Source organism: Leucopleurus acutus, assembly GCF_964270905.1.
Source record: "Leucopleurus acutus genome assembly, chromosome: 11".
Taxonomy (NCBI): domain Eukaryota; kingdom Metazoa; phylum Chordata; class Mammalia; order Artiodactyla; family Delphinidae; genus Leucopleurus; species Leucopleurus acutus.
The window spans coordinates 26204029-26484021 of NC_139152.1; the positions used below are offsets into that span (position 1 = coordinate 26204029).

General features: G+C 40.4%; 1 protein-coding gene and 1 pseudogene across 9 annotated transcripts; both read right to left on the reverse strand.

The window, feature by feature from the left end:
- Positions 1–19172: 19172 nt before the first annotated feature.
- On the reverse strand, positions 19173–227662 carry DENND5B (DENN domain containing 5B). 8 transcript variants are annotated; one of them, XM_082851067.1, is made up of 24 exons: positions 227398–227662; positions 128830–128895; positions 125862–125971; positions 117678–118344; positions 90702–90889; positions 84137–84673; positions 81226–81457; positions 78734–78820; positions 76672–76822; positions 66583–66676; positions 65640–65750; positions 61893–62024; positions 60480–60632; positions 59525–59603; positions 52642–52723; positions 37183–37311; positions 35300–35421; positions 32472–32617; positions 30487–30605; positions 29464–29651; positions 25627–25709; positions 25287–25413; positions 23136–23310; positions 19173–21570 (listed from the first exon to the last, which is right to left on the reverse strand). In XM_082851067.1, exons 1-24 carry the CDS (start codon positions 227522–227524, stop codon positions 21387–21389), a joined length of 4089 nt encoding a protein of 1362 aa, XP_082707193.1. In that variant the 5' UTR covers positions 227525–227662; the 3' UTR covers positions 19173–21386. The 8 variants fall into 8 exon arrangements, with proteins under 8 accessions (XP_082707193.1, XP_082707192.1, XP_082707194.1 ...); XM_082851066.1 differs by lacking the exon at positions 78734–78820; XM_082851068.1 differs by lacking the exon at positions 65640–65750.
- Positions 38598–40219, reverse strand: LOC309968521 (glucose-6-phosphate 1-dehydrogenase-like; annotated as a pseudogene). The gene has a single exon. The product of its transcript is annotated as a glucose-6-phosphate 1-dehydrogenase-like (transcript).
- Positions 227663–279993: the final 52331 nt, after the last annotated feature.

The following is a 279993-nucleotide window of genomic DNA, read 5'->3' on the forward strand; positions in this document are numbered from 1 at the left end:
AACTATTATAATCAGTGCTAGACCTCAACAGGGGCTTTTGGCAAACTTTTTCTGTAAAGGGTCAGATAGTAAACATTTTAAGCTTTGCAGCTCATGCTCTGTCTCAACTACTCATCCCAGCAGAGCAGAAAGGCATCCACAGACAATACAAAAAAGAATGAGTTTAACAGTGTTCCAATGAAACTTTATTTTTGGACACTTATATTTGAATTTCATGTAATTTTCACGTGTCATGAAATACTATTCTCCTTTTTAAAAAATAAATTTATTTATTTTATTTATTTTTGGCTGCGTTGGGTCTTCGTTGCTGCACGTGGGCTTTCTCTAGTTGCAGCGAGCCGGGGGGCTACTCTCCATTGCAATGCATGGACTTCTCATTGTGGTGACTTGTCTTGTTGCAGAGCACGGGCTCTAGGCGTGCAGGCTTCAGTAGTTGTGGCACACGGGCTCAGTAGTTGTGGCACACAGACTTAGTTGCTCCGCGGCACGTGGGATCCTCCCAGACCAGGGATAGAACCTGTGTCCCTTGCATTGGCAGGCGGATTCTTAACCACTGCGCCACCCGGGAAGTCCCACTATTCTCCTTTCGATTTGATTTTTTCCAACTATTTAAAACTACGAAAACAATTCTTAGCTCATGGGTCATACAAATCCAGGTGACAGGGCTGGATTTGGCCTGTGGGCTGAAGTTTGCTAACCCCCGTTCTGGACACTGGATTATTTTCTTTATATTCGTTATCTCCTTTAATTCACATATCAATCTGATGAGCTAATGTTAGGAAGGGAACTTATTTTATGGAAAAGAAAATTGACCTTGGGATCAGCTGGGTGACCTTGACAATTTTCTTAACGTTTCTCTACCTCAGCTTCCTCATCTACCTTGTAAGCTTGGTACAGAATTAAATGAGTTCTGACACATAAAGCACTCAGAACGGTGCCTAACACATGGTAAGCGCCTCATAAATATTAACTGTTACTTCCTCAAGCACTAAAAACTCTTCTCCAACATGGTATTTAATGACAACATAACATTCCATGTAGATTTTCATGATTTACTTACCAAAGTCTCTAATGTTGGACTTTTAATTTGTACTTTATTTTGTTTCCTCAAAAGGAACTCATAATTACTTTGTAGAAAAAATTTGAAGTGGAGATAAGAGGACTTCCCTGGCGGTCAAGTGGCTAAGACTCTGTGCTCCCAATGCAGGGGGCCCGGGCTCGATCCCTAGTTGGGGAACTAAGATCCCACAAACTGCAACTAAGCCTGCGCACTGAAACTACTGAGCCCACATGTTCTAGAGTCCTCGCGCTGCAACTAGAGAAGCCAGTGTGCCGCAACAAAGACCCAGCGCAGCCAAAATACATACATAAATAAAGTGGAGATAAGAAAAATTAAAAATGCTCGTAATTCCATTATGCAGAGATTATAACTGCTATTATAATGTTATGATGTATGTTTTTCCAGGTTTATTTTTATCTTCAAACAAAGCTGGAGGAATTCCCTGGTGGTCCAGTGGTTAGGACTCCGTGCTTTCACTGCCAAGGGCCCGGGTTAGATCCCTGGCTGGGGAACTAAGATCTCACAAGCCTTGCAGCCAATAAATAAACAAACAAACAAACAAAGCTGGGGTTACACTGTACATACTGTTTTATAACATGAATATTCACTTATCATGATAGCGAAGGGCTTCATGACCTCTAAGATCCTGATCTTGAACTCCTGGACTCTGATTTCTATTATCCTAGTTTAACATGTGCCTTCCCACTTCTCACACCTATTCCCATAAGGGAGACTGGGCTGACCATCTGGTCTTCTTGGCGTTATACTTCTTACTGTGAAACTACAAATTGGCAGCTGGTTTTACACATCAGTCTCTTAGGAGTTTAGTTACTGTTAGCTCCCACTGTGAGCCTGAGTGATTACCTCCAAAATAGCAAAATAGGGAGTTTGGGGATCTTCAAAGCCGAGAACCTTGGGCATTATGACCTAAATAAAGTCACGCAGTCCTGTCTGAGCAGACAGTCAAACCCTGTCAGCCTCCTTCCCTGACATCTTTATTTTGCTTTCTTTAAGTGCCTTACCCATGATTATACATGATGCCTAGTATTTATCATTTTAAATGGCAAACAACTCTAAGTGGCTCTGGTGGAGAGCAAGTTCAAACATAGTTGCTAGAGACTAGCTGAAAGTAGATGCCCCTTTGGAGTATTATTTGAAATGCTCATTTTATACAAAAATGCCAAATTACCTCTCCCACTGTTAAAATATCTTGTTATACTTCTCCTTCCTGTTTATGTTATCAAGGAAGTACGTGTGTAGACTTCAGAACTCAAATTTTTATCTGTTTTTGACTAAACCTAGGTTTACCACATTATGGTAATTTTTCACATTGTTGAGAGTAAGTTGAATTGTTACCGTGAATTTTCTGTGGCTATAGAAGCTCCTACAGTTGATTTAAATATCTAAAACTCTCAACACAATGTGTCTTCTGATCACGCATGAAGTCAGGCACTGGCACACACTAGACCATGAAGTGGACTGACTTGAAAAGACTACTGACTTGCTATCTTACCCCCTGTGTCTACTCTGGGCAATAAGAAGAAAGTTGGCTGCGTTTAATTTTTGAAGTCCTGTGTTTATTGATCTGGCAAGTGAGTCTGTATGCCTGCTGCTGATGGCAGAGTGTAGGCAGCGTGCGAGCCACTGTGTCTTGTGTGCTCTGAGCGATGTGGGCTCTTCCCTTTCACCTGTGATGGGGCCAAAGCAGAGGCACAGAGGCCTGAATACAAACACGAGAAACACCTTACCACCTGGGCGTCTGCGGCAGGTTCAGGCACATCCTTTCCTCAGGCATTTGAGCAGCTGTTTCTACAGCATTGCCCCGAACGGCAGATGGAAGAGTCAGATTAAAAACCAGTGAAACAGTGGTCCCCTAACCTCTTAACCTTCTCCGACTCCATCTCCTGACAAAAAAACAAACAAAAAACCTAAAGAGGCACTTTGTCGGCTAGACATCAACCGTCTTCTTTAGCTTTATATATTTCTAAGGAAAAATTACAAGGATTGTTAAAGTCATTTTAAAACACACAAGAAGCAACTATTGAACACTTACTACTACAATGCCATGCATTGTCATATTCGTGGTTTTTTTAAATTAATCTCAGAACGGGGGAAACAGCTTATTAGCCGACCACCCCCGCCAGAGGATGAGGCCTATAGGTGGCCGGTAACACGAGCAGGGTAAATATCATGAATGGCAGAACTCAGATTTGAAAGCAGATCTGCACCCTCAAACCCATGTCCTTCCCACGATCACACTACCACACACCTAGAGCAGAACCTTCTTAGCCACAGAGAGCAGCTAGCAGAAAGCCACTGCAGGAGGAAGGGCCCAGGGGAGAACTGCTGGGAGTGTCCAGTGGGGCAGGGGACAGAAGCACATGCCACGCGGGCAGTGTTATTTAGAAGCTTTCGTTCTTAAGTAGACAGAGGTGTGTTCATACCCAGGCATGTCTCTCAAACATTCATTCATCCACCTTGGGCTCATTAGGGATGCTGGCAGATTGGCAGCGGGGGTTCGTGGTACAGCCAGCACAGGGTAACAGGGCCCCCCCCCCCCCCCCCCCCGGGAAGACAATCTAGCCAAGGGCGGGAGCCCAAAGGACAGTGTGATACCTGCACCGAGGCGGGTGCTGGGCTCCAGGAACCGTATTGAGAGCTCAGGGTTAGGTCTGAGATAGTGAGTGACCCGTGGGTTGGATCACCAGAAAATGAAAGCAGCAGGAGTACTTTGGGCTAGTGGGTTTTTTGTTTCGTTTTGTTTTGTTTCGCTTTTTGCAGGGACTCCCCACGACGTGCTGGAACAAACAGTGTGACAGTTGGGTTGGCTGGAGGAACTGGGCGGCTCTCCCCGCCCCCACCTGCCATTCAGAAACCCCGGAAAAGTGTAGCCTGAGGGTGCGTGTGAAGAAGCAAGGAGTGACTCCACTCTCCCCGCGAGGAGAGGGCAGTGCACCCACAGCGGCCGGGTGTGTGCGCCCGGGTCAGCGCGGGGGGTGGCGGGGGCGGCAGGCTTGGCTCTGGCTGCCTGAGCTTCTTGGAGCTGCAGCTCTGCTTGGGGGCGATTGCTGCCATACTGTAGGTGTGCAAAGGTGTGGCCAGAGCAGGGCGGGATTCAGTCTTGAGAAGGTGAAAGGGACTTTTTCTTTTTTTTATTTTAAATAAATTTATTTATTTTTGGCTGCGTTGGGTCTTCATTACTGCGCGCGGACTTCCTCTAGTTGCGGTGAGCGGGGGCTACTCTTCGTTGTGGTGCGCTGGCTTCTTATTGCAGTGGTTTCTCTTGTTGCGGAGCACGGGCTCCAGACCCGCAGGCTCAGTAGTTGTGGCGCACGGGCTTAGTTGCTCCGCGGCATGTGGGATCTTCCTGGACCAGGGCTCGAACCCGGGTTCCCTGCGCTGGCAGGTGGATTCTTAACCACTGCGCCACCAGGGAAGTCCCTGGGCTTTTTCTTTCTTTTCCCCAAAGAGCCTGCAGTCTGGGGGCAGAGATCTGGACAAATCCCTAATTCTACTACTAAGGGCTAAGCACTGAGCATGACTGGTGGAAATCGGAAGTCAGAAGGACCCTGAAGTTGGTGTGGAGGAGGGGCAGGGGTCCAGAGGTGGTACTGGTTATCTATTTCTGCGTAACAAATTAACGAAAAGGTGGAGCTGCTTAAACCAACAGACGGTGATTATCTCACAGTTTCTTTGGGTCAGAAATCAAGGTGTGGCTTAGCTGGGCGCCTCCAGGCTGAAGGGCTTTTATGGGGTGGCAGTTTTACCACTAGCCGAGGCTGCGCTCCCATCTGAACGCTCAACTCTGGTGGAGGACCTGGTTCGGAGCTCGCTCCTGCGGTTGCTGACAGGAGTCAGTTCCTCACAGGCTGCTGGCTGGAGGCCTCCCCTCTGTTCCTGGTCACGTGGCCCCATCCCCGGGTGTTCACAACAGGGGAGCTGGCTTCCTGCAGAGCAGGTGAGTGGGGGGAGGGCCCCCAGAAAGGAGCCACAGTCTTTGCGGAGCTGATGTCACTCCTGCCATACTCTCTCTGTTCTCCAGAATCACATCAGGAAACACACTAAAGGGCGTGATCCCCAGGAGGCGGGGATCAGCGGGGCCATCTTAAAGGGGAGGGGCGGGAGGGAGTGTCTGGCGGTTGGGCTGCGGCCGTAACTCTGTGGCTGTGCAGAGAGCGGCTCCCGTGGGTGGAGACGTGTGCTAGAGAGACCAGTAGGGCCCAGAGGGCATAAGACCTTTTTAACCCAGATTTGCGAAGGTGGACTTTACCCTGGAGGGATGGAGAGCTTCAAGCTGGAGGCTAAAAGTTAAGATCTGACCTTAGAAAGATGACTGTGCTGTGGGGAGAACGGATTGGAGGGAGTAAGAGAGAAAGAGGAAGGCCATTGGGGGATTTTGAACTAAGGTAGTGACTGAAGGAGTCTAGAGATACGAAGGAGTTGGACTGACGGTCACCACCTTCTAGAACACAAGTTCAGCAGTCTCTGGTATCCCCAAACTTCTGGCTTGAATAACTTGGGAGAGCCTTTCTCTGAGATATGAAACACAGAGGACAAACATGGCTAGGAACTCAATATTTGAGAAATAGTGGGTCTGAGGTGCTTCGTGGGACATCCGAGAGTAGATGCTCTGTAGGCAGTTGAAATGAGGGCATCTGCAGAGATTCCCACAGAAATAGTGAGAGATGCAGATTAGAGGACAGTAAGCACCCAGGCGCCGATCGTGAGAGTGGATAATAGGGCCACCAGAGCTTCCAGGACACCCTGAGCAGCAACAGTGCTTTGAAAGACAGTACAAGAGAGGCCAATTGTCATGCACGAAAGAAAGCCCAAAATATGCTGCCAGGGAGGAAAACCAGGAGTCACGGGAACCAGAGAGAACATGGGGTAGTAAGAGTGTCAAGTAAGGACTGCAGAGCCCAGTGAGCTGAAGCCTGGAGCAGGTGGGGAGAGAGGTGAAAAGGAATGTTTTCCAGAAATGCAAAGTATTATTTAATATTTTAGAAGTTAAAGCTGCCATTTCCAAATTCCATTAAAAGACAAACAAAATAGATAAACATTTAGACATCAGTTCCCCAAAGTTGCTCTTTGTAGCGGCAACTTGAAAAAAATCACCCAGGAGGCTTTTCAAAAATACCAGTTCCAGGGTATGTCCCAACCCTATAAAATTGGTCTCCCAAAAGGGAGGCAGGGGCAACTGAAATTTTTTTAAAGCAGCTAAGTGATTTTTGAAGTGTGACAGGCTTTGAAATCACTTACTTAAACCTCTAAGAACTACTGGTTCATATTTGGCTTAAGCCCTTTCAGAAGAATTAAAGTGACAGAAAAACTCAGTTTGCTGAGCTGTGAGAGGCTGGTTGTTAAATTTAAGGCTTTAACAGGAAATTTAAAGCAATCAAGAAAATAAACTCCCCCACGAAGTTAAAAAAACAATAACTAAAAAACACATCTTGTATGTTTATTATCAAGAAAATGCTAATGACGGCAATTAGGACTATAAATTTAGTTGAGAGTAAATGAGAGCTAGGTTAGTAAATAAAACTGTAAACATTTCTAAAATAGTTCTCCTCCTTGGTGTGCTTTGTAAAAGAACCCAGGGGATACCTGAAGAGTTGGGGACCAGTTCCTGGCTCTGACTGAGTGGGAAGTCCTCATTGTTTCATAAACCAAGAAAAGCCCCCCAGCTCACAGTTGCCTCTTCTCTGGGAAAAGCCCGAAGCTCTCTTCTCAGCACTCCTGGAGCAGCCTGGGCTGCACCGCAGCCTCCACTTCCTTGCTGCCTTCCTTTGCCCCTTGGCAGTTTACCTGGGAGCCTCAAAAGTCCTTTAAAAGCCCTTTCCGGGTCCTTGGGGACCCCTGGCCTTGTAAGCTCCACAACCAAACAGCAGTCTGTCCCATACAAAGTCTCTAGAGTCCCCCTCGGGCCCCTCCAGGCTGGCAGCGGACCCCCAGGGACTTACCTCCCTTCCTCTGGAAATATGTTTCAAAGTTCACCGCTCACCCCTCCCCTTTCTCCAGGACTTTAAGTTGAGATAGTTTTCCTATTTCTACTTTCTCTTGCTGTCCTTAATGAAAAACCTTATACTGGTTTTTCATTTGTTTTATACCATTAACTCCTCATCAGGAAATGAAAGTAACAAACAGAGGGAGGCTAGTAGATCACAACTCTCCCTCCCTGGTTTACGGGAAGCCTCTCTATAAAGGCTCAGATGTTTACATCTTCAGGACAAATTGCTCCAAACAATAGGTGCCCTTAGGTTTCCCCTCACTGGGCAGAATGTGCCTAATTTCACTGGTCTCCTACGCCACACAGGATTTCTCTGGGCTCCTTAGAATATTTCTTTAAAATTAGTTGAATCTCAAACTTATCAGTCCACAAAGAAATGCAAATAAAATATTATTTCTGTTCTATCAAGATGGCAAAAAAATGAAGTTTGATAATACCCAGTTTGAGCCAGCGTGCTGGGAAGCTGACTCATTCTTGCACCACTGGAGGGGTTCAGAATCGAGAGCCTTAAATGTGGGCGTACCCTTCACAGTAATCCCACTTTTAGGAAAATATCCTAAGGAAATAATCAAGAGATGCAGTCAAGGATTTAGGAACAAAGAATATGCATGGCAAAGCCATAATTGAGGAAAACCGGAAAGGACTTACGTGCCTCCCAGGTGGGGCTATTTCCACAAATCCTCCTGCATCTCTATGGTGGATGGGGCGCATCCAGCCATGCGGTCGTCCAGGTGGCAAATGTTTATTAGGTACCTACTTTGCATTAGGCACTTGCCTGGGTAAACAGAACAGGAAAGTTCCTAGCCGCCCCCGCCGGAAGATGCACTCATTAAATTCATAATCTCGTAAAACAAGTCTAAGATCGTCCACATTATGCTTTTTGAGGGGAAGCAGGTTACACACTCTATCACCCCCGACTCTCGCATCCCCTGCCATAAGCAGTTACCAAATCCGAATATTTTTTCCTTCAGTGGCTCTCCCTAGACGACCTCTCCATTCCTTTTCAAAAGCAGATCCTAAGGCTCGGAGGTAACCTGATAATAGCGGAAAGAACACCCACATGGAAGTCTTCCGATTGGTTTCTAATTCCAGGAAGTTGCCGACTTTGGGCAAATCACATCACCTCTGGACTGTTTCTAATCAGAATAAAGAAAGAAAGGGCTGGACCCATCTTTCAGGTTCTCTGAGTCCAATAATTTCTTACTCTGTGACAGAAACATCCGTAGATGAGGGAGTCTTACGCCGCGGCTAGAGGGAGGGGAAGGTGGTGAACCCCTTGAGGATCTGCGCATCTCTGTCTGGAGAGTTCCAGGACAGAGAAAAGGCAAGGGGCCGTGTAGCTAGAAGGAGGGCAACAGTACAGAAGCTGACGGGCCTGTGGCTGGTGGGGAGGCCGGGCAGTGGCACAGGCTCAGCCCCAGGCCAGCTCCCTACACGCTGCCCTCCTTCCCTTGGGCCGACTCCAGGCCCACCGCGTTGGTAAGCAAGCAACGCCCTTCTTTCGAGTTGCTATTTCATAGTAATAAATAACAGCTAATAATTATTGGGTGCTTCCAGGTGCAAAACAGTGTGTGGTCGATTTAGTTACCTCACAACAAAAGTATGAGGTTCATGCTGCTGTTCCTGTTCTTAGCGCAAAACACAGGCTTAGGAAGGTTACAGAACTTAACAGGAAGTCGCTCGGCTAGTCGCCAGGTCCGGGGCTCTTCACCTGCATACTGGCCAGTCTTCCTCTTTTCCTGAAAAGGCAGTGGGACAGTTTCCCATTTTACCCCCTCTTTCCTGCTGCAGAAGACAGGAACTCGTGTCATTATGGTGGTAAGGGTTTATTAATTACCAACTGGGAGACTGAAAGAAATAAACGGGGTTGCCGAAGTTTATGGATGGTCTTAGAATCTACTGGGGCCTCCTGTTTCCATTTAGAGCCCCCTTCCTCCAGCCCTCGTCCTCCACAGCGCCCTTCCCTGTCAGATCAGGGTGAAGGGTCAGCTCTGAAGGGGCAGTCAGGAAGGAACAATCGTCGTCCTTTCCTCAAAGGGAGAGAGAAATTTGCTACTCGGAGCTCAGATCTGGACACCCAGTTTGGACTTTGATCCTTGCAGCTAAGATCTGCTCTGAGAAATTTCCTGGGACCTGTTGAGGTTTGCTGCTACAAAGCAATAAGGAGTTTCGACATTAAGGTCTACTTAATTCAGGAATCTAAAAAGGTGGTTTAGTGTCAGGGTCCAATGAGCTCCTTGAAATTCTACAGGTGTGTATGTGCACAGGTGCGTTTTTCTGGGGAGAGTGTTCATAGCTCTCCTTGGATTCTCAGAGGGGCTTACAGCTGCCCATAGGTTAAGAATTCCAAGTGACAAGCGGGTGTTGCTAAGGTGGGGGGACAGTGGGCAAATCTGGTGGGAGTGGAAAAGGGAGGAGGGAAGGTGGGGGAGGGGTATTCAGGTAAGACTTCACAAAGAGGCAGGATTCTGGGATTGGGGGTTGGGGGAGCTAACATTTCTTGTGCTCTTACTGTGTGCCAGGCATTGTTCTAGACTAAAATTTACAAGGATTAGTTCATTCTTATAACAACCTTATGAGGTAAATAAGATTATTGTTCTGGCTTTGTAGATTCATTCATTTAATAAATATTTACTGAGCACTATGTATCAGGCACTGTTCCCAGAGCTGGGGCTACAGCAGTTAACAAAACAGTCAAAAATGCCTCCTTTGTGGAGCTTACATTCCTGTGGGGAGACAGATGAGGAAACCAGGTTCCCAGAGACTTAAGTGACAAAACAAGGGTCTTCAGATAGTTAAGCAGTAGAGATTTGAACCCAGGCAGTATGGCACCAGAAGCTGTTTTTTTTTTTTTTTTTAAGGAATGTGTAATAACCTTAAACAATTGAAAACTTAAGTTTTCTGTGCAACAAAAAATACCAAAAATTAAAAGGAAAGAGAAAATATTGATATCGTATAGAGCAAAGAATAGCTCAAAATGATATTTTTTTTTGGTTTCTGCTTTATAACAAAGTGAATCAGTTATACATATACATATGTTCCCATATCCCCTCCCTCTTGCGTCTCCCTCCCTCCCACCCTCCCTATCCCACCCATCCAGGTGGTCACAAAGCACCGAGCTGATCTTCCTGTGCCGCATATGCGGCTGGTTCCCACTATCAAAAATGTTTTTAAACTATAAATCAAAGCCAAAACAGACATTAAAAATGAATGGGCAAAGATTACTAAAATAACTCAGAAGAGGAAATATACACGATCAGTAATGTTAAATACTGGCTTCCTGAATTAACATGGAAACATTCTGTTTATTGCTTGCACAGTAAGGAAGAGCTTTCCCTTGACAGTCTTAGTAACCTGTCAGAGGGCAAAGGGCGGAGCCTGGATATTTACTAAGGTTTTGGAGACTGGTCTAAGGCAGACCTTTGCATGGGGAAAGGGGGCTTGGTTAGGTTTGGGTAGGACCATGATCTAATAGTTTGGGATTAACTGACACAGCCATGCAAGGGTTTTAAGGAAAGGAGTTTAAAGAGTCACAACAGCATGCCAGGTAGAAACCTAGAAGCAAAAATGCAAGTTGGCTTTCTTTGAAGGAGTGTATAACTGTGACTCCAGTCGTATGCCTGCAGTTCTTCATGCTAGGCACTTGTTGGGTTTGTCTAGATTTACCTGACCTGCTTCCAATCTTTAGCATAGATGTCTTTAGTGCTTGTGGATAAACAGGTGATGGTACACCTGTTTAGAAACCCATAGAATGAGGTAGAAGGGAATAATTAGTAAATCAAGTTATTGGGTTTTCCCTTTTTTTTAAACCCCATTTTAATTACAGTGTATGTATTCTCAACTTTTCAGTTAGATTTTAAAAAATCCTTGAGGTGTTATTGACATTCAACAAATTTCACTTACTTAAACTATGCAATTTTGTTAAGTTTTGACATGAGTATGTACTCGTGAAATTATCACCACAGTTAAAATTATGAATATATCTGTTACTTCCAAAGTTTCCTTGGGCCTCTGTCAAACTCCCCTCAGCCCCCATTTCCAAGCAGCAACTGATTTGTCATCTGTCACTATAGATTATTTGCATTTTTGGTTTGATTTTATACAAATGGAACCCTATAGTATGCATTCATTTTTTGCCTGGCTTTCTTTACTCAGAATAATTGTTTTTAGATGCATTTATGTTGCTTCATATATTAACAGCTTACTCTTTTTTATTGCTGAATAGTATTCCATTGTATGGATATATCACAAATTATTTATCCACTCATCTGTCTGTCGATGCCAATTGGGTTGATTCCAGTTTTTGGCTATTACAAATAAAACTGTGATTAACATTCATGTGTAAGTATTTGTGTAGACATATACATATGCTTTTATTTCCCTTCAGTATTTAATTACCTAAAGAATGGCTGGATCATGTGGTAGGTATATGTCAAAGTTATTATTATTATTATTTTTTGGCCACAGCTTGCAGGATCTTACTTCCACAACCAGGGATCGAACCTGTACCCCCTGCAGTGGAAGTGCGGACTCAACCACTGGACCGCCAGAGAAGTCCCACAAAGAGTGTACATGTGGGCAGAGACTACTTAGTCTGGGGCCTGGCAGATTTGTTCTCGTCTCCTTTCAGGCCAAAGGCCTTTGCCACAAATATGTTCCATTAGATCCTTGGTTAGGCCAAGAAGCATACAAGCTTGATTTCTTTCTTCGTATTTATTGGAGCCGGAGGTACTGGAGCAGCACTGTATGTCTTGTATCTGGCATTGCTCAGTCATTTGGAACAGAAAGAATATCCCAGAACCCAGAAGAAATTGAATCCCAGTGATCAATATATGTTCTACTCAGTGAATGTGGATTACAGCAAACTGAAGAAAGAAGGTCCAGACTTCTAAATGAAATGTTTTGACTATAAAGCTGCTTAGAATGGTGTTCCAGAAGTTATCTGTAAAATTTTCTAATTAACCAGGAAATATTTCCCCTCTACATACATGAAATCACGTTGGTGTATTGTGTTGGCATTTACACTGATTAATAAATGTCTGAAACTTGAAAAAACAAAAGCATACATACATTCTTTTTTTTTTTTTTTTGCGGTACGTGGGCCTCTCACTGTTGTGGCCTCTCTCGTTGCAGAGCACAGGCTCCGGACGCGCAGGCTCAGCGGCCATGGCTCACGGGCCCAGCTGCTCTACAGCATGTGGGATATTCCTGGACCGGGACACGACCCGTGTCCCCTGCATCGGCAGGTGGGCTCTCAACCACTGCGCCACCAGGGAAGCCCCTTAATTTTTTTTTTTTTTTGGCAGCCCCTTAATTTTTGTTAAGTCTAATTTATCAATTTTTTAAATGTTTATTTATTATTATTTTTAAATTTTTGGCTGCATTGGGTCTTATTTGCAGCACACGGGATCTTCATTGTGGCATGCTGGATCTTTCCTTGTGGCGCTTGGGCTTCTCTGTATTTGTGGTGCACAGACTTTTCTCTAGTTGTGACCTATAGGTTTTCTCTCTCTAGTTGTGATGCGCGGGCTCCAGAGCGTGTGGGCTCTGTAGTTTGTGGCACGTGGGCTCTCTAGCTGAGGCACACGGGCTCAGTAGTTGTGGCGGGTGGGCTTAGTTGCCCTGCAGCATGTGGGATCTTAGTTCCCCGACCAGGGATTGAACCGGCGTCCCCTGCATTGAAAGGCAGATTCTTTACCACTGGACCGCCAGGGAAGTCTCGATCAATGTTTTTTAAGGACTGTATCTTTTTTCATATCTAAGAAATCTTTGCCTAACCCAAGGTCATTTACCATGTGTTTTCTTTCGAAGTTTTTTAATTTTAGGATTTTCATTTATATCTATGATCCATTTTGAGTTGATTTTTGTATATGGTGGGAGGTGTGGATCAAACTTCATTTCTTTTACATGTAGCTATTCAATTGTTCCAGGACCATTCACTGAAAAGACTATCCTCTTTGTCGCTTAATAACCCTTGAACTTTGTTGAGCAATTGACCATATATGTTTGGGTCTATTACCATACTCTTTGTTCTGTTCAATTGATCTATTTGTCTGACTTTACCTCAATTTCCCCACACTGTATTTATTAATCACTGTAGCTTTAATGTAAGTATTGAAATCAGGTAATATAAGTCCTCCAAGTTTGTTTATCTTTTATCAAGTTATTTAGGCTCTTCTAGGGCTTTTGCATTTCTACATTAATTTTAGGATAAATTTGTTAAGTTCTACGAAAAAGACTGCTGGGAGTTTGAATGGGATTGCATTGACTCTATAGATCAATTTGGGGAGAACTGACATCTTAATAATATTGAATCTTCTGACCTAGGACCACACTATATTTCTCCATGTATTTAGGACTTCTTTAGTTTCCCTCAGTAGTTTTCAGTGAGCAAGTCTTACACATTTTTTGTCAAACTTATCCCCAAGTATTTCAGATTTGCACTGCAATGCTATTGCATATAGAAATACACCTGATTTTTGTAGATTGACTCTATATCCTGCAACCTTGATAAGCTCACTTATTAGCATCAGTAACTTTTTAGTAAATTCCATAGGATTTTCTACATGGACCATCATGTCATCTGTGAATACAGTTTTACTTTCTTTTCAAACTTTACGCCTTTTTTTCTTGTCTTATTGCACTGACTAGAAACTATAGTACAATGTTGAACAGAAGTATTAAGAGTGGATATCCATGCCTTGTTCTTGATCTTATGGGGGAAGCACTCAGCATTTCCCCATAAAGGATGATGTTAGCTGTAGGTTTTTTGCAGATGACTTTCAGTATTTTCTGATCCATGAACACAGTATATCTGAGGTGAGGAAGTCCGCTGAGTTTTTGGGGTTTTTTTTCTAAACCATGAATGAACATTAGAATTTGTCAAAAATTTTTTGTGTATATTGGGATGAGCATATAAATTTTTATTTTTTAATCTGTAATTGTGGTGAATTATATTCCTTGACTGAATGCTAAACCAACCTTGCTGTCCTTGATAGACCCCAATTAGTCATGACATATCATTTTTATCACTGGATTTGAATTACTAACACTTTGTTAAGAATTTTTACATCTACATTCATGAGAGTTCTTGGTCTGTATTTTTCTTTTCTTGTAATTTCTTTGTCTGATATAGGTATCAGGGTAATGCTGGCTCATGGGATGAGCTGGGAAGTATTACCTTGTTGTGGGCTGAATTGTGTCCTCTCAGAATTCATATGTTGAAGTCCTAACCCCCAGTACCTCAGAATGTGACTGTATTTGGAGGTAGGGTATTTAAAGAGCTAAGTTAAAAAGAAGTCATTAGGGTTGGCCCTCATCCAATATGACTGGTGTCCTTGTAAGAAGAAGAAATTAGGACCCAGACATGCACTGAGAGAAGACCATATAAAGACAGAGGTAAGACGACCATCTATAAGCCAACGGAAAGACCTCAGAAGAAACAAATCCAGCTGACACCTTCATCTCAGACTTCTAGCCTTCAGAATAGTGAGAAAATAGCTTTCTGTGGTTTTAGCCAGCTGCTGTTACAGCAGCTCTAGCAAACTAACACATACCTCATCCATTTTCTGGAAGACTTTGATTAGAATTTTCATTATTTCTTCCTTAAATTTTTGATAGAATTCACCAGTGGACGGCTTCCCTGGCACCCTCTCCAGCGGTTTCCCAGCAAGTTCTGGGCTATGCCACCTCTCCATGGATGTTTCCCTGGTGCCTGACAGCAGATTCCAAACAAGTGGCACTGGTGCAGCATCTCAGTAAACTTCTTTACCATCCAGTGGGCCATGGCTGTGCCCTCTTAATATTAAAAGTCTGACTCTCAGCCTAAGGGGGAGGGGGCTTTTTTAGGTTTGCCTTGCCTCAGCCCTACGGTTGGTGGCTGCTTCCTATATATGCTATTCTTGTATTCTTTAGAGTTCTTTTCATTGCTTAATAGCAAATAGTTCATAATTCCAATTTCTTATTACAGTAGTCTGTGATGGTTAATTTTATGTGTCAACTTGGCTGGGCCATGGAGCCCAGATATTTATCAAACATTATTCTGGATGTTTCTGTGAAGGTGTTTTTTGGATAAGACTAACATTTACACTGGTGGACTTTGAGTAAAGCAGATTACCCTCCATAATGTATCCTATCAGTTGAAGGCCTTAATAGAGCAAGAAGGCATTCTGCCAGTCAAACCTCTTTGAACTTGAACTACAACTCTTTCCCTGGGTCTCCAGCCCACCAGCCTACCCTGCAGATTTTGGATTCACCCAAGGCTCTACAATTGTGTGAGCCAATTCCTTAAAATAAATCTCTCTATATATACATATACATATACATATACATACACACACACATCCTGTTGGTTCTGTTTCTCTGGAGAATTCTAACATAGTTCTATACATTAAACTACCCCTCTTCAAATTGCTGTGTGATTTCTGTTTCTTGATTTGGACCCCGACAAACACACCATTACTTTCCCCTGAACTCCGAATCCATATGTGCAACTGTCTATCAGCATCTTTACTTGGATGTCTATCAGGCATGCCAAACTTACTGCCAAAAGTAAGCTCTTGATGTTCCTCCTGTAAACTTGTTTCTCTTACGCTTTTTCCAATTTCTGCTAAAGACAACTCCATTTTCAGTGAGGCTCTCCCTGGCTAACCCATTTACAATTGCAGTCCATCTCTAAGCAGTCCCAACTATACTTTCAATCCTTCTTCTTTGCTTGTTGTTATTATCTAACTACTATATGTATTACCTATTTGTCATGTTTATTGTGTAACTCCTCCATTAGAATATAAATTCCATGATAGCAGGAATCTGATGTATGTGTATGTTTAAACTGCTTTATGTCCTTAACCTAAAGTAATGCTTAACATATAGTGGGTAATCAATGAATCTCTGCCTTTCAGTTTTGCTACGGACTAAAAATCTAGTTATTTTTGAGTGTTTTGTTTAAATACTACCCTTTCCCAAGTTCATAAATACATTCTACATTTTCTTCAAAAATTTTTGTTTTGCCTTTTACATTTAGGTTGTTAAGCCAAGAATTAACTGATCTTTCTGTATGGTGTGAGGTAGGGTTCTTTTTTGTTTAACCCCTTTTAGATAACCAGTTAGTTGCCCAGCAGGCTATATTTCTACTACATAATGGTTTTATGTAGTTTTTTCTCTCATAATGGTTTTATCCCTCTACTTTCTGGAGTCACTTGCCCTGTGAACTGCTCAGTATTAAGGTTCTATAAAAATGAAGCAAAACAAAGTATCAACCCCACAGTTTTATTTGTAAAGAATGAAGCATGAAAAGTCATATTTAAATGTACTCCAAAACCTGAAAAACCCACATCAGTTTCTCTGATACATATGTTAAAGTGCTTGATATCACAATACTCTTTAAATTTTAAGTATGCTCAGATGAGAAAAAAAATCCAGTTCTGATGCATTTTGTTAACAATACAAAGAAAACAATATAATTTAAATGCAGAAATGCTCATTTAAAAAAAAGATACACAGGGTACATTTATACATGGTTCAAGTGTAACACAGAGAATTCTTTTTATAAGTTTAACACCCTCATTTGATTGATAATAGGAACTCTTACCATACCTCTCTACTTTTAATAAGATCTGTCTAGTGTTTGGAATAAAGGCTGGGCCACATGTAAATACATTTAGGTAATTGGGTCAAGCGTGATTCCCTCCACATAACCCAAGGATACCCTGGATTCCTTCAAATGAGGAGACTGTTTTTGACGATTTTTTTTCACTCTGGTATTAACTGCTCAATGTGATAACTTTCTGGAGCCAATCTTTATTTTGTTCTTGAGAGGACAATCATGTCTAGTAAGATGTGATAGGATGAGGTTCTCCTTGGATTACTCTGATCTCACTCCATCGGTACCCTCTTCAAAAAGCTTGGAAATCAGTTTGATTCAAGAGATTTATAAATGTATTTTAACAGGAATAAGAGACCTAGTAGCTTATTATTTGTTTCTGCCTCCTTTTACACTAAAAGGTAATGTAACAAATACTTATATAAGAAACATGGACTTCAAATGACACGGATGACTTGGAAATAGGATTGATTCACTTTACAAAAGTAGAGATGATCTCAAGACTCCATTCTCAATCAGTGAAGGTGTGTTAATACTGAAATGTAAATAGCTACGGTTCAGACTGTCCTTTTGAATGGTGAAAAAGATAGACTAGTTTCTGTAAACCTCACAGAGAAAATACTCACAGTTCTCAAAATGAAAATCTACTGAAAAAATCATAATTCTTAGCAGAAAGAAGCTATTTCATCATTAAGAGTTACACTTCCAATGCTGTCAAATAAATATTTCCCTGGGGAATCTGAGGTCCTTGTCTGTTGCCTCATGTTTCAAAATATCTCAGAGGTGTCAACATTTACTACACATGAACTGTTATGTATAGCCTCTATCCCTCTTTTACTTACATTTACATACTACAGTGCTTTATTGCCAAAAAAAGGAAATACGAGCAATTCAGTATTTCCCCTGTATCATTCATATAGTGTGACAGAAGTTCATTAAAATGATTTCTTAAAAAACCATGTTAAAGTAAATACCATAGTGTTACAAAAGGTACAAAATGTGAGAAATATTTAAAATAAATTTTAGAGGGAAATCATAAACTTTTGCAAGCTTTAGGTTCTTCTATCAAATTCTTGCCCCCAGTGGGAAAGAGGATGGATAAGGTTGGGAGGCCTTCCTCTTGTTCTCAGCAGCCCATTTTTCTCCACTGAGAACCCTACTTTATACTACTCCACACTGAGCCTCAGTCATTTTTAAGGCGCTGGTAAGCCCCCAGACAGGGCACAGCTTCAGGGTCTCACACATAATACCAATGTCGGTGTAATGCTACTATGTCACCAAGGTTGATATTAGGAGTTTCAGGACATTTGAAAAACACTTGGAAGATAAATGTTTCAAGAGATAATATTTTTGGCAAGTTAATTTTAAAACAGTTTCTACTTAACCTATTATTATGTGAAAATATTAATTATGATTCCAGGCATTACTTTTAATTTATTTTGAGAAAAAAAAGGTCAATCACAAAATTGATTTTTATGTACTTTAACTTTGAAGTGTGATGACAAAGCAATATACTAGTTTAAAGTATTAACAGGAAAAAAAAATAAAGTGTTAACAGAGCAGAAAGTATACCTCTGAATGACCTTCAGAAGTTAGCTTAGAAGGCTATGTACATTTATTCTAAGGATTCTGCTACTGTCCCGCTCAAAATATTTTGATATTGGCTCAAAGACAGTTATAAGCCATGTAAGAACTAAGTCTTATTTCTTTAGAATTGTGTTTCTTATGTGACCCCAAACTTTGCTTTTCATTCATCAACTTGTAACCTAAGGACTTTTTGTTGTTTCAAATTTTAAATTTCTTTTGAAAGGCCACCATTTCCCATCACTGGCAGTATTCAAAAGAATGGGCTGTAGGTCATTCAGGCAGCTCATAAGGAGGTCCCCCAGGTGTCGGGAGCACTGGCTTTATCACTGGCATACATATATGGACTCCCAAGGTGACCACTCTGAAGGGCCTAGCATTCTAGAGGATGTGTCAGTTCTGGTGTGATTCCTTCTTTTGAAATTGGTCATCTCACTACTATAGTCAGACAATAGAAAGTGGGATGAAACTTTAGGTATAACTCTTTTGGGAGGTATTAATTTTTAAAGTATTGGTATTATTCACAGGTCCAAAATCCAATTTTGCTCCTAGTTTTTTTTTTTTTTTTGGCTGCGCTGTGAGGCTTGTGAGATCTTAGTTCCCTGACCAGGGATCAAACCCGGGCCCTTGGCAGTGAGAGTCCTAACCACTGGCCCGCCAGAGAATTCCTGCTCCTACTTTTTGTTTGTTTGTTTGTTTGTTTGTTTTGTTTTTTTGTTCTTTGCGGTACGCGGGCCTCTCACTGCCGCGGCCTCTCCCGTTGCGGAGCACAGGCTCCGGACGCACAGGCTCAGCGGCCATGGCTCACAGGCCCAGCCGCTCCGCGGCATGTGGGATCCTCCCGGACCGGGGCACGAACCCGTGTCCCCTGCATCGGCAGGCGGACTCTCAACCGCTGCGCCACCGGGGAAGCCCCTGCTCCTACTTTTTAAAATAGGTGTAATTCTCTATAACTTAAGGACAATTTGTTAAAATGAGTATTAATCCCTGTGCTACCTGTATAGGTGGATGAATAAACCAAGGGTAGAAAGACTATTAATATGAATGCCTTGGAGGCCAGTCTCATGCAGCCTGGTGTAATAAAAAACATGAATTCTAGACTCTGTGTTGTCACAGGTGTGCGGGTAAGTATTTAATCTCTCTGACCCTTAAGTGTTCCCATCTGTAAAATGAGAAGGCTAGACTAGATGACTCAATTCTAGCCTGCTAACCTAAGCCATCTCTCTGTTTGCCCAGAATGTGTCAGAAGCATGGCCTTTGGAAAAGGTAACAATGACAAAATCCGGGATTGGATCACGCTGTGGTTTCTCATCACTGAAACAGTAAGTGCCTAGTGTGCAACAGGTTCTGGATGTCTCCCATAACAGACTTTCCATGTCCCTGGAACAGCCACACCACTGTGGACAAACTTCAGCTGTAGGCAAACAAATTTCTGGTCTACCCAGGTCACCCAGAACCATCTTCTTAAACCCTTTCCATGGGTTTCTAAATGCTGCCTTCAACTCTCCCTACCCTCCTCAAGTACTTAGTCACGTATTAAAAGGGCGTGTGCCTTGCTTGAATACAGTGTTTGATAAAGGGAGTGAGGCACTTGTATCATTAGTTTCTTCTTCCAGGAAAAAAGGTAAACAACGCTATTGGCTAAAGCCTGGACCCTCAGATCTCACAAGGGTCCTTAGAGGCCATGGCTTTGCTTCTCAGCCACAACTGGGAACAAAATCTGGAGCTCTGCTGAGGCAATTTCCCTGCTAACAACATGCAAATGCCTAATTAGACTTAAAGGACTGACCGTAAGATGAAGACTTAAGGTAACGAGCTAATACCAAATTTATTTAACTTCCTTAAAAAATACCAAACCGGAAAGTTACGATGTTTGGTCTCCTAAAATTGTTGCCTCTTGTTTCGCTTCCATTTTGTCAGTACTGGCCTGTACCTTCTCTGGGCCAGTTGTTTTTACATTTTCACCCCTGCTTACAAAAGAACATAAAGCTTGCCCTGAAACACCCAGAAAGGGTTCATTCTTTCTCTCTTCTTCTGTTATTTGCATTATCATGGTCAACAAATACTTTCACAAAAACATTCCAAGCCACACAGGGCCCTCCTCCTTCTTAAACATTCTTTCCATTTCCTGAGGGGGGATGTGCACCGGGAGAGGGGAGGCGGGTGATTGGAACCAAACAAAGACCGTGTTTGTGTTATCTTTAAGAGGTAAGGGACCACTGCAGGGTTGAGATGGCCAAATTAAAAGTACAGAATCAAATTGCTGTTTGCAGTTCTTAAGACCATGAGGCCAACACTCTGAAATTCACATCTCCCCAAAGTACCTCAAATAACAAGAATAAAAATGCCAAGAATGAAGTTAGTCTAGGCTAATCTTTCCAAAGTGTAAAGAAGTTATAATCCCACAAGTTAACACACTTCTCAGGGCTTTGTGTGTTCTCTTTCCAGTTTAGCCAAGCTCCTGGGGTACAGTATTTAAAATATTTGAATCATATCTTGTGCTGACGGAAAAAATTTTTCCAAAAGACTGGAAAAGTGGCTCAATTCAAATGTATGAAACCATGTGAAACTTAAAAGCTGTAAGTGAGGGCTACTATCCCCTACAGTAGGTAAAGCTGTTTACATTCACAATACAAAGGATCAGACACCAGGATGGCTGGTTACGACATAACAATGCATTCTGAGTTCCTTTGTGATACGGGGAGGGAAAAAAAAGCCCCACTGGGTTGCACTGTATTTACATGTTTACTGGCTTCTTCCTGACTAGCACCACTCTTTCTCCTCCCCCCACCCCCCACCTCCCAATACTTTTAAGCTACTTATTTTAAGTCACAGGAATATTCAATCTAAGAAAAGTTATCTTATTAGAGTAATATAATTTCTCAAAGAAGAGAGCATATTTACACACATCTAACACATGAAAATACTCTATTTTATACTAAATTCCAGGTTCAAATGAACTACAATACAGCACTTTACCTTGTCTGTAGTGTCAGCATTGTTCAAATTGGGGGATACGGTGTGTTGCCCCCTGCAGTGACTCACTACCTCATCAGACAAGTCCAAATCGGTCCCCGTCGTTGGGGAAGGCTCAGGAACAAGGGGTCTGGGCTGCGAGTTTCTAGCTAATTGGGTTACACATCCACTCCTTTGATGAGTGAGCCTTCTAAGACTATAGTGAAGTCCTGGATGGTCTGCAGAATGCGGATGAGGGAGTTGACGGTCATGCGATCTCGCAGGAGGGCACTCTCCTCATACATTCGGGTGATGGCAGGACACTCAGCTAACAGCGGAATCCACTGTGGGAGCAGGCGATCCCTACAGACCCAAACAGAAACAAGTCCTGAGCACTGCTGCCCTCGCTGGAGAACAAGGCACACACTGGAGCTTTTGACGACGGGGAAGGTGTGGGTGTGGGACTGGATGGGGAAAAATCTAGCCAAGCTCTGAGGTCACCAAAGACAAAACCAAAGTCAACTAGCTGGATAATGACTGGTTAAAAAGATAAGGTAACGAGACAGTGTAAGCTAACGAGGAAACCCATCAGGTTCTAAAAGTGGGTCTGCGCAAGTTGGCCATAAGGACTTAGATGTATTAAAGAAATTCTCTATTCTGATTCTACCACTTTTAAAAAAGGCAGAATGCCATTCTGTATTCTTTTTTTACAGGGATGTTAATCAGACATCTGTGGCAAGGCATGCCAAAGTATATTGACCTTTTGTGAAGAAAGTTTCCATTTAATTGTAGGGACTAGTGCTTTTTTTTTTTTAAGTTACACAACATTACAAGGTAAGGAACAAAATCAAAGCAGAAAAACATGAAGTAGATTTTATAAACCAAAAGAGGGGTTGCGCTGGTCTAATAAATCAGAACAGTAAAGAGATAAAAGGAGATAAGGATCATACTCAAAAGGAACTTTAAAAAACACAGCTGAAATTGGGCAGCTTTGATTAAGAAGAAATACAGAACTTAGCTCAGTAAACCAGTTGCTTCAGGAGGACAGGATCTCAATCTTCAGTGTTTCCTGATTAAACTGACATGAGCTATCTGTCACTAAGTAGCTAAGACATCCTCACTGAGCACCTCTCGCTAAGCTTTCATGACAAGGCAGCTAGGCCATCCTGCACCTCTTGCTGGGGCTTCTAGGGGTTTAGAAGAAAACAAACATTGCACAGATAAAACATCTTCTAAAGATCTATGTGGTTCATTTCTTACAATTCTGAGAGCCGTTTTAAAATTAATGGAGTGTACAGCTCCTATGCGTCATTTAAAAAAAAGAAAGGGGTAGGAAATTGTCTTAAGGAGAAGACTTTCCATAGTAAGAATTACTTAGATAGTAAGAATTCCACAATGTATTAAAATTAAAGCAACATGGTAGCATACACACACTATACAAGCTCTATACAGGAAATATATATGTGTGAATGTGCTGGCGTGTCTAATTGTCTACCAATCTACCTATTACTTACCCACCCACCTCTGGTGCAGTACTATGTAATGGTTCAGAGCTTTGGGCTCTGGAGTGCGACTAGGTGTAAATCTTGGCTCTGCCTCTTTCTAGCTGTGTGACCTTGGGAAAGTTTGTTAACTTACCCGTGCCTCTTCTACTTTCTATTTTCTCATCTATACAGTGGGGATATCGCTTGCTACTTCATGCAGTGGTGGTGGTGAAGTAACAGGAGGGTTAAATAAGATAATGTACGTGAAGTACTGAACATACTGCCCAACACATAGCAAGCACCCAATAAACAGGAGTCTCATAAAATTTGGTACGAAAGAAACCCACGGGAGAGCTTTGGAAGGGGCGAGATCTGGTATAATCTTTTCTAAATTCTTGCTCAACATGTGACAAAGACAGGGAAAGTCAAGAACTGGCTTAATACCGTGTTCCAAGGCAAACTAAAATCTGGAATTTGCCATCCTTCCCAATGTTCCTGGGTGCAGTATTAATAGCATTTACATAGTGGCAGAAGGTTTTGCAGGATGATTTCTGAATGAGGACATCATCTTCATTGTCTAGAATCTGGTCAGTTGTTTCAAAATAAGCAACTGCTCTCTCTGGAGAAGGAAGGTAGAGTCATATCACAATACACATAATACTTCAAATAAAAAAAGATGAATCACTTGGTTTATTCTGGAAATACTAACGACACTTTGCATTATAGCCAGTCCTAAAACCAAAACCATTACTTTATCCTGGTTTCACAATAAATTCTAGAGGCCCATGTTTCACGGTAGAACAATATGCTCCCAGGAGTTCATTTTCTAATCTAGACTGCATTCCAGACGGTTGGAAAGTTTACTCTCTTTAGAATACCTTCAAGAAATGGCAGTTGACAGCAAAGAAAAAAAACCCCATGAACTTGTCTGTTAAGACTGGAGCCTTCTAAGAGTAAGTAGCAAAGACATGGTAGCCATTGAGGTGGCGCCCTTTGCTCTAGTTATAGAATGGCTGGCTAACACTGCGCAACAAAATCCTTGAAATGGAACTGCTTCGGTAAATCTGAGGAAGAGGGACTTCCCTGGTGGTGCAGTGGTTAAGAATCTGCCTGCCAATGCAGGGGACACGGGTTCAAGCCCTGGTCCGGGAAGATCCCACATGCCATGGAGCAACTAAGCCCGTGCACCACAACTACTGGGCATGCGCTCTAGAGCCCGTGAGCCACAACTACTGAAGCCCGTGTGCCTAGAGCCCGTGCTCCGCAACAAAGAGAAGCCACGGCAATGAGAAGCCCGCGAACCGCAATGAAGAGTAGCCCCCGTGCGCCACAACTAGAGAAAGCCTGTGCGCAGCAACAAAGACCCAACACAGCCAAAAATAAATAAATTTATTTTTTAAAAAAATCTGAGGAAGAGTTATGTATATACATATCAGAAGCAGGAGCAGTAAGAGTCTATGCATTCCAAAAGAAAAAAAAAACAACCCACTCTAGGGGGCCTAGCTCTGTCAACTTTCCTTTCTTTGTCTAAAAGTTATTGGATAAAATCAACTACTTCATCCAGGCCTTATTTATAAACATGAAATGATTAATCTCCCTGTTAAAGAAACTGGGAATTGTAGAAGAACCTGCATAGCAAAATAAAGAATACAAAGTTTAGCGAGCTAGAGCAGTACATGCCAGTAGAACTTTCCATGATGATGAAAATATTCTACATCTGCAAGGTCCAATTCTACAGCCACTAGTAGGGCTGGTGTGACTGAGGGAGTGAATTTTAAACTTAATTTAAATTAAGCCAATTTAAATAGCCACACGTGACTACTGGTTACCATACTGGACAGCACGGAACTAGAGTGATCCTTTTAAAACATAGATTATATGATGTCACTCCTTAGCTCCAGGCCTTCCAAGGACTTCCCATACCATTCAGTACAAAGAACAATGTGCTTCCAGAGGCCTAGAAGGCCCTCCACAACCGGCTCTGGCAGTAAACACCCTGTCCTCCCAATCCCAGCCCCTCTCCCTCACTCCGCTCCGGTCCCACCAACATCCCTGCTGCTCCATGCAAGGCCAAGCACAGCCCCACCCTGCTCTGCCGGGGCGCTTCTTTCAGCCTCCAGTGCCCTCTTTCCCAAGGCTCACTTCCTTGAAGTCTTTGCTTAACGTTACCTTGTCAACGAAGTCTATAAGGACCCCAATTAAAAGAGTGCCCCCACTCCATTTCCTTTCACCTTGCTCTATTTTTTTCTGGATCAATGATGACCTTCCAATATATCAGATGAATTGCATATCTGTTATGTTTTTGTGTATTGTTTGCCCCTACCAGATTATAAAGTTGTCAACCATAGGAATTTCTGTGTTTTGTTTACTTTTATCTTTATGTATATCTTGAGCATCTAGAATACTGCTTAGAATATTGTGGACATTTATATATATTTGTTGACTGAATGAAAAGCACAGATACTGCTTATTTGATATTTACTTTTAAAAACATACACCCTTATCACTAACTCTTATTCACTCCAATTCCTGAGTTTGAGTTTTCTAAGAAACATTTTGATGACCTTATAACAACACACACCAGCTTTAACTTACCTATGAAGTCCCAGATGAAGACGTTCTTGTGAAAGATGCGAGCAGATTTGAAGCCATGGTGGAAAACTTGCTCAAGTGCTGCAACTAAGCCACTCTCTCCACACAGCAACACAGTGAGGCTTCCTCTCTGTGGAGCGCAACACACAGTGCCGGAGAATAAGCTCTTGCTCGATGTTTAAGAAAAATACTAGAGGAACAAGTGCTGAGAGTAGCAATGAAGCATTTTTTGCGGCTATTAGAAAGCTTACAAATGAAAATTAAAGCACATTTTATTGCCTTATGTATCATGTATAAAGCAGCTTTAAAATCCTACCATATTAAGTTTTATAGCCCATCATACCTCTTTTTCAGGTTTGTGAAAATGTTTCACAATATTGTTCACAGCTTCTCCAATTCCTTCTTGGATCTGTCCAGCATTGGGTTCTAAAAAATAATCAATAATGGCTGAATTCTCATGCAAGGGAAATAAACCAAAGTACTACAGGACATCAACTGTGCCTGCCTGTGGTGGAAACACTTCACCAGAGCAGGCTGGCTTGTCAGGGTTCCGTGAAACTTGCCTTGGCCAGTTTGGCCAAGGGAGAGGCATATTGGCACAATGGAGTAGAAACCAAGAGACTCCCAAGATTCAAATCCCAGCCTTACCACTTGCAATCCATAACCTTGGTCAAATTATCTAACTTCCTCTGAGTTTGAGTTTCTTCAATCTATAACAGGGAAAACACACACCTCTTGGGTCACAGGGAAAAGTGAATGAGATATTATGTGTAAATCATCCGGCATGGTGCCTGTCACAAAGTGCTACTAGTCCTCAGATCTAAGGAGAGAGGTGGGAAAGACCCACAGCATCATTCCTCAGGTACCCCTTATCCCACCTACCTCCGAGTCCTTAGCAGGCACAGACTAAGGCTTCTGGAGCTCTGAATGTCTAATTTGGATCGTGTGCTTTGCTGTTGTCTTAAAAGTAAAGGGTATATGTTTAAAGATGCCAGGTACATGGGGACACCCTGCCTCAAAGCCCAGAACTGTTTCCTTCTGGCCACTTAGTCCATCTGGGCACTGCTTCATTCTCTCAGCCAGTACTTGCTTACCTAGGCCCCCTTCCTGAGGGAGAGCTTGGTGGGTTTCTTGAATGGAATCTAAAGCACCTTTGCCTCCCAAACCCCAAGAACGATTAAAAAAAAAAAAAAAAAAAGAGAAAAAGACGGAAAAGAAAAAAAGGTGGTAAACAGGTTTCATCCATGGATAGAACTAAGTAACAAGAGAAAAATTAAATAATTGGTCTTTTCTTGTAGTGATTAACTCTTAAATCAAACTCACATATCACACTATAAATGACATGCTATACAGTCTAGAATTTAAGACTCTTTAAATTCATACTGCTGGAGGATTTCTTGCATAAGACATTTTCCAGGTAAGACTCAAGTAAGTTTTCTCTATACCAATGCAAAAAAATTGTTAAAATGGAAACCTCTTATAATTGAAGGACTGATACTGTGTCATCTCCAGCTCCTAGTAATCTTTTTACGTGTACCTTTCTCTTTTAAACATGAAGATCTATGTTGAAAGCTTTTATTCATTTCGAATGAACCCTGTGCTGATCAGCATTACTTTGAAACCAATTTAAAATGTTTAGTTCTCTAAATATCACCTTGCACACACTGTGAAAAAAACACCACGGTACCCATCTCTGAGTTTCACATTATTTAAAATTTTCTGCTTACTGAGAAAGAAAATATGACTGGAAGCGGGGCCTCTCAAAACATTAATACCCCATAAAATTGGACTGATTCACAAGTTGTAATAATTTGGAAGGACTGAACTGAAATCCACTTTTTGATTTTAAATCAGCATAGCTGAGGTATTACATACAATAAATTCACCAATTTTAAGTGTGTAATTTGATGAGTTTTGACAGATGTATAGACATATAACCATCACCACAAACATAATATAGAAAATTTCCATCAACCCCAAAAGTTCCCCCGTTCCCCTTTTCAGTCAATCCCCTTCCCCAGTTCATAACCCCTGTCAACTGCTGATCTGCTTTTCATCGTTATTATATTGGCTTTTCCAGAATTTAATACAAATGGAATCATATAGTGTCTGGTCCTTTGTGTCTGGTTTCTCTCACCTGGCATAATAGTTTTGATTCATCTGTGATGCTAGATATATCCACAGTATTGCTGAATAGTATCCCATTGACTAGATCTACCACTATCTGCTTCTCCACTCACCAGCTGGTGGACACTGGGGTTGTTTCCATTTTGGCTATTATGAATAAAGCTGCTAGCAGCATTTGAGTACAAGTCTTGGTGTAGATATATGTATTCATTTCTTTTGGGTATATATCTAGAGTGGGACTGCTGGGTCAAGTGTATGGTTAGTATGTGTATATCTTTAAAAGAAATTGCCAAATGGTTTTTCCTTTTGCATTCCCACTGGCAATATATAAGTATTCCACTGTTCTCTACCCTTATTTTAGCTATTCTAGTGTGTGTCTGTGTGTGTGTGTGTTAAGTTTACTTCTGAAGGCAGAGAAGAATTATGAATACAGGGCATCATTTGAGAAAGAATAATTTTACATTTTAGACTGTATCATTCTAATAGCTAATATATTACTATGTACTAAGAAACGGATATGGAATAATAATAGCTAAGGAAGCTGCTTTGTTAGTTAACTAAGGACCTCTTAGGTACCTCTTATTCTACTCATGGTTACTGTCTATAAACTGAAATAAAACCACTTCACTGATAAACTTCTGTGATTTTTTCACTAAATCATACTGCCTCTTTATTAGTTTTCTGTGGTTCTGGTATTAGGTTACCACAAATTTGGTAACGTAAAAAAGCAGAAATTTATTCTCTCACAATTCCAAAGGCAGAAGTCAGAAATCAGTATCACCAGGCAGAAGTCAAGGTGTGGACAGGGCTGCACTTCCTCTGGAGGCTCAGTGGAAGAAGCTGCTCCTTGCCTCTTCAAGCTCTGGTGGCTCTGGCATTCCTTGGCTTGTGGCCACATCACTTCTATTTCTGCCTCCATCTTTCTATTGTCTTCTCCTCTGTGTGTGTCTAATTTCCTTTTGCCTCCCTCTTATAAGAATACATGTGATTGCATTTAGGGCCTACCTGGGTAATCCAGGATAATCTCCCCATCTCAAGTTCCTTAACTTAATTATATTTGCCAAGACCCTTTTTCTAAATAAAGTAACATTTACAGATCCCAGGGATTAAAATCGGATACCCCTGGGAGACATTATTCAGCCTATTAAAGACCACATTAGTATAAATTAGAAGTTTATTGTACTATTCAAAATGGCATATGAACATAGTATCCTATCCACAGAATTCATTTTTTTATAGTATTTTGTTTTATCACTTCTACAGGAAGTTGGGGGTGGGGTAGGGAGAGGAATTTTTAGAATTCCTCTTAGAAAAAGGGGCTCTGGATAACTAGATGTGGGAGTACTGTAACATGTAACTGTCCTTATTCCTCCTTTAAGTTTCAGGCAAGATATTATTTATTCATACTTCCAAAGCTTAATTAAAACAGAAGCAGGCAGTTTTTGTTGGATTTTAGCATCTAAATTCTTCAGGGGCTTTTAATTATTTGTTAATGTCCTGCTTTATTTTTCCTCCTTTTTTGTCTCCCCATTCTTTTTTTTTTTTTAATTAATTTATTTTATTTTATTGGCCTCGTTGGGTCTTTGTTGCTGCGCGTGGGCTTTCTCTACTTGTGGTGAGTGGGGGCTACTCTTCGTTGCAGTGCGCAGGCTTCTCATTGTGGTGGCTTCTCTTGTTGCAGAGCACGGGCTTCAGTAGTTGTGGTGCATGGGCTTCAGTAGTTGTGGCACGCGGGCTCAGTAGTTGTGGCTTGCAGGCTCTAGAGTGTAGGCTAGGTAGCTGTGGCGCATGGTCTTAGTTGCTCCACGGCATGTGGGATCTTCCCTAGCCAGGGCTCAAACCCGTGTCCCCTGCATTAGCAGGTGGATTCTTAACCACTGCGCCACCAGGGAAGCCCTCTCTCCCCACTCTTAAAGTCTTTCTCTCAAATTAATTTTCCTCAGCTTTTTTCTTTTCAATCTCCTTACCGTAATTCATTAATACAACAGTTTTCTATGAAATGGCTACATGATGCCTGCAACATGACACACTGGAAAATAAAAAAACTATTTACTGGTAGTTTTTCCTGTCAGTGAAGTGATGCTTAGTCTCCTGGCCATGGTGGGTGATTTCTGCTGGGGTGGAGTCCGACACTGCTTCACTAGATCCTCATCTGCTGCTGATGTCATCAATTCTCCAATGAGAATTCTCTCCAGGCTTCCATCATCAATGCCTTTCCCCAGCCACCGCCCGCATGGGAACCTGGTAGGACAGAAACAAACTTCAGAATCACCAATATCTTACTAGCTTTAATTAGAATTTTTAAATGGCACCATGGGTGAAGCCCATCATTTTAGTGCCTGTGGGTTGCTTTTTTCATTATGAAAAATTTCAAACACATAAAAAAGTAGAAAAGATAAGAGACACCCTTATTCTCATGACTTAAACATAACATTTTGCCATATGCTTCATTTTTATTTTTTGTTAAAAGTATTTTAAAGTAAATTACAAACAACAGGACATTTTACTCCCAAGCACTTTAGTATGAGTCTCTGAAAACTAAAGATATTCTCTCTTATATAAAGAGAATAAATCGTTATCATCAAGTTAAAATAATTCTTTAATATTTTCTCATACCTCGTCTGTATTAAAATTCTGGGGTTAGTTTCAACAACAATATCTTCAAACTAGATGCTAATGTGGGAGTTAAGTTACGGGAGAAAAGAGGAGAATGTTCTCAAAGAAGAGTGCTGGCTTTGCCCAGGAGCATCTGAAAGACCCTTTCCTCTTACTGACATTATTTTAAGCTTCTTTTTTGTTTCCTTTTTTTTTTAATCAGACTTCCACCAATCATTTTCAACATTTGTGGACTAAGCATTAGCAGCAAACACAATCAGTTTCTTAAAAGTATTTTGGGGACAATTTTGTATTTGGAACAAAATAACACAATTTTGTTATGACATAAACAAAACAACCCAAAAAACTAAACTAAAATTCAGAAGGCAGCGGGAAAGCTTTGGAATGAAAATAATTCTCAAACCTTTTCTTGTCTAAAGAGTCTTAAAAGAAGTCTGAGCTCCCAAGGACATTTACTTACCTGTATGTATGTCCTGTGATTTCGTTTCTGACCATGACACAATCCACTAGCCATTTGGCTAACAGTCCTGAGTTATCGTGACCAATCTGAACAGTAGTCAGCTTCCCCAGGTTCTGGCACTGCAGGGACAGGACCACAGGTTACTCAGTACCTGATCCCTTCCTGCTACCCCTCAGCTTTAGCAGTGGTGCCATGGTTCCATCCAATTTAACAACTGCGGAGGACCCACTCTGCATAATGTGTTCTGCTGTGCACTAGAGAAAAATATTCACACCTAATAGGTCCCTTCTAATGAGACAGGAGACATAGGAACATTAACTATCAAATGAGAGGGACTGCACAATGCCCTAGAGTAGAGATGTAAACAGGTACTTGAAGAACACTGGGGAAAGAACGATGATTTCTAATTGGAGAACCCAGAAACATTGCAGAGTCAGTGATTTGTGCCTATGAAGGATGAGAAGAATCTCAAGAAGTGGGAAAAGGATGCTGTTTAGATTTAGTTGCAGAGAGGTCAGAGAAACAATTATAGATACAAAATATCACCAACATGACTAGTTTTCTGCTTCTAATAAAATACTAAGGCAGAACTGACTTCAAACCTCACCTAGAAGTCTTTGAAGCTGTTGTTAAAAAGAAAAAAAAAAAAACATAGTTATCAGTGTCCTTCCTGACCCTTTGTGGACAAGTACAAAAGAAAGCAATGATAATAGGAATGGTGAAAATAAATGTCAGCTAAATTCTGACTTTCAAATTCTGATAAAAGATCATAGACCCCAGACATAGACCCCAGATCTGGGGTCTACCCCTGACATAGACCCCAGATCATAGACATCAGAACTACGAGTTCTCAAAGTCCTTGACGTCTTTGAATCACAGCGATCTAGGTGAGGGAGGATGGCATCTTGAATTAGTTGTGGCAGCAGAGATGGAAAGAAGTAGGCAGATGTGAGAGTCTAGAAACAGCAATGATGGGACTTATAATGCAGTTTATGTTCCGTACTTGGTAGTCGAAGAAAAGCCAAGGATTTTAATCTTTTATATACAGATGGCTGTGACCCCACTAGATAGATAGTGTCAAAATAAGCTCTTGGGCAGTGTTATGACTCTGAGTGGAAACTGTTATTCCTAGACTCCAAGGAACATGAGAACAGGACATTTCAATTAGCACCATTTCCCTCCTGAAACAAGAACAGCTGTTTGTCTTCTTCCTGCATGCCAGGATCAACCAGCATGTGGGCTCAAAAGTATGGGAATACTTCACCAGGTAAGACCTGAAAACTGACTACCATAGCGAAAGGTATATTTTTGCAAAATCACTTTATAAATATCACCACGTGGTCTAAAAACCAAAAGCATGGATAGCAGCTCCCCTGTCCCTTTGTCTAGGTTCAGGCAGGGTGAATTTACAGTTTGGAAGAGAACCACTGTGGGGAAAGCATTTACTTGAATGTTCTCTACTTGCCAGGTTCCGTGCTAGGCACTGGGAATTATGGAATAGGACCTGGCAAAGCCCCAAAGTGCACCATTATAAGTGGAAAAATAGAGCTTAACAATTAAAATAACAATAAAAATAGAAAAATTCACGTGTTCAAGACAACTTTAGGTATATAATCCCAAAAATGATCCTGTGTACTTAATTACTCCTTTATATTATTTGACTCGAGGAAAAATGAAAAAGTGAAACTGGCATCGTTGTGTAGAACTATGTATGACACTTTGTGCTAAGAAAGGTATTAGCTGGGCTTCCCTGGTGGCGTAGTGGTTGAGAGTCTGCCTGCTGATGCGGGGGATGCGGGTTCATGCCCTGGTCCGGGGGGATCCCACGTGCCGCGGAGCGGCTGGGCCCGTGAGCCATGGCCGCTGAGCCTGCGCGTCTGGAGCCTGTGCTCCGCAACGGGAGAGGCCACAACAGTGAGAGGCCCGCGTAATGCAAAAAAAAAAAAAAAAAAAAAAAAAGAAAGAAAGGTTTTAGCTGAACTTACTTCAAAAGTCATTTCGAGGAGATTTTTGGGAATCTGCATTACTCCCGTGTCTCCCAGTTCTCCTGATACACAGATCCAAGGGTTCGATGTGATGATCGCATTGCTCAGCTTTTTGATGGGAATGATCACTGACCTATACGGAATCACTGAAAGAAAAACGCTGAAATTAATACAAAATTACAATAAAATTCTGATAACAAAACAAATATACATTAAGAACTCGGCTGGCTTTCACAGATAATTTGCTTTTTAATGATCTATCAAGATGTACTTAAACAAAAAGATAGATCATAACCTCCTCCAGTCTAGAAAGATGAGGTCTGGTTTATAAGCCAAAAGTCCCAATATTTGTGGTTTCCACACATATACATCACCATGTGTACATGACATGCTTATCATTACCACTACATTTATAAACAATGCCAGGCATTAGCACCAGAATCTCTGAGGACATAAACAGTGACTGTGCTATATAGTATTTTCATTGTTTTAATGTTTTTTATTAATTTTGTTCCAGAATTGAGTATAAATGAGCACAGTTACTAGTATGGTTTCATATAAAAAAAGGTGGTAGATGACTTCTTGGATAGTATCCTCTTGTTGCTGATTTTCTTGGCCAACCCTTAAAAGCACTGCACTTCAGAACTTTCCCATCTCAGTTTTACAGTCCAATATGCAAAGCCAAGAATAATAAACAACAGCACCTCCATTCTGGACATAATATGAAGTCTATAAACTACAACTTGGAAAGGTGACTCATGTACAAGAGGTGCCCCAGGGAAAGAATCAGGATATGGAAAGGGATCTGTAAGAAATCTTTCGCCTCTGAAGGCTCTTCAAAAGGCACACCACTAGATGTCACTGTCCTATCACCATCCTTTGCTCAAATGTGGAAACCACCCAGGCATTACACATACCTCCATTTCCTTTAAAAAATGGGGATGGCTCAAACACATTAGCATATTTTTATCCCTCAGAGCCATACTTTTTTTTTTGTTTTTAAAGCAGGGTAGAATCAATATTTTGGTTGGTATTCTCAGGATTTCTGTTCATTCAGCCACAAGACAGCTAATAGAAAGCCCTCCTTGAAAGAACTACACGTAGAATTAAAAACATTTACTGGACAAGAGGCTCAGATACAGCCTCACAATAGGAGCTCATGCTTCAATGTGCTCTTAGATGAGCGAAATGAATGGGATAAATGGTTCATTTCCCTAACTTTACATAGACGACTTTCTGTTGGGTGAATAACCTCCCTTTCTGTCCTTTTATTTTGGCTGAAGGAAAGGAAAATGTCAGAGGGAAGGCCATACTTTCATGGTTTAGTAATCATGAGACTCAAATGATTTTTGAAACTGAAAGCAGAAGAGGTTAGTGCAAGATGTTATTTTAGGCCCCAGAGGCTACTTTCATTTCTTTCACTGACAGGATTAGAAAAGCTACCGAAAAAGGCTGTTTAAGGTCAGCAGTTCTGTGGCTGCAAAGGGCTCACAGATGCACAACAATGATTTCATAAAGTAGAAAAAGAGCAATATTATTAAACTCAGAATATTTATTTTATGAAGTATTTCGATTCCTCTAATTGAAAGAGCTCCTCAGATGAAGAGAAATCTGCATATATGGGGAGGAACTTAGCATCCTAACTCTTCTCTTTCAAAACTGTATATAACACCTTAGTTTCTAGTAAACTAATAGTAGCTTGAAAGATAATACAGGTTGGCCCAATAACCATTCCAACTCCATTTTCCCCTTGTCTGCCTCTACCAGAGACTTTGAAGGCCAAAACCTACACAACTGTGCCCAGTGAAATATTGGTGATATTTATTGAGATTTCTTAGAAAACTATGTTTTTCTAGCACAGATTCTAACCCCTCTTCCTTGGCACTCCTTCCCTCTTTGGGCTGGAGGGTAGACTGAGAACAGCCGTCGCTGGAGGCGATCAGCACGCACTGATAACTGTCAAAGAGCCTGGGTCTGTGATAGCACTGTGGACTGCCTACCCCAAGACTTATCACTGTGTAAGAAAATTAAAACAACCAATTTCTTTAAACCACTATTTTCCAAGCTTCTGATACTTGCAGCTGAATAAAACTGCTGATACAAGTAAAAATTCTCCAAAGTAGGGAAGGGGATGCACTGCAACAGAATAAATGCTGTAATTCAATTTATCAAAAACACATCTCCAATCATCATTTCCTCCCTCTATAGACCTACAACACCCAGCAAGATCCTGAAGTCTTTCTGAATCTTCAAAGTTTAATGATGCTCAGTTATATAAGTTTATTATCATATACTGATTCTTTGAATTTATGTGTTTCAGGTAAGATATTGGAATATTTGTTTAATAAAACATTTTTCTTTACATCCATCCCAATTCCTACTGCAGACTGGGTTTCCTGGGAAGCAGACTCTGAGTCAGAAATTAGCATGCAGAATGTGAGGAAGAAAGCAGGATGGGCTGAGGCAGAAACTGAGCTCTGATGCTGTGAGTGCTCAGCTGGTCCCACAGTGAGTTCTGGGACAGCCCATGGATCAGGCAGGGATGCTGGCCAGCTCTGGTAGGAGGGATAGCTTCAGGTAAGGTAGTTTTCTTTGGTGAGACACTCCCCACAGGAGCTGACAGCTGAGGGTGGTCTTCCAGCAGCATCTCCGGCTGCTGGGGCACAACCTTCATTCATAAATGGAGATGGGGTAGGGCGGGGGTGGTGGTGGATGTCACAGTGTGTGACTCACTGTGCTGTGATAGGTCTCGTTTTAAAAACTATAAACCCGTATTCCATTAGTCATCTGAGCAACTCTTCACTTAACAGTCAATTCTCCAGACTTACTGATAGTGGTGAACACACTGGTGAAGCAGAAATAGTCCACAGCATTGAGGGAAAGAAGATGGTAAAGAAACTGCTCTCTTTCTTCTTCACAACGTAGAAAAGCATAACGTTTATAAAGCTTCCTAGGAAAGGGTAAGACAAGCACAAAATAATAGTATAGTATATTTTTCATTATGTCTTCCACTAAAAATAAACATCTCCACTTAGACAAACTATGGGTAGAAACTTTAATCTAGCAAGAACAGACAATTCACAAAAATGAACACATAAAATCTATTTAGTAATTAAAGAAATAACCTGCCATGAATCCATTTTGTCTCTTAAAGTAATAAAGATTTAAAAGTGATGACCACTGCTGATGGGGGGTAGGGGGTGGCAGTGAATAATAGAAAGTGGAACTGAAAATTTCAGAAAAGCAATTTGTTGGTAATAATTATTTTGAACCAATCATATTCTTTGACTCATTAATTTTACTTTAAGAGCTCAGTCCTAGGGATATAATATGAAATGTGGGCAAAGATTTACTCACAAATGTCCACTTGAATATTATTTGTAAAAGTAAAAATATATCATTGTATACCCATTAAAAATAAAGTTTAGGAAGAGTTTTAACAAAAACAAAACTACTACTCCCCAAAATAATAAATAACTTTTTATTAAGCACTTACACTTAAGCATTTTCCAAGTATTTTAAAATTATTAATATATTTAATTCTCGTGACCACGAGAGGTAAGTCTATTAGCATTCTCCCTTTATAGATGAGGAAAACAGAGATACAGTGAAGTTAAGTATTTTGTCTAAGGCTATTCAAATAGTGAATAGTAAAGGTAGTATTTGAACACAGGCATTCAGATTTCAGAGGCTAAATCCTTATGATATAGAAAATGTTATGGTATAATATTAAGCCAAAAAAAGATCATGCTGAATTGCAAATATAGTATAATCTTAACTAAGAGAACATGTACAGAAGTACAGAAGAAAACATGTGAAATACTTAGTAGTCACCTTTATGTAGTAAGATTTTAAATGATTATCATTTTCTTCTTTGTACTTTGGCCACAAAAGGCAAGTGACTTATGGGTGGGGATAAGGTGTGGGGAGAGTAATCAGTTTTAAGAGAACAAGGTCAGGTTCACAGACTGTACTTCACATCACGCACTATTCTTTGGACATTAAGACTCATCCTAAAATGCTCCAGAGAGTAACTTAACCCAACAGTGATATGTACAAATGCAAAATCACAAAAAGAATTGGGTTTTGGTGGCATTCCAACACTGTCACGTTTGAGGTCTCTGTTGAATTCTTCGCATACCTTTGGTCTAGAGAACTCAAAGTCCTCAACCTTCAAATTAGTTCTACTATACATATTAGCTGGATGACGCATTTCATCCAAGGTTTCTTGATGGGGTAAAGGGAAACTATCAAAACAGTTAACTATTAACTAATATGCACTTGACTGGTTTCCTGGCTCTAAACTACTAAATGTAAGTGTTAGCAAGACTCTCAGAGAAGCCCTTTCCTGTGGACCTTTTTATTTTTTTACCACTCCTGGTTTTGCTGTGATCTTTACAATATGATATACGGTTTACATAAATTCCACCCATCTTTTGGATGTTACTCTCAGCTGTGGGACTATCAGCTTTTGTTCTGAACAGAGTAGCACAATCTGCCCCTTGGCTCTGAAATCTGTACCCTCCCAGATATAATCAAATAGGAGGTCATGACACAGAGTTTCTGAAGCACGTGCCTGTTAGAAAGGAAGAGTTCATGTGCAGAGGAGTCAGCAACTCAGGCTGAAGAAACCAGCGTGGCAGCCTATGCAATGTATTTTGTAAGCACACAGGTCACAGAAACAGAAATGCCTCAAGAGGCCATCTCTTACTTTGTGAGCAGTTGGTTAGAGAGCAACTGCTTGAGATGCTGGGACAAGAGCTTCTTTTCTAGAGACAATCTTATCCATGCTCGAGCTCGTCCGACATCAGTCTTGATCTCACTCATGTTTTGAATATGCCTAAAGAATAGTAAAACAGCAAAGATGTAAATTCTAAGGCTAACCTTGAACTGGAAAAGAACTGAAGAGTTACAGCACCTTGCACAGAAAAGTTATTTTGTACTTAGAGGAAGAAACAGGCAACACACAATTTATGTTGATTAAACTTCAAGTGTTCCACCTGAATCACGAAATTAGTCCAACATCAGAATTACCATTACAACACGAGCACACAGGCAATATCCTAAGACAAAGCATTTAACACTCATTCACTCTTTCAGGTTTTATTTATTCTTGTTTCAGGCTCATAGATACCTATAAACTGGCACTTGGTTATTCCTGACACTCAGAAAAATAAAAGCAATAAAACAGGCTGAATATTCAAGTTCTTATTCAGAATAATTGTTCTACAGTTGAAGTATCTGCTACAGCTTTAATCCACTGAATCATTTTTCAAATTGCCCTGACAACATATGGAAAATATGAAATCGCATTTTCTATGGCATTAGAATACAAGCTGTACTATACTAATAAATTCAAAATTCTTAAAAATTTGAGAGACTTAGGAAATTGTGTGGCCACAAACAAACTGTGTGGTCAACCCCCAAATGAATGTTACATATATGTATATATTAGTATTCTGTGTAGAAGTTGATGCCATACCCAGCAGGACTGAATTTATCTAATGATTCTCCTCCTAAGGAGAAAGAAGGATTGAGCAGGAAGGACAAGCCTAAGGGACAGGATAATTATAGAACCACTACAATGACTCACTGAAAAGTCTTTGTGATTGTGACCCACCATCCCATCCTTTGATTTTTTTTTTTTAATGTACAGAATGACTCATCTCAGCTGTAATAAATATTGCAACAAACCCTTTTCTCTGATGATTCTAAGCATTCAGAGTAAGGAATATCCTCCCAGTAAAACACACACATTCTCTCTTCCCCCCCAGTTTTATTGAGGTATAATTGATACATGGCACTGTATAAGTTTAAGGTGTACAACATAATGACTTGACTTATACAGATCATGAGGCCTATCACTGCCCCTCCCTGTGGCTCCTAACTCCAGGCCTCTGGAAGAAGCCAGGATAGATGAAGAGCCACTCTCCTTCCTTCCACTGGGGCTCAGTCTTGTGGACAGAAGCTGGCTCAGTGGTGGCTGGGGATGGTCACAGCACGACTCTCCGAGGCTTGGTGGTTGAGGAATGTAGCTGGGCCCAAGGCAGCAGTGGCACAGAGTGGCCTAGGCCCGGGGCTGGTAATGTGAGGCTGACGTTTATGGTCCCGAAGTCCTCCTGAAGTGGGGTCAGACAGTGGGAAGGACAGAGAGACAGGGCCAAGGTGGGTGGGAGTGGGGCCCAGGTGCTCAGGGCTCAGAGCTTGTGGGAGTTCACCCCTTGTAGGTCCCCTTGTATGGGAAGCCCACTCACTTCATCAGCTCATCTGCCTCTGTGGGGCCTCAGCTGCTGTAGATGTAGGGGATGGGCTGGGGCTACTCCCATTCGATCTGGTGCAGCAGTGGTGTGAAGATGCACCAGGCCTGCTGGAGCTCATCACTGCACATAAAGTGCGTCTGGCTCCCAAAGAAGATGTCCAGGATGAGGCGCTCATATGCATCTGGGAGCTTCACGTTCTTGTATCTGCTGCCATAGGTCAGTTGAGCATCGACTCCTCATGGTTGAAGAACATGCTGGGCTTCTTGGTCATCATCTTGGTGTACACGGCCTCGTTGGGCTGCACGCAGATCACCAGCTCGCTGTGCTTGCACTGCTGCTGGAAGGTGTCACCGGCCACGTCTCGGAACTGCAGAGGCACCTCAGCTTTGTGCTCATTCAGGGCTTTGCCGTAGCGCAAGATGAAGGGCACCTGTCCCACCTCTCGTTCCCCACGTAGAGGATGACAGCTGCAAAGGTGGCGGTGGTGGAGCTGCGGGGCACCATGGGGTTGTCCAGGTATGCTTTGGTGGCCTCACCTTCTCCGTTGGGGTTCCCCATGTACTGGCCCAGGACCACACTGTTCGCCTGTACCTTTGAGATACATTTCAACATCCTGACCTTCTCATCACGGACGTCATCTGAGTCGGTGGAGACGGGCTTCTCCACGGCCACCAGACACACCATCTGCAGGATGTGATTTTCCATCACGTCTCAGATGATCCCAAAGTCATTGAAGTAGCCCCAGCAGCCCTCAGTGCCAAAGGACTCCTTGAAGGTGAGAATGATGTAGGACATGTTGTCACACTTCCAGATGGGGCTGAAGATCCTGTTGGCAAACCTCAGAACCGTGAGGTTCTGGGTCATCTCCTTGCCCATGCAGTGGTCGATGCGGCAGATTTGGTCCTCATGAAACAGGAAGGAAATGTGGTTGGAACTCTGCAGGTCCCTCCCAAAGGGCTTCTCCATGACGATACAGTTCCAGCCTATCTGGCTCATGCAGGTCTTGTGGATGTTCTTGGTGACAGCCTCATAGGCTTTGGGGGGCAAGGCCAGGCAGAAGAGGCGGTTGGCTTACGTTCCCTGGTGGAGGGTGTTCATGTGGCTGTTGAGGCGCTCATAGGAGGCCGCATCATCATAATGGCCAGTCACATAGGAGTTGCAGGCAAAGAACTCCTCCAGCTTGGGCTTCTCCTCTGGGGTAGCTTTGATGAATAGCTCGCTCCACTTGCGTGTATTGGCCACTGTGAGGTGGGAGAGGGCGTAGCCCATGATGAAGGTATCTTCTGGCAGAAGGCCACCCCAGAACAGCCACCAGATGGTGGCGTAGATCTTCCTCTTGGCCAGGTTGCTGGATGCGCCCATGATGATGAAGATACGTGTATCAAACTGGTGGAAGGAATCACTTTGGTACAGCTCTTCCCGTAGTATCCCACACACCCGGGTCTGGTTCAGAGCCACCTGCTCTGCCATGATGCTCTCTGCGCTGGTTGCCGGGCCACGGGTCACCTGTGGTCCCCAGCGCAGCTGTTCCATGTCCTGGATGCCTCATGAGTGCCCGTGCATCTCCATGCTGTTCGCACAGGTCCACATCCCTGACCCACACCGCCCCTGCAATTTGGCTTTCTCGCTAGCCCTGGGCGGAAGGGCTCCACTTCTGCAGTGTGGTCACGCCCCTCGACCCCGTTTGTAGGCAGGCCCTCTGCAGCCCCACCCCCTCACCTCCTCGCCCCCTGGCCATTGGTCACCTGCTCAGGTCAAACCAGCCCCATTAGGCAGCCTCGTTGTGGCTCCTCCCCCAGCAGGGGCAGGGTGGCTCGGCTGGCTGCTCAAGCTTCCCGTCTGGGGCAGCCTGTCTTGCGTCTGATCAAACACTCTTGATAAAATGTAAAGCATTATCACATCACACAAGTGAGGCTTAAAGAGATGGCTTAAAAACAAGTCAGAATGAGGAAATAAAAGAAAATTCTGTTGCCGTTTCGTTAACCAACCTCACCTCTAAGAATTTTTTTCAGAAATTATGACAGACAATTTATCTTCAAAGGGCTAATACCATTACACACGGTCGTGAATGGAGAAAGCTGGTGTCAGGCAAGTCCCGCTTAGACCCTGGTTCTGGTGGTGGCGGCAGTGGTAGGATGACCCACACGGGCACCTCCAAAATGAGCCTAGGAAACAGCACTGGCTGTTCCTCAACTACTGACATTGCCCAAATGATGACACAGTTGACTAAAAGCAACAAGGGGGAAATGCTCAGGTATTTACCACTTAAAGTTCCACAGTATGTACAAGGTCCCCCCATGAGCGCAGTGCCAGGTTAGAGCTCACATGATCCAGGAATACCAAGTTGATCAAAGTGTATCCACCAGAAATGAATCTATATGAGGTTTGGTAAGTACGTATGTTGTATAATCTTTCCCTAAGTGTTCTTCCTACTCTAAAACAGTAAAGTCTACTGAAATTAGTTTCATGCTGGTCTTAAGTATCTGGAGACATGATAGGTGAAGAATGTCAAAATGGGAAATAATTATTTGAAAAACAATGTTATGTTAAAGGAAAATGAGAAGGATTGGAATACATAAAGTGAAACCTCTTTTATTTAGGTGGCTATCAGCACTCCCATCATAAAAATATTTGCACTAATTTTTGTTTATTTGTTTGTTTTTTTGTGTTCTTTTTGTCAGGAAGCATGGGAATGAGGAGATGAGGCCACCAGATTCTTCTCCTCAAGCCCCTTGTTCACTGGCACCAGGGAAATTACTCTGCCTAAAAAATTGCCTCCTAATGTAATTCCTTTGTCCCAGAATATTCAAAAGCTCACAGGATATAGCCTGAACTGCTCAGGCCTGCATTCAAGGCCCATTACCCCTTGGCCTCAACATATTTTCCTATTAAAAAATTCTATTCCAAGCAGTTAACTTATAAGACTCTGTATTTTATTACCTGAAGTACTTACTCTCTTCTAGCCTCCTTATTTGATTCTATTCATGTTTGAAATCCCAGCTTCTTCTAGAAAGCTTTCCTTGACCATGACAGCCTTCAATGACCTCTCTAATTTACGGAATTCTATAGTCTGATTTGCATTTATTGTGCATTACTACTTTTATCATTTTCTCTTGGTATACATTTTTCTCAGCTTGACAAAAGCTCCCTGAGAATGAGGAACCCAATACTTCTTACTAGCCTTGCATCCTTCTTTGCTCCCTCTAGGGCCTAGTGTATATAAAAAGCTAAAAAAATTTTGTTGCTTTGTAAATCTATATCTAATTTTATGCTTTAAAACAATTTATATGTGTTGTGTTATTCAACTTTAAATCTATTAAAATTTTTTCTGTGTAGTTATACCATTTGAATCTTTTTTTTTTTTTTTGCAGTACGCGGGCCTCTCACTGTTGAGGCCTCTCCCATTGCAGAGCACAGGCTCCAGACGCACAGGCTCAGCGGCCATGGCTCACGGGACCAGCTGCTCCGCAGCATGTGGGATCCTCCTGGACCAGGGCACGAACCCATGTCCCCTGCATCGGCAGGCGGACTCTCAACCACTGCGCCACCAGGGAAGCCCCCATTTGAATCTTTTTAATGGAATAATTTATTATAGGTAATTACAATGATACTCAGCATAACATTATACAAGTATTACTTCTAAAATAGATCCTGGGGACTTCCCTTGTGGTGCAGTGGTTGGGAGTCCGCCTGCCGATGCAGGGGACACGGGTTTGATCCCTGATCTGGGAGGATCCCACATGCCGTGGAGCAACTGGGCCCGTGTGCCACAACTACTGAGCCTGTACCCTACAGCCCACAAGCCACAACTACTGAGGCCACGTGCCACAACTACTGAGCCCATGCGCCTCAACTATTGAGGCGCACGTGCTCTAGGGCCTGCATGCTGCAACTACTGAGCCCACATGCTGCAACTACTGAAGCCCGTGTGCCTAGAGCCCATGCTCCGCAATAAGAGAAGCCACTGCAATGAGAAGCCCACGCACTGCAATGAAGAGTAGACCCCACTTGGCGCAACTAGAGAAAGCCTGTGCATAGCAACGAAGACCCAATGCAGCCAAAAGTAAAAATTAAAATAAAACAGATCCTGTTAATTCACAGAAAAGCAAACATGGTGTGGTTTAAATAGCTTATTTATTTGATTTGTTTCCAACCCTGGTACAAAGCTTTCTAATTTTTATGTATTCTGTCTTATCTGATTGTCACAATAACTAGGGAGACCATCATTATTTCACTTCAAAAATGAGAAAACTGAGATTCATCGAGACTAAGTGACCCACCCAAGGTCACAGAAATAGTACATATTCTAGAGATGCCACCCATTTTTTACCAATCATTTCTTCCTGGTACTCACATTCTTGGAGAAGCTCTCCTTCTACAGACCCAGAAGAACCAGAAGCAACAACTTCAGGTACCACCATGACGATGCTCCTTATCCTTCAGCTAGAACTGAATGGATAAGCAGCATCTATCTGCCTGATCTAAGCTGAGCCAATCAGATTTTCTCTCAGAAACTGGAAATTAGTACACTGAAAAACCAAGTTAGTTTTTGTTGAATGCTTAAATAAGGGATGTTAAGGCCAGGGCTTGGGAGAGCATGTTCACAGTAAAGCAGAAAAGGAGGGAAAGGGACAGAGGGGAGGAGAAGCAGCAGAAGTGGAGGGAAAAGCAGGGACAATTTGCTTCTTCTGAGATGGAGAGTAACCTTGGACAAAACTGTTTCCAATCCAGCCACAGTTCTTGTGCTTGGATTCTGGAAAATACCCTCATGTATCTCCCATAAATCCTCCTTTCTGCTGAAGCTAGTTTGAACGGGCTTCTGTTCCCTAAAACTGAATGATTCCTGAGAGTGGCAGCAACTAAATTTGAATCCACATTTCCTGAGTCCAAAACTGGTGCTTATTTCACTGTATCACCAATGAAACACAATAATATTTATTAGAGAGATTAAGGAATTAGCCAATTTTAGTGTGAGCCCACATTCTGTATAGTCATAAAAATTCCTCAAATATTCCTTCTGAGGGTAACAAAATCAATCGTGACTATTTAACTTTAGTGTAGAATAAAGCCAGATGCTCACAGCTCATATGCAGACATTAGTTATAAAAAGATAAAGTGAGTAGCCAATTTACCCTCAAGTAATTTATTCCCATTGTAAACCAGATATTTCTAGGGTTTACTCAGATATCCTGTTCATTTGTTTACATATTCAGAATATCTATACTTGGATTATAGTACTCACAATCTCCTCAATCATGTAATGTTCTACTATGCCCCTCATTATTAATTGCATTTTGTCATTAAGAATAAAAGTTGGGGAACTTCCCTGGTGGCGCAGTGGTTAGGAATCCGCCTGCCAATTCTGGGGACACGGGTTCGAGCCCTGGTCTGGGAATATCCCACATGCCGCGGAGCAACTAAGCCTGTGTGCCACAACTACTGAGCCTGCACTCTAGAGCCCGAGAGCCACAACTACTGAGCCCGTGTGCCTAGAACCTGTGCTCCGCAACAAGAGAAGCCACTGCAATGAGAAGCCCGCGCACCGCAATGAAGAGTAGCCCCTGCTCACGGCAACTAGAGAAAGCCCGTGCTAGTTTGAATGGCTAGATGATATATGCACAGCTACTCTGGAAAGAAATTGGTAATAATGGTAACGGCATGGTAATACTCCTCTTTTATAAGTAGACAACAACTTGTACAATTATTAATATTTACTGTCCCAAGCCTTTCTCTTTGGAAGAAAAGAATCATTCTATAACTGACAGTATGGTGATACTTGGCATCTATGAAGGTCCTGGGGAGTTGTCAGAGATAACAGGGGATAGCCTGTAGACATGTCTGGACTCATGCCAGCTGCTAAGCAATCTGGTACCAAGACACTTGACAACTATGAGGACTCAAAGTCTCTACACTGCCAGTGGCTTTGCTTCAAGAGAGAAATGTGGGAAACAGGAGGTACTGCCAGGGAATGTGTCCCAAAGAATGCGTGAACTCAGATATCTTTGCTACCTAATCTTTAAAAAACAAGTTTTTAAGTGCCCATAGTGAAAGAAACCGAAGTTTAGAAATATTACTTGGGTGTTTCTCTTTAAGGAAAAGCATCTACATCAACTATCGCGCTAGCAACTAGGGATTACAATGAAGTACTTGCCAAGAACTTAGAAACAGAAATAAGCCCGTGCACTGAGAGTTAAAGTAAACGTATCAAGAATAAGAACAACAATACATATAAAGTTATCTTAAAGAGGCAGAATGAAGCAGAGAAAAGGGAGAGAGAACCATGGGCAGTGTTTCTGCAGGGCCTTTCTGAGACGACATCAGTCCCCTTAGTATGAGGATCAATGGCATGGAGCTGGGTGATCAGGCATCCATCTCTCTGCTCCTGAGGACAGCAAGTAGACTTCTGATTTTGATCTAGCTTCCAGGCAGAGCCTATCTTTATCAATGAAAGAATATCCAGTCCTGGGGCTTCCCTGGTGGCGCAGTGGTTGAGAGTCTGCCTGCTGATGCCGCGGAGCGGCTGGGCCCGTGAGCCATGGCCGCTGAGCCTGCGCGTCCGGAGCCTGTGCTCAGCAATGACGGGAGAGGCCACAACAGTGAGAGGCCCGCGTACCACAAAAAAAAAAGAATATCAAGTCCTCTGGTTAAGGAAATAATAAATTGATTTAACTGGCTTCCTGTGACCATGCCCATACCTGGTCATAGATGACTAGACAAGAGTGGACAGATGACCCAAGTTCAGCCTATTATTATTATTATTATTTTTTGTATGATCAAGCAATTCCATTTTTGGGTACACACCCAAAAGAACTAAAAGCAGGAACTCAAACACATATTTGTACACTCACATTCATAGCAGCACTATTCAAAACAGCCAAAAGGTGGAAACAACCCAAATGCCCATCGATGAATGAGTGGAATAACAAAATGTGGTATATACATACACCGGAATACTATTCAGCCTTAGAAAGTAAGGAAGTTCTGATACATGCTGTAACACGGATGAACCACAAAAATACTATGCTAAGTGAAACGAACTAAACACAAAAAGCATGATTCCACTTATAGGAGGTACCTAGAATAGTCAAATTCAGTGACAGGAAATAGAACAGTGGTTACCAGGGGCTTGAGGAGCTATTGTTTAATGGGTACAGAGTTTCAGTTTACAATGACAATAAGTTCTGGAGATGGATAGAGGTAACGGTTGTACTACTGCAAATGTACTTAATGCCACTGACTATACACATAAAAATGGTTAAAATGGTAAATTTTATGAGATATATATTTTACCCCATTTTTTAAAAAAGCCATAGAAAAATGTTAGTGGTAGAATCTAGGTTGTGGGTATATGGATGCATTCATTATAAAATCTTTTGACTTGGCTGTATGTTTAAAATTTTTAATAATAAAATCTTAGGGAAAAACCCTAGGAAGTCAGCTTGTCTTTTCTCGGCAATGCCTTTCTACCATACTAGACACCTTTTGAAAGCAATCAACCAGTTAAGTTTTATTAAAAGTATCTATCATTTGGCTAAAACATCACTTTAGGGTACCCAGGGGTCTCTTTCAGGCAAAGTCTGAAAATTAAAAGCCAAAGTAACCCTTAAGTGAGAAGTCATAGGAAATCAACTTTTTGTTGAGTATCCTGAACAAATATAGACTATTCAGGGTTATACTAAATTATATTTAGGGTGATGTGCACCCATGCACTACTGCCAACTTGTTTGTGCCTAGTCACACCTGGCATTTTTTCTGATGACAAGGCAAAGGCTGAGGACTTGAATCTAGTTAGAAAGAGACATGAACTGTGTCAGGAAACCTTAGTTCTAGTTCCATTTCTGCTGTTAGTTGGCTATATATATGGTCTTAGACTTTATCTGCCTGCGCCTGAGTTTCCACATATATAAAAGGAAGAAGCTAAGCAATATGACTTCTCAAGTTTCTTCTATATTCTAAATTTTAAATTGATTAGTAAAAAGTACCTCAGCAATCACCACCTTTCTAAATCTTCAAAACTGTAACCAATATAATTCAGTAACAGTTTGGCTATAAGGAGATATATATATATATATGTGTGTGTGTGTGTATATATATATACACACGTATATATGTTAGATAAACACACACACACATACACATGAACACACACACACATTCTCTTACCCACACTCAAAGAGATTAAAATATGGCAAATCCTTCATTTAACAAATATTAATTGAGCACCAATTATGTGCCACTCTGTTAACACTAACTTGCAATTCAACAGTTTCACATGTCAGATAGATTCCCTTCTCTCATGAAGTTCATAAGTAGCATTAGAAAAATAAACAAGCAAATAAGTGCTATTATGCAAAGAATTAAAATAAGGGAATTTGAGAGCCTGCATGTGGCAACTAAGGAGACTGTGAGCCACAACTAAGAAGCCTGACTGCCACAACTAAGGAGCCCAGCTGCTGCAACCAAGACCCAGAGCAACCAAATAAATAAACAAATATTTTTTTTAAAAATAGGGGAATTTGAAAGAGAGTGACTGGATTGCTGCTGTAGACCAGGTGGTCAGGGACGGCTAGTGGAAGGAAGTGACATTTGAACCAAGATGCAAATGACAAGAAGGAGCCTTAGCTGTGGATATTCTATGGGGGTAGGACTCAGGGAAAAGCTATCAGGTGAAGGGAATGGGTAAAGAAGGCCCCAGGGCAGGAAACAAGTTTGGCATGCTGGAGGAAACAAAAAAGAGAGAGTGATAGGAAATAATACTGCAGTCAGACAGGCTTCAGATCAAGTAGGGCCCTGCCAGTCAGGGTAAGTGATTTGCACTTTATTCTAGGATCACCATATTAGCAGTGAGGAGGATGAATTACAGTAGGGCAAGCACTGAAATATGCGGACCATGATGTAATCCAGGAGAGAAATTTTAGGGGCTTAGACTAGAGAGGTCACAGCTCACTGATCTAACATTCAAAGGAAGAGGTGAGCAGCAGCTGTACCAAGAATTATACCTCTGGATAATGAGCTATCTACTCTGGGACTTCCCTGGGGGTCCAGTGGCTAAGACTCTGTGCTCCCAATGCAGGGGGCCCGGGTTCAATCCTTGGTCAGGGAACTAGATCCCACATGCCAGAACTAAGACTTTGCATGTCACAACTAAAAATCCCATGTGCCGCAACTAAAGATCCCACATGACACAACGAAGATCACTGGTGCCTCAACTAAGACCTGACACAGCCAAAAAAATTTAAAAAAAAACAACAGGGACTTCCCTGGTGGCACAGTGGTTAAGAATCTGCCTGCCAATGCAGGGGACATGGGTTCGAGCCCTGGTCCAGGAAGATCCCATATGCCGTGGAGCAACTAAGCCCGTGCGGCACAACTACTGAGCCTGCGCTCTAGACCCTGTGAGCCACAACTACTGAAGCCCACGTGCCTAAAGCCTGTGCTCCACAACAAGAGAAGCCACCGCAATGAGAAGCTCGCGCATCGCAACGAAGAGGAGCCCCTGCTCGCCGCAACTAGAGAAAGCCCGTGCGCAGCAATGAAGACCCAACGCAGCCCAAAACAAATAAATTAATTAATTAAAGTAAATAAATTAAAAAATAAAACAAAAAAAACAACCCCCAGAAAACAGTATTTTAAAAAAATAAGCTATCTACTCCATAGCTATAATAATAACAGCCCTTAGACATTTACTTTGTACCAGGCTTGGTTTAAAAAAAAAATACGCGGGCTTCTCTGGTGGCACAGTGGTTGAGAATCTGCCTGCCAATGCAGGGGACATGGGTTGGAGCCCGGTTTGGGAAGATCCCACATGCCGCGGAGCAACTAGGCCCGTGAGCCACAACTACTGAGCCTGCGCGTCTGGAGCCTGTGCTCTGCAACAAGAGAGGCCGCAACAGTGAGAGGCCCATGCACCGCGATGAAGAGTGGCCCCCGCTCGCTGCAACTAGTGAAAGCCCTCGCACAGAAACGAAGACCCAACACACCCAAAAGTAAATAAATAAAGAAATAAAGAAATTTACTAAAAAGCAAACAAACCAAAAAAACGCACACACACATATTTTTTGGAAATAATTTGATTTACAAAAATGTTCTAAAAGTAGTACACCGTATGCTAACACATATATATGGAATCTAAGAAAAAAAAAAGGTCATAAAGAACCTAGGGGTAAGACAGGAATAAAGACACAGACTTACCGAGAGAACAGACTTGAGGATATGGGGAGGGGGAAGGGTAAGCTGTGACAAAGTGAGAGAGTGGCATGGACATATATACACTACCAAATGTAAAACAGATAGCTAGTGGGAAGCAGCTGCATAGCACAGGGAGATCAGCTCCGTGCTTTGTGACCACCTAGAGGGGTGGGATAGGGAGGGTGGGAGGGAGGGAGACGCAAGAGGGAAGAGATATGGGAACATATGTATATGTGTAACTGATTCACTTTGTTATAAAGCAGAAACTAACACACCACTGTAAAGCAATTATACTCCAATAAAGATGTTAAAAATAATAATTAAAAAAATTAAAATAAAAGTAGTACAGAGTTCCTGTATACACAGCTTCCCTTAATGTTAACATCTTACATAACCAAACTAAGACATTCACATTGGTACAACACTGTTAATTGAACTACAGACTGATTTCACCAGTTTTTCCACTTATGTTCTTTTTCTGTTCTAGGATCTAATCCAGCAACCCTATTGCACTTGGTTGTCACCTCCTTAGTCTCCTCCAACCCATGATATTTCCTCAGCCTTTTCATGTCTTTATGACTTTGATACTTTTGAAAAGTACTAGTCAACTATTTTGTAGAATGACCCCCAATTTGGATTTTTCTCACGTTTTCTCATAGTTATATTGAGTTTATGCATTTATGGTAGGAACACTGCAGAAGTGATGTTCTCTTCTTGGTGTATCATATCGGGGGTACATTACTAGTTTTGTCTTATTACTAGTGATGTTAACCTTGATCACTTGCTTAAAGAGATGTCTGCTGGGTTTCTCCACTGTAAACTTACTATTTTTTCCTCTGTAATTAATAAATTCCTGGGGGAGGATACTTTGAGACTATGCAGATATTCTGGTTTCACCTTAGACCCTTCAACCACTAATTTTTCTATTTCATTCTTCTACGTTTATTAATTGGAATGCTTCTGTAAAAAAGAGCTGTCCCATTGCTTTCATCTATTTATTTAATTAGAATAGGCTCTTGGATATTTATTTTATGGGTTATGCTCTATTACTACTGTTATCTATTTTGTTGCTCAAATTGTTTCAGCTTTGGCCATTTGGAGCTCTTTCAGCCTGGCTCCTATGTCTTTTTTTGTTTTTTTCTATTTTTTGGCCATGCCATGTGGCATGTGGGATCTTAGTTTCCCGACCAGGCATCGAACCCACTCCCCCTGCAATGGAAGCTCAGTGTCTTAACCACTAGACCGCCAGGGATGTCCCTCCTATGTCTTTATTACCTGATCCTATACTTTCTGAGCACTTCCTTACTTTCTGGCCTTACCAAAGATGCACTAAGTTCATCCTATATTTTCCCTTCCTTAGTCCTGGAATCAACCACTTCTCTAGAGAGCCATGGTTCCTTTCATTGGAGAATGGTATTTGGAAACCAATATGTGGGCACTAGTTGTGCTCATTGTTACTGGGGTATTACTACTTTGAGGCCCTCTCAGTGGAAAGAGCTTGGAATTATACCAGTTGATTGCCAACGGTAGGAAACTGGGAGAGATGTTGATGCGAAAGGAGTGATGGAACTGTTCTGTATCATGATTGTGTGTTTATGAAAACATATAGAACTACACACCAAAAGAGGATGAATTTTACTGTTATATAAATTTAACCAAAACCCAAAACAAAAACCACTAGGATGTGGAGGGAACCTCAAACGGAATACAAGCTAACAAATAACCCTAACACTATTACAAATGAATAATACAACCACACTGAAGGGACTGGAGAAAAAAAGAACTAAACTAAGCTTTGGAAAACAGTATTTTGACTGGATACTGAAAGGCTAATGACAAAGAAAACTGGAGCTGTGCACAGCACTAAACTTAGCTAGTAACCTTGCTCCTTACAGGGGCTGGGGTAGCAATTCCGAAAATACAAGTTGCACAAATAAGTGAATATGTTGCAGATAACGAGAGCCAGGTGTCTCATAGTTGGAGAAAAAAATTACGAATAAGGGAGAAGGCTAGAATGGTCCCCATGGTACTGAACTGGAAGCAGAGATATCATTATGAATTTATGGTCTTAAAAAAATTAACTGTGTGTATGTGTGTGTAAAAATACATATACACACATATAAATAAATATAGAAACAGAAATAAATATAGATGTATGTGTATGCGTGAGTTCATAAACATAGATTTATTTCCAGGCCTATTTTGAGTGCTTTACACTTATTAACTCACTGAATATTTACACCAAAATTTTAAGAGAAACACTATTATTTTACAGGTGAGATAACTGGGACTATAAAGAACTACCCTTGGCTACGGAGCCTAGTGAGTGGCAGAGCTAAAATAGCAACCTTTATAGGCTGGTTCCATAGCCTGAGGTCTTAACCAGCACACTAGACTGCCTCTTATAAAGTGAAGGGAGTTTACTGAAGCCGGACATCCCTCCCCACAAAAAACCAACAACATGAAGCAGATGAAAGTAAATAAGCAGGAAACTGGAAGGAGCGGGGCAGCCTTATGTGACGTCACCATCTCCTAATTAGGTTTCAGAAGTTTGGCCCTGAGGTCACCACTGCAAAGCTTTTGACAATCATCCCCTTAAAGTGATGGCTACTGTGAAATCACTGCAGAACAGATGTGGTTTTACGCTTCCATTAAGAGAGCTGGAGTGCATTTTCCCCTCAAAGTTACAACTACTCATCTCATGCTGACCATCAAAAGGAATCGTAAGCTACATGAGGACAACTACATGACATCTATCAAGGAATAAGGGCATTTAAGATACAAACATAGGAACTGATTCAGGTAACGAAATCCAACATTTACTGAACTCTCAGGATGACCCGAGTACTTCTTGAAACTTTTTAGTGTAATGGACTAACTAGTTTAATTCTTATGAGCTAGATAACTGTTCTTATCTCTATTTGAGAGAAGGAAAAACTGAGGCAAAGAGAAGTTACAAAAAGTGCCTAGGATCACACAGCTAGTGTGAAGCCAGGATGTGTCACCACTGTACTATGATGCCACTCATAAAAGTTATGCTTTTCACTTGTAAGCCTCTGACAAATCAAATAAACATCAATAGTTAATATTAAAGCATAACACAAAAGAAAAATTTCAAGCGTTATAAATGTTATAACATTCACTTTAGACCCACATATTTTAAAAGGTGACTAAAATGTACCCAAAATGTTTAAAAGAAAAAAGCCTCTGCCTTCCTCATTCAATAAATCTATTTTAGGTATGTTGATGCCTTCTAATGATTTCTAAAGCCAGTAACTGCATGTGATAATTCTCAGATTTGCATTTGCTTCAAAGAAAATCTACCTGTCGCGATTTTTCTGCTAAGTAACCTGTCATTATTTGCAGATTTTTTGGTTTATATTTGGGGGCAGAAGGAATTCAAGGAGATTAAAAAAAAAAAAAGAACCAAAGAAATTGTAAAATAATTTACAATTTAAAATAGGGCTATTTTAAAATTTTTAAATTAAATTTACAATTTAAAATAGGGCTATTTTAAAATTCTTCTCACTTGCATTTTGCCTTTGGAGTTAATGTCAGGAAAACACATAATAGTATAAAAGTAAAATAAATAAGATTATAAAAAAGGTTTTCTTCAGAATACATAAGCAAAAAATACCATAGCCACAGTTATTTGAGCAATTTAAATGAAAGCCATAAATATTTCAAAGTTATCACCATATGCTAGCACATATATCAAATACCTCATGTCTTGGATAAGAGAGACCCTGAGTGTTGGCAACATAACTCCTGAGTCAGATTTTCTTCTTTCTGGTCCAAGGGCAACTATGTAGAAAAATATCAGCAAAGTATTAGAAAAATAACAGTAAAGACTTAAAAAAACTACATGGTTCACATTCCATAAATAAATACTTTGAAATTATTTTGATGTGAACAAATTTTAAAGACAACAGAAAAGCTCAAATTTGTTTACCTGAATGTTCCTACTTTATTAATACAGCAAACTAGTTATTTTCTTTCTAGTTAATATGGGGCTGTATTTGAAAATTTTAAATGAATCATAAAAGCCCACTTAGCAAATAAGACAATGTGTGCACATTTTGGCCAGAAGAGCCAGTCACTTTCTAAAGTTATCATTCTAATAGGTCCAAATAATTACAGGAAAGTAATGTCTGTAAATTAACCTACTAAGTACGTGAACTATCTCTGGGCTTGTGAACTACAATCATACAAGTCCCCTTTTGAAAGAGGGTTTAAAAAGAAAAACCTAAGAGTTTGGATTCTTTAGTCTGATATAAGTTTCTACTTCAAAATTCAGAATCCAAACTACAGTACGTTTATCATGCAAAGTGAGTAATCTTAATGGACAGTTAGAAGTATAATGTCTATGAGCCATTCTCCTATGAAGTCTGAAGAGCTAACATTTATAAAAGGAAAGATTATTCTCTTATATAGCAATGGCTAAACAATCAATTATTGGTTAATATGTTGTAGTTGGAGTGCTCAATCTCACTTTAAATGAGATGCTGTGGAGTTTTGTCCCCTTTCTTTATTTCCATTTTCCCACCTGTAAATGAAAAGTAAATTGCAACATCACACTTGGCAAATGCATTGATAAAATCAGAATTTAGAATGTGAGTTTTCGTTGTATATTAAACTTGCATTTTCTCAGTTTTTAGATCCATTCTACTTCGGGGGGCTAGAATACAATATCTGAACACATAAATATACATGAAGCTGGCACTGAAGGAAGATAGGGAACATTTTGGTGGATTAGGATCTGCAAGTTTTTGGCACTTGGTGAAAGAAGCTGGGCTGATACTTGGCAGGTATAAATGAGCACTGATGGGGTCGCCAAGACAAAGAGAATACGGCCAGACCAACCCAAAGGCAGTCCTTTTGAGGGCCTTCCCTACCAAGCAGGTAACAAATAGGGCATTTGTCTTGGCAGTTTGGGGAGGGAGTTTTCAATGGGTCACTGAAAACACTGGTTCATCTTGATACCCAAGAGGTAACAGACACCGAAGACATTCTTCCACAGACTTGCAGGGAATGTGCTGGTTGTCTTCCTGTCTGAGACTATCATCACTTAAGTGTGCTAATTAATGAAAGCACATCCCTCTTTTGGGGGAGAAAGTGAAATACCTCAGAGAATGCCTCTACACTCCAGATGATTAGACAGCATGAAAGATGGCCACACACGTAATAAGAAATGGGTCGAGGGACTTCCCTGGTGGGGCAGTGGTTAAGAATCCGCCTGCCAATGTAGGGGACACGGGTATGATCCCTGGTCCGGGAAGATCTCATACGCTGCAGAGCAACTAAGCCTGTGCACCACAACTAGTGAGCTTGCGCTCTAGGGCCCGTGAGCCACAACAGCTGAGCCCATGTGCCCACAACAACTGAAGCCCGCACACCTAGAGCCTGTGCTCCGCAACAAGAGACGCCACAGCAATGAGAAGCGCACACACAGCAATGAAGAGTAGAGAAAGCCCGCGCATAGCAATGATGACCCAACAGACCAAAAACAGATAAATAAATGAATTAATTTTAAAAAAGTGAAATGAGTTGAGAAGAGAAAAAGAAAAGATCATGAGGCAGGAGAAAGGAGCTGAGACCATAATCTGACAACTTGGCCAGAAGAAGACATGACAATACAAGGAATCATGCCTCAGGGAGCAGAGAACAGGTGAGAGACTTAATAAAAGAGGAGTCTGACATTTAAAGAAGTGGTAGAAACCACAATGAGAGCATTCACAGGCCTAACCATGTTCTGGGAATCCTGTTCTGGAATCCTGTATTCTCGCCACCCTTCACTGATCAATATTCCTTAAACATGTGATATACTTTTTCATGTCTCCATGCAATTCGTTAAAGTCTCTGGTTCATCCTTTAGTGACTCTGTATCTTTCTCCTTGTTTATAGCCTATTTATCACTTCAGATTGAGAGCAGTATAGCTTCATGGTTAAGAACATGGCTTTCTCAAGTCCTACAGAGAACTTAATAGCTCGCTGACCTTGGGTTGGTCGTTTAACTCCTCTATGGTCTGTTTCTTCATCTGCAAATTGGGGACAGTCACAATACCTACCATATTCAAATAGATGTAAAGCACTTATAATAGTGCCTGGCATAAAGTAAGTTCTCAAAAAAAAAAAAAAAAAGGAAAGAAATTTAGCTTTAATTTTGCCTCTGTGTGAAATCTTTCCTGAATATTCTCTTTCCCCTAGGAACACTGTTGGATAAGTCATTCCCTCTCTCTCATGGGACTTGTAAAACTGAACCTCTATCACAAACTTACCACAATTTAACACTTCTGTTACTCCTATTAAATTATACGCCTCTTGAGGCTTGGTCATATCCTATTCTGAGAATATCCAGAGGGCCCCTCAAAATGCACAGCAAATACTCACTAGGAAGATGAGATTATTTAGGGCCAGATGGCAGAACCTTAAATGACAAGTTAGAAATTTACAGAAATCCTAGGGAGGGGAAAGAAATTTTGAAAAGAAATGATATGCTTCTCAGTGCTTTTCAGTTAGTTAACTAGAGTGATAGTGTGATGGTATAAGGGCTATAAGGGAGATGAGCTAGAAGTTGTTCCAAAGGCCAGCCTGTGGATGAACTAAGACAGTGTCAGCCAATGAGAGTGAAGAGGAGAAATATGCAGTGGACTTAAATGACTGGATTAAGGGTAAGCAGGACTCAAGAGTCACAAACAATATTAAGTATGAATATAAACTGTATTAATATATACTATCCCATAGTTAAAACTTTCCTTAAAATTTTTTAACCTTAATTTTGCAAATGAAGAAACTGAGGCTCAAAGAGGTTAAGAAACCTTCCCAATCATATCCATTAATTAAAAGGGGCAGAGTGTTCTGATGTCATGTCCAGTGGGCTGTTACATTAAGGATGACTTTCTGGCTTATAGTTTGACCGACAAGAGGGTACTGATGTCATTAAGTGAAATGGAGAGAAGAAGGGAGAAAGCCTGACTGGGACAGGAGGGAGAGGTGCTAAGATAATGAGTTTGTTTCAGGATGTGTTGAGTTTGAGGTCCCAGTGGGCTATGGACGTCTAGGAACTAGGGATGGAGATAGAGATTTATGAAAAATCTGCTAATGGGATAGTTGGATGATAACATCGGATTAACTGTCAACAAAAAAATGCTGAAGTCCTAATGCCCAGTACCTCTACCATAAATGCCTGTTGTTTAAGCCACCCAGTTTATGGTCCTGTATAATGGTAGCCCCAGGAAATTAATACAGTATTTTATTAGTAACTTTGGAGGAAAGTTTAGAAGCCTGTGAACAAAAATCCAGATTAGGAATAAAGGAGTAAGGCCATACTTTTTATCTAGAGATCTAAAATCTAAGAAGTTTCCATGAAGTCTACTCTAGCCAGAAGAGAAATTTATGAACTATTTAAAAATGTGTATTTCTATTAGTGTGTGTGTGTATATATATATATATATATTTTTTTTTTTTTGCCACACTGCATGACTTGCAGGATCTCAGTTCCCCAACCAGGGATTGAACCTGGGCCACAGCAGGGAAAGACCTGAATTCTAACCATTAGGCCACCAGGGACTCTCTCTATTAGTATTTCTTAATTCACTATACTCAAATGCAATAGGCTACTTTCTCCTTCAATATAAACACTCATGGATTTAATACTTAGCCATAGGAATTCCTTTGTATTCTGCCTGAATCAATGTTACTGCATAGACAGCAAGTTTGTAGAGCGCAGATTGCATATATTATTTTTATAGAGCCATTTATAGTCTACAGGCAGGTAAGTAACTAAAGAAAACTTTGATGAAGATAAAGACGTTTAAAGAGTGACTCCAAATTCTTGGCTAGATCCAGAATAACTGTTTAAAATGGTATTTCCACTCCCTTCTGCACCCTACCCCACCCCCTATGTCTAAGCTGGTCAACATTCTTAAGGGTAGAAACTTTGGGGTGATATGTCAACAACAGTCCTCTTTCTACAATCAATTGCATTCTGAGATCTTTTCTCTAAAATAGAACTTTTAACTACTAGGTACAGTGACTTGGTCAAAATTTGACTAGGTCAAAATTAAGACAGTTTTAAAAGACACGGAGGAAACTTAAATGTATATTACTAAGTGAAAGAAGCCAATCTGAAAAGGCCTCATACTATATGACTTCAACTATATGACATTCTGGATAAGGCAAGAGTATGGAGACAGTTAAAAAGATCAGTGGTTGACAGGGGTTAGAGGAGAGGGAGGGATAAATAGGAGGAACACACCATTATTAAGACAGTGAAGGTACTCTATATGATACCACAATGGTAGGTCCATGTCATTAACATGTATTTGTCTAAACCCACAGTCTGCACAACACACCAGGAGTGAATCCTAATGTAAATAAACTATGGGCTTAGAGTGACTATATGTCAATGTATGTTCATCAACTGTAAGCAACGTACTACTCTGGGGGAGGATGATGATAATGAGGGAGGCTATGCATGTGTAGGGGCAGAGGCTACAGGGGAAATCTCTGAACCATCTCTGGAATATTGCCATGAATCTAAAACTGCTATAAAAATAAAATCTATTAAAAAAATTTCAAGACAGTCTACCCTGCTATGGTCCTCTTACTAAGAGATCTTTTCCATTCTTCTGCAACCCTTAAAATGTCTGATTCCTGTTTAGTGCTGCTTCTGAAAGAATAGTAATGATCTATCACCTAATCTCATCCTGGCTCGATGCTAATAAGAGCTGTCTTCAAACCCACCGTGAATCTCTAAGGACTTGGAGGATCTTTCCTTAATATGAAGATGCAGACTGTTTAGTGCCATTAATTAGGAAGCTAAGTAGTTGGCAAACAAAAAGTATTTTTTTGGGAAAAAAACAAATACCCAGATTTAAAATCATTAAAGTCAGTAACTGCTAATTTCTAAATAATTAGAACACACTGTTTCTCAACAATGAATGATTTTACTTTTAAACTGATTTCTTCAAATACATTTCACACTGTCATCTTTTTAAGTCCTAACTTTGTGGGCTGAATTATCAGAAGTGTTAGAGCAATATTTATCAAACCCACCCCTTCAAACAGACAATAAATTTGATTTCAAAAGCTACACAGCTTACATTAATCCTACTTAGGATCAGTACAATATTTAGCTTATGTTCGTTCTTAGATCTCCAGCCCTTCATTGACACCTGGCAGTGCAGCACAGGGACTGCATGAGGCTTTGACACATTCCATATTTCTGAGCCTTGACTTCAGAGTTTTACTGGTGTCATTACTGACTGACTGAAAGGCCCTGCAAACAGCTGAGTCTCTGGTCTCTAGCTCAACCACCCACAATTTGACCATTCAAAGCCATGAACTTGCTGGTGTTGCCTGGTAGCTGCTCACTTTAACAGCTGGACATTCTCACATGCCTGTTCAGCACAAGAGTCAAATGCTTCCACCTCCCTGCTTAACTGAGCTTGGCTTTGCAACATTTCATCCTACAAATGGTTATTTCTTCCTAGGAATTTATTTATTCTAATTAGGGTAAACTACCTTGGTTATGGCCTTACATCTGAACAGCTAAATCTTCTATGAACGTGGGTGAACGTTAGAGATAGTTTCAGGGAATATGCCAATGCACTTTTACTTTGTCAATAGAAAAATGGACAACGGAGATAGATGGACACTAGAGAACGCTTTTAAACTCGATCTAAATCTTTATAAATACAGTTACATCCCGGGACATCAGAACCTTGACATTCTGTTTAGAGGGGCTCCAGGGCAATGTTGTATCAAATTCACATTCCTAGCTGTTTTATTGGATACATTGAAAAACTAGGTTTCCAACGATAAACACCACATTTAGGGTAGTATTCCCCTCTAGGGGCAGTGAGGGGAATGGAAATAGGGTGGTTCAATCATATTTGCAATGCTTTATTTCTTACGCTGGTGGTTTGGCTTATGAGTTTTTAAAAAAATAAAACTTTTTTTTTCATATTTTTCTATGTCTAAAGTAATCAATAATTTTAGAAAATGTTCCCAAATAGCTGACTCAGTATAAAACATTTTACTTCTACTGGCTTTCCACTGTTACTTCTACTTTTTGTGAAATAGATGGTTATTTTACCATTATTAGCTAATGACTCATGATACTGTAACAAGAGATGTCTTGTTATAAACTGAAGAAGAAATCTGATTTCTGAATACTTTTGAAACATATATACATGTTTTCTCCTCTGAAAGATTATTAACGATGTGAATAAACTTTTATTTAAGGAAAAAACCAGTACACACCATACCCTAATACTGCTGAGAGTAAGGTATACTACTTGTATGATCTATGAGTACAACTCATCAGACGTTTTCAAATGTCTTCTGATTGGATCAACACTACAGCCTTGGCATGCCTAATATTATTTTCCCTATCTTGTGGATGAGGAAGCTGAAGGTCAGAAAGGTCAAGGGACTTTTCCCAGGTCTCACAGCTAGTACGTAATATTGCTCCTTCTACTTTACCCCAAGATGGGATGAGCGTCAGCTTGAGAGAGGTGGAGACAAAGCCACAGGTGCTGATTTTTCACATGGTTCACTGCTGCCAGTGCTGTAGAAACAATCAAGCCAATGAATTCTCACCTGGTGATTCTGCAAGGTGCTCTTGTTTCTCTTCTCTGTCCTGAAACTGAATTAAATGTGACCACAAAGCTGACTTCCCCTGAAAGTACAAGGCATATAAAGTTTTTCATTTTATAAGAAATGATTCATCAAAAAATAACTTATCAAAACTATTCACACTGAAATGCCTATTTTTTGAAGCTGGGAGACCCAAGCTCATCCATTCCTAGCTGTGTGACATTCTGAGCACCCCACTCCATGTGTAGTGAGGGTCGTCCTTTGCCTCACTGACAAGACTGGCAACAGCCTGGGGAAGGGCAGCTAAGCAAAGGGCAGAAGTGCAGGCAAGGAAATTCCCGACTTCAGCTCAGTTGTTACTTAGTTGTATGTAACTAGGGCTGTCTACACTGGCCACACAAGCAAGCACAGAATTAAAGGCTCCAGCAGCACAGAATGTACTTCTGTATGCAAAATATGTTTGGATGTATGCAGTAGCAATGAGGGAAGAAAACTGGGGCAAGAGGAGAAAGAGAAGAGGGGACAAAGAGAGGAAGATGAACAGAAAAAAAAAAAAAAACAGAAAGGGAAATGAGGGACAAAAGCAAAGAAATCATCTATGTTTCTGCCTTGAATAACCAGATAACTTAAAATGGCAAAGAACTGTTAATTCTGGCGAATAGATTTTTTTCTTGGACAGCGATGAAAGCAGATACTTAATGGAATCTACAGGGGATACAGCCTCCACAGTGAATGTGTTGTTTTATCTTTTCCTGTTTACCAGAAAAGAGCCCCAAACTGCCTGCTAATCATGGGTTATATTTTCTTTTTCTGGAATTGAAATGCCTGTGGCGTATTTCTAGTCATCCTGTGACAAAGGGACATAACCTTGAATTTTTATGATATCTTTTTCTTTTTGTTACTTTTCTTAACAGAGCTCCTAACTCGCCCTGTCACCAGGGCCTCCTGAGACTGTTACCTGCTTGACCTGCAAGCCATGGCTCCATATCCTTTCCAGCAGGTCACAGAGGCTGGCGATCAGGGTGTTCTCCTCCAAGCCGGTTATGTTTGCTTCCCCATGGCCCAGTTCCACTGCTTCGTGTCCCATCTTTTCCACCAACATGCGTTTTGTCTGAAAACATCACATGTGGTCGCAAGTGTTAACCCCAGCAGTGAGCCGAAAAGCCATCAAGTCAATTCCTGGATCAGGAGATCTGGGTTCCCCTTCATTATACTTCTAACTGCAGATTTTGAATCACCTTGGGAAAAGTGTCTTAATCTCTGTGGTCAACTAACAAGTAATATTATGTATACTTTTACTATTTTGTCAGAGAAAGAGTCACTAAAGAGAGACTCTGATGCTATTTTAAAGTATCCTCATGTAAATGCTTATGTACAACAATTTTCAGATTACTTACTTGAATAATTACACCAGGCCTAGAAAATATACTATAGAATCTGAAACCCCAACCTGCCACAACTCACACTTCATCTTAGCATACTAAAGGCATTCACACTTAGTTTTGATTGCATTTAGGCAAAAACCACAATACAAACAGGCAGCTCTAAATTTTTTCAGAGCTGTCTAATTTGTGAGTGAAGCAGACCTCTTTTTTTCCTTCCTCTTTTTCTCTTTCATCTCCTCTCTGCTATGAGTATGTACCAGAAAATGGAAAGGAAATGGAAGTCAGTTTCAAGTAAGTTAAGTTACAGCAGACTTAGCTGCTCTCATAAAATGTAAAGTGAGAGAGAATCTAGTTCCTCTAGGCAAGGACCTTGTCTGTGTGATTCAGCATTGTAAGCTGATGCTAAAATAGTGCATTTACTGAATACAGAGAAGGTACTCAAGAAATGACTGTCAAATAAATGAATGAAGTTATCGGCTAAAATGATGTTCTGAGTTTTGTCAATTTGTATTGCTACCTCTGATAAACACAGATGTCTGAGAGGAGACTCGTGTGTAATATACACAAACCTACAACACAGCTAAGGTCTTCTTCTTTATGGATATACGCACACACATATGAGCACAGATAAGGTTCTACACAGGTGCACACAAAGACACGTATAAACACATACAAAAAAATGTGTTGCCTTTCACATAAGATGACGACATCCCTGACACAACTTCTGACTGGCTTAATATCTGTCACGTTGGAGAGGAAGATAGCAATGGCTGAAAGGTGAGAAAACCATGCAGGGCTCCCATGTCACTGATTCTGTGGGTAACAGAACCCATGGAGGTTCATGTTCTCAGTAAAGAGCACATGAGGTTTATGCCCCAGTAAAAGTGTCCTTCTAGGGAAGCTACAGGCTCAAGTGGGGGTTGGCTCAGCTTCATACATGGATTGAACATGAATGTACACTGTCCTGCACAGTGAGTAATACATACCTTCATTCTACATTCTTTTAATAAGCCTTCTACAAATTTCCAGTTGGTTTGTGCAATCACTGCAGGAGAGAGGTCTGACAATTTGGGTTGCCTCAGGTTTTTTCCTAAACTTCGTGCCTCTTGCATGTATTTCTAAAAATTAAAGAGTATTTTTAATGCATAAACATCAGATATTCTTCTGACCTACTTAACCTTACAAACAAGTGCGGGAACAACAAGATGCAAAAAAAGGCCGTAAGTGTATACGTGCAACAGCAGTTCAAGGTTTAGCACACTGAAAGGCAGAAGGTATTCCCACCCCCTCTACTGTTAGCCCCGTGAAAAGGAGAGTGACAGAAGCCACACCAAGTAAAAACTCATTCACAATGAGATGGAGTTTCATCTAGTTCAGTCTTTTTATTGGGAATACCCAGGGGTGTGATTAGTCAGGATCATGGCTGGGATGGAAAAATTTGCATGTCTGAATAACAAATCCAAGGCTCTCCAGGAACCCAGTGATTCTCAGATCACTGGTTTCCTCCACTCATCTCCCCACAAAACAAGAGCCTTGACATGCTTCTAACCTCTTGGGCAGTGCTGTCCAACCCAACCCTTTGCTCTAATCAAGTCACAACAGTAAACTCAGGAGCTCTGGAAAATGGTTGCAACCAATTTTATGACCTCAGGCATATCTGCTTATTCATAAAATGGGCATAAAACAAGCCCACCTGCCTCACAGAAAGCTATGAGATCACTCTGAAAAGTATGTGCTCCAAATGCAGGAGGAGGCCTCTTGTTTCCAAGACATTTTGCTACATCCCTCCTTTGCCTTGTTCCACAGTCAAAAGAAAGCAGAAATATCATTTTAGGAGACATCGATGGCTCAGAGAGGACCACAGAAACTCAGACCACTGCTCTTGAGCTTTGATTAGTGAACTTCCAGGAAAAAAAAAAAAAAATCACTACGCGTAATTAGCGCAGGATAGCTGTTGTCTCTCTTCTTTCTGTGGTACCTGCAAAAGCTCATCAGATACCTTATGTTTGTCAGGACCACAGGGCAGAATCTCCAAAGAGTCTAAGTGTCTTCTTAGGTCCATATTTAGAGAATAATTGCTCTAAATTATACAGTAAAACCAGCAGTTTATTGGAGACAGAGAGATTGCAAGCCAGCACATCCTCCCACAGATACATATGTGAAGTCTATCTTTTCTATCTTAAGGGGAAATTTGATATTATAAGAAAAAGATGTGTAAAATCCTTTGCATTCTTTAAATAAAAGAGAGTTTGCACATTTAATACATTCCCCCTTGGAAGAAAAATAACCTGCTAAATCTAGTACAATTCGTTAAAAATCTCATCAACTAGGGATTCAACGAATCCATTTACCTTCCACTTCTACCAGCCCTCCTGACGAAAGGCAGCATTAACAAAATAATCTCTTTTCCAGTGTAATTATTTTAAGAACAGATTAAAAAATGAAATGAACTCTGCAAGAATTTAGTTTCTATAACAGCTGTGTATACTTCTTTCCGCTTCCAATCTTTTTTAGAGGGTCAAAGAAAGAGGAAAAATTGACAATGAGAGTCAATTATCACCACTAGGGAAATTAACTGTAACAAGGTCTAGCAAAACATCCTGAAGGTTAATGTTCACATAAATAAAATCAGGAAATGAAAAGTTTCAGAAAAACAAACCTGAGATATAAGACAGGGATCATATATGAGATTATAATACCTGCATTTCCTATCATTTCAGGTTGTACTAATGTTAACTGGAATATTACAAATTAGAGATAAATAGTTGGTAAAAACAAATGTTAACTGTTAAATGTACAACACTCAATTCTCAAGAAGGGTTAAGTATTAAACTTGGCTTAGGAAGAAATACACTGGCTACAAGGAAAGAAGTGAGGTACATGGTCAGGCAAGAGGCTAGGAAGAAGCCACAGGCATTTTTCTTTTCTCTGAAAAATATGCATAATTAGATTTTTTAAAGTCAGTAATTGGATTAAAAATTAAGCACTGTTTAAAGTTTATGTTCTATTTTATAAATGACAGCAAGCTAGAATGGGGCTGTCCTTTAGTGGCCATATTCACCAATCACCCTGCACATACAGGGCAGACGTAGTATTAGCCAACAGTGAATTCCACAGGGCCACGTGCAAACTCTCCTTCTGAGCACCTTTGCTGAAGCCACAAAATAAGCAACATTCCACAGACATGCACAGAATGGATACAGGGGTGGCTCAAGGCCCTTCCTCACAGCAAGCAGTGAGGCTGCCCCTGTATACTACAAAAATAGAGCAGTGCCTTTACAGTAAACAAGTGATGATAAGAATGTAATTTTCTTTGGGGTCGCTGGAAGAAAAGGTGTATTTTAAGATAAAAAACTGAGAAGAGGGCTCCCCTGGTGGCGCAGTGGTTGAGAGTCCGCCTGCCGAGGCAGGGGACACGGGTTCATGCCCCGGTCCGGGAAGATCCCACATGCCGCGGAGCGGCTGGGCCCGTGAGCCATGGCCGCTGAGCCTGTGCATCCGGAGGCTGTGCTCTGCAACGGGAGAGGCCACAACAGTGAGAGGCCCGCGTACCGCAAAAAAAAAAAAAAACTGAGAAGAAAGAGAAATCTTTCACAAGGACTGGTTTTATAATAAAGTCGATTTCCCTACAGAGGGAAGTCACCCCAGGTTTCTGCTGAGATTTTTACGATGCTCTTCGTCGTTTTTGCCTAAGCCAAAAGCAAATCAGTAGGAGCTACCTAGGAAAATATATCCTATTATTCAGTAAACACTGAAATAACTGCTCTTCAGTATAGGCTTTCCCTGAATTTTCTAATAAACACACTGTGCCTCTAACCAGCATGGAGCTTGTGAAGAGCAGACCACTGTAAAGTTAAGTAAATTTATATTAATATGTCGTTACGGGAAAAAATACAACCAGGAGTCCTAAGTAACTCTGGCCCTCAGGTGAGTAGCTGTTCAGTGCAACTCAGTGTGCAGGGTTACTGGGAAGAGCACTGGCTTGGAGTAAGGAGGCCTGGCCTGTGGGCCTAGGCCTGACTTTGTGTGCCCATTTGACTTTAGGCAAGCCTCTCAGACTTCAGTTAAATCATGTCAAGTTGGACAAAGTTACCTCAAATGTTCCTCTTAGCACTAAGATTCTATATTGATGATCTGATTTTCTGACCATATAAAATACAGACCAGGAATAAGGAAGGTAAATTAAAACACTGTGGAGGGGCTTCCCTGGTGGATTCCACATGCCGCAGAGTGGCTGGGCCCGTGAGCCATGGCCGCTGAGCCTGTGCTCCGCAATGGGAGAGGCCACAACAGTGAGAGGCCCGCGTACCGCAAAAAAAAAAAAACAAAAAACACTGTGGAGATAAAACTCGGCAAAAGAAAAGCTGTTTGAAAATGAATCACTTCTGCGCTTTTGCAAAATGCTTAAATAAAATTTGAATATTTAATGTATTTCCCCTTTGGAAGAAAAACAATTGTATTAAATCTAGTCCCCCCTTTCCCCCTCAAAAACACCACTGACAGGGAATTCAAATAATCAGTTTTATCTCCCAATGGTACAGAATTACTCTTGTTAGCGCACACCACCACGAAAAGGTACCAATCACAAAAGGAAGTGGAGAGCTAACAGTTCACGTCACAAGGTGATGTGAGGCATTCTAGAGCTATGTGCACTCATACACGTGGATGATTCGAGGAACACCAAAGACAAGGTTCAGGAACATCTGCAAAGCACTTTCAGGCATAGAACATACCAGGCAGCACTCAGAGAAGGATTTTTTAGGAAGCCGTGCAGGAGGAGGTGGACCCTGATCCCACTCCCAGAATGCCATGGAGTTCTGACAGACCACAAGTTCCCCGGAAGGCTAAGAGGATGGAGAAGTGCCAATGACAGAAAAGCAAAAAAAGAAAAGGACAGGGAGAAAGAGACAGCAAAACAAGCATGCATATGATAAAGTCACAGCAGAAGGGAAGGGAGAGAAGAAATACAGCAGCACAAAAGAAAAGCAGTAGACAGGCTATGCGTCAGTTCTTAAGAAAATGTTTAAAATCATATATATATACATGAACACATCAACAAAGAGCAATATATATATTTGGAATGCTGTTTTCTGCTTTATTTCTACCCATCTGAGTTTAGAAAATAGTTAACGGATCTTCTGACTGTATTTTCTTTTGATCACAAGAAAAAATAAAAACTTACTTATCATTATTCAAATGTGTAATTACCGTTTTGTTTTCAAGTAGTACGAATAAAGCATAAAGATCTCAATTTAAAATAATTTTAAGACACTCCTAAAAATGGAGTCAGCAAGCCAAGGACAAAGCACAGGCAAATGTATCTTTACTTACTAAGTTTAAATTATGCTTGAAACTTAGAAAGTCTACGCTTCTTATAGCTTTTTTTCCCTGTGGGAGACACACTGACCAAAAATGTATCCTAAGCTTAGCCTTTACTTGATGTGGTACACAGGGCGACTTGTTTTACAGCCTTATTTTAGATGTATTAAAATTACAAAAAATAGAAAAAAAGGTGCTTTCAGCTATGTCAGTATAAAAGGATTACTATTTTAAAACATAATTGAACCGATTCTTTTAGAAGAACACAAAAGAACCTACACAATGACACCTGCTGGGCTAAGCAAGCCTAGTTCACAGTTCTTGCATCAAGGCATCCCGGGAGGGCAGCCCACATACCTCCCTCAAGTCGTTGTCCAGCCCAACGTGCTCGGAATGTTGGCGAAGGCGGTCTTTCCGGCGCTGTGCAGTGGCACTCCGACTTACCCAGCGACTGAAAGAACAGAAGGGGTAGGTTAAAAGAAACAACGCAACAAAAAAAAAATGTGATCACTTGTCTTTAAAATAGAAAGAATGTACTGTTGAAAACCAAAGACCAACACTACTTATTTTTCAATCAATTCTTTTTAAAAATATATAGTAGCTTTATTGAGATGTCATTTAGATACATACAATTCACCCATTTAAAGTATCCAATTCAATGGTTTTTAGTATATTCATAGAGATATGCAATCATCACCACAATCAATGCTTTGTTGAAACCAAGGTTAAAAAATGCACAGTAGCTGTAATGATCTTCTCTTTTCCACCTTATCTGCCCAACAGAACCCCAAACCTGGATAGGGACTACCCTCTCACTTCCTTTTAAAATATCCATGCAAATTAGTTATTGATCTCCCTCATGACTACCATGAATCACTTTACCTGCCCTTTATCAACTTTCCCCCACCCGCCATTCTCAAACCTCTCACTTTATCCTCAAGAGCCTCCACTCAACTGATGACCCAGCCTTGCCTCCCTCTTCCTACTCTCTACTTCAATGATGCACACACGCAAACCCCTCATCTTTCTTCTAATCCCAAAGTACAATGTATATTGGCCACAACTATTGCTTCCACCAGGATCCCTGACCAGTTCTCTCTTGCCTTCTCCAATCTGCTCCATTAGAAACCTCCTGTGCCATATCTCCAATTTTTCTCTCAACTGAGTATTGCCCTTCAGCTTACAAGTATGCTGACATTCGATAGTTACATTTAAATCTGTTTCCTCACTCTTCTCATGTAAACATTCTTAAGAAAAGTTTAGATGTAAGGCCTCTACTTATTTATCTTTGGATATTTTGTTCATCTCAAATCAGCTTCTTCCCCTGAAAAAGCTCTTGAAGCCATTTATAGCCCTCACTGCCAATCCAATGGCTATTCTTCAATTCTTAGCTTACTTAAACTCTCTGCTGATCACCCTTTCTACCTTAAAACTCCAGTTGTCTTCAACTACCTCAGTGCTTCCAAAAGGATAAGCTCTCACCTTTGAGCCTTTGAAGATGAAGTTTTCTCCCAACTTCTATTCATCTCTCAGACAGCTTTAGATGCTACACAGGAAGTCTTCTATGGTTCTTCCAAATCTAAATTAGCTACCCCTCTTATACTCTCCAATTGTAGCATTTATCACAGTGTGTTATAATTACTTATCTCTATTTTCTATACAATCCTCTCTACTATAAACGCTTGAAGGGTTGGTATCATGTCTTTCAGCCATTTTATTTGCAGAGTCAACTACATCACCTGCCCCTTCTATAAATATACCCTAAATAAATGTAATCAGAGACACAGTCTAATATTTAGGTTTATAGACGTTCATCACAGCATATATGCAATAACCAATTCTGTGTTTCCATTATTCTAAGACTCACATTTTGGTTTTTAAATGTTCCTGAAACTAGGATGAATCTACTATTTCATATATATGTTTAAAGTATAATTTTTCCAAAAAGCTTTTGAATTAATAGCAGATCTTACAACCAACTGTTACTTAGAATCAAGTAAATGTGCTCAAAGCAACCCAAATGTTCAACAGTAGGAGGTGCTATATAATGAAACATCATAGAGTCATTTAAAAAAATTAAGTTACTAGGAATATCAATAATATGGGAGAGTACTCATGATACAGTAATGAATGAAAAAGCAGGATACAACACTGTGTAAGCATTTTCTACTTTTGTAAAAAACAAAACAAGTATGGACATGCACACATATCAGGATCCATGCAATGGAAGGGCATAAAACCAAATGGTAACATCTCATGGTGATGGCATTATAGGTGGTTTTATTTTTATTTACAATTAATTTTTTATGGAGGTATAGTTGATATACAATATTATACAAGTTTCAGGTATACAACAAAGTGATTCACAATTTTTATTATTTTTTTTAGTTAAAAAATTTTATTTATTTAGTTTGCATCGGGTCTTAGTTGTGGCATGCGGGATCTTTCGTCGTGGCGTGCGTGCTTCTCTCTAGTTGTGGTGCGCGGGCTTAGTTCCCCTGCGGCACGTGGGATCTTAGTTCCCCGACCAGGGATCGAACCAGTGTCCCCTGAATTGGAAGGCAGATTCTTAGCCACTGGACCACCAGGGAAGTCCCAAAGTGAGTCACAATTTTTAAAGGTCATATTCCATTTACAGTTATTATAAAATATTGGGTACATTTCCTGTGTTGTACAGTATTATCCTTGTAGCACATTTATTTTGTGCAGAGTAGTTTGTACTTCTTAATTCCCTCCTCCTATCTTGTCCCTCCCTGCTTTGCTCTCCCCACTGGTAACCACTAGTTTGTTCTCTGTATCTGTTTTGTTATGTTCACTAATTTGTTTTATTTTTTAGATTCCACATATAAGTGATATCATTATTTGTCTTTCTCTGACTTATTTCACTTAGCATAATACCCTCCATGTCCAACCATGTTGTTGCAAATTGCAAATTTTCATTCATTTTTTTTTTTTTTTTGCGGTATGTGGGCCTCTCACTGTTGTGGCCTCTCCCGCCATGGAGCACAGGCTCCGGACACGCAGGCTCAGTGGCCATGGCTCACGGGCCCAGCTGCTCCGTGGCATGTGGGATCTTCCCAGACCGGGACACGACCCCGTGTTCCCTGCATCGGCAGGCGGACTCTCAACCACTGCACCACCAGGGAAGCCCTTTCATTCTTTTTTATGGCTGAGTAATATTCCATTGTGTGTATATGTGTGTGTGTGTGTGTGTGTGTACACACACACACATCACATCTTCTGTATCCTCATCTGTTGATGGACACTTAGGTTGCTTTCATATCTTGGCAATTATAAATAATGCTGCTATGAACATTTATTTATTTTTATAGTTGCGCGCCACAACTAGAGAGACGCACGCATGCCACAACAAAAGATCTCGCATGCCACAACTAAGACCCGATGCAAACAAAAATAAATAAATTGGGATGCGTGTATCTTTTCGAATTCGTGTTTTCTGTTTTTTCAGGTAAATACCCAGAAGTGGAAATGCTATAAAATATAGCAGTAGAACTATAAAATAGTTCTATTTTTAGTTTTTTAAGAAACCTCCATACTGCTTTCCTTAGTGACCTCACTGATTACGTTCCCACCAATAGTGCACGAGGGTTCCATTTTCTCCACATCCTCACCAACATTTGTTATTTGTGGTCCTCTTGATAACAGCCATTTTGACAGGTGTGAACTGATACCTCTCTGGTTTTAATTTGCACTTCTTTGATGATTAATGATGTTGAGCATCTTTCCTGTGCCTGTTGGCCATCTGTGTATGTCTTCTTTGGAAAAATGTCTATTCAGGTCTTCTGCCCATTTTTTAATTGGGTTGTTTGTTTTTTTGATGTTGAGTTGTATGAGCTGTTTATTTGTGTTGGATATTAATTCCTTATTGGTCATATCATTTGCAAATATTTTCTCCCATTCAGTAGCTTGTCTTTTGGTTTTGTTGATGGTTTCCTTTGCTATGCAAAAGTTTTTAAGTTTAATTAGGTCTTATTTATTTATTTTTGCTTTTATTTCCTTTGCTCTAGGAGACAGATCTAAAAAATACTGCTACTATTTATGTCAAAGAGTGTTCTGCCTATGTTTCCTTCATATATCAAACTATTTAAAAAGATTTCTCAGGTCTTGACTTATCATCCCCATGACTGTATTCATTGTACTATTCTAGAAATATTTACTCTTGAGTATATCCCTGACAGCACAGAGCTATACACGAGTTAAGAAATGAATTTATACTTTTGCCATTCAGCGAAAGTCATATTGCATTACTGACAATTCACAATTTAAAATTTTCTTATTAATGAAGTATCCAATTTACAAAAAGCTTAAAATGAGAATGCTGCTTCTTTTGTTGCTTTTTAAGTAACTTATGCATGGCTTTGGTTTCAAACTGACGAATCATCTCGTTTCAGTCTGCTATTTAGAGGAACACTGAATAATTATTATAAAAATGGTAGCAAAGGAAGGTAACCCCTCTTAAAATAGTGTTTGTTTGTTTTTTTCTAAAGAATAGGTTTATAGCAGGAAAAAAAGGTACAAAGATCTAGTGACAGATCTTTGAAGTAGAATCCTTGGAAATGTCCCTAAAGCAAAAGATCAATAAAAGACTGTGAAAAGGATACAAAGAGAATTGGGTGACTGAAAAGGAAGATCCAGAAAAAAAGCGTATCAAGACACTGACAAAGATCCTCTGCTTGACCAAACTTTAGTCAGACTCCTAAGCCTTCCTAAGCCCATTTGTGCACTTCTTTGTAAAATTCACTTTTAGCAAGAACCTAGCTAAGTCAGTTTAGCAGAAACCATCTCCCCTCTCATTATATGATCATTCTGGATATCTGATCAGGTTCTGAATTCTCCACCATCCCCCAGGTGATGTCTAATCACCTAGGCCTGCCTTCCACAAGAATCCTGGTAGGTCAGTTTAGTCAGAATCCCCCATACCCATGATGTTTCCTCTTAGTAATTTTCTATCCGCTGACCTCCACTCTGCTCCTTGGTGATAAATTCCCACTTGTCCATGCAGTATTCAGAGAAGCCTCTAATCTCCCTCTCCACTGCAAGACCCCATTGCGGTGGTCCCTACACCTTGAATAAAGGTGCCCCTCCGCCTTGAATAAAGTCTGTCTTACCATCTTCAACAAGTGTCATGAATATTTTTTTAACAGCTCTGAAGCAAAATATAAATACCAGCTGATGAACTTATATAATAAATAAAGAGGAAGGGTAAAATATAAGTAACACAATGTACAAAGACCTGGAGGCCTTGGAAACAGCCTTGTAGCAAAAAACAGTCAGTGTAAGATAGTAAAATTTGTTCAGGGATTTAAAAAATTAGGGTTACTGGGCAAGGTGGTTCAAATAAATAGCAAAAATATGAAATAGATTATAAACACCAGCTAATAAACTTATATAATGAATAAAGGAAGGAGCAGAATACACATGGATGAACATTTCTCCTGGCAGCAAAGTGGAAAAGCACAGAAGATAAGGATAAATATTAATTTACGGGATATAACTAGCATCTCACTCTGTGAGACAAAACGCCCAGTTTAATTTTATTTTCAAAACAGGGAAATGAGCATCTACTTAAGAAAATTACTATGAAGTCCACATATTCCTGGTCTTGTTAAGTAACTAATTTATTCTTTGCATTATTAAACCTCATTTCTAAGCTTGATTTTACCAAAGATGACCACATTTGCTGAAATGCTAAAGACTGCTTATTTGCTTTTGCTTTGTAAGTAGTGTATGAAATTCTTACAGTTGATCAACCATTTGTACAGGCACGGTTATAAATCCCTTTACCCTGTAATTAGTTCTGACATCTATTCTCTTTCAGACTACAATCTAGCTGAAAATGTAATGCTTGGGGCTCTGTGTGGAAATGGGGAGATTATATATAAGATTAAAAGCAATAAAATATGGCATTTGAAAATTGAAATCTTCCCTTCTAAGCACTCCTTACTTCCTTTCCCTTCCTTTATTTTTCTTCACAAACCTTATCGCTTTCTGACAGGTTACTTATTTTACATATTAAGTTTTTTGTTTGCGTCCTTATGTTGAAAGCAGGGATTTTTGTTATTTTGTTCACTGCTAAACTCCCAATGAACAGGACAGTGTCTCACATATAGTAGGGGGTCCCATAAATATTTGCCAAATGAATGAGCACTCTAATGCTATCAAAAGGAAATAAAAACCATTTAAATTAATAGTCTACTCATATCAAATTGATTCAAAAAATTAGGATAATTTATAAACGTAAGAAAAAAATGAATAAACTGATGACTAGTCATTCACTTCTGAAAAATAGAACCCTGTATCCAGTACAATCATCTGTAAAGTCTGAATCCCCGTAATGGTCAACATCTCTTAGCACATTTTAAGTTCAGTGTTTATAAAAGCAGGGATAGCTCTTCACTAGAAGGTGAAACCCTGTAAATTAACTAAGGTAAGTAAGGTAAAATTTTCAGTCATTAGCTATTTACCTCCATCTTGTAAGCAGCATATTAAATTCTCTCTACAGCCTTCCTACCCAAGACTTTAGCATAAACGCTTGCGTTTCTACAGGAGGGGCCGCCTTTCTAGCGAATCATCCTCCTTTACTGTCTTCATTAAAGTTCAAACAACCTATTTAAATAAAAGAGTTCAATCAAATAAAGCTTTTAAAAAATCCACAATTCTTTCACTTTACTGCATAGTGATCCTTTTCCAAATATGTAAAAGAATGCTGGTACTGAAGATTTTCCAGACCTTTCCACAGTTTTTATGAATGAGACACCATGAACATGGTGCCAGGAATAAGGAGACCTGGGTTCTAATCCTAACCCTGCCATTAACCCAAAAGTGTACTCTTACCAACATATAACGATGACACTACTTCGGGGTTAGGCTATTTGATCTCAATCTTTTCTTCATGAAGCAAGATGGCGCCTGAGAATGTATCTTGCTTCCCAAATTATTATCCTATCTTCTTTTGGGTCCACCCCTCTTTTTTTTTTTCCGGTATGTGGGCCTCTCACTGTTGTGGCCTCTTCCGTTGCGGAACACAGGCTCCGGACGCGCAGGCTCAGCGGCCATGGCTCACGGGCCCAGCCGCTCTGCGGCATGTGGGACCCTCCCAGACCAGGTCACGAACCCGTGTCCCCTTCATCGGCAGGCGGACTCTCAACCACTGCGCCACCAGGGAAGCCCCGGGTCCACCCCTCTTAACAGAGCCCAGTGTGAGGTAGAAGTGAGGCATCTGAGGGCTCTTTCATTCTGAAAGACCATTAGGCTGGTATGACAGGCTGTTGCTAAACTCCCTTACGTTCAATATTTTAGGCTATTCAAAATTTCTTGGGGGCTACCAAAGCAAAACATCCAATTCCAGAAGTAACAAAAGGCACACGTCACCTTTATATTAGAGTAACAGAGCCAGGCAGTATATGTAGTACAATGGTTAAGTGCTTGGGCCCCTGAATCAGCAGACCTAGGTTTGAATCCTAGTTTCACCACTTCCTACTATGTGATCTTGAAGCAAGTTGTTGACTGTCTCTGAGACTCAATCATAAAATGGGTAAAGCAATATAGGCTTTATATGTAGGGATATGCTTGTAATAAGGATCAATGAGCAATGTACTTAATGCAGTCAGAAGAGACGCCAGTGCAGACTGGCTTAATAATATTAGCTATTATCAGCAGCATCTCCACAACCAACACTCTCTTGGAATGGAGGAGGCTCCACTGGCAGGGAAGATAATGCTTTCTGAAAGCAGAAAAAATGGGTTACAAGGAAGGATAACTACTTTAAGTGAAGCAGTGATGAAAATTTCCAAATTTTTTGACTGAGATCTCAAAAGGGGCAGATATTTATAATGATACACACAAGCATACCTCATTTTATTGCACTTCAAAGATACTGCATTTTTTACAGATTGAAAGTTTGTGGCAACCCTGCGTTGTCAGATGACGGCTAGCGTTTTTTAGCAATAAAGTATTTTAAGATATGTATATGTAAAAAAAAATAGACATAATGTTATTCTACACTTAATAGACAACAGCATAGCGTAAACATAACTTTTATATGCACTGGGAAACCAAAAACTTCTTGCTTTATTGCGATATTCACTTTACAGTGGTGGTCTGGAAACAAAACCATAATATCTCTGAGGTATGCCAGTACTAGACTCTGAAAGCAAAGGAAACAGCAATGTATATAGTACTGTAACTGTTTTCCTTAATTCATACACACCATCTTTTTTCCTTTGATGTGTTTGCTATCACTGTAGTTTTCTCACGTGTAGACCTAAATGAATCAGTAATTTTGACACATTTCACAAACACATTTAAAGGAACACCTTTAGCTGGGAAAATGGTAAGGGTTTCATTCCTTTAGGTTATTAAAAAGAGGACAGTAACTATACAAACACAAGATATACAAATATTACCACATACATATGCAGCCCAAGAAACTCCAAGTAGCACAATACTTAACTTAGTATAGTGTTTAATAAATTAAACCAAGCATTACCATCACATATGATAAAGATAATTTACTAAGTTTTCTTTTTTCCTGACCAATAAAATCATGACAATCATTACGGGAAATAAAGAGGTTAAGTACCAAAACTTCCCCAACATGTAGCTCAGCAGATCATATGTTAGACAGAAACATCATACTTTAAAGCCATCTTTCAAGAACTTGCATATTATTATTTAGATTGGGCCATTTAGGTTAAAAGGCATCATTCCACCTGTCTTACTCCCCTCACTGATTCTCTACTTGCCTTCTGACAATTCTGGTGGCTCAATGCCACTTCCATTTTATACACCCAATCTCTACCACAGTCTTCTATCTCATTTGTTGGCCACTGCCTGGCTCCTCCCTTTCCTTCTCTGAGCCTCTTTAATAAAATCACAGATGTTATAGAATGTTACTAAATGAGAAAAGGGGCAAGTGATTCCAAGCTGTCCAAGGATCCTAAGCTGGTTAGTGGTCAGGAATGAACTAAATTCCAGAACTGCTGATTTCCAATTCAAAGGCTTCTTTCCAACTTAACATATTCCCCATTAATACTCTCCTTTGAGTTCTTTTCTTGTAAAATCCTTCTTTATTACATTCTTGTGTTCAGCTAAAATCAAGAATTCCCCTAAATCCAAATAACTTCTCAATTCTCAATTCAAATAACTTCTCAATTCAAATAACTAACCATATTCAGATATTTTCTGAGTGGAATCATCTACCATAAAAAATGATATGGTTTACCTTTATTTTTGGTTGTTTTGTAATTTCTGCACTTGATACTTAAAAGTACAGAATGGTGTCATGGGTTGAATTGTGTCTCCCTAAAAGATAAGCTGAAGTCTTTTTTAAAAAATTAATTAATTTATTTATTTATTTATTTTGGCTGCGTTGGGTCTTCATTCCTGTACGCGGGCTTTCTCTAGTTGCGGCGAGAGGGAGCTACTCTTCATTGCGGTGTGCGGGCTTCTCATTGTGGTGGTTTCTCTTGTTGCGGAGCACGGGCTCTAGGCACACGGGCTTCAGCAGCTGTGGCACGTGGGCTCAGTAGTTGTGGCTCATGAGCTCTAGAGCACAGGCTCCGTAGTTCTGGCGCATGGGTTTAGTTGCTCCGCGGCATGTGGGATCTTCGCGGACCAGGGCTTGAACCAGTGTCCACTGCATTGGCAGGCGGATTCTTAACCACTGAGCCACCAGGGAAGCCCCAAGATATGCTGAAGTCTTAATCCCAACACCTGTGGATATCACCTTATTTGGAAAGAGGATCTTTGCATATGTAATCAAGTTAAGATGAGGGCATTTAGGGTGGGCCCTAATCCAACATAACTGTTGTCCTTATAAGAGGAGAGCAGACACAGAGGGATGGCAGCCTTGTGAAGAGGAGCAGAGACTGAGTTGTGCTCCTATAAGACAAACAATGCCTGGGGCTACCAGAAGTGGGAAGGGGCAAGGAAGGTCCTTTCCTACAGGCTTTGGAGGCAGCATGGCGCTGCCAATACCTTGATTTTGGACTTCTAGCTTCCAGAACTATGAAAGAATAAATTTCTCTTGTTTTTTTTTTTTTTTTTCTCTTGTTTTAAGCCACCAAGTTTATAGTACTTTGTTACAGCAGTCCTAGGAAACTAATACAGACAGTGAAGGCATAACTTTTCTAATTCCATTAGACAGTATTAGCATTATATTTAAAACACAGTCATTTAAAATGAAACTATTCCCAAGTGCACATTACTTCAACAAGAGAAAAATATCTAGGCTTTGGATTTTCTTACATGATGGAATTAAAAGTCAAATACTCATTGAGTGTCAATTCATATTTCAAGCAAATTAATTTGGTCTTTGAAAAAGTAATGACTGATAAAATGTTTAACAGTTAAGCATTCCCCATTAGAGCACTGCGCCCTTCATTCACTCCTTCAACCAACTACTCAAGTGAAGAACATGCTTACTTGTTATTAGCTGGTCCTGTTGCCAAGACATCAGACTGTAACTTTGGAAAGAACCCTTGCTCATATTTGCCTTGACCAATTTTCATATCAAGTAGATGTGGGTGGATTGCAGTGTGATCCATTTTCATCAGTCGCTGCTCAATTGACTGGGCTATAAATTAAATTCATAACATATTAGAGACATTTCATTGGCTAAACCTTAAAAAATAATGCTTCCTCCATTCATGCAGTGACAAGAAACTCGACCTTTCTGATAGTCTGAAATAGATTTTTACAAAAGCTCTTCAGAAATCACGTATAATGTTAAGTATAAAAAGGTTAGTTTTAAGTAAATACTAGATAATTCATTTTCATACTATTTTCTGCATTTGTCAAAAGCAGGGCAGCGGGGTTAAAAAAAAATCTATAATTTAGTATTGAAACAGTTTCCCTTAAGTGGGAAATTCAATATTCTTAATGAAAATATGGTTCTAAGTACAACATTAAAGAAAATGATGGCAAATAAAATATTTTCCTTGAGCTGAAAGACAAAGGGAAGAAAAAAGCAAGCACTGTAGCCTTATGTTACTTTATTTCTTTGTGCAAAGATCCATTAAATATTCATGCTTCTCCATTTGTAAAAACAAGGAACTGTGTAAAGTTTATCACCTCACTTTTAGCAACACATTCTCATTAGTAGGAGTCATTTAGGAGTGTTTATTAGATCAAAAGGCATAATGCAGAGAAAAATAAAATAAGCAGGCATTTAGAAAATGTCCAGGGGATAAGAAGCTGCCTTTTGAAGAATAAAATAGGCCAGAGTTAAAAAATAGGAATTACTCAACATTTCTATTTTAAAACCACATAAAGTTGAGAGATGTTTCAAAGGCCCAGGAAACAGTGAACTATTTCTCTGGTAAAAAATCTGATCTTAAATCCTTTATCAACTGAATTTTCAAGAAAAAATATAATACTTGTGAAGCAAGATTAGGTCTCCCATCCCTTGACTAGAGATTACTGCAAGGAGAACAAGCAGTAAGTGTGGTTGTGTGATAAACAGAACACACCATGGGAACTGCCAATCTTGGGATTCGAGAGAAGTAAACAGGTATTTTTACAAATATTTCATAGAATCAGTTTATTTTGCCCCACTCAATACCATCAGATTGAGTATTGCTGGTTCTTCCCCATATATACTCTAGAAAAATTTCTGTTTTGGATGGGGAGGGGTCTGTCCATGACACATTTCACCCTTGTCAAATGGAGCTGCTTAAGACCATCTTATGTGAGATGGATGCCTCCCAGCCAGTTGTTTGCATTTGCAACATTAAGGCATGTGTGCAGAAGGCATTATTACCCTAAACTTCAAAATGTTAGATATCTGTTTTAAGCTTCCCTAATTTTTCTTTATAACTCATATGAATTTATCCACAACTTTTTGAATTTCATTTTATTTTTAATGTGTAACTTGTAACTTCTCGTGAAACATAGTCCATATGTTCTAGGCTGGGCAAAAGGATGTCATGTTTTAATGTGAAATGATATTTAATTTTCAATGATGCCCCCTGACTCTCCACAACCGTATCTATACTCTTAATGCTTCCTAATATTTATAAAACACAATTAACAGATGGTTAGAGAAATAATGCTTAGATTCATGGCATGGAATTCTCTGAAGTCCCTGACGATTTTATGTTCCATGAAATAGTACAGAATTCCATCTCTGCCAAAAAGTGCTTCTGTTCTCACAAAAGGAAAAAAGAAAAAGTAGCTTCAGTTTTTCCATTGGATTTAAAATGACAGAAAAAAATCCATCTGATATTGAGTTATTCTCCTTTAGTTCGGAAGCTCTGTAAAAACAAAAATCATGATTCACAATGAATTACTCTAGGGTTTATAAGATTGCCATAGGGAGCATAACACAATGTTACTTTTCAGTGATTGTATCATCAGTGAATACTGAACATTCAGAAATTATTAAATGCCTGCTTCGAGAGATCATGGGGCTGTTGTTAGACTTTCAAGGGTTTGTGCCAAAACTCATTTCCTGTGATCAGTAAGGAATAAGAAAACTCTGCGTTACTAGCAACTTGGTGTCTTTCTGCACAGAAATCATGAGGTTCTGGTGCCACAATATCAGCAGCAGATAGCCTCTGCCTAAAGAGTTCACCTGCAAATCAAAATTCTTTTTAGTTAGAGGCAAAACAGAAACAAAAGCAACACAACAAAGGACAGGAAAAAAAAAACAAGATACACAATAAAATCCAATGTCAACCAAAAACTCCTAGTTTCTGTTGTGGGTGAGGGTGGGGAGGAGACAATTTTACCTGATAAAAGAAATAACTGCACCATCTGTGAGACATAGTTACAGCTGACTGCCTCCTTTTACTTTTTTAAAAAATAAATTTATTTATTCATTTTTATTTTTATCTTTGCCTGCGTTGGGTCTTCGTTGCTGCGCCCGGGCTTTCTCTAGTTGCAGCGAGTGGGGGCTACTCTTCATTATGGTGCCCAGGCTTCTCACTGCAGTGGCTTCTCTTGTTGTGGAGCATGGGCTCTAGGCATGTGGGCTTCAGTAGTTGTGGCACGTGGGCTTCAGTAGTTGTGGCACACGGGCTCAGTAGTTGTGGCTCACGGTCTCTAGAGCGCAGGCTCAGTAGTTGTGGTGCACAGGCTTAGTTGCTCTGCGGCATGTGGGATCTTCCTGGACCAGGGTTCAAACCCGTGTCCCCTGCATTGGCAGGTGGATTCTTAACTACTGCGCCACAAGGGAAGCCCTCCTTTTACTTTTTAAGAAAGTCTTTGATAAATTAAGTTCCTGGGAGACTATTCCTAATTTAGCCTAATCTCTTTTTCATATATATTAAACCTGTAATGGTACGTTTTTGTTGTTGTTGTTCTTAAAGCTCTTTTAATATAAAAGCAGTAAAGAAGTGTTTTGGGTACATATTGTCTGTTTGTCAATGCTTTTTTAATAGCATCATAAAATAAAAGGACTTCATATATAAGCTATAATGGTACATTTTCAACAGTTTATATAATTTCTGCAATGACAGTAGGAGTATAAAACTCTGAGAGGCTGATAGAAAATCTATTTTAATTGAAAAGATTTTCTAGAAGCACACAAATGTAGCAATCAACACTTAACTTCATTTAAAAAATTCTGTCAGGAAGGGAAGAATAAAATTTGCTCAACAAGGCATTACACTATTTACATGGCTATTAAAGCACTGAAAGTCATACTATTCTCTGAATAGGCATAGACAATTTCATTCACTCTGCTCCCTCAACTTCTAGAAACACAGAAACAATTGTCACTTCCTAAAGGGGCTCCAAGGATCTACCCTCATAGGTGGGATACAACAGAATGTTGTTTCAGCGAGTCATCAGAAACCTCTAAGGCTACACAAGAGACATCATTTATATACTTCTTTCCTTAAAATATGCTACAACTACAGCATCACCACTCCTGTAACTTTGATCTATTTAAAATAAAGTGGGAAAGGCAAGCAACAGAGGCAGAGCAAAGAAAATCCACATTTGCTGCCCCTTTTTGCTCCGGAAAAAAAAAATTGCTCTCAAATAACTTCTACACGAAGGGGAAGAAATAAAAGGAAGGGGCACTCAAGTGATAGATATCACTTTATTTGGCAAAGAAAGAGTTAGGAACCAGGTATAAATGTATAAAGTTGTGTGGACTGGTACATTTTACATGTTCATTTATTGAATGAACAGCTAATGTGGTAGTGAGACTCCAGGGGCTAGAATCAGTCAAACTTTGGTCCAAATCAGGGCTCTACCAACCACAAGCTATGCAATCACAGCAAGTTACTTAACCTCTCAGTTTTCTCAACTGTAAGATGACGACAGCAATAAAACAGACAATAAAATGTGTCTATACCCCCTCATTATTAAGATCAAATGTCAAAATGCATGTAAAACAGCTGGTATTATGTCCCTCACATAGTATGTACTCAGTAAACGCTGACTATTAATATGATTATTTATTTAACGGACTATATCACACTGCCAGACAAGATTGGCCAAGACTCATAATTCTCTGAGAGAAAAAACTAATGTCAGGGTTGGGAACCTCTAATTTGAATACAAGAATCTAGAGATTTAATTTCAGTAAATGAAGCTATTTTAATTAATGGCACCACTGAAGTAAATATACTGTTTTAGTTATGTAAATTAGGCAGCAACTCAAATTTACTATTTCAAATTAATACTTATCTTTCCTTGGATGAAGAGAGAATAGGTAAAAAGCAAAAAGGCAAAATAAGCAGCAAGACAGAAATTAACAGTTTCACAGCAACCTTATAGTTGTATTCCATTCAATTTGTTATTGGTTTTCATCTTCTGAGGGAAGAGGAATGTCAAGCAGGAACAGGCCAGACATTAGCTCACAAAACAGAAGGAAACAAAACGATAGAAAGCATCTCTGGATACAGTACAAGGGTTAACCAAGAAGTCTAACAGTGAAAATTAATTCTGTGGTTTATAAGGCCAACGATGTGTAAAAAGATATGATCGTGGATTTTAAGTTAATTTTAAAAGGCATAACAAATGTACCTGCTTCTTTTAAAGTGCTGCATTTCTGATATATAGATGTCCTCAAGGTGGGTGCCCTTACATTATACAGTCTTATCTTCTCAATCCGAGAGTCAAAGACTCGAAGCAAAGGATCTTTCTCTTCCCACTGAGACATAATTTTATTATCAATAAAGGTGGCAAACATCTGTGTTTCAATGAAGCGTGAAAGAAATGGCAGGTAAGGTTCAGGCTGGTCAGACAGAAAGGAAGCCTGTAATGAGATAATTAGGCAATTATTAGTGCAAAGAGACCATCTCAATACTACATGATAAATCCAAAAATTATCTGTTGCTAAGATCATTCCTTTTCACAATCTTATAACACACAAAACTGATGCTTGAAATTTAAAAATCCTTAAAACTCCACTTTTTCTTCCTATCTTCTAAAGTCATAGAATTTAGGTCACTTAGTTCTTCAGCACTGATCCCACCTTTCAAAATTGATTTACGTTCTGGTCCTCATGACCATTATGCAGAAAAAAGGGCATCATTAATGAAAGATGGTGGATCAGTTGCTACATGATCATCAATCATTCTCTTCACTTACCATTAAATTTGACCCCTTTCCCCAGTGAGCTGTAATTTCTTCTGCTCTCTGTTCCTAGCCTGTGCCAAATACCTCCAAGTCATAAGGCATCGAGGTGATTAACTGATACAATAATAAGATATACATAAGCAATAACCTTAAAAAATCCAACAACGTGGAATCTGTGCTTATGGGTAAAATCTTTGGTTCAGGGGGATGTTTTCCTAGGACCCCCAGTTAAAAACTGATGGATGAGTATTAGTTAAAGATCAAACTCCATCCAGACCTGTGCTGAAAGAATAGTTTGGGCCTTAACAACTAAAAAAAGCACTGCCTGAAAAACCATCCAAAGCAAGCCAAGCCTTTGGAAAACATGTACAACCAGCCACATGGTCCTGTTACCAGCCTTTCTGCTTGCATGGAACGGTTCAGTAAATTGTAATCAGTTTCTAATTCAAAGGGTTCATTTTTTTCCTTTGGCTCTTCAGGTCCACGTGTGCAGAGGAATTCTAGCCACAATGTGACACTAGCTAAAATTTGGAAATGGATTACTATTTCAGCTGTGGGGTTACTTCTGCTTTTCATTCTTTTGATTAGGTGCAATGTGGCAAAAGCCAGAAGGGGAAAGGTGGAAGGATAAGTTCTGACCTAAGGTTACTCTCCTTAATACTCACTAGCTTCCTCCTAGCATATTTATTTAGGAAATAAATTCTGAAATTTAGGATAGCTTTGAAAAACTTCCTTACAGAAATCCACTTATTCAATTTAAGTGCCTCCATAGTTCAGATGGAGTTACACAAATCCGAATCACCAAAGAAAGGTTCACAAGTCATCTCCAGAAACAGTTCACCTCTTCAAAAGATATTTTACAGATAAATAGCAATTTTACTTTTCACAGAGCAAACAGCCTTTTTTCCTAAATGGACCAAATGTCTGGCTTTTGATATTTAGATCCTTGTGGGCTACATCACTTAAGGCAGGAAAGACTTGGCTTGCAGGACTACTATGTGATAGTCCTGTAAATTTTCCTAGTGAAAATGAGATGATTACAAGCCTTCTGGAATCCAACATGAAACTTTCATTTCTCTAGGGGTTATATAAAAAGAATTCCATTTATAGTTTGAAGCTACAGAAAGATTAAGAAGGAAGAAAGCACCAGTGCTCGATTTAGATAAGAATTTGAATTGCTCCAAGGATAAATCATGAGTATACACAGATTAGTTCCAAGCTGGCTAGGAAAAAATGTGGAAAAATGGTTAAGCTTAATGAGAATGGAAACTAAGAGCAAGAACATATTTGGAGAGGTGAAAGCTTCTTAATTTATTAAAGAAGTTTTCTCAAACATAAAGAGCATCAGAAATTAACTGTTAAATGTGGTTTATATAACTCATCTAAAAAAATCTGATGAAATCAGAAAATAACCTTTTATACCACCCACCTTTACAAAATTTTTTATTAATTCTTATTTGTCAGATGCTCCAAGATTGTAGATTAGCCTCTTAGAACATATTAGCCCCTTTGAGAGGTCTTTCATGATACAAAGGTATTATTTAGCAAAAAGCCATAATTCATTCTAATAGCAATATCATGCCTTGGCAATCACAGAGGCAAGGGACTGAACTATACCCTAGTGACCTGAAAGAGTTAATGCACACCCCTAAGTGCTTTTGTCTGGAAGAAAAAAAAAATTGGTGGATATGTCCAGAAAAACCGGCAGAAGAATACTCTATAGTAAACCTTAGAAAGAAGCTTCAATTTCAGCAGGACAATCAAAAGTTAGTGTCGTTTTCTGTCTTCCCTTTCCAAAATCTTAGGAACAGAGGGTTAAAGTCATAAAAACTTTATGACATTTTTCTCATAAAACCTCCCTTTTTCTCTCTTTTGATCCTAAGATGAGATAAAAATTTACCTTCTGAAAGTAAACTGTTACCTTTACATGGGAAAGTTGTGACTTCATTGCAGGATGAAGACAAAATATAAGAATAAGGATTTATTAGAAAAGGAATAGGCCTCATTTAACTAGACTTGATCCTAAAATATGAGTAAATAAAATGCGTACAAGGTGAGACAGTATTAACAGATTTGAAAAACATGGAATTTAAGTTTCATTTCAAACATCTTCAAAGTATAGAAAAGTTAAAAATAAGGTTAAAGGCAATTAAATACATAATTCAATGAGCAGCTTAATGAGCTAGTTGATTTATACTTTCCAGTGAAATTATTTTATATAGTATAAAATATTGGTAAAAAAGAGTTCTTAAAGGGAAAGGAGAGGCGGAAAAATCTGTATTTTAAAAAAGTTAACAAAATCAGTAATGTATGGCCCACTAAAAACCATGAAAAGGGAAACTCTGCTTCTTTTTACTTTGTCAAAGTTCTGCATCTGTTCCCGGTTGGTCAGCCAAGATTCCATGTCCTGAGCAGTCTGAATCACAAACGCTTCATAATCTGCAAACATCTGCGTAAAGCGGTTAGCAAAGACCTCTCGGAGCTGTACGTTGAGCTGGTAGTCCCTTAGTTCTGCCTCTTCACACTGCAGTTTTAAATCTTTTTCTTTTTCACTCAAAGAGGCAGAGAGGTCCATTTTTTCCATGGTCACACCAGTCCGCTTGGCTAGAGCCTGGAGGCGGGCTATGGTTTCGTTGCCCTTCAGTAACTCATACATGCTAATGTTATTAGCAGAGACGTTGCCATTCTTCTTGTCATTGACCAAGTCTTTCAGAACCAGATTCTTTAGCTTGGTGGCACTCTCGCTACAATGTAGGCTGCCCTCAGGAGGGATCCCAAATTGAAGAAGAATTTCAGAGAGTTCCTGGATAAAATCTACTTTATTGGGGAACTGTGGAAACTCTTCAGGCAACTCAATAAAATGGTTGTCAATATCCACAAAACACAAATTAGCCTGAAAGAGGAAAAAGAAATACAAAGGTTTTAAAATTGGAGATTGGGATTGACATATACACACTATTATACATAAAAGATAACTAATAACAACCTGCTGTATAGCACAGGGAACTCTATTTGGTGCTCTGTAATGACCTATATGGAAATGGAGTCTAGAAGAGAGTGGATATATGTATATGTATGGCTGATTCACTTTGCTGTACAGCAGAAACTAACACAACATTGTAAGTCGACTACACTTCAATTAAAAAATTAATTAAAAAAACTTTTACTTAATAAAATGCTAAAAGTATCAATTAAAAAATACAAAGGTTTTATAGTAATTTTATGTTCTAAAATATTCTTGCCAACTATTATAAACAAAATCAACTATTATAAAGAAAAGGTTGCACTGCCTTTTATGTTAACCTTCTCAGAGTTAAGAATATTTTATTCTTTAAAAATAAATCTCTATTGCCAGCATTTTTCCCTATGTGAGGGAATATATAAGTATATATTTAATACATATGAATCATTTCCCCTGGGTCTCATCAGTTTATTATAATCTGGATATAACTCTGTAATACATGGCATCGAACAGACTTTCCTTAGACAGGTAAAAGCACACAGACTCATAGTACCTCACAAATTAGGCACTGGGGAAAATAAAATGCTTACTGAGCTTGAACTTTCTATGCCATTCCACTGCTCTAACACCGTTTATAATGTAGAATTAGCAATAACTGCTAAAATTTAGCAGCTGTAGTATCCCAAAATGGAATGAAACTGGCAAAGAGCAATCCAGTCCACAGAAAACCCACAAGTTTTCACTTTATCTAAACTTAGCTTCAACCTCTTACATGGCAAAACCATTTCAGAAGCCACTGGACGAAGAGCAGGAGGCAGAGAGCAGTGGAGGCAAGTGCCTAGAGAAAGGTAAGTGACCAGCCCTTGGGTAACTCAGACTTGACTTGAACATTTTTGAGTTGAGGAAAAGAGGAGACAGAAATAAGAGGAAATGTTTTTTGAGTTTGTTTACACTTTGGATTTTGAATTAAAAGACTTTTAAATATCTTTCAGATACAGAAAATTCAAGGGGCTAAGTACCTGCCTAAAATTTGCATTGTCCCTCAGGTACTTGATGACAGTATATACAAAAACAGTATTTTACCTTTACTGTCCATACCCTCTTGATCAGAACAAGGTTGTCAGAGTAAAGGAAAACTAAGCTCCTAAACTGGGGAGGAGGAGGGGGGCAAGGTAGTCCATCACATAAAACTGATCCTGACTGGATTAGTAGCTGGACACAAGGCATGGGGTGAAGTCAATAAACAGAATAGGAAGCCTCACCTCATGCTTCCCCATCTCCCCGCCCCTCAACAATGCCCCCAGGTCAGCAAGGAGAGAATTCATACTGTCTTCTGATCCTGAATGCCAAGGTAAGATGAAAAGAGGAGAGCAAACAATTAGGCTTCTGTTATTCTCTCCTTTTTTTTTTTTTAGTGTCAAATTTAAAAAAAATAATTAATTGATTTTTGGCCGCATTGGGTCTTCATTGCGGTGCCCGGGCTTTCTCTAGTTGCGGTGAGTGGGGAGGCTACTCTTCATTGCAGTGTGCGGGCTTCTCACTGTGGTGGCTTCTCTTGTTGTGGAGCACGGGCTCTAGGCGTGCGGGCTTCAGTAGTTGTGGCTTACGGGCTCTAGAGCACAGGCTCAACAGTTGTGGTGCATGGGCTCTGTAGTTGTGGCACACAGGGGCTTAGTTGCCCTGTGGCATGTGGGATCTTCCTGGACTAGGGCTTGAACCTGTGTCCCCTGCAATGTCAGGCAGATTCCTAACCACTGCGCCACCAGGGAAGTCTCTGTTATTTCTGTTTGATCCCTGTTCTTCATATTAGATACTGATGAGCAAGAAGTACAGCAAAATTCCAAATTAAGATTGATAAAAACTCAAGATTTTCCACCATCCAGAAACAGAATCAACAGTGATTCTTCAAGCCTAAAATAACCTTTGAATCCAACCCTTTAATTCTGCAGATGAAGAAACTGAGGCCCAAGAAGGTAGGTGACTTCCTGACACCTGTTCCAGGTACACACCCTCAAACAGCCTGGTAGCTTAAGGGATTTTTTTCTTCTCCATTATGTCTCATCTCCAATGTCAATAGTTTTCTCTATATAGAGTAAGAGCTGAAGTCACATCTTACTGAAGACAGTAGTGCTATTACAGCTTTATTTAAATCCACATCTTTATATATGTTTCTACAGTCTCTAGAAAGTAGGATATACTGTAAGCCTTAAAGGGAGAAACTAGGTCACCATAATTCAAATGGATGATTCAATGTCTTTAAAAACGGAAGAAAAAATTCACTAACTTGCTAATCTAAATGTTAACCAGCAACCTCTCACCACTTACATTTTGTACTGTATCCTTCATTAATGCCTTCCTGCTATCCTTTTCTATACCTCTCCTTCCCCTGTGAAAAGAGAAAAATGATACATTTGGGGAAAATTTAAAGCTTGTTATGCTCATGTAATCACTGCTGAGCCAAAAATGTGCGGCAAGGTGGATGTTCCAGCACCACAGCTACGGGCCTGTCTTCATGTTCCCGCGAGTCCCTCTCACCCTCCTATGCTGACTTACAGGAGCCTGAATTGGGGCTTTGATTATTACAAAGTAGAAATAGGGAATGTAAACTTGTGTTATAAAAATTTATTGAAGAAAAACCAAAAAGCCCTTTTTCTAAAACAGATAAAACTCCATACAATAGAGTATTCTAAGTCAGTTTCTCACTTTTAATACCATTAAATTAAAAAAAAAATTTAAGAACTCAAGAATAAAAAATATACTCAACATCTCAATCTTATGATGTTTTAGAACTATTTCTTTTTTAAAAAATATTTAATTATTTATTTGGCTGCACTGGGTCTTAGTTGCGGCCCGCGGAATCCTCGCTGCCTTGTACGAGAACTTCGCTGTGACATGCAGGCGCTTTTAGTTGTGGCATGCATGTGGGATCTAGTTCCCCCACCAGGGATTGAACCCAGGCTCCCTGCATTGGGAGCACGGAGTCTTAACCACTGGACCAACAGGGAAGTCCCTAGAACTAAATATTTCTATATTTTTACTGATTAACACTGCCCAGAAGCCTTCATATGTAATTACTTCCAATTAAAAACAACAAACATTCCCTCAAAAGTAGGCGACAAAGACTTGAAGCTTAATGATCTCTTCTGCCATGAAGGCTTCCCATGTTCCTATCCTAAAGGCATCTTGATTTCCTCTGTATATATTCTTAGTTCTTTCATTCCTCTTATTCGTTTTTTTTTAGCCTGTGTTACTGATATTTGTAAATGTCTTACTTTGGAAATCAGAAATCACCTCTTAAAGGTGACATTTTTCTCTAGATGTCTCCCAGTATATTGTACACTAGTAGTGTATGATACAACTGTTTGATGAATGAATGAATAAGGCTTAAGGACATTGTCATTTTGTGGAACCTTAAAAATATAGGCAAGAGGAAGAAGTATCCAGGGATATGAGTCCAGGACAGCCCTCTTCATGTTTGGTAAGAGTCCTGGTTTCTCAACAGCTGAAGTTAAGCTGGTATAAGGGTAAGCCAGAGGGGCACATTTAACATTTTCATAAAATTTTAGGGCAAGATATGACAAAAAGAAAGTAGAAAAGCAATGCTGTTTCAGTTTTTCCCTAGATTTTTTTGTCTACCGTTCACTGTAAAGATGAGCAAGAATGGTAGAAAATGAGGTACAGTCTATGCAACTAATCCCCAGTGCCACATCCTTCCACCATCACTCTCCCCTGCTCCCCCGACCAAAACAATATAACAAATCGCTACCTGTGCCTGTCATTTTGGAATCATGGGGCAAGTGAGCGGGTAGTTAATTATAAGTCTATGTAGTTACATTAGTTAGCTAACAACTAAAATCATGTCTTCTTAAAATAATCATTTTGTAAACTTATTTTCACAACTATTCTAAGAAGCCCTCTCACTATTTTTAGCTATTAGTATATTTTACAGTTTTCAAGGCAAGGGAGGGTATTACCAGTCACTTTTTTAAAATGACTATTTTTATACCCACTTCCTCCTCCAAATTCTGTGGAGTAGATTCTTTCATCTCATTGTAAAATGAAACCAGAGCAAAGTGATATGCTATTAGCTTTTTCTTATAAAACAGTAATGCACTAATGAATACTTTCTATACAGAAGCAGTGTTATTTTCACAGCTGATTCAGGTTATTTCTTATTATTCTACTCTATGAATACATGAGTATGTATATTTATTAAATAGTGTTGGTTTAGTGAATGAAAAATTAGAAAATCATGGACATTACTGTAACAGCTTTCAGAATTAAGTTTGTTTATTTTTAGAGTCAGAGTATACACACAGGCATAGAGACAGAAAGATTTCCTGACAAATACATCAAGGTGGCATTTAAAATTTCTCAACAATTATTACTCATGCAAAAATGGAAAGATAATATTTATGTGTCTAAAAATATATCATTTAATTAACATGCAAAGAGACCAGATACTGAACAAGAAGCTAAAACATGTCACTGTTTAAGTCTTTAAAACAAAATGTATGGGCTTCCCTGGTGGCGCAGTGGTTGAGAGTCCGCCTGCCAATGCAGGGGACGCGGGTTCGTGCCCCGGTCCGGGAGGATCCCACGTGCCGCGGAGTGGCTGGGCCCGCGGGCCATGGCCGCTGAGCCTGCGCATCCGGAGCCTGTGCTCCGCAGCGGGAGAGGCCACAGCAGTGAGAGGCCCGCGTACCGCCAAAAAAAAAAAAAAAAAAAAAGAAAACAAAATGCATTTGGCTAGTCTATTTCTTTTTCCTTAAAAATTTAAAGGACTTACTTCTTTGAACCAACAAGATACTTAGATTAATTTAATAAAAGAGAAAATGAGAGTTCAGGTATTAGAAAAAAGAGGTATAAGAGAGAGGGAGAAGCAGAGAACGTGCACAAGCTCAAAAAAGAGCAAAACAGTTTGATTGTGTATTTTATATGATCTGAATCAAGCTATTTGCCCCTGAACAAAAATGTTAATTTTGATAGGGAAACATTCATTAGAATAAAGTAAGCAGTGGATGATTACAGGAATCATTACTGGGTATAATGTCCGTGGCTTAGTGTGTTATTTTAAATTCATTTATTAAAATGAGAATCTCTATGGGTAATAAGAACAAAAAAGAGTGAAGCACAGCATGAAAGATTTTATTAAGAAAGGTGCTAATTAAATAGCGAATAATATAATGTAATTAACTATTTTATGTTTTTTAATAGGCCATGGCACTCTCATCAATATTTCAATTCAAAGGCTTTACATTTCAATTCTGAGTACCATTAACAACAGCTAAAAATTAGATTCAAAATGCTTTCAAGAATTCCTGTTTATTTTCTTCTGAAACAACATTTGAAAATACAGCACACAGAAAGCACAGTAATCTTAAGGTAGACTAAAAGCTAAGGGTTAGAATTTTTATCTCAACCAGAGAGCTAAGCTAACATTTAGAAAAAGCTGATAACTGGCCTTATGTCTGAAAACAGACTACTGAAGTATTTAATATTTCCATGATCCCTAGCTTGCTGAAAGATGTTACTTTTCATTTGGTAGAGGTCAAGAATCAAATTCACCTCAATTAATACAATAATTTAAAGGATGTTAAAATTGGGCTGTACCACTTAAAAACAAAATTTATAACAGGAATAGGGAAAAAGAAATAAAATGTTATTAAAATAATAAAGCTCCTAGATAATACTACTACTGCTCCATCTTCACAAATTTACAGCTGTGAAAATTTGCCACTGTCCTGTTTTGATCCATGTTTAATTAATGACTATGTCATATAATAATCATCAGGAATCAGGGTCTGCATTCTATGTCTGAGCCTCTGCCCTAGACCTACTTGGAAGATGCAGAATAGCCAGAGACTCAGTTCAGACAAAGACAATGCTATCTAACAAAAGTGGGCTTGACCTAAATCAACAAACAGCAAGTGCTTCATCGTTCACTGTAAGTTTTTACCTCTTGAGGAAGTTCTAGCTTAGAACGGTCAGTTCCTTCTTTTGACTGAAGGCCCATCAGATAAGGGACAGGAGCATCAAGAAAATGTAGCAGAGAAGCAGGGAGGATGGGCACATAAACATGCTGCCATTGAAATGGGAACAGAAGTGTGGTGATGCCTTCCGCCACAGTCATCAGGCGTTGATAATCTGTACAGAACAGCAACAACAAAAATGGTAGGGAAGATTACAAGTCAAAACATAATCACTGCATTAAGCTTGAAAATATGAATTTCCAGAAAAAATTCGTGTGCTAATAAATAAGTAAAATGTTTCTTCATGACCATGCAGAAAAGAGGTCAGCTCTATTCCACCATAATTAAAGAGTTAAATGGTTTCACTGAATGGTTTTAAGGGGGTATGAGTAGGTGGGAAACATCATTAAGCTTTTTGCTTCTGAAAACACTGGTATGTGTATTGACGTTCCCTCAAAATGCAAAGCAAATAAGAACTAATAAAATTGCTCTTGGCACTTCTCCCATTGAAAATGTGTAAGAATATTGCTACTGATCACTTTTTATATACATGTATATCTATGCAATCCTCAATTCAGAGGCTCTGTTTTTCTTGTATAAATGATCATGGCTATAGCCTATAGGTATCCTTATTATATTTATTTTAGCCTTCATTTTGTGGGTACAAGAAGTCAACAGATATATGCATTCATAGTCACACTTCCTACATTAACCTCCAACTCAAATCTCGGGACAAAGTGAAAGCTACCAGAAAATTAGAGGTTGGTTTTTTTGTTGTGTTTTGTTTACATGAACTAATTTATCAAAACTAAAAACTGTCCACAGTATTAAAGTGCCTTCTCACCCCACCCCCAGTTTTATTGAAATATAATTGACATATAACATTTGGTGTACAACATGATGATTTGATATATATATAAACAGCAAAATAAATTACCACAATAAGCTTAGTTAACATTCATCAACTCACATAGCTACAAATAAAGTGCCCTCTAAAACCACTCTGCCATGGATGCTATACATACATATGTCTATATCCCTATTTAAACCTTCAGAGGCAGACTGTTTCAGAATTCAGATTTTCTCTTTTTTAATTTAGAAAGGTAATATTGTGCATACCACACATACTTGAAATATCCAGGGCAGCACCCTATAATCAAATACATTAATGTTTCTGCAGCAAACTATATGAGTGTCCCAATATACTCAAAGAACTTAAATAGGGTCACTTTGGTTCAGATCTGATTTTGCCGATAAATGAGTTTCCCAAAAAAGTTTGGTTTTCAGAATGGATACTGTGGAATTGTAATAATTCTCTCACAGGATTTATTGTGCACAAATACAGTAAAATCTGGGAGAGTAAGACTCTGGGGAAGTCTTTTTAAAAAGGTTAAGGGAGATGATCCGATGCTACTTGGTTCATATCAAACTCAAAGAACACCCAACCACGCAAAAGCAGGATGTTTTCCATTAAAATTTTTTATTGTGTTGTTTTATAATCTGTAAATGACTATCTTTAATAGTCTACAATGGGATTTTGGTCATGAATCATCAGCTATCCATAGCCTACATGTATTTAAATTTTTCCTTATTTGATTCATTATAAAATTTTAGGTGAAAACCTGTTTACAGGAATACTTCTAAAAAACAAATAGCAGGGCTTCCCTGGTGGCGCAGTGGTTGGGAGTCCGCCTGCCGATGCAGGGGACACAGGTTCGTGCCCTGGTTCGGGAGGATCCCACATGCCGCGGAGTGGCTGGGCCCGTGAGCCATGGCCGCTGAGCCTGCACGTCCAGAGCCTGTGCTCCGCAGCGGGGGAGGCCACAACAGTGAGAGGCCCGCGTACCGCAAAAAAAAAAAAAACAAATACCAGGCAGCTTGAGGGAAGAGGGTGTTTGGTATTTTGTGGGTTGCACAGTGACCTTGCTTGGAGTGGATGGTCCCGTGAGACCGTTTATGCTCTACAGAGCAACATGGCTCAGCTGTGAGCATCCAATCAGTCTACAGTGACAGGGAGGCTGAGCTGAGAGCTAGATCAGCTCCTGGGTGTCAGGGGCTTTTTAATTTCTTTCTCAATTAAAAGCCAGACACAGGTGAAAGGTTCAGGGTTTTAAACAGTCAGATCCTGTGCCAGTTATCTATTGATCTATTTACTGAGCTCCAAATCACTCCATAGGTAGTCTATGAAAATGGACTGGACCGTAAGCATGTTCTCTTTTATAGTGAACACACCGGAAAACTTTGCCAGAGAGGACAGCGGAGAGACACTGCAGGAGGAAGTGCTTCTCCTCCCTGGTTTTGGAGTGTAGTGGGCAAGGTGCAGTGTTTTGTGTGTTCTTGCTCCTTCTGCATGGCTGATCACTGGTGTGGATACGTGAGGACATCTGGTGTCCCACTTCCCCGGCCACACGCCCAGAGCGGGCAGCCTCAGTGACTGGGACCTCCTAATGCGGATACGGCACACTCATATCTCACACAGCCACCTGGCGCCCTGACAACTTCTGTGTGCCTGCTCACCAGCCACAGCTCACTTGGACCTGGGAGGTTTGTCTTGTCTTCTGCTTGCCTGGTGACTGAGGATCAGCTCTGGCCCAGGCAACCCACTGACCTCCACCATCCAATGAGCTGCCACCACACTTTCTTCAGTGAGATATGAACCTCAGCCTTGGGAAGTGGGTCCCCTTCCAAGTTTGTCCTTCCTAGGGTACCCTTTAGAGTTTTCTTCATGTCTTTATAGTTTCCTATTATAGTTTAACAATTCTTCTTATTACACTCCTCTATTTAAATTACTGTGTGGTTTAATCTGTCTCGTGATTGGACCTATCCTGAAAGGCAGAGGGTTTTAAGCCGTCATATCAAATCCCTAGCAGCTTGGCTACTTTATTTGCTGTTGATGGAAAATGTTCAATCTCAAAGGAAACACAGATTCTTTAAGGAATGGAAACCAGCATCTTGGGCTATTTTCTTGCTTTGATTATGGTAAACTTTCACTTGGGAAGTGAAAATAAATTATATGTTTTCCCCTCTTCTAGTAGACATGAAAGACTGATACACATGGTTTATTTTTCCTTCACCACAATTCCACCAACTTGTGGGTGTTCTATGTCTATTCTTTTTCCCAGTTCTGCTTTCTCAAGATTGGTTTAAATGCCATACACATTTTAATAATGCAGTTACTTAGCAGAAACAAGACAATTCTTTTTAACTGAATCAAGAAATAAAAGGTAGTTTTCTTCTTTAAGCATGTTTTTAAAAATTTAAGTAATTTGGAAAATTATTTTTTCTTTGATACTCAAAGTGAGGAATGTGTAATAAGTTTCCACATTTAAGACATGCCTCAGCATGGCGTATGAGGCTCTTCATAACTTGGCCCTTTCCTGCCTCATTTCTTACTACCACATATACAGTCACATTATCTGCTTAAAATTCATTTACTGAATATGAAATATTTTCACAGGTCCCTGTGCCTCTGTACACCCCTTCCCTCTACCCAGAATATCTCTTCCCCTTGCAGTACCTGGCTAAGTTCGCAATGGTTCCTTTGGAAAGCATTCTCTGAATACTTCTTATCGTCAAGAGAGTCCCTTCCACATGCTTCCACAGTACCCCACCTCTATTTCCATCACACTAATTATTCCTCTCACTAAAACTATTAAAATTCAATTATAATTATCTGTTCATATATCTCTCCACTATTCCCTGCTAACCTTCACCTGCTGGAGAGCAATGACTATATTTTTAATCTCAGAATTTCTAGCACTTGGTACGGGACCTACTACATAGTGAGTGATCAACGAATGTGTACTAAGAAATCAATATGTTAACATCTAGGACATGTAAAATGAAATAAAACTATTGGACATTATGCTTGCCTATGTTATACAATAAAACATACTGCCGAAAATTTGCCTAGCAGTGGCACAGGCAAAGACTCTGAGATGGCCTGGCTTCCACTGTCTCATCCCTGGGTCTCGGCCCCTGTCCACCAGCATCACTGTGGAGAATAAGGTCAGCCCCATGGGGACAGTCCAGCGGCCTGGGGCTGGAGCTGAGGTTGGGGGCACAGGACCCATGTTGCAGGCTGAGGCGATGGCTGAGTGACACAGAGCGGGTCCAGCGCTGCCTGGTGGTGCAATGCCCCATGAAAAGGCCATGATTATCGGGGTTTACATACTGCGAAGCACTGCCAGTGGAGGTGTGAGGATGGTGGTGTACAGCATGCCTCTGGTGAACATCCTGATGCAGCTGAAAGATTATACATTTACTAACCCGAGGCAGTGACTGGTTACTAACTGAGCCTGGCTGGCTTTGAGGGCTTGGACCCATGCATAATTCAGCTTATCTTCCTCGTTCACGAAGACATCACAAAAGGCAGAATACAAATTCAAATGAACATTAAAAAAAATCACCCTCGATGATGGCTGAAAAGTGAGCTACATTTTGCTTTAATCAGATTGACAAAGATTAAAAAGAAAATCACAGCAAAGGTGTGGAGAAAAGGGTATTCTCATACATTGCCTTATAAAGGCAGCATAAACTGCTAGAGCTTTGTACTTGGCAGTATCTATCAAAAGCTTAAAAAATATACAGATCATCTGACCCAGCAATTCTAGTAATTTATCACATAAATATACAAAAACATATGTACATGGACGCGATGTATAAAGTGTCATTTATAACAATAAACTATTTATAATACCCTAAGTAACTAACAAAAGGGTTAGATTTATGGCCAGTTATATAATGAAATATACTGAAGCTATTAAAAGTATATCTATATTATCAACATGGAAAACCAAAGTGTGTTTGGCAGCAGCAGGAAGCAGCTAAGTACTAAAAACCTGCTGAAACTCCACTGCTGGGTATATGCCCAAAAGAACTGAAAGCAGAGCGCTGAAGATATATTTGTACATCTGTGTTTATAGTACCATTATTCGCAGTAGCCAAAAGGTGGAAACTATCCAGGCATCCATCAATGGATGAATGGATAAACAAAATGTGGTATATACACACAATGGAAAGTTATTCAGCCTTAAAAAGGGAGGAAATCCTGACATATGCTACAACATGGATGAACCTTAAGGATATTATGTTAAGTGAAATAAGCCAGTCAAAGAAAGACAAATATTGTATAATTCCACTTACATGAGGTATCTAAAGTAGTCAATTCATACAAACAAACAAAGAACGGTGGTTGTCAGGAAGGGGCTAAGAGGAGTGCAAAATGCAGAGTTATTGTTTAATGGGTATAGAGTTTCAGCTTTGCAAGATGAAAAAAGCTCTGGAGATTGGTTGCACAACAATGTGAATATACTTAATGCTACTGAACTTTTCACTAAGCAATAGTTAAGATGGTAAATTTATGGGGGTTTTTTCTTATCACAATTCTTTTTTAAAGGAGCTTTTATTTTATTATTTTTTAATTAATTAATTTATTTATTTTTGGCTGTGTTGGGTCTTCGTTTCTGTGCGAGGGCTTTCTCTAGTTGTGGCAAGCGGGGACCACTCTTCATCGCGGTGCGCGGGCCTCTCAGTATCGCGGCCTCTCTTGTTGCGGAGCACAGGCTCCAGACGCGCAGGCTCAGTAGTTGTGGCTCACGGGCTTAGTTGCTCCATGGCATGTGGGATCTTCCCAGACCAGGGCTCGAATCCGTGTCCCCTGCATTGGCAGGCGGATTCTTAACCACAGCGTCACCAGGGAAGCCCCTCTTATCACAATTTTTAAAACTTGCTGAATATAATCTATATGGAAATAATATGTGGGAAGTAGAATCCCCCCAAAATGGATCTATGAGAATAAATAATTTGAATTTGACTTGAAAAGGATTTATTTGATATGAGATGACTTTTTGAAAAAGTATACATATGTTTCAAAGTCAAATAGGCTTGCAAAATAGGCAATGAACTATATATTCATTGAGAATTGTTTTCTAAATTAAAAGGTCTTATTTAATTCATAATTTTAAATAAAATATAGCTTCCTATAAATATATATATATATACATTCATAAAAATATAATTTCCTGGGCTTCCCTGGTGGCGCAGTGGTTGAGAGTCCACCTGCTGATGCAGGGGACGCGGGTTCGTGTCCCGGTCCGGGAAGATCCCACATGCTGCGGAGCGCCTGGGCTCGTGAGCCATGGCCGCTGAGCCTGCGCATCCGGAGCCTGTGCTCCGCAACGGGAGAGGCCACAACAGTGAGAGGCCCACATACCGCAAAAAAAAAAAAAAAAAAAAAAAAATATATATATATATATATATATAATTTCCTAACACTCATGAGGATATGTGAAAAGTAGTATCTTATTGCTTCAATGAAGGTTAAAACAAAGTATTTACGCACATACTATGTACTTAAATCATTTAACGTAGGTTAAATATAATTGGTAATTGTTGGTAAAAGAGAAAAAAGATCTGGATTATTTTCCTATTTTACATTACTAGTAGTTACATTAATATGCCTAGCAGTTGTTACATTCTGTAATAACTGTCACAATCAATCTGTTCATTTTAATTTTAGTTCAGTGATCTTTTTTAAACATTTCTATTTACGGCAGTGTTGTAGACTAGGACTCCAAAACTAGTCTACAAATGGTAAATAAAATAGCTATATAACATCCAATACATGACTATGAATTTGCCAAAAAAAATAAGGGAAGTTGGGGCTTCCCTGGTGGTGCAGTGGTTAAGAATCTGCCTGCCAATGCAGGGGACACGGGTTCGAGCCCTGGTCTGGGAAGATCCCACATGCCGCGTAGCAACTGAGCCTGCGCGCCACTACTGAGCCTGCGTTCTAGAGCCCGCGAGCCACAACTACTGAATCCCGCATGCCTAGAGCCTGTGCTCCGCAGCAAGAAAAGCTACCACAATGAGAAGCCCGTGCACCGCAATGAAGAGTAGCCCCCGCTCGCCTCAACTACAGAAAGCCCGTGCGCAGCAATGAAGACCCAATGCAGTTAAAAATAAATAAATAAAATAAATAGATTAAAAAAAAATAAAAATAAGGGAAGTCATTGGAGGCTGGGAACAAAATGTGAGCAAGAGTCCAGTGTGGTAAAACTCAAACATCTGGCTGTCTTTGGAGTGTTTACTGATCTAAGGTGGCCTAGAGCTTTGGTTTTACCTCTGTGCATGTTGAGGGACAAAGTCCAAAAGGGTTGGAATTAAGATGGTAGATCCTCTTGCAAAAAGCTAGACCTAAAAAGGCAAAAACCTGTAGAAAGGAAAAAAACAAAACCAAAATCTGTATTGCCAAGGAAAGTAGTCTGTCCTGGCCCTGGCCGAGGCCCAGGGAGGAAGGGGGAAAAAAGCCTCCCTGTGAATTCCTACCTACTGGCTGGTTTTCAAGGATGTTTGGGGGCTCTCATGTTATCTGTATGGCCCAAAGAAAGACTAAGAGTGAGAATTTTAACTTAAAGTAAACCTGTGTTGCCAGTGAATTCAGGTGCCTGGTGAAAGAAAATACAAACCCTTCCTGGAGGAATAAACCCTCAATCCTCAACTCATGAGATATTGAATTTATCTGAGAAGGAATATAAAATGTGTATGTTTAATATGTTTAAGGAAATTAAAGGAAGAATTAGGAGTAAGACTATTTATAGGACCACTGAAATTAAAATGTCAAAGGAAGGGTTAACTATGGATTAAACATGGATAAAAAGAGAATTTATAAGGTGGGAGATAAATCAACCAGAATACAGCACAGAGACAAAGAGATAGAAAAAGAGGTTGAGAGATATGGAAGACTGAGCAAGACAGAGTAACACGTTTAATTAAAGTTCAGGAGGATAAAAAAGAAAAAGGACAGATGCAAGTAAAATTTAGAAAGATGGTTAAGAATTTTCCAACATGTGAAAAATATTAACCCTAGAATTCAGGAAACACAGTGAATCACAAGCAGGACAAATAAAGAAACCCTCATTTAGATAAATCACGGTCAAAATACAGGACACCAAAGACAAACAGAAAATCATATATATAGCCAGAATGAAAATAGATTTCTGGCCAAGGAATGACAATTAGAGTGATTGTGATAAATGACTTCTCAATGGCTACAATGGAAACCAAAAGACAGTAGAATATAATGTGCAAAGAGGGAGAGGAAAAATAAACTTTCAACGTAGAATTTAATTATCTAATGAAACATCTTTCAAAAACAAGGACAAATTTAAAACACTGTCAGATGAACGAAATCTAATAGACAATGCCACCTCATTTAAGGAACTTGTAAGGATACACTTTAGGAATAAGGAGACTAATCCCAGAAGAAATACCTAAGACACAAAATCGAATGTGAATCTTTAAAATGGCAATTATGAGTAATTTTAAGCAAAATCAAGTACATAAAATATACCTAATTTGAGGGATTATCAAAATTTTGAACAACTATAACAAGTAAGCCATGATGGGGGTGATAGGAGTCAAAGAATTTTTAGAGTATCTGTATTTTAAAGATTCCGATTAACATAACACTGAGTGTTCATGTTAAAATCTCAAAGTTTGCCATTAATAAAGAGAAACAGAGCATATAACACCTACAATAATTAAATTAAAAAAAAACTGCAATGAGAAAAAACGTTTCAATTATTTCAAAAGAAGGCAAAAAAGAAAAAAAAAGAGGGAGAAAGGCAAATGGTCAAAATAAATGAAAATTTAAAAATTCTTAGAATTGAATAATGAAAATACCAGATACTAAGACTTGTGGGATGCAACTAACGTTAACACTCAAATACTTAAGATGCTAATACTGGGGGTGGGATGGGTCCAAAGGAAGTAAAACACAAAACCAGAAATTAATAAAACAGAAAACAAAGATAAAAAAGAGAGTACAAACAAAGGTAAAAGTTTAAAAAGAATAACATAGTGGGGGACCTTCAAGACGGAGGAGGAGTAAGACGCGGAGATCACCTTCCTCTCCACAAATACATCAGAAATACATCTACATGTGGAACAACTCCTACAGAACACCTACTGAACGCTGGCAGAAGACCTCAGACCTCCCAAAAGGCAAGAAACTCCCCACATACCTGGGTAGGGCAAAAGAAAAAAGAAAAAACAGAGACAAAAGAATAGGGACGGAATCTGCACCAGTGGGAGGGAGCTGTGAAGGAGGAAAGGTTTCCACACACTAGGAAGCCCCTTCGTGAGATGGGGGTGGGGTGGGCAGTTGGGGGGAAGCTTCGGAACCACAGAAGAGAGCGCAGCAACAGGGTGCAGAGGGCAAAGCAGAGAAATTGCCGCACAGAGGATTGGTGCCGACCAGCACTCACCAGCCTGAGACACTTGTCTGCTCACCCACCAGAACAGGTGGGCATTGGGGGCTGAGGCTCGGGCTCTGGAGGTCAGATCGCAGGGAGAGGACTGGGGTTGGCTGCATGAACACAGCCTGAAGGGGGCTAGTGCACCACAGCTAGCCAGGAGGGAATCCAGGAAAAAGTCTGGACCTGCCGAAGAGGCAAGAGACCATTGTTTCGGGGTGCACTAGGAAAGGGGATTCCTTCCCTGTGTGCCCAAAGAAGGCAGAGAACTGCCTAAGCAAGCTCCAGAGAAGGGCGCAAGCTGCAGCTATCAGTTCAGACCCAAAGACGGGCATGAAATGCTAATGCTGCTGCCGCTGCCACCAAGAATCCTGTGTGCAAGCACAGGTCACTACCCACAACCCCTCCCAACCACCCCAGAGCCTGTGCAGCACGCCACTGTCAGGGTCCCGAGATTTAGGGACAACTTGCCCAGGAGAATACACAGAGTGTCTCAGGCTGTTGCAATGTCATGCCGGCCTCTGCCACCATAGGCCACCCCGCATTCCAATTATGACTACCATACCTCTCCCTCTCCCCAGGCTGAGATGGCAAGAGAGCCCTAATCAGCCGCTGCTTTAACCCCCTCCAGTCTGGGTGGGGAACAGATGCCTGAGGGCGACGTACATGCAGAGGCGGGGCCAAAACCAAAGCTGAACCTCAGGAGCCATGCAAATAAAGAAGAGAAAGGGAAATTTCTACGTGCAGCCTCAGAAGCAGCAGATGAAATCCCCACAATCAACTTGATGAACCCTGCATCTGTGGAATACCTGAATAGACAACAAATGTTCCCAAAATTGAGGCGGTAGATTTTGGGAGCAACTGTAGACTTGGGGTTTGCTGTCTGTGACTGATTTGTTTCTGATTTTTATGTTTATCTTAGTTTAGTTTTTAGTGCTTGTTATCATTGGTAGATTTCTTTATCGGTTTGGTTGCTCTCTTCTTCTTTTATTTAAAAATTTTTTTTATTTTATTATTTTTTCTTCTTTTAATTTTTCTTTTTATTTTTTTTTAATTTTTTTTTTTCTTTTCTTCCTTTTCTTCTGAGCCGTGTGCTGACAGGGTCTTGGTGCTCCGGCTGGGTGTCGGACATGAGCCTCCGAGGTGGGAGAGCCAAGTTCAGGACATTGGACCACCACAGACCTCGTGGCCCCACGTATTATCAAACAGCGAGAGCTCTCCCAGAGATCTCTGGCTCAACACTAAGACCCAGCTCAACCCAATGACCAGTGCTGGACGCCCCATGCCAAACAACTAGCAAGACAGGAACACAACCCCACCCATTAGCAGAGAGGCTGCCTAAAATCATACTAAGTTCACAGACACCCCAAAACATAACAATGGATGCAGCCCTGCCCGTCAGAAAGATAAGATCCAGTCCCACCCAGCAGAACACAGGCACCAGTCTCCTCCACCAGGAAGCCTACACAACCCACTGAACCAACCTCACCCACTGGGGGCAGACAAGAAAAACAATGGGAACTAAGAACACGCAGCCTGCAAAAAGGAGACCCCAAACACAGTAAGTTAAACAAAATGAGAAGACAGAGAAATATGCAGAGATGAAGGAGAAAGGTAAAAACCCACCAGACCAAACAAATGAAGAGGAAATAGGCAGTCTACCTGAAAAAGAATTCAGAGTAATGATAGTAAAGATATCCAAAATCTTGGAAATAGAATGGAGAAAATACAAGAAACATTTAACAAGGACCTAGAAGAACTAAAGAGCAAACAAACAATGATGACAACACAATAAATGAAATTAAAAGTTCTCTAGAAGGAACCAATAGCAGAATAACTGAGGCAGAAGAACAGATAAGTGACCTGGAAGATAAAATAGTGGAAATAACTGTCACAGAGCAGAATAAAGAAAAAAGAATGAAAAGGCTTGAGGACAGTCTCAGAGCCTTCTGGGACAACATTAAACGCACCAACACTCGAATTATAGGGGTCCCAGAAGAAGAAGAGAAAAAAAAAGGGTCTGAAAAAATATTTGAAGAGACTATAGTTGAAAACTTGCCTAACATGGGAAGGAAATAGTAAGTCAAATCTAGGAAGTGCAGAGAGTCCCATACAGGATAAATCCAAGGAGAAACACGTCAAGACACATATTAATGAAACTATCAAAAATTCAATACAAAGAAAAAATATTAAAAGCAGCAAGGGAAAAGCAACAAATAACATACAAGGGAACCCTCATAAGATTAAGAGCTGATCTTTCAGCAGAAACTCTGCAAGCCAGAAGGCAGTGGTAGGATACTTTTAAAGTGATGAAAGGGAAAAACCTACAACCAAGATTACTCTACCCAGCAAGGATCTCATTCAGATTCAATGGAAAATTAAAACCTTTACAGACAAGCAAGAGTTAAGAGAATTCAGCACCACCAAACCAGCTTTACAACAAATGCTAAAGGAACTTCTCTAGGCAGGAAACACAAGAGAAGGAAAAGACATACAAAAACAAACCCAAAACAATTAAGAAAATGGTAATAGGAACATACATATCGACAATTACCTTAAATGTAAATGGATTAAATGCTCCAACCAAAAGACAAAGACTGGCTGAACGGATACAAAAACAAGACCCATATATATGCTGTCTACAAGAGACCTACTTCAGACATAGGGACACATACAGACTGAAAGTGAGGGGATGGAAAAAGATATTCCATGCAAATGGAAATCAAAAGAAAGCTGGAGTAGCAATTCTCATATCAGACAAAATAGACTTTATTTTTTATTTTCTTATTTTTAAAATTTATTTATAATTTATTTACTTTTGGCTTCTTTGGGTCTTTGTTGCTGCTGCACATGGGCTTTCTTTAGTTGCCGCGAGTGGGGGCTACTCATTGTTGAGGCAGACGAGCTTCTCTTTGCGGTGGCCTCTACTGTTGCAGAGCATGGGCTCTAGGCGTGTGGGCTTCAGTAGTTGTGGCACACAGGCTCAGTAGTTGTGGCTCACGGCCTCTAGATCACCGGCTCAGTAGTTGTAGGCGCACTGGCTTAGTTGCTCTGCGGCATGTGGGATCTTCCCAGACCAGGGCTTGAAACCGTATCCCCTGCACTGGCAGGCAGATTCTTAACCACTGTGCTACCAGGGAAGTCCCAAACTGGACTTTAAAATAAGGACTATTACAAGACACAGAGAAGGACACCACTTAATGATCAAGGGATCAATCCAAGAAGAAGATATAACAATTGTAAATATTTATGCCCCCAACATAGGAGCACCTCAACACATAAGGCAAAGGCTAACAGCCATCAAAGGGGAAACTGACAGTAACACAATCATAGTAGGGGACTTTAACACCCACTTTCACCAATGGACAGATCATCCAAAATGAAAATAAATAAGGAAACACAAGCTTTAAATGACACATTAAACAAGATGGACATACATGATACTTATAGGACACTCCAACCAAAAACAAAAGAATACACTTTCTTCTCAACTGCTCATGGAACATTCTCCAGGATAGATCATATCTTGGGTCACAAATCAAGCCTCGGTAAATTTAAGAAAATTGAAATCATATTACGTATCTTCTGACCAAAATGCTATGAGACTAGATATCAATTACAGGAAAAAGACTAAAAAATACAAACACATGGAGGCTAAACAATATGCTACTAAAAAACCAAGAGATCGCTGAAGAAATCAAAGAGGAAAAAAAAGTACCTAGAAACAAATGACAATGAAAACGTGACGACCCAAAACCTATGGGATGCAGCAAAAGTAGTTCTAAGAGGGAAGTTTATAGCAATACAATCCTATCTCAAGAAACTAGAAACATCTCAAATAAATAACCTAACCTTACACCTAAAGTAATCAGACAAAGAAGAACAAAAAAACCCCAACGTTAGAAGAAGAAAGAAATCATAAAAAACAGGTCCGAAATAAATGAAAAAGAAATGAAGGAAACAATAGCAAAGGTCACTTAAACCAAAAGCTGGCTCTTTGAGAAGATAAACAAAATTGATAAACTATTAGCCAGACTCATCAAGAAAAAAAGGCAGAAGACTTAAATCAACAGAATTAGAAATGAAAAAGGAGAAGTAACAACTGACACTGCAGAAATACAAAGGATCATGAGAGATTACTCTATGCCAATAAAATGGACAACCTGGAAGAAATGGAAAATATGAACAGACCAATCGTAAGCAATGAAATTGAAACTGTGATTAAAAATTTTCCAACAAACAAAAGCCCAGGACCAGATGGCTTCACAGGTGAATTCTATCAAACATTTAGAGGAGAGCTAACACCTATCCTTCTCAAACCCTTCCAAAATACAGCAGAGGGAGGAACATTCCCAAACTCATTCTATGAGGCCACCATCACCCTGCTACCAAAATGACACAAAGATGTCACAAAAAAAGAAAACTACATGACAATATCACTGATGAACATAGATGCAAAAATCCTCAACAAAATACTAGCAAACAGAATCCAACAGCACATTAAAAGGATCATGCACCATGATCAAGTGGGGTTTATCCCAGGAATGCAAGGATACTTCAACATACGCAAATCAATCAATGTGATAAACCATATTAACAAATTGAAGGAGAAAAACCATATGATCATCTCAATAGATGCAGGAAAAGCTTTTGACAAAATTCAACACCAATTTATGATAAAAACTCTCTAGAAAGTAGGCATAGAGGGAACTTACCTCAACATAATAAAGGCCATACATGGCAAACCCACAGCCATCATTGTTCTCAGTGGTGAAAAACTGAAACCATTTCCTCTAAGATAAGGAACAAGACAAGGTTGCCACTATTATTCAACAGAGTTTTGAAAGTATTAGCCATGGCAATCAGAGAAGAAAAAGAAATAAAAGGAATCCAAATCAGAAAAGAAGAAGTAAAACTCTTACTATTTGCAGATGACATGATACTATACATAGAGAATCCTACAGATGCTACCAGAAAACTACTAGAGCTAATCAATGAAATTGGTAAAGTAGCAGGATACAAAATTAATGCAGAAATCTCATGCATTCCTATACACTAACGATGAAAAATCTCTAAGAGAAATTAAGGAAACACTCGCATTTACCATTGCAACAAAAAGAATAAAATACCTAGGAATAAACCTACCTAAGGAGACAAAAGACCTGTATGCAGAAAACTATAAGACACTGATGAAGAAATTAAAGACAACACAAACAGATGGAGCGATATACCATGTTCTTGGACTGGAAGAATCAACATTGTGAAAATGACTCTACTACCCAAAGCAATCTACAGATTCAATGCAATCCCTATCAAACTACCAATGACATTTTTCACAGAACTATAACAAAAAATTTCACAGTGTGTTTGGGAACACAAATGACCCCGAATAGCCAAAAAAATCTTGAGAAAGAAAAATGCAGCCAGAGGAATCTGGCTCCCTGACTTCAGACTATACTACAAAGCTACAGTAATCAAGACAGTATGGTACTGCAACAAAAACAGAAATATAGATCAATGGAACAGGATAGAAAGCCCAGAGATAAACCCACGCACCTATGGTCACCTTATCTCTGATAAAGGAGGCAAGAATATACAATGGAGAAAAGACAGCCTCTTCAATAAGTGGTGCTGGTAAAACTGAACAGCTACATGTAAAAGAATGAAATTAGAACACTTTCTAACACCATACACAAAAATAAACTCAAAATGGATTAAAGACCTAAAGGTAAGGCCAGACACTTAGAGGAAACTCTAAGAGGAAAACTCTTAGAGGAAAACATAGGCAGAACACTCTATGACATAAATCACAGCAAGATCCTTTTTGACCTACCTCCTAGAGAAATGGAAATAAAAATAAACAAATGGGACCTAATGAAACTTAAAAGCTTTTGTACAGCAAAGAAAACCATAAACAACACAAAAAGACAACCCTCAGAAAAGAGAAAAAATTTGCAAACGAAGTAACTGACAAAGGACTAATCTCCAATATACAAGTAGCTCACGCAACTCAATATCAAAAAAACAAACAATCCAATCCAAAAATGGGCAGAAGACCTAAATAGACATTTCTCCAAAGAAGATATATAGACTGCCAACAAACACATGAAAGGATGCTCAACATCACTAATCATTAGAGAAATGCAAATCAAAACCACAGTGTATCACCTCACACCAATCAGAATTGCCATCATCAAAAAATCTACAAACAGTAAATGCTGGAGAGGGTGTGGAGAAAAGGGAACCCTCTTGCACTGTTGGCAGGAATGTAAATTGATACAGCCACTATGGAGAACAGTATGGAGGTTCCTTAAAAAACTAAAAATAGAACTACCATATGACCCAGCAATACCACTACTGGGCATATACCCTGAGAAAACCATGATTCAAAAGGAGTCATATACCACATTGTTCACTGCAGCACTATTTACAACAGCCAGGACATGGAAGCAACTTAAGTGTCCATTGACAGATGAATGGAGAAAGAAGATGTGGCACATATATACGATGGAATATTACTCAGCCATAAAAAGAAACGAAATTGAGTTATTTGTAGTGAGGTGGATGGACCTAGAGTCTGTCATACAGAGTGAAGTGAATCAGAAAGAGAAAAACAAATACTGTATGCTAACCCATATATATGGACCACCTAGAGGGGTAGGATAGGTAGGGTGGGAAGGAGACGCAAGAGGGAGGGGATATGGGGATATATGTATAGCTGATTCGCTTTGTTATACAGCAGAAACTAACACAACATTGTAAAGCAGTTATACTCCAATAAAGATGTTTTTAAAAAAAAAAGAGTAACATAATTGACACACTTTATGGAAAAACAACCAAGGGGAAAAGAGAGAAGGCATAAATAAATAGTATTAGGGATGAAAACGGGGACAAAACTACAGACACAGCAGATATTAAGAAGATAAAGAAATATTAAGACTTTATGTTAATAAACTGAAAGCTAAGAAAATTATTCCTAGAGAAAACAGAAATGAACAAAAATTGATTCAAGAAGAAATAGAGGCGCTTCTAGGTTGGTGAACACACTGCGGTGCCAGGAGGATGATGTGCCTGAGGGACACGGAAGCTCTGTGTCCTTCCCCCCCCATACTTTCTGCTATACATGTCTTCCATTTGGGTGTTCCTGAGTTGTATCCTTTATAGTAAACGGTGACAGTAAGTAAAGTGCTTTCCTGAGTTCTGTGAGTCGTTCTAGTGGGTTTGTGGGAAAATCTCCCCCCCCCCCGAAAGTGGGGTCGTGGGAAATCCTGAATTCATAGTTGGCTGGGCAGAAATGTGGGTAGCCTGGGCACCCTATTTGTGGCTGGTGCCTGAAGTGAGGGTAGTCTTGCAGGATCAAACCCTTAAACCTGTGGAATCTGATGTTAACTCCAGGTTGTTAGTGCCAGAAATGAACTAAATTGCTGGTATCAGATCTGATGGGTGTCAAAGAGGAAAGTAGCTCTCATTTAGTGTCATAAAATGTGGAATTCAGTAGAATGACACAGGCTCACAGAAGCATGTAGTTTAGGAAGTGAAAGGATGAGGAACAGGGCAGGGTATGAGGAACCTTTGACTCCTGGGTGGCCACATGATCAATCATGGTGTAGGGCAGCAGCTATGCTGAGATAAATGACTGAAGGTAAAAGTTATCGATGGAATTTATTGATGGACCTAACTCCTGGGGAATTGTTTCAATGGATGTTTCAATGGATGCATAAAGAAATACAAACCAATAAGAGAAAAGTGAAATATAATCCCTTGATTATTATTAGCTATAATAGCTAAAATGAAATTAAAAGAGAGTGCTGGGTCAGATTTTGATGCTGGGCCAACTAGCTTCAAAGCTGCCCCCCAAAATGAAAAGTTATTCAGGGACAACAAAGAGCACCTCAAGACTGCTGGTCACCAAAGTTCATGTGTGGGGTTGGGAAGGGCAAAACCAAGAAACTACTGAGACCACGGGGCTCAGTGTGAAGGAGCTGTCTCACTTTGGAGGTTGGCATCACCAGCTTCCTGAAGAAGCTTTACTAAAAAGGACAAAGAGAGAAATTTAGGAGCAGTATATTCATTTTTATTTTTTAAGATTTATTATTTTATTTATTTTAATTTTGGCTGCGTTGGGTCTTAGTTGTGGCACACAGCATCTTCCTTGAGGCATGTGGGATCTTTTGTTGCGGCACATGGGCTCTTTGTTGTGGTGTATGGGCTTCTCTCTAGTTGTGGCGTGCGGGTTTTCTCTTCTCTAGTTGTGGTGCGCAGGCTCCAGGGACAGTGGGCTCTGTAGTTGTGGCACACGGGTTCCAGAGCATGTGTGCTCTGTAGTTTGCAACACGCGGGCTCTCTAGTTGAGGCACGCAAGCTCAGTAGTTGTGGCACGCGGGCTTAGTTGCCCCACAGCATGTGGGATCTTAGTTCCCTGACCAGGGATCGAACCTGTGTCCCCTGGATTATAAGGCGGATTCTTTACCACTGGACAACCAGAGAAGTCCCTGGAGCAGTATATTCATTTTTAAATGCTGCAGAGTGGAAGGGTTGGTGCAGGACCCAGAGCTAACTATGGGACAATTACAGATGGCTATCCATGATACAGACACAGAGCAGGTTACTCCTGAGGGAGCAGCCAGCCTGGTGCACTGGATAAAAACTGCTGTAAAGTGTTTATTCAAAGAAGGGGGACTACCTGACTCCCCTTAAAAATGTCAAGTGGAACACCCCAGATGAATTCACCCCTTATTATTCAAATGTAAGCCGTGTGGGATTGGTGTTATAACTCGTATATTCACAACTGAAAATGTCCATTATTCAGGTCATGGTAAATACTGTGGGCCCCTTCTGCATTAGCAGCCCACGTAACCTTAGAGTCAGAGAAGCCTGTCTCAGCTTCCCCTCATGAATCTTAGCAGATGCTAATAAAAACATTATATTAATTTAAAAGAAAATGTGGAGAGGAAGAGGAAAGAGTCAAGGGACTCGTCCCAGCATGGTGGAAAATTTTAAACAATTATTAAGAAACTGAGTGAATAAAGCGAAAGTTGATAGAAGTGGGAAAGAGGAAAAAGAAAGAAGGGTGTCAAGAGACTCATCCCAGCAGGATGGAAATCTGTAGATGGTTATTAAGAAATGGGACGAATGCAGGGGACACAGGTTCAAGCCCTGGTCCGGGAAGATCTCACATGCCGTGGAGCAACTAAGCCTGTGCGCCACAACTAGTGAGCCTGACCTCTAGAGCCCGCGAGCCACAACTACTGAGCCCGCGTGCCACAACTACTGAAGCCCACGTGCCTAGAGCCCATGCTCTGCAACAAGAGAAGCCACTGCAATGAGAAGCCCGCGCACCGCAACAAAGAGTAGCCCCCACTCACCGCAACTAGAGAAAGCCCGTGCAGTAACGAAGACCCAACGCGGTCAAAAATGAAGGAAGGGAGGGAGGGAGGAAGGAAGAAATATATAAATAAATTTTTAAAAATCTTAAAAATAAAAAGATTAAAAAAAAAAGAAATGGGATGAATAAAATGGACATTGACATTGATAGGGTTGAAATAAAGGTCTTAATACAGTACTATCTGAGACTGGGTGGATCAAAGGGACCCCTGCTGGACCCCCTACATTAAAGGGCTCTAAGCAAGTTGAGTTTGTTTACCCTAGTTTGGAGAAATGTAAGACACGGGGAAAGCAATGATTATAATGAGAAACCAGACCTGACATCACCTGGGGCAATAGTCAGGCAGATTAATCTTGGCTCAAACCCCCTGCTGGCTAAAACGGTCAGGGAGTGGAGAAGTTTCTAGGAGTCCTTTACTGGGATGGGACCTCATGCACTGTGATACCAAAACCCTTTGGTGAAGTCTTAACGCAGGCTACAATTAGATTGAGAGAATACGAAAAAAGTTAAGGTTGACTGATGAAGGTGGAAGTTTGGGTGAAAACTGGAATGTTTAAACAGGCTTACCTGAATGGTTTATGGGAATGGATACCATGTCTAAATGGGGAACACCTCCCCCCAAAGTAAAACAGATGGCATGTCAATCGCTCTCCAATCCAAGCAATATTAATTAGACATCATGCTAAATGGGAATAAGACTGCCGGAGCCCACACAGTGTTATAGACAAGAAGCTGGAGCCTGGCAGACAAACTCTGTACAGGAGCCTTACATAGAGCACAGACTGGGGCTTACAGCAAAAGCCTGTGAGCACCTCCCAGTGACAACTACTGGGATGACAAACTGGAGCATTTCCATGAGAGGCAATCACTAGCCTGGCTATTGAACGTTAGTCTAAACTGCCCCTATGACTGGAAGACAAAATAATCTTGAAACCCAAAATACCCATGATGTCTTGGGTAATGTCAGAAAAACACTCTAATGAGGAAGGCAGTGCACAGAAGAGTTCCATAATTAAATGGAGATTGTTTATAGAGGATCTTGTTATGAGGAGACGGCAAGGAGGAGATACAATGAGGAGCCTCTTTTCCCAGAGGACTGACTCTGGAACTGAGTGAGGAGTTGCCAGATTCTGTTGTCACTTGGACAGTATAAATATCTCTCAACTGACCAACAAAGAGCTGCTTGGTTTATGTATGACAGTTCCAAGGTGAATGGCCACCACTCTGATCAAAGAAGGTAAACACAGATGGGCTCAGTGGGCTGACTTACATGCTGTTTTCCTAGCAGTGATGGAAGAACTGAACAATGGTAAAGCCCACATGCTTGGGTTTTTACTGACTCATGGGCAACGGAAAACTGGACTATTAAAAGGATGCCTGTATAAGGTGCAGCCATATGGAAATCCCTCTGGGAATTTATGGGCCACTTTAAAGTAGAACATGTTAATGCCCATCAGAAGAACCCACTTTCAGGTTTGGGAGGTGATGTAACCACCAAGTGGACCTTTTGGTACACTCCCTTCAAGTGGCCACCTGGGGGACTGCAGCAGTGCAGAGATGGGCTGAATCTAGACATAATCCTCTTATACCCTCTGAGGCACAAATTGCCAACAAGAACTGTTTTGTCTGCCAACAGGAGAGACAGAGGATGCAGATGGCTTTGGGGAAGACTCCCCGGGGGGGAAGGCCCTACTACACATAGCCAGCAAGCAGACTACACTGGATTAATGCCAGCAGCCCTGGTGGGGGGGGCTATAAATGGGTCCTACCAGGAATAGACACTTCAGACTGGGCTTTGCATATGAGGCAGTAGATGCTTAAAATACTATTAGAGGATTGGAACAGAAGATACTCTACCAATGTGGGCCGCCAAGTTACACATCTTCAGGCTATGGGACACAACACGCTTCACAGCACACAGTGTCCAACAGTGGGTGAAAAGATACCACATCAAATGGATATATGATGTTGCTTATCACCCTCACAGTAATGGTTTAATTGAGAATTAGAACAGGCAGTTGAAACATCTGCTGTCTAAAATGTGTGAGATAAAAGCATAAAGGGCTGACTTTCATGCGTTCACAAGTGTGTGCTCACATTCAACATAAGGGGGCCTAAGGGAGAGTCCCCACTAGATAGATACCTCTGTTCTTCTGGTGGATCTGGGGAAAAGGGGATAGAGATGGATGCTGGTATGACTACAATTCTTCCTAAGGGGTAAGGATGCTGGTATGACAATATACTTTTTATTTTCTTCCCCACATCATCTCAGCTTTGTTTTTCCTATCTGATGCAGGACAAGGACTACAGCTACAAGTGCCAGAAGCAGGGATGAAACTCTATTTTTAAACCTTTGTGTCAGAATTCCTAAGAGCCTGCTGGGGTGGGCTGTGCCTTCACCCCATCTGGCAAAATGGGGGTTAACAGTGAATGCAGCTGTAATGCCTGGAGGTAAAAACAGCCCACTAGTTCTGTACCTATGTAACCTTACCCTAATATGAATGGTAGTGAACTGAGGCGGAGGTACTTGCTAGACTACTATTGCTGCCTGCAATCTAAACCAGCGCTGTGGCCGAACCTAATGTCCCTTCCAAAGGTGGAAAAGTTTGGGTATAAATGGAAAGAAGGAGGAATAGTAGTTAAGGGTAAAGGAGTAAATAAATGAGTTATGGTAGGTAATAAGAGAAATCCAATATTACATTAACACCCTGAAAGAGGCTCGGGGCAAGAGATGACATTGTCTCTTAGCTCAGTTATACCGGATGCCTTGAAAGGGGGAAGCCGTATATTGCTGCAGTTGGAACCTGAGAAGATGTATTGTACTGGAACCCTGCAAACCTCAGTGGCCTTGCTCTGGGAGACATTTTCATGCAGTAGGATGATAGACTGAACTAAGCAGTAATGCCAAAGGGACAGGTACTATGCCAGCATCTTAACAGTGAAGCATTAAAAGCATTCTTTTTAACATCAGGTAAAAGACAAGGATGCCTGTTATTATCAATTCCATTCTATACTGTACTGAAATGCCTAGTTAGTACTACAAGGCAAGCAAAAGAAATAAAGGTGACAAAGACTGGAAAAGAAGAAATAAAACCATCATTATTTGCACATTATCACCTACTTTACTATTATAAAACTACCTAAAGACATTAAAGAAAGCCCTTATAAATGGAGAGATTACATCATTTTCATGGAGGGGAGACTCAACATTCTAAATACGTTAATTGTCTCAAAACTACATTCAATGAAATTTCAGTAAAAAGAAGGTGGTGAAGAGAACTGTCCTATAAGATACCAAGACTTACTTTAAAGCTACAGTAATTACAACAGCGTGATTTACTACAGGGACAGAAAAACTGGCAGAATAAACTGAATGCCCAGAAATACATAGAGGAACTTCACATACAGGAACTTATACATGACTGAAGTGGCACCGCAGATCAGAGGGAGGAAGAATGGTCTATCTAATAACTAGTATAGAATAACTAATTACAGATATTTCTAAAATATTAAATTTGATCTCTTCCTCATAACATAAACAAAAATCAATCTCTTAGAGATGCTAAATATAACTTAAAAACATTTAGGAAAAAAATGTAGACTATTTTTACAAACTCAGAATAGAGAAGCATTTCTTAAATAGAACAGAAAGTTAAGTCATAAGAAATATTTGTAAATGAGAATTTATGATTAAGAGTATCTTAATTCATCAAAAGATCCCTAAAAGAAAATTAACAGCCACGAACTGGAAGGAGACATGTGCTTCTCATATAACTGACCAAGGATTAGCTTCTTGAATATATAATGAAAACTTATTAAGAAAAATGTCTTAATATTAAGTTTTTGTTTATCACAAAGTAAAACTAGTATTATAAAAATATTGGCCAAAGCTGTTAAAATTCTAATGCTTTTTGGATACAGGTCATGGGAACCCAGTTTCTGCCATCAAAATATCAAGTTTGACTTTATGATTTGTCAACTCCATAACCAATAAGCTATAATGTTTAGTTGAGCATGACTAACAATTTGTGTTTACAAGGCTCCCAACTTCTTCAAGAAAACTTCAAGCAGCTTCTACTTTCTGACAAGGTTAATTCATGTACAACTTACAAAGGGAGGGGAAGGGAGAGGAGTACTGTGAAGGCTCCCAGGCAGGCAGTGCAGCGTGGGCTGTGGGTAACTGCTTATTTCCATCGTGAAGAGTCAAAGAAGGTAATAAGCAAGGATCCAAAAATGTTCCTGAGACCTTAATTATTGGTATCAGAAGTTGGACCCTGGTTTTAAATTCCCCTTTTATTCCTCCACTATTCCTCTGAAAAGATGATCAGACTCCAATCTTCCCACTCTCTTGCTCCAAGTATTTCTAGGCTGCAGAAGAAAAGTACTCTTTTCTGATCTGGGGTTCTAGAAAAGAGCCTTTACTTCTTGGGTTCATTCCCTGCTTAAAATTTCTAGCCAGTTACCACTGCAAAGTGACTGTGATGTACACACTCTCTAAATAACAGACTGGATAGATTTTTTTAAAATTTATTTACTTTTATTTATCTTTGGCTGTATTAGGTCTTCGTTGCCGTGTGTGGACTTTCTCTAGTTGTGGTGATCGAGGGCTACTCTTCATTGCGGTGTGCGAGCTTCTCACTGCGGTGGCCTCTCTTGTTGCGGAGCACAGGATCTAGGCACGCGGGCTTCAGTAGTTGTGGCACACGGGCTTAGTTGCTCTGCGGCATGTGGGATTTTCCCGGACCAGGGCTCGAACGCGTGTCCTCTGCATTGGCAGGTGGATTCTTAACCACTGCGTCACTGGAGAAGTCCCCAGACTGGATAGATCTAAATGGGCTGTGGGGGACTTCCCTGGTGGTCCAGTTGTAAAGAATCCGCCTTCCAATGCAGGGGGGACTCAGGTTCAATCCATGCTGCAGGGCAACTGAGCCCGCACACCACAACTACTGAGCCCAGGCGCCTCAACTAGAGAGCTGCGTGCTGCAAACTACAGAGCCCATGCACCACAACTACAGAGCCTACGCACCCTGGAGCCCACATGCCACAACTAGAGAGAGAAAAACCGCATGCCACAACTAGAAAGAAGCCCACGTGCCGCAACTAGAGAGGAGCCCATGTGCGCAACGAAGATCTCACATGCTGCAACTAAGACCAACGCAGCCAACAAACAAACAAACAAACAGGGCCCAGGAATGTGTGCAGCAGCATTTTTTTAAAAATAAAGAAAAAAAAGGGCTGTGGACAAGAATTTCAAATCAGTCTAGAAGGACATTTTCATCACTGAAATCCATCTACTTTTATTCTTTTTGGGTTTTCATGGTAATTGTTCAAGACTTGCAATGTTTTTAAATTTTATGGCATTAGTGAACAAGAAATGAAGTGTCAGATGTTATTAAAACCCCTTAACACAGTCAGGAGAAATGAAGAATGGCACCAGAGTACAAATCAATATAACAACACTTAATTCATTCCCTTCTTTCTCTAATGGGAGAGACAGTTGCCATTGTTAAAATTTGCATTTACACAGATAATCTACAATTATTTAACATGGTACCTTTACAAAAGACCCTCAGAGGTGAGTTTATAATTTTAAAATAAATACTGAGACAGATAAGGAAAGGTTAAGTGCAGTGTCCAATACAGCTAACATATGGGTAAGTGTTCTGGATAAAGACCGATCCAAGCCCATTCTCAGCTCCACCACGTTACCTAATAGCTGTGTGATCTTGGGTAAGTTACTAAGCTTCTCTGAGCGTCAATTTCCTCCTTCATAAAAGCATGTGCAGTACTAACTCATTGTTGAGAGGATTAAATGCAGGGGGCAAAAAGACCAAAATGTACAAGGCACTTTAATAGTACAATTCCTAATATAGAGTGATTTCTGTGAATGATTAGAAAATTACTTTATGAGCCTTCTTTTTGTATGACACTTTAAAAATATATGTATGATGAGAGTTCTACAATCTCAAGATTCACTCTTGTGTTCAGCATAAAAGACCAAGTTACCAAAAAATACTCATTTGAGTACAAAAACATGCTCATAAATATTCAGTCTTCTTAATTTGAAACTGAAATTAATACGTAGATATTAACTATAACTTTTCAACAGACTCCATAAACTAAATGCGACAAGCTAATCTAGCTGAGAAGAAAGATGAGAGCTCAGGACAGACCACGAGCACAGAGACATAAAGTGCTATTTAAAACAGGAAGTGTGATAACTAAGGGCTTTTTTCTTTAAGAAGCATGACATTCAGTATAAGAGAACATTTATTAAGTTCTCAACCCTGAAACAAATGCCTTGACTATTTAATTTAACAAAGTTATACTTTGAATGCAATAATATGTCAGATCCTCACAACTTAAGATGTGCATAATTTTATAGAGGATTATGTAGGGCTAATAAAACTGATAATAATTACAACAACATGGGCTATCATTTAGTCAGCACAGGTTTCTTACTTTCTCACAATAAATCAGTGAGAGAAGAAGGAAAAAACCTGTTATCCCCATAAAGATGAACTGATTGACACTCAGGAAGATTATGTAACTTGTCCAAGGTTACAGATAGTAAGTGACAGAACAGAGATTTGAACCCATGATTGTTATCACTTCAAAAACCAATATTCTTTCTGCCCCAAATTGCTTCTCTAGGCAGAACATTAGGAAACAGAACTAAATGACTGGGAAGATCTCTTGAAAATCTAGGATTTAAATTCTTTTTACTAATAAGCTAATATACCTGAGGGTATTAAGCTTCAAGCCCCTGCCCCAACAAGCAACTCTCCAACCCCTATCTCCCTTCAGGGAAAAAAGCAAGACAGGAAGACGCAGAAAAGAAGAAAGGATTACTTAACATTAAATCTTTCAGATACAAAAGGATGTGATCTGTGGTAATGACCAGCACTAAGAAAGTGAGAGCACGAGGACAGGAAAGAATTTAGATTAGTCATTAGAGAAGAACTTCCTGACAACAAAAATTGAGTCACTGGAACACATTATCAGAGAACGTTATGTAGGATAAACTGAAGAAAATACAACCTCATGAAGGGCTGTCAACACACAAACAGTGTCAACATACACACAAGATGGGGAAGTACAAATTTAGCCTACTTGGCTCAGCCTCATTTATAATTTAAAATAGAAAAGAAAAAAAGGAAACTGGTAAAATAAGCTTGACAGCAACAGTCAGGAGACTGCACTACAATTCCGTCAGCCTAAGTACAAGTTAGCAAAATGCTAACCCAATATTTGTGCCACATTTTTCAAAAGACCCATCAAGGCACAGGTACCATTTTATATTTTCCTTCAATTCACTATCCATTAAAACACAGCATCTTGGCTTCCCTGGTGGCACAGTGGTTGAGAGTCTGCCTGCCGATGCAGGGGACACAGGTTCGTGCCCCGGTCCGGGAAGATCCCACATGCCACAGAGCGGCTGGGCCCGTGAGCCATGGCCGCTGAGCCTGCGCGTCCGGAGCCTGTGCTCTGCAACAGGAGAGGCCACAACAGTGAGAGGCCCGCGTACCGCAAAAAAACAAAAACAAACAAACAAAAAACCCACAGCATCTCTATTTCCTCTGCAAATTCACGTTCAGACTAGAACCAGTGCTCTAGTCTAGGCTCAAAGTTAGTCATCACAGATGCACTGGTAAAATAAAACCCAAATTCTGCTAGTTTTGTAAGTATGTTTTGGGAGAATTTTGAATGAAAAATATCACAAAGATAACTTCCTTTGGGATTAAAAACAAAACAAAAAACCCCCACATAATTTTGGTGGAATTATTAGACCTAGGAGAATCGTGTCTGTTCCACACGCCTGTACCCCTTTCTCTCACTACATGAAATCAACCCATCCAAAGTTGATCGCCTTAGGAAACCGCAGAGTCAACGATTTCGTTTATCCCTTTCCAATGTCAGCTGAGTCTTGATGTGAACTTTTACTAACCTGTAAAAAAATGAGAAGTCTACATGTTCCCGGTAGTAAGAGGATTCTCTCACTTTCATTATAAAAAGAAATATGTTTCTTTTATGATGATTATGTTTATTATCAGGGAAAAAAAGGGCTACTTCCATTAAAAAACAAATACACTCAAGTCAGCCAAGTTAATGCTTTTATATTCCTTCCCTTTTTTTCTCTACAGCCACTGCCATCCAAAAGAGAAGTAACCTCTCAGCCTCTGGTCCTACCTAAAACCCTCTCCTTTCCACGAGACAGAAGAGACTTCGGACCATTAATTATTTGGTTCTAGTAATATACCCCAGTAGTTGAGAGCATAAGTACTTGCTTTTGGGAGACCTAAAAGCTAGGGCAGACCTACCTTGTGAGTAGAGAAGGATCTGCATCTCTAAAAGAACACAGGTAAACACCTGTACCAAGTTCTCCAGGCCCAGGAGCTCGAAGACCTCTCGGAGCGGGTAATCGGAGAGAGGAAGTTCACTGGGGCCCGGCCTCTGACAGATGACGGGTTCATAAACACCATAAAATTTCAGTGATCTCCCTGGAGGAGGAAGGGGCACCTCATAGAGAATATTATGGATGTAGCTCTCAAGCGGCAAGGGTGGTGGCTGCTGTGAGGTAACTGCCTTGTAAAGCTGAATAAGGAATTTCTTGCAGGCCTGCATGAAAGGCAGCGGTGTGATCAAACATATACTTTTTGAAACATACAGGGTGTCTCTGCTGATGTCATAAGAGTTGTATCGCTGGAGTTTCAAAAGGGAAGTTGTATCTCCCTCGTCAATACTGCTTGCCAGTGAGTCCATGCTGCAGGAGGATGACGCGTACAAGCTGCTGTAATGCTCTGCGTTGTGCATCTGGTAGAGCGTCTGCATTGCTGTGCAGATTTGCTTACTTGTAACTTCTTCATAAAAAGTGAGAACAAAACCGTAGGTACGAGAACCATCTTCCCGGGTAATTATAAATGAGTGGAACTGAGGGTCTTTATTGTCAGTTTGTGTTCTGAAAGATAGTCCTTTAGGCATGCACAACTGTGGAGGAAGGAGAAGAAAAGCATCAGAAGGCAGTACACAAACAACTTCAAACCAGAAAAAAATGTTTGTGAAGCTCCATCTGAGCTTGTGACCTTCAGTAAGTCATGTAACTTCTCTGAGCCTCGGTTTCTTTATCTACAACATTTGCTGCATCAGTGACTTGAAGACAAAATATGCAAGGGCACTTCACAAATATTTAGTATTTAAGGACTATTTTTAGAGTAATGTTGATAATGTCTCAGAGGAATACAGACAGGTGAAGGCTCATTTGATAAATGGAAAAAAAGTTAAACATAGAATAATAAAAACAGCAGTAACATTTTTGTATCATTTTGAACAATATTATCCTTAGGAAAATAAGCTTTGAAAATTAAATGATTTTTTATTTACTGAAGCAGAAGGGCAGAAACAAGACATTTTAGATTATTTCCAGCAGAGACCATGTCCCAGGTCTTGGGAACTACCCAGGATTGAGTCAAACTTGGGAATAAAATTACATGAGGAATTAAAGACGCTATATTTAAGATACTTACAAAGCACAAGAAAATAAAATCAAGTCTTTAAAACATTTTAAACAAATTACAGAAAATGTGAAATACACTAAGGAAAACAGGACTTGTAATTCAACTATCCTAAAATAATGATCATTATTAACTTTTCTATTATTCCTTTCTACATTTGTATTACAATATACTTTCTGCATAGAAATAATTTTACCATACATTATGACATTTTTTTTCAGATTTAATAGTCGATCTGGTGTAAAACTTAGAAGTTCTCCCAAATCCCCACATTACCAAAAAGATGTAATTCACTTAAGAGTTACATGTCCTTCATCCAAACTGTGAACAAACACTTATTAAGTGCCTTTCTGAGCTAGGCCCTGTGATGGTGATACAATGGTGAGAAAGACACAGTTCCTGCTCCTCTGAAGCTTCCAGTCCAGTAAGGAGGACAGATGATTAAAAAATTATTTAAAAAAAATTATAAAGTATTGGAAGTGCTACGATAGGGTAAATATAGGCTGCTAGGAAAAAACACAGCAGGAGGACATAAATGAGAAGAGGAAGCCACCAGGGGAAAAAATGAAGGAAGCCCAAGCGGAGACCTGAGGATAAGTATAGGTGTGTATAGGTGTTAGTGAGATGAAGAGAAGGCAGAGAGGGCACGTGCAAAAGCCCAGAAGACAGAATGTGAGGTTCTGGGGAACTGAAACCTGCTCTTCAGCTCACCTACTCTGCTGGGGGCCTTCAGACAATCCCAGTCCTCGGCCTGGAACCACCCTAACTCACATCCAGTAGAGCAAAGGGGCTACCCTGCCAAACCCTACTCAAACTGCAGATCTGTAAGCAAAACGATGATTTTGTTGTTTTAAATCAAGAGACTACAGCCCTGAGGTCAAATCCAATCTGCCACTTGTTTTTGAAAATAAAATTTTATTGGAACACAATCACGCTCCTCCATTTAAGCACTGTCTACACAGCTGCTTTTGCACTACAACAGCAGAGCTGAATAACTGCAACAGAGACTGCATGGCCCACAACGCTCAACTATTTACCATCTGGCCCTTTGTGGGAAAAAAACCCCTGCCAGCCTATGTTTTAAGCCACTTAAGTAACATTGGGATGGTTTGTTATAGAGCTATATATACCCAAAACACTCCCTTACTTCCTGTAAGTGTCCATATAAATACTACCTTAAAGAGGACTTCCTTTATTTTTCCATAAAAAATAGTGTTTTCATCCTATAAATGCTGTTAAAATGTCACTTCTCCTCTAAAAAGTCTCTGTTGAATGAAGTAGTTAAAATCTTGCACCATAGTATACATATGTACACTGTATAATGACACACAGTAGTTTCTCAAATTTTGTTTCATCTCTAGATTGAAAACTACTCAAGGACTCGTAATAGCCTTAACGATTCAAGAGTACCACACATGGAACAATACACTATTTGGGGCCGTAGTAAATGGTGACTGATAAAGATAAAAAGCAAAAATTGTGAAGCTCAGCTAAGTATCCCAGTGAAAATGTCTTTATATTTCATATCACTGAATATAAGAAGTGGAAAGAGCTACGGTAGCTTTACTTAATTATTATTATATATGTATGTTGACAAAAATTAAATTACTGTGTACATTTGGGCAAAATAAGATATAGATTTAGGTAACACACATGAATACCTCGATCTGTTGGGGGAAATTTTGCTTATTCCTAATCTTGGGAATAAAAGGCCATGGCAGAATATTTTCATAAAGAGGCCTTCATAATTAAAGCTGCTTTCACCATAACAAGTCAATGAGATCTTCTACTGATTATGAATGAAAACTCATCTGACACATTTACTATAGTCAATAAAGATTGTAGGAAGGATGACCTGAATCAGTCTTGCTCCAGGCTAAGCTCAAACCTGCATAGCATAGTGCATGGCACACAGAAGTATTTGTTGACTGACTGAATGAATAAATGAATGAACAAGAAAACAATCAAAAACAACAGCTCGGGGTACAGGATCAGATTTAGTTCATCTCTTCATTCAATCTGTAGCTCTCTTTTTACATCAAATAGGCACACAGAAACACAGTGATCTCCAAAGTCAACATAAAGACTTCATTTAATTGACAGGGTTTCCTGACATCATAAACCACAAAATTCCAGCTCAAACTGTTTTTGAACAGCTGCCAAATATTCCCTGAAGGATCTGTAGTTTTCGTCAGCATGCATTCAAACATCTACAGGAAGAGCCTGCCAAAAGTTGTGCTCAAAATGAAGAATGACTTTCTATGTTACAGATAACAGATGTAAGAATTATTAAATTCTCTTTCTACATATCAACAAAACTAAGAATTATATTTCTAATCTTGGAACCATAAATTGGAAAATGCTATTGCTTTTTCATTTTTAAAAGTGAGAATCATATGATTTGTCAAGTTTATTTTTCATAATCCTAAACTGTAAGTCAAGAGTTGCTCACCATGGCATTCAACAACATCTTTTAGCCCCTGATATTGCTGTCTACCAACAATATCCCTCCCCACCCTACTCTCCCACAACAACTAAAAATTTAGAGTTGTCACTGCTGACCAGATTGTCGCTGGCAATCAGATTACTCTAGCCAAATTGGGCTCACAATGCTGTGTACCTCTCCTGGTTTGAGTGACCAAATGTCCTTATTATCTCTCTGGACTCTTTTAGGCAGTGTGGCTAGAATTTTAACAATTCTTTTTTCCATTTTCTATAGTTCTATTAATCCCACTCCTTCTCTCTTACTATACAAATAAAACTCTCAATGAGTCAGCTTGTCCTTCCTTTCTTGCTTCCTTCTTTCCCTCTCTCTTTCCTTTCTTCATTTAATAAACATTTATTTCATGTCATGTATTGCATTAGATCTTGATAACTCAAAACACAAATATGAAAATCACCCCTTACTTCTGGGAGCTTCTAGTCTAATAGGAAAGAAAGACATATAAACCAGCAGTTACAAAATAATGTAACCAATACTGCTACAGAGTGTGTTCAAAGTATTATAGGAATAGAGAAGACAGAGCACCTAACCATTCCTGCTTAAGAGATGGTTTTGCAGTGGAGGTGACACCTGAACAAAGACAGGGAATGGAAGTACTGTAAGCAAGCATATAGACCTTCATTTATTCAATGATTAGAACCTCTACTATGTGCAAAGCTAGGGATATAGCAATGAATAAAAGAGAGTGTTCCTGTCCTAATGGTACTTACTTTATAGCAGGAGACAGGGAGTAGACAACCAGCTACATAATTAATTAATTGCAACTGTAACAGTGCTACAAAAAGGTACAAGGTGCCAAGAGAACCTAAGGGGACCTGGCTGAATGCTGGAAGGGTGATGGAAGGTGGTGGTTAGAGATGGCTTCTCTGAGGAAATCATGTTTACAATGAAATCTGAAGGGTCAATACGAAGAATTCACTAGGGGAAGGAGAAGTGGAAGAGCCTTCCAAAGAGAGGTGAAAGCAGAAGCAGAAGCTTTAGTGTGAAGAACAGAAAGGACAGGGGCAGGAGGCCAGTTAGACAGCTATTGCAGGAATCCAGGTAAGAGAGCTTGCTGGTTTGCACTAAGGCGGGTATGTAGAAGCGCAGAGAAGTAGATGATAACTGATTGCATATGGGAGAGGGTGAGAAAGTGGGAACTTTCATGCATGATGCTAGATTTTTGGCTTAGGCACCTAGGTAGATGGTTGTACCATTCACTGACCAAGATTGGTGGGAAGACTGTGAATTCAGTTTTGGGCATGCTGAGTTTGAGATGCCGGTGAAATATTCTAGCTGTGATGTTAAGAAAACAAGTGGGCTCCCCCAGTAATGGCTGGATTAAAGCCCCCATTCCTTTGATTTTATTGTGAGACATGAACTTAAAGCTGGGTCAAAATGAGGGCTTACTTTCATTCCAATGTCAGATCTATTAATGTAACTAAGGGTTATCCATTTCAAATTCAAGTGCTTCCTGAGTCTGTCAAAAGTATATAGTGCTCTTTTTCCTTGCATTTTGCAAGACGGATCTCTAAATAGGTATTTTCCAGCCAACCCTTTACCCTTTACTCTTCGCTCATCATTCCACTCCACGCTTCTTTGTGATCAAATAGTAAATTGTAAACTTAGAGCTTTACAGATTATAAAGAGCTATATAATAGTCATTACTCTTTAGTTACCTGAAATATCATATATCAGATGTTTCATTTAGGACATATATACAAAAAAGAATCTTTATATTTCGTAAAACTTGCTTTAAAAAGTATTAACCGTATTTTCTTCCTAACAGTTCCTAGGTTCTCTACATTCTTAAGGATAAGCTCCATCTAATTAGAACATTACATAGACGGTCATGGATGCCAATATGCAGATTTCCTTAAAGAGATCTGAAATGGGGGCGGTGGGGTGTGGGGGGAAGACAGGGGAACTTCAGCTCCATTTGCAATGTTTTGTTTCATTTAAGAGGAAAGGTATGACTCTGAAGCAAATCTGTCAAATGTTGACATGTTAGTTCTGGGTGATGGGTATATGACTTGTTTTGTTCTCTCTGTTTTATGATACTTCCATTTTTTTCCCCACAAAAATCTGGGAATCCACAACCAAAAGAGAATAAAAGCAATTAATTCAGAAGCAATTTCAAATGTCACATAACTATTTTCTGTTATAAATGCACTGCACTCTTATACATGGAATTTTTTTTTATTTAGCAAGTTTCATTGCTTTGGGGTACTTAATTTGTATGAAATTCATGACCCTTATCCAAAGCTCCACTTTGTTAGCAGAATGAGTGATATTACAAAAGGCAATAATTTATTGGAGTGGGGTTTTGCTAAAGGCAAGAACAAAGCTTTATACCTTTAGGTAGGAATAAATTATAGCTTCATACAAATGTACTTACTAATAAATCAAAGAGGAAATTAAGGGAAGTAAATCTATGACCCAAATGCAGACTAGTTTAATGCGATGCTTTTCAGAGATTTTCAAGGAGTACCAGCAAATCCCTTTAGATTTGCAGCAAGAAACAAAATGTTGTATGGTGCTTAAGCGTCGAAACACAAGCCTACTTGTCTATTCTTCAGAGGGAAATGTTTTCTGCTTCCGTAAAATAACTCAGAGAGAAGAGGTAAAGAAAATATCAAAGACAGATCAAGGAAGCTGATAATTGCTTTAGAGATGAATGTTATGCAGATAGAGGTAAAGGCTAACACAGATATCTCACTGTTAATCCATCCAAATGATTAAAAGTAATAAAACACATCAAGTGTGGCATTTTGTTCCAAATGACTGTGGATTCATATTGTAGTAAGAAACTAGTTTTGGACACCATTCTGATTTCTCACAGAATAATTTATACTTTGAAATATATTACTAATTTAAGAAGATTAAGTGTTGTAATCTATTTACATTCTAATCCATTTTTCCACTGCTTCATGTAGGCACTCTTTAATATCTTTCCATTAATTTGCTGGCATAAGCAGCTGATAAATTATTTTCTGTCATTGCTGTTTGCTCACTATTTTAATCAGAAGCTTGTCTGTGCTCCTCCAAGTCTCATAAATATAACTAACAGTTGTGTTCCTCTTAATACCTATAGCACTGTCTTCACCAAAGATGAGGCTAGGCCCCACAGTAACAACTTCCAGCAAAATGGCAACTCATTATTTTGGTATAGGGTAACAGTCAAGAGAAATAAGTACACTGTGCTCTGTAAAGAATCAAAGTCGAACTGCCAAGTGCCTTAGACATCTGTCCTTAGAAAAAGTACCATGCTATTCCATCCTTGGAATAAGTCCAGACTGGAATGGGTTTACTGTGATAAGAGAAATACTGCAAAGGATCCAATGTGACCCATATCATTTTGGGGCATGTCAAAACCAAGTTACATAGCTTTTCTTTGGGGGAGGCAGCATGCAGGTGGGAAAAAAGTGAGCTAGAGAGTAAAAATGATCTGGATTTAACCTCTGAGACTCCCTGTATAACTCTGGGCAAGTAAACTTAACCTCTGTAAAATATGAATAAGAATCCTCACTGGGTACATGTAAGCATGTATGTGAAAGTAACATTCATGACGTATCTAGCAGGCATCTACTACTAAATATTAATTTTCTTCCCTTACAGTATCACATCATAATGGGGTCTTTTGGCTCCACCTTTAAAATACTCAAAAAGAACCACAACTATGTGTCTCACTCCACCTTCCTTTTTTTCTTTTCTGGCCGCGCTGCATGGCATGCGGGATCTTAGTTCCCCGACCAGGGATGGAACCCACGCCCCCTGTGTGGAGTCTTAACCACTGGACCGTCAGGGAAGTCCCTGTCCACTTTTAATCACTTCTGTGCCTATCGTGCCTGATTTACTCACTTTGGGGGCCCCTGATTTTTATAATCACAGAGATCATGGAGGAACAAAATATCATGCAGGCCTCTAAGAAGGACCCTTCCTAAATGACCTGAAAATTATGACCTACTGTATTTTTAAGAACCTCTAAAGGGACTTACAATCACCACTGGTAACTCATTACATTAATTTAAATTCCTTATAAACAAATTCCTACTAATGTCTAAATGATGCATTGAAGTTCCTTTCCTACCTTACTTTGTGAATCTGATAAATTAAAGACCCATCATAAAACATTCCTTGAAATCTGAAAACTGTAATCATGCTCCTTCCATGAGGCTCCACTTCAGGCCAAGAAAATGATATCACTGTTACCAAAGTATCTATGTATTAAGTAATACAAATTCACCACACAGCTTAATAGCCGGAAAAGAAAATGGGCTTTGAGGGTCTGTTATATACACTTATTAGCTATGGGGACCTTAGGCAAGTTACTTAACCTCTCTGAGCTTCATTTTCTACATCTGTAAAATGAGGATACTATATCTTAAAGAATTTTTTATTTAAAGGGTTAAATTAAATGAAATAATGTAGACATTCAAAATATAGTCACTATTGTCATCTTAAAATAAAAAGAAGGCTGAAGAGGAAAAAAAAAAAAAACAAACACATACCATGTTTACTGCATCTTGATCGAAAGGGTTCCATTCTATATTCTGAGGATAGTGGGCCAGAACTTTGGATTTGAATGTTCTTCTCAAAGGACTCTGGTCAAAATTTTCACCTACAACAGATAATTAGTAATTAGTTAATATCTAGAATTTTTTCAAAAGCATGTCATAGTTTTATTTTTATTTTGTATATATACTGACTGATAATGCTGAAATCTGATTCAATTTCTACCTCTAATAGTCTCAGTTGTAAATTTTTCAATGGACAACTGAAAAGGAACTGTTAATAAGAGATCTGCATTTAAAAGTTCAGAATCTGAATTTTAAAATCCTGGCTACACAACTGATACTAAAAATCAAGACATGCTAAAATAACCCTTGCTGTAACCTAATTACTGTCCTCATTTCAACATGTGGTGACCAAAAAAAAAAAAAAAAAATCTATTTGGAAACATTTAACTCACTAAAGAAACATCTCAAATTAAGCTAATTATACTTCTTAAGATCCTGAAATTTTGTACATGGATAGACTTAATGCTGCAGTGCCCAAAGGAGGCAACTTTGCTTGAGTTCCCACAAAAATCTCTGGTAAATTTGACTGCATCTCCATGCTTTTACAAGTAACATTATTAATAGAATCAGAAATATCATTACTGAGTTGTCTGGTTTAGCAGACAGAACACATTAAGCACACTAACCTCTGAAAAGAAACAAGCTATTCTAAGCCAATTTTATCACCTGTTAAAATTCTGGAAAGGTAAAAAGACTATCCTTTGATTATTATATATAAGAAAATTCAGTAATAATTGTTAGCTCTTTATGTCCTTGACTAAATTAACACCCATGGGACCTGTTACCTCCAAATGCCTTACTTTCACAAAATATTTTCATATGGATGGATCTCAAATTCTCAGTGTCAGAAAGTTGAGATTAAGGAATCAGAAGACCTTGGGAGCAATACCATTCTGTCTCCTGTGTTCTTTCTACTTGTTAAGTTCTAAGTAAGTACAAAACACAAGCTGATGTATCAAAAGATAAATGCCACCTACCAGTATCTGTACAAATAAAAATATCATAAAGCAATTCATGAGTCATATTTGGACACCTAGTTAGACTCAGTTTCCAACTCTGGTAAAAATATAAAAGACATATACTAAAACACCTTTCAGTGCAAAACTTATCAGATCACAGAAGGAGGGAAAAGCCACACTATAAAATCTTGTTGGAGACTGCAATATAAAATACACAGGAGCGTTTTTGAATAAAGGCACATAATTTAAATAGATTTACTGCAACAACTAACCGTTTACTTCTAATTTCAGCCCTTGGCTAATGATCATTTTCCTTTGGATTCCTCTTACTTATTTAGGCAAGCACTTCATCTCTATGTCTTTCTACCTCATATTTCCATCTTCTAAGAGATAGAGAGCTTTCACTTCTAGAAGAGAAACTGTCAAATGCACCCCTAAGGAAAGTTTATCAATTTCTGCACCATGCCTCTAGGGTATGGGAAAGTCAATGGAAAATGTGAAACCATCCATGGGTCACTACTCTGAAGAAAGGAGTGAGGGCTAACGGTTGATTTCAGAAAGGGTAAATGGTACCTTTAAGCTGGTACTAGATTTTCATGCAAATGCTAAGAATTTTTAGATTATTTACTTCTTCATTAAAAAAAGAAAGGTTACTTTTCACTTCAAGTCAGAGAAAAAGAAAAACAAAAATTCTCTCCTGGTTCTAAGGTTTATGCTGCTGACTGTGCTAGTGACACAGCAACAGGATATCCTCAGATAATATCCAGCCATCAAGAAACCCTCTCCTTCGCCCACCCTCAAATACCAAAAATGCTTATTTTATCATTCACAAATGTAAATAAAATATGAAATACCGCAGGAGCAGAAGAAACAGCATATAATGCAGGATATAACTCCTTGCAACTTACCTTTTAATGAATTCCTGCCTCAGTTTGGTTAAACTAGTAACATTATCTTCATTCATATATCAAGTTACTAATGCGTCAGGAAATAAATCAGAAAAGTCATGATACTGCCATTTTCAATGTAATTGTCCTGTTAAGGAAGGAACACCACACCCTCTTGAAGCACAATGAATCAACCAGAAGAGAAAGAAGGAAAACCACCTCCAGGGAAGAAGAATTTCACAAAAACAAAAACCCACGAAACAGAAATACAAATCTAACAAAAGAAAAACAGAACCACCACCACCACCATCACTTCTTATGAGACTGCTTTAGAAGGGGGTAAGATCATTGCTATATACACAGCTGTCTTGGCAAATATTATTTTGAAGAAAATTTGGAGAAAATCTGAGTGATAATTCTGATAACACTGTTAAGGATTCAGAAGTGAGTAAATGCAGCTATTCCTACTAGTACCAGTCAAAGAAGAGAATCTTGGAGATGCCTTTTGGAGGTGTGAGACAGAGCAGCAACCTAACCTTTGCACTTTGAACCCATAAACCTCTAACAGAATTTATTGCTAGGACTTAGCAGGAAAAATGAATCAGTCTAAGAATTTGGATTCCCAGGAAATGGAAATTACATAAGTATGCTTTACTTAACTTAAAATCCACCTTTTAAACATTATCCTGAAATAAACAAGGATTATAAATTTGTGCAAATATTAATATTCCCCCATGACAACTACAAGTGGACTTAATTTCAAGTAATATTGCCAAGTAACCTCCTACTGACCTTAAGCTACAATGAAGACTTTTCTCCTAAGAAAATAGGACATATCTGCCAAGAGAGCTTAAACACTAATGAATAAATAATTTCTTCAAGGCTTGAAGCAAATGAGGTCTTTACAAAAATTAAGATGCAAATGAAAGAACAGAAATACAAAATAATACCTTTTTTTTGCCTAAACAAAAGTGAATAAAGAAGCAATTTGATGGGCTTGGGATGAATTAAAATAATAATTTCTAACACCTCAACTTTTATTTTTATTTTTACCTGAAGTCGTATTTGCAGCACCTTGGCTCTTGCCATGACGATCTGCTTCTAGCCATTGGTACAAAACTACATAATGTAACAGAAACAAAAAAGCTTTATGAACAAAGAAACACAAACAAAAAAGCAAAAATGACTGTGAAGAATGGAAAATGAGAATTAAAAAATTAAACAAAAGCAATTAAACATGAGACATTAACATCAACGGAACACAGCTTAACACTAATAGTACGTAGCTTATAAGCTATTAGTAATAAGAAAGGAAAGAAAATAGGTAATTGTATTTTAATGTAATAAGCGAAATGCTATTGAAACATCTGTAACAGTTATTCATATGGGGAAAAGTACACACTTTTCTTAATGCTAATTTAAAGAGAAATATCAGGAGAAAGCCAATGTTTCTATAGTCAGATATAATAAAATATGGTAGTAAGACTAAATGACCAACTATGGAAATTGCACCCCAATTTCTGCAAACCTATCAGAATGGCTGAAGTCCAAAAAACTGACTATACCAAATGCTGACAAGTATGCAAAGAGACAGAACTCTCGTAAATTGGTGGTGGTAATGCAAAAAGGTACAGCCACTTAGGAAAGACAGTTTGCAGTTTCTTACAAGGCTAAACATAGTCCTACTATGTGATCCTATAACCCCAGCCTAATCAGTAGAGAAACATAATACAAATTTCAAGAGGAGCAACCTACAATATACCTGACGAATACTTGTCAAAACTGTCAAGGTCATCAAAAACAAGTAAGGTCTGAGAAACTGTCATAGCCGAGAGGAGCCTAAGGAGACAAGACAACTGAATGTAATGTAGTATACTGGATGGGTTCCTCCAACAGAGAAAGGACATTAAGTAAACAAAAGGAAATCTGAATGGAGTATAGACTTTAGTTAACAATAATGTATCATATTGATCCATTAACTGCAACACAAGCATCATACTACCCTAGGATGTTAATGACAGGGAAAACTGTGCATGGAGGGAGGTGTGGTGGGGTGTATATGGGAACTCTCTTATTATCTTCTCCATTTTTCTGTAAATCTAAAACTGTTCCAAAAATCAAGTCTGTTTTTAAAAATTACATTCCAATATTTAATGTAAGGACAAAAACATATATTATATCCAATCTTATAAGTAGTCTACCTTTTGTAAAGGCTAACACAGATATCTCATTGTTAATCCATCCAAATGATTAAAAGTAATAAAACACATCAAGTGTGGCATTTTGTTCCAAATGACTGTGGATTCATATTGTAGTAAGAAACTAGTTTTGGACACCATTCTGATTTCTCACAGAATAATTTATACTTTGAAATATATTACTAATTTAAGAAGATTAAGAGTTGTAATCTATTTACATTCTTATCCATTTTTCCACTGCTTCATTTAGGCACTCTTTTCTAAAATATCTTTCCATTAATTTGCTGGCATAAGCAGCTGATAAATTATTTTCTGTCATTGCTGTTTGCTCACTATTTTAATCAGAAGCTTGTCTGTGCTCCTCCAAGTCTCATAAATATAACTAACAGTTGTGTTCCTCTTAATACCTATAGCACTGTCTTCACCAAAGATGAGGCTAGGCCCCACAGTAACAACTTCCAGCAAAATGGCAACTCATTATTTTGGTATAGGGTAACAGTCAAGAGAAATAAGCTATGCAAACACAAGCTCAAGTTTGCTCGCTACAGAGATTCCATTAGTCAACTATCCTCTTATGTACCATTGACTAAGAAGTATCAAGTCTTGGGGAAAATTTACTACAATGAGGACACAGGGTATTAAAAAATTCACACTAGAGCTCTGTAAGGGTGCTTTGAAGCTTTGAAGGGTGTGTAAACTTCTGTATGTCTTAGAGATGTCAGAGTCTTTCCTTTAAAGAGCCAAATAATGATGACTGTAGGGTCCGAATAGCCAGGGAACATTCCTATCCACATCTCAAAGGTCTGAACGATCCCAAGAGAGTAGCACAGGCTAAGCTTCTACTTTGGGATGCTATTTATCTATCCACAGATATTGTGAGAGTTCTAGATCCCAAACAAGGTTTGCAGAAATTTTCTATGCTCTCCCTCCACAAAACAACAATAACAGGGCTGGGAAAGCTACCTATGGAACTCCTGAACTGAAGGAATAAAGGAACTGACTCATTATAAATGGCTAAAGGCCCCCTGAAATCACGACGGAAGTTATTTGGATCTTTAGGGACAGCCAGAACCGTGAATGGACATCCATCTATCATCAGGGGTAGATGACCCAAAATAGACCTCTGAACAGGCCCCCAAAATACACCCAGTGTGCAAAGCCCTTGGTTGAGGGTGCCCCAGTGGGCACACAAGTCAGTGCACTCCTCCAGGTTACTGCATACTCCTGGGAGGCAATATTGTTACAACTGGGACTAACATGAAAGAAGTGGAGAAGCAGACCTCACTCACTGAATATATACTACAAGCTTCCTCTTTCTGGGTCAGGGGAATAACAACTACTAATTAGAGTAGTAGCAGGGTAGGGTAGTATTAGATTACTTACTCCAAGTGACACAAATATCTCCCCATTTAGAAAAGCAAGCATAAATTTTACAAATGACGCTGAATATCCCTCTTACAGAAATGAGACACAAAGTAGGGAAACTAATCCATTCAATGGTCTGATAATTCTACACAGCTCTTATCTAAAGCCTATCCTGCCCTGTTTAAGGTGTAAACTCTTGGCTGTGTTCAGAGTATCACTGCCATTATATTTACCAATTACTTCATATAGCCTTTGTTTCTGGTTTTACTGGACAAAAAGAAAAAATATGAAAGCTATTCCAGATCATTTTACTCTGGCCAGTTATACGGAGAATGGTACATAAGCAAAAATAATTTTAACAGATTTGAGATTCAATTATTTTATTACTGCCTCCAGATTACAAAAATCCAATTAACTATGGCCTAAATAATTCAGAGAATTTCCAGTGAAATAAGTGCATCTGCTTCATGCAAAGCTATAATGTGAATCACCATTAGACCAAATTTGGATTTCAAAGTCTACTTTATAGCACATATATTTAAAAAGATAATGTATAACTATAAAAGAAATGTAACTAGGGAATTCCCTGGCGGTCCAGTGGCTTGTGCTCTGGGCTGTCACTGCCGAGGGCCTGGGTTCGATCCCTGGTCAGGGAACTGAGATCCCACAAGCCACATCACGTGGCCAAAAAAAAAAAAAAAGGAACTAATATTTTTACTTAACATACTAGAATGTATATGGGCAGGTCTAGAAGGACTGAGATCTAAAACTTTCTTAACTCATAAAGTTTCTGAAATATGTCATATTACAAAGAATCTAATCCTCTTCTTACTTTGTAGATGATGTTAGAATACCAAAAATACACCTCTTCTCCCTGTGGCTGGGAGCACGAGATCTGGCCTTTTGGTAGCTCCATGCTTCCTCTCAATTGGCACTGGGAGTCAGGGACCCTGCCCCCAGCTCCAAGTCACTGGTGAGGATTTCTATAGTCTGTGCATGAGGTTGCAAGTAGAGGGATATCTGTGAACCTTGAAGCTATTTCTCAGGCTGAGAGACCCTGTTACATATTTCTTCACTCATCTCCTCTCTGAACCTTCCCACTCCTAGGGCCCCAGTGAGTTCCCTCCCTTGTTGTCCATTTCCACCACAGTCTATTTCTGAACAGGGTATTTCTCCACAAAACAAGGCCAAGTCTCCCAATACTTCCCTATGCTCCTGTCTCTGAGGGATATCACTGAAGCCTAGATGCTTTAAAGAAAGTTTGCTAATAGGAACAATGAAAACAGAAGGGAAGTTGAAACAGGTAATCTCTTCTGCCCTGTCCCTTTTTCACTGTGTTCCTTTCCTCTCTAAAGGTAAAGTTAAAACACACACACACGGACAGAATACTCACAGTCAGTAATTTTTCCTCAGTATTTTGATAAAGGTGAGAAGAGGAAATGGAGATACTATGGATGCTGCCTAAGAAGTCCATGCTGAGGCAAAGAAAAAGGGATGATATGGTGGTGAGGTAACTCTTCTCCTTCCCATGTCTAACCCTACAGGTCTCCAAATGTCTATCTCCAAAGACCCAGCCTGAATTAGTATGAGCAGGAGTTGGGAGAGGGAATACTAGGCAGCAATGGGTCCTACAAGAGACTGACCAGGGAAAGAGAAATGGGGGTGGGTGAGGAGAGGTGGGCACCATCCTGGTGGTAACTAAAATAAAGGGGCACTCCTTTCACAGAAAGACATTTCCTGCACATGTGCTGTCTCTACACCACAGTAAGCTGTCCCCTTCAAAGCACATGCCCCAGGAGGCTGCATATTCACCATTCATTCTGATAATTCTCCAACTATTTAGACATCTCTGAGCAGGTGACGCATAAGCAGAGACCTGATGAAGTAGCAGCCGTCACATAGTTAACACACAGAGCTTACTATAGGCAGGTGTTATTCTAAGTGCTCTACATATATTAACCCATTTCATCAGCATAATTACTCTATGAAGTAGGTCCCATTATTGTTCTCATTTTACAGATGTAGAAACTGAGGCACAAAAAGGTTAAATAACTTGCTCAGGTCAGATAACGAGGAAATTCAAACCTAAGCAGTCTGACTCCAGAGTCTGTGCTCTTAATTCTATGTACGAGGTCATCTCAGGAAAAGTATTTCAGGCAAGGGAAATAGCAAGTGGACAGTCCCTGTGGTACAAGTGAGCTTGTCCCAGCTGAGATTCAGCAAGACCAGGACACCAATGCATCTGAGTGAGGTGGTGGAAAATGAAGTCAGAGAGATAGCCAGGAGCCAGATAAAACAGGACCTTGTAGGCTGTGGTGTGGACTTTTGATTTTATACTAAGTACCATGGGAAGTAACTGGAGCGTCTTAAACAGAGAAGTGACTTTGTTTTAAAAAGATCACCCTGGCAGCTGAGAGAACAGACTGTAGTGGTCAAGGGTAGATGCAAAGAGATCAGCTAGGAGCTTCTGCAACAGTCCAGGCAAGAGATGATGGCAGTACGGATTAGAGAGAGAGTGCTAGGGTGGTGAGAAGTGATAAGATTCTAAATACATTCTGAAGGCATAAAGTATTATATATGATTTGCTGATGGATTAGATGTGAGAGAAACGAATAGTCAAGAAGGATATCGTGATACCATGGATTTTGGTCTAAGCACCTGGATGAATAGGGTAGCTATTTACTGAAACAGGAACAATGGAGAAGACGGGGATTTTACTGTGGAGAGGAGGGCTGTCAGGGAGCTGGAATGAAGAATTCAGTTTTGGATATGTTAACTCTGAGATGCCTATTAGATATCCAAGAGAAGTTTTTGAATAAGCATTTAGATATACGAATTTTTTTATTTATTTGTTTATTTATCTTTGGCTGTGTTGGGTCCTCATTGCTGCGCATGGCTTTCTTTAGTTGCGATGAGCGGGGGCTACTCTTTGTTGCAGTGTGCGGGCTTCTCATTGCGGTGGCTTCTCTTGTTGCAGAGCATGGGCTCTAGGCACGCGGGCTTCCGTAGTTGTGGTGTGTGGGCTCAGTAGCTGTGGCTCACGGGCTCTAGAGCACAGGCTCAGTAGACGTGACACACGGGCTTAGCTGCTCCGCAGCATGTGGGATCTTCCCAGACCAGGGCTCGAACCCGTGTCCCCTGCGTTGGCAGGCGGATTCTTAACCACTGTGCCACCAGGGAAGCCCCTAGATATACGAATTTAAATTCAGGGGAAAAGTTAGAAACATAAAAAGGACGGTATTTAACATCACAGGGCTGGGTAAGATCACTTAGGAAATGACTGTAGATGAAGAGAGGAAGCCTGGGGTCAGACCTAGGGGACTCAAACAACATTGAGAGGCTGGGAAGAGGATGAGGAACTGGCAAAAAGGTAAATGAGAAAAAGCAGTCAGTAAGGTAAGAGAAAACCAGAAGCATCATGCAAGCCAAGTTAAAGAAAATGTTTTAACAAGGACGGTGCTGACGACAGGAAGTCACTGTGACCTTGACAAAGAGATTTCTGTGTGGTGTGGGGGAGAAAAGCTGTCTGGCATTGTTCCAAGGAAGACTGCAAAGAGAGGAAGTCGAAGCAGAGAGCATAGTCAACTCTTCTGAGGAGTTCTGCTGGAAAGATGATAAAGGGATAATATTGGAGGAGAATGTGGGGTTGAGGGAAGGGTTTCAGGTTTTGTTTTGTTAAAGACAGGAGGATGTTAACTCATTCAGGCAACATTTCCAGTGTGCCTACACTATGCCAGACACAGTGACTGATGCTGTAGGCCTGATCAGGAGAGTCCAGTCCTTTGAGGATCTCTCACTCTCCTACCTTGCCTTCCTAATTCTACACAGAGAGCTGGTTTGCCCATTCCATACTACATTATGGCTGATACAGGGTGTACTCCCCAGGCAACCACACTTCCTATCCCCAGCATACAGCTTACCTACTTTAACCTTGTAAGCCTTTATGAAACAGAACAGGACCCTCTGAAGCCCTCCCAGGTACAAATCCTTTCCATATCACCCATTTCTTGTTTGCAGGAAATAAGCGTCATTCAGCCTCCTTGACCTTCCCTGAGTCCCAAAGGGCAGATTCAAACAGTTGCTTATCAGGGAAGGGAGGGAATGCAGAAACAAAGGAGGAGCAGTCAAGAAAGGGTGGTGTAGCCACAGGGCAGGGTCCTGGTTCCATCACAAGGAATATACGTAACAACATACCTTTGAGTTCTTCTGCAGGAACTAAGGCCCCCACCCAGATGGAGGATGGTAACTTCAGGCTGAGCACAAAAGTCCTGGAACACCGCCCTGTTACCTTACCATCAACCAATCAGAAGAAAGTCTGCACACAGTGGAAGAGAACAAAGACTCTGACACCCTCCTCAAATAATTCTCCCTTTAAAAATTTCATGGTAGAGCAGTCTCTGGAGTTGGTTTTCAGACATGAGTCCGCTTTCTCGCCAGGTTGCTGGCCTCCTGAATAAAGCAACCTTTCCATTCCTACCAGCACTTGTCTCTCAAGTATTGGCTTTCAAGCATCAAGCAGCCAAACCTGAGTTTGATAACATTTATACAGGACACTGAATCCACGAGGGGCTGCGCTCTCGCTCTCGCCACTTTTATCTTTTCTCCCTCTGGCACTCCTTGAGACAGTCCCAAACCATTCTCACTTGAATAAGCCATGCCAATTATCTTAGCACCAGTGAACAGCTATTACTGATCCTGGATTTATGACAGACAGCAGGTGCTCACCAACATCCATGTTCTCCTCTCCTTCCCAATATCCTTGCATCTGGGTGGGGGCCAAAAGACTATTTCTTACCAATGAAATGGGAGCAGAAGTGATGGGTGTCACCTCCAGCTTGAGACACACAACCTGTCTTTCTTCTGCTACTCATCAGCTAAATGCAAATGGAAATGGGGCCTTAAAGACGGGAAGGCCACACATGGAAGAAACCTGGCTCATTGAATGCCTCTGCAAAACAGAGCCCCTTCCCACGTTGGCCTACATTAGATTAAACAATGAATGAGAAATAAGCTTCTACTGTTTTGAGCCACTGATAGTCTAGGGTTGTTATTACAACAGTTAGCTATTTTTATATTTCTGGATTAACGTGAATTTTAATTTGTGTTAGTTTTGACCTTCTGACTATAATCAGAAGCAATTCCTGACTATACTGCACCTTCTCTTCCTTGGTAATGCTCTACATTGCCTGCTACTGTGCTCAAATGCATGATGAGTATAGTTCCTCAAATATGGGATGGAATTTGCCCATTTTCTATGGATGCTCTCTACCTTTCATAGAAGAAGCCATATACCCACCACTAAGCTACTAATCAAGACCACAGGTTTTAACTCACGATGGGCCTATTAGCCTTTCTAAATCTACAACCTCTAAATCCAGCTGGTGATCTTGCAGATGTAGGCTGCTGGTCACAAAGGGAATCAAGCAAAAGAAGCTGGAGGGATCTCTGAAAATTCATAGACACTACTGAAAAAGGTTCGTCAATAAAGAAACCTGAATTCTGGTAATCCTAAAAGTTTATTTTGATTAAGATCTTAATAAAAGTACATCAACATCCATCCAGTAAGTTGTGAATTTCTAAGAGACTCATAATATATTTCCTTCTTGATTACATCAAATTTAAAGAGCCATACTTTATTTAGTTAACATTAAATATAAATACACTTCAATTACTGCAGTTTATTCACTGGGAACCAAAGGAGTACACAATACAGATATTCTGTTTCAAACTCAGCTGGAGGTACCCCAATTTAATTCTGTCCCTAACCACCTGGAGTTAGTGCAGGCATTATCCATTAGAGGGCATGGCGCCCAATAAGACTGCCCTGATTTCAGAGATTCCGCAGGCCACCTGCACTTCTCACAGACTGGCAATACATTTGGAAGTTCCCACAAACCCCTCTAGTTTGACAATTTATAACTCACAGAACTCAGAAAAATTCTATACTTACGATTATAATTTTATTACAAGGGATACAAATCAGAAGGACCAGACAAATGAAGATACACACAGGTTGAGGTCTGAGAAGGACTGCAGAACTTTCATGCTCTCTCCTTGTGTAATCAGGGTGTGTTACACACCACCTCACCCCCTCAACAATGTGTTCATCAACCAGGAAGCTCCACTGAGCTTTGGTGTCTAAAGTTTGGGGCTCGACTGGGAGCCTGAACCAAGATGGCAGGACGTGCTTTCCCTCCCTCTTGTGAGAACACCAGAATCACAACTAGCTGCTGGACAATCATCGACAGGAAGACATTGGAACTCACCAAAAAAGATACCCCACATCCAAAGACAAAGGAGAAGCCGCAATGAGATGGGAGGAGGGGCGCAATCACAGCAAAATCAAATCCCATAACTGCTGGGTGGGTGACTCACAGACTGGAGAAAAATTATACCACAGAAGTCCACCCACCGGAGTGAAGGTTCTGAGCCCCACGTCAGGCTTCCCAACCTGGGGGTCCGGCAACAGGAGGAGGAATTCCTAGAGAATCAGGCTTTGAAGGCTAGTGGGATTTGATTGCAGGACTTTGACAGGACTGGGGGAAACAGAGACTCCACTCTTGGAGGGCACACACAAAGTAGTGTGCACATCGGGACCCAGGGGAAGGAGCAGTGAACCCAGGGGATACTGAACCAGACCTACCTGCTAGTGTTGGAGGGTATCCTGCGGAGGCAGGGGGTGGCTGGGGCTCACCGTGGGGACAGAGACACTGGCAGCAGAAGTTCTGAGAAGTACTCCTTGGCGTGAGCCACCCAGAGTCCGCCATTAGCCCCACCAAAGAGCCCAGGTAGGCTCCAGTGTTCGGTTGCCTCAGGCCAAACAACCAACACAGAGGGAACCCAGCCCCACCCATCAGCAGTCAAGCGGATTTAAAGTTTTACAGCTCTGCCCACCAGAGCAATGCCAGCTCTATCCACCACCAGTTCCTCCCATCAGAAAACCTGCACAAGCCTCGTAGACAGGAGATAGGAGAGACAGCAGAAGCAAGAAGAACTACAATCCTGCAGCCTGTGGGAAAAAATCACATTCACAGAAAGATAGACAAGATGAAAAGGCAGAGGGCTATGTACCAGATGAAGAAACAGGATAAAACCCCAGAAAAACAACTAAATGAAGTGGAGATACACAACCTTCCAGAAAAAGAATTCAGAATAACGATAGTGAAGGTGATCCAGGACCTCGGAAAAACAATGGAGGCAAATATCGAGAAGATGCAAGAAATGTTTAACAAAGATTTAGAAGAATTAAAGAACAAACAAACAGAGATGAACAATACAATAACAAATGAAAACTACACTAGAAGGGATCAATAGCAGAATAACTGAGGCAGAAGAACGGATAAGTGACCTAGAATACAGAATGGTGGAATTCACTGCTGTGGAATAGAATAAAAAAAAAGAATGAAAAGAAATGAAGACAGCCTATGAGACCTCTGGGACAACATTAAACGCAACAACATTCGCATTATAGGGGTCCCAAAAGGAGAAGAGAGAGAGAAAGGACCCAAGAAAATATTTGAAGAGATTATAGTCGAAAACTTCCTTAACATGGGAAAGGAAAGAGCCACCCACGTCCAGGAAGCACAGCGAGTCCCACACAGGATAAACCCAAGGAGAAACGTGCCAAGACATAAAGTAATCAAATTGGCAAAAATTAGGGACAAAGAAAAATTACTGAAAGCAGCAAGGGAAAAACGACAAATAACATACAAGGGAACTCCCATAAGGTTAACTAACAGCTGATTTCTCAGCAGAAACTCTACAAGCCAGAAGGGAGTGGCATGATATACTTAAAGTGATGAAAGGGAAGAACCTACAACCAAGATTACTCTACCCAGCAAGGATCTCATTCAGATTTGATGGAGAAATCAAAAGCTTTACAGACAAGCAAAAGCTAAGAGAATTCAGCACCACCAAACCAGCTCTACAACAAATGCTAAAGGAACTTCTCTAAGTGGGAAACACAAGAGAAGAAAAAGACCTACAAAAACAAACCCAAAACAATTCAGAAAATGGTCATAGGAACATACACACCAATAACTACCTTAAACGTGAATGGATTAAGTGTTCCAACCAAAAGACACAGGCTTGCTGAATGGATACAAAAACAAGACCCATATATATGCTGTCTACAAGAGACCCACTTCAGACCTAGGGACACATACAGACTGAAAGTGAGGGGCTGGAAAAAGATATTCCATGCAAATGGAAATCGAAAGCTGGAGTAGCAATACTCATCAGATAAAACAGACTTTAAAATAAAGAATGTTACAAGAGACAAGGAAGGATACTACATAATGATCAAGGGATGAATCCAAGAAGAAGATATAACAATTATAAATATATATGCACCCAACATAGGAGCACCTCAATACATAAGGCAAACAGCTGTAAAAGAGGAAATCGACAGTAACACAGTAATAGTGGGGGACTTTAACACCACACTTACTCCAATGGACAGATCATCCAAAATGAAAATAAATAAGGAAACAGAAGCTTTAAATGACACAATAGACCAGATAGATTTAATTGATATTTATAGGACATTCCATCCAAAAACAGCAGATTACACTTTCTTCTCAAGTGTGCACGGCACATTCTCCAGGATATATCACATCTTGGGTCACAAATCAAGCCTCAGTAAATTTAATAAAATTGAAATCTTATCAAGCATCTTTTCTGACCACAACGCTATGAGATTAGAAATGAATTACAGGGGAAAAAACATAAAAAACACAAACACATGGAGGCTAAACAATACGTTACTAAATAACCAAGAGATCACTGAAGAAATCAAAGAGGAAATCAGAAAACACCCAGAGACAAATGACAATGAAAACACGACGATCCAAAACCTATGGGATGCAGCAAAAGCAGTTCTAAGAGGGAAGTTTATAGCTATACAAGCCTACTTCAAGAAACAAGAAAAATCTCAAATAAATAATCTAACCTTACACCTAAAGGAACTAGAGAAAGAAGAACAAACTAAACCCAAAGTTAGCAGAAGGAAAGAAATCATAAAGATCAGAGCAGAAATAAATGAAATAGCAACAAAGAAAACAATAGCAAAGATCAATAAAACTAAAAGCTGGTTCTTTGAGAAAATAAACAAAATTGATAAACCATTAGCCAGACTCATTAAGAAAGACGGAGAGAACTCAAATCAATAAAATTAGAAAGGAAAAAGAAGTTACAACAGACACCGCAGAAATACAAAGCATCCTAAGAGACTACTACCAGCAACTCTATGCCAATAAAATAGACAACCTGGAAGAAATGGACAAATACTTAGAAAGGTATAACCTTCCAAGACTGAACCAGGAAGAAATAGAAAATATGAACAGACCAATCACAAGTAATGAAATTGAAACTGTGATTAAAAATCTTCCAACAAACAAAAGTCCAGGACCAGATGGCATCACAGGTGAATTCTATCAAACATTTAGAAAAGAGCTAACACCCATCCTTCTCAAACTCTTCCAAAATATTGCAGAGGAAGGAACACTCCCAAATTCATTCTATGAGGCCACCATCACCCTGATACCCAAACCAGACAAAGACACTACAAAAAAAGAAAATTACAGATCAATATCACTCATGAATATAGATGCAAAAATCCTCAACAAAATACTAGCAAACAGAATCCAACAACACATGAAAAGGATCATACACCATGATCAAGTGGGATTTATCCCAGGGATGCAAGGATTCTTCAATATATGCAAATCAATAAATGTGATACACCATATTAACAAAATGAAGAATAAAAACCATATGATCATCTCAATAGATTCAGAAAAAACTTCCGACAAAATTCAACACAAATTTATGATAAAAACTCTGCAGAAAGTGGGCATAGAGGGAACCTATCTCAACATAATAAAGGCCGTATATGACAAACCCACAGCAAACATGATTCTCAGTGGTGAAAAACTGAAAGCATTTCCTCTAAGATCAGGAAGAAGACAAGGATGTCCAGTCTCACCACTATTATTCAACATACTTTTGGAAGTTTTAGCCTCGGCAATCAGAGAAGAAAAAGAAATAAAAGTAATACAAATTGGAAAAGAAGAAGTAAAACTCTCACTGTTTGCAGATGACATGATACTATACATAGAGAATACTAAAGATGCCACCAGAAAACTACTAGAGCTAATCAATGAATTTGGTAAAGTTGCAGGACACAAAATTAATGCACAGAAATCTCATGCATTCCTATACACTAATGATGAAAAATCTCTAAGAGAAATAAAGGAAACACTCACATTTACCACTGCAACAAAAAGAATAAAATACCTAGGAATAAACCTACCTAAGGAGACAAAAGACCTGTATGCAGAAAACTATAAGACATTGATGAAGAAATTAAAGACAATACAAACAGATGGAGCGATATATCATGTTTCTGGACTGGAAGAATCAACATTGTGAAAATGACTACACTACCCAAAGCAATCTACAGATTCAATGCAATCCCCATCAAACTACCAATGACATTTTTCGCAGAACCAGAACAAAAAATTTCACAGTGTGTTTGGGAACACAAATGACCCCGAATAGCCAAAAAATCTTGAGAAAGAAAAACGCAGCTGGAGGAATCTGGCTCCCTGACTTCAGACTATACTACAAAGCTACAGTAATCAAGACAGTATGGTACTGGCACAAAAACAGAAACATAGATCAATGGAACAAGACGGAAAGCCCAGAGATAAACCCACGTACCTATGGTCAACTTATCTATGACAAAGGAGGCAAGGGTATACAATGGAGAAAAGACAGTCTCTTCAATAAGTGGTGCTGGGAAAACTGGACAGCTACATGTAAAAGAATGAAATTAGAACACTCCCTAACACCATACACAAAAATAAACTCAAAATGGATTAGAGACCTAAATGTAAGACAGGACACTATAAAACTCTTAGAGGAAATCATAGGAAGAACACTCTTTGACATAAATCACAGCAAGATCTTTTTTGATCCACCTCCTAAAGTAATGGAAATAAAAGAAAAAGAAACAAATGAGATCTAATGAAACTTAAAAGCTTTTGCATAGCAAAGGAAACCATAAACAAGATGAAAAGACAACTCTCAAAATGGGAGAAAATATTTGGAAACAAATCAACAAAGGATTAATCTCCAAAATATATAAACAGCTCATTCAGCTCCATATTAAAAAAACAAACAACCCAATCCAAAAATGAGCAGAAGACCTAAATAGACATTTCTCCAAAGAAGACATACAGATGGCCAAGAAGCACATGAAAAGCTGCTCAACATCACTAATTATTAGAGAAATGCAAATCAAAACTACAATGAGGTATCACCTCACACCAGTTAGAATGGGCTTCATCAGAAAATCTACAAACAACAAATGCTGGAGAGGGTGTGGAGAAAAGGGAACGCTCTTGCACTGTTGGTGGGAATGTAAACTGATACAGCCACTATGGAGAACAGTATGGAGGTTCCTTAAAAAACGAAAAACAGGGGCTTCCCTGGTGGCGCAGTGGTTGAGAATCTGCTTGCTAATGCAGGGGACATGGGTTCGAGCCCTAGTCTGGGGGGATCCCACATGCCACGGAGCAACTAGGCCCATGAGCCACAAGTACTGAGCCTGCACGTCTGGAGCCTGTGCTCCCCAATAAGAGAGGCCGCGATAGTGAGAGGCCTGCACATGGCGATGAAGAGTAGCCCCCGCTTGCCACAACTAGAGAAAGCCCTCGCACAGAAACGAAGACCCAACACTGCAAAAATAAATTAATTAATTTAAAAAAAAAAGAATAAAGTCTAAAAAAAAAAGAAACGAAAAATAGAATTACCATATGACCCAGCAATCCCACTACTGGGCATATACCAGAGAAAACCACAATTCAAAAAGACACATGCACCCCAATGTTCATTGTGGCACTATTTACAAGAGCCAGGTCATGGAAGCAACCTAAATGCCCATCAACAGATGAATGGATAAAGAAGATATGGTATATATATACAATGGAATATTACTCAGCCATAATAAGGAACGAAATTGGGTCATTTGCTGAGATGTGGATGGATCTAGAGACTGTCATACAGAGTGAAGTAAGTCAGAAAGAGAAAAACAAATACCGTATATTAACACATATATGTGGAACCTAGAAAAATGGTACAGATGAACCAGTTTTCAGGGCAGAAATTGAGACACAGATGTAGAGAACAAACGTATGGACACCAAGGGGGGAAAGCCACGGTGGGGTGGGGGTGGGGGTGTGATGAATTGCTCGATTGGGATTGACATGTATACACTGATGTGTATAAAACTGATGACAAATAAGAGCCTGCTGTATTAAAAAAAAAAAGAAAAAAGAAAAAAACCTGAGCCTAGGGGATTAGGGGAGGGATGGAGTGGGAGGTTGGGGTTAGCAGATGTAAGCTATTATATATGGAATGGATAAACCATAAGGTCCTACTGTATAGCACAGGGAACTGTATTCAGTATCCTATGATAAACCATAATGCTAAAGAATATTAAAAAAAGAATGTATATATATGTATAACTGAATCACTCTGTTGTACAGCAGAAATTAACACAACATTGTATATCAACTATACTTCAATAAAAAATTAATTAGTATTAAAAAAATAAAGTTTGGGGCTCCATTACATACGCACGACTGATAAAATCATTAACCATGTTATCGAAACTCAATCTCCAATCTCCTCCCCTCTCCTAAGTTGGTTCAATGTCCTTCTGTGACCAACCTCTACCTGAAGCTATCTAGGAGTCCCATCATTAGTTGCCTCATTAGGATAATATTCCTATTACCAGGATATCCCCAGGGTTCTAGAAGTTCTGTGCCAGGAACTCAGGACAAAGACCAGATAAATTCTTACTAGGCACTGTGCATCCTACCACCAAGCATAGAACACAACAGTACATTATTTACTTGCAAAAATAACCTTAACAATGAAGCCAAGATCTATAGTCCTCTGCTAATGATGAAAAAACAAACCGTTTTGCTCCTAATCCATGCTTGTCATACTATCCCTTTTGTAATAAAATATGAAACAAGAAAAAAGCTTTAAAAAGCCATTGAAGTAGTATAACTGACATCATGAAACTCTCTAAGAGGAAAGGGTTTATTATTATAATTATTATAAATAATATAAAAAGGTTTATTTATTATTTAATTGTTATAAATAATAATTATAGCCAAGAAAACAAGGTTCTAGGGACTTCCCTGGTGGCCCAGTGGTTAAGAATCTGCCTGCCAATGCAGGGGACACAGGTTCGATCCCTGGTCCAGGAAGATCCCACATGCCATGGAGCAACTAAGCCTGTGTGCCACAAATACTGAGCCTGTGCTCCAGAGCCTGTGAGCCACAACTACTGAGCCCACGTGCTGCAACTACTGAAGCCAGCGCACCTAGAGCCCATGCTCCGCAACAAGAGAAGCCACCGCAATGAGAAGCCCATGCACCTCAACGAAGAGTAGCCCCCACTCGCCGCAACTAGAGAAAGCCCACGCACAGCAACAAAGACCCAACAGCCAAAAATCAATAAAAAAAATAAAATTAAAAAAAAGAAAACAAGGTTCCAGTTCTAGTTGAATATCCTGGAGTCTAGTAGCCTAGGGCAAATCACAATTTCTTTGAGCAAAAATTTCCTCATACATAATATACAGATTATTTTATTACTATAATAACACATTATTAGTATGCAGTATTATTAGATATCTATCTTCTGTGAGAATCATTTATCCAATGTATTTCTGGGAAAGCATGTTAATATTATTCTTCATGTTGCATTTTATCATACAAAATAAAACAAATCTTCTCCTATTGCTAAAGAACTTATTCTCTGCTAAAGAGCCTCCAAGAGAGCCACCCTTTGCCTTTAGGAACAAAAGAAAGTCACCTACCGTTAAAATATTATAGCTGACAAGTAATACTACAGAGCTAGAGTTCTGAGATGTTCAAATGGAAGCTTTTCTGCTGCTTGACTCAAAGAAGCAGCTATTTGCAGAGCTAACGTAGACCTTTCCCTCCACTTACATTCGTTACTTTTTGCTGCCAATACTCTCACCAAAAAAAAAAAAAAAAAATTATAAGGTGTTCAGACACACGTGTAACCCAGTTTAGTTTGCACAGGAATATCAATTAACTTACAGTCTCCCTGCCATACATTGTACATTGTACATTGTACTCCCCTTCTAATCATCTCTCTCCTCTTGTTCTCTCTCTCTCTCTCTCTCTCTCTCTCTCTCTCTCTCTCTCTCTCTCTCACTTACTCACTCACTCAACAAATATTTATGGAGCTCTATGAGCCAAGGCACTATTCTAGCTTTGGGGATGTAACAGCACAGCAGACTGTATTTTCCAAAGATGTCCACAACAATATCTCCTGTTCTACATGCTCTTCTGAAACTCCATTAGAAGGTGGAGTCCATGTCCCCTGCCTTTAAAGCTAGAAGGGCCTTATGACTGCCTCAAACGTAAGAGTACCAGAGAAATGAGGCTATGGCTTCTAAGGCTAAGTCATAAAAAAATGCCATGCATTTCCACCTCGTTCTCTTGGGACACATGCCCTTAAAACACAGCCACATGCTGTGAGAAGGAGAGAAACTGAGGGCCCAGCCAACAGTGAGCAACAGCCCACCAGCCCTGAAGTGAGCCAACTGCAAGTGTGTCCTCTGGCCCGAGTCAGGCCACTCAGCTGATGCAGCATGGAGCACAGACAAGTGGGCCTCATGGTGGGCTGCCCAAATTGCAGATCTGTGAGCAAAATTAATGACTGTCATTTTAAGCAGATAGTTTTCAGGTGGTTTGGTTTGTTATGCAACAATAAGTAACTGGAACAAACAGTGAACAAAAAGGCAAAAAAATCCTTGTCCTCATAGAGTTTGTATTTTAGGAGGAGATAAACAAAAATAATAAATATAAATTATACAGTATGTTGAAAGACAAAAAAGTGCAATGGAAAGTTAAAGAAAAATAAGAGAGCAGTACAGAGCACCAGTTGCAATATTAAATAGGGAGGTCAGGTGGTCTCATTAAGATGATGATGTCTGAGCAGAGACCTAAAGAAGTGAATAAACCTTATCTCTCAGGAAAATCAAAGCGAACTAAGACACCAATCTCATAAGTTCAGATCCCTGTCACCCACAGTCCAGATTCCTCAGATGGCACTTGAGGACCACCGTGATCTAGACCTAGTCTACATGTGCAGCTCCGGCTTCCGAACTTCCCACTCCCAATACACCTGCACTTGAGCTCAATGACTTGCAGTTCCCTTTAAGTACCATCATCTTGTGTCCAGAATGTCTTCCCTCATATTAGTTTTCTATTGCCTCCTTAATAAATTATGACAAACTTGACAACTTAAAACAATACCCACACTTATTATCAGTTTCTGTGGATCAGAAGTCTGGGCATGGTGTGGCCCAAAGGGTTCCTTTGCTCTGGGTCTCACAATACTGGAGTCGTCCTGTTGTCAGGGCTGCATTCCTTTCTGAGCTCTGGGGAAGAATCATTTCCAAGCTCACCCCAGTTGTTGGCAGAGTTCAGTTCCACTCGGTTGTAGGGCTAAGGTCCCCATTCCCTTACTGCCTGTCAGCTGGGCTGCCCTTAGCACCTAAGGCCTCACTCTGGTCCTTGCATTTGGCCCCTGCTGGGCTCCTACAGGTCTTTAAGCACAAAAAAAGTAAAGAGTTTCTTCCATAACACAGTATAAAACTACAAATTAGAACAGATCATTTTTATGGTCCAACATCTTTTAAATTCCATGAGCTTAATTTTTAAATGAATCACTACTGTACAAACATTGTACTAAATACCTATTAGTTGATGTGTTAAAATAAAAACTCACTGATATTAAGGTTCAGAACACAGCATTTCTCTTCTTTTCTTGGTTGGCACATAACTATAATGCCCTTTTTTTTTTTTTTTAAAGGAAATAGAACCGTTTAGTTTTTGGAACTCCATTCCTGTAACTACTCTGCATATTGCTATCCACTGTCCAATTCTATCTCCTCCTTTCGACTTTAATCTCTTCAACACATTATTCATCCTTACTTCCTCAACACCTACTTAATACTATGCCTGGTACATATGTTCTTTAATGTTTGTTGCATAAATGGATAAATGAATGAAAATTGTTCTCACGTCTGAATCATATACTCTAGAATTTGTAAGACTTATTTAAAGAATTGGTAGCTGTGAAAATGAGTCATTTCAAAACTTTGACTATATAAACTGAAATGTAATTTAAGTAAAGGAATAAAATTAGCCCATTTTCTTTAGAACATTTTATTTCTTTTCCAATTTGTGCTGACTTGTACATTAAAAGTTGACACCTACCTATTTCAAACATAAGAACATAAGGATATTATTACTGTATCATATGTCCATGGTGGTATCACATAACCAGAAGTTTATTATTCTTTGCTTTGAATCCAGGACTACATGGCTAACTTTTTTTTTTCAAAGTAAACTTTAGTTTTTGGAATGGTTTTAGATTTACAGAAAAATTGGGAAGATAGTATAGAGTTCCAATATACCCTCCAACTAGTTTCCCCTCATCTGTAAACATTACATTACCATTAATGAAGCAATATTGATACATTATTATTAATTAAAGTCTATACTTTATTCATTTCCACAGTTTTTATCTAAGGTCCTTTTTTTGTTCCAGAATCCCATACACACATTACATAGTCATGTCTCCCTAAGCTCTTCTTGGCTGTGACGATTTCTCAGACTTTCCTTGTTTTAGATGACACTGACAGTTTTGAAGAGTACTTATCAGGTATTTTGTTGAAAGTCCCTCAAATGGGATTTGTCTGATGTTTTCCTAATAATTAGACTGCGGTTAAGGATTTTGGGAAAAAGATCATGGAGGTAAAGTGCCGTTTTCATCACATCATATCAGGAATATACATCAACAGGACTTATCACTGTTGATGATCACCTTGATCACCGGACTGAGACAATGTTTCTCCATTGTAAAATTCCTCTGTTTTCTCCATTTTCCAACTATAATCTTTAGAAGGAAATAACTATAACCAGTCCACACTTAGAGTGGAGCGTTGTGCTCCATGTCCTTGAGGGAAGAGTAGCTACATAAATTATTTGGAATTCTAGTGCAAGGGAGATGTGCCTCTCCCCTCCTTAATTTATTTGATCATTTATTTACATCTGTATGAACTCATGGATATTTTATATTTTGGGTCATAATCCAATGTACTTTTATTTTGTTGTTCACATGGCCACTGGGAACTCTTTCATTTGTCTCTTGGGGCCCACTGACATACTCTCATCTATGTGTTGTGTTTTGGTTTTGGTTTTGGCACTTCCTTAACTTCTGGCACTATAAGATGCTCCAGGCTCATCTTGAATACGTCCTGCTCCATTTCCAGAGTTAGCCATTTCTTCAAGGATCCCTCAATCCTTTAACTGGAGAATGGTATTACAAACAAGATCTGGGCACTAGGTGTGCTCATTTCTACTGGGGTATCACTGCTTCTAGGCCCTTCAGAAGTTTTTAACTACTAACCTGTTTTTAACTACTACTTAAATAGGAGAAGGGTTACAATACTAGTTTATAAATACATTTTTAAACTTCTTTATAACAATATCTTATGAAGTATTTGTTCTTTGTAATATTTTCAGCAGTTGCCTAATATTTTCATATTAGGATTGCACCTTTCCCCTCCACTCTACCAGCCTACCTTTACATAGTCGTCAATTCTCAGCCTGGAGGGGCAATGGGAGATACAGTTTTTAGCATCTTTGTTGAAATCTTTGGAGAAAAGATGCCAAGAATGTTTTTATAAACTTATTAACTGCTGATTTTATACAAATGTACAAATAGTTTTGTACAAATGTAGCTGCAAAATAGGTCAAACTCTTAATGCAAATAACTTTATCCTACCCTTCCCTCATCTGAAAAGATTTTAGGAAACTCATCCATCCCAGACGGAGACAAGAACTGAGTATATTCAAGACAAGATCTGAGTATACTCAAGAACTAAGTATACCCATATTTCTGTGGAATTCTCGTATTTCTTAGAATATTTTATTTTGGATGGTCTTAAATCTTTCAAATACTAAACAATTTACGTAGTATAATATAGGAGGGCATTTTAAAGAAAAATATATATTTCCTATTCTCTAGGAGTCTCTTTTCACTATGCCCTTTCAGCAACACGTAAGGTAAATTACTTTTACAGCTTATTCATTTTATCCCATTTTCTTGCCTATACTGTACCTTCATTATTAAATTTCTCATAAACTCTATGATTCAAGTTGTCCAAACCAAAGAGTTTTATAGGACTTAACCAAGCCTGTGTGCCACAACTACTGAAGCCCATGTGCCTAGAGCCCATGCTCCGCAACAAGAGAAGCCACCACAATGAGAATCCCGTGCACTGCAACTAAGAGTAGCCCCCAGCTCTCCACATCTAGAGAAAGCCTGCACGTGCAGCAACGAAGACCCAATGCAGCCAAAAAAAAAAAAAAAAAAAAGCTTTACAGAGGCCTTCGAGTAGTTTCTACTCTAATATCTTATTTATTTCTTAAGAAGTTTTCCCATTATATTTCAAATATCTTTACAAAGAGATTTATCAATTTGACAAATGCAATGTCACCTTATTTTATTTTTGGCGTAATTCGTAACTGTCACAAAGCTCTGCGTAATTATTTTCACAGTTAGTAACTTTATGCATTTGTTTTACATTGCCACTTTGTGAACGTAAAATGGATCGTGTAACTTCGTTTATTCACAGAATTGTCATGTTTGGTCATTTAGATGTAAACTATAAATTTTTGAAACAAGTGGGAATTTGAATATTAACTAGATAATATTTTTAAAATGATATTATTTTAAAATTTTAGGTTTGATAATTGTACTAGAGTAATGTAAAAACAAAGAGGCTTTGTTACCTGAAAATTGGGTTTGCCTCTTGGTGGGTATCAAGCCAAAAGACATAATCAGGCCAAAGACTGAGGAAAGGAAGGATTTCTTACAGCAAGTAAGGAGAACACCAGGGATCTTTCCCAAAGTGCTGTCTCCTGAACAGCAAAATTGGGGAAGTTTTAAGCTAAAGATACATGCATATTTGCGAAGGGGATTGGGCAGTTTACAGGTCTACAGAGTCCAAGCTTTAGCTGACTAAAGTCAGGAGGGTCAGAAAAGTTCAACATCATCATCCTTTGGGTTCCAACTGATCTGGTGGTTGAGCACTTCAGGTTAACCTATACCACTGACACAGAACTGGGAGTCTTTACAACTGATCTTTGCAACAACAGCAAAGTTACTTCTTTTGCCTGATAACAGTTTGTTTCTGCATTTTTTTGTTCCCTTAAGATCATTTCTGGGACTTCCCTGGTGGTCCAGTGGGTAAGACTCCGTGCTCCCAATGCAGGGGGCCCAGGTTCGATCCCTGGTAGGGGAACTAGATCCTGCATGCATGCCACAACTAAGAGTTCGCATGCCGCAACTAAGAAGCCCACGTGCTGCAACAAAGATCACGCACGCCACAACTAAGACCTGGTGCAGCCTAAATAAATAAAGTTTTATTTTTTTAAAAAAGATCATTTCTGAGACCTGTTCAAGGACAAGCACTGGGCCAGACTTAGATCACAAAATGTTTTAGGCCAAAATTGGCTTCTCTTATGTCAAGAAAGCAATGGCTGGTTCTCTTTCTCTGGGAACCACCTACCCTAACTGCTTACAGCCTTATTTTTCAGAGATAGCTACTGAAATATTTCAAATAAAATCACATGATGTTTGGGATTTGCTTAAAACATAATACAGGGGCATGAAGAGGAAACAATGCTGACCATGAGTTGATAATTCTTGAATCTGTATAATGGATATATGGGGGTTCATTGTACTACTCTATCTACCTACATATGTTCATAATTCTCCATATGAAATTTTTTTAAAATCATTAATGCTAAAAGAAAATAGGTCATTCATGAAAAACTTAGTAAATGTAAGGGCAGAAAGTAAATATTTCAACGTCTTTCTGAAAGATAATGACTCACTCTCCTCCTTTTGTAAGACAACCACAATGTATTATGCTTAAAAAATAAACAGTAATTCCCTAATATCAAACATCTAGCCATTATTCAAATTTCCAATTATTTCATAAATGTAATAATTATTTTTAACAGTTTGTATCAGGACCCAAATAAAGTCCATACATTGTGATTTGTTGATATGCCCTTTAAGTCTCTCTCTCTCTTTTTTTTTTTGCGGTACGCAGGCCTCTCACCACTGTGGCTTCTCCCGCTGCAGAGCACAGGCTCTGGACGCGCAGGCTCAGCGGCCATGGCTCACAGGCCCAGCCGCCCCGCGGCATGTGGAATCCTCCCGGACCGGGGCACGAACCTGTGTCCCCTGCATCGGCAGGCGGACTCCCAACCACTGCGCCACCAGGAAAGCCCCCTTTAAGTCTCTTTGAATCTTAGGGTTTCTACTCCACATCTTTTTTTCCCCCTTGGGGTTTCTTTGTTGATAGAGTTTCCCACAGTTTGAATTTTGTCGACTGCATTCCCATTCTATGGTTTAACCTGGTCCTGTCTTCTAACTGGTAATCTAGAGCTGCACTGTTCAATAAAGTAGCCACTGGGGCTTCCCTGGTGGCGCAGCGGTTGAGAGTCCGCCTGCCAGTGCAGGGGACACAGGTTCGTGCCCCGGTCCGGGAGGATTCCACATGCCGCGGGGCGGCTGGGCCCGTGAGCCATGGCCGCTGGGCCTGCACATCCGGAGCCTGTGCTCCGCAATGGGAGAGGCCACAGCAGTGACAGGCCCGCGTACCGCAAAAAAATAAAAAAATAAAAATAAAGTAGCCACTAACATGTGGCTATTTAAATTTTAATTAATTAAAAATAAATAAAATTTAAAATTCAGTTCCTTAGTTGCATAAGACACATTTCTAGTAGCTATCACATTGGACAGACCAAGACTCACCCAAGTCAAGGCCAGGGATTGACTCTCTCCTCTCTTGAAAAAGGCTGAGGAAAACAGAATGGAAGTAAATAGAAATAAACATTCCTCTCGCACACAAAGTGTTTTCTGTAATAAAGAGGGTTCAATATTCTCATAATGTAGGGAATAAATCTTAGTTTTCTGTTTCTGGAGCATAAATATAGAATGACTAAGCTATATGTGACCTTGGGTAAACTACTGATTCTGTGTTTTCCAGAAAGAAAAATGGCAATGATGAGTAAAGTTATATCATAAAAAATGTAGGGCTTCCCTGGTGGCACAGTGGTTGGGAGTCCGCCTGCCGATGCAGGGGACATGGGTTCATGCCCTGGTCCGGGAGGATCCCACATGCCACGGAGCGGCTGGGCCTGTGAGCCATGGCCGCTGAGCCTGCGCTCTGCAGCGGGAGAGGCCACAGTGGTTAGAGGCCCGCGTACCGCAAAAAAAAGTAAATATTATAAAGGTTATTTTCAAAATCCTCCTCCAAACTCTAGGAAAAGTGAGCACAACAGCAAGCATGCCTAAGAGCGTTCTTTTTTTTCTTGGTAATATTTATTTATTTATGGCCGCGTTGGGTCTTAGTTGCAGCAGATGGGCTCTTTCATTGCAGTGCACGGGCTTCTCTCTAGCTGTGGCATGCGTGTTTTCTCTTCTTTAGTTGCAGTACGCAGGCTCCAGGGCACGTGGGCTCTGTAGTTGTGACGCACGGGTTCCAGAGCGTGTGGGCTCTGTAGTTTGCAGCACACAGGCTCTAGGTGAGGTGCATGAGCTCAGTAGTTGTGGCATGCGGGCTTAGTTGCCCCACGGCATGTGGGATCTTAGTTCCCCGACCAGGAATCAAACCCGCATCCCCTGCACTGGACAATGGATTCTTAACCACTGGACCACCATGGAAGTCCCCCTAAGAGCATTCTTTTTTTTTTGAGGTACGCGGGCCTCTCACTGTTGTGGCCTCTCCCATTGCGGAGCACAGGCTCCGGACGTGCAGGCTCAGCGGCCATGGCTCACGGACCCAGCTGCTCTGCGGCAGGTGGGCTCCTCCCGGACCGGGGCACAAACCCGTGTCCCCTGCATTGGCAGGTGGACCCTCAACCACTGTGCCACCAGGGAAGCCCCCTAAGAGCATTCTTGACTTACAAAGTTAGCTCTCCATTTGCTTGTGTCAATTTTTCATTAAAAAAACAAAACAAAACAAAACAAAAACCCAAACACCAAAACTCTCCAGGAACATGCATCTCTTATTAGGTACTGATTTGTAGTTGTAAGAAATGCCCTAGAGTTACAAATGTAAGACAACATAAGCAGTATTTCCAACAAATACTGTGAAAGCCAGAAAGAAAAAAAATTTGTGCGTGTGTGTGTGTGTGTGTGTGTTTGTGTGTGAATAGAAAGTAATCCTGAATAAAAGATGATCCACACATCAAAATCACCAAAAGTCTATAGTTTACAATAGGATTCACTCTTGGTGATGTACATTCTAGGGGTTTTGAGACGTGTAATGACATGCATCCACTGTTGTAGTATGGTACAGAATAGTTCACTGCACTAAAAATCCTCTGTGTTTTGTCTGTTCGTTCCTCTCTCCTCCCTAATCCCCGACAACCACTGATCTTTTTACTGTCTCTATAGCTTAGCCCTTTCCAGAAAGTCACATAGTTGAAATCTTTTCAGGTTGGCTTCTTTCACTTAATAATAAGCATTCAAGGTTCCTCCACATCTTTGCAAGGCTTGGTAGCTCATTTCAATTTAGCTCTGAATAATATTCCATTGTATGAACATACCACAGTTTATTTATCCATTTACCTACTTAAGGACATCTTAGTTTTTTCCAAATTTTAGCAATTAAGAATAAAACTGCTGGGGCTTCCCTGGTGGCGCAGTGGTTGAGAGTCCGCCTGCTGATGCAGGGGACACGGGTTCATGCCCCGGTCCGGGGGGATCCCACATGCCGCGGAGTGGCTGGGCCCGTGAGCCATGGCTGCTGAGCCTGCACTTCCGGAGCCTGTGCTCTGCAATGGGAGAGGCCACAACAGTGAGAGGCCCGCATACCACAAAAACAAAAACAAAACAAAACAAACAAACAAAAAAAGGAATAAAACTGCTGGACTTCCCTGGTGGCTCAGTGGTTGAGAATCCACCTGCCAATTCAGGGGACATGGGTTTGAGCCCTGGTCTGGGAGGATCCGACATGCTGCAGAGCAACTAAGCCCGTGTGGCCAACTATTGAGCCTGCGCTCTAGAGCCCAGGAGCCACAACCACTGAGCCCTTGTGCCGCAACTACTAAAGCCCACGCGCCTTTGCTCTGCAACAAGAGAAGCCACCACAATGAGAAGCCCACACACCCCAACGAAGAGTAGACCCCGCTCGCCACAACTAGACAAAGCCCACGTGGGGCAACAAAGACCCAACACAGACAAAAATTAATTAATTAAAAAAGAAGATAAAGTTAATCTTTCTTTAAAAAAAGAATAAAACTGTTAGTAAAAGAATGAAATTAGAACACTCCCTAACACCATACACAAAAATAAACTCAAAATGGATTAAAGACCTAAATGTAAGGCCAGACACTATAAAACTCTTAGAGGAAAACATAGACAGAACACTCTATGACATAAATCACAGCAAGATCCTTTTTGACCCACCTCCTAGAGAAATGGAAATAAAACCAAAAATAAACAAATGGGACCTAATGAAACTTAAAAGCTTTTGCACAGCAAAGGAAACTATAAACAAGACAAAAAGACAACCCTTAGAATGGGAGAAAATATTTGCAAATAAAGCGACTGACAAAGGATTAATCTCCAAAATACACAAGCAGCTCATGAAGCTCACTATCAAAAAAACAAACAACCCAATCCAAAAATGGGCAGAAGACCTAAGTAGACATTTCTCCAAAGAAGATAAAAAGACTGCCAACAAACACATGAAAGGATGCTCAACATCACTAATCGTTAGAGAAATGCAAATCAAACTACAGTGAGGCAACACCTCACACCAGTCAGAATGGCCATCATCAAAAAATCTACAAACAATAAATGCTGGAGAAAAGGGAACCCTCTTGCACTGTTGGTGGGAATGTAAATTGATACAGCCACTATGGAGAACAGTATGGAGGTTCCTTAAAAAACTAAAAATAGAACTACCATATGACCCAGCAATCCCACTACTGGGTATATACCCTGAGAAAAACCATAATTCAAAAACAGTCATGTACCACAATGTTCACTGCAGCACTATTTACAATAGCCAGGACATGGAAGCAACCTAAGTGTTCATCGACAGATGAATGGATAAAGAAGATGTGGCACATATATACAATGGAATATTACTCAGCCATAGAAAGAAACAAAATTGAGTTATTTGTAGTGAGGTGGATGGACCTAGAGTCTGTCATACAGAGTGAAGTCAGTCAGAAAGAGAAAAACAAATATTGTATGCTAACACACATATATGGAATCTGAAGGAAAAAAAAAGGTTCTGAAGAACCTAGGGGCAGGACAGGAATATAGACACAGACGTAAAGAATGGAGTTGAGGACATGGGGAAGGGGAAGGGGAAGCTGGGACGAAGTGAGAGAGTGGCAATGACATATGTACACTACCAAATGTAAAATAGATAGCTAGTAGGAAGCAGCCGCATAGCACAGAGAGATCAGCTCAGGGCTTTGTGTCCACCTAGAGGGGTAGGATAGGGAGGGTGGGAGGCAGGTGCAAGAGGGAGGGGATATGGAGATATATGTATACATATAGCTGATTCACTTTGCTATACACCAAACTAACTCACCATTGTAAAGCAACTATACTCCAATAAAGACATTAAAAAAGAAAAAAAAAGAATAAAACTGCTAGAAACATCCATGTGTAAGGGTTTTTGTGCGGATATAAGCCTTCAACTCCTTTGGATAAATAACAAGGAGTGTGACTAATGAATCATATGGTAAGGTATGTTTAGTTTTGTAAGAAACTGTCAAAATGACTTGTAAAGTAGCTATACCATTTTGCATTCCCACTGGCAATGAAGGAGAATTGTCAAGTGTTTACTTTTAACATTTATTAATTTATTTAGATATATTTATGTTGTCATGCTTGTCAACAGTGGCTCTGTTATCATTACAGTTACTTTTTGAGTTATTTGACACATGGCTACATTGACTATAAAGGGTTATGTATAACTTCGTTACATATGTAACTAGACAAAATTATACACTGCCTACAGAAAACAATACTCTCTCTACTTTAATAAATAAACCAATGAGCTGTAACAATGCACCTCACATATTATTTTGAACTCTGAGAGTAACTAGGGATATGGACATCTCAGGAATGACTTTTACATAAGTAGCAGTAAAAATGATCTAATCTGTAGATTAGATAATGAGCTTTCTTAGAAGTGTCAAGAATCAGAAATTCTTACACTCACAATAGGAAGAGTTCTTAGAGATCAAACAGGGAATCACTTCCAAAGCCCTGACTGGTAATTTCTCCAGCTCAAGTAGTACAACCATTCACCCAGTGGCTGAAGGTGTATAGCTGGAATTATCCTTGACTCCTCTTTCCCTCTTATTCCCCACATCTAATCCATTGCTTCATCCTACTGATTTAACCTTCTATTTTTCTTAAATCTATCCAACTCTCTCCATCCCCACTGCCACTTCTCTAGTCCAATCCAATGTCGCCTCTCACCCGAATTATTACAAACGTCATCACCGTCCTGCTGCCAGGCTTACCACCCATCTCCCCCACTCCATAACGCAGCCCAAGAAATCTTTCTAAATATAGATCCGAGTTACTCCCCTTCAGAACCCTTCAATAGTGCTTCATTATCCTAACTTTAAATCTCAAATTGCCTAACACTGCTTCAAAATTTTTCATAATCTGACTGCTTATATCTTAACCCTTTCTGCAAGATTTTCCATACCCTTTGTATTCTATACTCCAGCCGTGAGAAAATTACTAGCTGCTCACCATATGTACCTCGCTCCCTCAAATTAGCTGACTTTCACACATGCTGTATGTCTGCCACAAATACTTCTTCCAGTATTGCCCCCACTCCCCATCCCACCTGTAAATGCTTGGCCGCCTTTCAGATCTAAGCTTATAGTCATTTCTTCTGGAAAAGACTGCAGCTCTATGAGGGTAAGAGCTGTTCTCTACTGAATCCCCAGAGCCTACACAGTGCCTAGTATAACATGAATTCAAGGACCATTCACTAAGTAAATGAATAATTATGAACACAGGCTAGTGGAAAGAACATGGGTTGTTACTGACATTATGTAAAGATTTTTATCTTGTTTGTACAAATTTTAGAATAATAGTTTTGTCGTAGTATGAAGGTCATTTAGTAAGAATTTAAGACTTGCAATTATAATTATACCGAAATTATAAATTAAAATTATCATTACTATCATTGTAAAAGTATTTGTTTCTTTCACAATATTATGTAGAAATAGCTGAGAAATAACTAGGGAAGCTGCATTATGGATTTTGTGCTCCTGCATGACCATTCCAGATACTTATAATTTTGTAGATATACTTGTATAGTGGATAAATTTAATTGTCATAAATGTTTGTTAAATTGTACTTCTGTGAGAGAATATAAGTCAAATTCTTTTAGGATCAATTTTTTCCTTCAACTTTTTTATTGTAGTAAGATACACATAACATAAAATTTACCATCTTAACCATTCTTAAGTATACAATTCCGTGGTATTAAATACATTTATAATATGCAACCATCACCACCACTCATCTCTATAATTCTTCTCATCTAGTAAATTGAAACTCTATGCCCATTAAACAATAACTCCTCATTCCCTCCGCCTCGTCAGGCCCTGGCCTGAGAACCACCATTCTACTATCTCTATGATTTTGATTACTCTAAGCACCTCATATGAATAGAATCATAGAGTGTCTTCTCATGCCTGGCTTATTTCACTTAGTATAATGTTCTCAAAGTGTATTCATGATGCAGCATACTGAAGAATTTCCTTCCTTTTGAAAGCTGAGTTATATTCCACTGTATAGTATAAGCCAAATTTTGCTTACCCATTTATCCACTGGTGGACACCTGGCTTGCTTCCTTGTTATAGCCATTGTGAATCATGCTGTTACGAATAATGCTGTTACGAATAATGCTGTTAGCCATTGTGAATAATGCTGTTACATATATCTCTTTGAGACTCTGGCTTTCATTCAATTCTTCTGGGTATATACCCACAGAGGTGGAATTACTGGATTATATGATGATTCTATTTTTAATTTTTTGAGGAACTACCATACTGTTTTCCATAGCAAGTGTACCATTCTACATTCTAACCAACAGTGCACAAGGGTCCAATTTCTCTACATGCTCACCAACATTTGCTGTTTTCTGGTTTTTTGATAGCAGCCATCCTCATGGGTGAGGGGTACTTTTAGGATAAGTTTTAAAGGCCTTTCCATTTTGCATGAATGAATGAACAAAAATCCAACAAACTCAAACTTCATTCAATTACATATAAATAATCAGTAGTTTGTCATTGAGAAAAACTATGTTACATGGACATACTTTTTTCAGTAAGATTAAACTTATTTTTTCACTAGGAACACAGTATTACTGGTAGTTAATAGACTGTTCACAATTCTATATCACCAACCAACAAATATATCCAGTTCTTTCTATGAGCTTAACCAAACTTATTAGGAATACAGAAAAATTATTAGTAATGGTTCTTCCCTCAGTGCTTATAGAAGAAATTCCTGGGAAGGCAATAATTCAAGCTGGTGAAGAGAGACAATTATATCACAAAAGAGAGGCTATACAGTATATTTTTACAGAATTTAAATATATGATCTTTTTTTTTTTTTGGTCACACCGTGTGGCTTGTGTGATCTTACTTCCCCAGCCAGGGATCGAACCCATGCCCCCTGCAATGGAAGTGCGGAGTCCTAACCAATGGACCACCGGGGAATTCCCTAAATATATGTATTAAAGCCACTCAGAAAAATAATTCTTATGCTTACGATTATTTTTCACGGATATATATAGGTGTGAAAACTAGGTGTACAGGTTATACTTACTTCCTTTGTTCCTGAACTTGCTCCTTTCGATGACAGTGACTAAAATATATCATTTATTTATATTCATTTCCTCCAATGATGTACAAAATATTTTCTGTGTTAGCATATCTCACTGCATCCTACTCAACCTAAAGGAGGTTAAGTCCAAACCATGGAGAAGCTTTGGCCTGTTATTTATTTTTTCCACTTCTTCATTAATTTGATCTTTCATGATGGGTGATTTTAATCACTTTTCAGTTCTTTGGTTGCAGAAAAATACATTATTTGTATGTTCCTTCAAGACCCTTGATAAAATGACTACCATTACCCACCTGCCTACTCAAGAGCTGGCTACTGACTTGTATGTTATTTAAGTTCTTTCATTTGTCTCTTGTACTGCCCAGCTTTAAGGCTATTTCTTTTCTTTTTTTTTTTTTTAAGGATTTATTTATTTATTTGGCTGAGCGGGGTCTCAGTTGTGGCATGTGGGATCTAGTTACCCAACCAGGGGTCGAACCAGGCCCCCTGCATTGGGATCGCAGAGTCCTAGCCACTGGACCACCAGGGAAGTTCCTCTTTTCCTTTTTGTAATTAAAAAATATTTCAAACATAGAGAAAAGTAGAACAGAAATAATGAACACCTGTGTGGGTATATTCCACCTGAATTCAACAAATGTTAACACGTTGCGGTATCTGCTTCACAATTTTTTAAAACAGAAATAAAACGTTAGAGATGGAATAAAAGTCCCCTTTGTGCCCCTCCCTGGCCCCTTTAGGCCTGGAGCTTAGAACACCAGCCTGTCCTCACTTGGCCCATCCTCTTTCAGGATGCAGCTTAAATTATAAACTACCCTACTATAGCCCACAGTGATTCCTGTTTTCCCTAAACCCAACCCACTTTATTTCCAATATAGGCAGATCTTTATTTTTTCTGTGAGTTCCCTCCAGCCTGAACTTACAATGGCCTGTGAGTAGGTAACGCCCTGACTACGCTGCTCTGTGTCTTAATTTAGTACTCCTGTTGCCTCCTTGGTCTTGAGACATAAGGTAAATTATCTCAGTGGAGGTGAAGGGCCGTGAAATGTACAATGTAGTGCTGAGTGAGAAGTACACAGTTGGTAAAAGGAAGGATCTTTCTCTAACCACACAGGCTGCAGTTTAATAGTCTATTTCATTAACGGTTATATTCAGGGGTTGGTCTATAAGAGAATTCATTTCCCTTAGGAACAGTGTTATAAGGTGGTTAAGTCTCCCTATCTCCCCAGCCCTAAACTAGCAGGGGTAAAACACCTCACGACCCAGGCCAGGAAAGGTCAGAGCGCAGAGAAGATCAGGAGCTCTCAAACCCACAGCGGATAAAGGACTAGGGGGGTGAAGCATAGAGGCCGGGAGTCAGATGAGACACTGTGTCTTTCGTCTCATACTCTCCGTATTTGCCGTTTCTCCCCCCTTTCCCATCCGATACTTCTGCTCCTCAGCTAATTACTCCCCCTCTTCCCCTCAACTCGGCTCTGAATGCTAGGGTGAGAAGCCTGGGTTCCCAAGAGAGGATCTGTGGGCAGGCTCTGCACAAAAGGAAGAAGAAGGGAGCCTGGTGCACCGAAGCCTGGGAAGTCAGAGACCTCTTGGGTTCGGGGTTCTTTCCTTACATAGTTCACCTTGCTTTCTCATCTAGTCTGCAAGTCTGTCAACCAGAGACTGCTCTATAAACACATAAAATCTGATTCAAATATTTTAGAAAATAACTGCAAAAATGAGTAATTCATACCATACTAGACCTGAATAATCTTTAAAAGATTATACAGTCCACCTATGCCCCCGTCCCACCTGGAGCAAGCAAATCTTTCAAGTGACTTTTAATCAGCTTTTAGTACTGTATACTACCTTACCTTTTCAACCTAATTTAAAATCACCTGAATTCCATACTCACCGCATCCTACTCAACTAGCATGGATGGTTTGCAATTTTTTTCTTTTTTTTATCCATTTTGCTTCATGCTGTGCTAATTTAACCTCATCTTGGTAAACAAGAAAATGGTCCGCATTTGACAGACTCTACTTGCAGCAACTGCAGCTGGCCTGTGTGCAAACCAATTTTGTTCATTCTTCATCCTGGCAGGGAGCTCTGCCCTAGAATTGTTTTGGGACTAATCAGCATTAAACCTGTGTCAGAAAGGTTGCTGAAAGCAGCCCTAGAGCAAGGCCGCAGTAACAAGGCTGAGCAGGAAAGGGATTAGGACAAATGCAGCAGCTGTGTAAAAATCTGTGACGAGTTCTGCTTTTAACAGAAAAACCGGGGCTCAGCTTCTCTCCTGTGCCTTGGCACTTCTGTGGAAATGACTTGGAAAGAGGTTATGGAGAGAAAAGAGATGCACCAAATCCACTCTATTTCTTCCTTTCTGGGATGATAGGTGCTTGGTGATGAGCCAGAAAATCTTACTTCAGATGGCAGCATACAGGAGAGAAATAGTAAAAGCATCCTCTGCTAGTCTCTGTAGCTGAAAACACTGCATGGCTGTTCTCTGGGTATCTAGTGAGTTAGATGGCATGGTTTTCTACAGGATGAACTGAGATACAAGAAACAGGAGACATGCCTAACAAGATCCAAGGTAGATATAAACCAACTCTAACTTGGCCTAAAAACTTTAAGAATAAATTCCTCAACATCGGGCTTCCCTGGTGGCGCAGTGGTTGAGAGTCCGCCTGCTGATGCAGGGGACACGGGTTCGTGCCCCGGTCTGGGAAGATCCCACATGCTGCGGAGCGGCTGGGCCCGTGCGCCATGGCCGCTGAGCCTGCGTGTCCAGAGCCTGTGCTCCGCAACGGGAGAGGCCACAACAGTGAGAGGCCCGCGTACCGCAAAAAAAAAAAAAAAAAAAAAAAAAAAATTCCTCAACATCAAATGATCAAATATTGGAGTATTATTTTTTCTACTAACCTTCTGGATTCAGTCTACACCTTTCAGTGTATCACATTCATTTTGTACCAGAATATGAATGAGAATCTAGTGTACTCAGTCAATCTTTCAATCCCTTAAGCTAGATAAACACTGCTTAATAACTTCACAAATACCCACCAAAGAAGGCCACTAAGCTTCCCATCTACCACCAGATCTGTGAGGCTGGTACAGAAGCCAAAAAAGAACAGACCATTTTTGTGTGATCACAGGAATTTTTGTATATATGTTTGCTTTTTGTGTGTCTGCTCACATAATTCTCATTAAATAACTAGGAAATCAGTAACTGCAACAGATGTGCATGTAAAGATTGAGGGTTTTTTTATTACAGCTTTACTGAGATATGTTCATAACCCTAATAGTCACCCTTTTAAAGTATACAACTGAGTGGTTTGGGGTATATTCATGGAGTTGTACAACCATCACCATTATCTAATTTTAGAACATTTCATCACTTCAAAAAAACTCTGTACCCATTAGTAGACAGAGTTTTTGATACAACAGCCATCCCTGTTAGCTATGAATGTTTGTTACCTATGAGGGAATTTCTTGGCCTTTGTCAATTGGAACATGGCAAAAAAAAAAACTCCAGAGTGTTTAGACAACACTTAAAAAGTTTCAAAAAGTGTTTTTCAAATAAACTTTTTCTCTAGTCCAGTCTTACCCATGTACCAGTTTTGGAACATATCTTGCAGAAATAATTTATTTGCAGAAGAGTGAATAAACATTACCTAACAATGGATTTAAAAATGCACTGTGACCTCACTGCAAAAGCCAGTTTCCTGCAGATACTCTGTGTTGACACTCTTATTAATAAAATTAATTAATTAATAAAAATACGGTCTTACAGAGCTTTTCAACCTTGTTTCCCAAATATATGAAAACCATTTTGCATTTCTGCAGTTTCCACACCTATTATGAGTTAAAATGAAACACTTTCTAATCAAACAGCTAGCATAAGTTAGGCAAGTAACTGAACTGAAATAAATTTAGTCAGCAATGAAAAAAATAAAAATATAATGTGAGCCATACATATAATTTAAAATTTTCTAGTAGCTACGTTCTTAAAATAGGAAAAATAGGAAAAATTAATTGTAATGATATATTTTACTTAACCCAATGTATTCAAAATATTGCTTTAACTTGTAATCAATATACAAAAACGTCTTACTGAGATACCAAGGCTTTGAAATCTGGTGAGTATTTTACACCTACTGCACATCTCATTTTGCAACAGTCAAGTTTCAAGTGCTCAATAGCCATGTGTGGCTAAGTGGCTCCCACACTCAGCACCACAGCCTTAGATTACTGAAGTTAGTTTCTCTTTCAATTCATCATAAAGGAGTGCCTTAGTTTAGGTACTCATCATCTCTGGCCCAGAATATACCAGTGGACTCCTAACTGGCCTCCTTGTCAATCTGGCCTCCATATTGCTGCCAAAATGATCTTCTTAATATGCTATTATGCTAGTCTGATCATTACAATCCTCTGCATAAAATCCTTCAGTGGCCCTTTAATGCTGAATAAAAATCCAAATTCCTTCTGCCTTTACAAATATTTTCACTCAGTTTGATACATTCTCCCCTCAATCCCTGCTAATTTAGCAAACATCTGCTCCTAGTTCAGTGACACAATCTCAGGGAAACGTTCCCCATTTCCTGCCAGGGAACATTAGGTGCACTCCTCTAAACCCCCTTTTTCAGCATCTATCACATTGTGCAGTGGAGTCAAATTTTACAAGGGTTTGGCTCTAATGTGATCATGTAAGGCTAAAATCAGAGTCAAATTACCTCTGGAAACTTCTTAGGATACCATGGCCTTATTGGGAATTGAAATTTGCTGTACTCTGCAGTCCTAAATGCACCTTCCTCTAGGAGTAAGGCAGATCTCCATTTCACAGATGAGGGAAATATCAAATAAGTTATGACTGGTATTAAACTTTAATTAGTAAGGTTGCTAACATTATTCTTGATGTATCCCATAATCATCAGCACTACTTTTCCAACATTTTGTTAAAAAAAAAATCACTGGGCTTCTACTATCTAAGGAGGTTATTTTCTCTTTAATCTTCTTGCTTCTATTCTATCCCATTCTAATCATTAAGATGGATATTGGAATGATCGATTCTTCTGGGCAGAGTATTTCTTTGTATTTCTTTTTCCTCACAGATGTCTCCTCCTTCCCCCATCCCTCCACCCCTTTTTAGGTCAAGGGAGGTGGTAGCTAAGTCTTGAGACTATTGTAGGTGTGTGAGGGAGAGTACAGCAAAATTTTAAAAACATCTTTAAATCTCTAATGACTTACTACATCTGTTCAGTCCTTACCTGACCCCAGTAAAACAATGACAAAAGTATCTAAATATCTTTCCATTTTTAGGAGAAGAGGGAGCAGGGCCTGCAAGTAGCCTGCAACTTCAAGTTTACTGCAGATAGCCTTGGCCCTCAGGACAACCTGTGGGTCAGTCATTCTGAGGCATAGAAAAGGACGGGAAGAGGCTAATGAATGCCCACAATCCCTGCTCCCCGGAAAAGTGCTGTTCTCAGATCTAGAATGGGTCTGTGAAACTCCCAAGCCTTGGGATAGAGGGGACCAAGGTGGTAGATTCCCTGAGACTGCTTACCATCCTCAGAAGAGAGAAGGTAAGATAAAATTGAACTAACCTTGCAGTTTTGGAGGACTTACGAGGCTGGCAGGAGGCAAGAAGGAGATTGCTTAGGCCATGCTGCTGCTGACCAGACGCTGGCACTTCAGTGGGAAGGCAGTGGTCCCAGCATATCTCTTAAACCATTCCACCAAAGGAGTGTTTTGGTTTTTTTTTTTTGCGGTACGCGGGCCTCTCACTGCTGTGGCCTCTCCCGTTGCGGAGCACAGGCTCAGCGGCCATGGCCCACCGGCCCAGCCGCTCCGCAGCATGTGGGATCCTCCCGGACCGGGGCACGAACCCGTGTCCCCTGCATCGGCAGGCGGACCCCCAACCACTGCGCCACCAGGGAAGCCCAGAAGTGTTCTTTTTGAGTTAATGTTTGGACATCTTATTAGTCTTTTTTGCCATAATTTTATTGTTCTTCATTCCCTGACATAAACCCTTCCTTTAAAAAGTATATGAGGAGACGTACAACACTGTGAATGTACTAAATGCCACTAAATTGTACACTTTTAAATGGTCAATGGTTAACTTTATGTTACGGGAATTTTACCTCAATTTTTGAAAATGAAAATCAAGTATATGATAAGAAAAATACTGCAGGATTACCAAGGCCATCCTACTTTCCTTCACTGTGTGTATATGACACACTTGGCCCTATAATGTTGCCCAGGATTAGATCTTGAATCCTAAGACTGCTGTGATGGGCTCAGAGAGAAGAGATTATAATGTCAGAATACTTAGTGCCCAGGATGTGATTAAGCTCATTTTGTTCATCAGCAAACTGGCATCAGAACGTCCTTTCTAGCATATTAAAGAACATGAATCCTAATTAACATCTTTAATAGCTCAGTAAGCCTCCTTGTTATACACCACTGAGCCTTTTTTTATCATCTCCAATTTTGAATCATATCTTAGAAACGTTGGTAGCAGAATATATGCAGTAAGGGATAAACAAATGCATGAAATTAAAAAAAAGAATTGGAAAGATACTTAGAAATACAGGAATAACTTACAAATTATATTTTTACACCTTTTATTAGGAAATTCTAAACATCTACTCCACTGTAATAAAATATCACAAAAAATGGCCACCAAAAATTCTTCCCTGCCCTGTATGTGTGCATGCTGCCTCTTCTATCAAAAGAAGGGTTCTATTTTCCTCCCCTTGAATCTGGGCTGGTTCTGTGACTTGCTTTAACCAGCAGAATGTGACAGAAGTGTCGCTGTGCCAGTTCCAGGCCTAGCACTTAAGAGTCCTGACAGCTCCTGTTTTTTCTCTCTTAGAATCAAACCACCACATAAAGAGACATGGGCTAAACTACTAAATAATAATGAGAGATGACATGGAGAAGCAGGAGAGGTCCACCTGGCCACTAGCCATTTCAGCCACCTAAGTCAAGTGAGAGATGCCATCCTGGACATCTAGCCAAATTGGCGACCCAAGTAGGCACTGGGTGAAACAGAAGTCCTGCCTAGCTGACCCAGAGGATTGTGAGAAACAGTAAATAACTGCTGATTTAAGCCACTATGGAATACAGCATACACTGTTACACAGCAATAGATAACCGAAAAATCCACATACCCCCTAACCAATTTTCTTCTACAACCCTAGATTTAAAATTGGAATTGAATTTCTGCCGATAATAAATTGACCTATTACTTAGATGCCCAAAGAATCTTGAAACCTCTAGATTGAATATTTTACTAATTTTCAAAACCAAAAGTCCTTATATCTGACAAAGGATTCATCACCAGAATATTTAAAGAATTCCTATAATCAACAATTTTTTTAAAAAAGACAACCCATTTTTAAAAAATGGACAAAAGATCTGAACAAGAGAATAAATTTAATATATACAGAAAGCCAATAAGCCAATGAAAAGATACTCAACATCATTAGTTGTCAGGTAAAATACAAATTAAAACCACAATGAGACACCACCTCAAACCTACTAGAATGATCAAAATTTAAAAGACTTACCATACCAATACCAAGTATTGGTGAGGATCTTGACCACTTGGAACTCATACATTGTTGGTGGGACTATAAAATGGCAAAGCCACTTTAAAAAACTGTTGGTTTTATACCTAACCCATACACCTACAATTCTACTCCTAAGAAGCATATATCCACAAAATTATTTGCACAAGACTGTCAGCTTTACTCATAATAGCAAAAAGACTGGAAACAACTCAAATGTCCACCAACAAGCAGAAGGATATACAAATTGTAGTATATTCATTCAATGGAACACAACTCAGTAGTAAAAAGCAATAAACTGCTGATGTACACAACAACATGGATGAATCTCAGTGACACTTTGTTAAGCAAAAGAAGCCCAACAAAAGATTCCAGATGATGTTTAAGAACTAACCTATGGTTCTGTCAGCGGGAACCACCATCTTCCAGTAATTCATAAAAAATGACCAACACAAAGGGAAATGTTCTGCTACATGTTCTCTAGGCCTTTTAGAAAACATGGAGTTGTTCCTTTGGCCACATACATGTGAATCTGTAAGAAAAGTGATACTCTAGACATGGGGTACAGTTCAAAAAGGAATACCCCACAACTGTTAATATGGCAAAACCGGAATAAGTCCATCTAAAGAAAGCAGAGGAAGTACACAGCAAGTAAGTTTAAGTTAGACAAAGAGGAAAATTATTTTTATAGCTATCTATCTAAGTTTGGAATAAATAAATGGAGCATCATTAATTAAGCCCTGTTGACATAAGAATAAATTAACAATATAATTTAATAACCTTGACATTTGGACCAAAGTACTTTTGGCTTATAAACTTTCTGTAAAACAAGAAATAATTCCTCAAATGGGTGACTGGTTTTTTTAAGGACTCAAGAGATTTTCCAGCCTTTTAATAAATATTTATGGAATAGCTTATATGAATAAGATACTCTGCAAAGTGCTATGAAAGCAGCAAAGATTAAAAAAAAAAATCCAGACTTCTGCAGTACTATTTCATAGTAATATCTCATAGAACGTATTCATTATAATATGAAGATTCATTATATACCATATGGAGGGGTGTAATGACTATTGCACCCATCAGATTCAACAAACGTTATGGTACTATCAGCAATCTGATGCTAAATTAATTGGCACACCATCCATAATGCTAATAAATGAAGCAGACAATTGGGGCTATTCAAAATCTATCAAGATTTCTGGATCCATCAAGATTTCTGGATTTCAAGCATACCATTAAAAATATTTTTATTGTAATAAGATACAGTATCTGCTCTCCACCAAACTTAAAAATTAAACGGGGAGATAAAAAGTCATTTATTTCTCCTTAAGACCATGAGACCTATAATAGCTTATAAGACAATAACTGATAAAGAATATTAACGTTATGGAAGACTGAAACAAGAGATTACAGGGCTTAAATTAGGATGAATTTAAGTTTGTACAGATAAACCAACTGCACATTTCATACAAAAATTTATTTTTTTACACCCCTCAAATAAGTCATTAAACTTCTTTTCCAGTGACCTCATGAAATAATACATTCTATTTTTTTAAAGGCTTAATAATTAGAAAATAGTTCAACATACAATCTGCTTTCCTATAATTTATACTCTCCAGTCCCAGTTCAGTTCTCTAGAGCTACTGAGGTCCACATTCTCTTCTGTATGACTAGGCTTCAAATTTTCAAATTTGGTTGATATATTCACTAATCTCCTCTTCTAAGGAAGCACACCCTATTCATTTTATCATTCCTCAAGAAATAAAAAAGAAACATCACCATCCTATTCTCTATTCCCTGGATTCAGTAATTAAAAAAATTAAAAACCTGAGCACCTTTGGTCTGCCAGGCATTAATACTCTATATTGTATGTACTGGAGATATAGCAGTGAATAACAGACATAGTCTCAGTCTCACTGAATTAACTTTTTAGGGGATGTGCTCAAGTTCGTCAATATGTATCTTAAAATTTGTCACCCTAGTTCAAGACAACAGAAGTACAGTGGAACTATTCCGAACATCACATACAACTAGTGCAACCTAGGAATCATACTGAACTGGTCATATTATTGAGTTATATTGAGCTTGCAGTCAATTTTTTTTTTTAATTAATGTATTTATTTGGCCATGCCAGGTCTTTAGTTGTAGCACAAGGGATCTTTGTTGCGGTGTGCAGGATCTTTAGTTGTGGCATGCGGAATCTTAGTTGTGGCATGTGGGATCTAGTTCCTTGACCAGTGATTGAAACCAGGCCCCCTGCATTGGGAGCATGGAGTCTTAACCGCTGGACCACCAGGAAAGTCCCAGTCAATTCTTTTTTTTTTTAAAGTGAATTAAGTGATTACATGCCAAGAATATACTAGGAACTATGAATGTAACAACAAGAGAGTATACCTCTGCCCTCAAAGACTATGAAATCCCATAAGGAAGACAAACAAGTAGACGATTATAAGCAGTGAATTAAGTTATAAAAGAGGTCTATATAGAGTGCTAGGAGAAAGCAGTGGAAGAGTACTTAACTTGCAATATACAGAAGCAGCTGTCCTAACCAATTTCTCCTTAACCAATAGCTTGGATTGAACTAACACTGTTTCTCCTGTAAAACATAATGGCTGATGTCCACAGTAGGCCGAAAGTGCTCATAGCCAGTAGCACTTCCACATCTTGTACTTGAATTTGTTTGCCACAGCCATTCCCAACATGTTTATCCAGTTTCACATGATACTGAATTCATAATTTAATTATTAAGTAAATTATGAAATATGATTGTGAAAAGACTCATAATTTCTATGAAAATGAAGCTGAATACGTACATAGGCAAGCTGCTAAAAAAATAATAAGGCGGCCTGTGAGAGTAGGTGCTTTGGCACTAGTCTCCCGGCTAGCAGCGTGCAGAAATCTCGAGCTGGTGGAACCCCCTCATAACCTGGAGCCCAGAAGGCCGCGAAGACAGTACAATTTCCTCAGCGGCGGACCACTGTGGTAAGAATGTCTTTCCCCCCTCATTTGAATCGCCCTCCCATGGGAATCCCAGCACTCCCACCAGGGATCCCACCCCCACAGTTTCCTGGCTTTCCACTACCTGTACCTCCAGGGACTCCAATGATTCCTGTACCAATGAACATTATGGCTCCTGCTCCAACTGTCTTAGTACCCACTGTGTCCATGGTTGGAAAACATTTGGGAGCACGGAAGGATCATCCAGGCTTGAAGGCTAAAGAAAATGATGAAAACTGTGGTCCCACTACTACAGTTTTCGTTGGCAACATCTCTGAAAAAGCCTCAGACATGCTTATAAGACAGCTCCTTGCTAAATGTGGCTTGGTTTTGAGCTGGAAGAGAGTACAAGGCACATCTGGAAAACTTCAAGCCTTTGGATTCTGTGAGTATAAGGAGCCTGAATCAACCCTCCGTGCACTCAGGTTATTGCATGACCTGCAGATTGGAGAGAAGAAGCTACTTGTTAAAGTTGATGCAAAGACAAAGGCACAACTGGATGAATGGAAAGCAAAGAAGAAAGCTTCTAATGGGAATGCCAGGCCAGAAACCGTCACTAATGATGACAAAGAAGCCTTAGATAAAGACACAAAGAGAAGAGATCAGATGATCAAAGGGGCCATTGAAGTTTTAATACGGGAATACTCCAGCGAGCTCAATGCCCCCTCGCAAGAATCTGACTCTCACCCCAGGAAGAAGAAGAAGGAAAAGAAGGAGGACATTTTTCGCAGATTTCCAGTGGCCCCACTGATCCCTTATCCACTCATCACTAAGCAGGATATAAATGCTATAGAAATGGAAGAAGACAAAAGAGACCTGATATCCTGAGAGATGAGCAAATTCAGAGACACACAAGAAACTGGAAGAAGAGAAAGGCAAAAAGGAAAAAGAAAGACAGGAAATTGAGAAAGAACAGAGAGAAAGAGAGAGGGAGCGCGAAAGGGAACGAGAAAGGCGAGAACGGGAACGAGAAAGGGAAAGAGAACGTGAACGAGAAAAGGAGAAGGAACGGGAGCGGGAACGAGAATGGGATAGGGATCGTGACCGGACAAAAGAGAGAGATCGAGATCGGGATCGAGAGAGAGATCGGGACCGTGATCGAGAAAGGAGTTCAGATCAGAATAAGGATCACAGTCGATCAAGAGAAAAGAGCAGAGATCGTGAAAGGGAACGGGAGAGGTAAAGAGAGAGAGAGAGAACGGGAACAAGGAAGAGAACGAGAGAGAGAGCGAGAAAGGGAACGGGAGCGCGCGAGAGAAAAAGACAAGAAGTGGGACCAAGAAGAGGATGAAGAAGATGCATATGAACGAAGAAAACTTGAAAGAAAGCTCCGAGAGAAAGACGCTGCTTATCAAGAGCGCCTTAAGAATTGGAAAATCAGAGAACGAAAGAAAACCCAGGAATATGAGAAAGAGGCTGAAAGAGAAGAAGAAAGAAGAGAAATGGCAAAAGAAGCTAAACGACTAAAAGAATTCTTAGAAGATTATGATGATGATAGAGATGATCCCAAATATTACAGAGGAAACGCTCTTCAGAAAAGGTTGCGTGATAGGGAAAAGGAAATGGAAGCAGATGAACGGGATAGGAAGAGAGAGAAGGAAGAGCTAGAGGAAATCAGGCAGCGCCTTTTGGCCGAAGGGCACCTGGATCCAGATGCAGAGCTCCAGAGGATGGAACAAGAGGCTGAGAGGCACAGACAGCCACAAATAAAGCAAGAACCAGAATCAGAGGAAGAGGAAGAAGAAAAGCAAGAAAAAGAAGAAAAACGAGAGGAACCCATGGAAGAGGAAGAAGAGCCAGAGCAAAAAGTCCTGTCTCAAACCAACTCTGAGGCCCATCAGTTCTGCCCCATCTGTTTCCTCTGCCAGTGGCAATGCAACTCCCAACACTCCTGGAGATGAGTCTCCCTGTGGTATTATTATCCCTTATGAAAATTCACCAGATCAACAACAACCTGAGGAGCATAGGCCAAAAATAAGACTGAGTCTTAAACTGGGTGCTTCCAATAGTCCTGGTCAGCCTAATTCTGTGAAGAGAAAGAAACTACCTGTAAATTTGAGAATGAAGACAGTGATGATGTACCCCGAAAAAGGAAACTGGTTCCCTTGGATTATGGTGAAGACAATAAAAATGCTGCCAAAGGCACTGTGAACACTGAAAAAAAGCGCAAACACATTAAGAGTCTCATTGAAAAAAATCCCTACAGCAATGGGCTTCCCTGGTGGCGCAGTGGTTGAGAGTCCGCCTGCCGATGCAGGGGACATGGGTTCGTGCCCCGGTCCGGGAAGATCCCACGTGCCGCGGAGCGGCTGGGCCCGTGAGCCACGGCCGCTGAGCCTGCGGGTCCGGAGCCTGTGCTCCGCAACGGGAGAGGCCACAACAGTGAGAGGCCCGCGTACCGGAAAAAAAAAAAAAAAAAATCCCTACAGCCAAACCTGAGCTCTTTGCTTATCCCCTGGATTGGTCTATTGTGGATTCTATGTTGATGGAACGACAAATTAGACCATGGATTAATAAAAAAATCATAGAATACATAGGTGGAGAAGAAGCTACATTAGTTGATTTTGTTTGTTCTAAGGTTATGGCTCATAGTTCACCTCAGAGCATTTTAGATGATGTTGCCATGGTACTTGATGAAGAAGCAGAAGTTTTTATAGTCAAGATGTGGAGATTACTGATATATGAAACAGAAGCCAAGAAAATTGGTCTTGTGAAGTAAAATTCTTTTTACATTTAGAGTTCCATTTCAGATTTCTTCTTTCCCACCCTTCAAAGAACTTTAAATTTTTTTTTTGTCTTCACAGACATTTGTGAGATCTGCAATTTTTTTTTTAATGTAGAAAATGTGAATTTTTTTTGTCCTCTAATTTGTTAATGCCATGTGTACTCCCCTGGTTGTAAAGACATCTGAATCCTACCATGGTTCTCTTTATACTCACCAGGTACAGATTACTGGTATGTTTTATAAGCCGCAGCTACTGTACACAGCCTATCTGATATAATTTTGTTCTGCTGATTTGTTCCTTGTAAATATTAAAATGACTCCCCCCAAATAATAATAATAATAATAAGCTGTCTAATTAGATACAGAAATACTAAAGAGTGGAATGGAAAATCATAAAATTCTAGAAGGATTTTGCACTCAGATTTCTTTGAAATGGCTTTAAATTCTCACTCTACTGTAAAGAAACGGAAACTAAAAATCATAGATGATTCATTATATGCGGACTTTATAATAAGAGACATCATAGAAAATTATAGTCAGCAGATCCTTATTCAAAGGAAAAGCCTTGGTCCTAAAACAAACATTTATGAAATACACACAGTATGTTTTAAGAGAAAATGTTTAAAATATTCATGTAACTTTTCTTTATAGTTCATCAGTCTTTTTGATTAATTGGTACAAATGACAGTGGAAAAAACTTCAAGTGTAACAGTCCCAAAAGAGAAACAAGGATGCCAAGAGGGATTTCAGGATGCTGCTGTGTAAGGGATGATTAAAGATTAAACTTTAGGTCTGAAAAGGTGAAAGCTGAAAGGGGCTATGACCCAAGCCAACAAAATCAGCAACAGCACGAACAAAGTAGACCTGGATTTGTTTACCGAGCCCAGAAATGCCGGATAAAGGCAGCCTCTAACAGGCAGTTTTTTATTGGTAAAAAAATCACCCCCACTAGAAAATAAGCTCCATGAAAAGCAAGGACCTTGCCTGTTTTTGCTCACTGATCTACCCCTCTTACTAAGTGAGGACTGGAACGCCTGGAATGAAGTAAGCCCTCAATAATTCTTTATTTAAGCTTGGATGAATCAATCAAATGCACTAACCACAACACACTGACATTTACAAAAGAAGGAATATCCTTCAAATTTGAGCAATGTTAATCTTAAGAGAAGTAGAGGACAGTGTGACTTGACTCATCAAAAAATAAACTTAAGAGACCCAAGCATCCCTAAAATTTTCCAGTGTCCTTTCTCACTCCCTTCTTCTGGAGACCCTACTCTATAGTTTTACTGATTCTTCACCATTTCTCAGGCCTTTGACCCTGTTCTGTTAGGCTGAAGTGCTCCCTTCCCTTTTCCTTTCTTTATCTATTAAAATTCTATGCCTCAAAAGAAGATCTACAAACGGCTGATAAGCACATGAAAAGATGCTCAGCATCATTAGTCATTTGGGAAATGCAAATCAAAACCACAATGCGATGTCACTTCACATTCACTAGGATTAGGCTAAAATTAAAAAAAAAAAAAAAACCCTAGGGAATTCCCTGGAGGCCCAGTGGTTAGGACTCCACACTCTGCACTCTCACTTCTGAAGACCCCGGTCAGTCCCTAGTCAGGGAACTAAAATCCCACAAGCCGCGTGGGGCAGCCAAAAAAACCCAAAAAACAAAAGACAGGAACACGTGTTGGCTAGGATGTGGAGAAATTGGAATCCTCATATACTGCTGGTAGGAATGTAAAACGGTACCTTAGAAAATATTCTGACAGTTCCTCAACCCAGCAATTCCACTCCCAATTTCAACACCCAAAACTATTGAAAATATGTCCCCCCAAAATCCTGTATGTGAATATTCACAGCAGCATTATTCGTAATAGTCAAAAAGTAGAAACACTCAGATACCCATCGACTGATGAATGGAAAAATAAAATATAATACTTCCAGTACAATGGAATATTTGGCAATACAAAGGAATGAAGTACTAATATGTACCATAACATGGATGAACTTTGAAAATATTATGCTGAGATAAGTCAGACACATATTGTATGATTTCATTTATATGGATTGTGCAGAATAGGCAAATCTATAGAGACAGAAAGTAGATTTGTAGTTGCCAGGAGCTAAAAGGAAGAACAGGGAGTCAACACAGATATGGGGTTTCTTTTTAGGATAATGAAAATGTTCTAAAGTTGATTTGTGCTTATGGTTTCATAATCCTGTGAATATACTAAAAGCCACTGAATTGTTTGCTTTAAATGGTATGTTTGGTATGTGTAGGGTATGTGAATTACATCTCAATTAAACTGTGTTAAAAGCTCTATGAGGGCTTCCCTGGTGGCGCGGTGGTTGGGAGTCTGCCTGCCGATGCGGGGGACGCGGGTTCGTGCCCCGGTCCGGGAGGATCCCGCGTGCCGCGGAGCGGCTGGGTCTGCGCGCCATGGCTTCTGGGCCTGCGCGTCTGGAGCCTGCGCTCCGCGGCGGGAGGGGCCGCAGCGGTGAGAGGCCCGCGTACAGGGGAAAAAAAAAAAAAAAGCTCTATGAGTACTTTAAGGGCAAGTTTAAATATGATCCTCCCCCATTTCTTACCTTTCATAGCAAAAATTAATAATTTCCTCTACACTGTCAAAACAGTTGTTATTATAGTTTGTTAGTTATATGTTACCTATGTTAGAGCACAAGCTTCTGAACAGTAAAAAACTTTTTACTCTTCTTTGCATCCACTTTCCCAAGACCTAAGGCAGTGCATTACATAGAGCAGATACTCAATGTATCTTTAGTGTACTACAGAATTAATTACCCTCAAAGAGTAACATAGGCAAATAATGAGTGAAATTAAACATACTGAGTCAAATTTACCTGTTAAAAAGTCAAAAATGGTTAAGTGTTATTCTAGGATTCATCTCTTCAAGTGATAGCATGGATGGGGTGGGAAGTTCTGATGGAACTTGGACAAGAAAATGGACTAGATAGGTATACTCTGCACCTAAACCAGAAAATACTGTCAAATCCTATGATTTTCTTGTCTGAAGTTTACCAATGCCCCACGGCTACATATTCTGGTGCTCCTGAGTTTTACCATCTTTCTTTCCCTTGAAATAGCCACTTGCTCAAATAATGCATGAGTTGCAGTGTTTTACAATAATTTACACAAGGTAGTATTCCTGGGAAAGATTTACAGTCTTTTTGAATCAGTCTCTCCACAGATTAGAGCACACTAAAAGACACCACCAAATGCAATGTGTGGTATCCTGGATTGGGCAGAGGAACAGAAAGAGAAAAGCAGTGGAAAAATTAGTGAAATCCAAATAGAGTCTGTAGTTTAGTTAGCAGTATTATGCCATGGCTAATTTCTTAGTTTTGATAAATGTACCATGGTTATGTGGAACGTTAACATCTGGAGAGGTGGATAAAAGGTATACAGGAACTCTGTAGTGTCTTAGAAACTCTTCTGCAAATCTAAAGTTATTTCAGGGACTTCCCTGGTGGTGCAGTGGTTAAGAATCCATCTGCCAATGCAAGGGACACGGGTTCAAGCCCTGGTCAGGGAAGATCCCACATGCCACGGAGCACCTAAGCCCATGCGCCACAACTACTGAGCCTGCGCTCTAGAGCCTGTGAGCCACAACAACTGAGCCCATGTGCCACAACTACTGAAGCCCAGGCACCTAGAGCCTGTGTTCCACAACAAGAGAAGCCACCACAATGAGAAGCTGACACACAGCAATGAAGACCCAACACAGCCAAAAATAAATAAATAAATATATTAAATAAATAAAGTTATTTCAAAGTAAAGTGTTTTGCTTATTATTTTTTTTAAAGCAGACTCTACTGTGGAGTAACGTAAAATTAGATATACTCATCTAAAGTTCGTTCACGTTTATTCAACAAATGTTGTGTACCTGCTATGAACATAAGATCATGGGATGAATATGTGAACAAAAAACAAAGATTTCTGCCTTGTGGTGCTTGTATTTCAAGTAGGAGAAGCAGACAATAAATAATAACTTTAATAAGTAAGTTATGTGGTGTGTGAGAAGGTAATAAATGCTATGGAAAAACACAACAGTAAAGCAGTGTTGGGAGATCGGAAGTGGGGGAGGGAAGGAAAGATGGATTTTTTAAAATAGTGGTGTGGAAAGGCCTCACTGAGAAGAGGACATCTGAGCAAGACATGAGGGGGAGCAGGCCAAAGGATACCTGGAGGAAGAGCATTCCAGGCAACGGGGCAGCTAGAGCAAAGGTTCCGAGACTGGAGTGCGCCCAGCTTGTTCAGGAAGCGGCACCACAATCAGTGAGAAGGCAGCACAGAGTGAGGGGTGAGTGGGAGGGGAGAAGGTGAGGCAGGTTTCAGGAACCAGACCACAGGAGAGCTTTGGCTTTTCCTCTGAACAGAATGGGGACCACTGGAGACTGCACAGAGTACTGTGCCCCAACTTAATGTTTTAAAAGAATCACTCTGGCAGTTGTATTAAAAATACTCTTTACTCAACATCACCTATGTGGTATTCTCGCCAAAAAATGTTTAGCCTGAACCTAACCATGAGAAAACAATAAGGTAATTCCAGAATATGGGACATTCTACAAAGCAACAGGCCTGAACTCTTTAAAACAGTCAGTGTCATGAAAAACAAAAAAAAGGGTGAGGGGAACTATTTTAAATTAAAAGAGCCGTAACGACCAAGCAAAATGAACCTCGACTGAAATCCTTAAAAGGGGTGTATATTAGTTTTCTATGGCTGCTATAACAATATCACAAACTGTGTGACATAAAACAGAAATGTAATGCCTCACAGCTCTGAAGGCCAGATATCAGAAATCAGTATCACTGGCTGAAAGCAAGGTGTTGGCAGGGCTGTGCTTCTTCTGGAGGCTCTAGAGGAAAATCTGCTCCTGGCTTCTGGTGGCTGCTGGCATTCCTTGGTTTGTTGGCTGTATCACTGCAATATTTACCTCTGTCTTTACATCCCTTCCTCCTGTGTATGCGCGTGTGTGTGTGTGTGTGTGTGTGTGTGTGTGTGTGTGTGTGTGTGTGAAATCTCTCTCTGCCTCCCTCTTATAGGGACACATGTGAAAAGCATTTAGAGTCCACCAGGATAATCCAGGATAGGATAATCTCTCCATCTCAAAATCGTGAATTTAATCACATCTGCAAAAATACTTTTTCCAAGTAAGGTAACATTTAGGTTCCAGGAATTAGGATCTGATATTTTAGAGGGCTATTATTCAGCCCACTACAGAAGGGAAAGGTATAAAAGATGTTTCTTAGACATTAGATGATACTGAATTAACATTAATTTTCTTAGCTGTGATAATAGGATTGCAGTTACAGGATAATATCCTTGTTCTTAGGGGTTATATATTGAAAGAATCAGAGATGAACTTTCATAAAACGTGTAACTTTCTTTCAAATTGTATAGCAAAAACAAATACACATATATAGAGAGAGAACACTCACTAGATAACTTACAAATGTAGCAAAATGTTAACAACAGGTGAATCTAGCAGGAAGGGTTTATGGGTTTTTATTATACATACTATTCTTTCAATTCTTCTATAGATTTGATATTTTTCAAAATAAGAATCTGCAGGAAAAAAAATTTTAAGTATACACTAGAGGGGGCAAAGAAAGAAGCAGAAGACTGTAGAAGCTGTAATCTAAGCAAAAGATGATAGTAACTCTAACCAGGGTGGTAGCAGTGGAGTTGGTGAGATGTGGCTGGAGTCTGGATATATTTTGAAGGTTGAGGCAGTAATTACTGATAGACTAAACAGAGTGTGAAGTGTGAGAGAAAGAGAGGAATCAGGAATGACTCCAAGGCTTTGAGACTGACCTACCATCAACTGAGAAGGGGAAGAATACTTTTTATAGGAAATAACAGAATTCCAGTTTTGGACATACTACTTCTGAGATACTAATTCAAAACGGAGATGTTAAGAAAGCAGTTAGATAAAAGTCTGGATTTCAGGAGAAAACTCTAAGCTAGAGATATAAATTTAACATTTAATCAGTAGAGTGCTAATATAAGATTATACTGAAGTCATGATATTAGACTAGATCACCAAAGGAGACAGTTACAGCAACCTATAAAATCACAAAGCGGTACACATCAGGGCAGAAAAGAACCAAAGAAAATTTTATAACCTCAGTCATCCTAAGATTGGATGGAGCTATCAGCATTTCTTTAAGGAAACTGATCCACTGAAGGAAGCCCAGACTACTTAAATGTCTTGAAAGATTTTCTGGTTCCCCCAAATTTTACAATATATACTGCTATATAGCATTCCAAGTCCTACAAAAAGAATTAAAATATCCATCACTCAAGAGAATACCTTTTAAAAAAATGCCCAACACAAAATGATGACAATTTTTATTAAGAATCTCTTATATTACATTTTTAAAAAACAAAGTATATACAAATATATAAAGTATATAAAATAGGGATAGCTATATTTGTCTTATCAGTAGTCATTGCTTTGAATTCTGCACCCTCCAAAAAATCCATTTAGCACAACTGCCCTTCCTATTTTCTTTAAAAATATTTATTTATATATTTGGTTGCACCGGGTCTTAGATACAGCAGGCAGCTCCTTAGTTGTGGCACATGGGCTTCTTAGTTGTGGCATGCCAACTCTTAGCTGCAGCATGCATGTGGGATCTAGTTCCCTGACCAGGGATTGAACCTGGGCCCCTGCATTGAGATCGCGGAGTCTTTTATCCACTGTGCCACCAGGGAAGTCCCGCCCCTCCTCTATTTTATTATTGCTTCCAAAGAGACAATCTAGAACTTTTGTGTTATGCAAACTAAACACTATAGCACTGTAGTTCAATTTTAATGAAATTTAATACAATGAGACATTAACTAAATAGAAACAGACTAGTAACATATCTAAGGAGGAGCAACAGTTTTGTTTTTTTTCCCCTGGTAGAAGGAACCTTGTTTTTTAATTTAATTTAATTTAATTTTGTTTTTTAACTTAGGAGGTGCAACAGTTTAAAAACAATATGTGGATTTTTGTTTCAGGATATTCGTGAAAAATCTCACACTGTATACAACATTTTGAATGTACATACATTTTTCTAGAAAGAAGGTTCAAACATTTTATTACATTTTCAATGGGATCCATGATCTCAACATAGTTTAAACTTTCAGGCTTGAAAATTAACATTGCTAGAGATCTGAAAATCGAAGCACAAACTGAATGTGTCAAAATTAAAAATTTATTGGATTTTAAAAATAGAATACACACTTTCACATCTTTAAAAGCAAGTACACTGACGATAAGGGAAATCTGTCAAGTTCAAGTCATGTTTAGACACCATGAAAATTTTCTTATGAAAACATGCTCCAAAGAAATTCCTTAACAGAACAAGTACATTTACTTCTGAAAACTTTAAACCTTAAAGGAACAGAAGCCTAAGACCTTACATTTAAATTCCTGTTCTCAATTACCAGTGAGATTAGCTAATTCCCTCTGCTTCTAATAATCAGCCAAGATTTATCTCCCATTTTACTTCAGGCATCTAAAAAAGGCTTTTAAATTAGAGAAATAGGTAAAACCGAGGAAGGTCCTCAGTAAAATGGGTAAAACATGAAAGAGAAGAAGAGGCAGAAACAGCCTTAATCATTATTTTCAACTTGGTTCAGTTTATTCAGTATTCAAAGAAATTCACACTTTCTTGTTAAAAAGTGTGTAACTACTTTTTTTTTTTTTTTTTTGCGGTATGCAGGCCTCTCACTGTTGTGGCCTCTCCCGTTGCGGAGCACAGGCTCCGGACGCGCAGGCCCAGCGGCCATGGCTCCCAGGCCCAGCCGCTCAGCGGCATGTGGGATCTTCCCGGACTGGGGTACGAACTCGTGTCCCCTGCATCGGCAGGCGGACTCTCAACCACTGTGCCACCAGGGAAGCCCTAAAATGTGTAACTACTTTTAACATTAAACATAAAAGCTGACTTAAAGTCTCCTCAATTCTTTACACAATACCTAACATTTATATTCTAACTAAGTGGTAAGAATTGTTCTTAGCACTTTATTTGTATTAGCTCACTTAATCCATGTATGTGTATACATATCTTTTATTTTGTTTTGTCCTTCGCTGAGGCTTGAACTCCCTGGGCTGACAAAAAATATCTGTATCACATCCTAATTATACCCAAAGGTTCACTTTGGGGTTTGATTCAGAAGCGTGACTTCCCCAAGAAGAGCCTTCCAAGTCCTGAATCCTGGCATCAGAGCTGTCACTGGTCTGGACTAAAGGTCTAGTGTGGCTCTGTTCAACCTGGGATTACATTCTTTCCAGGATGAATATAAGAATCTCTTTCGGTTCAAAACTCAAATATCGAATGGACCCCGCAACTGCCTTGATCTCTCCAACAGAAAATGACTTCCTATGTCCATTTCCCTCATCATAATAAACAATCTAGACCTAGCCTAAAAATAAATCAAAGCAGAAAGACACTTCTAAGCTACCCATTTGGGGACCATGAAGGTCTTCACTCTGACCTGAAAGAGAATTACTTTACTCAGGTTATATTTATAAAGGACTGAATAATAATGAAAAGTGCATATTTTACAACAGTCAGTGAAAGAACAGGATAAAAGGATATATAAGGTAGGAGAAAAACTATATAAAATCACATTAAAAACAGAAAGGAAATACAATGAAATATTAACAATCGCTGTGGCGGGGGTTTACACTTCTAAAATATTTTATTTTTTTTATTTTCTAGTTTTTGTTATTAACTTAGCATTAATTTGTGCTTTTTAAATATTTATTCTCAAATTATAAACTATATATATGACCTATAAAATAACTCATCTAGATAGTTAGCTTTATATTAGAGTATATTTGTTTATCCCACATCAAAATGTTATTTCCTAAACAGGTTGTCATCCTATAACTATTTTCTGATCATTTTCCCGAAACCTTACCAAAACAAAGCTCTCTTATAATCTTTCTCCATTTTGTTTTCAACTCCTCCCTGAAAAATACATATTTAGTGGGAATCAAGATTTTCTGCTCAGAGTGTAAAATCACTCTAGATTTAAAAGCAACATTGGGCTTCCATGGTGGTGCAGTGGTTAAGAATCCACCTGCCAATGCAAGGGACATGGGTGTGAGTCCTGGTCCGGGAAGATCCCACAGGCCATGGAGCAACTAAGCCTGTGAGCCACAACTACTGAGCCCACGTGCCACAACTACTGAAGCCTGTGCACCTAGGGCCTGTGCTCCTCAATGAGAAGCCACCGCAATGAGAAGCCCACGCACCGCAGTGAAGAGTAGCCCCCGCTAGCCACAACTAGAGAAAGCCCACGCACAGCAACGAAGACCCAATGCAGCCAAAAATAAATAAATAAGTTTATTTAAAAAAAGTTTTAAAACCTTGTTTATACAAAATAAATAAATAAAAATAATAAAAGCAACGTTATAACCCCATATCTAAAAGCCCCTGGAATAGCAGAAAACATTGTTGAATGTGTATTTCCTGTACACTAATTTAAGTATCTTTGTCCTATTAAAAAAAATGGCGATATCTGATTGATACATTCAACAACAGCAACCAAAATCTATGTTGAGTTCACAGTTTGCAAAGTGAATTTCCAAAAATATCACATTAACACATTCAAGTTTAGTTGGCAGAGACACATCTGCAATGTTTAACAGAAACAAACAGCCTAAGATTGGCACATGGATAATGGCAGCTCTGAGTTTATCTCCTTCCAGCAAATGTGCTTCATTAACCATTGTGCTTTTTTCCTTCAAAGACTCTCTCAGGTCACTGCCACATTGCTTCCTATTAGGCAAGTTAGTACTGAGAAATGGTGCCTAAAGCTAAATAGATATGGATATGTATATATATCATCAGTCTGTGATCCTGGCAAATTCACATTTAGTTTTGTTTGTGTTTTACTTTTCTTTGTTTAAAATACATTTCAAACTTTCACCTAAGGACAGAGAATAAGGGAAAAGTATAATTAACCTCTATGTACCCATCATCCAGCTTCAACAATTACCAATATTTTGTTATTCTTGTTTTATCTATTCCCCCCAACTTTTTTAAGGGAGGGAGTGGAATACTTTAAAACAAATCTTGGACATGATCAGAAGAAAGTCTCTTGCTATCAAACTTAAAAGTTGTAAAGACACTTGTCTTCTTTCACTTAAACCTAATAGTATTAAAAATATTTAAAATGGAAACTTCCCTGGCAGTCCAGGGGTTAAGACTCCATGCTTCCACTGCAGGGAGTGCAGGTCTGATCCCTGGTTGGGGAATTAAGATCCCACATGTGGGATATGGTCCCACAAGGTGTGGCCAAAAAAATATTTATTTAAAATGTTAAGATTTTAAACAATGTCTACTACAGCTTAAGTTAGAATCAGTCTTTTGGAGCTAGAAGAAAAAGATATCATCTATTTCCCTGCTATTCAAATTGTGATATTTGGGCCAGCAGCATTGCTACTACCCAGGAGCTTGTTCAAAATGCAGAACCTCAGGCCCAGCCCAGACCTCCTGAACCAGACTCTGCCCCCCAGTGACTGACATGCTCATTCAGCTCCGCGAAGCGCGGCTGAACCAACTCTGCTCAGTTGAGAAAACTGAGGCCGAGAGAGGTCAAGTGAGTCTCCCAACAGGAGTAAAACCCAGGATATCTGACTCTGAGACCAGGTTTTTTCCTTACATGACACGCTGTCTCTCAACAAACCTGCCTCCCATCACAAGACCTGAGGCTTTCATATCCTTCTGGAAACTAATTCAATAAACAGGTAAGTGAATTTCCCATAGGATAATTTTTTTAAATTCATGAGAGCCTGATATTTTCCCAAATAATACATAATATGCTGGAGCAGAATCTGTAAATTAATCAAACCTTTTCCTTCTTTGGGTAAAAGGATGGACCTTTTCAGCAAGAGTGCCCTCAAGGGGACCAATTTAATTAATTTATGGCTAGGTATTTTTTCAATGGTGAGTACTATAGTTTCCTTACACAGAGAATATATTACTGCGTGCAAATGAAAACTTGGGCCTTTCAGCATAGGATCAATAAGCACAGTACTGAAAGCCAAACTCATTTTCTAATTATGGCTTCAGTAAGAAAGTTCAGAAATGAGTTAAAATGTACCATCTACTCACATCAGCAGTGATAACCAAGTCTCCTTGTTACACTAAAAAGGCATTGTCTTTTTTTCTTAATTGTAAGAAAAGAAATTATAATTTTTAAAGTTGTGAGTAAAACCTAAGATTTTAAAAATTATTTTAAAAGGCAAATGTGACTTTAATTATGGTACCTATGTATTTTTTAAAATTTATTTTTATTTTGGCTGCATTGGGTCTTTGTTTCTGCGTGCAGGCTTTCTCTAGTTGTGGCGAGCGGGGGCTATTCTTCATTGTGGTGCACGGGCTTCTCATTGTGGTGGCTTCTCTTGTTGCAGAGCACAGGCTCTAGGCACACAGGCTTCAGTAGTTCTGTCATGTGGGCTCAGTAGTTGTGGCTCACGGGCTCTAGAGCACAGGCTCTGTAGTTGTGGCGCAAGGAGTTAGTTGCTCCACAGCATGTTGGATCTTCCCGGACCAGGGCCCAAACCCATGTCCCCTGCATCTTTAGGTGGATTCTTAACCACTGTACCACGAGGGAAGTCCCTATGTATTTTTTTAGAAAAAAATTTTTGTCACATGGGTTTCTGGAAGAGGACACTCAATTTTCAAAAGAGAACTTTACAACACCTGTAAATTCCAGAGGCTTTTGCAGGACACTAGTAAGAAAGCTATTCTCTATAGAATAAAGAGATTCTGAAATTTTCACTGGAGTGTCTTTTCTTAACAAAATAAATAATGGAGGATTTTTAAAAAATGTCAAAACCAGTAATATTTCTTCAAGAATACTGGTAGAGGGCTTCCCTGGTGGCGCAATGGTTGAGAGTCCTCCTGCCGATGCAGGGGACACGGGTTCATGCCCCGGTCCGGGAAGGTCCCACATGCCGCGGAGCGGCTGGGCCTGTGAGCCATGGCCGCTGAGCCTGCGTATCCGAAGCCTGTGCTCCGCAACGGGAGAGGCCACAACAGTGAGAGGTCCGCGTACCGCAAAAAAAGAATACTGGTAGAGTAAACTGGTACAGCCCTTATGGAGGGCAGTTTGGCAATATGCATTAAAAAATAAAATATATATGCCACTGGATCCAGTAGCTTCCCCCTTAGGAATATGACCTAAAGAAATAATTTAAAATGTGTGCAAAGGTTTTCCTACTAGGAAGTTTTGTGCAATACTGTTTATAAATAAAAAATTCAAAACAACCCAAGAACTTATTGGAAGACCATATGTAAATAAATAAGTGCATCATAAAGTACATGATATTCTATTCTTAAAAGGATAATGCAGCTCTAAAATGAAATCACCTCCAAAATATATTATTCAGTTTGAAAAGATTAAGATAGTGTTTTATATAATGAAATCATATTATGATTATGAAAATATATTAAATAAAACATTTAAGTCATATATATTAAAGTTACTATTAAATAAACAAATAAATTACTTATTATATGTTGTATCTTCACCTATAGAGAGTAGAAGTATGATGTCCAATAAAATATATCAGTAGTTACCTCTCAACAGTTGGGCTGCTGTTCATTTTTACTTCCTTTATATTTCCCTGTACTGCTTGAATTTTCTATAAAATCATGTATAATATATTTACAATCAGTTTAAAAATACAATTATATGCATTTTTTTTAAAAGGCAAAAAGTAGAAGTACAAATTCAAGGCTTAGAGTGAATAAGGAAGCTTAACAATGGAAAAAAAATAATAAAAGCAAAAAGCCGTCCCCACCTGCCTACTACACTTCAGGTCTTTTGGAGAACAGGGAAGAGGAGAAATGAGTAAAAGAGCTGAAGGGCGGCAACAGTGAGCAACCTGTTACACCACAGAGAAGCTCACCACTTTAACCACAGCAGAAGCATAGCACGGGAAGGTGCTCTTAAGTCTACCACCCCCCTCCCCCCGAAACAAAACCAGCCACACAGACTAGTCTCAGCAGCTCTATCTATCATGATAATCTAGCTTTGGCCATCCTCAGACACTAAGCCCATTCTGAAGTTACATGGAAGTATATCACAAAGTTTTACTGTTGTTTTCAGTAATTCCTCATAGAGGACAGTTCTAAATTTCTTCATATATGATGTATCAATATGGGTCAAAACTTCCCTGTCCCTCCTTTTTTTCTTTTCCTGGGCTTGGAACAAAAAGCAATTGCAATGATATCACTTCACAAAGATTACTGCAGTGAGGGGACTTCCCTGGTGGGCCAGTGGTTAAGACTCTGTGCTCCCAATGCAGGGGGCCCAGGTTCCATCCCTGGTCAGGGAACTAGATCCCACATGCATGCCGCAATTAAGAGTCCACATGCCACAACTAAAAGATCCTGCATGCCACAACGAAGATCCCACATGCCACAACTGAAACCCAGTGCAGCCAAATAAATAATTGAATAAATATTACAAAAAAGATTACTGCAGTGAAGCTGAAGGAACAGCAAAATAAGAAAACCAAACCTTTGATCTATGGAGACTTATAGATGTCCAAGGTCAAACAGAAACTATTCTCTAGAACTTCTAAATTTTAGATGCAAGATCCAAATAACTCCCTACCCTAGTCTTTTAGTTTGTACCCAAGTATCACAAGCTTTTATTTTCAAGGTTTATTCTGACTTTGCAAATAAAATTGGGCATTTTACTAAAACCTCTTTGAACTCATTACTCCATGAATAAAACAAGAAAAATACCCATACTGACGTAGAGAAACACATTTTGCACAGTACTCTAAATCAACTCCCCTTTGTTTCCCTCCCATAAAGGATTGGCTTAATTACAGTAGGAAAGCCCAAAAAACCAATCAATCTAATCAATCTAAGAATTGACTACGCATCCATTTGGCAATTGAAGGTTTATTTTAGTATTTGAAACTCTGTGGTTGTTCAAACTAGAAACCTCATGAATATAGTTTGATATTGATTTCTATTAACAAATGCAACTGACACAATTTCATCCCTCATTAGGAGTGATTTAAGACTCTTAACTGCCAACTTAATCAGCATTGTTGAAGCATTATCTGTGTGGAGAAAAAAAAGTATACTTGTCCTTCCAAATATCAGTCATTCAATCACCAGATACACCTTCATTCAGTGGTAAATACGTTATTTAGAACAGAAGTTTTAATAACAGGTGAAAAATGAAAAGCAAACTTTCTACCATCCTAGTACTGACAGATAATCCTTATTACTGAGCGAAGGGAAAATAATCAGTCTCCAACCTATTTTAGTTGAACCCTTCCATTAGTAGAGGAAATGAACTGATGGCACATCAAGCTACTCTCCATAAATTACTTTTCCTCAACAAATTCAGAGACAAGCTCAAGAACTGGGACACAGAATGGAAGAGAGAAGAAAGAAGGACATGGTCTCCTAAGCCACATTATAGTTCAGAATCGGTTCCGTTCAACTAATTGAAACTATCAGTAAGAATTTTCCATCAGCTAGATCAGCTACTTTCTATCATTCATTATGATACACTGCTTAAGCACACCAAGTTGCCAAATCACAAATATTTTGGCATTATCTCAAGCAAGGAATAAAATCACAAGAAAAAAATTTAAACCCTACTATGTCCAGCAGCCAGTCATTTTCAAAATTTATAATATTAATATATCAATTATACCAATGAAGATATTCTGCCTATATTTTGTTTCATTGTTCAGCTTAATGAAAGTGTGATGGAAAAGTAAGCATTTATTACTATCTGTTTAGCAATTATATACTTAAAGTTCAATCAAAGATTTTAGAACATCACTGAAACAGTTAAAGGAACACAATCAAAAGATGTTAATCCACCAGGAAAAGGGTGAGCTGTATGTTCACTCTGACCTTGAGCTTACTACCAAAGGAAAAATTTTAAGAATTTTCTAAGAGAAGGAAAAAGAGGGAAAAGAAAAGAGATACTCTGAGTGCAGCCACCATCCTTTACTATTCTACCCTTTAAAAAAAATACTCACGGGACTTCCCTGGTGGCACAGTGGTTAAGAATCTGCCTCCCATGCAGGGGACACGGGTTCGAGCCCTGGTCCAGGAAGATCCCACATGCCGCGGAACAACTAAGCCCATGAGTCACAACTACTGAGCCTGCGCTCTAGAGCCCGCAAGCTACAACTACTGAGCCTGCGTGCCACAACTACTGAAGCCCACACACCTAAAGCCCGTGCTCCACAACTACTGAAGCCTGCACGCCTAGTGCCTGTGCTCCGGAACAAGAGAAGGCACCGCAATGAGAAGCCCGCACACTGCAACAAAGAGTAGCCCCCGCCCGCCGCAACTAGAGAAAGCCTGCGCACAGCAACGAGGACCCAATGCAGCCAAAAATAAATAAATAAATAAAAATTTTAAATATATATATTAAAAAAATACTCATAATTTTTCCCTAAAAATGTTTTAAATGTGCTTACTAGATACAGAATTAATGCTAGAGTGTCCATGAGCTCTCGTTGGCCCTTTTCCTCTTCTCTATCTACAGTTCTCTCCTTGGGTAATGTTATCCAGGCTCAAGGATTTAAATACATGCATAATTTATAATTCCAGCTCAGCCTTTTCTAACTTGAAACTCATACATTTAACCACATACTTGACCAAGATATCTAATAAGCATTTCAAACTCAGCATGTCCAAAAATAAATTCCTGATCTGCACTGCCACCCCTCCAACCAATGCAACCCACAGTCTTCCCCATTTAAGCTGACATCAACTCCATTTTTCAAGTTGCTCAAGTCAAAACCTTTGGAACTGTTCTTGATTCCTATCCTTCTCTCACATCCCATGATTTGGTAATGAAATCCTATTGCTTCAATCTTCCAAATATATCTAGAAACTAACCATATCTCACCATGTGTTCTGAGCTGCCACCATCTCTTGCCTAGATTACTGCAGGCTCCCTCACAGATCTTCCTGCTTCTACCCTAATACCCCTACAGTTTCGTCTTTATACAGCTGCCAGAATGATCCTTTTAAAACTAAATCAGAGGTCTCTCCTCTATTCAAACCCTGCCATGGCTCCCCATCTCTCTTAGAGTTAAAACCAAAGCCCTTTCAATGATACAAAGCCCTTCATGATCTGACCTCATGTGCGACCCTTCTGCCCTCCCCTCCTGTTATTCTTCCCACTGTTCATTCCTCCAGGCCCCTTAAGGTTCCCTGAAGTCACAAGACAACCACCAGAACCCCACTGAGGGCCTTTGCTTTTCCTGTTCTCTTAGCCTGGAAGGCATTTATCCCAAACATTCACTCGGTTAACTCCCTTAATTCCTTCAAGTCTTTGTTCAAAGATCACTTCTCAGTGAGGCCTACCCTGTCCACTCTACTTAATATAGCAGAAGGAAGGAAAGAAGGGAAGCAGGGAGGAAGAAATTCACCCTCAGTGAACTCATCTCACCTTGCAAAGACTGTGGAAGAAAGTACTAGTACTAGAGGGAGTATATTCCCATGAGAAAATGGAACAGGAGATTAGCTGGAACCCTTCATCAAGACCCTAGTCATGTTTAGAGACTTGAAGAACTCTATGTGCAAAGGACAAAGAAAAGAGGAGTTCTGCTACCGAAAAGGATCTATACACAGAGGCCCTATCTGAGTCACAAATATATATCTGGTATACACTAATGTAAGAGGCTCATGGGGAAAACAAACAAACACACACAATTTAAAGCATAGCAAACCATTTCCTTACCTACACATGGCAAAAAAGAAACAGCAAGGAAATATATCTCAATGCCAGGTACATGCAAATAAATTAAATAATTTCTGCTCCGTATACCTGTAACAGTTTGTCTCTTACCTGAGATGCTCAGCTTTAGAAACAAAAAACAAAAAAAACTCATCATCATTTTGAAATCTGACTAGCCAACATCTAACTTCCTGAATTCATAGTTTCAGTTTTCAAAAAGGACACCTAAAGCTCCAATCGGTTTAGCATAACATGAAGTGCCAAACAGAAAAACTTGTCATTTCAAGGACAAGTGAATAATCAACAATTTATTCAAACATGTATTGAGTACCTAATATTTGTCAGGCCTGTGACAGGAGCTGATATGGCCTTGAGTGTAGTGACTATAGTCAAAATGAGGAACAAATATCAAACACATGAGCATTTGCTTTTATTTTAAGCATATTTATCAATTATATTGATAATGAGTATACATTCTGGCACTGTACTAGATGCTCAGGGGTTATAAAGGTGAATAATAGATTATATTTATTGTTAATTGTATGCCAGACACTGCATATTATCTCATTTATTAATCCAACAATTTTATGAGTTAAACATTCTTGTTTTAGAGATGATAAACTAAAGCTTAGAAAATTTAAAAGGCAAAATTAGCAAGTCTCAGAGCTGGGGTTTAATCTCAGGCACTTTAAACTCCAGGACTCATGTACTTAACTGTTATGCTAAACTGCTTCCCTCAAGTAGCTTCAAGTCTGGAGAGCAGAAAGATAAGCTTAGAAATAATGTTAATACATGTGGCCAGCGCCATCTCATTAGTGCCCAAAAGTCTACCTGGTAAATAAAAATGGCAAATTAAGTACCTACAGTAAAGAATTTACACATTTTATACTACAGAATTACTCCCTAAAGGACAAATTTAATTTTTTAAAATTTATTTATTTTTATTTATTTTTGGCTGTGTTGGGTCTTCGATACTGCATGCGGGCTTTCTCTAGTTGCAGCGAGCGGGGGCTACTCTTCATTGAGGTGCGCGGGCTTCTCATTGCGGTGGCTTCTATTGTTGTGGAGCACGGACTCTAGGTGTGTGGGCTTCAGTAGTTGTGACATGTGGGCTCAGTAGTTGTGGCGCACGGAGTTAGATGCTCCATGGCATGTGGGATCTTCCCAGAGCAAGGCTTGAACCTGTGTCCCCGGCACTGGCAGGCGGATTCTTAACTGCTGCGCCACCAGGGAACCCCAACAAATTTAATTTTAAAGAAATAAATAGCTTATAGTTGTATATGATTTACATAATGACAGCAATTTTACAAGAGAAGTAAAATGAATGACAATAATAGATAAAAGCAACTAAGTCCTTTCTACTCTAAAAAGGCCGATTTGCAATAACTTCAATTTAATTACTTCAGTGACAAGACCTCCAATTCTGTCCAACTCATCTCTTCCTAACACATGGGAACAAAATCAGGTGACTTTAATATAGCACAAAACTGAAAGCCACTTTAAGTATTCACCTAGAAACTTTTTTTCACAGATTCTAAATACTTATGTAGAAAAGGTTTCCTTCTGCCTCTAAGTAAAACTTCTTTTTACACGATAGCTACACAAAGCTTCCTAAGACAGATGGGTAGCCTGCAAGGCCTTCAATTCCTTTGTTTAAAAGGTGGCAAATGGGTCCTATTGACCAATAAAGCCAGCCAGGTTTCTGAGAAGCACTGACCCCAATAAAACCATTATGTTTCTTCATCTTGCAAGACCAGAGCAGACAAAGAAGCCAAAGCTAAAAGAAGAGAAACCAAAGGAAGATCAGACAAACATTAAAATCTGTATCATACAAATTTGTGACACAAACAGCCCCTACTTTTTTTTAACACTGCCTTCACAATGTTAACCTACAAAAATGAAAAGACTGACCCCACTCTGTTTTTAAAATCTTAATCTATCACTCAACTAGGTAAAATCTCAGCAGTTGGTATGAATAAAAACTGCTAACCTCTTTAAAAATATATACAAGGGTTTTCTTCCCATGTAAAACAGGGAGCTAACAGAAGAAAGTCATATTTGACCATTGAAGACATTCCTAAATAGTGGAAAAGTTTCTTCTTAAAAAAAGAAGTAGGGGGCTTCCCTGGTGGCGCAGTGGTTGAGAGTCCGCCTGCCGATGCAGGGGACACGGGTTCGTGCCCCGGTCTGGGAAGATCCCACATGCCGCGGAGCGGCTGGGCCCGTGAGCCATGGCCGCTGAGCCTGTGCGTCCGGAGCCTGTGCTCTGCAACGGGAGAGGCCACAACAGTGAGAGGCCCGCGTAATGCAAAAAAAAAAAAAAAAAAAAAAGAAGTAGGAAAAAAAAAAAAAAGAAGTAGGTATGTATAGAAATCCCTGAAGAAGCTATCAAAATTCTGTTAGAACTAATAAACAAATTCAGTAAAGTTGTAGGATATGAAATCAATACACAAAAATCTGTTGCAATTCTGTACACTAATAACAAACTATCAGAGAGAGAAATAAAGAAAACAATACCGTTTACAACTGTATCAAAAAGAATAAATATTTAGGAATAAATTTAACCAAGGAAGAGAAAGACTTGGATATCAAAAACTTCAAGACATTAATGAAAAAAAAATTGATGACACAAATAAATGGAAAAATATTCCACGCTCATGGACTGGAAGAATCAAGATTGTTCAAATGTGATTACTACCCAACGCAATCTACAAATTCAGTGCAATCTCTATCAAAACTCCAATGACATTTTTCAAAGAAACAACAAATAATCCCAAAATTTGTAAGGAACCACAAAAAAATCTGAGAAAGAAAGAACAAAGAGAAAGAAGAACAAAGAGGGAAAGAATCTTGAGAAAGAAGAACAAAGCTGGAGGCATCACACTCCCTGATTTCAAACTATATTACAAAGCTATAGTAATTAAAATAGTATGTGACTGGCACAAAAACAGACACATAGATCAATGAAACAGAGTAGAGCATGCAGAAACAAACCCACACATAAATGGTCAATTAATTTACAACAAAGGAGCCAAGAACATACAATGGGGAAAGGACAGTCTCTTCAACAAATCATGATGGGAAAACTGGACAGCCACATGCAAAAGAATGAAATTCAACCACTATCTTACACCATACACAAAAATTAACTCAAATGGATTAAAGACTTGAATGTTAGATCTGAAACCATAAATCTCCCAAAAGAAAATACAGGCAGTAAGCTCCTTGACATAGGTCTTGGCGATGATTTTTTGAATCTTACACCAAGAGAAAAAGCAACAAAAATAAATAAGTGGGACTATATCATACTAAAAAGCTTCTGCACAGGAAAGGAAACCACCAACAAAATGAAAAGGCAAGCTACTGAATGGGAGAAAATATTTGCAAATCATGTATCTGGTAAGGGGTTAATAGCCAAAATATATAAAGAACTCTTACAGTAGCCAAAAAAAAACCAAAACAAAAACAAAACCCCAAACAATCCAATTTAAAAATGGGGAGAAGATCTGAATTGACATTTTCCCAAAGACACACAGATGGCCAGCAGGTACATGAAAAGATGCTCAACATCATTAATCATCAGGGAAACACAAACGAAAACCACAATGAGATATCACCTCACACCTGTCAGAATGGTTATCATCAAAAAGAACATAAATAACAAGTACTGGCAAGGATGTGAAGAAAAGGGAACCCTCGGGGATTCCCTGGTGGTCCAGTGGTAAGGACTGTGCACTCTCACTGCCAAGGGTCTGGGTTCGATTGCTGGTCAGGGAACTAAAATCTTATAAGCCACGCGGCGGGGCCAAAGAAAAAGGGAACCCACGTGCACTGCTGGTAGGAATTTAAATTGGTACAGGTACTATGGAAAATAGTATGGAGGCTCCTCAAAAAAGTAAAAATAAAACTACAATATGATACAGCAATTCCACTTCTGGGTATTTATCTGAAGAAAATTAAAATACTAACTTGAAAAGATATATGCACCACAATATTAATTGCGGCATTGTTTACAATAGCCAACATATGGAAACAACCAAAGTGTCCATCAATGGATAAATGGATAAAGAAATTGTGAGATATATATATACATAATGGGATATTATTCAGCCATAAGAAAAGAATGAAATCTTGCCATTTATGACAACATGGATGGACCTCGAGGGCATTATGCTAAGTGAAATACGTCAGAGAAAGACAAATACCGTATGATCTCTTTTATATGCAGAATCTAAAAACTATACATATATATATGTATAGTTTTATATATATACAAAACCAAGTTCATAGAAACAGAGAACAGATTGGTGGTTGCCAGAGGTGGGAGGTGGAGTTAGAGAAATTGATGAAGGGAGTCCAAAAGTAAAAAGAAAAAATAAAATTGAAAACAAAAACAAAAAAATAAAAAAATAATAAAAAAGAAGCACTGGGTAAGGGGGCTCTTTAAGCTTCTCACAAGGCATCCCTCTTAAGACAACAGCATCGCCTCCAAAGTGCCAGGATGTCCCTCCATTAAAGCCCAAATCAAGGGAGTTCGAGATCAAACAGACAAACAAACAACAGCAACCAAAAAAAAGAAAAAAAAAAGAAGTAGGAATAGCTAGATGAGTGAAAAAAGCATTTTCATGAGCTTAGAGAGTAATTTATAAGACCAATTTTCAGAACTTTTTTTTGGAATGTTAACTAATAATTCTAGTATCAATGATCTGGGGTAAAAGAAGTTAAACAACCTACTGAATGGGAGAAAATATTTGCAAATGATATGACTGATAAGGGGTTAATATCCAAAATATATAAACAGCTCATACTACCCAATATCAAAAAGACCCAAACAACCCAATTAAAAAATGGGCAGAAGCTCTGAATTGACATTTTTCCAAAGACATATTGATAGCCAAAAGGCACATGAAAAGGTGCTTAACATCACTAATCATCAGGGAAATGCAAATCAAAACCACAATGAGCTATCACCTCACACCTGTCAGACAGGCTATCATCAAAAAGACAAGAAATAACAAGGATGTAGAGAAAAGGGGAATCCTTGTGCACTGTTGGTGGGAATGTAAACTGATGCAGCCACTGTGGAAAACAGTATGGAGGTTCCTCAAAAAATTAAAAATAGGACTATCGTATGATCCAGCAATTCCACTTCTGAGTATATAGTTGAAAAAAATGAAAACACTAATTCAGAAAGGTACATGGACTCCAATGTTCATAGCAGCATTGTTTACAATAGGCAAGATATGGAAGCAACCTAAGTGTCCATCAACAGATGAATGGATAAAGAAGATGTCACACACACACACACACACACACACACACACACACACACACACACACACACTATGGAATATTACTCAGCCATAAGAAAGAATGAAATCCTGCCGTTTGCAACAACAATATAGATGGACCTAGAGAGTATTATGTTTAGTGAAATAAGTCAGAGAAAGACAATCTACGTTCTCTCATATGTGGAAATCTAAAAACTAAAACAAATATATATAGCAAAAGAGAAAGAGATAGACACAGAGAACTAACTAGCAGTTACCAGTGGGGAGAGGGGAGGGGGAGGGACAAGTTAGGGGTATGGGATTAAGAGATACAAGCTACTATGTATAAAATAGATAAACAACAAAGATATAGTGTACAGCACAGGGAAATACAGCCATTACTTAAATGGAGTATAATCTATAAAAATATTGAATCACTATGTTGTATACCTGAAATTAATATTATAAATCAACTATAATTCAATAAAGAAAGCTAATCTTAAAATATAAAAGGATTCCTTGTGCTCTCTCTTGATCTACATTCTGAATGATTTCAAGAGATCTCTAACAAATAAGAAACATGCAAATGTCTTTTACAAACAAATTTTTTTAAGTTTACTAATCATATGCTCTTTAAATCAAAAATAAAATTTCTTTTATGAAAATGAAGGGTACTCTTTAAAGATCAAGAGATTCATAATTCAGACATGCTTAGAGTATCATACGTACTTTTAAGCATAATGAACTGTAGTGGTTACTTTATTCAAATCTGACATTATTTAATTTGTTTCACAGTTTATTTTTCAAGAGAATTTGAGTATACACAAACTTTTCCTTGAGTGTCTATTCTTTATTGATTACATCCACAACAACAAAGAAAGAAAACAAGGGCAACCCACTGCAACTCCAGATTGGCTATCAAAACTGAGAATATGTGAGACTCTAATGGAAACAAGGCAGGGACTGTTAGAGCCCATGAATATTTCAGAAGAATAATGAAAAAGGGTGCCAGATGGGTTCGCTTGCAGCTGGCTAACTACTATATTTCTGACCAAAGCCAAATGCTTCCTTACATAATCTATCAAGCACTTTTCAGTTCCCTTCTACTACCACCCTTTTCATTCTTTTTTTTCATTTTCCTTTTTCTTTTCTTTTTTAAAGAGAAATACCACCATCATTTCTCTTTCAAAGTGGGACTGTTTTTTGTTTTTAATTTTTAAAGAAAAGAAAAGAACACCTGTGCGCCCTGTACTGCTGAGGCCAAAGCATGAGTCTAGCTAGGTGTTACTGCTGAAGCAAAAATGGACAAAGGAAGTGCTACAAAAGCCTAACCACTCTTTCGTAAACAAAGTAGTTTAAAATAAACACTAACTGCCAAGGGTTATCAAACATAAGTACAAATCAACTCTGCTTAGCTGACAGAGGGGAAAGCTCATCCTTCCCAGAGCACACTGGTCCCCGCCTACCTCTCCAGACTCATCTTCCAAAACTGTACCCTATATTCCAGAGACAAAAGCAGCTGAGTTCACTCAAGTTCTTTTAACAATAAAAATTAAAATTACAAATAACATGTGAGCGCCTACTATGCGCCAGGCATAGTAGGATTTGATCAACAAATCCCAAGAGGAGCTAGAGTACTATTATCATTAGGTAAAGGGAATTTAAGTAACTTGCCCAAAGCAGTCTGCTTCAGAGCCTACACTCAAACTCTGCTGCTGCCTCTCTAAAAGAGCAGATCGGTATTATTTCTTTCAAATACAGATTGCTTCAAATCCTGCCCACTAGTACAGCTTTGACATACTCTATTTAAAATCACTGCTGAAGGTTTTAAGTCCTAAATAAGAGATTTAAAGCTTTAATATTGCTTTTATCGTGGTAGCCAGCCCGCAAGATGGCTCAATGACCCCTGCCTCCTGACATCCACAACCCTGAGGAACTCCCTCTCACAGTGAAATAGGGTTGGACTGTGGGTCGAACAGCATAAGGCAGAAATGATGGTATGCCACTTCTGAGATAAGGTTATAAAAAACCCACAGATTCCATCATGGGCCCTCTCTACATCTGTTTGTCTGTGTCTGTCTGTATGTCTCTCTCATCATTTGCTCTGAAGGAAGCCAGCAGCCACGTAATTAGGACAAAGAGGCAGCCTACAGAGAGGCCCAAGTGGTGAGAAACAGAGGCCTGCTAACAGCCACACAAATGAGTGTAAAAGCAGATTCTTCAGCCACAGCTGGGCAGGGCCCTGGGGTGACTGCAGTCCCTGCCAACAGCTTGACTGCAACCTTAAAAGAGAGAGACTCTGAGCCAGAAGCACCCAGCTAAGCTGCTCCTGGATTCCTGACCCTCAGAAAGTAAGCAAGATAATACACATTTCTGTTCAGCACTAAATTTTAGGATAATTTGTTCCTTAGCAATAGTTAACTAATACAAGCAAGAGGCCCTATTGACAGCTTACTTATAACAAGATGTTAAAAGAAAGGGCCTTTTATTTTACAGCTCAGGGAATATAGACAATATTTCATAATAACTATAAGTGAAGCATAATCTTTAAAAATTGTGATTCACTATGTTGTACACCTGAAAGTTATACAATATTGTAACTCAACTATATCTCAATAAAAAAAGTAGAAAAAGACCAGCAAAAAAAAAATTCTAAATTTCTAAACTAGAATAACATTGATGCTTTTAATAATTAGTTACATCTTGGGAATTCCCTGGTGGTCCAGTGGTTAGGACTCTGCACTTCCACTGCAGGGGGCACGGGTTCAATCCCTGGTCGGGAAACTAAGATCCCCCATGCCACGTGGCACGGCCCCAAAAAAAAAAATATTAGTCACATCTTTAAAATCTATGTCAATTTAACTTTCAAAATGTTAAAAGCACACACAAGATTTACTTCTTGACTTAATTATTGCATTTGGTTAATGAAACATTTCATATTGTTTATTCATTACATAAATTGTTTGTACCTGGGACCTGAAGATTAAATAGAAAACCAAAACTCATTTCATTAAAGTGTACATAAAAGAGTACTTATCTTTAGAGAAACATTCTAAAAGATTATGGTTGAAATGACAAAATCTGGCATTCGTTTCAAAATAATTCTGTAGTGGTAGGTAGGAGTAAGGAGGGAGGAGGGTGAAGATAAAATAATATGGCAGTAAGCTGATAATTAGTTAATGGGCACAAGTGGATCCATTATATGTATGCTTCAAACTTTCCATACTAATGAGGGGTTTTTTTTTTTGTTTTTTGGGGTTTTTTTCTAAGCAGACAAAACAAAACAAAACATACTCTACACTGGCTAATTTCCTACTTTTTTTTAAAAACAAATTTATTTATTTACTTTTGGCTGTGTTGGGTCTTGGTTGCTGCACACAGGCTTCCTCTAGTTGTGGCGAGCGGGTGCTACTCTTGGTTGTGGTGCTCGGGCTTCTCATTGTGGTGGCTTCTCTTGTTGTGAGCATGGGCTCTGGGCATGCAGGCTTCAGTAGTTGTGGTACGTGGGCTTGGTAGTTGTGGCACGCAGGCTCTAGAGCGCAGGCTCAGTGGTTGTGGCACACGGGCTTAGCTGCTCTGCGGCATGTGGGATCCTCCTGGACCAGGGCTCGAACCTGTGTCCCCTTCATTGTCAGGTGGATTCTTAACCACTGCGCCCCCAGGGAAGTCGCTAATTTCCTACTTAACTACCATAATCCATCAAAACTTCCACTTAACATACCAAGACTCCATGAAATCCAGGTGATGTCACATAATTTATAGAAATGTATCTTACCAAAGAAAAAGGTTAATTAAACCAAAACATGTGTTCTGTACTTCTTTAGATAATAACGTTTGTTTGTTTGTTTTGGCCATGTGGCATGGTTTATGGGATCTCAGTTCCCCAACCAGGGATTGAACCCAGGCCCTTGGCAGTGAAAGCACCAAGTCCTAGCCACTGGACGGCCAGGGAATTCCCGATAATAAAGTTTTTAAAAATTTTTTTTGAATTTATTTTATTTATTTATTTATTTTGGCTGCATCGGGTCTTAGCTGCAGCACGTGGGCTCTTTGTTGTGGCACACGGGCTTCTCGCTAGTTGTGGCACTGGGCTCCAGAGCACAAGGGCTCTTTGTTGCAGCGCTCAGGCTCTCTAGTTGTGGCACACGGGCTCCTGAGCGCCTGGGCTCTGTAGTTATGGTTCGCAGGCTCCAGAGCACTCAGGCTCAGTAGTTGCGGCGCACAGGCTTAGTTGCCCTGCGGCATGTGGGATCTTACTTCCCTGACTAGGGATCGAGCCCGCGCCCTAGGCAATGAAAGCGCAGAGTCTTCACCACTGGACTGCCGGGGAATCCCCTGTGGCAATTTCTTAAAATAAGACAACAGTGAAGTTTGCCACATTGATTGACTCTTCCTTTCATGAACGACTTCTCTGTAGCATTCAATGCTGTTTGATAGCATTTTACCCACGGTGGGAATACTTTCAAAATTGGAGTCAATTCTCTCAAACGCTGCTGCTTTATCAACTAACTCAGTTTATGTAATATTCTAACTCTTTGCTGTCATTTCAACAATCTTCACAGCATCTTCACCAGGAGTAGATTCCATCTCCAGAAAACACTTTCTTTGCTCATCCATAAGAAGGAACTCCTCATCCATTCAAGTTTAATCGTGAGATTGCAGAAATTCAGTCACATCTTCAATCTTCTGCATTTACAACTTGGCTGATTGGTGTAAAAGGCCTAGCTTTCTGCCTGTCTCGGTTTTCGACATGCCTTAATAACTAAGCTTAATCATTTCTAGCTTTTGATTTAAAGCAAGAGACATGCAACTCTTCCTTTCACTTGAACACTTAAAGGCCACTGTAGGGTTATTAACTGACCTAATTTCAATATTGCTGTGTCTCAGGAAACAGGGAGGCCCGAGGAGAGGGAGACGGGGGGACAGTAGATCTGTAGAGCAGTCAGAATACACACATAGGAGGCGGAGTCAAGATGTCGGCGTGGGAAGATGCGGAGTTAGTGTCTCCCCACAACTAGGGGGCCTGCTGGCCGGTGGTGACAAACTGTAACACTCAAGGAGACGGGAGGAACCCCAAAGTGAACTGGTAGGACGTAGGGGGACTGAGAGGGGAGGAGAAGTGGAGGCCAGACAGGATCGGCGCCCCTGAGGCCGGGGAGATCAGGAGAGGCAGCCAGGAGGGGCCCTACCAGCCCGGAAGAGGAGAGGAGAGGAGAGGAGGGCATGTGCCCTGCCCACTCGAGCCCAAGAAGCCTGCTGGGCTCCCAGGTATGGGCCCCTGTGCTCTGAGACCAGGGGTGGGGGGCATGCCTGGGCCCCTTCTGTTCCTTGACCCTAAACCCCACCCCCCACGGACCCCAGGGTGGGTCCTATGCACAGGCCCTGCCCACCGCCCAAACCTCACCCTTGCTTAGGCCCCACCCTCCACAGCCAAGGCCTTTTCCCCATCTTTTTTTTTCTTTCTTTCCTTTTCCCTCCTCCTCTTTTTTACAATTGTGTTACTAATGTACCTTCCGATTGCTGATCCATCTATATTTTTATTTTTATATTCTTTCTAACATATCTGTTACTTTCCTAGTCTAATTTTATTTTTTACTTTGTTATTGTGTGCCTTTTTTTTTTCCACCCCACACAGCTTGCAGGATTTTGGTTCACGAGCCAGGGGTTGGGCTAAAGCTCCTGCGGTGGGAGCTCCAAAGCACTGGACTAACAGAGAACCTCAAGGAATATTCAACAGAGTGAGGTCTCAGGGAGTTCCTCATATCAGCACCAAAACCCAGCTCTACCCAATAGCCTACAAACTCCACTGTTGGACGCCTCAGGCCAAACAACCAGTAAGACAGGAACAAAATCCCACTCATGAAAAAAAAAAAGAGATAGCAAAAAAATATGTCACAGATGAAGGAGCAAGGTAAAAATCTACAAGACCAAATAAATGAAGAGGAAATAGGCAATCTACCTGAAAAAGAATTCAGAGTAATGATAGTAAAGATGATCCAGAATCTCAGACATAGAATGGAGGCACGGATTGAGAAAATACAAGAAATGTTTAACAAAGATCTAGAAGAACAAAAGAACAAACAAACAGAGATGAACAACACAATAACTGAAATGAAAAATACACTAGAAGGCATCAATTAACAGAACAACTGAGGCAGAAGAACAAATAACTGAGCCGGAAAACAAAATGGTGGAAATAACTGCTGAGGAATAAAGAAAAAAAGAATGAAAAGAATTGAAAACAATCTCAGAGACCTCTGGGACAACACTACATGCATCAACATTCGAATTATAGGGGTCCCAAAAGAAGAAGAGAAAAAGAAAGGGTCTGAGAAAATATTTTCAGAGATTATAGTCAAAAACTTCCCTACCATGGGAAAGGAAATAGTCAATCAAGTCCAGGAAGCACAGAGAGTCTCATACAGGATAAACCCTAGGAAAAACACACCAAGACACATATTAATCAAACTAACAAAAATTAAATTCAAAGAAAAAGTATTAAAAGCAGCAAGGGAAAAACAAAAACTAACATAGAAAGGAATCCCCATAAGGTTATCAGCTGATTTCTCAGAGGAAACGCTGCAGCCCAGAAGGGAGTGGCAGGATATACTTAAAGTGATGAAAGAGTAAAACCTACAACCAAGATTACTCTACCCAGCAAGGACCTCATTCAGATTCGATGGAGAACTCAAAAGCTTTTCAGACAAGCAAAAGCTAAGAGAACTCAGCACCACCAAACCAGCTTTACAACAAATGCTAAAGAAACTTCTCTAGGTGGGAAACACAAAAGAAAAAGACCCACAAAAACAAACCCAAAATAATTAAGAAAATGGCAATAGGAACATACATATTGATAATAACCTTGAATGTAAACAGATTAAATACCCCAACCAAAAGACAGACTGGCTGAATGGATACAAAAACAAGACCCATATATATGCTGTCTACAAGAGACCCACTTCAGACCTAGTGACACATACAGACTGAAAGTGAAGGGATGGAAAAAGATATTCCATGCATATGAAAATCAAAAGAAAGCTGGAGTAGCAATACTCGTATCAGATAAAATAGACTTTAAAATAAAGGCTGTTACAAGAGATAAGGAGGGAAACTACATAATGATCAAAGGATCAATCCAAGAAGAAGATATAGCAATTATAAATGATTACGCACCCAACACAGGAGCACAATACATAAGGCAAATGCTAACAACCATGAAAGGAGAGATCAACAACCATGAAAGGAGAGATCAACAACCATGAAAGGAGAGATCAACATTAACACAATAACAGTAGAGGACTTTAACACGCCATTTACACCAATGAACCGATCATCCAAACAGAAAATAAATATGGAAACACAACCTTTAAATGACACAATAGATCAGATAGATTTAACTGATATTTATAGAACATTCCACCCAAAAGTGGCAGAATACACTTTCTTCTCAAGTGCACATGGAACATTCTCCAGGATAGATCACATCTTGGGTCACAAATCAAGCCTCGGAAAACTGAAATTGTATCAAGCATCTTTTCTGACCACAACGCTTTGAGATTGGAAATCAATTATAGGAAAAAAAGTGTAAAAAAACCACAAATACATGCAGGCTAAACAGTGTGCTACTAAATAAACAAGAGACCACTGAAGAAATCAAAGAAGAAATTAAAAAATACATAGAAACAAATGATAATGAAAACACAACGACCCAAAACCTATGGGACACAGCAAAAGCAGTTCTAAGAGGGAAGTTTACAGCAATTCAATCTCACCTCAAGAAACAAGAAAAATCTCAAATAAACTATCTAATCCTACACTTAAAACAACTAGAGAAAGAAGAACAAGAAAACCCAAAGTCGGTAGAAGGAAAGAAATCATAAAGATCAGAGCAGAAATAAATGAAACAGAAACGAAGAAAACAACAGCAAAGATCAATAAAACTAAAAGCTGGTTCTTTGAGAAGATAAACAAAACTGATAAGCCCTTAGCCAGACTCATCAAGAAAAAAAGGGACAGGATGCAAGTCAATAAAATTGGAAATGAAAAAGGAGAAATCGCAACTGCAGAAATACAAAGGATTATAAGAGACTACTACAAACAACTATATGCCAATGAAATGGACAACCACGAAGAAATGGACAAATTCTTGGAAAGGTGCAGTTTTCCAAGACTGAACCAGGAAGAATTAGAAAATATAAACAGACCTATAACAAGTAATGAAATTGAAACCGTAATTAAAAATCTTCCAGGCTTCCCTGGTGGTCCAGTGGTTGAGAGTCTGCCTGCCGATGCAGGGGACACAGGTTCGTGCCCCAGTCCGGGAAGATCCCACATGCCACGGAGTGGCTGGGCCCGTGAGCCATGGCTGCTGAGCCTGCGCGTCCGGAGCCTGTGCTCCGCAACGGGAGAGGCCACAGCAGTGAGTGGCCCACGTACCACAAAAAAAAAAAAAAAAAAATCTTCCACCAGGGACTTCCCTGGTGGCACAGTGGTTAAGAATCCACCTACCAATGCAGGGGACACAGATTCAATCCCTGGTCTGGGAAGATCCCACACGCTGCGGAGCAACTAAGCCCGTGCACCACCACTACTGAAACCTGCACACCTAGAGCCTGTGCTCTGCAACAAGAGAAGCCACCGCAATGAGAAGCCCATGCACCGCAACGAAGAGCAGCCCCCACTCGCTGCAACTAGAGAAAGCCTGCGCACAGCAACAAAGACCCAACGCAGCCAAAAATAAATTAAATAAAGAAATAAATTTATTAAAAACAAAATCTTCCAACAAACAAAAGTCCAGGACCAGATGACTTCACATGCGAATTCTATCAAACATTTAGAGAAGAGCTAACACCAATCCTTCTCAAACCCTTCCGAAAAATTGCAGAGGGAGAAACACTCCCAAATTCATACTACGAAGCCACCATCACCCTGATACCAAAACCAGACAAAGATATCACAAAAAAAGAAAATTAAAGACCAATATCACTGATGAACATAGATGCAAAAAAACCTGAACAAAATACTAGCAAACAGAATCCAACAGCACATTAAAAGAATCATACACCATGATCAAGTGGGATTTATCCGAGGGATGCAAGGATTCTTCAATGTATGCAAATCAATCAATGTGATACACCATATTAATAAATTAAGGGAAAAAAACCATATGATCATCTCAATAGATGCAGAAAAAGCTTTTGACAAAATTCAACACCCATTTAAGATAAAAACTCTCCAGAAAATGGGCACAGAGGGAACCTAATTCAACATAATAAAAGCCATATATGACAAACCCACAGCAAGCATCATACTAAATGGTGAAAAACTGAAAGCTTTTCCACTAAGATCAGGAACAGGACAAGGATGTCCACTCTCTCCACTCTTATTCAACATAGTTTAGGAAGTCCCAGCCACAGCAATCAGAAAAGAAAAAGAAATAAAATACAAATTGGAAAAGAAGTAAACTCACTGCTTACCAATGACATGACACTATACATAGAAAATCCTAAAGATGCCACCAGAAAACTACTAGAACTAATCAGTGAATTTGATAAGGTTGCAGGATACAAAATTAATGCACAGAAATCTCTGGCATTCCTATATACAAACAATGAAAAATCAGAAAGAGAAATTAAGGAAACACTCCTATTTACCACTGCAACAAAAAGAATAAAATATCTAGGAATAAACCTGCCTAAAGGGGCGAAAGACTTGTACTCAGAAAACTACAAAACCCTGATGAAAGAAATCAAAGATGACATAAACAGATGGAGAAATATACAATGTTCTTGGATTGGAAGAATCAACATTGTGAAAATGACTATACTACCCAAAGCAATCTACACATTCAATGCAATCACTATCAAACTACCAATGGCATTCTTCACAGAATTAGGACAAAAAATTTTACAATTCGTATGGAAACACAAAAGACCCCAAATAGCCAAAGCAATCCTGAGAAAGAAAAACAGAGTTGGAGGAATCAGGCTCCCTGACTTCAAACTACACCACAAAGCTACAGTAATCAAGACAGTATGGTACTGGCACAAAAACAGAAATATAGATCAATGGTACAGGATAGAATGCCCAGAGATAAATCCACACACATATGGGCACCTGATTTATGACAAAGGAGGCAAGAATATACAGTGGAGAAAAGACAGCCTCTTCAATAAGTGGTGCTGGGAAAACTGGACAGCTACATGTAAACAAATGAAATTAGAAAACTACTTAACACCATACATAAAAATAAACTCCAAATGGATTAAAGACTTAAATTTAATATCAGACACTATAAAACTTTTAGAGGAAAACATAGGAAAAACACTCTTTGACATAAACCACAGCAACATCCTTTTTGACCTACCTCCTAGAGTAATGGAAAAACAAAAATAAACAAATGGGACTTAATAAAACTTAAAAGCTTTTGCACAGCAAAGGAAACCATAAAAAAGACAACCCTCAGAATAGGAGAAAATATTTGCAAATGAAACAACAGACAAAGGATTAATCTCCAATATATACAAACAGCTCATGGAGCTCAATATCAAAAAAACAAACAATCCAGTTTAAAAATGGGCAGAAAACCTAAGTAGACATTTCACCAAAGAAGACATACAGATGGCCAAGAGACACATGAAAAGAGGCTTAACATCACTAACTATTAGAGAAATGCAAATCAAAACTACAATGAGGTGTCACCTCACACCAATCAGAATGGCCATTATCAAAAAATCTAGAAACAATAAATGCTGGAACAGGTGTGGTGAAAAGGGAACCCTCCTGCAGTGTTGGTGGGAATGTAAATTAATACAGCCACTATGGAGGTTCCTTAAAAAACTAAAAATAGAGGTACCATATGACCCAGTAATCCCACTACTGGGCAAATACCCTGAGAAAACCATAATTCAAAAAGAGACATGTACCACAATGCTCATTGCAGCACTACTTATAATAGTCAGGACATGGAACTAACCTATATCTCCATCGAAAGATGACTGGATAAAGAAGATGTGGCACATACATACAATGGAATATTACTCAGCCATAAAAAGAAACAAAACTGAGTTATTTGTAGTGAGGTGGATGGACCTAGAGTCTGTCATACAGACTGAAGTAAGTTAGAAAGAGAAAAACAAATAATGCATATAAAAAAAATGGTACTGATGAGCCTAGTTGCAGGGCAGGAATAAAGAGGGAGACATAGAGAATGGACTTGAGGACTTGGGGTGGGAGGGGGAAGCTGGGGCCAAGTGAGAGTAGCATGGACATATATACACTACCGAATGTAAAATAGTGGGCTGGTGGGAAGCAGCAGCTTGGTGTTTTGCGATGACCTAGAGGGGTGGAACAGGGAGGATGGGAGGGAGGCTCAAGAGGGAGGGGATATGGGGACATGTATATGCATATGGCTGATTCGCTTTGTTGTGCAACAGAAACTAACACAGTATTGTGAAGCAATTATACTCCAATAAAGCTCTATTAAAAATAAAAAAAAGAATACACGCATATACTAAGTTCTATCTTATATGGTCTTGGTTCGTGGTGCCCCAAAACAATTACAATAGTAACATCAAAGATCACTTAACACAGACCACCATAACAAATATTACAGTAATAATGAAAAAGTCTGAAATATTTCGAGAATTACCAAATGTGACAAAGAGACACAAAGTGAGCAAAAGCATTATAAAAATGGCACTGACAGACTTGCTGGACACAAGGTAAAAACGCAAAAAAGTGAAGAGCAATAAAGCAAAGCTCAATAAAACAAGGTACGTCCGTATGTGTAGATAATCTATTCCTAAAATAGATGGGCAACCAACAAAATCTGTAATTCTCATGCATACAACAGCCCAAAGTTGGTCTTGCTTTCATTCAGAATGCGATTTAAGTTTAATGAGTTTATTATCGTTCTTTTTAAGTATAAGCGCTCTGCTTTCCAATAGATAAAACGGGTGGGCTCTTTTACCCATGAGAATAGTTAAGTTCTTCTGTAGGGAAGGGGGCCTGAATTTGGAGAAGAACCTTCCTCTGGTTCTAATTCTACAAAAGCAATGCAAACTTTGGCAAGTCATTTAACATCTCTGAACACGACTGCCAACTGCAAACTAGGGTTTGTACCTGATCTGCTATAAGCAATAAAAAATATAATTTGAGCAATACCTTTATCATTAACATTACTAAATAAAGTGAGGTAAAAGGGCAATAACATGGGTAAGAGAAATACATCAAAGTTCAAAAGTAAGACTATACTCTGGAATTAATAAGAAACATGTCATGGAACACAATATATCTCTAGAAGTATACACAAGAAAGTGATAACTATATGGTTGTGTCTGGGGAAAGGAATTGGACAGCTGAGGAAAGGGGACATATTGTTTAACATAATCTTTTTGTATCTTCTGAAAATGATTCCACGTAAATGTATTACGCATTTAAAAATAATGGATAAGATTAGCTGTCATTTAAAAAAAAGGATGAAATCCTAGGAATTATCTTTTAATGTCTAAAGGAGAATTCCAGCAACATCTTAAATCTCACCAGTGTCTGAGGTTTAATCCAACCAATTATGTTAAAGAGGGTAGTAGCTGATGCTTATTGAGCAATTATATCTCACCAGCCTCTACAGTACCCACTATACAAGCATTTTCAGCCAATTGGTATGCATAGTTCTACAGGAGTACCAGAGGACCTGAACGTTCTAGGTGGGAATGCCTAGAACCCAGTACAAGCACTTGCAGACATTCAGTACTGGTCGGGTAGTTATCTGCTGTACAAACTCCAAAGAGTTTATGCAGCATATGGTTCACTGCCTTATAGCTGAAGAATACAGACGCATTCTAAATGCTCTACTAAAGCCTGCCACAAAAACTGTGCATTTTAACTACAAACTGAAGCACTGCAGGAGAAAGGTAAATTACTTACTAATTAATGCCCAACAAATTACCCTAACTCAAAAATAAGTCTCTCAGCTTGTGTCCTGGGCAGTTTCTATATTTTTCTTAATTATGGTATTTTTACACTTCATGTTTAAAAACACAGTTTTAAATTAACATACACACATTGTTGGCTCCCTTAAAAGAAAAAGAAAGAAAAGGAGGGAGGGAGGGAGAGAAAAGGAGGAGAAAAGAGTTATATCTATAAATAGAAGTAAGTGTGACATAATATAAAGATCATGGAATTCTGGGTCTGAAGGCTTGAATTCAAGTTCTAGCTCCACTACCTGCTCACACACACATCCTTCAACATAGTTAATCACTACTATTATAATAAGATGTGGAGAAAGTGGTTTTGGTCCACCCTGCTACAAAGGAAAATAATGTCATACCAGCACCATCATTACCACAAATTCAAAACCAAACTCACCCACATCCTCTGAAATTTATTTCCTCCTGTGTTCCTTCTATGAATGACATTCTTATATCCTTGTTGCCTGGGCCCAAAGTCGAGTCATGTGCATCTCACCACCCCTTTAACCTCACATACACTAAGGTTGCCAAGTTCAATTCATCCTATGTCTACCCTATCTCCTACATCCATCCTTGCTTCTTTGCTCCCACTGCCACTATCCTAATTCAGGCCTTTCCCCTCTAGTGTGTTTTGGAGAACAATCTCCTAATTGGCTCCCAGTTCAATTCTATTCTACACCCCTCATCCTGGAGCATGCCATTCCCTTGTTAAAAACCTCTGAGGGGCTTTTTTCTGTCTTCAGAGTCTAGCATTCAGCAAGCATGCTTTCCAGCAGCCACTCCCCCACTATTCCATTGTGAAGCTGCCCTGTAGTTTTCATCCCAAACTGGTCTCTAAACAGTCAGTTTAACCCCATTTTCCTTGGCCACGCTAATTGTTCACGGATGGCCTTAGGGAAGTGTGACCTAAAGTGGACTGGTCATAGCAAAGACCCAGAATGGGGAGTGGAGGAGGAAAAGTTACATCTCCTCTAGTGAAGATGTGATATGCAAATGTGAAGCCAAATGGGGACAGACGGAGCATAAAGAACTGCAGTGAGCCTGGGAGAGAGCTCTGTTTAAACTATACCTGATCACCTCCACCCAAAAAAACGGTTATGTGAACCAGCCAAATTCCTTCATTTCTTAGGTCCTGTTAGACCTATAGTCACAAGCATACTGATAGAAAAGTCTTCTAAAAGCTGGATACAACTCATTTCCACTCCATGAAATGCTTAAAGGAGGCTAGTCTATATACCTCTTTTAAATGTGTAAGCTATACATTCAGTTCTAGAAACAAACAGTGGGAGCAGAGATCTGGGCATAAACCAACCCCCTCTTCCCCATGGTTTGCCCCTCTACTTTCTTTTGTCAATGTGCTAATATTCTCAAAAATTCGTTTAAAGAACCACTGCTAGTCTCAGAGTTTGGAGCAACTAAAATTCACCTCAATTCAGCCCTCCTAAAAAACAACTAAACAGAAACAAAAATGCAAATAATACTCTCCAGATAAGAATTCCCTCCTCCCCTCCCTCTCCCTCCCTCTCCCTCTCTCTCTGTCCTTAAAAAAATTTCCTTTGGAGGAAACATTTTGCCTCATTTACTCAAAATTTTTAGAATGCATGGTCATTACTAACAAAACTCATATTCATGGCAAGAAATTGACAGGTTTAAAGAAAATGAGAAAAACACATCTGTCCTTGTAAAGTTTTTCCAATTACAATGACAAACATGCCTTCTTGGTATCTTAAGGTGTCTCTGGTTGGTTGGTTAAACACATTAAACATATGATTAAGTGTCTTTTAGGAGGAAAGTAATTTACAGAAAGGATCTAAAAGAACCAACAGCCAAAACATTGCAAGACAATCAAAAAATTGTCCCTGTTCTTATTATTCTGCTACATGAAAAGGAAAACTGCAGGCCCTGCTCTCTGAATTCTCTGAGGCCAGTGCCAGCACTGCTCCTGAAATGTTTACACAGCCCCCACGTGGGAGACAGGAAAGGAGCTGTGAGGGACAAGTGTCAGGTCTGCTGCTGCTTCTAGACTCAGCAACCTGAGGGGAGACAACCAGATTTTCCATCAGAGGTTTCTTATGCCATCTAAACGTATTTCCATTCTGCTATGTGATTACGAATAAATTGGATTCCCAGTAAGACGGAGATCAAGACTTTATCTCATTTGTCACTGAACTGCCTCTTGCTTACCGGCTTCTCTTTCCTCTGTCTTTCCATCTCATTTGTGCACCAGTGCTTTCCTCTTTCTTTTCCACAATGAAAAAAAAATTTTAATATATTATTTTAGTGTTAAACTCCTGAGATTCAAAGCTACTCTTTCTTTTTCCATTTCATTTTAATTACTGATCTTAGAGGATTTTGGTTTTTAAAAGATTGTGTGGTAAGTACTAAGGATTTAATTTTATCTCTCAAAGTAAACACCTGAGGTAGACAACTCCATACTATTTATTCATTCACTCCTTCAACCAACAATTCTTCACAGAGATCATCACAACTGTCTTACTAAATCAACGGCAATGACTTGGACAAAAGAAAATCTTATTGTGTTTCTCAGATTATTGCTCAGCTTATTTAACCACAACACCTCAGTAAAATGGTCACTCTGGCTTCTAACTAGTGACCAGAAATCAGAACTTCTTTTCTTAATTTAAATTCCACCCCTTTGGGATAACAGATACTTGTGTTTTCTTAATACAATCCTCTATTCTTCAGCTTTTGAATTGAGCATATATTATTTTTATAATTTAAAAGCCACATACGTTTTTTAAAAGCACTTATTGTCTTTTACTATTTCAAGCCAATTATTTTACCTATCCTCACTTCTGGTAGGATATTCAGTAGCAGCAAAGTGCCATGTAAACAAAAGTCCAAAAGCTTCATTATTATAAAGCCTTCGGACAGTGTGTAAAACACACATTCCTCAGAAAGTCCTACTAAAATGTCCAAAACAGAGCAAATGCGTAGTTTTCTGGATAAACTTGAAGATAGTATGCAAAACAATAATAAAATACATAGACAATCCACAAACCTTTATTTGTGACACTAATTTTACCCTCTGTCCAAAAACAAAACAAAAACATTAACTACAAACAAGTAGCAAAACTAAATGCGTTCATCTCCTTTTGTCTGTCTCTAATTTTCTTCCTACTCACTTTTTGTCTAAAAAGTGCTTATTGAAAGATAAGCAGGTTAAAGTATTGATTCTCTCTGAAAATATTCAATTTGTTGCTCTTGCATAACACCCTATGAATACAGATTTTTAACTTCTCATACCTAAAGAAACAACGATAGGGAGCAAACAGTTGGGTTTCTCTTGGGTTCCCTTATCCTGGAAAGCTCGAATTTTAAGTCTCTCCCTAAATAAACACCTTTACTTTGTGACACTTTTCTCCAAAGAAAAAAACATATTTAGTCATATACACAGTCACAAAACTTTAGAGTTCCTATTAGAAAATATATAGATACTTTGGACAGAAAAAAAACAGACTTTTTAAAGAAAAAATATTTGCAAAAGTCATGCCCACAATTAAATCTGAATGTTCTCCCCAATTCTAAGAACACCTTTTAAGGAAGCTTAAAGCTTTATGTTTCTGTGTGAGGAAACCTGGGTCGACTGGTGAAAAGCTCAAAGGCCCATAATCTCACACAAAGCAGCAGGGTCAAAAGGCAGAGGTCAGGGAACAGGGGAACAGGGTGCAAAATAGTTCCCACACTTGAGAGGAGGCTGTATCTCATTATCTCAGAAGACATTCAAAAACTGTTCAGTCATGTTCACTAAAATAATACAACCATTTCCTTTAAGTCCCAAAGCAAATCTGAATTTTATAAAGGAATTCCTTACTTTTAAGAGCAAGGAATTTAAGAAGTTACTTCTTTCCCCTACACTGAAAAAAACACCAATCTCTCACACACATACATCCATGCTTCAGCTGCCCCTCAAAGACTGACTTTCAGATAAAAGCTGTCACCTGATCCATTCAACAGGGTTCACGGGGGCACGGAAATAACTACTAAATATGCATACAGGTCAACAGACATTTCACAGCAAGGCCTCTGCCCTCTAATGATTCAACAAAATATGTCTACTTCTTGGCCTTATGGCCACATTCAGAAAAAGCTACATCTTTACTCCTAGTTAGAGAAGATTTCATCCCAGGGAAGAGTGAACATGATTCTGTTAAACTTTTAGCAGGTGTGACATTTGTACAGAAGACCCTGTAATGACTCCTCTAGCACAATTACTGTGGGCACTCCAGGATCTAGGGCATTTGTCTGGATATCTCTGTACCATTTCTCGCACTCTAACCACAAAATCTGTGTTCCATGTAGAAGAGAGGGTAAGAGATAGATCAATGAGATCAGGAAAAGAGGATTTTGGAATAACAGGTGTGGTTTTAAGTTTTTGTCTTCCATCCTCTATATGCGCACACTTTAACTCTCTCTCCACTGGCCCCTTCCACCAGGGACAAGATGGTTTACAAGTGCTTCACAGTAAACGAGGCCTGTCAGTTCTTCACTGTGAGGAATACACAAGATTTTACATTCGAGCCCACAAGGCTTTCATGTATTTATTTAAAATAAAATTGTAACTAGGGCTGCCAATGGAAAAATAAGCACTGCCAGACAGGAGTGAGAACAACTAAACAAAATAACCTATTTTAGCATAAACACCTCAATGGTACCGATGCTTATGGTTTAATAAACTGTGAAATCACAGTCATTGTTCTCATGAACAATGGCACAAAGCAAACGGAATCAAGTAGGAAAGCTCATTTTCCTGGAGCTGAGCCAGAATATTTTGAAATTTGGACAAAAGTTCATTAAGACACACTTGAGATTGGAGATGGGGAAACATTTTTAAACAATTTGTTATCTTGGTACCCCAGCCACTTAAGTTTCCTTAAAAGTTAGGGTTAAACTTAGAGTGAAGAAAACTAACCTGGAAAGTAAAACAAAACACTGTGGTCCTAGAAGTGAATCATCCATAAGCTTTAAACCTATTAAGCAGTCCTAAATTCCTACTGCCCAAACTATTCTTATTAAAGTCTCATTCTCATGGAATTCCAGTTGATATGCTGGTACTGATTCTTATGACAGGGAGGACTTCCACGTCAGGGAATTGTATGAGAGTACGGGATGCTCACTTCCCCCAAAACAATTCACATTTCATCTGCCTACGGGGAAACAATCTCTCCTTGTTATTTTAGTCCTGGGAGGAAACAAAATGATATAAATTTAATATATAGAAAGAATATTGTTGATCTAGCAGATTGTCCCTGTTTTCCCAAAGGACTATGAGGGAAGGAAAAGGAAGGAAATTGAAGGGATACTAGAAACAGAAAGTATGGAACCTGAATAGCTGTGGGAAATAAGAAAATCCTCCCTGGACTTTCCTGGTGGCACAGTGGTTAAGAATCCACCTTCCAACGCAGGGGACACGGGTTCAAACCCTGGCATGTGATCCCACATGCTGCGGAGCAACTAAGCCCGTGCACCACAACTACTGAACCCGTGTGCCTAGAGCCCGTGCTCCAACAAGAGAAGCCACCGCAATGAGAAGCCTGCATACCACAACAAAGAGTAGCTCCTGCTTACCACAACTAGAGAAAGCCCATGTGCAGCAACGAAGACCCAACACAGCCATAAATTCATTCATTCATGCATGCATTCATTCATTCATGCATTCATTAAAAAAAAATAAATTAGAAACTCCTCCCTGGGAAATCCCTGGTGATCCAGTGGTTAGGACCTGGGGCTTTCACTGCTGGGGCCCAGGTTCGATCTCTGGCCAGGGAACAAAGACCCCACGAGCCGCAGCGCAGCCCAAAAAACAAACAAACCTCCTCCCTGTTTATGCTGGGGATGAAGGTAACTGGAGGATTCATGTGACCTCAATTTCTTCCCTATGAGATGTTAATGACAGTGAAAATTTTTGCCAAAAACTTATTTCCCCTTCTCCACGTTGTTATAGAAGAAAGAACCAAAAGAGCAGGTTGTGGTTTTAAGAGGACTAAGATGAAAATAAGGGTGATCCTTGAAGAAGGGATTAGGGGAAAAAAAAAAAGTACAAAAGCCTGGTCTATGAGCAAACTTGTGCCATGCTGACTACTGGAAACTTAATTTAGATATCACTTCTACATGAATGTTTCCTCAAACTATAGAATAATTTTCTGTGTTAAAATTGGGAGTGTGTTGTACTAGAAAAGAGGGAGACAGGGAAGGCAAGAAAACATGATCTTCAAAGCAGAAACCTGGATTCTCTAGGCCAGGGCAGGAGACAATTATGCAAAACAGGTGGATTTACATCACAAGGCCTCTGGGATATAGAAAACAAACTATTTAAAATATCTTTAAACTGGGTTTCACAGTTTAAAACCTAGAGGTCTACAAGCTGTATCTAAGGATTCAGACTACTAGTCCACAGCAGGGTTGAACTTTAAAAATTCTACAACTCTAAAATTATAATTCTACCTCATATTTTTATTGTATTCTATAGTTTAAAAGCTCTTTGCAAATCACTGTCATATTTTATAATTGAGAAAAGTATCTAGAAACAATCTAGATCAGTGTTAAGTGTTGAAAAACATACTCCCATGTGTGTCCTTGGACTATGAACAAATTTTTTAAAAAATATACAGGGAAGGGAAGCAAATAGACTACTTTTGCAGTGGTATTCCTAAGAGAACATGAATACATGAAAACTATTCACAGCTCATCAATAACTAGCTTGGCAGTAGCATTAACAAGATAGATTTCCCATCATGTATGGGGCTATTCACAATTGCTGGTATGGTGCATGTAATGCCACCTCTTTCTCTTCCACTCAATAAAAGCACACAGGAATGTAAGTGAGAGTGACATCATTAGACGGAAGACCTTGAATTCATCCCACTTATTTAAAATTACATACCATTTACAACCTCAGTGTTTCAACTATTATTAATAATTACTTGTGACCCAACTCACAACTGCCAGGCACGGTAACATGTCACCACCCAGCAGTTGAGGACAGCTGGTCTGGAAGACTTGGAGGGGCAGCAGGGCACAGTGGAAGAGGGTCACCGGGATGCAATTCCAGCTTTGGCCTTTATTGTCTCTGTTACTTTGGGCAACAACTCACCAAACCTCAGCCTGATGATAGTAATACCTTCGAGTTATTGTGAGGATTAAAGACAATGTTTATAAACCAACCATAGTTCATGGCCCAATAAATGTTAACTATTTTCACAGCTTCATCATATAAAGGTGATTTCCCGGAACTACTTCTGACTTAATAGTGCTAGCACGTATCTTTGAAAGTTCATTTAAAGAAAGCGTTATTTCAAAATTAACTTTCTGTACCAGTGATGTATACAAGTTTTATACATTTTATATATAAGAAATATATTTTTTATTTATATACATCATATATATGTATAACTTGTATACATTTTATACAAGTTAAAAGGCATTAACTTAAGAAATCCACTAATTAAAATAGTCACAATATTTAATTTAGAATAAAGTTAGTAAAAATCATGGATTCTTGGGAAAGGTACAGGAATGAAGGGGAAAGCAACTGTTTCATGTTCTTCTAGGCTCATGAAGTGCTGTCTCAGCAGTGCATAAAATACTTCCATTTTTATTCCCAGAATTCTCAGTTCTTACCCTCCTCACACTAAGACAGATATCCTTGCATTCTGTTTGAAAAGTAATGTAGAAGACAGCCTCATACTGAAAATTTTGGGAATCTCTAGGTTATTAAATGGTGCCATCTTAAAAAGTCAAGCCTTAGGCAGAACAGAACATTATACAAGGTACGATAAAGACAGAGTATAGTATAGGGGCTTCCCTGGTGGCATAGTGGTTGAGGGTCCGCCTGCCGATTCAGGGGACACGGATTCGTGCCCCGGTCCGGGAAGGTCCCACATGCCGCGGAGCGGCTGGGCCCGTGAGCCATGGCCGCTGGGCCTGCGCGTCTGGAGCCTGTGCTCCGCCATGGGAGAGGCCACAGCAGTGAGAGGCCCGCGTACGGCAAAAAAAAAAAAAAAAAAGACTGAGTATAAATGGAAAAAAAAATACAAAGGATTAAACTTTATAGAAGAGAACTGTCCTGGCTGATCAGGCCCAAAACTGATGTGGATGCCCACGAAGAAGGAAACTGAATGCAATTTCCTAAGGTACTCCTCTAAAGACACAACTGAAGCTACCAGTGCTCGTTTGTACAGACACTTTCTGAAATTTCATAAACACTACCCACCATTTATGTGCTCATAATTTGGCACTAGTTCATAAATAAGTAAGACATGTTGTTTGCTTAAAAAAAAAAATCAAAGCATTGCTGGTATCTGCATGCTTGCTTGCATAAAACTAGTGTTTAAAAAAAAAGTTTATTAATTTTATTTATCTATTTATCATAGCTTATTTCAAGAGGGAAGGATTAGGCTAATAAATATTATAGACATAAGAAATTTTAGTAGCTTTCCACAAAGCTGACATACACCTTTTAAAAAATTAATCATTCATCCACTCTCTTGGTTTTTTTAATCAATTTCAAGCTTCTCATTTAAAAAAAAAAACTCTAGTCCATTTTAGAGGTTAAAAAACCCACAAAAAAACCAAATATACTAACTTTTATTGTTGGTAACAAAAGGAAAAGTTCTATATTTGTCCATCTCAAGTTATCTCATTCATTTATTCAAACAATCTGAGTCCCTATAATGGGCCAGGCACTATTTTAGTCAAAGGGTATACAATACTAAACAAGAGGGACAAGGTCCTGCCCTCTAGGAGCTGACAATCTAATGGGGAAGATTGACATTAAAAAGTAAAAGCAGGGCTTCCCTGGTAGCACAGTGGTTGAGAATCCGCCTGCCAATGCAGAGGACATGGGTTCGAGTCCTGGTCTGGGAAGATTCCACATGCCGAGGAGCAACTAAGCCTGTGCGCCACAACTACTGAGCCTGCGCTCTAGAGCCCGCGAGCCACAACAACAAGGGAAGCCACCGCAATGAGAAGCCCATGCACTGCATGAAGAGTAGCCCCCGCTCGCCACAACTAGAGAAAGCCCATGTGCAGCAACAAAGACCCAATGCGGCCAAAAATAAACAAACAAACAAATAAATAAAAAGTAAAAGCAAGCAAATGCATTCACAATATATTGTCCGGTACTAATAAGTGCTGTGGTAATAAATGTGAGGGAAATACAGCAGGGCGACTGCAGGGTGGGGCAGGCAGGGAGAGGAAGGATACTATTTTATACAGGGTGGTCTTGGAAGGCTGCTCTGAGGAGGTAACACTTGTGCAAAGACCTGAACGAGGAGAAGAAGCCACTCTTGCAAAGATGTAGGGGTGCATTGCCCAAAGGGTGGCCACTGCCCACATGTGGCTACTAAACACTTGAAATGTGGCTAGTCCAAATTGAGATGTGCTGAAAGAGTAAAATACACACTGCATTTTGAAGATTTAGTAAGAAAAAAAGAATGTAAAATATCTCATGAATAATTTTTATATTGATTATATGTTGAAATAATTTCCTAGACATATAAATAAAATTAATATCACCTGTCTCTTTTTACCTTTCTAAATGTGGCTACTAGAAAATTTAAAACTACAAACGTGTCTCACATTATATTTACAATGGACGATGCTGGTCTAGGGGAAGAGGATCTAGTGAAAGAACAGAAGATGAATAGGCCATGAGATAAGAAGCTTGCTGGGGCTTCCCTGGTGGTGCAGTGGTTAAGAATCTGCCTGTCAATGCAGGCGACACGGGTTCGAGCCCTGGTCTGGGAAGATCCCACATGCCGCGGAGCAACTAAGCCCATGCGCCACAACTACTGAGCCTGCGCTCTAGAGGCCGTGCTCCACAACAAGAAAAGCCACCACAGTGAGAAGCCCACGCACCACAACCAAAAGTAGCCCCCACCTGCCTCAACAGGAGAAAGCCCACATGCAGCAATGAAGACCCAACACAGCCAAAATTAATAAATAAAATACATAAATTAAAATTTAAAAAAAAGAAGAAGCTTGCTGTGTTTAAGAATCTGCAAGAAAACCAATGTAGCAGGAAAGAGTGATCCAATCTGAGAAGGTTGGAAAGGCAGGCAGAAAGCAGATCATGAACAGTTTTGCCAACCAGGGTGAACAGACTGAATATTTGTGTCCCCCCCCCCAAAATTCCTATGGTGAAATTTAACCCCCAATGTGATGAATACCATTGGAGGTAGGGTCTTTGGGATGTGCTTAGGTCATAAGAGTGGAACCTTCATGAATGGGATTCATACATATTCTTATAAGCGATACATCAGACAGCAACCTCACCCCTTTCATATAAGACAGCCATCTATGAACCAGGAAGTGGGCCCTCACTAGACAGCCGATCTGCCGGCACCTTCATCTCAGACTTCCCAACCTCCAGAACTGTGAGAAATAAATTCCTGCTGTTTATAAGCCACCCAGTATATGGTATTCTGTTATAGCAGCCTGAACAAACTAAGATACCATTAAAGAATTTGAATACAAAGGAATCTATTGAAGAATTTTAAGTGGAAAAAATTATTCTCAGATCCCACTGGCTGTTTTGTGGAGAACTGGCAGTATCATTCATAATGCTAGAATATAGACTTCTAGAGATTATATAATATCGTCATTTCAAACAGGGATCTCTGGGTTTCTAAGAGTCCATGCAGATAACAACTGAGAGCCCATGAACTGATACTAATATTTCAAAAAGCTTATTAAAAATTGCACCTTTCCTGTAAAGGGCACTGCATAGACTAACTTATTTTTTTCCATTCCTTGTGGATGAAATTATAATTACTCCATCAGTCCTCATGTGAAATATGGGGTATATTCAGTCTTCATGTTCTATGTCATTTAGGATTAATCTTTTAAAAAACCGATATACTTAGTTTTTCATTCAAAAATAATTTCAGGCCCATAGAAGACAGGAGTGGTAAGTTCAGAAATCAATAATCTCACTTAACCCCTTCGAGACAGATAAAAACACTTGAGACAAGTCCCGCCCATCAGGAAACTTGCACAAGCCTCTTAGATAGCCTTATCCACCAGAGGGCAGACAGCAGAAGCAAGAAGAACTACAATCCTTCAGCCTGTGGAACAAAAACCACATTCACAGAAAGACAGACTAGATGAAAAGGCAGCAGGCTATGTACCAGATGAAGGAACAAGATAAAACCCCAGAAAAACAACTAAATGAAGTGGAGATAGGAAACCTTCCAGAAAAAGAATTCAGAATAATGATAGTGGAGATGATCCAGGACGTTGGCAAAAGAATGGAGGCAAAGATAGAAGATGCAAGAAATGTTTAACAAAGACCTAGAAAAATTAAAGAACAAACAGAGATGAACAACACAATAACTGAAATGAAAACTACACTAGAAGGAATCAATAGCAGAATAACTGAGGCAGAAAAACGGATAAGTGACCTGGAAGACAGAATGGTGGAATTCACTGCTGTGTAACAGAATAAAGAAAAAAGAATGAAAAGAAATGAAGATGGCCTAAAAGACCTCTGGGACAACATTAAACACAACAACATTCGCATTATAGGGGTTCCAGAAGGAGAAGAGAGAGAGAAAGGACCCAAGAAAATATTTGAAGAGATTATAGTCGAAAACTTCCCTAACATGGGAAAGGAAAGAGCCTCCCAAGTCCAGGAAGCACAGCAAGTCCCATACAGGATAAACCCAAGGAGAAACACGCCGAGACACATAGTAATCAAATTGGCAAAAATTTAAGACTGGGATTGACATGTATACACTGATGTGTATAGAATGGATGACTAATAAGAACCTGCTGTATAAAAAAATAAATAAAATAAAATTCAAAAAAAACCAAAAAACAAAAAAACACTTGAGGCCCACAGCTGTCCTATGTAACAGGCCCAGGATGGGACTCTCAGCTTCTGACTGTGCATCCAGCTTTAACAACTGTACTGACAGCCACGCAAGCCATGGTTTCACAAGCAACCAACATTCCTCTTAAAAACTATAAACTTACCTAAGGACAAGTAATTTATGCTAAGAAAAGATAGGTATAAAACCCAGTAAGATGAATGAAAAGGTTTAAAATTTTTTTGAAAGTGGTATTTTTATTTATGCAGTAAATGCCTTATACCTATATAATATCTTATCTTTATAAATATACATTAATAAAAACAAAAGTAGTGCTCACTTAAGCAGCACGTATACTAAAATTGGAACAATACAGAGAAGATTAGCATGGCCCCGGCGCAAGGAGGACACGCAAAGTCGTGAAGCATTCCATATTTTGGAACATCAGAAACTAACATAACACTGTAAAGCAATTATACTCCAATAAAGATATTTAAAAAATTTAATACCACAAGAAAAGAACAAAAGTAAATCAATTATATATTCTTTTTTTTTTTTTAATAAATGAATGATAGAATGCATGCAGTGCCACCTTTAAGAAGAGACAAGCCAAGTCAGGTCTTAAAGATCATAAAGACCAGTCTTCTCCCTCTTAATATCTTTCCTCTACAGAGGAGTTTAAAAAATAATCTCATTTGATTATAAGGCTATCCATGAAGAGTACTGGTAGATTTTATAATCTGTGTGATACAGTATATGTTACTAAGGAGGCAGCAAATGTAGTGGTTATGAGCATGGATGGATCATGTCAGATTTTAATCCAGGTTTCTCACTTCTTATATGAAGTTAGGTAAAGTACTTAAATTCTCTAGCCTGTTTCCTCATCTGGAAAATAGAGAAAATAGTGCTGTCAGGTTGTTGTCAGGATTGTTGTTGTCAGGATTGTTGTCAGGATTGTTGTTGTCAGGATTAAATGAGGTAATAATCATGAAGTATTATGCCAGTGCTTGGCATGTGGAAAGTACTAAATAAATGTTAGTTATTTTATTATTGCTATTTCATTGTAGATTTTTTCAGAACAGTGACTGTCACCTATATACTCCTCAACCTGGCACACTGTAAGCATTTAACATTGAATAATTAGGGGCTTCCCAGGTGGTGTAGTGGTTGAGAATCTGCCTGCCAATGCAGGGGACACGGGTTCAATCCCTGGTCCGGGAAGATCCCACATGCCATGAAGCAACTAAGCCCGTGCACCGCAACTATTGAGCCTGTGCTCTAGAGCCCGTGAGCCACAACTACTGAGCCTGCGTGCCGCAACTACTGAAGCCCGCACGCCTAGAGCCCGTGCTCCACAAAGAGAGAAGCCACCGCAATGAGAAGCCCATGCACCGCAATGAAGAGTATCCCCCGCTCACCACAACTAGAGAAAGCCCATGCACAGCAACGAAGGCCCAACACAGCCGAAAATAAATAAATTTATTTTTTAAAAATTGAATAATTAATCCAAAGCATAATAGTAGTTACAGCTTTACCAAAAACAAAATTTAGGTCATTATTAATCAAAACTGTTAAGGATGTGGACATATAACACTTGTTTCCTAAAGTACTTTTTTTTTAATTGAAGTATAGTTGACTAAAGTACCTTATGTAGGAACTACCTCTACCCTCTAACAAATTATAGAAGAAGAAAATGTTTTCTTCCATATGGAGTTCCATGGAAATTATGACTAACTTCTATTACTCCAAGAGTGTCTGTGACCAGAAGTGGAAATGCAAACAAAAGGATATACTCAGGAATTTCAGAACAATATGTCTCAACTCCTTAGCAGTGGATATTATGTACTTGTCCTCCTCCAGCCTTCTTTTTCTCTTCCCGTCCCCTTTCCTCCCCTTTCTCTTACTATTTTCTCCTCCTCCAAAGACACTTATGCCCCTCCCTCCTCCCCTCTCCCTATCCATCTTGTCTTCTCTGGTCTTCTGAGCTCCCTATGCTGGAAGGTCCTGCATTAACCAATGCAGCAGGTGCCTGAGCCCTAGGGTTACCACAGGGACTTAGCTGCTCTCACTGCTGGGCCAATTTCACCATGAAGAATTTTATTTCCAGTGGATTTTTTTTAACTTTTTTTTTTTGTTTTTTTTTAAATATTTATTTATTTGGCTGCGCTGGGTCTTAGTTGCAGCATGCGGGACCTTTTAGTTGCAGCATGTGCGCTCTTAGTTGTGGCATGTGGGATCTGGTTCCCTGACCAGGGATAGAACCCAGGCCCCCTGCATTGGGAGTGCGTAGTCTTAACCACTGGACCACAAGGGAAGTCCCTCCCAGTGGATTTTTAAAATCAAGTTATCACTATACCACAGCAACCAGACCTTGAATCTTCTTTGGCCCCATTAGAATGGAACTTGATCCTTGTATTATTCCTTCCCCAGCCTCCCAGTTACCAGCTCAGGCCTTCCAAACTCCCAAACATAATCTACTGCGGGCCAGGGATGTCCACAAGGCTAACAACTGAGGCACCACCAATGTAGTCAGATGAAGGAAGCTCCTACCCCACCCACGCCCGTACACCTGGCGGCAGTTTTTAAAAGACTTTAGCACAGACTTGACTACTGACATTCAGTCTGGATTAAGGGCAATCCTGAAATGCTTGCAATTTGAGTAAACCTCATCTTTTTTCTGAGCTTAAATAACTATGGAGCTTTGTGTATTAGAACAAACAGGCTTGGGAATTCCATGGCAGTCCAGTGGTTAGGACTCAGCGCTCTCACTGCCGAGACCCCAGATTCCATCCCTGGTCAGGGAACTAAGATCCCACAAGCCACGAGACAAGGCAAAAAAAACCCCCCAAAAACAGGCTTTAGTCTGGTGCCTGCACTGGTCAAATGTGATCTCTAAGACCTTAAACTCTCAGCCTTGGTTTCTTCACTCTAAATGATGTCTAAGGTCCTTTCCAGCACTACTGTGGCATGATACTATCAGTCTCAACTAAATTTTATATTTGAATTTAGACCATGGTCTCCACTGCCTCTAAGCTCTTCTGGAAACCAGAGCCAAGACACCAAGGCTAAAAATAAACAGCTGGAGGCCCCAAGGAAGATCTCTAAACAAAGGTCTGTGGCAGTGCTCACCCATCAGACTTCCATATCTATCAGCAGTACTGAATCCAAGCTACCATGGGAAAGCTTTAAGAATATTCTGGTCACCACACAATTTGTAGACTCATGTGTAAGTCTTATTAAACACTATGTACTATGTATAAGGTACTATGAAAGAGAGAGGCAAAGGCTTTTCCTTCTTGGGGGTTCGCATATTTATGTTACTTAAATAAAGGTCTAATTACATCCTTCATTTTTCTTTTTTTGTTTGTTTGTTTTTTGTTTTTAAATTTATTTATTTATCTATTTTTGGCTGCGTTGGGTCTTCGTTGCTGCTCATGGGCTTTCTCTAGTTGTGGCGAGCAGGGGCTACTCTTCGTTGCAGCGCGCAGGCTTCTCATTACGGTGGCTTCTCTTTTTGCCGAGCACAGGCTCTAGGCACACAGGCTTCAGTAGTTGTGGCTCGTGGGCTCTAGAGCACAGGCTCAGTAGTTGTGGCGCACGGGCTTAGTTCTCCACAGCATGTGGGATCTTCCCGGACCAGGGCTCAAACCCGTGTCCCCTGCACTGGCAGGCAGATTCTTAACCACTGCACCACCAGGGAAGCCCCACATCCTTCACTTTTCCATTGCCTGAAAGGTCTGTGCTGTAAATCAAGCCACATAAATTCCTACAGCTAGGTATTAGAGGAAATGAGAGACATAAAAGAAAATTTCAAAATGACACCTTCTTCCCTTCACATCAACTAATTCCAGTGACTTCTATTTACAGCCCCTTTCTTCTTTATGCAATAAAGAATCAGTTTGAAACTTTTTGTTTTCTTTAACATTAAGAGAAATTTAAACATTTCTGCTTTAACATTTAAGGGACAATTTTGTTTACGGATAAAGTACATCTTGAAAACATACAGTGAGTAGGAGAAGCAGAACAGCTAAGACATGGTAGAGAAAGGACAATAGGCAATACTGCTGTAACAGTATACATATAGAGAGAGACATCTCCGTAAAATTTCTAGGTCTTCCATTTTAAAATATTTTAAATTTATATATATTTAAATTATCTTCTGCTGTTAAAAGACCTATTTGAGATGAAAGAAGTCTTTTCCATTGTTGGTAAAGCAGCACCTTACTGGAGGAGTGTAAAGGTCTCATTTCTCATAAAGTCTCAGTCTATTTAATTGTTACTTCATCATATGGTTTGTGTCCTTCATTTGACAACAATGTCCCACCACCTGCACAATGTGAGTTCTAGGAACATGCATATGTTAAGAAAAAGTCTATAAAGCAATTGGCAGAATTTACATTTAATAGAAGTCAATTAAGATCTTCTACAGGCAGGGTGACAACTTGCTAAGAAACAGTGTGATAAAAATGGATCAGCTCCAGAAAAGTAAAATAGAAACTTAACTATCATTAACTTTGAAATTAATGCAGCAAAACAGAAACAACCTTCTGACTAATTTGCCTAACTCACTGGCCTTGTTTCCTGATCCTTAAATGTAGCTCTGTGGAAACAGTTAAGAAGACTGTTAGCTGGAACATGATACTACATTCTCTTGTTTCCTCTCCTCTCACTGGTCACATTTCTTTTTTTTTTTTGGCAGGGGGGGGGAGTGGTGGCCTCTCACTGCTGTGGCCTCTCCCGTTGTGGAGCACAGGCTCCGGACGTGCAGGCTCAGCGGCCATGGCTCACGGGCCCAGCCGCTCCGCGGTATGTGGGATCTTCGCGGACCAGGGCACAAACCCGTGTCCCCTGCATCGGCAGGTGGACTCTCAACCAGTGCACCACCAGGGAAGCCCTTCACTGGTCACATTTCTTAACCTCCTTGGTTGTTTTCCCCTCATCCTTCTCACCTCTGAATGTCGGAATGTCTCCAGGACTCAATCCTCTTCTCTATTTACACCCACTCCCTGGGTGATGTCACCCAATTTCATGGCTTTCGATTCATATCTAAAAATAAATTCAGACCCCTGAAAGATGTCCTGCCTACTTGGTATCTCCATTTGAATGTCTAACGGGAACCTCAAACTTAACATGTCCAAAGCTAAACTAATCTTCTCCAGCCAGCTTCTCTATCAGTCTTCCAATTTTAGTAAATAAAGGTGCTTATAATTGCTTAGGCAGAAAACCCTGGAGTCATCTCTGATCACTTTCTTTGAGTATGAATACCATACTCAATTCATCAGCAAGTCCTGCTGACTCTCCCTTCAAAATATATCCAGCTTCTAACCACTTCATGGCTACTGCCCTGGTCCAAGCCACCAACAACTCTCACGTCCAACAGTGAAAAAGAGCCTCCTAACTGGTCCATCTCTATCCTTGCCCCTGATATACTCTAGTCAACACGGCAGCCACAGCCATCTTTTCAGAAGGTACATCAGATCTCATTACACTGCTCAAAACCCAGTGAGATGGTTTTCCACCTCAGAGTAGAAGTCTGTCTATGAGGCCCTACAGAATCTCCCCTACCCCTTCTCAATGATCGTATCTACTAACCTCCCTCTCACTCAGTATCAACCACACTGGCCTCCTTGCTGTTACCTGCAAAACTAGGCACCCTTCCACCTCAGGTCTTTGCACGTGCTGTTTCCTCTGCCTACAATGCTGTTCCCTGAGACAATCCACATGGCTTGCTTCCTCACCTCCTTTAGGGTTCTGTTCAAATATCACCTTATCAGTGAGGCCTTCCCTAACCATCTTATTTAAAATCGTTACGACCCCACAAGTCTCACCATTCTGCTGGCACTGCCCTACCATCATTTCCCTGCTTTATTTTTCCTCATAGCACTTATTAACCTCTGACAAACTATATATTTTTATTATTTCATCATGCTAGAATGTAAGTTCTATGATGGCAGGAATTTTTTCACTGCTTTGATTACAGCTGAGCCCAGGGCCTAGAACACCATCTACACCTAAAGGCTTTCAAAACTATTTGCTGAATGAACGAATGAAAATATTATCAGACAAAATTGTTACCTCAAAACACCAAGTATTATGAGGGGCAGAAATCTCAAACAACACCCACACTCACCCATAGTACTGCAAAAGGAGAAGCCAGTTTGTGCCTTAAAAAAAAGCATTAAAAGTTTTTTTCCTGTTTAATTTTGTTAAAGCCATTTGCACTATGCCTAAAGAGTCCCAGGCCACACTTACAGGTGTTGTTTTAGCTTTACTAGGCATACAGACTTGATGAAGAAAAAAATACAGGCTTTTTCCAGTCATCAGTCGCCACTGACAGAAGGTCTCCAAGAGCCTCAGTGCCACAAATGCTTAGGGAGATGTTTAGGGGAAAAGGGATTCTAGAAACATAAAATAATCCCTTCACCAATCCCAAAAGAGGAATCTCTCCAAATTCCTCTGCAAACATTTTTTTCTAACTCCATAACCCTTAACAAAGCCATTCTTAATATGTACATGAAATCTTAACTGAAGAAACAACATGAATATATAAATACACATAGAGAAAACCTGGTACTCCTCTCTCTTTTCAAAAAATAAAATTAAGTAAAACTAGACATAGTTTTTGTTGAAAATGTTTTGCTGTGAAACCGACTTAAGATATTCACTCAGGTTAAGAGGTCACTTGGGTATTGTATCTTAAGGCTGAACAGTTTTGTTTACTATTGTTTATTATTTAATACATTCTTCCCAGTCCGCCCCTCCAAAAAGGAAAAGAAAAGAAAAATACACACTGGTGCAATCAAGAATGCTATGTCCAAAAGAAGCTGCTCTGAAAGGCTATGACCTAAGTGTTTAACACTGACACAGATGAAGTTCAAGCGGTAGATGTCACTTATCTCACCCATTTAAAAAAAAAAAAATCCAGATTCAGATCCCAAGAAGGCAAGCAGAAAGACACAGGCATGAAAAATGAAATCAGCCTTTTCTCCCCGGCCTCCTCCAGACACTGTGCACTCACCCCCGGCCCCTCCACCACCATCCTTTAACAGCCCCCCTTCCCAGCGTCGGTTCCCCAGCTCAGTCCTGCACTGCGCCACCAAATGAGTCAAGAGGACGGGCCAATGCCCCTCCAGGAAAACCCAGGCGGCAACACTCGGTGCACCCAACTGAGGGGAAATATCCAACTACTTAAACTCGGAACAGTATAAGCGGTGTCAACAAAGCGTCGTGCCGGGACCCGAGCGTTCAAAGATCGTCGCCAGCTCCAGTGACACTGCCAAACCGACAGGATCCCAAAAGGTGACTCGACGGTCATCGCAGAACCCGAGGCGTGAGGCGGCGCAGACCGGGAACAGTCAGGGATGAAGTACAACCAGCCTCCCGCCCGGTGCTCGCCCCACGGGCCACCGCCACCTGGGTGGGCGCGAACCCCGCGGCCTCCAACTCCCCTCCCCGAGGGGGCCGGGGCGCCACGTCACGTGCCGAGGCTGAAACTTCGCAGCCGGGGCGGAGGGTGGAGGGTAGGGGGCGGGAGCCGCAGGAGCACAGAGAGGCCTGGAGTTAATGCGCCCGGTGACTCACCGGCCGCCTCCGCGGGCAGCTGCGGGCGAGGGGGCCGGCGCGCCGGGCTGGGGCCGTGCCCTCCGGGCCGACCCCGACACTGCCCCCGCACCCGTTATTCCTAACCCCGCGCCCGTCAGGCAAAAGCCCCCGGCGGGCGCCCGCGGGCTCAGCAGCGCACTCTGCACGCGGAATAAATAACAATGTCATTAATCGCCGCCCGAGAGCCCGGCCGGCCAGAGAGCGGGCGCCGCCGGGAGCTGACTTTGTCTGGAGCCCGCACGCCGCCTCCCAAGCGTCCCCGCAGCACCCCCCGCGTCCCTGAAGGGACCCCCGCGCCACCGCAGCCCGGCCTTACCCGCCAGCTCGTCGGGCTCCAGGCCGCTGTCCGCGTCGATCCCGCACAGCACGAAGTAGTGCGCGAAACGGCAAGCGGCCGGGGAGGAGCCCGAGCCCGGGCCAGGCGCCGCGCCGCTCCCGCTCATCCCGGCTGCGCTGCTCCTGCTGCCGCCGCCGCCGCCTCCCGAGAGGGCTCGCGGCCGAGACTGCCGCTCGGGCTTTGGTCTCCGCGCGCCCGCCCTAGGGCGACCCGGGCGCGCCCATGGCCGCGCAGCCGCCGCTCGTCACCGCAGCTTGGCTCCTCGCTCAGCGCCGGGGAAGGGGCCGCGAGCTCGCGCGCAGTCGGTCCGGATCCCGGTGCGGGGTGGGGGAGGGGCGCGGGGGGGGTAGTGTCGCCGTGAGAGGCCCGCGCCGCCGCAGCTGCACTCGCGAGCTGGGAGCCACGGCGTCTGGCGCCCGCGGGTCAGCTGAGCCGGCGCTCGGGCTGTGGGAGCGCGGGGGCGCGGAGGACCGGCGCGTGGGGCGGGGGCGCGGGCGCGGAGAGGAGGGCGCGCTCGCGAGGGGCGGGAGCGCGCGTTTCGGCCGTGTGTGTGCGCGCGCGTGCAGCGGGCTCGGAGGGAGAGCCCAGGGCTGGCGGGATTCGTGCCCGCCCGCCGGCCGGGGCTGCGGCGCGGGGGCGACCCCACACACGCGGCTCCTGGCCTCCTCCTGCCCGCAAGAGGCAAAGCCGCAGAGCAGGGTTATGCCTTCTAAACGGGATGCTACCTATCCTGATTTTTTAAAAAAAGAAATGCAGCTTTGGGAAAGGTTAACGGCGCTCTGAAATCATTTCCCACAACTATCTGGACCATCAACATGTTTTAAACTGTGACAAGTGCAGATGCCAATCTCATTTTAAGATCCTATTCTTTGAATCCTTCTCCCAGCCCTCAGCCCCATTCACAAGCCATCCTTCCTCACTGAATTGGTGCCAGCTCAATGGTGAAGGGGGCAGGGGGGGAACAATACTCAATATCCACAAAGCTTTGAGACTTCTAAAAGGACTTCAATTACCAACTTCCCCTCCTCGACCCATTCCGTAATTTATCCTGACATTTTCCAGGTCAGTGTAAAGTAGCCAAGGCGCTCCAGTTCCCCAGCTCTGTACTCATTTGATATTATCAGCTCTCCCAGCAGGTACAATCAGCGGCTGATAAAGTAACAGGAATTAGACCCTGAACTCTGCTCTTCGCAAGACTATGGCTCTCTTACCCTGCCCTTTCCTCTGACTTCACATTATTCAGAACGAGCTCACCAGTCAGTTCTTACTCTCCTGAAAGGTGAAAAACTGAATCCATCCCACTCCACAGTGTCATCCCTTCCACACCACTCCGTACTCTCTTCCTTCGGGATTTGGGGATAAGGGAGCGGGGCGGGGGGGGGGGGGGCGTGTGGGTGTGCATCGTGAACACCGCTGCTAGACACAAAAGCAAACCTTCCAGGGAGGTGGACTGAGAGGACGAACCTCAATTATTTGACTGAATAATGTTCTTCCTGGAAGATAATGTATGCATGCATACCATCAATTACTGTAGCTTGTACCCTCACTTTCTCTCCAAGTTTGAAGGGTAAGAAGAATCAAAAAATCAGAATGAGCCACAGCCTGGGAAACGCACCATTAGCTCCTGTTGCACCCTGCACTTTTCCCTCAAAACACTTATAATGACTTTTTCTGTGTCTGTCTGCTCATCTGGATTGTAAGCTCCACACAGCAGGAGTCACCATCCTGCTATTCCTATTTCTAGTATCTATCAGAACCCTGGTCCACGTAGTCCTTCAATTTATGTTATAGAATGAATGAAAGAAGGGTGGTTATCTAGGTAGTAACAAGTTGTTGATGCTACTAGGAAAATACAGAAACTGTAATATCTGTGACATATTTATGAACATATGCTAATTTGCTATTATACAATGATTGCTGTTTCTCATATACAGAGTACTGAAATATGTAAAACAATTTCACTAATGGTGGGGGGAGGGAATGACAGGTTGTGTATGTTTCTCCTGTCTTTGCTGGTAGATCCTTACAGATTGTTAGATTCTAGACTAATAAAACAAAGCACAATAGAAAACTAATTTACTGTTTGCACTAGCCAAGGGATATGTCAATTTTTGTTCATTTGAAAAGTAACTGACTTATGAGTTTGTAAGCCCTGCATTAATGTTTTCAAGATGAAAAAATAGAAAGAAGCCCAAACAGAATGCATTCAATTATGATATATAAATTTCATCAAAATAGACAAAATCTCTAAAATCGCCCCTAAGGCTTTCAAGAGAATTGTCACACATTACAAGATTAAACTCTAATTTGAAGATACCTGGGTATGTTCTAATTATCACTTCAGAATGACAATGTGTAGGTATATTCTGCATTAAGCTGCAATTAAACAAAGCTGAGGGCTTCCCTGGTGGCACAGTGGTTGGGAGTCCGCCTGCCGATGCGGGGGACGCGGGTTCATGCCCCGGTCCGGGAGGATCCCACATGCCGCGGAGCGGCTGGGCCCGTGAGCCGTGGCCGCTGGGCCTGTGCGTCCGGAGCCTGTGCCCCGCGGCGGGAGGGGCCACAGCAGTGAGGGGCCCGCGAACCAAAAAACAAAAAAGAAAAAAGCTGAAAGGATAACCAAGAATTAACTATATATCATTGCATACATGTTTTCCTCCAAAATAATGACATAGAAATAAATTAGCTAAGTGAACAAAAATGACTTAAATCTTACAAAACATTTAAGTTGTGTTGAGGGGAGAGATCATATCCCTATTCCCATGCTAAGACAACCTCTGTCGGTACCGTCCTTCATTTCCACCATGTCATCCACACATACTCAACAACCAAGAGAGATGGGATTGCTAAAGTAACTATTCAGAGTCCCAGATGTTCATTGGACCACATTTTACTAGTAGTCAGAGTCACCACATGATATGCCACCAGGTTAGCCGTGCTCAGTCAATTCCTCATTCCTGTGCTTCCTGCAGGCAGCAGATCCTGGCATGGCTGAGCCTCTCCAAGCATAAGTGATGCCCTCCATTGGAGTTTTTACCAGAGAGTCCTTCAGAGACAGCAGATCATTGATCAAATACTTAGAGCATGGCCTTCCATTCTGCTTGTACATATGCTGCCTGACTGGGAACCTGCAATGGAGAAAACAATCCCAGCTTTAACTTCTACATAGCACAAAACATGCCAAATAATCACAATTCCAACAAAAGATTTTCTTTTGTGAGTGACGTTTTCTTGAGTGACATTTTCTTCTGCCAGGGTTTTAGCTTTCTGGGAAAATCTTATCACAATGAAAAGTTATTTGGAAAATCAATAACCATATTCCCTCATCATTAGTTTCAGAAAAAGTGTTAGTTTATGCCAATAAGAGTTTGGTAGCAAAACAGCCATCTCACGATTTTGCATAAATCTGTTTCTACCGTATACAATGGGTCCAAGTTTATAAAAACTCTCTTTTATGTAAGTCATTATGCTAATGCTTTGAGAATATGAAACTAAATAAGACACAATCCCTCTTCTTCAGGAGTCTAGAGTCTAGCAGGAAGGAAAATATTTTTCAAAAATAATTAAAATACCGCGCTTCCCTGGTAGCGCAGTGGTTGAGAGTCCGCCTGCCGATGCAGGGGACACGGGTTCGTAGCCCGGTCCGGGAAGATCCCACATGCCTCGGAGCGGCTGGGCCCGTGAGCCATGGCCGCTGAGCCTGCGCGTCCAGAGCCTGTGCTCCACAACGGGAGAGGCCACAGCAGTGAGAGGCCCGCGTACCGCAAAAAATTAATAATAATAATTAAAATACCAAAAAGAGATAATAAAAAGTAAAATGTCGTATATTCCACAGGACAAGTTCAAAAAGTGATGTAGGATTTAGTGAGCAGAGGTCAAATCTTATTAAGGAATCACTAGGACATCAAGAAAGTGGTAATATTTGAGGTGGCCTTATAAGAGGAATAGGAGTTCATCAGGTAGAGATGGGAAGGAAGACGTTCCAGGCACAGAAGAAATGACTGGGGTATAAAAGTGCATAGAGGACAATAGTTCAGTTGGAGCCAGAGCATGAAGAGCCTTCAATGCCAGGCAAATGGGGGTGACTCACTTTATTAAAGTCTTGCTGATACCTGAGAGCTAGTCTTAGCTAATGATTTCTTTTAATAAATTTATTTTTGGCTGTGTTGGGTCTTCGTTGCTGTGTGTGGGCTTTCTCTCTAGTTGCAGTGAACAGGGCCTACTCTTCATTGCGGTGCGCAGGCTTCTCTTGTTGCGGAACTCAGGATCTAGGGGCTTCAGTAGTTGTGGCTCTCGGGTTTAGCTGCTCTGCCGCATGTGGGATCTTCCCGGACCAGGGCTCGAAGCCATGTCCCCTGCATTGGCAGGTGGATTTTTAACCACTGTGCCACCAGGGAAGTCCCTAGTCTTAGCTAGTTTTGAGTGAGTTTAACACAGAATATTTGAAATCAGCTAAGCCAGCCCCCTCCCTTTACAAATAAAAATGTCTAAGTTCCACAGAATTTTCGTGACTTACCCAAACACACATTGTTAGTGGCAGGACAGGAACAAAGCCTAAAAGACTGGATTGTAGGATATCTTAAGGCCTATTCAGCTCTGATGTTGATAAGTCTATGACATCTCCTTACTTGAGTTGACTAATCTTTCCCCTCTGTGCTGCTTATGACTTCTTTTCAGAGATCCACTTCGGAATTTGATTATTTTTTTCTTTTGAAATGAACATTTTTCAAACATACAGAAAGACTAGGATAATGAGCACATATATACCCATCACCTAGTTTTAATATTAACATTTTGCCATTTTGTTTCATCTGTTTTTTACTGAAATATTTGAAAGTAATAAGGCATAACATTTGTCAACATTTTGAGTATGTCTGTGCTATCTAAAGTTTCACATGGGGACTTCCCTGGTGGCGCAGTGCTTAAGAATCCGCCTGCGAATGCAGGGGACATGGGTTTGATCCCTGGTCCGGGAAGATCCCACATGCCGTGGAGCAATTAAACCGGAACACCACAACTACTGAGCCTGCGCTCTAGAGCCCGCGAGCCACAACTACTGAAGACCACACGTCTAGAGCCCATGCTCCGCAACAAGAGAAGCCACCACAATGAGAAGCCCATGCACCACAACAAAGAGTAGACCCCCACTCACTACAACTAGAGAAAGCCCACGCACAGCAATGAAGACCAACGCAGCCAAAAATAAATAAATTTTTTTTTTAAAATCCTAATTAAAAAAAATAGGGAGACGCAAGAGGGAGGAGATATGGTGATATATGTATATGTATAGCCAATTCACATCGTTATAAAGCACAAACTAACACACCATTGTAAAGCAATTATACTCCAATAAAGATGTTAAAAAAAAAAGTTTCACATGAATGTTTCCTTACTTTCTCAATGAAATCTCTAGACCTTCTTTTCTCCCTTTACCTCATATAAAATACCAAACATTAGTTCCTATTCATCATCTAGTCCTATTCTTTCTCTTTTTTTCCAATAATACTATAGTAGATTTGTGTGTAATTATTTTCTCAGGACCGCCTCCTTCTGAGAACCCTGTTCCTTTCATTCCAACCAAATTGCTCTCTTAGGAGCTATTGATACAATGATGTGATACAACGTCTCACAGACACACACACACACACACACACACACATCTCTCCCTCCTCTCAAAACAATTGATTGGTCTAGAAGAAGCCTTGTGGCCCAAGCTGGGCCAATAAGCAATTTCTCATTGGTCTTGGACTTGAAACCTAGAGAGTTGAGGTGGTCTCTCTGCAGGTGGCCAGCATTGTAAGCTGAGAAACTCAGGAGATACCAGTGGTCATGTTTCTGTTATGGGAAGAAAGATAATCTGCAGCAAGAGAGAAGAATGAGGATGACACTCAGGACAGAGGAGACAAATGGAGCAAGCATCCTCTAATGTTATCATGAATTTGACTTTTTTTTGCCTAAGGTAATTTAAATTGGGATTCTGCCCCTTGCAGCCAAAAGAGCATATATGTAAGTGTGATTTGGCCTAGAGAATATTGATAGGAAGGATTAGGCAAAACCTTCTGGCTACCCCAGGCTAAAAGGTATAAAAACCTCTCTATGCATCCACCCAATCCCAATTGAAAAGACGTGAAGAGAAGCTGTAACTCTGTATATGTTTTCAAGATTTATATAACTATAAATACATAAACCTATAAAAACTAATTGTACCTTATCTACTTCTTGAAACAATAGCAGACTATATTTAAAATATCATAAACTTATTTTTTCAATTGTTGATAGATTACATTTTGTGTTCAGAAATCTTCCCCCCAGTCAGACCCTGGCACGGCACACAGAAGGGAACATCTGAGACTGCAGAACATCTACATTTACCCTAGTATTGCTGCCCCACATAAGCTCCAGGTGGAAAGAAAATAGCTGAATCTTCAATGCTTACAACCTTTAATTAGATTAGCTCCATCCAGCAGAGAAATGAGGACCATGAATGTCAGACTTTGCTATCCATCATTCAAGAGAATAGTAAGCAAGGGGCAAAGGAGGGGCCATGAGTGTTACCGTAGTAGAAGTCCCTCCTTATGGAAAAGAGGCAAGAGGAAAGGAAGTTCCTCCCTAAGGAGTGTTTGTTTAATCAGAATCCATTCCCCTCCCTTCATTGTTTAGCCTTGATGTTGTTTGGGTGGGATTGGCCTCACTGCTAGCTCTAGGGTGAGGCTTTGTGAACCTATGCCCCTTTAAGGGTTAATGATTTGAAGATGGACAATTGTCCTAAGCTGGTCTACTTAGTGAGAGGTTCAGAACTTTCATTTGATAACCGGAGGAAGGAACACCCTCTTCTCGTCTTGGATGTAAATGAGGAAGTATACAGAATTGCTGGTAGCCCTACAAGGAAAGCCAGGCCAAGGATGAAGGCAACATACAGAACAGGGCAGAGACTAGAGGACCTCTGAAAAGCAGATTATATCATGAACTCCGGATCAAATCACACAAGAAGCCAGGTCAATATCTGGGATTTGTCAGTTAATGTGAGCCAATACATTCCTTTTATTGTTTCAGCCGGTTTGAGTTATTTTCTTTTACTAGCAACTAAAAGTATGCCCCCCAAATAAGGGGATTGATCTGTAAGTTCCCTCCCAGTTAAAAATAAAATTATACATATTCTAAATCTAAAAGGAAAGAATATATAATTCCATATTCTGGAAAAAGCCCCAGTGCTCTCTCTTCTCAAGGAGGTAACAATATGCCACTAGAATCTCAGGCAGCTAGGGCAGGCTCCACCTGAGAATCAGGGACCATAGGATGAGGAAGAAATCTTAACAGTCTGCTGTAGAGGATAGTTTCCTTGGTTGGATGGGTTCCTTCTCTAAACCAAGACTGAGAATATAAGAGTAGCGATTAAAATACAGATTTTCCATCAAAATTTAGAACACTCCTACCTTTTGTTTCATCAATTCTGCTTCTCAGAATCTCTCCTACAAAAATACACAAGCAAAGGATATGTGTGCAGTGATATGACCTGAAACATTGTTCATGGTATTAAAAAAATGGAGACAATCTTATTTCTACCAAAAGGAAATGGTTATATAAATTATGGTATACCTATGTGGTGTAATGTAAGAAAGAAGGATGCACGGATAGAAAAAAAATTATCTACTGTATGGTTGAATATATAAAATATATCAAATCAAGAAAGAAAAATATAGAGTATGATCCTGTGTTAAAAAGAAACTCTATACTTATATTTGTGCTTAGAAAATATGAAAAGCTTCCACTTTTTATTTTTCATATCTCAAATATGAAATTTATAAATTGTTAAAAAATTTTACAACAGGCATCTGTTGCAGTTTTGTAATTCAAAACCTTTCCTTTTTAAGTGTGTATGTGTATTTTTCTGTAAGAAAAGATTGTCAACATTGTGAATCATGATTATTTTCATAAATAACTCAAACTTGTAACTATTTTATTGACTTATTCTTAAGATCAATTTGAATGACTATAGATATATTCATATATGCATATATAAACATGCATGCATAAAGGAGTATGAATATTGACAATTCATTCATTATTCAACAATTCTTATTGAGTGCCTACTGTATGCCAGGCAGTGTTCTAGTGATATGTCAATGAGTCCTATAGATATACAGTGTTGCACACAATGAGATCCAAAATAGTCTCAAGAATATAAGTAACTATAAATGTCAAAATGTAGCAAAGTATAATGTTTATGTGTGTATAATTTTCAATCATCAAAACCATTTAATTTGGCTATTCAGTGATGAACTCAATTTCGTGTTATAAATGTGTAACCTTCAGTTTCAACTATAAACCTCATAGTTGAAAGCACTGAATTGAAGAGCCAGCTAAATAAAACTACGGATCTTGATTTGGGTGTGTTTTGGATCCAACATCTTTAGACCCTTACCACATGCCAGAACTTAAACCTGAGTTCTCAGTTCCAGACTTCATATACAATTTTTCTAATACTTCCTTTAAATCACAGAAATCTCACTCATCAATTCTCTCCCACCCTGAAGGCACTTGTAATTAGTCCCACACAATTTAGTCTTGCAATATTAACTAATTCAGATATATAAATCTTTTCTTTCCAACTTGTGCAGCTGAGAGCTTATGGAGGTCAAGAACTGTTTTCTCTTTCCTCACATCCACACATCACAGTTTATTCTTTCAGAAAACTGTAAATGCATCCCTCAGCTTCCTCAACAAAGAGTGTACATTTAAACTAAAAATAGAACACAGATCCTCTGTGTTTTTCAGTCATAATCAATATGACTATTCGTGAGGCAATTATTTTAAGCTTAGCAATTTAGACATAATCCCATCATTGAATTAGGCTTGAAATCTTAGGAGGAAATTGCAGCATGTTTATTCATCTTAGTTGCTTCTAAGCAACTGTTATCCTCCAAGCTTAGAACCCCCTCCATGATTTCTAAGGAGCAATTTTAGATTACATAATACTTTTTGGAATACATTCTGGAAAGTACCTATTCTGTTTTAGGAAAACTATAGCCTCTCTCTCTCTCTCACTTTTTTAAAAGAATTCTCCTATGACTATTTCCTTGAACTTCAGACTCCAGCGATAAGTAAAGGTAACAAGAAAGATGCCGGGAGAAAAGCCAATTTAATTGTGCTATCCTGAATAATTGTTTCTGACTTCCAGCTTGCCCATTGTGATTTTTTTTGGCAGGAAAGAAATTAATATCAGACTCCAACAACCTTCAAACAAGTAAAAATTATAATCTGGTTGGTGCCTATTTAAAGTAACAGAATCCAAGGCAACACAAGAGGCTTAATTTTAGATATGCATGTTATTAACTAAGAGTAGGAAAGAGCATTATCTAGTAGTGAAGAACCAAGAGCATGAAACAACCATTTTAAATTTATACTCCCATTTCTTCAAGGTTTGAGATGGGTAACATAACTTCAACTTTCTGTATTTAGCTGTCCTGTCCTTAAACTTAGTTAAAAGTTAAGTTTGCTTAATTTTTTATCACTTTACAAAATTGCTATCTAGGTTTATAAAACACCAAACTCCTTGTCTTAGTTCAGGCTGCAATTATCATAGACTGGGAGGTTTAAATAATAAAAATTTATTTTTCACCGTTCTGAAGGCTGAGAAATCCAAGATCAAAGTGCCAGCAGATTGGGTGTCTGGGGAGAGCCCTCTTCCTGGTTTGCAGACGGCCGTCTTCAAGTTGCGTCTTCACATGTGGCGAGGGGGTGGTGGTGGCAGGAGTATCTTATTCAGGGTGTAAAAATAATTTATAGCTAGAAATGTTAAAATATTGTGGAACCATCTTTTCAACATCGTTGGGTAAAGAGTGAGTTCTGGAGACGCCTCTAAGGCAAAATATGCCCAGATTACAATAATGAACTAAGTTAAAACAGAATTTAAAATTTTTCACCTAAAAAAAGTAAATTACTGAAAAATGAAAAACTTGCATGGTTAACATCTGAATTTAGACACTAAAATGTCTGTCTTGTCTAGTGATGTATTACTAGGCAGTAGCTACACAAAGGTAGCAATTAATGTGACAACAGTTGAACATTAAGACCAAATTAGGGGGAATTATTTACTCTCATTGCTGTAATTGGAAGTGTACAGGAGGCACCCAGAAGCTGCGATAAAGGAGATTATGGATAAATACACACTACTTTTTCTATTCGTCTTGAAATGTACAATTTTACAGAATCCTTTAAAGAAAAAAGACCCTAAAGCAAGTGAAATATAGAAAACAATTTACAGTCTTGTATCCTGTGTTCTTTTTTTGAACAGCAACACTCTCTAAACATTGGATAAATATTGAACTCTTTTCTTAAACTTTTGTTCTGGAAATTTCCAAACACACAAAGTAGAAAGAAAGAATGGAATAATGAGTCCCCATGTATTGATTACCTGGATTCAACATTTATCGATATGTGGTCTATCTTGTTTCATTTATAACCCCACTGTCTCCTCACCCCCACTGCACTAGATTATTGGAAATCAACTGTCAGATATAATATCCTCTCACCAGAAAATACTGTAGTATGTATATCTAAGAGATTGACTCTTTTTTTAAAGGCACAATCATAATAATATACAGTAAGTAATATTAAAATTCTTACTGATAGTCACCTAGTTTAGATAATAGTAGTAATACAAAATTTTTTTTCAGATTGAAGTTGCAGGAATTTGAATTTTGAGTTTAAGTATTTCCACGTATTGTTTTATTGTGTTGAAATTATGTTAAAATGAATATCTGTTATAAGTCACATTCCCATATGTGATAGGTTGGTTGGTTGGGTGGTTGATTTTATCCGAGGAGTAGAAATGAAGCAAGGTGATTATTTACAGGACAAGAAACAGAGCAAAACGGAAACCCAACGTCTGTGCTTTTTTTTTTTTTTTTTTGCGGTACGCGGGCTTCTCACCGTTGTGGCCTCTCCCGTTGCGGAGCACAGGCTCCGGACGTGCAGGCTCAGCGGCCATGGCTCACGGGCCCAGCGGCTCCGCGGCACGTGGGATCTTCGCGGACCGGGGCACAAATCCGTGTCCGCTGCATCTGCAGGCGGACTCTCAACCACTGCACCACGAGGGAAGCCCACGTCTCTGCTTTTGAAAACAATTTCTCTGAACCCGGAATGAGAGGAGAAATATTTTAACATCCACCTTCCCAGCACCACAGCTCACTTTCAGCTGGCTTTACACTGCTATAGTTGCACTCTGTTAAAATATTAAAATTCCTCTTAAAAGGTGAGAACTTACCTTAGCGCCTCCTCCTTCTCCTCCCCCAACCCGCCCACTGGCTTCTCCTGCCCTGAGTGGAGCAGGCCTGGGCTCTGGTTGGCAACTCTGCCGGCACCCTAGTGGACATGGTTGATGCCCACCTGGTCCCCCTCACCCTGTGCAATCCCACAGAAAACCTGCCGTTGCTACTCCTGGGAACTGCAGCCTCCACAGGGTACCACGCTGGTTGTTACGTATATTAAGTGTCACTTTTTACCTAAATCCCTTTATTATTTCCTCCTGTTTGGGAGTTCAGGTGAATTTAGTTTAGGGCGACTGAGCTAAGCCAGGATTTCAGAGTCAGACCTGGTTCAGGTCAGGATCTATCTCCTGCGTTCTAGGCAAATTCTGAATTATAATGTCTTCACCTGTAAAATGGAGACAGTAATATCTAACTCATTGGATTGGAGGGAGTATTAAATGAGATCATCTTTCAATGTCCAAACGTCTAAATTTCTGACGTAGAACTTGATTTTCGGTACCAAACCTCCTCCTCACACAGTTCTCCCCATTTCAGTTCATGGCATCACCATCCACATTTGCTTAGGCCCCAAACCAGAAGCCATTCTTGACTCTTTTCTTCCTCTTACTACTAACATCTAAACCCCCAGGAATGGAGTCTACCTTCAAACCACTTTGTACTACCTCCATTGCTATTATTCTAGTTCAGCAGTAGTCCTCAACCTTTTTGGTCTCAGGGTCCCTTCACACTCTTGGAAACTAGTATTGTGGACTCCCAAGACCTTTGTTTATGTGAGTTATATTAATACTTATCATTAGTATTAGAAATCTGAGCTGAAACAATTTAAAATATTTATTTGCCCATTAAAAAATAAGTCCATATCATGTTAATATAAATAATATATTTTTCTAAGTAGACATATCTCCCCACAAAATTTAGAGAGAATAGTGGCATTGCTTTACTTTTTTGCCAATCTCTTTAATGTCTGACTTTAAAAAAAAAAGGTTGCATTTTCACATCTACTTCTGCATTCAATCTGCTGCAATATCACATGTCACTACCCTCTGGAAAATTCTTTTATTTATTTATTTTTGGCAGCATTGTGTCTTCATTGCTGCATGCAGGCTTTCTCTGGTTGCGGTGCGCGGGCTTCTCGTTGCGGTGGCTTCTCTTGTTGCGGAGCACGGGCTCTAGGTGCACCGGCTTCAGTAGTTGTGGTGTGTGGGCTCAGTAGTTGTGGCTCAAGGGCTCTAGAACACAGCCTCAGTAGTTGTGGCGCATGGGCTTAGTTGCTCCATGGCATGTGGGATCTTCCCGGACCAGGGATCGAACCCGTGTCCCCTTCATTGGGGACTGTGCCACCAGGGAAGCCCATCGTCTGGAAAATTCTACTGTATACTCATGAAAGAAGGAGAATAAGAAAGGCAAGTAATGTCTTAGTGTTATTATGAAAATACTTTTGACCCTGCAGACCCACTAGAATGTCTCAGAGGGATCTCCAGGTCTCCCCAGACAACACTTTTTAACATTTAAAAATATGGAGCTATACTTACCATAAACTTCACTTACCATACTTTTTAAGATCAACAGGGGATTCACTGGTGGTCCAGTGGTTGAGAATCTCACTTCCAATGCTGGGAGCCTGGGTTCGATCCCCAGTTGGTGAACTAAGATCCTATAAGCTGTGTGGCACAGCCAAAAAGAAAAAACGAAAAGATCGACAGTTCAATAGTTTTCAGCGTGTTTACAAAGTTGTGCAATAATCACCATTACCTAATTCCAGACATCTTTATCACTCCATTAGCAGTCTTTACCCATTGCCCCTCATACCAGCCCCTGATAACCACTAATCTACTTTCTTTTTCTATGGATTTGCCAATTCTGGGTGCTTGATAAAAGTTAAATTGAACTTTAGTTGGTCTTTTCTGTCTGGCTTCTTTTACTTAGCATAATATTTTCAAAGTTCGTATGAAGCATGTATCAGTACTTCATTTGTTCATATAGCTTAATAATATTCCATTACATGGATATACTACATTTTATTTATTCATCAGTTGGGTTGTTTCCACTTTTTGGCCATTATCAATAATGTTGCTATGAACATTAATGTGCAAGCTTTTGTGTGGACATGTATTTTCAGTTCTCTTGGGTATATACCAAGGAGTAGAACTGCTAGGTCATAGAGCAACTCTATGTTTAACTGTTTGAGGAAACACTAAGCTGATAAGACCACACTTTGAGAATTGCTTCCCTAGTCTGAGCTATCCTCACCTACTGCCTGGGCCATTGCCTAATTTCCCTGATCTTGCCTGGTGCCCCTACAGTTTTTACTCCACACAGATGCCAGAGCCATCCTTTTCAGAGACCACGTTAGAGAATATCACTCCATTCTGTAAAACTCTCCAATAGTTCTCCATTCTACATAGAATAAAATCCAAACTCCTCCAGGGCCCAGACATAATCTAGTCCCGGCCTACCTCTCTGACTGCATCTCCTCACCATCTCCAGAACGTGCTTCCTTCTAATCATTCAGATCTCTACCGGAAAGCAACTTCCTTAGAAGGTGTTCACTTATTTGTTTAATTGTTAATTTTCACCACTATATCCAGTTCCTAGAACTGTCACATGGTAGAGAGTCAATAAATATTTTGGAATGAGCACATTAATAAAAGGCAAAGGCATCTGGTGTTCCAGTTATCTATTGCTGCATAACAAACTATCCCCAAACTTAGTGATTTAAAACAACTGTTCAATTTGGCTAGGCTCAGCTACGTGATTTTTCTATTGATCTTGCCAGTGGTCACTTGTGTATCTGCAATCAGCTGGCATATTGACTGGGGGCTGGGCTCAGCGGGGCCTCCTTCTCCCTGGCCACATGACCTCTTCATTTGTCTCTACAACAAGGTAATTGGATTTCTTCCACGGCAGCCCAGGGCTCCCAACGGCAAAAAGTGGAAGCTACTGCCCTTTCAAGACATAATCTTGGACCTAGCACAGCATCACTTCTGCCATATTCTGTTGGTTAATAGTGTCAACAAGGCTAGCCCAGATTCAAGGGACTACATAGGGTCTTCAATACCAGGAGGAGTGTTTCATGGGGTTGGGCGGGCGAACCAGTGAAATTGACAAGCACACCATGCAAAGGCACAGTACATTTAACCTTTCATTATTATGACCATCTGGTAGCTGGAGAGCAAGTAAATCCTCTTAAAGGGTTTGGCTGTATTGCAAATTACAGTCTCTTTCCTAATGTAGAGCTGTATGAATAAGAACAAGAGAAAGCTTATGAATTATTTTGAGTACAGGAGTCTTTGCTGCAATTTGATTGAAAAGAATACACCTAGATATGGAAATATTTTATTAGATTCTTTGTAGCTTTATTTGTTAACATGGAATTCTAAGGGAATCCTTACCCAGGCTGCACAGTACAGTAGTACAGGACTCTGGAGTCTGGCTACATGGGTCTGAGTCCTGGTCGGATGCTTATTGCTGGTGATCTTGCACAAGTTTCTTAACCTTTTCCAGCTTCAGTCTCCTCATCTGTAAAACAATACCTGCATTATGGGTTTTTGAGAATTAAGTTAGTTATTACCTGTAAAGTACAGGATAATGCCACATAATGCCTGGTAGATAAGCATTTGTTAAATAAAACTCCAATTTCAGGAAAAAAGAATACTGAAATGTTAATTCTAAGAATACCAGCAGTTACAGTAATCAACCAGTAGATAAGTTTGTTTGTTTTTTTAACTCGCCAAAAGGCAATCGCCCTAAATCAAAGTAATCTAAACACTTCCCTCCTCCAGGTTTTCTCCAGTCATTAACTATTCAAACACAACTAGTGGTCATGACAACTAATCAGATAGCTCTTTTTTAAAATTTGTTTTTGCAATTATTTAATCAGAATTTTTTAAGACTTTGACCTTTATTACACTTTCTTTCACCTTCCTTAATAAGTTTTAAAAGGCCTTCAAAAAAAAGACACAGTAATGACTGGCAAGTTAAACATTGGAGAGCATTGCCCATTCAAAGGTTGGATTTGGCTGTGAAGGGCTGGAGGTCGCCTACAGCTATGACTGTCATAGTCCCAGGCGGACTGGTTGGTCCCTAGTCTCCCAGACCCAGGTTAAATTCGGGGCCACTCCAGGAACTTCACATGCAGTTTGATTAGCATAGACTATTCCAGACTCTGCAGCCTCTTTCTTCACATACAAAACATGGAGTCCCCAGGCAAACAGGGGCCGTGAGACTGGAGGTAAACTAGGTTCTCACTAGAGCATTCTAGGATAAATTCCCACGCCAAATTACTACTGACAATTTTAGAAACCCTGGATAAGATGGAGTCATTATGAAAAAGATTAAATAAAATATCATCTTACGTTTACATGTCATAGTAGCTTTTTAAAGCGTTTTCAGTCTCATATCATGAACAGCCTTAGGAACGTAGCAAGGGTAATATAATAATTATTGATTCCGTGACAATCAGCATACCGAAGATGACAGGTCATAACAGAAAGTTAATTATAAATAAGTATATCTGTGGATCCTCTGACCTGGCAGCTTATCTGAATGAGTGAATTACAGGAAGAACTGTGTTCTCCCTACATCTTTCCTACACTTCTTCAGTACATGTACCTGCCAAGTACTGAGCACTGACAATTAAAGCTTTAATTCTCTTCTTTTCTTCTCATTTTCATTTTTCATGAAGCTGTAACAATAAAGAGGAAAATGGAAGTCATGCAGAATCTTACCACCTCAAGGCAATTATTTTCATTTCTACATATTTCCTTCCAGACTTTGTCCAGATGTGTGCAGGTTTTTACATAATTATCATCATAGTGCACATGCTTTTTTAAAAAAATTAATTATTTTATTTTTGGCTGAGTTGGGTCTTCATTGCTGCGCACGGGTTTATCTCTAGTTGTGATGAGCAGGGGCTACTATTCTTTGCAGTGTGCGGGCTTCTCACTGTGGTGGCTTCTCTTGTTGCAGAGCACGTGGGAGCTCTAGGCACGTGGGCTCAGTAGTTGTGGCACGTGGGCTCAGTAGTTGTAGTGCACAGGCGTAGTTGTGGCGCACGGGCTTAGTTGCTCTGCGGCATGTGGGATCTTCCTGGACCAGGCCTTGAACCTGTGTCCCCTGCATTAGCAGGCGGATTCTTAACCACTGCGCCACCAGGGAAGCCCCTGCATGTGCTTTTGAATTTTACATTTTCTCTTTTTATAGCAATACTTGTTCATGTTGTTTCATAATCTTCTCAATTATTATGGCTTTTTTATTCCTGTTAGTTGGTGTGTGACAGTTGACTTAGTCATTTAGCCATTGGTAGACATGTAGATTGTTTCCACTGTTTTGGGTTTTTTTTCTACAAAAGTCATAATGAACTTCTGTGTTTTTATACTGTCTTTCTCATTATTTCCATGTGATACATTCCTTAGAAGATTATGGGTTGTGGCAGACTGTATGTTCTAAAGATGGCCACAAAATATCTCCCAACCCCATTGCTCTTCTGCAACGAGAAATTGACACTGTCCTTGGACCTCGACAGGCTCTGTGACTGCTTTGACCATAGAATATGGCAATAGTGACACTGCACCTGTTTCGGGTACAGCCCTTAATTGGCCTAGTAACATCTATTTCCTGCTTCTAATAAGTGCAACTTTCTTGAGATCACCATGCTATGAGAAGCCCAAGCCACATAAAGAAGCTCTGGGGTCTGAAGCCCCAGGTGGACAACAAGAAAAGCCCAGGAGCATCAAGACATCAGACACATGAGCAAACACGCCACCTCAGAAGTGTAGGGGCAGTCCTGACGGCCCCACATGAAGCCAGGCGGACAGACTGCCCAGGGGAGTCCTCCTCAAACTCCTTACCTGTAAAACCGCATGCAAATAAATGGTTGTATTAAGCCCTACATTTTGTGATAGCTAGTAATACGTATTTGAAACATAGGTCAAAGATAAAAAAAAATTTTCCTAAATGCTGGCAAAAGCACTTCTAACAGGATCGAAACAGTTTATACCAGAGGTCCCCAACCTTTTTGGCACCAGGGACCAGCTTCACAGAAGACAGTCTTTCCACAGACTGTGGGGGGCGGGGGGGTCAGGGCATGGGGATGGTTCAGGCGGCAATGCTCCTCTGAGGCTAAGAGAGTCTCACATCTTATTCCCCCCACTTTAAGCTCTGCTCATCTTCAAGCAAAACTAATACTTACCATTCACCTACTTTGAATTTAAACACATGAAGCTCTTTGAACTCACGTGAAGAAAGGAACCAGAGAGGACGGAGTGTGTGGGGACACCTGCCCAGTACATTAAAGATAAACACATGCTTGAATCATACATTCATTCCAAAACCTGTTATGTGTTAGGCATATTGATTCTGCCAGTTAGGACTGAGTATACAGTGAGAGAAACTAACTCGGACTGGGCTCAGATGAATGGGAATTTATCAGCACACAGAATTGAGGACTGGTTTCAGGAAAGGCCTAACTCAGGGCTCAAACAGCGCGAAGAAGAAACAGATTTCTCTGTTGGCTGACTCTTCTCTCCTCTGTGTGCTGGTTCTGTTCTCAGGCTCTGAGTCGCTGGTTGAAGCAGTAGCTCCAGCCTCACAGCCTCTTAGGTTCAAGTGCAACGAAAGGGAGAGAGAGAGAGCTCCAGAGAGCTGCAGCACAAGTCCCGGGATTCAACGGCTGGACCATCGGAGGTCTTGCGCCCATTTCTGAACCAGTTGTGGTGGCCTGGGGATGAGGATGTATTGACTGGCTTAAGCTGGGCCCCAAGTTCTATGCCCGGTGCTGAGTCAGCGTCACTGGGAGCACAGGGACTAGAAGTGGGGGAGGGGTACTCTGCCCAAGATGTGCTACGAGCGACCCATTCTCCCCCCTTGCAGGAATTCTCTGCAGACAGTAGGGCATCACTGAGAGCAGTATTGGTTCACAACCTCATTTGACTAAATACTCAGCTCACCCCCACCCCTCTACTTAATCAATGCCTCCCTCTAAAAGTGTTATCTTTACACCCGCGGTCCACACTGCTTCAGCCTTCGTTTAATGCGCTGGATGCAAGGATATTTCTAAATGTTTGGTCACGTCTCCTTTGAGATGCCACAGACTACCCTTCTCTATAGGAGGAAGCAGCCTCTAGGGGAAGGAAGGAGGCCAACAGATGAAAGGTTACTTCTTTCCTTCCACCCCTAGGAAGATTCATAATTAGAACCTTCCTAGATGTAAAGAAAAAGGGCCAGAGCCAGCTTTCCAAAAGCGGAGGGACAGGTATTTTTCCAAAGGAGGGAGGTGGATCAGACAATTCAGTAAAGTTCCCGCCCGTTACAGGATCCTCTGATTCACACCCTCTCTCAGAACAGGCAGGGTTTGGTTTTGTTTTCAAGAAGGGGAGAGGGCATTGGCTCCTGACAGGCAGGGAGCGGGGGGAGACAAGTCCCTTCGGGAAAGAGGAAGGGGCGGGGCTGGGAGGGTGGCGGGACTCACTGCGCCCACTTCCCAGCTGCAAGCGTCAGGCTGCTGCTTCTCACACCCCGCTTGGATTCTGAGCATTTTCATAAATCCGCAGAATTAGCTCAGATCGTCAGCTTGTAGTTGACAGCTTTATTCCTTCGGCTCTTGCAAGGGAAAGTAAATCAAAGCTTGACTGCTCAGAACGTGGCAGGAGCGTGTAATAAAGACGTTCCGCAAGGTGGGGGGCAGGCGTGGGCAGCCTCTCAGGGTCTACCCCAGATCCAGGCTGCCTCCAGGGCACATCGCAAATTGTAGGAATTACAAGATTGCCCCTCTCCACGGTGGACTATATGAGCAGCCCTCAAGCCGTGTCAACGGAGAAGGAAAGGCTACGCAAGGAGAGGACAGAATGAGAGGGAGATTTTCCAGGTGCAGGGTGCCCTGGCTGGAAAGCCCTGACACGCCAGCCAAACGCTGGAACCCATACAGGCGAAGTGAAGAAAGCAGTACAGCTTACTTCCGGGGGGGGGGGGGGCAGGGCAGAGGGTGCTCTGCAGGGGGCGTGGGCGGAACAGCATTTCAGCGCTGAGACTCCCCAAAGCACCAGCAGAGAGCTGGGCCCTCAACACGGGTTCAACTAAAGCACGGTTTCAGCCTTTGTGCTGATGTTGCCTCATTTCAAGTTTTATTTCTTATTGATCCACTTGTAGGTCAGAAGCAATGCAAGAGCCACACAAGTTACACAACGCGTATGTTCTAAACAGTCCAGTTTGCCGAGGGCTTTGCAAATAAACCTGCTCTTCCCTGCCCCTTCTGCCTTACAGACCTCAGCCTCTGTGTAAGGATCCAGGATCTCTCAGGTCATATTAAAGCCCAAATTTCATCCTTTATCTGAAACACAGCACTTTGAGAAATGGGAAACATGTAATTTGCGACCTGACAACGCTGAATTTTACCTGAGCCCTGGGATCCTGGAACATGTTGGTGAGGATTAAGAATCCCCCAACAGTCTTTGCTTAATGCCAAGACCGGTCCTTTCTCATCTGACTTAAGATGCCCCCTGTTCACCTGTGACAAGGCCAGACACAGACCCTCATGATTCCCTTTCTTTGCCTCATAAATGATTAGCTGAACCGCTTGTCCCCATTGATCAATGCAACAAAACACTGTTAACCAAACTTTGGTTAAGCTCTCTCCTTCCTCCAGGCCCTTGAACTTTGGCCCACCCTCAGCTTCTGAGAATAGGCTGACCTCAGGGTCAAACGTTCTCTGATCTACCATCCGCTCGCTCGTGCCACTCTTTCATCCCACTTTCCCGAGCCCAGCTCTTTCCAGGCTTGTTTACTCCTCTCTATAACGAGGAAAATTGTTTTGCCTAACTCTGAGATGTTTGCAGATCTATGGTCGCAGCCCTCTCTCACAGCAGTAGTTCCCCTCACCTCTTGCAATAATTCTTTGGAATATAAGTATCTCCTTACTAAGTCTGGAATATATATGTTTTGGACAAACCAGAAATGAAAGACAACCCATCAGCTTCCTTTATGAGCATATGCTGATAGTAGAAGTTTTTTAAATAATTGTTTGATTCTTCAGTCCCCTAAATGGATTTCCAGAGTGCATTGACCATTGTGACCTCTGACAAATAATGAATAGGGTAGATTAGTCTAAGTTAAATGCCTATCATGTGTTAGGCACTGTTGTGTTTACATATGTTATCTCATTTAACTTCCCCAGTTTCCAGAAGAGATAGGTACTAATTTTACTTTCTTTTACAAAAGAGGAAACAGGCACAGAGAAGTTAAATAACTTATCCAAGGTCACACAGCCAGTGAATGGCAGAGCTGGGATGCAAAGTCAGGTCGGTCCAAGGCCACAGTTCAGGCATTTAGCCATCATGCCATGGGCTTTCCTGGGGATGACTTCCTGGGATGCTCCTTCTAACAGCTGGCACCCCTGTGGATAGGAAGCATGTGAAAAAAAGAAAGAAAGAAAAAGAATCCCGACAGCTGTCAGCTGGGAACCGGCTTGGCCTCCACAGCTGGGAACTGGTTTTACACCTACCAATCCTAAACCGTTTCGCAGACTAGCACTGTCTCCTGAGATCACTCTGTGGAGTGAGACAGAGACCACTCTGCAACTGTGCCTTTAGCACAAGCCAAAACAGCTGAGAGAACCACAGAAACGAGCAAACAACCACCCCCCCATCCCCTTCCCCCGCCCCCACCCCGCCTTCCTGGTTAACATGAGCAATTACCACTTCTTTACGGGTGACAGCGTTAGCTAGATGCCGTTCCTGTCACCTCTTCGATGAAAATCATTAAGATACTCCATCACCAAATCATTAAGATACCCCCACTTTCTTTTTTTTTTGATACCCCCACTTTCTGACAGCACCCAATCCGGAGCAATCCTCACTCTGCTGAACGCTTCCCAAAATCATCTAACAGAAACCCCAATCCTATTATAAGCCCTCCCAATTCTCTCTTGTCTAGAAGCGGCACAGTTCCACGGTGTTTACAGTCGCCCTTGCTTTGTTTGACTACAGGTGGGAACCTGGCGGGCTGTGCGCCACCTGGTGGTTATTTCATGTAATCGCAGGAGCGTCTGTCTGGGAAGTTCCTCAAAGCCCACTCCCTTTCCCCTTTCTGCTTTGCAGTCCTCCTCCTTCCCTCTTCTTAACCTCTCCCCCAGCTCTCTTCCCCCATCCCCCAGTCTCCCTCTGGAAAAGGCTTTATTTCCTTTGGGATAGTGTGAATTGTTTACCATACTGAAGAGGTCTCTCTAACTTAGTTATCTTCAACTCAATTTCAGCAGCTGGGGAATCTCAAGCCTCAGCCTTTACAGTCCCTGTGCTTTCTCAATACACCTGAAAAGGGAGGAAGGGGGTCAGCAGAAGCCTCTGTGGGTACAGTTAGGCTCTCCCTGTGGGAATAGGAACTCCAGAAGCACCTCTACCACAGCTCCTCTTCCCAAAGTTTGCACCCTTGAAATGAAGGATAAAACTGTTCAGTTAAATTATTCTTCTTACTAATATTCCCAAACACGAATCACAAAAAGACACACACACACACACACACAAACTCTTGGGACTTCCCTGGTGGCGCAGTGGTTGAGAGTCCGCCTGCCGATGTAGGGGACACGGGTTCGTGCCCCGGTCCGGGAAGATCCCACATGCCGCGGAGCGGCTGGGCCCGTGAGCCATGGCCGCTGAGCCTGCGCGTCCGGAGCCTGTGCTCCGCAACGGGAGAGGCCACAACAGTGAGAGGCCCGTGTACCGCAAATAAAAAAAAAAAAAAAGGAATCTGCCTGCAGACGCAGGGCACATGGGTTTGAGCCCTGGTCCGGGAGGATCGCACATGCCACGTAGCAACTAAGCCTGTGCGCCACAACTACTGAGCCTGAGCTCTAGAGCCCACGAGCCAAAACTACTGAGCCTGCGTGCCACAACTACTGAGCCCACACGCCCAGAGCCCACGCTCTGCAACGAGAAGACACCGCAATGAGAAGTCCGCGCACCAGAACGAAGAGTAGCCCCTGCTCGCCGCAACCAGAGAAAGCCGGTGGGCAGCAACAAAGACCCAATGCAGCCATAAAAAAAAAAAAATAATAATAATAAAAAAAATCCCTCTGGATTAGTGCAGAATATTGTCTCTAAATTTAAAAGTTTATTTTTGTTGTGACTTTCTTTTATTACCTATAATAAAACATGTCCTACGTAACAACCCATGGCTGTGGCCCAGATGAAATAATGACAGCAGCACATTTCTGGAACTTTTTTTGGTTACATGAATATAAGATGATGATGTGGAAACTCAAATGGACATGATGATATTACTGCAGCAGGCTAAAGGCGATGACTGCTCTACATGGCAACGCGGTAATGAAAATGGATGGCATCGTCACGTCCTAACTTCCGTTGTAATTACACCACAGGACGTTTCTTAAACTATGTGATTGGAGCACATTAATACAGTTTTCTATGACACTGCTTTACCTACTTCCTAAAGCAATCCTCTCCTATGGTAAAAATCAATGTGAATTTTTTCAGATTTGTATTTTTTTCTAGATATTTTCAGGTTATTTTAGAAAACACAAAACCTGTATTACTTAATGAAATGATAGGTTTTTTTAGTATATGATGTGATATTTTCTAATAGTACTGCAATGACTGACAGTTCATGTCTATACATCACTTTTAAAGTTCCACAAATAATTCACTGAGAAATAAATTCTCATGTAAAAATTAAAATTCAGAAAAATACAGAGCAAATGTTAAAAGTCACCCATCAGTCCCAACCCCTCCCCCAAATCTCACTCCCCTTCGCTACAATAACCACTATTACCACTTTTGTGTGCTCCCTTCCAGATCTTTTTTTTTGCATTTACACTCACACATACGCACATATTTTGCAGATAACAATAGTAAACGTTTCTTCCATATTGATGCGTTTCAGATACACTATTTAATTCTTGTAGGGGAGGCAATATTTTACCTCTACCCTCTTAGAGTTTTCATCTGGGCATGAGAATTAAATTGACATGAGGCAGATTAACCAGAGAAAAGCATACAAATTTATTTAGTATAAGTTTTATGTGACATGAGAGCCTTCATAAGGAAATAAAGACCCCGAGCAGTGGCAAACCTAAATGCCTTTACACTAGATTGAACAATGACAGGCAATTGTGGAAAAGCAACTAAAGGAAACGGGGAAGCTAAAGAAAGCTAAGAGTTATTTTAACAAGGTCTGTTTGCAAAGAAGTCTCTTGCCCTCAACTTCCCACCCTTGATGATACGGTTGTTGGATGTCTCCCATAGGGCAGTTTATCTCCTGCTTTCAGGAAGAAAAGGGGGCCAGTCAGAGCATCTGCTGTGTACCTTTAGCTCGAAATAATCCTCAAGCCAAAGTGGCCTGTTTTGGGGTGGCGTATTTGGCCACCCTTCATCTTCACAACAGCCTTTGAGGCTCACGCCATCAGTTATCCATTTACAGATAAGGTGCCGGAATCACAGAGGAGGTAGCTGTTCAAGTTGCACCACTGGTGAATAATGAAGCCAGAGTTTGAACTCAGGCTCTCTGGGTTCTGTCCCAAACTCTCAATCACGACCCTGTATCGCCTGCCAGTGGCCAGTTCAGTATCACCCCAGATGCTTTTCGGTCTGCTAACCACAGGAGCTGAGTGGGCTACATGCTCGTGCTATGTGGCTATTCAGTGGTGGCTGATGAGACTGCAATGGTGGTCACCCCGGTAACATTGTGCACCTGAACCTGGGCTGTTGCAAAGCTTTGCTGTGGTCTAAACACAGTAGGAACACAGTAGAAAGTGCTAGTAACTTGAAGCAACAAATGCAGTAGATCTAAGCTTTTATGCACTGTCAAAAACTAGGGTGGGTTTCTCCAAACTGCAAGATTTACTTAACTGTCTTTGTCAGTTGGGTAAAATTAAATTTGGGAATATTTCTTCAAAATCACTTTCTTGCCACATTGCTGACCCCCAGTGTGGTTCCCCAAATACTGTTCCAATTTATCAAGAGTGAAAAAGTAGGTTTTTCCTTGGATCTCATTTTACGCTGCTGTCTTTGTTTCATCTATGTAATGAAGATAATCCTGGCCCTATTCCTTCAGAAAATTGAGGATTGTATTGGAGGACATATAAGTGAAAGCACTTTATAAGCTGCAAAGTGCTCCACATGCCTGTCTCTGACAGTGCCCCATGCCTTCCTCTCTGGGCTGTAAAAGTGGATGAATCAGCTCTTAGCATCAATCATTAAGAAACAATTAATGAAAGTGCTCAGATACGATTAATGCTTTCTAAATAACATTCAACCAACACAGACTCTACCTCCATAACCTCTTGTTACGAATATCTGGTTCAAATATTATAGTGGTAGAATGTTATTCTTCACCACTAATATAAGCACATTCCCTCCTAGGGAATATAAAGCAATGAAATAAAAACTGCATTAGGTGCCTGGCACTAGTAGGCATTCAAATATCTATTCAAAGAATAAAAAAGAAACACTGGTCCCAGTCCAGCCCTATGAAAAGCTGACCACTGAAATTTATGGCACTTTCCATATGCATCCATTTTTCTCATCTTAAGATGGAGAAAATAAAGTCTGCCATCATCTTTGTCTCTCAGAGGTGTCATGAGATTTAGATCATATATGAAGTACAATATATAAATTTAAGCTATTGCTTTTTTCTTTTCCATTATGGTTTATTACAAGATATTGAATATAGTTTCCTGTGCTACACAGTAGGTCCTTGTTTATCTATTTTGTATATAGAAGTTTGTATCTGTTAATCCCAAACCCCTAATTTATCCCCCCTCCTTTCTCCTTTGGTAACTATAAGTTTGTTTTCTATGTCTGTGAGTCTGTTTCTGTTTTGTAAATAAGTTCATTTGTATCATATTTTAGATTCCACATATAAGTGATATCAAATGATATTTGTCTTTCTTTGACTTCATTCACTTAGTATAATAATCTCAAGGTCCATCCATGTTGCTGCAAATGGTATTATTTCATTCTTTTTTATGGCTGAGTAATATTCCATTGTATCTATGTACCACATCTTCTTTATCCATTCCTCTGTTGATGGACATTTAGGTTGCTTCCATGTCTTGGCAATTGTAAACAGTGTTGCTGTGAACACTGGGGTGCACGTATCTTTTCAAATTAGGGTTTTCTCTGAATATATGCCCAGGAGTGAGATTGCTAGATTATATGGTAACTCTATTTTTAATTTTTTGAGGAACCTCATACTGTTTTCCATAGTGGCTGCACCAATTTACATTCCCACCAACAGCGTAGGAGGGCTCCTTTTCTTAAGATATTATTTATATATGTATTTTCCATTAAGGTCCACATAGGTAAGGTGAGTTATCATCAGTGTGTTACACAGGGCATCGAGGGAAATGGGAGCTGGCAGTGCTCAGGTCTTGGAGTTAAGCAGCGGGACCAAGGCCAGGTAGGCAGTAGGTAAGGCAGGGAAGTGTGTGGGGGAAGCCTGAGAAGGAACAGCTGGAGGGAAGCAGCATTCAGAGCTCAGGAGGTCTCACCAAGTGAATGTGAACTAGTCAGCGCTGGGAAGAGGGTAGAAGGCAAAGGACTCATCAAAGGTCAGCCACAGCAGGCAGGAGACTGGCAATCAGTGAGCGCGAGCTAGTCCTGGCTCGGGAGTTGGTTGCACTTGCCCTGATTTACCACGTCTGCGTCAGAATTCCATTGAGCTTTGCTCCGTAAGGTTTTGCTGGCACGTGGAGCTGAAGGTTGAAGTCAAGAGAGAAGCAGTCACCATCCAATCAGCCCATGTTGCTTGTAGCTGTTGCCATGTTATAGGTGTGTGTTCATGGCCCCATCTGCTGCTAACAGTGAGTCATTCTTGCAAATAAAATAAATATCAATACATTTACATGCATCATATACCTTATACAAATCCAGTGAGTGGTGTTACAAAAAATAACACATTTGGGAAGCAAAACAAATGCTTAGGTTGGCAATTTCTTCACGTGATTCTGGTAGTGCTGTTAACCTTGCTGGGAGATATGACTGTTACCTTATTCAAATACTATCTACTAATGTTCGCCCACGTTTATTCAGTGTTTGGATATCTGCCATAGACTGTAGTTCTCTGTAATACCACTAAACGTAATATTTATTAATTATTAAATAAATTTGTTTCCTATATCCATAATTGTGAATAAAGAGTAGGAATAATGTTGGCAGTATTTTAAGAAAAACTTATGGTTTCAAGAATTCTTGGGAATTCTGATATCTCATCCCTAAATCCCAAAGACTAATATCTGTCAGGAATTTGGAAACATTAATGTTCTTTGTTGTGTTTGGGGTGGGATTAAAGCTTTGCAAATGTGGAGAAGCAACCCTACAAATGGCTGTAGGTTCTAAGTGTAACATGGTATGAAGTCTAAAGGTGGGAATGGTAGGGTGAGGCGGAGTGTGGTCATTGTTCTTCCATCTATGGAGGGTGGCTTATAATTAGAATATTCTTCCAGGTTAAGTGAAATCTTATGTAGATTAAGATGCTTGTGTAGGTTATATAGGTGATAAATTCACAGGGATGCAGAAGTTTTATTTAATTTCTCCCTGTTATTAGAAATTTTACAGAATCCCAGAAGGTGGGATTGAAAGGGAAAGATGAACTTGATATTTACAGAAAGGTCCTTTGTTAGAAATAAAGATTCATGATCATGGCAGAGCTGATTATATGTGTCCACCAAACCATTTCATTTTCTTTTTGAGCTCAGAGGAAGACTACATTTCCCAGCATCCCTTACATAAAACTTTCTCACGTTCTTTCAGCCTGGCTGTCTCTCCATCTGCGCTGCTGGAAGTGAAGACTCCAAGATGGCAGAAACACGTGATAGGAGAAGCGCCAATCCCTGAATTTGCTGCTTAGAGAACAGCTGTCCTGGAAAATGCTCTGACCAGGAACATCAGCATGAATGAAAAACAAATTGTTATACTGTTCAGCCACTGAGAGTTCAGGGTTTCGTTTGTTACCGGTATAGCCTAGCCTATCTTAACACTGTGCTGTGATCTTCCTTACTCTTCACTGGAGCGAAGGAACAGCATGTGGGACGTACAGTGTGGTAAGTGACTATAAAATAAGGCACATTCATACTGTAGTATGTGCGGGACATTACAGGAAAATGCATTCCCCACATGTGGAAATGATGTGTCCCCTGAGACATCAGCAAACAAAACCCACATCTAATGGATTTGGCTACTATCAGTTGAAACAACTCAATAACTGCGAGCTCTTTCCATCAAACCATGTGCCTCCATCAGTGCTCCTCTGCCCTACTTGTTCATTATGATGTAATAAGTTGCAGTGTATTGTTCTTTGTACCATAGTCTCTTGGGAATGTGGTAGTATAAGACTCCATCTTTGTGCCCTGCCAAAGTTTGCTTTTGGACCAGACCCTGACTGTGAGGTCCCCACCAGCTTTCTGCTTCCCAGGAAGACCTTCTTTAGCAGCCGGCAAGGCTTACCAGCCAAAACTTCTCACACAGCCCAGTTGTCTTTTAAATAGTTTAGAGTAACTTAGGCCTTAAAGTAAGCAGATTGTCAGCAATAGGAAACAGCTGAAAGGGGAAAGCATACTGGACAACATTAGTGCAAGAGAAGGGGGGCCTATAGCCATCACGCAGCAACACTAGGTGTCTTCCTGGGAGTGGAGCCCTGGGAACTGAGAGGGGCTGCATGACTGCCATTTTCTTGACTCGGGGTTTGATTTAGTCTAGAATCTGACTCCTGTCTTGACACCAATAGCACTTACGCAGATAAATGTAAGTGCGACAGGTTATCAAATTTAAATAAAGATCTAAGGTCAGATTCTTACTTAGATTTGGTGTTTCAGGGTTCAAAGAGATAGGATAATCTACTCCAGCAGACAAAGCTACTGGGGACTTGTCAGAACTGGAATAATTCTACAGGCTCTTGAGAGAATGGAGAAGTGAGAATCAGTTACCTTCAAGACTGCATTTAAAAGCATTTATACAAGGGATGTCAGTGACAGCAAAATCATTTGCTGAAACACATTCTGAATCTCTGGCAGTCTCTCAGTTACAAATACTAATTTGTAAAAGTCCCAACTGAATGAATGCTTTAAACAGCAGTTTGTTTTTTCCTTCTTTTTTTTTTTTTTCCCGGTACGCGGGCCTCTCCCTGTGGTGGCCTCTCCCGTTGCGGAGCACAGGCTCCGGACGCGCAGGCTCAGCGGCCATGGCTCACGGGCCCAGCCGTTCCGCGGCACGTGGGATCTTCGCGGACCGGGGCACGAACCCGTGTCCCCTGCATCAGCAGGCGGACTCTCAACCACTACGCCACCAGGGAAGCCTTTTTTTTTTTTTTTTTCCTTCTTAAACGACACTGGAAACGTCCTCCCTCACTTACAGCTCCCCGACCAAGGCAGTTATGAATGAGCTGATGGTGCCTCCTGGTGGCCACCATGGAGAATCACCTGGCACAGGTGCTTCCTTGATTTGTACTGGCCACCTCTTTACTCTTGTACCGATGTGCAGCATTTCTGAAAATCAAAAGTTAAAAAGTTGGATTTATGTGGTCTATATGAACTTATGTGTTATGGGAGTTTTCATTGCTAGAGAACTAAAACGGAAAATCAAATCTTTAATTTTATTTCACACTCTTCAAATATATATTTCTAATACTGGGCACATAGTCTTTAATTTTCTTCTTTTCCTTCACAGCTTGACCAGTGGGCATTCAACTGAGACTTAGGAGGTGTTCCTTTGAGAACCATCTCTGTCTCAATTGTTTTCTATTAATGTGGTCTTTATTTTTTAATTTTCTCTGATTTTTTAATTAAAATAAGAGAAAACAGAGTAAGATATTAAATCATATGGGCTAACTGCCAAAGATGACATCCTGTAAAGTTGGCTGGCAGAAAGCTCAAACAAGGGCCCAACTCCAACATTTGCTGGGTACCGTTGTTTACCACGTAAAAGTGCAGGTTTGAAATGTGCAGTGGTTGAAAATCAATGACTGTTATATTTTATTTTTCTTTTTGGGGATTCTATCCTGCTTTTTTTTTCTTAAAATGGAGTTAACTGCATTCCAGACAGCTTTTTCTTCCACATGTATACATATCATTTTAAGGAAAATATTTCGTCTTCTTCTGCCTCTTTTTAATTCCAGGTACAGGTGCAAAACCACTGCTAATAGTGGTTGGGAAAAAAAGCCATATAAGTCCTGAATGAAATAAGACTTTCTAAAAACTTAGGAGTGTCGACCTCTAAAGCCTTTCAAGTACCCAGATGTTTCTTTTCATCTTGTCAGAAATTTCCGTGTTCGTTTTCATCCATTTAAAAATCTACCCTGGGGACTCCCCTGGTGGTACAGTGGATAAGACTCCATGCTCCCAATGCAGGGGGCCTGGGCTCGATCCCTGGTCAGGGAACTAGATCCCACATGCATCCTGCAACTAAGAGTTCGCATGCCACAACTAAGGAGCCCACGTGCTGCAACTAAGGAGCCCTGGATCTGCAGCTAAGGAGCCCGCCTGCTGCAACTAAGACCTGGTACAACCAAATAAATAAATTAAATAAATAAATATTTTTAAAAATCTACCCTGTTTTTCTTAAAGTGTCAACTTTCAAGATAAATAAAAAGCTGATTATATTTTAAATCATTTTTTGTTTTTTCTATTATTACAATAGAACGGTTTTAAATTTGTTTTTAAACTGCAAACATGAAAGTCTTAAGTGATAGCATGGCTTAAAGAGTCTTTTGTTTGAGGGCCTGGGAACTAAACATCATCTATTACATCTATTACAATGTTTCTGTATAAAGATATACATATTCTAACTCCTGAAACAATGAACAGATGAGGACTTCCTCTGTGCTAATTTATAAAAATTCTAGCTGATTTGACTCATGCAGAGATATACTTATTGGTATTTTAAATAATAATAATTATTATAAATATTTATTGAATGTTTTCTGTCTTCTAGGTGCTGCTTTAAGAAGCTTATAAGCATTGACTCATTTAGTCCTCACCACGACCCTATGACAGTTACCTCTCATTATCTTGTTTTATATATAGACAAGGATGCTGAAGCACAGAGAGGTTAAGTCACTTAATCAAGCTCACAGAGCTATTAAGTGGGGGAACAGTTTGCCTTTAGAGCCACTGTACTCTGCTCTTTTACAGAGTTTATTTTGTAACATAGGCAGTTAACTACTGAGATTCATATTCAAGCTCCTTGAAGGGAGGCAGCAAGCCTTACTCATTTTTGTTTCTCCCACAGTGTCCACCCCTAGCAGATTCTCAAAAGAGAGTTGTTGACAACTGAGCTAGTTGGGGATACCTCTCTCTAGCGGTTACTATTGTCCATCATACACAAGGTTTCTGTGTTCTTAATATGCCCCCGAGGGACATACTTTAGCAAATGTGAAAAACCTCAGTGCTGTAAATGTTGATTTAATCAAAAGAGCTGACGAGTAGCTTGGGGTGCTGGCCTAGGTGAGTCCCTCTAGCCTCCACAGTTGACTGGGAGGTGCACAGCCCACAGCCCTTAGCAGTATGTGACCGGGTCAGGGGGCACCTTATACCCGATGCACCTTCTTTGCTCTGGTCCCACCCATTCAACCTTCATGTCTCTGTTGTAAAACCTTGGGTTCTACCTGCTGATCACTGCCAAATATGGTGAGGCCAGGACACTGTATGTGATGTGAGCTCTTATGGAAGTCACCTAAGTAAACAGAGAGGGCATAGTTCCTGGGTTTCCCTTTTGAAGTGTTTTGCCACATGATCGGGTGGGAGTAAGGGTGGTGGGAGATGCTTCTGGATGCTGTCTCTAGTGGGTGGGGCCCGCTGTTTCCTCCCCAGCACTGGTACAGACGTTAAAGGCATTATGTGTTGAAACCAGAAGCTGTCCAAGCAGCTTACTGACGGACAGCAATTTGGGTACAACTGGAGACTATACTGGAAGAGGCAACGAAGAGAGAAGAGAGTGCACAGGACGCGATGCAGATGAAGTCTTAAGCCAGATGGACCTGGATCAGAATCCAGGTTCTTGCCACTGCCAGGCCCAGGTGAATTTATGCAAGTTACTTAAGCTCTTTGGCCTCAGTTTCCCTAAATTGTATTAAAACTGAGATTAGTAATCTAGTTCACAAGGTTGTTAGGAGAAGTAAATGAGATACTGTGAATAAAGAGCCTGCCATGCAGGCTCTCCTTCCCCTTAGTTTCACACATGATACATATTGTTTGACTTAACTCTCCTTCCCCTTAGTTTCACACATGATACATATTGTTTGACTTTCCCCTGAATTCCCTTCCTGTACTTCTGGCATATGAGAAAATGATTAGGTAGAAATAGGCTGAGTCCAGAAGGGGAAAATAGACTAAGCTTTCCTGGACTACATTTTTATATGGATAAAGATTTTTGCAACTGCAAATACAGGCAGCCCTTAGTACCCTTGAGATATTCGTGATATTTTCCTCTGATGTTCTTGTAGCTCCTGAGGATTGCTGTGGGCTGAGGGTGAGAGACTGACTTTGTGAGATGCTGCCCATCCCCCCTCAGAATCAGGCAGGACTCTGGTGAGTTTCAGATGTTGCAGAGAAAACTGAACCATAGTGCGGATGACATTAAAGTTTGTTTCCATTCTAACAGTCCATGAGTCTAGAACTGAGCATCAGTTTCCTCTTATGGACAGGTTGCTGTGCAGATTAAATGAAATACTTTATGTAAAGGATGTGAAATGTAGTACTCGGGTGATACGGTCATGACTGCATCATCACTATTAACAATGGCTAATTACTGACTAGGACATCTAAATCTGTCTGCTGGAGCCAGGGAAAGTTGGTGAGGATTGCCAGGCTACCTTTTCATCTGTTTAAAATGCATAATTAAAATACAGAGTAGTTTGAACTTGGTGATGAGAAAGCTTTTCTTTCACCCTCCCAATACTCCTTACTGTGTCTGCTTTGTTTTCAGAGGCTGTTAACATGCTGACCGATACTGAACTGCTGTTTACATTTTGTTACTCCTCTGATCACACACCTACCATGACTCCCAGTTGAAATTCCTAATGGAATCCAAGCCTGGCAATTGAGCTGTCCACCAGCCGGCCCCACCCTATCTTTCTAATTTTCTCTCCCATTTCCTGGAGCCCATGAACATCCTCTCTAGTCAGACTGGTCTCTTTATTCTCTCCAGAATGAACTTGTAAATTCTGGCCTTTCCGAAATGCTGTGCCTGAAATATCTTTCTCCTTTCTCATCAGCAAGTCTAAATCCTTAAAGGCTAAGGGACTACAGCCTGATCTTTACATGCCCAGCTCTGCCTGAGTTCGTCATCCCAGCCCTGCTGCAAATTATTTATGAGACTTCGAGCACGTGACCTACCCTCCCTGCGCCTCCATCTTTACCTGTAAAACAGAAGTCACAGGAGCGCCCACATTCTAGACCCATTTTGAAGCTTAAAAGACAATTTATGTAAAGCACTTAGAACAGTATCTAGTGGGTAGTATGTAGCCAAGAAATGTGAGCTGCCATTGCTCATGCTGCCTTCCTGGACCTGAGCCTTTTGTGATCGCCCAGTGTCACAATGACTCCTTTTTCTAGGTTCATGTATTGTCTCTGCTACTTCTTTGCCACATATTTGTTCGTTCCACAAATATTTGTTGGATGCCTACTATGTGCCACACAATGTTCTCAACGCTGAAAACAAAGCAAAGGCCTTGTTTTCATGGAGCTTGCGTTCTAGTGGGGAGACGGGCAGTGGACGATTAGGTAAGTGAGATGTATGGTAGGTCAGGTGGTAATAAATGCGACAGAAAAAAATTAGGCGAGGGATTGGGAATGATGGTGCGGGCATGGCGGTGTTATTTTATATCGGTTGGTCAAGGAGACTCCTTGGAAAGGTCATCTGTGAGCAGAGCATGGAAGGAAGGGAGAGCTTAGATATCTGGGCAAAGAGCGAACAGCAGCTAGTGGGAGGACCAGCAAGAAGGCCAGGTGACCAAATCCTCAGAGGGCAGGCGGGGAGAGGGCTGGGGATGAGAGGAGAGCTCTAGTGGGGGCCTTGAAAGCCAAGAAGGACTTTGGCTTTTCATTTGAAGAAAAGCAGTTTGTACATTTGTGGCTTTTTTTCCCCCTGGGTACTGTCTCTGTCAATTAACTCCCATATGCTCAGCTTCTCCCTGTCTATTGTTTTTTTACTTTTCCGCAATGTAAAACAAACTTAGGTGTAGTTATGAATTTAGGAATTTCATCCTCTGGTTTGTATCCCCTCATCTGGAGATTGCGTCCTCTCCTCACCTTCGATTTCCACAGCAAGGTCCTCGAAAAGGTGTGGTCATGTGCTTCCCGTCTTCCCCATGGCTCTGCTGAAACGGCCCTGGTCAAGGTCACCATTAGACACTTTCAAACATTTATCTTCCTTGGCCTCTCTGCAGCATTTGAAACTGTTAACTCTCCTTCCCCTTAGTTTCTAGGACACAGCTCTTTCTGACTTTCTTCCCACCTTTCTTTCTTTCCTTTTCCATCCCTGTATCAGTAGGGATGGGTTTGGCTGCTCAGTGATATCAATCAAGAATCCAGGCTCTTTCCTTTGGACATGGTTTAGTGGTACCTCCCTCTGTGGACACAAGGTGGCGCTGAAACCCCTGGTAGGTAATATTTGTACCTACCATCAGGACAGTGTCCCATACATTTCATGCCATTTTACCACTGAGGCCTTTCCTGACTTTCCATATAAAATGTTACTGTACCTCAACCCATTTTCCCTATTCCCCTCATTCTGCTTTTTCTTCTTAGGGATTATCAATAGCTGACATATGCCTTTATTTCTTTATTATCTTTCTCATCCGTGAAAAAGTAGACTCCATGAAGTCAAGGATTTTCTTCTCATCTGTATCCCCACAGCCTTGGCACCTGGTAGGCAATGAGTCCCCGCTTGCTGAAGGAACCAAAGAATCTCATTTGTCAGCACTGGGTCACAAGTCCACCCTTAGACCCACATGGAAAGGGGGAGAGGATTGCCACGATTGGCTGGGACCAGCCACAGGGAGAATGGCTACTCGGTAACCAACCAACAGAGCCATACTACCTTGGCCAGTTTTTTATTTCCCTACCTTTTCATTTAGTGTTAGCATGGCTCAGGATTCGTTCCTTGGCAGTTTTTTATTTACACCACATTCTTCTTGGGTGATTCCATCCCTTCCTTGCTGTCACTTACAGACTGGTGCTGCCCACATATATGTTTCTAACTCAGCTTTCTCTCTGGGGCCCCAGACCTGTCCTAGGGTGACCAGCTGTCCTGCTCTGCCTGGGACTCTCCTGGCTTTAGCACTGTAAGTCCCATGTTCCAGGAAAGCTCTCAGTCCTGGGCACCTGGGAGGATTGATCACCTTGCAGACTGTCTACACAACATCCAAACCAGAACTCTCTTGAACTCCAGAAGTATATCAACTGCCTCTAGAGCTTCCCTTAATCCCAGAGTCCCTTACTTACCTCAAACTCAAGATGAACCCAACTGGAATTTATGTATTCCACCCCAAATCCTCTTCTTGTACTTCTCTAATTAGGGGAGTATTGCCACTAATTACATATAGTTTTTCAAGTCAGAAAGCTAGGTGTTATCATCAAAGGAAAAAGTCCACAGTGCATTTGCCTTAGTTCTCTGCAAAATTTCTAGATTTTACCAAAAATCTGAAAAGGCCCCTTAGAGTGTGGTGCTCAGGTAGAAAAACAGCTGACTGCCACATTTCTGAGTATAATGTCTCTGCATCTCTTGAATCTGTACTTCCTCTCCATTCCTGCTACAACTTTAATTAAGATCATCCTTTTTGCTGGGGACTAAGCAACTGTCATCCTGCCTTGTTTCTTTGAGTAGTCATACACCTTCCCTTTCCACAATCCATTCTGCATACCTTAAAAGTCTCATCTTAGTTCTTGATGCTTAAAATCATCAATGGTTCTCTTTCATGAGTCCCTCCGCCAACCTACCTCTTCCTCCTTTTTCCAAAAATTTCCCCCTTTACTCTCTTGATCCGGCCACACTGAACTACTTCAGTTTCCAGAACACATCCTGTACTCTCACCCCTCCATCTTTCTCCTCCTGACTCCTTTGACTTGAAGTTCCCCTTTCCCATTCCAGCCTAGTGAACTACTAGTGATTTGTCATGCTACACAGTGGTTATGAATATGGGTGGTTAAAGCTCATTATGCCTGGTTAGGGCTGCTCAGCTTTACCACTTCAGAGCTGTGTGACCTTCTTGCCAGAACTGGGAAGTTTAGCCAAGTCCCTGAACTTCACCAAAGCTCAGTTTCCTCATCTGTAACTTGGGGGTAATGTTTGTACCTACCACATAGGGCTGTAGAGAGCATTAAATGAGATAGTAATCTGTTAATAATGTTAACTACTATTATGCAAGAATTAATTTCGGCTTCTCTTAAAAGCATTTACCGAACCCTCTCCTTCCCCGGCCCTGAGTTTGGATTAGGAGGACCTCCTCTGAGTGCTTGCAGCACCCTATGCTCAGTGCTAGTGTTGATCAAACTGTAATATAATTAGTCCTTCTACTAATTTTCTCCAGGAGACAATAAGTTTCCTGAGGACCTTGACTCATTTATCATTGACTTTTAGGGACCACCTTATGGCCTGGACACAATAGGAATTCCCTTTTGCTCAATTTATCTTTCCTGTCACTTCCCTGAAGATAAGAACAGTGTTTGATACTTCTTTGTATCTTCCATAGGCCCTGGATACACTATACTCTCCATGCACGGCTTTATCTACATCTACTGTCCATTTTGCTTGGTGGGAAATATGTTCCCTGACAACTCCTAAGAGTCAGTTGGTTCCAAGTCCAAATTCAGTCATTTTCTTTCTTAGGTCATCTGAATCAGGAGGCAGGGTCTCACAGTACAGACAAGCTGGTAGAACCCAACCCTCTAGAACAGAGCTGGGACCCTTCTGTGGCCTGAAGAAAAGGTGACTACCAAGAAGGTGGGTCGTGAGCTGAGGGAATTTGTCTATTTTAGAGAAATTAAGATATTTCCAGATAGAGACTTCCCTGGTGGTCCAGTGGGTAAGACTCCATGCTCCCAATGCAAGGGGCCTGGGTTCGATCCCTGGTCAGGGAACTAGATCCCACATGCGTGCTACAACTAAGAGTCCGCATGCTGCAGCTAAGAAGTCCACATGCTGCAACTAAGAGTCCACATGCCGCAACTAAAAGCCCGCATGCCGCAACTAAGAAGCCCGTGTGCCGCAATGAAGATCCACCTGCTGCAAAGAAGATCCAGCGTGCCACAACCAAGACCCAGTGCAGCCAAAAAAAAAAAAGGTATTTCTAGATAAACAAAAACCAAGAGAATTTGTTAATAGCAGACAAATAGTAAAAGAAGTCTTTCAGGTTGAAATGAAAGGACACTAGAAATGTTTTTTGGTTTGTAACACTTTTTTCTTATCCTATCTGATTTAAAAGGCAACTATAGAAAGCAATAATTATAAATCTATGTTAATGGGCATAGAATGAAGATGTAATATGTATGGCATTAATGGCACGAAAGAGGGGGAAGAAATGAAGTTATATAAGAGCAAAGTTTTTGTATACTATTGGAATTAAGTTGGTATTAATCTGAGCTACGTTTTTATAAGTTAATATATTAATTGTAATCCCAGAGCAACCACTAAGAAAATAACTAAAAATATATATGCCAAAACAAACAACAAGGGAATTAACATAGTACACCAGAAAAGATCTACTTACACAAAGGAAGGCAGTAATGGAAGAATAAAAGACAAAAAGTCATGAGACATATAAAAAACAAGTAGCAAAATGGCAGAAGTAAGTCCTTCCTTGTCAGTATACACTTAAATGGATTAAAACACCAATTAAAAGGCAGAGATTGGCAGAATGGATTTTTAAAAAACCATGGTCTAACTATATACTGTCCACAAGAGATTCACTTTAGATTTAAAGACATAAACAGGTTGAACATAAAAGAATGGAAAAAGATATTCCATGAAAAGAGTAAGCAAAAGAGAGCTAGAGTGGCTATAACAATATTAGGTAAACAGACAATTAAGACAAAAATACTGAATGGTTATGAAAGACAAAGAAGGAAAGTATATGATGACAAAAGGGCCAATCCATTGAGAATATATTATAATTATAAACACAAACACCCTAACAATGAAGCCCCAAAATACAGGAAGCAAAAATTGACAGAACTGGAAGAAGTAGAAAATTTAGTAAGTGGAGACTTTGATAATAGCTTCAATAATAGCTAGAACAACTAGACAGAAGATCAACAAAGAAATAGAAGACAAACTACACTACAAAACCAACTAGACCTAACAGGCATCTATAGACATTACACCCAATAACAGTAGAATACACATTCTTCTCAAGTGCACATGGAACATTCTCCAGGATGGACAGTATGCTGGGTGAAAAAAACTTGTCTCAATGATTTCAAAAGTACTTAAATCATACGAAGTGTGTTCTCTAATCATAATGGAATGAAATTAAAAATCAGCAACAGATGAAACTTGGGAAATTCACAAATATGTGGAAATTAAACAACACAGAAAGAAAACTGTAGAATTCATATTTCTGCAATTTTCTCATTCTCTGAACACCAACTAGGTGCCCAGTTACTTCTATTCTGACACCATCTATTTGGAGTTAGCATCAGACCCCACAGGTCCACGGGCTCAATCCCACAGACTGCCCTCACTGCAGACACCAGTCACAAGGACCCGGCCCTCAGGCTACCAACACTTCTGCCCAACTTGGCTGCAAAGTCAGGGGTTCCCACAATCCCTTTCTCAGTTTCAATAAGCCACTACAACTCACAGAAATCAGGAAAGGGCTTTACTTACTGTTACCCGTTTCTTACAACTCAGGAAGAGTCAAATGGAAGAATGCATAGAAGAAGGTACTGGGGAGAGAGGAAGGGCAGAGCTTTCATGCCCTCTCCAGGTGCACCACCCTCCCCCAATCTCGATGCGTCCACCGACCCAGAAGATCTCTGAACCCCATCGTTTAGGGGCTTTTATGGAGGTCCCATTATGTAGGCACGATTGACTAAATCACTGGCCATTGGTGATTGAACTCCATCTCCAGTCTGTCTTTGCTCCCGTGAGTTCTGGGGATGGGGCTGAAAGTTCCAGCCCTCTAGTCATAAGGGTGGTTCCTCTGTTGACCAGCCCCCATCCTGAAGTTGTCTAAAGGTCTACCAAGGGTCTTCCCTGGTGGTCCAGTGGTTAAGACTTCGTCTTCCAATGCAGGGGGTGTGGGTTGATCCCTGGTCGGGGAGCTAAGGTCCCATATGCTTCGTGGTCAAAAAACCAAAACATAAAACAGAAGCAATATTGTAACAAATTCAATAAAGACTTTAAAAATGGTCCACATCAAAAAAAAATCTTTAAAAAACTGCATTAAAAATAATAATAAAAAGTAAAGGTCTACCAAGAGTCACTTCATCAACCTAAACTCAGGGATGGTTGAAAAGGGCTTGTTATGAGGAATGAAAGATGCTCCTATCACAGGAAATTCCAAGGGTTTTAGAAGCTTTGTGCCAGGAACTGGGGACGAAGACCATATATATATTTAAAACTATACCACAGGTCTGGGGATCCTAACAGTTAAGAGATGCAGCACATGACTAGAGCCCATTCAGTCATTAATAATTAGTCCGGTCCAGGATCCATATTGTATGAAAATGTCTCCAGGGTGAGGCCCCTCAGGTTTGCAGCCTTCCATTCCATCTTGTCAGATTCTAAAAGCAGGAGTGCTCTCAGCAATATCTGCTTTTACCCTTTTAGGCTCCTGATAAATTGAGCTAAGAGACAATGTCATCTCTTGCTCTGAGCCTCTTTTGAGGTATAAATGTAATATTGGATTTCCCTTATTTCATAACTCTTTTATTTGTTCCTCTACCCTCAGCTACTCTTCCTCCTTCTCTCTACCTATACCCAAACTTTTCCACCTTTGGAAGGGACATTAGGTTTGGCCACAGTGCTGGTTTAGACTGCAGGCAGCAATACTAGTCTAGCAAGTACCTCTGCCTCAGCGCACCCTGATTCACATAGGGAAGGGTTATAAGATTAGTGGGCTATTTCTAACACTAGGCAATACAGTTGCATTCACTGTTAACCCCAACTTTTTTCAGATAGGGTGAAGGTACAACATGTACCAGGAACAAAGACCAAACACACATATCTTACTATATCAGAGTCTTCAATAAGCCTTTGTGGGAAATCTTTCATAAGACTTCAGAGGATATCTCTGGAATGATCCATCCATCCAAACCATACTCCTGGGAAAACTGTAAAGAAGGAAAATTGAAATGAGCCAAAACCTTTATGCCCTTTTAAAACTCTACAGATGGATTTAATTCAGTCTCTTTCTCATGGGATTCTAAATGTGTTCTTACTACTCCATCTCTGTTTTCTGCTTGAGTTGAAGCCTTCTCTTATTGTAAAGTAACTGCTATGACAGTAGCAAAATTTTTTTTAGTATTTGTGTCTCCCACTTGAAGAAAACTCACCTAATTTGTCTAGTGATTGAGGAACCCAATTCACTGAAATTGTAGTTAAGGAACTCTCTTGGGCCCTGTCACACGTAAGCTTTGCTGCCTTATCACTAATAGTCCTCAGAGAAAATTAAATGAATAAATGGTAATTTATGAAACTACCAGAGGAACTCTGGTAACTACAGCCAAAGGCTCTAATGGCCTTTCGGGTCACTCCAGCAGGAACTCATAGACAATCCCCACATCTGCTGCTCGCTGAATACTCCATGTGTCTGTGGATCTCACCCTCATCCTTGACTCTGTTCTTGTACAGTCCAATATGGCAAAAGGTGATAGAGGGTGAATGCAGAGTATCCCAGTTTATAAAATGGGTCCAGCAGCTTTTCCAAAAGGTAAACTATAGGAACTTCTGCATGACCTTCATCCCAGAGACTTTGGCTTATTGAAAATCATACCAATATAAGACTGTCTTGAACATCACTGGGATGTTACCAGAGACAGAAGCATCATGAAGGAGACCATCTTCCCAAGAGCCTCAGACTACACAGCAGGTGGCTATCTATGAGCAGTTTCTACCCAAGACCTGGGAATCAGGATGCAGGCATACCTGGAGTAAGGGACTGCCAAACTCTTCTTGGTCTCTTTCTCTTCCTTTGCTTGGCTATCTTTTCTCTCTCTGTTAGTTTAAACCTCTTATTGCTAAAGTGAAATTCATAAAGTTTCTTCCCTTAATCTTTGTTACTTTGGGAAAATGAGAAAGATGAGCAAAGAGAGTGTTACACAGACCCGTTAATCTAGAATCTTATTTCTCTATAGACTCAGGGGCCAGCAGCTTGGGTTCTCGGTGAGGACCCTCTTCCTGTTTACACACAGCCATCTTCCTTTTTTTTTTTGCGGTACGCGGGCCTCTCACTGTTGTGGCCTCTCCCGTTGCGGAGCACAGGCTTCGGACGCGCAAGCTCAGAGTCCGTGGCTCACGGGCCCAGCCGCTCCACGGCATGTGGGATCTTCGCGGACCGGGGCACGAACCCGTGTCCCCTGCATCGGCAGGCGGACTCTCAACCACTGCGCCACTAGGGAAGCCCCTTCACACAACCATCTTCTTGCTGTATCTTCACATGGTGCTGAGCAGAAAGAGAACAAGTTCCTTCCTGTCTCTTCGTATAAGGGCACTAACCCCACCATGAGTGCTCTACCCATATGACATAATTACCTCCCAAAGGCCCCATCTCCAAATTCCATCACATTGGAGATTAGGGTTTCAACATCTGAATTTGGGGGGGTGTAAACATGAGGTCCATGACAGCCAGTATTAACAGGACTGAGAGGCACTGTTCAAGGTCTTCTGATAAATCTCATGCTAATACTTGTCTCCACAGTCATTTGCTATATTCTCCTCTGTGCAACCACTCACTTGTCAAGTGACTGGAGTTACAAAGGCAAAAGTCATGGGAAGCTTGGGTGCCTGTTCTTTGCAGAGTCTGAGATAGCAATCGTCAGGAGTAACATAGATCTAGTGAACTGAACAAACCAAGATGTGGTAAGACCTAGATATGAGACTCAGTATCCATGTCGACCAAAATTAGGGACTGCAAGACCCTGAAAGACTAGAAAATTTCCACTGAGAACCTGGCAGGTGTTTGTCCCAATGGCTCTTCTGTCCAATCCTCTTGCACAGGACTTTAGCTCCTATCAGCTTTCTCAGCACTGTAAGCAAAATCCAGATGGCTAAAGATATGGCTGCTAATCTTCAAGAACAATTCTTCTCTATTCGCAGAACGATCTGAATTTTGACAGACCCCTCTTGCTAAAGTCCCGTAAAACAGTCTCCTCGGGCTTCCCTGGTGGCGCAGTGGTTGAGAGTCCGCCTGCCGATGCAGGGCACACGGGTTCGTGCCCCGGTCCGGGAAGATCCCACATGCCGCGGAGCGGCTGGGCCCGTGAGCCGTGAGACTCATGAGCCTGCGCGTCCGAAGCCTGTGCTCGGCAACGGGAGAGGCCACAACAGTGAGAGGCCCATGTACCGCAAAAATAAATAAATAAAAATTAACAAAAAACAGTCTACTCTTTTCCCCTAAACTGACTGCACCTCTTGAGATTTCTCATGCCAGGTATTCTCAAATAAAGGCTCATGCTTAGATTCTGTGGTTCATTTTTTTCTACATAAACAATAATTAAACTTTCCAAAATGCCTGAGGGATGCCTAGGGTCCTTTCAGAATCACCACCTGAAAGTCTGATTATGGCAAAGTTGAAGAAACAGCAGTTTATCAAGCCCTGGAGGAGATAATTCAGAAGTTAACACCAAAGCTGTCACAGGGAGGAGACCCACACGTGTATGGAGACTGACTTACTTTCTCTTTTCCCACCACAATCCATTGATCTATGCCCACAGCTGTGCTCGCTTAACAGGAACTATGGCAGATGCCACATAAGCAAAACTGCAGAACCAGCCAGAGCTAGAAAGGCCCAAGATGGGGACAGTCAACTGCCCTGAACCGGCTCCAGCCTGACCATGAGGGCAGCGCCTGCACAGAAGAGCCCCAAAGTGTCTAAAAGTTGCCTTTGCCCCTTACCATGCTAGGACCTCCGTCCAAAGGTGGGACTTGCACTTTGCGAGGCACAATTAGTCCGTGTGCAAGGGAGCTCAAGGGACTGCACATGTTCCAGCTGTTTCTGGAACTTTCCGCCCCTTTCCCAGAATTCTGGTGGTGCACCCACCTCTTACCCCTTAAGTTTCCTGCTCTCCCCAACCCCCTGGCAGGGAGAAGGGGTCTTCAGAGCAGGAGCTCTCCCTTGCCCACTCCTTGATCAACAAATAGTTTTTTCTCTGCTTTGCCAAACCTGGTCTCGTTCAATTGGCGCCGTCGGCACTGGGCAAGGAAAGGACCCAGTCGGAGTCCACCCGATCCGAGACGGTCGTGACAAAGTCTAATGAATCAAAGAATGAAGAAATCCAAAAGCTGGAAAGCAGAATGGAATGGTTTTTAAATTGTGTTTGAGGGCCATCGTCTGCCAAACTTTTGGGCTGCTAGTCATTTGTGTCCCTTTTAAAATAGATTCCTGGGTTCCACCCCAAACCTACTAAATCAGCACCTCCAGGCGAAGACCTGAGAACTAGCATTGAATCCAGTGTCTTAGGTGGTTTTTATCATCAGGGCAGTTTGGAATACGTTGTTGTAGCACTGTGTTTGTAAACAGAACTGGCCCTTGGAACTTTTAAAATGACAGCTCCCAGATTCCGCTCTGAATATGTGCACCTAAACTAGTAGTGAGGGATATACGTGTGTGATTTTTTTTTTTTTTTTTTTTGCGGTACGCGGGCCTCTTACTGTGGTGGCCTCTCCCGTTGCGGAGCACAGGCTCCAGACGCGCAGGCTCAGCTGCCATGGCTCACGGGCCCAGCCTCTCCGAGGTATGTGGGATCTTCCCGGACCAGGGCACGAACCCGTGTCCCCTGCATCGGCAGGCGGACTCTCAACCACTGCGCCACCAGGGAAGCCCCACGTGTGTGATTTTAAAACTCTTCTCAGGTGGGGCTTGGCACTGCCTTCCCTGGGAACTCGACAGGAATGCAGACTCTCCGGCACCACCAGGACCTGAACTAGAATCTGACCTTTAACAAGATTCCTAGGTGACTGGTCTGCATATTAAGGTTTGAAAAGCACTGCCCTGGGGTACTTGGAGGTGCAGGTATTCTAATTCTGATTCCTAACGCTTATGTAAGACAAGTGCAGCGCCCTCCGGAGGGGAGGCACCGAGGCACCTGTGAAGAGGAGCCCACGTGCCTTCTTGGGCTCTGGGTAATATTTCATTTGAAACAGTTTTTGCTGATGAGAAAATTGGAAACAGACGAAGGTGAAGTGATGCTATAGAAAGAAAACTGAAGTAGGAGTAAGCAAGATTTGAGGTTCAGAGTTTAGGGGTTACAATATGACTTGAAGGAATGTTGGGGGACATGTTTGGAAACTATTTGCAAATGGTTTCTTCTTAGGGTGTTTGCTTATTTGAGGCTACTGGGAGAAGGGGTTCATGGCCAAAGACACCCAGGCTATCCTTGGGGTTCCCCGCTGCTCTCTGGTAAACTGCGTCATCTCCCCAGATCTCCATTTTGACTTTTGTAAACAATGAACTTTGGCAAGGGACAAGTCCCTTTCACCTTTAAGATTGAGAAACTGGGAACAAGGGACCTTTTTTCCTGTACTGAAAATTAAAATCAAGTTTATTTTTAAAGTTTCATTTGTAATATTACCTTTATTTATAACAAAAATGACTGTCCTTAGAGTTCAACTCTCTTGTTTGCTGTCCCACAACTTTTCTGTATGATTTCATATCAGTAATATAGTTGAGGAATTTCTAGCTACTTTTTGATCTCCAGGAAGAACGAATGAACCTGTAGTTTTCTGAGTGTTTCCTCTGGGCCAATAATATATTCTTCATATAAGTTTCATGATTCTCTAGTGAAGTAAATGTATTATGTGGAAATAAACAAAGGGCACCCAGATGAGAATGAACAGAGCTATTTATTGGGAGTTTGCTCTAGCAAGGGAATCAGCCAGCATCTTACTTTGGGCAGAGACCCACAAGGGCGTGAGAGTCCCCAGGTGAGCTGTGCTTGGAGATTGCTGGCACCGGAAGCAGGAGGTGGGCTGACTAGAGTAGGGCATCTTAGGCTTTTGGTCTGAGGAGCATTTTGCCTTTCTCCGGTAGCTCCTGAGTTGGAAGTGTGGCAAATATTAAGGAAGCTGGCAGTCATTGACCTCATCTGATCGTTCTGGACTAATAGCTGCAGAGGTTGTGATTTGGCTTCTGGGACTGCTTGCTGCCAAGGTTGTGGCTCAGAGTCTATTGTCATACAGACTGGTCATTGTTCATTTGTATATTCAGTCTCTTAATATGAAACTGTTGGAAAAACGATAGCATTTTGTTTGTTTCTAAGAATAGCTCCTGTCACAAGCCACATTTAAAATATATTTTGAAGCAGAGAAAATATAGAGCTAGTCTATCTTAGACAACTTTCGTTTTTAAAAGACATAAGAACCATGTCTATTGAAGACCAAGTTTCTTTCTTTTTTTTGTAATATAAAGCTTTTTAAATTGAAGTATAGTTGATTCACAATGCCATATTACCTTCCAGTATATAGCAAAATGACTCAGCCATATGTATATATATGAATATATATATTGTTTTTCACAGTCTTTTATACTATAGGTTATTATAAGATATTGAATATAGTTTCCTGTGCTATACAGTAGGACCTTTTGTTTATCTATTTATATATGAAGACCAAGTTTCTGATCAAATATTACCTTAATTACTTCTCTGCAATCTGATCCGCTTGATCAGTAGGTTAAGTGTAGGGCGAAAAAACAACTAAACTAATTCTGGCTAAACTAAGCCAGATCCCAGTTACTACAGTTCCTCTCTCTGTTAATGATGCATGTAGGTGAACCAGATTCCCAAAGTTAGAACTTAATTATAAGCCTTCTTATATGGTTAACTAATTCTTTAATTGATCAGCCAATTATTTAATTAAAGGATAATTATCCTCCAAAGGGCAAAATTATTACTCCCATACAGATATTATGAAACGAACGTGTGTAAAATATTTTAAAAAACTCATTAATGAGGAAACTGGTGTCAAAGAAAAACCATAATGGAGGCCACAGTTTGAATATACCCTAAGCACCTAGCCCCATAACCAAAGCTTCAACTGTCCTGATCTCCCCCAAATGCTGACTCTGACCTTAAACAAAACTTAAGCTTTCTTCACATCAGCATGCCCTTACAGCTTCCTAGCCCATCAGCTCTAAACAGGTAAGCTTGTGCGATGCTACACTCCCTGCAAGAATGTAAGTTTCTATTAACCAATCGCGATAGAAAACAACATCCTTCCTCATTTAACTGAGCTGTAGCTGCTGAAAGTGAGTGTCTTACCCCTTCTGGTTTTCAAGTCTCCCAGTTTGTGAAGTTTTTCTTGCTCAATAAAATATTCATATCAAGTAAAGCTCTCTGAATTCTTTTTTTTTTTTTGGCTGCACCAAGTTGGCTTGTGGGATCTTAGTACCATGAGCAGATGTCGAGCCCAGCCCCGGCTGTGAAAGCGCTGAGTCCTAACCACTGGACCGGCAGGGAATTCCCTCTGAATTTTCTTTTGATACAGGTAAGCTGTTACAACCAGTTCAAAGAGGACTCCAACAGATTCATTCATAGAGCAGGAGAATTGAAATGAATCTGCAGATGGAGGCAAAACTAGCTTCTTTTTCTGTAGAGCAGGAGAGAAGGAAACTGGACAGGACAAGATTTACATGACTATGGTTGGGATTTATTTAGGATTGCTATAAGCTGTGTACAATTTACAAAGTTGTAAAATAGTTCCCAGAGAATCAGACTCGGATGACTGAGAGAGGCTGTAGGCTAAACAATGCATAGTTTTCCATTAAAACAAAATTTTCCCTACTACTGTTAGAAATTCTAACCTCAGAGATTCTTATAGTTTAACACCTCTATTCCCAGCCTAATTTTTCTTTATTAAATAAAGTAATAGTTTATGAAAGCTTGTGCAAATGGTAGTCATTACACTTTAAGAATTCTGAGTGTATCAAATAAAAACCCAAGGATAATTTCCAATTAGTTACCTAAATTTTATTAAAAGTTCTTACATTTTTTTTTCTCCCCAAGCTATAAAAGCCTGATGATGTTCAGAAGTAGCAACAGCACTATGGGCATAAAATAATTTGAAAAAATTTAAACAAAGTTTTAGGGAACTAAAGCACTACGGCAAATTCTAACTACCATGACTATCAATGTAATATTAGTTCATAATGGGAAAAATGGGCTGTGAGTTGAATATCATTCCTAGTGAACTAAGCTAGGATATCTTTTCTCTTCCACTAAAGAAAGATTTCCAAATCCAAGTCAGAGAGAATGTTCTTTGGGTTATTATTAAGGGATAACAACCTTGAATCCAATCTAATTTGTTTATTTCTTAGAGTAAATCATTGATTAATTCATTCAACAAATATTCATTGATACCCTAATATGGGCTCCACCTTGCACTAATGGGCAGGAAATAAAGCAATAAATAAAATGGACAAAATCCCAGCCTTCAATAAGCGTGTGGAGGGAACTTCCCTGGTGGTGCAGTGGCTGAGAATCCGCCTGCCAACGCAGGGGACACGGGTACAAGCCCTGGTCTGGGAAGATCCCACATACCGCGGAGCAACTGAGCCCGTGTGCCACAACTGCTGAGCCTGCACTTTAGAGCCCGTGAGCCACAACTACTGAGCCCTCGTGCCACAGCTACTGAAGCCCACATACCTAGAGCCCAGGCACTGCAACAAAGAGTAGCCCCCGCTTGCCACAACTAGAGAAGGCCCGCGCATAGCAGTGAAAACCCAACACAGCCCCAAAATAAACAAGTAAATTTATATTTAAAAAAAAAGCATGTGGAAATAAGTCATAGGAGAATGCAAGTTAAAAACCACAATGAGATCCCACCCCACAGCCAGCAGAATGGCTAAAATTGAGATGGCTGACACCACAGTCCATGATGTGCAGCTCTGACACACAGCTGGTAGGAATCTTAAAATGTTATAATCATTTTGGAAAACTGTTCAGTAGTTTCTTATAAAGTTAAACATACACCTACCCTATAGTCCAGCAATTCCTCTCTTAGTTATTTACCCCAAAGACATGAAAACACATGCCCACAAGAAGAGTTCTACAAGAATGTTCATAGATGCTTTATAGCTTTATCAATAATGGCCTCAAACTGGAAACAACACAAATGTCAATAATCAGAAAAAGACGTAAACAAACTGAATTATGTTCACACAGTGGAATGCTACTGAACAAGAAAAAGGAGCGAAGGACCACGGCAAGCAACAACGTGACTGAATCTCAAAAACATGCTGAGCAAAAGAAGCCAGATACAAAAGGGTACAAACTGTATAACTCCATTTATATGAAACTCCAGAGCAAGTAAAGCTAACCTATGGTGACAGACATCAACACAGTGAGTGGGTGGATGTGTGAGACTGACTGAGAAGGGGCAGAAGGGAACTTCCCGGGGCAATGGGAATGTTCTGTTTCGATAGGTGTGTGTTACATGGTTACGTGCATTACATTTCAAAATTCTCATCAGACTGTTCACTTGAGATTTGTGTCTTCAGCCTATGTGAATTAGACCTCAATTAGAAAAAAGGGAAAAAGGAAACAAATTTCTGTCCTCACGGCAAGTCCCTGTCCTCGTGGGAGTTCAACAAGCCAAATAAGTGATGAATGTCTATGGAGAAAAACAAAACTGGGGGGCTTCCCTTGTGGCGCAGTGGTTGAGAGTCTGCCTGCCAATGCAGGGGACACGGGTTCGAGCCCTGGTCTGGGAGGATCCCACATGCCGCAGAGCCACTAGGCCCGTGAGCCACAACTACTGAGCCTGCGCATCTGGAGCCTGTGGCTGCGATAGTGAGAGGTCCATGCACTGCGATGAAGAGTGGCCCCCGCTTGCCGCAGCTAGAAAAAGCCCTCGCACAGAAACGAAGACCCTACACAGCCAAAAATAAATATTAACAAATAATAATAAATTAAAAAAAAACAAAAACAAAGCTGGGAAATTGTTTGCAATTTTAAATAGGGTGGTCAGACCTCATGGAGATGGTAGCATTTGAGCAAAGACTTAGAGGAGTTGAGGGGTAAAAATCCTCAGCAAAGTACTACACAACCAAATTCAGCAGCACATTAAAAGGATTATACACCATGACTAAGTGGGATTCACCTCTGGAAGGCAAGGATGATTCAAATACAAAAGTTGATCACTGTAATACACCACATTAACAGAGTGAAGGGGAAAACCACGCCATCCTCTCTTTGAGGCAGAAAAAGCATTTGACAAAAATCAAGGATATGAGGGGTTAGTTGTGCACACGTCTAAGACAAGACCAACCCAGGCTGTTGGTGGAGCAAGTGTGAAGACCCTGAAGCAGGAAACAGCAAGGTGTGTTTACAAAACATCAAGACTGTAGGCGGAGGGAACTCCCTGGCATCCAGTGGTTAGGACTCCGTGCTCTCACTGTGGAGGGCCCGGGTTCAGTCCCTGGTGGGGAGAAAAAGATCCCACAAGCCTCGCAGGACAGCAAAAACAAAACAAAAGTTGGTCGAGTGTATTTGAAAAGTCGTCGAAAGGGAAAGGCAGTAGGAGTGGAAGTCAAAGAAGGGGCTGGGCTGGATGTGACGGGAATGGGCAACGGGGTGATGTCGGAGGGTTCCAGTGGAGCATCGATAGGACCTAACTTCCTTTTAAAAGGATCACTTTGGCTTTTTTGTTGCAAATAGACCACAGGGAGCAAGGGCAGAAATCAAGGGGTTGGTTAGGAGACCATCACGATAATCCAGGCTAGAGGTCATAGAGGCTTGTACTAGAGGGAAGTGCTGCAGGTGGTGAAGAGAGGCCAGATTCTGGGTATATTTTGAAGGTAGAGCCTACGGATTTCCTGGGAGGTTAGTTGTGGAGTGTATGTGTGTGTGTGTGTGTGTGTGTGTGTGTGTGTGTGTGTGAGAGAGAGAGAGAGAGAGAGAGAGAAGGAGACAGCCAGAGATGGAGAATGTGTCATGGGTGATACCAAATCTTTCCTAAATTTTAGGCCTTAACTCGTTTTTTCCTTTTTTTTTTTTTTTAAATCAATTTTATTTATTTTTGGCTGCGTTGGGTCTTCGTTGGTGCGCGTGGGCTTTCTCTAGTTGAGGCAAGTGGGGGCTACTCTTCGTTGCAGTGCACGGGCTTCTCATGCGGTGGCTTCTGTTGTGGAGCACGGGCTCTAGGCTCACAAGCTTCAGTAGTTGTGGTGCGCGGGCTCTAGAGCGCAGGCTCAGTAGTTGTGGTGCTCGGGGCTTAGTTGCTCCGTGGCATGTGGGATCTTCCCGGACCAGGGATTGAACCCGTGTCCCCTGCATTGGCTGGCAAATTCTTAACCACTGCGCCACCAGGGAAGCCCAGGCCTTAACTTTTATCAGTGAGAAGTATTCCTGCCACATCCTACAACTAAACAAGTATACCAGTGTGTGGTCAAATTGTGGGTGAGAATCTTTGCTCTTTATTATTTTTTTATTTTTACCACTTTAGCTCAGACGCACCTAAATTACCACTAGATGGCACTATAGCTTTAATTGGCTGAGGATTTCACTTCTCAGTGGGCGCGCAATCCTTTCTACAACAAACTGGTCTTAAAGGGCCAGATGCCGGAATTTTTAGGCATGACTTAGTGACCGGCGTTTAAAAGGTAGCCTAGGGGGCTTCTCTGGTGGCGCAGCGGTTGAGAGTCCGCCTGCCGATCCAAGGCACACGGGTTCGTGCCCCTGTCCGGGAAGGTTCCACATGCCGCGGAGCGGCTGGGCCCGTGAGCTATGGCTGCTGAGCCTGTGCGTCCGGAGCCTGTGCTCCGCAACGGGAGAGGCCACAACGGTGAAAGGCCTGCGTACCGCAAAAAAAAAAAAAAAAAAGAAGAATATGTAGATTATGACCTGATGAATGAAGGGGCACAAGACACCCATCCAGGGTCAGGCTGCCTCAGCATCCGAGCTCCCATTTAGGGAAGTAAAGCCCCACAGGTCATTTTGATTGAAGATGCAATTTCAGCACACCCACTCAAAGGAAGTAGAATCGCAAGATTTATTATTACTTACAGACCCCAGAAGCAAGAGGGTACAATGAGCTGGGGGAAGGGAGAGCCAGGTGAGCAGGAGATGGAGAGCAGGGTAGCAAGCACCTATTACTCATGAGGTAGTTGGGCAGAGGTCACTAACTTTCAGCAGGCTTAACCCAAAGTGGTTATTTTAAAAGGTGCCCCGGGAAACACAAAGCGGGTACTTACTGTGGGTATCCTCGACTCAAGTTTTTTTCTAAATGCTCAGACTCTAGGTGTGAGTGGTGTTTTTATACTGTAAAACGACTAGGCCGCAACTCAGAAAAATGAAATTGTTTTCCTCATCACATGGAAGGAACTGGGATTCTCATTCACTGATGATGGGAATGGAAAATGACAACCCTTTTGGAGAAGGTTTGCAGTTAATCACACCACCATGTGATCTAGCCATTTCACTCCTAAGTATTTGCCCAATGGAAAAGAAAGCATATGTCCATACAAAGACATGTGCACAAATATTCAAAGCAGCTTTATTTGTAATAGCAAACAAACAACCCCCCCCAGATATTCATCAATAGATAAACGGATAAACACATTTTATATATACATACAATGGAAAACTACTTAGCAATGAAAAGGAGTGAACAATTGATGCATGAAACAACAGATGAATCTCAAAATAATCATGTTGAGTGAAAGCAAAGACAAAAGAGAACATACTGTATAACTGCATTTATATAAAAATCTAGAAAATGCAAACTAATCTATAGTGACAGAAAGCAGATCAGCGGCTACCTGGGGATGGAGGGGATGTGGAGGACAGGAGGGAGAGATAACACAGGGCACTGAATACGTTCAGTCTCTTGATTTTGGTGACAATTTCACGAGGGTATACACATAGCAAAACACCAAATTGTACACTTTAAATATGTGAAGTTTATTGTACGTAAGTTATACCTCAACAAAGCTGTTAAAAATAACATTTGTAAATGAGACACTGATATATAATATTTGTTAATTTCCTCCTTTATTTGCTTTCTCTTTCGTTTAACAGAATTTATTGAGTGTCTTAACTGTGGCAGAAGGTAAAAGAGGAATGAGATGGTCTGCCTCTAAGCCCAGTAGAGGAGGCAGGCAGTGACAGTTCTTCATGGCGCTCTTGCTGGATATTGTAAGGAACGGCAGCAAGAAACGGAGGAGAGCTTAATAAAGCTTTATTTGGGTACGCTCCCGGGCGAGGCTCACTGGTCCGAGAGAAAGGGGCCAGAGAAGTCGCGCCCGGGTGAGGGTTTGGGCAGAATTTATAGGGGAAGAAGGGAAAGGGGTGTGGTGAATCCGGGAGGGCGCACAGAGTATTCCTTATTTGGTGGTCTTTTCGGCTATCGTGGCAATATCTGGTGCCGGTTGCATCAGTCTTGGGACCGTTAGTCCCGCCCCTCGAAAGGCGGGAAGGCTGGGCCGGGTAGAAAGTCCCCAGGTCAGTTCCTGGAACTGGGTGGTCCAGAAAGTCCCCAGGTCAGTTCCTGGAACTGGGTGGTCCGGAAAGTTTCGGTCTGATGCAACCTGTGAGTCTGATTGCTTTCCCCTGCCTCGGGCCAGTTGGCCTTACAGATATATCTATAGGAAGCTAAGAAAATGTCAAGATCAGTGTGTGTGTAGGGGCCATTTCTGAGGGCCTTAACTCTGAGCTGCGTTCTGAAGGGTAAGGAGGCGGTTAGGGTCAGTGAGGAGAGGGTGTATGTGTGGTGGCCCCAGCAACTTTGTCTTAAGCAAGGCATGGAGTGAGAGGACAAGGGCTTGCCACAAGAAAGCAAAGTGTAGAGGAGGGGAGGGTTCTGAAACAAGGCAGGATGGGTAAGTAGGGACTGATTACTAAGAGCTTCGGAAGCTGTGATCAGGAATTCGGCTCTGATATTGAAGGCATGGGGAGCCAGAAAGGCTTTCAAGCAAAGAAGAATGAGATCAGATAGCACGGTCATTCAGGTCAAGTTGATAAAGAAAAAATGATATCTTTCCCTTAGATTGTCTCTCATTATGGTTAAGCAAGCATATTTAATTGCTCTCCAAGTCCTGCTAATGGCTTTTCCTGAGTCACCGTTCAGATGTGTCCAGTTCTTTCCATGCCCTCATCAGTGCTTGCTTGGGTTACCACCACATTCTTCAAGGGACGTCTCCTTCAATCCAA

Coding starts and splice junctions, on each gene's coding strand:
- DENND5B (XM_082851067.1), bottom strand. CDS start 227,524: ATGAGCGGGAGCGGCGCGGCGCCTGGCCCGGGCTCGGGCTCCTCCCCG. Junction 90,890..117,677: donor GATCCTTCTCTACTCACAAG/GTAGGTCTGCCC, acceptor TGTTCTGTACAG/ATTATCAACGCCTGATGACT. Junction 60,633..61,892: donor TAAAAGAATGTAGAATGAAG/GTATGTATTACT, acceptor TGATGTTTTCAG/ACAAAACGCATGTTGGTGGA.